This window comes from Dasypus novemcinctus, chromosome 19 (assembly GCF_030445035.2).
Source record: "Dasypus novemcinctus isolate mDasNov1 chromosome 19, mDasNov1.1.hap2, whole genome shotgun sequence".
Taxonomy (NCBI): Eukaryota; Metazoa; Chordata; class Mammalia; order Cingulata; family Dasypodidae; genus Dasypus; species Dasypus novemcinctus.
This window is the reverse complement of record NC_080691.1, coordinates 30,600,211-30,835,833: the sequence shown is the minus strand read 5'-3', so window position 1 is coordinate 30,835,833 and position 235,623 is coordinate 30,600,211. Positions and strand designations below refer to the sequence as shown.

Here is a 235,623-nt window from a genome sequence, read left to right as displayed (position 1 = left end):
CTTAGCATAAGCAGACTTCCCACTGGTGGACAATGCAGGACATGATCCCCTCCAGAAAGCCACAGCTTCTGGACTTCCCGCTCCTCCCCCCAGAGACAGCACCTTTGTGAGGGATACAAAGGACCAAAAGAGAAATCAAGCTGAACCACGTCTCCAGGAACTTGACATTAGAGTCAAATCCATTTGCTCACCTGGCATGACAGTTAAAGTTTTTTTAAACCATGTGATATTTCTGGATGGATGAAAAGAACCTGAAAAGAGGCTGGAGGACAGGGTGGAAGGAAGCCTTTGCTCATTTTTACACCCCGACGCATCGATCAAGGTCCTGGCAGGATACAGCTGGCAACCGCAAATGAGATGATTTGATGACGCTTTCGTAAAGGGGCTACTGACCAGAGCGGGAGCATATGGAAGGACACCCAAGAGATGGAGAAGTCCAGGGTGGGGGCTGGACCAGTAACAGCTGGGAGCTGTTAGCAGGTATAGAAAAGACCCCGGTGCCTTGGAAAGGGCTGCCCCGCCATCAGAGCCAGGTGACCCAGGGAGACATAAATACCTCCCCTTGCCCCTGTCCTGTCCTCAAACTGCTGCCAATCAGGGGGCAAGGGAGATGCCTGGGGCATAGGACCAGGTGGAGATGGGTGGAGAGCAACTCCAGAGCACAGACCAGATAAGAGCACAATGGACATGGGTTACCAATTCAGAAAACAGACCATCTGGGGAAAAGAAAAGAAAAATTCATGCTGTGAGCCACCTCCAGATTCCTTCCATCAATCCCCCCTTTGCACTGAAGTTATTTTAACTTGGGTTTCTGCTGCTTGTCCCTCAAAGAGTCCAGCCTAATACAGAGGGAAAGTGCTAAGACAGCCCGGAAGTGGAAATCTAGCATTAGGATTGCCCTTTGTGTGATATCTAGCTGCTTTTCTTTTGCCTTCAATGCGCTGGGTGATTAGACCCCTGCCCACCTCCCCATTGCCTCCTTCCATTCTCCACTGGAGCACTACCCTTCAGGGCAGCCTTCATTCAGCCCCTCAGACGTACAAAGCTTCTTCTTGCCTCAGGGACTTTGAACATGCTGTTCCTTCTGCCTGAACCACTCTTCACGTCCTTCTACCCATCACCAGCTCCTTCTCCTTCTTTACCTACTTCTCAGCACAAAGCCCTTCCTGGCACATCAAAACAGGTTTCCCTCTGTTAACTCTCTATTCCAGCTCTGTGTTTTCTCCTTCCTAGTGCTTTTTTTAAAAAACTAATTTATTTAAGTATATCGCACATGCATAAACATACATGAACAATAAGTGTATAGTAATAGTTGTGAACTTACGAAACAAACATATATAACATCGTACAGGACTCTCCTAATTCATCCTACCACCAATACCTTGCATAGCTGTTAAATCTTTTTAACTAATGATTAAAGAGCATTGTCAAAACATTACTACTAACCAAAGTATTTTCCCCCCAGCCCACCTAATTATTGTTATCTTTATATCATTTATATATGAGCATACATAAACAATTAAGTGTATAATAAAAGTTGTGAACTTACAAAGCAAACATGCATGACATCCTACAGGGGTCCCATACATCAACCCTCCACCAACACCTTGCATTGTTATGAGACATTTGTTACAAACTGTGAAAGAACACTGTCAAAATCTTACTACTAATCAGAGTCCTTATCTTACATTTGGTGTGTTTTTCCCCCAACCCACCCTATTATTCTTTTTAAAATATATTTTTCATGACAGAAGTTGTACACTTGTATAACAATCATGCACCTGTGCAGAATTCCCAAACTGCACCCCTCCACCAATACACCACACTGTGGTGGAGCATTTGCTACAGATAAGACAATATCATCTGATTGTTACCATGTCCATAGTGTATATTTGGCTCACATTTTCCATACTGCCTCATTATCAACACAGTACATCTTTTGCATAGATGCAAGAATATTATATCATTAACATTATAATACAGTCCATAGGTCACTCCAGCTGTATTTTTCCCATGCTTCTCCACATTCCCAACACCCTGCAGTAGTGATATACATTTGCTCTAGCTCACAAAGGACACTCTTGCATCTGTACCGTCAATCACAATTCTCATCCACTTCTTGGTTTACTGTGCTATTCAGTTCCTAGATTATTTTCTAGCATTCTGTCAATTAGCATTTTCAGCCACATCCCCATTTATAAACTAGCTGTTACTCACTATGTGTTACCATCCACTCTATACATTTCCACACTTTTACAGTAAAGCTAATATATATATTAAACATTATTAGTCCATCTCAGTCCTCCTCTTATCTCCTTCAAGAATCCGCCACCTACCACCAAGTCTTAAAGACATTTTCCTACAATTTCTTTTAGAAGTTTTATGGTTCTTGCTTTTATTTTTAGGTTTTTTATCCATTTTGAGTTAATTTTTGGATGAGGTGTGAGATAGGGGTCCTCTTTCCTTCTTTCAGCTATAGCTATCCAGTTCTTTCAGCACCATTTGTTGAATGCACTGTTCTGCCCAAGCTGTGTGGGTTTGACAGGCTAGTCAAAAATCACTTGACCATACATGTGAGGGTCTGTTTCTGAACCATCGATTTGGTTCCATTGGTCTATGTGTCTGTCTTTATGCCAGTACCATGCTGTTTTTACCACTATACCTAGGTAATAAAATTTAAAGTCTGGGGATGAGGGTTCACTTTTTCTTTTTATGATGTTTCTGGCTATTCAGGACCCCTTACTCTTCCAAATAAATTTGATGATCATGTTTTCAATTTTTTTTTAATGCTGGTGGAAATTTTATCTGGATTGCATTGAATCTATATATCAATTTGAGTAGAACTGACACCTTAATGATATTTAGTCTTCCAGTCCATGAGCATGGAATGTTCTTCCAGTGATTTAGGCCTTTTTTGATTTAACATTTAGTTGCAGTTTTCTGCATACAGGTGCTTTACATCATTGGTTAAGCTTATTCCTATTTCAGTTTTATCTGTTGTATTTTATTTTCACCACTCTTTTGACACTTTTAGTTACTTTTATTGATATAATCTTCATTTCTAGACTCTCTTCCAGGCCTCTTTCTCCTGTCTTTTCTTTTCAGGCTCTAGCACACCCTTCAGTATTTCCTGAAAAATCTGGTCTCTTGCTTAGAAATTCTCTGTTTCTCTTTATCTCTGAATATTCTAATCTTGCCCTCATTTTTGAAAGACCGTCTTACAGGATATAAGATTCTTGGCTGGAATTTTTTCTCTTGTAGTATCTTAACTATATCAGACACTGTCTTCTTACCTGTATGGTTTCTGGTGAGAAATAAGCACTTAGTCTTATTGGGTATTCCTTATATGTCATGCATTGCTTTTCTCTTGCTGTTCTCAGAATTCTCTCTTTGTCTTTGGCATTTGACATTCTGCTGAGTATGTGTCTCCAAGTTGGTCAGTTCAGATTTTTTTGGATGGGAGTATGTTGTGCTTCTTGGACATGGGTATCTATGTCTTTCAATAGGGTTGGGAAATTTTCTACCATTATTTCTTCAGATATTCCTTCTTCCCCTTTTCCCTTCTCTTCTCCTTCTGGGACACCCATGACACATATGTTTGCATGCCTTTTGCTGTCATTTAGTTCCCTGAGACCTTGTTCAATTTTTTCCATTTTTTTCTTCATCTGTTCTTTTGTCTGTTCACTTTCAGAAGCCATTTCTTCAAGCACACCAATTCTTTCTTTGGCCTCCTCAAATCTGCTATTGTATGATTCCAATGTTTTTAAAATTTCATTCATTGCACCTTTTATTCCCATAAGATCTGCTATTTTTCATGTATGCTTTCAAATTCTTCTTTGTGCTCATCCAGTGTCTTCTTAATATCCTTAATCTCTTTAGCCATCTTATTGAATTTATTAAGGAGATTTGTTTGAACATCTATGGTTAGTTGTCTCAACTCTTCTATGTCATCTGCAGGCTTATCGTTTTCCTTTAACTGGGCCATAGCTTCCTGTTTCTTGGTGTGGATTGTAATTTTTTGTTGGTGTCTTGGCATCTGACCTACTGGAGTATTTATTCTGGGTGCAGTTTTTCTCTTTCATTTAGGGTTTCCTGTTCTTTCTCCCTGGCTGGTTGTACAGTAGGAGCCAAGGATGTAATTGGTGCTATAAGCTGTGGAGGTTCAAGCTGCCTTCATTGCCCCAGGGACTGATGAAGCTTCTCCCAACTTTTTCCTTTGCCAGAGGTAGGAACAGAGCCACAGCTGTGTGGAATAATCCAAGTTATGCAGGCCTAGACTGTAGTTGCCCAGAGAGACTGATGAAGCTTCATGCCCCTTTCTCCCCTGCCTAGGGTGGGGATGGAGATGCAGGTGTGGGCAGCAATCTATGCAGTACAAGTCCAAGGTGACTGCCGTTGCCCCAGTAGACTTCTGATTATTCAGTTTGTGCCAGCCAAAGGTACCTGCAGTTACCTGGATAGGCTGGTGCAGGGCTCCTCAGCCTCCTCCCTGCCAGGGGTGGGGCTGAAGCCTAGTCTAGGGCTGCAGGCCAATCTGGGCAAAAGAAACTGGTTCCTACCTTTATGTGATTTTTGGTCAGTCCAGCTTCACCTCATGCTGGGGGCAAAGTCAAAATGGCAGCCACTGGCCTCTTTCTGACTTGGACAGATTCACACCTCAGCTGTTCCCAGGGTTTTATCTTAGTCAGGTGAGTAGCCAAAATCGGCAGCCAACCATCTCCTCCTCGCCTGTTTGTGGAAATGGAGCTTCCAATTCCAGCCACAGAATAGCTCCTGGGGCAGCTTGTGCCACCAGAGTAGGATAGTCACTGGCCTCTGCGGCTTGGCTGGTAATTTCCCAGAGAGGCTAGAGCAGGTTCCCACAGCTTCCTCCCTGCTGGAGGTGGCACTGGGGCCTAGGCTAGAGCTGCAATCTGATCTGGACGGAAAGAAGCCGGTCCCTACCAGCACTGGGATTTTCAGTCCACCCCACTTCCCCTAGTGCCAGGCACAGAGTTAAGATGGTGGCTACCGGCCTCTTTCTGGACAGAGTTAAGATGGTGGCTGCTGGCCTCTTTCTGGACAGGCTCAAACTTCAGCTGTTCTCAGGATTATACTTTAACCCACTGAATTTACTCCTCAGTAGCTGAAGTTGATGCCCAACCATCTCTTCCTCCCCCGTTTTGGGGAAGTGGAGCTTTCAATTCCAGCCACAGAACAGCTACTGAGGTGGCTTGTGCCTCCAGGGGAGGATGGGCACTGGCCTCTGGGGTGTGGAGCGCTCTACTTATGAGTCTTCTCTGCAGATGGGCAGTCCGCTCCTTCCATTCCTTCAAGGATGTGGCAGGATGCTCTCCTGGCCTCCTAAAGCCCCCAAACAGGTGCTTCAGCCAGCTCCAGATAGCTCTGGGTGTTTATTAAGTCAGCAGGAGCTGACTCTGGGAGTTCCTTAGTCCAATGCCATCTTGCTGGTTCTCCCTTCCTAGTGCTTTTTAATGTTTATGATTGGGAAGCAGATATGGTTCAAACAGTTGGGCGCCTGTCTATCATACAGGAGGTTCCAGATTTGGTTCCCGGGACCTCCTAGAGAAGACAAGCAAGACAGTGAGCTGACATGACAGGTTGGTGCAGTGAGATGATGCAACAAGGAGACACAATGAGGAAGCACAATGAGAGACAAAATAAGCAGGGAGTGGAGGTGGCTCCAGCAATTGGGTACCTCCCTGCCACATGGGAGGTCCTGGGTTGGTTTCCAGTGCCTCCTAAAAAGAAGATGTGCAGACAGAGAGAGAGCACATAATGAACAAACACAGAGAGCAGATAGTGAGCTCAAACAAGGGAGGGGAAGTAAATAATTCATTTTAAAAAAATTCATGTTTATGATTACTTACCAGTGTCCTCCACCAGACTGTAAACTCTGTGAGGTCTCCTTGTTCATGGTTAGAACAAGGTCTGCCCCCTGGCAGATGCTTATTAGACACATGAAGAATGACTCAATGAATGACTTCTCTCCCCTTCATATCTGATAAGCCTCTATTTGATCACTTCCAGACCTGGAAACTCCTGACTTCCCCAAGAATGCCACTCCACCTTCAGTCAGCTCTGAAATTAATAATATGCTATCAGTCAGATATTTTATTTTGGCTTCATAGAACAGAAAACCCAAAGTAACAGTGATATAAACGTGTAAGGGTTTATTTCCTCCGGAAGCTGGCAGTCCAAGGCTAGTATGGAGTCTCCACAAGTCACCAGTGCTTTTACCTTTCTGCTCTATCACCTTCAGTAGGTGGTTTCTGTACTCAAGATCACCTCATTATCCAAAATGGCCGCTGGAGCTCCAGCCATCATATCCAAATACCAGGCTGTGAGAAGAGTTAGGGGGAAGGACAAAAGTGATAAACCTCAAGGCTGAGGCTCCTGGAAGTTAACATCTCTACCCACAGCTCATTGAACAGAATGTAGTCACATGGCTGTATCCAACTGCAAAGGAGGCTGGGAACTGTCTTCATCCCCTGCAACAGGATCAGGATTCTGTTACTAAGTTAACAATGGGAAGTGTGTCACTAGCTATCAATGATGATAATAGCGTCTTCATTTATTGAGCACTTACCATGCCAGATACTGTGCCAAGCACTTAACAAGTGTGCCCTGTCAACCCGATTGCCTGCTGTTCCTTCTGTAGTCGGGGGAAACACACACCCACACAACAGGACAGAGGAGCCCTTTGGGCCTGGCCCCCGCCCTGTGGGCAGATGTGAGAAGTCTTTGTAATGTGACCCTGGTCAGGGAGGGGTAATGTTCTCTTAGCGTAATAAGGTCAGGTTTACTGGTTCCCACGAAATCCAATCAAAGTACTGCAGCGAGGAGGAGGATGCATTTTCCATGCCGCGCACAGGGCAGAGTGTTTTCCAACGGAAATCAGTCTTTGTGGTCTGGGACGCGCGTTTTGAAATATTTTGAGCGAACACCAGCTACGGCCTGGTGTGGAAACCCCCGCTGCTCCTGCCAGCTCCTCAGAGCGCCTTGGGTGACTTCCTCCTTCTGCCCGCCCCCCGTAAGAGTCAACAAATGGTGGGTCCAAAGTCCCCGGTGCTCCCCTCGGCCGTCAGCAGAACCTTCTTCAGACTCTGGCCGTCAGCAGCCTGCGGGAACTGTGCAGGCTGCAATTCGCAAAGAGGAGTTTCCTTCCTTCCGAGAGGGGTGGGGGCGGGGGCGGGGGCGGGACGCGTCCGCGAGGGGCAGGCGGGGGAGGTGGGCGACGCCGAGAGGGCAGGAGCCGCGCGGAGCCGGCCTTTCGCACGGGCCAGGGGCGCGCCCACTCCCAGAGAAGAGAGCCCAGCCTTGTTTCTCCGGCAGATCGCACTTGACCCTCCCGGGAAGGGGGCAGGAGGCGGAAGGGGCTTGGGAGGGTAGAGGCTGAGGCGGGGGACCCCCGGGCGTGGGAGCTGCCCCGAGACTGGAGCCACGGTGGGGGGCTCCTGAGAATCAGTTGATCCGAGCGAGACCCGGGGACGTGGATCCTGGGTGTGGCGCAGCCAGTCTCAGCAAAGCCCCCTCTGCAGCAAAGCGTGGCCCAGAAACAGGGGCCTTGCTGGCCTCCGGGGCCATACGGGCTTGACCAGAGGGTGTCAGGGCGCCTCAGAGGCCCGGAGGCTTCCCGCAAACCTTCTTGCCTGGGTCGGAACCTCACGACCTTTGTACAAGGTTGGGAACAGGAAGTCCCATGGAATGACTGCGCTGAAGGCCCACGTGGGAGTGTGGGGTCAGGCAGTAATTTGTTTCAGAGAAACAAAGCGATGTTCCTGGCACCTGAGCTAGAAATTCAGACCTGCACCAAATTGCAAGGAAATGAGGGGGTTAGATTAAAAGCAGATGACAACGCCCTTCTCGCCACCACGCCCCTCCACCCCAACTTCACAGCCCGTCAGCGAGGTCGTTTTCAAATGAAAGTCTATGAAAACCGTGGGAAGTGCTAGAGGAGACCATCAGGGGCCCAGGTTCCCTCCATCTTCTCTCTCCACTGACCACGCATCAGCTTCACTGAAGGCTGAATCCCCTCATGGACTCAAGAGGGCTGCTGCTGCTCCCCGAGGTCTCTTGGTGCCCTGGGGGAGAGGGAGGGACAAGAGCTGGCAGAGCAAGCCTTGCTTGGCGCTGGTTCCCTGGCCCATCTCTGAATCAGTCACTGGCTAAGGGGAAGGCAGTTACCGTGGTTGACTTAACACCTGTGGCTCTCCAAGTGCCGTCCCAGGAGCAGCACCAACACCTGGAAACTTGTTAGAAATGCAAATCCTTAGGCCTCGCCTCAGCCCTGCTGAATGGAGAAACCCTGCAGGTGGAGCCGGGGGCTCTGGGGTTTCACAAGCTCCCCGGGTGATTCTGACACCTGCTGAACTTTGCTGTGGGGAAAGGACCCCCGAAAACATCCTCAAGGTCCAGGCGTGAAGGTGACTTTGGAGAAAGGCAGGTGGGGTAGCGTGGGGTCAGGAAGGAGAAGAATGCCCCCTTCCGTGGGTACCAGCAGCCCCCTTGGGTGGACGGTGAGATAGCAGGGAGAATTGTGGGCCATTGGAGTTCCTTGTCCAGCTGCAGAGGCTGAGGTTGCCTCCCCGCCCTGCCCCCACCTCCCAGATAAGAGGCATAAACCCAATGAACAGAAAAAGTAAGCACCAGTACATACATGATGTCCTCCTTTAAAGAAGATGTTATTAGGTTCCTTTTCAGCCATGAGGAAATTAGGGCTCAGAGAGGTCGAGGAACTTGCTCAAAACTACACAGCTACACAGCCATTTGGCTGGCTCCTGCCCTCTAGGGCATAGAGATGTCCAGTCCCTCTACTTTGTGACCAGAGGCAGACCTGTGCCGAATTTAAAACCAACCAGATCTCAGTCCACAGCTGATTGTCACTGAACAATTCTAAACAATGTCAGTGACAAAATACTCCACTCCCAAAGTGGTTCAGGTTCTAAGCAATTGCTGCAGTTATGGATGAGTTTTAATAATATAAATGGTCATGGAAATAATAGATATAAAAATATACAAATAAAAATAGCACTTAAAAAATGTATCTTTTAGTAAACATTGTATTCTGACTGGAAGTTAGTTCAGAGAATTCCCAGTAATACAGCGGGCTCATGCCACATGTGAACTCAGTCACAGGTATGTTAGTTTCAAGAGTAAGTTTATAATGATACTAGATCATTGAGCAGTTTTTGATTTAAAAAGCAAACAAACGAATAAACCAACTCAGGGGAGCCGATGCGCCTCAGTGATGGAAGGCCAGCTTCCCACGTACGAGGTCCCAGGTTCAATCCCCAGTCCTGGTACCTCAAAAAAAAAAAATCCAGAAAAAGGTGATTACTGATTATTACATGATTAATAATGAAAATATTTTTTATCATATAAAGGAAGGGAGGGTTGAATAATTACACGTGAAAATGCAGCCCTTCACTATCTGAAGACAGCTTTTGTACCCATGCTGAAGCTCTCTCTTTCTGGCTTAATGGCCCCAAGTCCTTTGGCCACTCGTCGGCTGACACATTTCAGACAGCCTGCTCACCCACCTCTGCCACCTTAGAGTCGAGTGAGGCTGCTCTAAGATTGTGGCATTCCAAACGCTGAATTCTGCAGGAGAGGAGTGAGCACAGGTGTTAGAGCCAGGAGGAACTGGTTTGAAATCTTGATCAGGCAAATCATTTTCTCTCCAAGCCTGTTTCCTGATCACTACTATTTGGTTAGGGATCTTTGTACTCTTTGTACTCTTTGGCGGTTGAAGGGATGAGCTAATTTATTACTACCTCGGTGTGATGATTCATGATCTTTCCTTCCGAACCTTTTAAGGAAGGAGGCCTCTTGCCCACTCAGCTCCCTTCCTCTCCTTTATTGTGCAAATCCCAGCAATCGGCTACATCTTTGGGAGAAAGCAGTCAGAGAATTAGAGACCTATGTTTACTTCCTAACTTTCCCCACCAGAGAAGTATTTTAAAGAAGTCTTACTGTATATTAAAAATGTACTTACCCCCAAACCATACCAATTACCTGAACGTGGTTGAAATGGGAGACTTTGACTTGTATAAACGTTGCTACAATAAAAGTAATAAACAAAACAAAACTAACAACAACAAAAACAACCACACCTGTGAGAATGGCCAAAATTTAAAAAGCTGACCACACCAAGTGCTGGCGAGGAGGTGGAACCACTAGAATTCTCGTATGCTCCTGGGAGAAATGTAAAATGGAGATGGTGGTGATGGTAGCACAACATTGTGAATGTAATGAACACTACTGAATTGTATACTTGAGAGCAGTCAAGATGGGAAATGTTATGTTGTATATATGTTACCACAATAAAAAGTGAAATATTGGGCGACCCTTCCTGAAAAAAGGGAGGAAAAAAAAAAAAAAGAAACGTAAAATGGTGCAATCACTTTGGAAAACAGTTTGCAGTTTCTTAAAAAGCTAAATATATACAATTATTATATGATCCAGCCATTCCATTTCTAGCTATTTAGCCAAGAGAAATGAAAAAAAAAATAGGTCCACACAAAGACTGGCATACAAATGTCCATGGCAGCTTTATCTGTAATAGCCGAAAATTGGTAACAACCCAAATGACCGCCCACCAGTGAATGGTGCAGCCATACAATCGAACGCCACCCAGCAATGAAAAGGAACAAACTACTGATGCACACAGCAACACGGGTGAGTCTCAAAATAATTATGCTGAGTGAAAGAAGCTAGACAGAAAAAGAGCACATGCCGCATGATTCCATTTCTATAAAATTCTAGAAAATGTAAACTACTCTTCAGCAATAGAAAGCAGATCAGTGGTTGCCTGGAAATGTGGGAGGGTGGGGACAGAAGGGAGGAAGGGATTACCAAGGGCCACAAGGAAACTATTAGGAGCGAGGGATTTACTGTGGGGATGGTTTCATACGTGTATGCTTATTGCAAGACTTACCAGATTACACGCTTTGAATGTGTGCAGTTAATTGTATGTCAGTTACACCACAATGCTCCTTTTTTCTTTAATATACTAACTCCTTGGACATTTTTTGTGGGACTGAGAAGAGATTTTAATTACTTCCAAGGACATTTGTTTCACCCAACAAGTCACTATGCAGAAACTAGGCAACAAGAAGCCCTGGTTATATTTGGCTTATGCACAGTAGACATAAAGTTTGGTGTCTGCCTTGATAAATAGCAGTGATTGTGATTATTACTGCAGCATTCTAGATAGCATCTGACTGGCACAGAAGAGAATTCTATTCTTGACCAGAAGTTGCAAATTAGAAGGCTTTAGGGCCAGGCAGGCAAAGGAAACCAGTGAAGGGAGATGAGCCTATACAATAGGTCATGTCAGAGACTGGCCAAGAGAATGTATGGCAAATCTAAATGCTTTCAGATTCTGAGTACTGAACAACAGACATCTGTGGGCTGCATTAGGCGAGTCTCTGAAGGGCCACTTTGCAAACTTTATGTTTAGATGTTGCATATAAAGTAGGTCCGTAAAAATTAATGAAGCCATAGCAACAGCTAACATTTTACAAAATGTTCTTGTTTGGACCTCTCAACCACCCTATGCACTAGATTGGATTATTTCCATTTTCCAAATGAGGAAACTGAGGTTCAGAGATGTCATCAAGAGCCCAGGAATCTAAGACCCAAACTTTTTCTCACCCAGGCACCCCTATGATTATTTGGGTGGCAATATGCTCAGCCCTAGGGGCTCATTTGCTTTTGGATGTTTTTTTTTCCTCCTAATTATTCATTTAAAGTTATAGATGTTCCTCTGAGTACAGCTTTGGCCCTACCTCATAAATGTTGATGTGAAGTATGCTCATCCCCAAATAAACTCAGATTTAAGTTTTAAATTTCCCTTTAATCCAGAAGTTACTTAGATGGGCATTTTGTAATGTTCAAGACAACTAGAATGTTTCCTCCCATGGCACTAAACTAGACCTGAGCATCTTTTCCATATGAGCTACCATTCAAAAGGTTTGACCCACCCTACCTGCTTTTTCTTTCTGGTGGTCACTTCTAGGGCCTGGGATGTTTTGGACAGAGAGAGAGCTCAAGGAATTCTCCAGTGATCCTACTAGGAAAATATAGAATTGGAGATCATACACCGCCTCTAGCCACCTGCTCATTTCCATGGCATGTTTTTGTTTAGATAGGCTTCCTTTTTAAGGAGTTCATCTGTATTCAAGTATCCTGGGAGAATAATCAAGGTAAATCCACCTTAAGAAAGTCATTATGTAACTATTTAAACCTGTAAAAATGGATTGTTTCTTCATTCCACGAATATATCCGAGATATTGACAGTGAATAGGGCTAACTACATGCCACGCATAACAAGTGCTTTACAGATGTTAACATTAAATCCTCAAAACAATCATTTAAGGTGGGTTTTATCATCACCCACATTTTAGGGATGAAAAATTAAAGCATTGGGCAGATACAACAGTAAACTGAATAAATACTACCCCTTCCCTCCTCAACTTACAGTCTGGTGGGAGAGACCCTTAGCAAATTACAAGCTTGATTACTGCCACGGAGGGAAAGCAGACGGTAGACCACTGGAACCCAGCCTGGATCGGGAGATTAGGGAGGGGGAGTTCCCTGAGGAAGTCCTGTGTGGACAAAGAGGGCTGTGGCATGGAGAGCAGTGTATAAAAGCTGGAGGCAGATGGGAGCAACACATTCTAGAAACTGGAGAAGTGCACAAAGCCACAAAGAGGCTGGAGAGACCAGACGAGTCCATACCCTGCAAAGATGAAAAGTTTAGACTTGCCCTTAAGGCAGTAGGGAGCCATTAAAAACTTTAAGCAGGAGAGTTACATGATTAGATTCTGTCTTTTTGGAGGGTTGTTTGAGTGGGATGAGGACACAGTGGTGGAAGGGATAATCTCTTCTTCAGGACTCCTCTAAATGGAGTCCTGCCCCCTAGTCCCCTAGTCCAGCACCCACTCCCCCAAACATAAGCCTCTTGACTCAATTCATGCAAAACTTTTCAGGAGGATATGATCTTTTTTTTCTTGGAGAAGTTGCAGGTTAACAGAAAAGTCATGCAGAAAACAGCTACCATATACCCTCTCTCCCACACCCACATCCAGTTTTCCCTATTATTAATACTTGATACTAGTATGCTATCTTGTTACAATTATGAAACAATACTATCATAAGTATACTATTAACTATGGACATAGCTTGCATTAGAGTTGACTGTGTTGTACAGTCCTATGTTGTTGTTTTTTAAAAAAGTTATTCTATCATTTATACAACCTAAAATTTCCCGATAGCCACTTTAAAATTTATAATTCAGTAGTGTAAATTACATTTGTAAAGTTGTGCTAGCATCACCACCATTATGAAAACTTTTCCATTTCCCCAAACAGAAACTCTGTACCAATTAAGCATTAACTCCCCATTCCTTATTCCCATACCATCCTATGATATAATGAGCATTCTAACCCCATGGATTTGCATATTCTAGTTATTTCCTGTCAATGAGAGCATACATATTTGCAGTTTTGTGACTGACTTATTTTATTCAACACGATGTCTTTTTAAATATTTTTCTTTTTTTGTTTTATTTTTTTATTTAACATGATGTCTTCAAAGTTCATCCATGTTGTTGCAGATATCAGAACATCATTCCTTTTAACAGCTGAAAATATTTCATCATATGTACATGCCACATTTTGTTTATCCATTCATCTGCTGATACTTGGTTGACAGACACTTGGGTTGCTTCCATCTTTTGGCAATTGTGAATAAAGCCATTGTGATACCTGGTGTACAAATATATGCTAGGGTCCCTACTTTCAATTATTTGGGATATACACCTAGAAGCCAGGCATATGATAATTCTTTTTTTTTTTATGGCTTAAAGCAACACACATTTATTGTCTTCGTTTCTGTGGATCAGGATTCTGATAATTCTATATTTAATTTTCTGAGGAACTGCCAAACTGTTTTCCACAGCAGCTACACCATTTTACATTCCCACAAACAATGAATGAGTGTTTCTATTTCTCCACATCCTCTCCAACACTTGTTTTCTGTTTTTTTTTTTATAGTAGCCATGCTAGTGGGTATGAGGTGGCATCACACTGTGGTTTTGATTTGCATTTCCCTAATGGCTAATGATGTTGAACATCTTTTTAATGTGCTTCTTGGCCATTTGTATATCTTCTTTGGAGAAATGTCTATTCAAGTCTTTTGCCCATTTTTAAATTGGGTATTGTCTTTTTATTGTTGAATCCTTGGATTTCTTTTTATATTCTAGACATTAAACCTTTAGTGGATGTGTGGATTCCAAATATTTTCCTTCCATTCTGTAGGTTTAATTTTTACTTTCATTATAAGGCCCTTTGATGCACAGAATTTTAAAATTTTGATGAGGTCCCATTTATCTATTTTTTTCTTTTGTTGTTCATGCTTTAGGTATAAAATCTGAGAAAATATTGCCTAGCACAATGTCCTAAAGGTGCTTCCCTATTATTTCTTCTATGAGGTTTATAGTTTGAGATCTTATATGTAGGTCACTGATTCTTTGAGTAGATTTTTCTATATGGTGTGATGTAGTGATCCATCTTCATTCTTTTTGCATATTGGATATCCAGTTTTCCCAGCAACATTTATTGCAGAACCTATTCTTTCCCAGTTGAGTAAACTTGGCAACCTTGTCAAAAGTCAGTTGGGTGAAGTGGATGTGGATCAAGTGATTGGGCTCCCATCCACTATGTGGAAGGTCCTGGGTTCGTTTCCCAGGGCCTCCTGGTGAAGGCAAGCTGGCCCTTGCAGTGAGTTGATGTAACAAAAGAGACAGAGAGACACAACAAACCAGGGAGCTGAGGTGGGTCAAGTGATTGGGTGCCTCTCTCCCACATCAGAGGTCCTGGAATCAGTTCCCAGTTACTCTTGAAGAGAAGACAAGAAGAAAAGACAAGCATACACAGAGAGCAGACAGTTAGCATAAACAAGGTGGGGCAGGGAATAAATAAAATAAATCTTAAAAAAAAAACTCTTTTGTGTGATCTATGTATCTTTAAAAGAAAAAAAAAGAAAATAAATAAATAAAAAGTCAATTGGCTATAGATGTGAAGGTTTATTTCAGAACTCTCAATCAAGTCCATTGGTGTATTTGTCTGTGTTCGTGCCAGTACCATGATGTTGTCGGGTTTTTTTTGAGATTTTTAAATTTTATTTCCCCCTACCTCATTGTTTGCACTCACTGCATCCATTTGCTGTGTGCTCTCTGTGTCTGCTCCTCTTCTCTTTAGGAGGGAACCGAACCTGGAACCTCCCATGTGGGAGAGTGGTGCTCAATTGCTTGAGCTGCCTTTGCTCCCTGCTTTGTGGTATCTCTCATCGTGTTTCCTCTTTGTGTCTCCTTGTGTCATCTTATTGAGTCAGTTCGCCACGCCAGCCTGTTGCTCCTGCCTGCTGTCTTGCTTGTCTTATCCAGGGGACACTGGGAACCAAACCCAGGACCTCCCACATGGCAGGCAGGGGCTCAATTTCTTGAGCCACATCTGCTTCCCCATGATGTTTTGTTTTTTTTTAAAGATTTATTTTTTTATTTCTCTCCCCCCCCCCCATTGTCTGCTTTCTTTGCCCATTCACTGTGTGTTCTCCTGTGTCTGCTTACATTCTTGTCAGGCAGCACTGGGAATCTTGGTCTCTCTCTTTTTTTTTTTAAGATTTATTTATTTTATTTTCCCCTTTCCCCTCCCCCACCTGCTGTTTTTGCTCTTTGTCCATTTGCTGTGTGATCTTCTATATCTGTTTCTTTTTATCTTCTCTTTCTCATTTTTTTTCTCTAGGATTCACTAGGATTTGATCCTGGGAAACTGACAGGGAGAGAGGTTCCCTGTCAGCTGTGCCACCTCAGTTCCTGGTTTCTACTGCACTTCACCTTGACTCTCCCCTTCATCTCTCTTTTGTTGCATCATCATCATCTTGCTGCATGACTCACTTGCATGGGCACTGGCTCACCACAAGGGCACTGATTTACCATGCAGGCACTGGCTCACCACAGAGGCACGCTTTCTCTTCTTCTTTTTCACTAGGAGGCCCCAGAGATCAAACCCAGATCCTCCCATATGGTAGGTGGAAGCTCTATCACTTGAGCCACATCCGCTTCCCTGTGTCTCTTTTTTTGTTGTGTCATCTTGCTGCGTCAGCTCTCTGTGTGTGCGGCACCACTCCTGGGCAGGCTACGCTTTTATTGTGTGGGGTGGCTCTCCTTGTAGGGTGTACTCCTTGCATGTGGGGCATCCCTATGCAGGGATCACCCTTGCATGGCACAGCACTCCTTGCATGCGGCAGCACTGTGCATGGGCCAGCTTACCACATGGGCCAGAAGGCCCTGGGTACCAAACCCTGGACCTCCTATATGGTAGGTGGACACTCTGATCAGTTGAGCCATATCCACTTCCCCCATGATGTTTTGATTACAGTAACTTTGTAATAAATTTTAAAATCAGGAAGAATCAGTCCTCCAACTTCATTCTTCTTTTTCAAGATGGTTTTGCTTATATGGGGCCACTTACCTTTCCATCTGTATTAGTCAGCCAAAGGGGTGCTAATGCAAAATACCAGAAATTGGTTGGTTTTTATAAAGGGTGTTTATTTGGGGTAGGAGCTTACAGATACCAGGCTATAAAGCGTAAATTACTTCCCTCACCAAAGTCTATTTTCATGTGTTGGAGCAAGATGGCTGCTGACATCTGCAAGGGTCCAGGCTTCCTGGGTTTCTCTGGGCTCAGCTCCTCTGTTTTCTCCACAAGGTCAGCTGTAGACTATCCAGTGAACAGATGTGTCTCTCTCTCCCTGGGGCTCCATCTTCAGCATCAAACTCCAACATTAAAACTCTAACATTAAAAGCCCCCAACTTTGTTCTTTGCCATGCCTTTTATCTGTGAATTCCCACCCACCAAAGCATGGGGACTCAATGCCCTACTGGCACAAGAGGTTTATATGATTACTTAATCAAGCAAACCTCTGAATCCAGTGGGATCTAATATGCCCAGAGGAAAACATCAGTTTACAAACATAATCCAATATTTCTTTTTGGAATTTATCAATAATAACAAACTGCTACACTCCACCCTCTGAATTCCAAAAATACATTACAATATTTTTTTAAAAACCAATAACAAGAATAAAAAACTTAAATCAATTACAATGCAAGTACTAAATCACATCACAATCAATTTAAAGAAATACAGTTTGTCTTGGGACAAAGTCCTATCTGCTATAGACCTCTGAAACTTACAAAAGAATTCATCTACTTCCAACACACAAATGGACAAGGGATAAACATGTTCATTACAATAAGGAGAAATTGGGAGGGAAACATAAGTCACGGCTTCTCTACTGTTCAGTAGACCTGCAGGGAATCCTCTGTTCATTTTCAAAGTCTGGGAGTCATTCTTAAGAAGATGGTTTCTTCTCCTTGGGGACCTATGGGGACCCACCCTTTCCACTGGCTTCCCAATGGCCATTTTCTTGGTTCCACCCTCATCAAGCATCTGGGTGTTGATCAAGCTCCAGACCTCTCCCTCCAAAAGTGATGGGGTGATTGCCACACCTTACCCAATCTTTGGGTTAGAGTCTGAACCCCCAAGTACAGTGCTGTGAAGATAACATTCCCCCTAACCTTTGGCATACAGGCTCAACCCTCTCAGAACAACAAGTTGTCTACCTGGACTTCCCTAATCCAGGGGGGAAAAGTCCACCCCTCTCAGACCTTAATCACCCTAATCCTTGGGGAATGTGCTCCACCCTCTCTGCACCCTGGAGCAGCAAAACTCTCCCAGAACATCGGGTGGGAATATCCACCCTCTTCAACTGCTGGGTAGGGCAAACTCACCCTCTCTGTACACATGGGTGGGGTTCCTCTCCTGACCCAAGGTGATGTCCTAATTCCAGATCTCAGCTTCCACAGTTTTCCTCTTCTTGACTAATTGCTCTGGCTAGAACTTCCAGTGCAATGTTGAATAAAAGCAGTGACACTGGACATCTTTGTCTTGTTCCTGATTTTAGAGGGAAAGCATTCAGTCTCTCACCATTGAGTATGTTAGCTGTGGGTTTTTCATACATGACCTTTATCATGTTGAGGCAGTTTCCTTCCTAGTTTTCTGAGTGTGTGTATTTTTTTTTGTTGTTGTTTTGGTTTTTACTAAGAAAGGGTGGTAGATTTTGTCAAATGTGTTTTCTGTGTCAATTCAGATGATTTTTTCCCCTTCTATTAATGTGGTATATTACATTAATTGATTTTCTTATGTTGAATCACCCTTGCATACCTGGGGTAAATTCCACTTGACCATGGTGTACAGTCCTTTTTATGTGCTGTTTTTTTTTTTTAAAGATTTATTATTTTTTATTTAATTCTCTCCTCCCCCCCCCCCCGCCCCACACACGCACATTGTCTGCTCTCTTGTGTCCATTTGCTATGTGTTCTTCTGTGTCCACTTGCATTTTCGGCGGCGCTGGGAATCTGTGTCTCTCTTTCTGTTGCGTCATTGTGCTGTGTCAGCTCTCCGTGTGTGTGGCGCCGCTCCTGGTCAGGCTGCACTTTTTTTGCACAGGGCAGCTCTCCTTGCGGGGTGCACTCCTTGCATGTGGGACACCCCTATGCAGGGACATCCCTGCATGGCACGGCACTCCTTGCGCACAGCAGCACTGTGCATGGGCCTGCTCGCCACACAGGCCAGGAGGCCCTGGGTTCAAACCCTGGACCTCCTATATGGTAGGCAGACGCTCTATTAGTTGAGCCATGTCCACTTCCCTTAATGTGCTGATGAGTTCAATTTGCTAATATTTTGTTGAGGATTTTTGCATCTCTATTCATCAAGGATAATGGCCTGTAACTTTCTTTTCTTGTGATCTCTTTATTTGGCTTTGGTATTAAGGTAGTGTTGGAATGAGTTAAGAAATATTCCCTCCTCTTCAACTTTTTGGAAGAATTTGAGCAAAATTGGTCTTAATTCTTCTTGGAATGTTTGGTAAAATTCACCAGTGAAGCTATCATCTGGTCCTGGGCTTTTCTTTATTGGGAAGTTTTTTTGTTTGTTTCTTTTTGTTTTTTTTTTTAATCACTTAAAATTCTTTTTTTTTTTTTTTTGTAAGGGATACATGCAATTTTTTAAAAAATCATACAATATGTTACTCAATATATTTGTTTCATAGTCATGCAATCATGCAGTATTTGCCCTTTTGGGTCTGGCTTGCTTCACTCGACATAATGTCCTCCAGGTTCATCCATGTTGTCATATGCTTTACAACTTCATTTCTTCTTACAGCTGCATAATATTCCATCGTGTGAATAAATCACAGTTTGTTTATCTATTCATCTGTTGATAGACATCTGGGTTGTTTCCTCCTTTTGACAATCATGAATAATGTTGCTATGAACATTGGTGTGCAGATGTCTGCTTGTGTCACTGCTCTCAGTTCTTCTGGGTATACACCCAGCAGTGGTATTGCAGGGTCACGTGGCAACTCTATATTCAACTTCTTTGGGAACTGCCAAACAGTCCTCCACAGTGGCTGTACCATTCTACATTCCCACCCACTGTGAATAAGTGTTTATTGGGAGATTTTTGATTATTCATTAAAAATGGTTAAAATAGCAGATTTTTATTACCTTAGGCCGAGTTCCATAGAAAGCAGCACCTGAGTCAGGTATGTGAAATTCATTGAAAAAGTGAAGGAAGCCAGTTAGGGAGGGGAGGGGCCACGCAAGGATGTGTCTCATATGAAGTCCAGCCTTGGCGGAGCCATCCGAGAGCGTGGGGGAGGGTGCTCTCCAGGCTCAATTGCACCATGGCGTTGTCCTCCGTTCAGACAAGGGGCCAGTGCTTGCGGGCGGGGGGTGGGGGAAGGAGCAGCGCCAGAAGCTCCCCGTCGAGGCACGTCCCCTTGGATGAGGGCAGTTCTGTGGCGGAGGGAGCAACCAACTCTCCTCGCAGCAGGAATTGGATGTAACTGCTGGGAAAGCGGATCTGGAGAGGGCACCGGCAGCATCTTCTACAGCGACCCAAACGGAGTTTCAAGCCACAGCCCCTAGTGCTGCCCCACCCCCAACCCCTCCAAGTGGTAGGGTCAGAGACGGCTTCCGTGAAAATATGAGATTTCCCCTGAGACCTGAAGGATGAAGACGAGTCAGCACACAAAAGGGAGGAAGGAGTGGAAAGAACTTTCCAAGCAAAGGGCCAGCACCCCCAAAGACGTGGAAGAAGGAAGTGACAGAGCTAGTTTGAGGAACCGAGAGAGAGCCAGTGAGGCAGAAGTGCAGGCAGTGGGGCTGGAGGCAGGACGAGAACATGCTAGATATTCAACTTTGTCCTCAGAGCAATGGGGAGCCACTGAGGGTTTAGAACAGAGGGAGGACACACCTGGTGTGTTTTCAGAGGAGCCCTCTAGCTGCTGGGAGGAGAATGGAGCTTTGGGGGACCAGGACAGAAGCAGGGAGCTCAGTGAGATTAAGTGATCTGGTCCGGGCAAGAAGCAAAAGTTTATACAAAAACTTGTACATGAATGTTCAAAGCAGCCTTATTCGTAGTACCCACATGTTCATCTCCTGATGATTGGATAAACAAATCTGTTGTGGTCTATCCATAAAATGGAATCTTATTCAGCCATAAAACAGAATGAGATACTGATCCGTGCTACCACATGGATAAATCTTGAAAACATTATGCTAAATGAAATAAGCCACATAGTACATGATTCTATTTATATGAAATGTCCAAAATAAGCAAATTCATAGAGACAGCAGAATGCCTTGAGCAGACTGCTAATAGGTATGGGATTTCTTTTGGGGGTAATGAAATGTTCTGGAGTTCTATAGCGGTGGTGGTTATACAACTTTGTGAGTAGACTAAATTATACACACAAAAATGATGAATTTTGTGGTATGTGAATTATATCTCAATTTATTTATTTTTAAAAAAGATTTAATTTTATTTATTTCTCTCCCCCTCATTGTCTGCTCTCTGTCCATTTGCTGTGTGTTCTTCTGTGTCTGCTTGCATTCTTGTCAGGCGGCACCAGGAATCTGTGTGTCTTTTTGTTGCATCATCTTGCTGCTGCATCAGCTCTCCGTGTGTGTGGCCCCACTGCTGGGTAGACTGCCCTTTTCTCTCATGGGGCATCTCTCTTTGCAGGGAGCACTCTTTGCACATGGGACTCCCTATGCAGGGGACACCTCTGCATGGCATGGCACTCCTTGCGCATGGCGGGTGGGCCAGCTCACCACATGGGTCAGGAGGCCCTGGGTACCAAACCCTGGACCTCCTGTATAGTAGGCTGATGCTCTATTAGTTGAGTCACATCTGTTTCCCTGTATCTGAATTTAAAAGAAAGAAGTAATGGCAACCTGGACCTGATGGAGGAAAGTTGCTGAACTGGGGATACGTTCTGGAGGTGGCTTCATTGCTGTGTGTAATTTGGAGAAAAGCAGAAGCAGCGGCAACTGTGGGACACAGTCAAGGACTCTCCTGCTTCCCAGTCTGAGCTGCTCACGGAATTGGGAGACCATGAAGTGCTAGTATTCAGAAAGTCTCAGATTTGTGAACTTACTGGCTGTGTGTCTTTGAGTGACTGGCTTGTCCTCTCTGGGCCTCTGGATGGCCTGGGAGAGCTAAGTCTGGAGCCCCAAGCTGCCTTCTCAGCATTTCTCAGCTCCTTGTTGTAAGCTGAGTGCATCCTGACACGCACCATGGGCACTGACAATTGCGTGTCTCCGCGTGGCTTCAGAGTCCCCAGATAAACTCAGCCCCACCCCACTAACCCCAGCTTTTAAAAAGAACAATCCTGAATTAGGAGGGTGTGTTCTCTCCCCACCCCATCCCTTCTTCCCCTGTTCCACCTCCTGATCACTGCCGCCTCTTGTCTTTGCTGGGTCCAAAGCCTGCTTCTGCTGTGTCCTGGCTGTGTGGCTTTGAGTAATTGACACACTCTCTGAGTGTTAATTTCCTCATCTGTGTAGTGAGCATTTGTGAAGATTCAATAAATTATTATGTCAGATAAAGTGTTTAGCTCACCGCTCGGCACATAGCAGTCCCCAATAATTGTTAGCTATATATACATTTTTTAAGGCCATTTTATTATATAATATTTGACTCTTACCAAATAACATATTCATTCCACAAACATTCATGGAGAACATACTGGGTGCCAGGCCCTTTTGCTGATGCAAGGATACAGCAGGGACTTAGACAGACCTCACTGCTGTTCTCAGAGTTTTCCTTGTAGAAGGGTGAGACAGGCAATATAAAAACTGAAAACTGACACTTCTTATATATCAAATGATAGAAAGTGGTCCAGAAAAATAAAATAAAATAAAGCAGGCAAGAGCTTAAGGAACACTAAGTGGGTGGCAGGGGGTGCAATTATAAATAATGTGACATCAGAGGCTGCATTGAGGAGATGACTTTTGAGCAAGCCCCTGATATGTAAGTTCTAAAGCTCTATCACAAAACAAGCTTCATCCGAGAACTCCCTCCCAATTTAAGAGCTAGAACATTATCACTCCTGATGCTACAATTTTTTTTTGCACTGTTTATACCATATTGACAAGTGCAAGCTTCTCAAACTTTAATGCGCATGCAAGAATAGCCAGAAATAGCAGCTATGTACAGCAGGGGAAACAGAAATTGAGAAGTGAAGAATTTTCTTGTTTATCTGTTTTATTATTATTATTGAAATAATGAAAATGTTCTAATAGTGGTTGAAGTGATAAATGCACAACTATGTCATTGTACCAAGACTGGTACCATTGGTTGTACACTTGGGATGAATTGTATGCCTTATTAATATGTATCAATAAAGATGATTTTTAAAAAAACCTTTAATGTGCACACGAATCCCCTAGGGATCATGTTAAAAGGAGATTTTGGTTCAGTAGATTCAGGCCAGGCCCAAGGTTCTGCATTTCTAATAACAAAGCTCTAGCGTTCACATTATTATCTTCATTTTCTTCCTTATTCCTTCTTCCTTTCTCTGCCTCCACCAAAATGCTTTCCAGGCTGCCTCACTTTATGCTTCTTTCCCTTCTCATGACTTCTGAAGCACATTACAGCTCTGTTAGGAAACTGAGTCAGGAGGTCTGGGTACAACATGTGGCTTGACTGCAAGACCCCTGTGTGACCTTGGGCAAGTCACTGGCCTGCCCTGAGCCTCAGTTTCTCCATTCTGAAAATGAAAATCAAGAGGACCTTCAAAACTCGCTCCAGCTTGAACAATGTATTGGACTTTTTTATTTTGCTGCCTAGGATCTGAGCCTCATTCCTGTATTTGGAGAGGCCCCCTATGTGAGTCTTGGTGGTATGCAGGGTCTGCCAGCCACCATCAGAGCCAAAAATATTCAGCTACTTGTTCTCCCCATGCTGGGTCATTTGGAAGGAACCTCTTAGAAGGTGGTGGTGGTGAAGGACACCTAGAAGGAGGAATGGTCTAGAATTCATGTGGTCCACACTGTCCAGCTGTGGCAGCAGGCTGTTTGTGGCAATGTCCTCAGCCGTGATTCTAGCCATCGAGTTTCTCTTGGTTTATGTCAGCTTCCTGATTTTATTTCTCTTGCCAATTCTCTGAGCTTCCAGATATCCTTCCAACAAATTCCTTTCTGCCTAAGTTACCTAGGATTGGATTCTGCTACTGGCAACGGAGGACGCGGAAGTGCTCAGATCCTCAGTGGTCCTGTGATTGCTTAAATTCATTATGCCATTTGGATGTGTATGTCTTGTGTCTCCCATTCTCCCCTCCCAAGATAGAGGGATATCTTGAGGGCCCAAACACAGTACAAACCTCAAAGACATCTGGATTATGGACACAAAATCCTTCCAAAGATCGTGGAGCATCTTTTAGTTCTGGGAGCAAATTGTCAGCCTAAGAACACACCAAATGTGCAAATATGCTTTGCTTGATAATTCCACCTAAAATTTTCAGATTTCTAGGTTTTCCTGAAAAATTGGAAGATCTGGCCACACTGACCTGCATTCCCAGATGGCAACATTCACGTGAAGCTGAGTAGAGCACCTGCCCCCTCTAGAAGGGGTATGACTTCTCCAGTTATGCAGTCTTCACCCATCCCTGTTTTTACACCTGGGCTGCTTCGCTCATTTAACTCATCTATTTGGGTCCAGGAAGCATTTGAGTTTACATCCCTTGTTGAGGTGAATAGAATATTCTGGTTCATGCCTTGTTTCCCCTGAGCCTGTCTTTTAAGGCCACAACTGTGGACAAGATGTGGCAGAGTGAGCTGAACACAGGGCTGGAGTCACATAGCAGCTGTATAACCCTGGGCGAGTCCACTAATCTCCCTGAACCCCTGTCTCCTCAAATCTAAAGTGGAAATAATCATTCCCAAGAATGTTGTAAAAATGCAATGGAGGGAAACGGACTTTGGCCCAGTGGTTAGGGCGTCCGTCTACCACATGGGAGGCCCTCGGTTCAAGCCCCGGGCCTCCTTGACCCGTGTGAAGCTGGCCCATGCGCAGTGCTGATGCGCGCAAGGAGTGCCGCGCCACCCAGGGGTGTCCCCCGCGTAGGGGAGCCCCACGCGCAAGGAGTGCGCTTGTAAGGAGAGTCGCCCAGCGTGAAAGAAAGTGCAGCCTGCCCAGGAATGGCGCCACCCACACTTCCCGTGCCACTGACGACAACAGAAGCGGACAAAGAAACAAGACGCAGCAAAAAGACACAGAAAACAGACAACAGGGGGAGGAGAGGGGAATTAAATAAATAAAAATAAATCTTTAAAAAAAAAAATGCAATGGAAAAAAAATGCAATGAGCTCATGTCAGTAAAGCATGACACAGAGTAGGTGTTCAGTAAAAGTTTATTTAAGAGTAAGAGAGGGGAAAAAAAGAATAAAAAAAAGATTAAGGGAGGAAATGGATGTAGTTCAAGTGGTTGAATGCCTGCTACCCACACACGAGGTCCTGAGTTCGATCTCTGGTACCTCCCCAAAGCAAAACAAACAAATGAAGAAAAAACCCCTCTCACTGGGGAGCAGTTGTAGCTCAGTGATTGAGCACCAGCTTCCCATGTACGAGGTCTTGGGTTCAGTCACCAGTACATCCTAAAAAAAAATTAGGGAATCCTGAGATCCTAAATTTGAAAGAACCTAGCAGAATACTTGAGTGATTGTGGGTGCTTGGAACTTGTCCGTTCTCTTCTCCGAGCTTCCTGATTACCAGGCAGAGTTTCTGGGTGAAAATACCAGGTCAGAGCTCAGCCATCAGGCCATGGTGTCCTCCAGGGGGCAAACCGGCTCCCTGAAAGCCCTGGAACAGATGGGAACACACCAGTCCCCTATTAGCTATGGAATAGTAGGTGTGAGGGGTGAGCATGTTGCCTCATGGAATACGCCCGACCACACCCCAAAATTGCGTAGGACTCAGGAGCTCATTGAGCCAGAACTGCCACCCTGTCCAGGTGTGTGAACCTGGGTTCAGGCAGGTCCCAACCTGCCCAGCAAGCTTGGCAGGGCCAGGAAGAAGCTAGGTGGAGGGAGGAGAGGGGCCCCAGAGAGAAAGTCATGAGAGGAAAAGAGGGCCCACGGAGGGCAGAGGCCAGGACGTGGGCGAGACCTGGGGTTCAAGGAGCAACCAGAGCCTGAGTTCAAAGCCCCCGGAACCCTTCTTCAGCTCCACACAGGGCCTGTTTGCGCTAGGATAGACGCGGGTCAGTGGGCCCTGCCAAAGGACTCCTCTCTCAAAGGGCCGGAGAGAAGACACTGCCCACGGCTGGCCAGAGAGAGAGGAAGTGGTCAGCCAAAAGCGGCCCGAGGTAGGCAGGCCCTGGGGAGAGGGCGGCAGCCTGTGGAAGGCTCCTCAGGCAGGCAGCGGAGGGCTTCTGACAGTAAACCGCAGCCCTGGACACACCTAAGGCAACTCTTCCCAGGCCAGACCCCGGAGCGAGGTCTGCCTAGAACCCACAAACCCATCAGCACCTGGATGATCACTAGAATAATTGGTGAAAGGGACCCAGGTAAAAGACACACTTCCAGCCAGCCAAGCGGATGGGAGCTTGGAGCATGGCGGCTGGGGTGGCTGCAAACGTGACCCCTCACACTCACCGTTCCTCACGAGTACTAAGCCCCCGAGCCAAGCTCCTTTCCAGGTGTACAGTCAAGGTCCCTGGCCTGGGGCAGCTTCCGGGTGCTAGGGAAGACAACAACAGAGTCAACAGATAAACAGAGGCTAATTTGATAGTGATAAGTGCTGTGAAGGAAACAAGGTGATGTGACTGGGTGGCTGAGGCGAGTGGAGCTAAGGGACCAGGGCAGGCCCTGCTGAGGAGGGAATGTGCGTGTCGCCAGGTATAAACTAGGGGCGAGGGTCACATCTAGGTTTCCTTTTCAGCTGGGCGCTGCTCCCAGAAGGCCTTGCGTCATTGGGGTCCCTGTCTGACCAGAGAAGTCAGATCCACCGGATGGCTTCCCTAGGTGGGGCAGGCTGGCTCTGCCGCATCCTCTGCATGCCAGCCCTGGGGGGGGGGGGTGCCTTAAGGATGAGGCTGAGTAGGTGGGTATCCTCTGAACCGCTGGCAGGGGCAGAAGGGATCTGGGATGTGTTCCTACCTGCCCAGGTAGGTCCTGGCTCCAGGGTGGGGGAGTCGCCTGTGACTCATTGCAGGCAGAGCTGGGGAACCTCCAGCCACCTTTAGCCCTCTGGAGTTGCTGAGAAACTCACAGAAATAAAGGCTTATGGTTACTGAGACAGGATCCCCTCCCCTTTTTCCCCCATCCTTTGCATACCCAAGGGAAGCCATGGTGAAACCTACAATCAGTTTCTGTCTCTCCCTGTGGAAAAAGGGGTGTGGACTTTGAGGATGTGAAGTCAGCATTTCTTAGGGGAGATGTCTGGGGCTGTGCTGCCGCATCAGGACACACTTGCTCTAAGATGTATCCACCTGGCAGCCGGCGCCACCAAACAATCACCAGTCTTTGCTCCTTCTTCCTCAGAAGCACCTCCTTCAGTACTCACTCTGTCCCCTCTTTGCAACCCCATCTCAATCACTCAAGCCCAGACCTTTCTACTTCCAGAGGCATCACATTTCTCTGGATTCAAAGCCCGGCCCCACCGTCCATTTGTGACCTGTGTACCTTTTGACCAGCTCCTTAACTTCTCTGCATTTCAGTTTCTTCTTATGAAAAATGGGAATAAAGAATTTAGCCCTATAGAATTATTGGATTTTTAATCCAGCAAATATTTTATGACTTAAGAGATGGAGAACTCTTGGAAGAGTAATAAGCATGCAATAAATGGCAGCTATTTTACTATGGTCATTATTACATATTTACTGGGCATGGGGATTCAGTGATGAGGATGAGATAACGGATGTACAGCACCTGACCCAAAGAGGGTCCCAAGGAAATGGTGGTTCTCCTTTCCTTTCCCATCTGAGGACCCCTGCATGGTCATTAGTGTTCACTGAAACCTACAAAGCTGACAAGTGACGGAGGCTGAGTGACTCATCTGGTGGCTGGAAGAGTGCCAAGGAGTGTGCGAGGCTCTAGTCACCTCCGGGCTCTGCTACTGAGAAAAGGTTTCCCTAGGGAGGAGTCTTGAGGGGCAATCTTCTAGACGGGGGCAAGCCGCAAGGGTAGCAGGGAAGTCCTCTCTCATAGCCACCGACCTGCTCAGCTGGTGTCTAGAAATGGGGTATTCGGTGCTTGCCTTCTTTGGGTTTTCTTAGTTAGGCCTCTGTGTCCCCTAGGACCCTCTGACTCGGACTCATCTCTCAGGGACAGAGGCGGGTAGTGTCCAACTATTTAAGTCACATCCTATTTTGTATTCAACGTGGCCGCTCTGGGTTTCACAGAAGGTATGATCTATAACGTCCAACTCACAGGGAAGAAGGGGTATATCCTGGAGCTGGAGATCTCTTAACAATTTCCAAGAAGTTCTTCTAGGCTCTGGGCTCAATATTTAAAATGTTTCCTGCTTGGGGGTGGGGGGGGGGGTGGGGGTTGGGCAGGGATCAGTTGCAAGGTTAGAGGTTGGTTAACTTTTGGAAGTCTGACTCTAGAAGTTGGACTTGAGAGATATATCAGAATTTCATAACAGCAGAAGAGTCAAGCAAAGATGCATTATTAATAATAGCTACCATTTATTAAGTGCTTACCAGGTGCTAGGCAATTTGCTTAACACTTCTCATGTATTATCTCATTTAATCCTTAAAGCATCCCTGTAAGGTCAGTGCTACTATTATTATTATGAAAGGAGAAAGCAGGAGGCTTAAAAAGGTGTGAAATGCAGATTCCCAATCTCTACCACTGGAGATACTACCAATAGAGATGCCTAGCATTGCTATTTTTCATAGTTTCTCAAATGATTCTGATGTTGTGGGTTGAAAACTACTGAATAGGTGTTTTGAGGGCTCTCCCCTCCTCAATTCCCAAATATTCCACTGACCTATAGGCTGGAATCCAAACCACCTTGAAAGTATTTATGGCTAGTGGTAAAGAGAAAACAAGTAAGGGCTGTATCATTGAACTGGTTTAATCTAGCTGTGTGACCTGGGGCAAATGGTCTCACTTTTCAGAGCTTTAGTGTCCTTGATTTAAGAGGGAGGGGATAATTATACTGACCCTAAAGGGTTGCTCTGAGTATTAAAAGAGTTAAAGCACATAACAGGGAGGTGAAGAAGGTCAACCACCACACCAGGGAGTCAAGAGTGCCTACAACTGCAAAAAGAAGAACTGCATCCATCATCCAAGTGGAATCTAAGCACCCTCTTGATACAGAGGTGGAGTGGACATAGCCATCCCAGGGTCCACAGAATGGAGGAGTGGAGTATGGATTGGAATGGACTTGCTGATGCTCTATTCTGGAATTGTTGTGATTAGTGATAGAAGTAAATGTGGCATTGAGGTGGAGAAAGTGGCCATGATGGCTGCTGGGGCTGGGGAGTGGGAAGAAGAGATGTGATGTGGGGGCATTTTCAGGACTTGGAGTTGTCCTGGGTGGTACTGTGGGGACAGTTACTGGACATTGTGTGTCCTCCCATGGCCCACTGGGTGGACTGGGGGAGAGTGTAAACTTAAATGTGGACCATTGACCATGTGGTGCAGCAGTGCTCAGAAATGTGCTCACCGAGTGCGGTGAGTGTCCCATGATGTTGGAGGAGGTTGTTGTTGTGGGAGGAGAGGGGTGAGGGGGGTGGGGGAGTATATGGGGACCTCATATTTTTTGAATGTAACATTAAAAAATAAATAAAGACAAAAAAATTTAAAAAAAGAACCAAAAAAAAAAAAAAAAGAGTTAAAGCATCTAAGGGGTGGTTAATGACCCAGTAGCTTGGTCAATAATCCTTTCTCAGATAATTATAAAATCTGAACAAAATATATATTCAACCTCCCCCTCCCCCAACTATTGAAGGTCCTGGAGAATAACCAACAGTAGGCAGAAAGGGGAAAAAAGTCAACCCTTGAAAGATGGAAGCTTTATTGGGTGAGATTTGACTTGTGGCTTTACCCTTGAGGATATTCTCTAATTTCTGAATGTGTGTAGGAGAGGGATCACGTGTGGGAAAATGGCCATTTTACTGGTTTGAGGTGTCAGAATACAGAGTTTCAGGTAAGCAGAGTAGCTGGAATATTAAAGGGGAAAATCCTATAAAGAAAGGATCCAGAGAGGAGTCCCTAGGTCTGTATATAAACTCCATCCAAATCTTTGGCTACCCACTGAACTATACATATGCACAGGATACCACAGAGATCCCAGTGAAATCAGCAGCTAGAAGCTGAAAGAATGGAGTGAAATTTCAACTGCTACCCTCTACAAGGGAGACAATGTTTGGAGTTTGAATGCAGTCCAGCCAAGTTAATTTTCTACTAGAACAAAATAACAACTTCAGAGGAACATACCTGAATCCAGGGTCTCTACAATGTATCTTTCACAATGCCCAGCATACAACAACCAAGTAGTAAACAGATGAAGAAACAGGAAATAGTAATACACTGCTCAAAACTCATTCCCAAAGAAGAAAAACAATGACCCAAATGTTGTGGAATTAACAGTCATTTTATAATACAACGATTATAAAAATGTTCAGGGCCTTAAAGGGAAATGTAGTCATAATGAAGGAACAGGTGGGGAATCTTAAAAGAGAAACTATTGAAAAGAACCAAATACAAAATCCTAGAACTGAGAAATATAATAACTGAAATGAAAAATTAATTTGATAGGCTCAATAGCAGAATGGACATGTAAAAGGAAAACCAGAGAGGGAAAAAAAGACAAAAAATTAAATCAAGCCTCATAGACCTGTGTGTCAACGAATTCCAGGAAGAGAGAAGAGAAAGAATGAGGCATAAAAAATATTTGAAGAGGGAAACGGACTTTGGCCCAGTGGTTAGGGCGTCCGTCTACCACATGGGAGGTCCGCGGTTCAAAGCTCCGGGCCTCCTTGACCCGTGTGGAGCTGGTCATGCGCAGTGCTGATGCGCGCAAGGAGTGCCGTGCCACGCAAGGGTGTCCCCCGTGTGGGGAAGCCCCACGCGCAAGGAGTGCGCCCGTGAGGAGAGCCGCCCAGCGTGAAAGAAAGTGCAGCCTGCCCAGGAATGGCGCCGCCCACACTTCCGGTGCTGCTGACGACAACAGAAGCGGACAAAGAAACAAGACGCAGCAAATAGACACCAAGAACAGACAACCAGGGGAGGGGGGCGAAATTAAATAAATAAATAAATAAATCTTTAAAAAAAAAAAATATTTGAAGAAATATCTGCTGATGATGTCTCAAATTTAGTCAAAGACAAATTTTCAGGTTCAAAAAAGCTCAGTGAAGCGTAAATGGGATAAATACAAAGAAAGCCACGCCTACATACAATATAGTTAAATTGTTGAAATCCAAAAATAACAAGAAAAATCTTGAAAACCACCATAGAAAAATGACATAAACAGAAGAACTGCAATACAAGTGATGACTGACATCTTATTGCAAACAATAGAGGCAAGAACCCATGGGTCAATATCTTTCACATGCTGAAAGAAAAAAATTAAATAAACTCTTAAACCAGATTTCTATATCCAATGAAACTATCCTTCAAAAATGATGGCAACACAGAGACGTTTTCAAATAAACAAAAATTGAGAGAATTTGTCACCAGCAGACCTGTACTGCAAAAAAATGCCAAAGTAGAGTTCATTTGGCAAAGAGAAATGACACCAGATTAACAACTGAGATCTACAGAAAGTAATTAAAAATATTCAAAATGGTAAATATGTAAGGAAATATATATATATATATATTTTTTTTTTCCTCCTCTTCCCCTGCCCCAGTTGTCTGTTCTCTGTCTCCAATCACTGTGTGTTCTGCATCTACTTGTATTCTTGTCAGTGGCACCAGGGAAATTGTGTATCTTTTTGTTGGGTCATCTTGCTGCGTCAGCTCTCTGTGTGCGTGGTGCCATTCCTGGGCAGGCTGCACTTTTTTCGCGCTGGGTGGCTCTCCTTGAGGGCTGTACTCCTTGTGCATGGGGCTCCCTGATGTGGGGGACACCCCTGTGTGCCAGGACACTCCTTGCGCGCATCAGCACTGTGCATGCGCCAGCTCTACATGGGTCAAGGAGGCCCGGGGTTTGAACTGCGGACCTCCCATGTGGTAGGCAGACGCCCTATCCATTGGGCAAGTCCACTTCCTATCCCATTGGCTCTTAACTTCTGTTCATAGCTTTGGGGCTTGGCTTCAATATTGCCTCTTCCAGGAAATCTCTCTTGTCCAAATGTAGGCTGGATTATATACTCCTCCTCCATTTTCCCACAGGCTCCTGAATTTACTTGCACTGTACCACCACAATGAACCGTTGCCTGTTTGTCAGTCTCTCCCTCTGGACTGTGAATGTCCTATGAGAAGGAACTGTGGCTTGTTGCCAATTACATCCTCAACACCCAGGCCAGAAATTAGTTCAGAAAAGAAACTCCAAGCTTGTGGGATGAATGCTTGAGTGAGCAAGAAGGTGAACCAAGATTCAGAACAATAGGTTGTGCTTGGTATTCCTTGTGATTCTCTCCATAATTTAATATTCCACATTCCCTCCTATCTCCTATCTTCCTGGTCCTTGACTGAAAAAGAGAGTTCTTAAAGACAGAAAAATCTGTTAAGACACATTATGGGAAGACAGACAGAAGATCCAAAATAAGGTATTTTATGAGCCTCTTAGGAATCAGATCGCCTGTATTCTTTGACCATGGGTTTTTTTAAGAGCATGTTGTATAATTTTCAAACATTTTGGGCTTCCTCAGATATCTGTTGTTAATGATTTGTAATTTAATTCTATTATGGTTGGAGAACGTATTCTGTAAGATTTCAATATTTTGAAATTTATTTTATGGCCCAGCACATGGTTGATTTTGTTGAATATTCCGGGTGCATTTGGAAGGAGTGTGTATTCTATTATTTTGAAGGTGAAATGTTCTATAAATGTCAATTAAATCAAGGCGATTGATAATGTTGTTCACGTCTTCCATGTCCTCATTGATTTTTTTTCAGTCTGCTAGTTTTTGTTTATTAAGTTTTCTATTGTCTTTCTTTTTTTAAAATAATAGATCACACAAAATATCTGGTAGTTTTATCAATTACTGAGAGAACTGTCAAAATCTAATTATGATTGGGAATTTGTGTACTCCTCCCTTTAATTCTATCAGTTTTTATTTCATACACTTGAAGTTCTATGATCAGGTGAATATGCCATTTAAAATTGCTATATCTTTCTGATGAATTGCCTCTTCTATCATTAGGAAATAGCCCTCCTTTTTCTGTTAACATTCTTTATTTTCCAGTCTGCTTTATCGGATATTAATATAGCCATTTCAGTTTTCTTACGATTACTGTTTTTAATTTCTATCTTTTTCTACTTTTTTTATTTAATCCTATGTGTGACTTTGTATTTAAAGTATGTGTCTTGCAGATGAAACTGCCTCTCTTCCTGAGGACAATTTCTGAGTTTTAATCAGAATGTTCATTCCATTTACATTTGATATAATTATTGATGTGTTTAGGTTTAGTTCCACCATTTCACTATTTGTGTTCCATTTGTTCCATGTGGTTTATGCTGTGGTGGTTGTCCCTCTGTTTCTTCTTTCCTGCATTCTTTTGGGTAAATTGGATAGTTTTAGTATTGTACTTTAACTCCTCTATTGACTTTCTTTGGGTATATCCTCTTTGAATTGTTTTTTTAGCAGTGGTTCTAGTGATTAAAACATGAATTCCTACTTTATTGCCACCTACTCAGAATTAATATTGTACTACTACATGTAAAATATAGGAGCTTCACAACAATATAATTCCATTTATCCCCACTCTCATCCTTTTTGCTATTGTTATTATATAAATTGCATGTATCTATATTATAAATCCCACACTATAGGCTATAGTATTGTCATAATTTTAGCTATAAACAGCCATATGTCTCTTAAAGAAATCAAGAGAAGAAAAGAAAAAATATACATAGAGGTGTTTTGTTTTTAAAGATTTGTTTTATTTATTTCTCCCCACCCCCTTGTTGTTTACACTTGCTGTGTGCTGTGTTTTTAGGAGGCAATGGGAACTGAACCCGGGACCTCCAATGTGGGAAGAAGGCATCTAATCACTTGAGCCACCTCCATTCCCTTAAAAGTTTTTAAAATATATTCCCTCAGGGAAGCGGATTTGGCCCAGGAGGTCTGAGGTTCAAACCCAGGGCCGCATGACCCATGTGATGAGCTGGCCCACGGACAGTGCTGATGTGCACAAGGAGTGCCCTGCCACGCAGGGGTGTCCCCCACACGCAGGGGTGACCCCCACACACAAGGAGTACCTCCCATAAGGAGAGCCGCCCAGCACGAAAAAAGGGCAGCCTGCCCAAGAATGGCGCCGCACATATGGAGAGCTGACACAACAAGACGATGCAACAAAAAGAAACACAGATTCCTGTTGCTGCTGGTAAGGATAGAAGCGGTCACAGAAGAACACACAGCGAATGAACACAGAGAGCAGACAACTGGGGGGGGAGGGGAGGGAAATAAATAAATAAATAAATCTTTAAGATAAAAAAAGAGGCAATGGGAAAGTCTTCTGGGCTTGGTTAGAGATCTGCAAGCAGAAAAGAACACAGCCTATCGCAAAGCTGCAAGCAGTTCACTGGGAATATAAAGTGTGTGTGTGAGCGTGTGAGTGTACTGGGGAATAGAGAGAAGTGAGAAATGGAGCTGGAGGGGCAGGCAGGGGACGGGTCACAAAAGGTCATGTAAGCCACGCTAAGAAGCTTGGACTTAAGCCTGTGACCCTCTCAGAAAGCCCGTCAGTCCTGACAAGGCATGCTCCCAGGAGTCTAAGCCTGAGGCAGATTACGTATCCTGGGGAGACTCACTACGCCTCCTTTGAACATACGATGTAGAAGGGGGTGATTCTATAATTACTGGTGATAATTAGAGGAACTTCTATGGCCTCTTTTAACAAGCGTTGCACAAGCCCTCTCACCTGCAGAAAGCCAAGCACCGCTCCTGGGTGAGCCAATGCCGGCGTCTCCTGCCAAGCACATTTGACTCCCTGGCTGAGGCCCAGAGGTGCCATAGATACACCTGGGGCTGCTCCAGCTTGGAGCCAAGTGCTGCTGGCAGAGGGAATCAAGGTTGCTCCCCGAGTGCCACAGGTTGGGCAAGTTCCAGCCAACCCATGAGTTTCAGATTTATTGCGTTCTGGTCTCCTGGGAAGACTTGAAGCTTTCAGAGATCTTAACCAGGACCTGGAGGAACTGTCTACATCTTAGCAACAATAGCCTGGGGTGCTCGAGCCACTTGTCTCTGGACTCATGCTTCGTCTTACTGGAACAATGACACTCCCAGCTTGGTCAAATGCTTTTTAGCTTCTTACATAAGGTCGGCCTTTGCATGCTTTCACAAAAGACACTTTGGGGACCCCTGGTGTAGATGGAGAGAAGAAAACCTTTCTTCTCATTTCAACCAGCTTTTTCTCGGTGGGGAAAAACAATCCCTTCACTTCTGGGAAGGCAATGACTTTCCTTCCATCAGCATTTCTGTTCCATCCACCCAATACCAACTTTTCATTTGGCTTTGCCTTTTATGACTCACTGGGAACCAAAGCCCAAGTGAATCTCCCAGGGCTCAGTGCATTGTTTGTGTTTCTTTAGTGACATGTCTGGTCTAATTTGTTCTTAGCTCTCCAGAGAAAGAGCTTCCGCACCTCCCAAAGCCAACTGTGCCAAGGGCTTCTGGCCTTTCCCATGGTAGCAGGAGTTTCACTCATGTGAAACTCAGAATGACTGTGTGTCATGTTCATGGGTACAGTTTGCTTCCTGTAAAGCACCTGGAAAAGTTGTAAGAGTTGAACAAATATCAAGAATTTAAATCCTTTGCCTTCTCATCTTGATATCCCCACATTTCTGGCTGGGCGGATATTTTCATGCTGGCATCTCACTGTGAATGCTAAGAGGAAGACTCCCTAGTGGGTTGGTACTTCCGTGGAGCCCTGCCTCAAACCCTCTCCGGGACTTTGATCTTATCAGCTGGCCCTTTCCCAGGGCTCTCTGGTGGTGCTCCAGAGGAAACAAGTTGAACCTGACTGGTCCTGGCACCCAGCAGTGGGGGAAGGAGGAAGACAGAGAGCTCACTTCTGAAGGAAAAATGTACTTGGCTTTCTCATTAAAGGATTCCCCTTGGGGAACAAGCAAGTGGCATATGTATGGGCAATGGCCAACTGATCCATTTGGAGATAGATTCAGGGTGTGGTATTCCCCATAAGCCTGGGCAGGCCCTGGGAAACTGGAGCAGAGCTAAGTCCTGGGTTAACGTTGGGCAAGCTGCAGTGGAGCTAGAGCATGCTGGTTTCAGGTGTACAAGCTCTGCTATCTGTGGAGGTCACCAGAGTGTCCGTGGCCCATGCATGCTTCTAAAACCTGGGCTGCACTGATCATTTTCACTCATGAACATGGTAAGTGGCAGGGAAGATAAACCACACCCTTCAAAGTCTGGCCCGATTCTCCTTTTAGTCTTCTCTCACCACTCCCAGCACAAATCATTCATCTCACTACTGAACTCCAAGATCATCTCGAACCCTCACATCTCTGGACCTTGTCATTCCCTCCTCATAGGATGTCTTTTCTCCTGGTGAGCCTCTCATCCTTTCATAGGTGGGCTCAATTCACCTCTCCCTCCTCTCTCCTCCTTAGCCCCAGGTTGGGTTCACGGTGCCCTCTCTAGTCTAGTTGTATTGCGTTTACTTCTGAGCCTGCCTCCAGGCCTCCAGATGAGCAGTTCCCTGAGCGATTTGCTCTCTCCATTCCTTTTGCGAGGAACTTTCTTCCTCCAGATCGTCAAGTATTAGCTCAGACAGCTCCTCAGTGACATCTCCCTTGACCACTCTATCTAAAGTACCTTAATAGTCTTCATAAAACTTAGCAACATCTGAAATCTTCCTTTATTTGTCGGTTTGGATTGTCTTAAGTTTTTTCCTCTAGAATGTAAGCTCCCAAAGGGCAGAGACCCAGCTACCACCTAATTGGCACCCAATAAGTGTCTCTTGATTGACTAAATGAAGATGAGTATGGCTGTATTCGACTTGGCATGCTAAGGACCTAGCACAGAGCCGAGAGCAATAAAGGACGCAGAGCATGGGATTATTTGCTAAAGGAATGAATGAATGAACCAGCGCTCTGCCGGCAGACTGACAGGTTGACTGACAGGTAGGGACCCACGGCTAGCACGCTGTTGATTGACGGCTGACAGCTGAGTGGCAGCCAACCGACGCGCATCGGGGCACCCGATTGGCTGGCTACAGCAGATCCTTGGAGAGGGACGGGAGAGGGGACGCGAGGCGACCGCTCCGCGTGGGGACAGGGACAGCACCGGGCGGCGGGAGGCGGCCCAACCGCCCGAGGCTGTGCGAGCAACAGTTGTCCAGAACCTAGGAACCGACGTCTCGGCGCAAGAGCCCGGCGTGGGGGCGGGACGCGCGCGTCACGTGAGCGTGTTTTGGCCACGTGACTCGAACCGGCCGGGGCTCGCCCCCGCCTTCTCCCCTCCTCCCCGCGGCGGGTGTGAGCAGAGCGGCCTCGCCTCACCGCCTAGCGCCCCCCTCCGCCGCCGCCGCCGCCGCCGCTGCTGTCTCCGCCCGCCAGCCATGTCCCCCGGCCGCCGCCGCCGCCCGAGCGCGGCGCTCCCGCGGCCCAGCGCGCAGTGAGCGCGGGGCCCTCTTGCCGTTCGCCCGCCCGCCCCGGGGCCCCCTTGTTCTCAGCGCCGCCGCCGCCGCCATGTTGGGTTTAGAGCCGCAGCGGAGCCGCTGCCGCCGCCGCGGGTGAGGGAGGCCGAGAGCCGAGCCCGCCCTGCCCCGGGGCCCAGGGAGCGGGGCCGCCTCGGGGGCCGCCTCGGAGCCCGCCTCGGAGCCCGGCCTCTCCCCGCCTGCAGCCTTACTCGTCTCTTCGTCCGCGGAGCGAGCGAGCGAGCGCCGGGCCCCGACCGCGCCTTCGCTCCGGGCCGGGGCGACCCGAGCGAACCGGCCGCGCGTTCGTTCACCCGCCGCCGGGCCCGGCCCAAGCCTGCGGCGGAGCCTGCGAGAGTCAGCGCCATGGCGGAGCAGACCTACTCCTGGTGAGTGTGGGGCTTCGGGAGGCCGGGAGCGGCGAGGGTGGGGGTCAGGGCGCTGGTGCGGGCGACCCGCGGGGGAGGAGAGGAGCAGGAGGAACAGGTGCGTGTCGGCGGGGACACTGCTTGGGGGGCACGCCCCCCCGTACCCCCGCCGGAGGGGGCGGCTGGCGCTCCGGGAAGGCCGTGAGCGGCCGGGGACCCGGAGTCCGAGACGGGGGATGGAGGAGGCGGCGGCGGCAACGGCGGATGTCATCTGGTCCTGGGCGGAGCAGGTGATGGAGAAAGGGGAGCCTGACCCCAGGGGTGGGAATCTCTTGGATGGGAAGTTGAATCCGACCGGCACCTCGGAACTGACTTGTGGGGGTGATTCCTGGGCAGGAGGAATTGAAAGGATGGAGAGAAGCGGGTTGGAGCAAAGGTAGGCCACAGGGTTGAGAGGAAGCTCTGGTGAGAACAGCTGATAAGAAGCAGAACTTCGAAGTTGTGAAAGGAGGAGCCTGCTAGACTAGCTAAGGGAGAGGGAAGGTGGGCAGGGGTCCTGGAGTGAGGAAAGTGAGGAAAACCGCAGAGGGAGTGAGTTTGGGAACTATGGAGGGGAATCACTGGTGAAGAGGTTGGAAGAGAAGCCTTTTGGGATTACTAGACTCTGGATAGGAAGTTGTTGGTGACTTGGGATATGGGCAATCTCTAAGGGCTGGAATTCTTCAGAATTTGAAGTGGCCTGATGCTCTGGAGCAGGTATTAAGACCGAGAATCTGCAAGTTTATGTCCATTTTTGTGAGACTTTAAGAGTAAGGGTTCAGTAGCTTGTTAAGGATTGAGAAGTGTGTCATGTAGTTTATGGAGTGACAACATATATATTCTGAGAAGAAAGTGCCAAGTTTTGGGGAAAGGGGTATGAGAGGTCTTCCTTTAACATTCAGAGGTGGACTATTTTGCAGGAGGTGGTTGAAGGAATCGTGATAATATCCATAAGAGTGGAAATTGGATCGTGGGGAAGGAATAATAGCTGAAGTGTGAGGAAGCAAGAAATGGGATGATTGTAGGTGTGAGGGTGAGAAATCTGGTTGCAATCTAGAGAGATTGTTTGAAGGTGGCATACTCTTTGAAGCCAATGTGGTGTGGGACAGAACTGTAGACTTACCCGTTTTAGCAAAGGGCATATAATAGATGGGGAAGAGCATAGCATTGGAGTTGGAAGTCTAATTTTCCACTAACTTCTTTATAACTGGACGAGATAGAAAGTTCCCCATTCCTGTTTCCTTACCTTTAAAATAGGGAAATTACCTTTTTTCACAGACTGCAAAGATTAAATGGAAAACTTTACAAAGCACTTGATAAACTGCCAAGTGCTGTATTTACTGCATTAATTATAATTATTGCAGGGAAACATAAAATAGGTGGCTAATATCTTTGAAAATAAAGATTAGTTTTAGGTAGACAAGTGTAACTGAGTGGATGATTTGTGGTGTTTTGGGTTGTGGTAAGTCTAGAACTCGACATGTCTTCACATAGAGAAAGAGGGTTGGTGATTGAAGATAATTCAAAGGGAACTTCAGTGATGTATATCCAATCTCAAGAAGAAGATAACTGAAAGATTGAAAGAAACTAACTCAAAAGGAACAGTTTAAATGTTGGTGAACAGTTGTAACTGCACATCTGCTTTAAAAATGTTTAAACAAATTTGATAGTTTTGAGCAACAGTGAGCTGCCGCTCAGTAGCAGGTGATGGGGGAACCCAAGATTACAGTTCTAGCTTTCTTATGGGCAGATTAAGAAGTGAAGTTTAAAAGGTGATCCTGTCATACTCTGTGGTAAATAATTTCAAACATCTTACAGTCTGGCCCAGGTGAGAGTCCTGATGGCTGCCTTTCTATTTTTCCTGCGCTATTCGGAGACTGAATGGTTTAAAGCAGGGGTTCTTTACCTCTTTTGTTCCATGGACCCCTTTGCCAATCAGGTGAAAACCACTAAGTCCACACTATACTGTGTATTATTTAATAAATAACTCACACTCATACTGACATGTTGCCACAAGAATAGTGTTTTATTTTATTTTTTAAATTTTTATTCAAGCTCACGGACTCCTGTTTAAGAACCTCTGGAAAGAGTGGAAAATACAGTGGTCAAGAAATCGGGAAAATGAGGGTGTTTTCACTAAGTAGGTTGACCACACACTCGCCTCTGTGATTTTGGTTGGTTCTCTTAGTTAAAGGGGGCTTATCTTGTGAAGTTTGATAGTTTATAAGATTTATTCTAAAATACTTCCTTCGACCTTAACTTCTTTTATGTAAGTTCCAGAATTAAGTGATTTAAGAGGAAACTGAGACTCAGGAGGTCAAGTGATTTGTTCAAGATACTTGAGCAACTGTGATGCTTTGTTTTGTTTGACATGAATTTGCCCATGATTTTATTAATTTTCACTAAAATATGTATGATATAGAAAAGGTTTCCAAAAGTATATATAAACTGATTTTTGGATTATCTGTCATTTTGCAGTATCTTTGTCACTGTTCCCTTGGTTTGTGCAAATTATCGAGAGTTGATTTTTTTTTTTTTTAACGGACTTGTCTTTTATTTTATTTGTATGTGACCTTTAGGAAAATCATCTTTGGGGAGACTACTGTAGCACTATAGATGTGTCTGAGGATGAAATTGATGAAGAATGTAGAAGCATATGAAAATAGTTTCCTTTAGGATTTTCATGTAAGAGAGCCGAGTACATTATGAAATAAAATTGGTCATGGGAAATGGACTTGGCCCAGTGGTTAGGGCGTCCGTCTACCACATGGGAGGTCCGCGGTTCAAGCCCCGGGCCTCCTTGACCCATGTGGAGCTGGCCCATGCGCAGTGCTGATGCGCGCAAGGAGTGCCGTGCTACACAGGGGTGTCCCACGCGTAGGGGAGCCCCACGCGCAAGGAGTGCACCCATAAGGAGAGCCGCCCAGCGCGAAGGAGGGAGCAGCCTGCCGAGGAATGGCACCGCCCACACTTGCCGTGCCGCTGACGACAACAGAAGCGGACAAAGAAACAAGACGCAGCAAAAAGACACAGAAAACAGACAACCGGGGGAGGGGAGGGGTATTAAATAAATAAAAATAAAATCTAAAAAAAAAAAAAAAATTGGTCATGAGTTGTGGAGTGGATGTAGTTCAAGTAGGTGAGTGCCTCCTTCTCATGTATAAGGTTCTAGATTTGATCCCCAGTACCTCCTAAAAACAAACAAACAAAACCCAACTCTCTTTGGGGAGTGGATGTAGCTCAAGTGGTTGTGTGCCTGCTTCCCATGTATGAGTTCCTGGGTTCAATTCCCTGTGCCTCCTAAAACAAAAACAAAAGAATTGGTTGGGAGTTGATAATTTTTGAAACCCAGTGAGACATGGATGTTGATTATTCTGTCTACTTTTGCATATTGAGATTTTTCATAATAAAAAGTTAGAAAAAGCTCCTATGTGTAAATTCATGCTGTACCTTCATTTCTGAGCTTCCTCTCTAGCTGGAAAATTCTGTTAAAATTCTGTTACCTCAGGACCTAGCTCAAATTCCACCTAGCTGTGAAGCATTTTCTGACCACCCCTGAAAGTCATCTGTTAATTTTTTAATTTTATATGTTTTTTAGATTTAATTTCATGTTTATTTTTAATACTTGTAGTTTTGTCTGCATCACTCCTTGCTATTCATATGTATATACTTAGTCTCCTCATAGATTTTAAGCTCTCCTTAAGAGTAAGGACCATAATACTAACTTAGGGTTTTCTCATATTTTTTTATCTAGCACCCATAGTGATACTGGGTGACTGAATATGATAGTAGATTTTCAAGGTGGTTCATCATTATTTGAAAGAATATTAAGCCTAAGGGGAATCTACAGATAAATGAATGTTTGTTATCCATTTATTTATAAAAGGAACCTCTTGATAACTTTCTTTGTTTCCTGATGTCTTAGTGCTGTAAGAATGAGGAATGTCATCCTTTTTAAAGTTTTGAATAAAAGCTGTTGGCAGAAGACATTAAAATAACTGGTAGTAACACCAGAGTTTTCATCATGGTTTAACCACAAAATTCTGCTTATATCCTTTTCACTCAGCTACACTGAGGAGGTAAAATATATGTGAAAACACAAGTTGAAGGTGCAAATTAGACTTTTATTAATTTGAGAAAAATACCTTACTCAATGTATGTTTATGAGCAGTTTTAGCATAAGTTCTGTGAGAAAAAGAAATTTGTTTCTTGACGGAGTCAGTGAAGTACTTGTATATAATGCCACTTGCACCTTGTTAAAAATTACTTATGTTAGAGTTGACGTTGATGGAGGTGGAAAAGAATCCCTTTTAAGTGAATTTAGTTACCAAAGTATTATCGTAATACAGTTGATTCCCATTATTCGTGGTAGCTATGCTCTTTAAAGTTAGCATGAACACTAAATTAGTGGATACTTAACCATTGCTCCTAGGGGAAATGCATGGTGAGGTTCCTGTGAGCCTCTGGGTCACAACAATTTTGTCAGCCCATTAACATATAACTTTGTTTTATGTGTGTTTCTGTTTAAAGACACCTTATTTAGTATATTGTTGATTCATTAGTATTCAACTCATTGCCAACAACACTTTAACTCAATCTCAAAAGAAGCTTATCTAACACACATATATTCTCTGGAAGGTATATCACAACCTTGCAATTAGAAATGCTAGACAACACTTCAGCACTGCACTTGGGGGCAATTTTTTTTTTAATTTAAAAATTTATTTTTTTATATCAATGTTACAAGTTATTCAGTTAATGCAAGATAATAACTACAAAAATAATAAATCTGCTTTAGTCATCAATTACATTCCCCCCTTATTTTTGTCCTTTCCTCAGTCTTGAGGATTTGGGGACGATGTCTCCTCTGATTGCTTTAGGCTGAGAAGGGACATAGATATTATGGGGCAGGGACATAGATATTATGGGGCAGAGGAATGGAATTGTTTCGCTTGCAGTTGAAGATACTCCTTGCTTTTGGAATACGGCTGGTACATCATCATCGTTTTGTTAGTTGTCCAGAGCAAGCCTGAAGAACTGGAGAGTAGGAATTGGCCATATACCTGATGGGATTCAGGGCCCAACTGGCATAGGAACAATCTGAAGATTTAAGTTCCTGAGATTATATTTAACAAGTAAATTGAAAATTATAGGTTCAAATAAAAGTATAAGAATCATGATTACCCCTATGTACAACTGAACAGAGTCCAAGAGACAGATAAGGTAGATACAACCCCAGGTATTGGTTCTTTTGAGGGATAAAGAGACCCACGGGTTCTATGGTCATGGCAGAAGGGGTTCACTGCCATGACAGATGGCCCTTCTTTGGAGCTGGTGTTTCTGCGTGATGGAAATGGACTCAGAGGGGATCTCTTTTCACAAGACTTGCATGCTACTTTATTGGAATTGTAGTTGGTGCTGGGTTTAAGATATATGTAGGGGATTTGAATCTCTGGACTGATAATATGACACCCAGGCCCAGAGCCTCAACAGACTTCAGCTCCTACACTTTGACTTATTGGACTTACTCCACTCAGCTAACATGGAGTTGAAGAAGGTCAACCACCACAACATGGAGCCTAGAGTGTCTACAACTAGAAGCGGGAAGAGTGCATCCAGTACCCATGTGGAATCTAAGCCCTCACTTGACATAGGTGTGCAATGGACACAACCAATCCAATGTCCACAGAGAAAATGTGGAATGGGTGTGGGAACGGTAGCCATGGGGGCTGCTGGGTGTGGGGAACGGGAGGAAGAGATGAGATGTGGAGGCGTTTTCGGGACGTAGAGTTGTCCTGGATAGTGCTTCACGGACAATTACGGGACACTGTAGATCCCCCCAGGGCCCACTGGACGGAACGTGAGAGAGTCTGGGCTATGATGTGGACCATTGACTATGGGGTGCAGTGATGCTCAGAGATGAACTTACCAGGTGCAATGGATGTATCACGATGATGGGAGAGAGTGTTGCTGTGGGGGGAGTGGTGGGCGGGGGCGGCGGGGTTGAATGGGACCTCATATATATTTTTTAATGTAATTAAAAAAAAATAATAAATAAATATTAAAAAAAAAAAAAGAATCATGATTAGGGGATTTGTAAATGAGTATAACTGTGTTCTATTGGGGCAATAGATTATCATGTATTCCTAGATAGAGCCCGCCAAGGTTGGGGGCCATTTTATATGTTTATTGATTTATTTTTTTAGGCGGTACCGGGGATTGAACCCATGGGAGGGGGGGCATTTTAATCAGTAAAATCACCAAGAAAAAGTTCAAAAATGTGAGAAATGTGGCACTAAATATGCCATAAGAAGGAAACTTTACAGTGTGAGAACTGAAACAACATGGTAGCATGTTACCTTGTTCAACCTGGGATTGTGCCTGTCAGGTGACTCACGTTTTTTGTATGTGTCCATGAATTAACTGCAAAAGCATTGTAAGTAATGATTTTTGGGGTAAAGTAAATTTTAGTAAGTAGGTGAATTTGCAAATAAAGAATCTCTGAATGATGAGGATTGACTAATTGTCTTTTCTGAGTACTTGGGCTTTAGAAGCACTGCTGTAAGGAAACTGAGGTTCAAAAGGTTTAACTTGCCTAAGGATGTAAATGGTAAAAGGCTTCAAAGTTAAGCCCTCTTGAAACCAAGGCTCTGATACTGAATCTGTCCACTTTTGTTCCACAACCATTACTCTAAGCCAGCTCACGCTTCTTTGCCTGAGTTCCTGTATTAGCCTCCTTGCTGGATTCCCCCTTCTGCTGTTGGTCCTCAAGAGTTCATTCTCTATTCAGTAGCCAGAGCGGACCTCCTCTTTCTAAGTCAGATCATACCAGTACTCTGCTTAAATCTCTTCAGTGGGTTTTGGTTATACTAAGAATAAAATTAAAATTTCTTAGTACCACTCTTTATGGACAGGCTTTGTATGTGTGTCTGAGGGATAACAGATAATAAACTAGAGTAGAAGTTATACAAGGGCAAGACCCTTTCTATTTTGGTACTGTTTCCAGTTCCTGGCACATAATAGGTGGTTGGCAAATATTTACTGAACAAATGAGTGAGAATGCTTTCCCCTGTGTAACTTATCTTAAGATCTAATCTAAGGACTACATTGTCTTGAGATGATATATTGTGATAATGGTCACTATCATGTAAAGTGTTTGCAAATACATAGTGCTAAACTGGAGAATGAAAAATAATACATATCTCCAGAACTAATGGAGTCGTTCTACATTCGGATTACTGTTGGGTATATACCTTGTGATTATTGTATCTGAGGAAGGTTTTCCAGAAAGAAATTTAGTCGAAAATGTGTGTCTAGCTTGATAGACTTTAGAAAATTTGCCTGTTATTTTAAAAATATGTTTTGCCATAGTTAAGTTAAAGGGCTATGATGTTGTTTTGGTGATGTGTGATTTAAACTAAAATTAACCAAAGCTAACACCATGAGTTTGTATTTAAATCATTCCCCTGAATGTTTGCTATAAAGATTTTAGAGGAAGGGAAAAAAAGGAAGGAAAAAACTGAGAGTTTATAACCAAGTAGTACTAAGAATTGAAATGCCTAATGCTCATGCATATTTCAAAATAAATTTCTATGTCATAATTTATTTTATTTTTTAAAATTAATTTATTTTTCTCCCATTCCCCTCATTGTCTGTTCTCTGTGTCCCTTCGCTGTGTGTTCTGTGTCTCCTTGTACCCTTGGTGGCACCGGGAAACTGCGTCTCTTTTTTTTGTTGCATCATCTTGCTGTGACAGCTCTCTGTGTGTGAGGTGCCACTCCTAGGCGGGCTGTGCTTTTTCCACGCAGGGTGGCTCTCTTGCAGGGCACGCTCCTTGTGTGTGGGGCACCCCCACGCATGGGCACCCCTGCTTGGCACAGCACTCCTTGCGTGTGGCAGCTCTGCACAGGGGCCAGCTCACCACACAGGTCAGGAGGCCCTGGGTCTTGAACCCTGGACCCTCCCATATGGTAGGCAGATGGATGCTCTACCTGTTGAACCACGTTTGCTTCCCTGATCATTTTAAAGACAACTGCCATTGAATTGTGAGGTGTTATATAGTTCTATATAATTGCATTTTATTTCAACATTAATATTTAGTTTTCATCATTCTTATATATTTCATCAAACTGTTTTATGAGAAATCAAGATATGTCCTAAGAAAAGAGTGTCTAACCAAGTGCTATTTTCATTGGTTATATTTTGCATCTGAAACTATGTAATTGCTGTTCATGACTTAAAAGCCATGAGTTTAATTTGATTCTTAAAATTCTGTAGTGTATTTTTGAGATGTTTCTGAACTTTAATACCTTATTTTTGGTGTTAAAAATATGTTTTATTATAAATGAAGAAACATTTGCAACTTGGAGTTTTTTATAGCCTATTTTCTGGTGCTTAAAGATTAGAGATTAGATCTAGAAGAGTGCTTCTCTTCTGTTTTAACCTATTAGGTATCTAGAGGGACTCCAGGTGACTGAATTCAGTTTTACAGGGAAAATCTATAGTTAGCCTCCAGGATCCTTGTGAAAAATTACCTCTTGAATTTTATTAATGGGTGGATCAGATATTCACTAGGGCCATAGATTAAAATAATCTCAATTGTTGTGGTAAAACTAGATTAAGCCACTTTTAAAAAGTTAGGTTTATAGATATTTTTGAGGCATTAGATCAATGAATATATTTTCCGTAAGGCCTGAGACCTTATGGAAAAATCCCATTTTCTAATGAGTTTATAGAGTTCCTTCCCTAACCTGGTAGGAAAACTTGATAATCCCTATTTTGAAGTCCCAGTGTTGATAGTGAAGAACAGTAAAGGATTTTAAAAAATGCTCTGAAGTAGAGTTTTTTTTTTGTTTTCGTTTTTTCATGTTTGTGAATTATATTGAATTTAAGCGATCACCTAAAAGATATTCATTTCTGTTTTACACTACTGTCATTAAATTTTCATGTAAAATTCTAAGATAAGAGGATCTAATACTGTTTTGGTTTCTTTGAATCAGGAAATATTTCCTTGGGGGGCAGTTTTCATCTCTGATTAGCTAGGACCTAGCCATGTCTTAGTCCCAGTGTTAACAGTTTATACAATGGTTGTGCTTATCTTACTCCACAGGTTTGTGGTGAATAGACAATGATATAATGTATGTGAAAATGCTTTGTAAATTGGAAAGTGCCATAAAGGCAAGCGATTTGTTCTTTACATTATAGGTTTCAGATAGATGATTTTTCTGGTTTCATAATTTAACCAGCATTTAAGCTTTGAGATGTCCATGCTCTCATCCTTCTACTGGGAGTACCAAATAAAAAAGGAATAGAAATAATAAGAGTTTGCAAATTGTATTGACTTATACTGTTGCTTTTGAAATGTGTTATCAGATTTCCTTTTAGTCACAAGTTTCATAGTCCATCACTACTTTCCACAAAACAAAGAAGAATTGTGAATTGAATAAGAGCTAAGTTTTTCCATAGGATAGGTTTATTTTGATCTTTTGAAGAATTTTCTTCATAACCTACTCCAATGGAGGAAGAACAGTGGTGTGTCTTTCTTGGTTTTCTTTGAAATGCACAGGAACCTTTACTCCCCTACTGAAATGCCAAAGGGGCGGGACTGTTAAGCAGTTTCTTATCGGGTTTCCTTACCCCACTACCAGTCCAGTCAGGCACTCCCATTTCCCTTTATTTGAGCGCCCCAGGCTTGGAACTTCACTCTTGACCTAAATAGGACATGTGTAGCAAAGTTTTGTTAATTGTGTCTACAATTTGATTATTCAGACATGTTGACCTAAATACAGTGCCTCACTTTATTTTGTTGTTTCCCTGTTTTAGTTTTTGACCAGAGTGGTCTACCTTGACCTTCCAAACTTTGCCTCACAACCTAGGCTTTTAAACCTTTGACTATATGATCTGACTTTTTAAACTTTAGAAATCTGCATTCATTTTTCAAAAATGCTTGCAAAAATATCCCCACTCTTAGATGTAAAAATTAGTTTCAGGGGAAACGGACTTTGGCCCAGTGGTTAGGGTGTCCGTCTACCATATGGGAGGTCCGCGGTTCAAACCCCGGGCCTCCTTGACCCGTGTGGAGCTGGCCATGCGCAGTGCTGATGCGCGCAAGGAGTGCCGTGCCACGCAAGGGTGTCCCCCGCGTGGGGGGAGCCCCACGTGCAAGGAGTGCGCCCGTGAGGAAAGCTGCCCAGCGTGAAAAGAAAGAGCAGCCTGCCCAGGAATGGCGCCGCCCACACTTCCCGTGCCGCTGACGACAACAGAAGCGGACAAAGAAACAAGACGCAGCAAATAGACACCAAGAACAGACAACCAGGGGAGGGGGGGAAATTAAATAAATAAATAAATCTTTAAAAAAAAAAAAAAAAAAAAATTAGTTTCAAAGAACAAATTCTCTCATGTAAGCCACTGATGGAGTGTAGACATCTTTAGAAATGTCTCCCAGGGACCACAGCTAAACTGACTAGAGTTAATTGAGAGTTGATAAGATCAGAGTGTAGAAAGCAAAGAAAGGGAGACCAGAAATTGAGAATCAGGGAAAGTCAAAGTTGAGAAATGGGAGGAAGAAGAGGAGTCACAGGAAGCTCCATCAGAGGTAGGATAATTAGGAAAGGGCACTGAAGATGAAAGAAAAGGCCCAAGAGGATTTTTTTTTTAGGGGCAGGAGTGTAAAAAGCTACAGGGTTCAAAGAGAATGAAGGAAAAGTAGGCTATTGAATTTACAGAGGAAGTCTTTGTTGAAAGGGCAGTAATAAAGATCAGAGTAATGAGAGTGAAACCACATTGGGGATAGGTAATGAAGAAACACAGGAATTTTTGGATACTGACCATTTGTTTAAGAAAAGTTGTGAAAGAAGTAAGGAAAGAGGATGGTTAGTATGGGATTATAAAGGGTTTTTAGTGTTTTTTTTTTTTTTACAAGAATGAGAATTACATATTTAGAGGCAGATAGAGAAGTTGGGGGAGTGGATGTGGTTCAAGCTGTTGATTGCCTGCTTCCCACATGGATGGGAGGTTCTAGGTTCTGTCCCCAGTGCCTCCTAAAAACAAACAAAAGAACAGACAACAAGCAAACAAACAAAAAAGCCAACTCAGGGGAGCCGATGTGGCTCAGTAGTTGAGCACTGGCTTCCTACATATGAGGTTCCAGGTCCCTCCCCAACCCAGTACCTCAAAAAAAAAAAAAAAAAGTGAGAGAAATTGATCTTGGAAAGAGAAGAGATTTTTTTTTTCATTAAGCACTTTATTTATTTATCCCTGCTCCCCCACCGTTGTTTTCCACTCGCTGTCTGTGCTCTGTGTCTGTTGGTTGTGTGCTCTCTGTGTCTGCTTGTCTTTTTTTTTAGGAGGCACTGAGAACTGCTGGCATGTGGGAGGGAGGCACCCAGTTGCTTGAGTCACCTCTGCTCTCAGCTTGTTACGTCTCTAATTGTGTCATTTCATTGCGTCAGCTTGCCTTGCCAGCCTGTTGCGCCAGCTCACTGTCTTGCTTGTAAAAATATAGAATGCTTCACAAATTTGCATATCATCCTTGTACAGGGGCCTTGCTAATCTTCTCTGTGTCATTACAGTTTTAGTATGTGCTGCTGAATGGAGCACGAAATTGTTTTTTTATGAGAAAGTACTGTGGTTTGTTCAGAGATCTCTACTTTTTAAAATCATGAATTTCAGCTAAGAGTTGTGAAGAGAACTTAATATGGGATCTGCTTGGTGTGTCCACGTAGTAATCTTCTCTGGGTCTTTACATTGTCACTAGTTTGGGTTGTATTGTATTTGAATGTTCTGGGGGCTTTTCATTGCCTATAAAATCCACCCTCTTTTAGTCTGACTTTCTAAACAGTCTGACCTTATAACTCCTCTTCCTTATATTTTCTTTAAAATACTTATTTCAGCCAAATGGAATCACTCAGTGTTTCCCTAAGTAGCTGGCCTATGTGCTTTTATTTAAACGGATTCTTACATGGTTGATCTTTCTCCCAAGTCTCTAAATGGGTATGGCCTACCCATCTTTTAAGGTCCAGCTGAAATGCAGTCCCCTCTTAATAGGTCCTCTGGTTGGCCCAGGAAAAATACTTTTCTGATGCTTATAGCTCTTATCTGTTCCTTTCATATGTGGGACTTAGGATTTTCTCATACCACCCTAACAGTGAACTGTGTAAGGATAGGATTCAAGTCATTAATTTCATGGTACAATGACTTTACATGTAGTAGGTGCTCAGAATTTTTTTTTCTAAAGATGAATATTTTAAAGGCAGCATGGAGAGACCCATATCAAATTTGTTAGGGATAGTTCCCTGAAAATATGATGACGGGGCATAAGAAGAGAGGAGAGAATACCTTCTTAACATCTCATTGCTCTTTGAAGAAAATACAAGAGTAAAATTGTTACTGTCAGATTGGGTCAAATATTGCAGCCAGTTTTGCCCAACTTCCTAACATCCAGAAAACATCTAGAGAACAAAACTGGCTCATCCCAGGAACTGAATAGATAAGGGAGCCATTTACTACAAAAGACTACAGGTCCTTTAGTATAGTTATCTTAATTTATAGCTAGTCTTCTCCTGGAACTTGGTCCTCCTGGAACTTGGTCGTAGACTACTCTAACCAATTTATTTATATGTTATCTCCAAATGAAATATATATGTGTGTAAAACTGAAAAAATGTAGCTATGCCATGTTACACATACACATATCACATATATATGTTTTTGTAAACAATGGCAATCACTGGTTAACAAAACAATTTTAGGGGAAAAATTCCAGTAACATGCTCAAATGAAAATATTTTGTAGATATGAGATGTCACAAACTTTAAGTTATATGGAAACTAACTTCTGAGCAATTTAATGTTTCTTTTTTTTTTGTCTATTTCTGAAATTCAAATTACTTGTATCAGTATCTAAGCTTTTGTTTAAAAAGTCAAAAACAGTTTTTAAAATAGGAACTATTTTACCTTAATCTTTTCTAAAAGACTATCTTCTAACTCATTCCTTGTCTCTTGCTTATTAATGATTATTAGGAAAGGACCAGCTTTTTAAAAAAATCTCTTGGGTTTGTGTGTGCATATTTTAAATTTCATAGGTAGAGCATTGCTTCAATCTTAGGTCACAATTAGGTGTAACCTAGTTGTGGTGGTTTGAAACAGGAAATCATGTTCTTAAAGTCAGTCAGTTCCTGTGGGTGTAAACCTATTGTAAGTAGGACCTTTTGATGGAGTTACTTCAGTTAAGGCATGGTCCATGGTAGGTCTTAATCCTCTTACTGGAGTCTTTTATAAATGGGATGAATACAGAGGGAGAGAGAGAGAGAAAAAAAAAGAAAGCCACTGAGGCCAGAAGCTGAAAGTATTGAAACCCAGAAGAGAAGATAGAGACCAGCAGACACCACTATGTGCCTTGCTATGTGACAGAGAGGTAGGATCACTGACAGCAGGGCTTTGGGGAGAAAGCATCACCTGATGATGCCTTGATGTGGACAATGGAACCCCAGTCATTATGTAGTAAAGGTACAAAAGGCCCTATACATCTCTGAAACTCCAGCTTTGTGCTTCGGTTTAGATTTACCAAGTTCATAATGTGTCAGTAGGGCAGTTTTAGCTTGTTCCAATAGCCATTGAGAGCATCTGGTTCTGGCATCACAGATTTCAGAGACATTCTATTTTTTAGGTACCAGTTGGTTTTTCAGTTGTTTTGCTTGTTGTTTATTTTTTTTAGGAGGCACTGGGAACTGAACTCAGGACCTCCCATGTAGGAAGCAGGTGCTCAACTGCTTGAGTCACATCCGCTTCCCTCCCAAATGTGGGTATATGTTTTTATTTCTAGGAGTGGAATGGCTGGGTCATGTGGTACCTCTGTGTTTAATATTTTGGAGATCTGCCAAATTGTTTTCTAAAGTAGCTGTACCATTTTACATTCCCACTAGAACTATATGATGAGGGTTCCAGTTTCTCTGCATCCTCCTCAACACTTGTTGTCTATCTTTTTGATTATTGCCATCCAAGTGGATGTGAAGTGGTATCTTATTGTGGATGTTAATTTTTATTATGTTTGTATTTTATAAGGGATTTATATATAGAAAAAGTGGCTTAAAATATGTCAGTCCTGTTTGTCCTTAACAGTATGTTACCAAAGTTGAATCTCAGTTTTAGTTATTGAAAAATCTAGTATCTAGAAATAAAGATTAATAGAAGATTTTGCTCACAGATTTTTATTCAGGCTATTCCTTAATTCTTTTATATACTAGAATCATTTAGGAAGATATTAGCCTCAATTACTTCCCTCCCTTTGGGTAAGAAAATGACCAAATTACTCTGGCAACCTGCTGCATCATCAATAGGGTAGACTTGAGACTGGTTTAATGACTGAAGTTTTTGTTTATTTGTTATTGTTTTTTTCCTTGTTTATCAGTTCCATGCCATGAAGATAATCACTAGAGGAATTGTTATAAATATAACATTTTGTAGAGCAGCACTGTCCAAATGGAAATATAATGTGAACCACATATGTAATTTAAAGTTTTATAGTAGTAGCCACATTAAAAAGTAAAAAGAAACAAGTGAAATTAATTTTAATAATGTATTTTAACCTAATGTATAAAATATTGGTTATATGTAATCAGTCTAAAAATTGAGACATTTTATTTTATTTTTCCCCTAATACAGAGTCTTTTCTTAATTCAAACTAGCCACATTTCTAGTGCTCAGTAGCTGTGTGTCTAGTGGAGACCATACAGTATTGAACAATAGTTCTGGAGGATCTGAGAACTTAAGACCTAAATATAAATGATCTGTGTAACTTTAGGAAAAACAGATGGGTCCGTAATCTGTCTGATTCGTCTATATTTTTTATTTTTCAATTGTATATTGTTGTTTGTTTTAGCATGGGAGAGGATCCTTTTAAGCTCTCTGTGAGATTTTAATGTAATCTTTAGGTTAATGAGCCTATTTAGTTAAATGCATTTAGAGGGATACAGATAGAAAAGTTCCTTACATTTCAGATTTTTTTCTTTTTTTAAATTTTTATTTTTTTAAATTTAGCTCATTTTTTATTGTGGGTAGAGATTAGTTGGTAGCAAGAAGGAAAAAAAATTCCTCACCCTCATGGTTAGGTATGCATCAAGTACTAGAGTTCTTAGCAAATTAAAGAAATCTGTTTGCTGTTTGGTCCTTATTCTAATTGTTCTAGAGGTTCAGGGTCTGCTTTGGTCTGTTCCTTATCAGTTATATACTGCTTGTACTATCTGACCATTTAGCTCACTTGGTTAGATAGACAAGATTGCAGTGCTGATCTTTATTTTAATGAATGACTTTATGCCTATTGGACTCCACTGTAGTAACTAAAATAAAAAGAATCCTCTCTCCGGAAGTGGACCCAGAATAACACACAGAGAATGGACACAAAGAGCAGACAACTGGGGCAGGAGGGGGAGAAATAAATAAATAAATCTTTAAAAAGAATCCTCTCTCTTTCAGGAGTTTTCGATGTTAGAGACTGGTGTCAGATGCCAGCAAATTAAGACTACTTTCAGAGAAAGTAGATTTCAGAGTGAGCCATGGTACAGACAGTGTGTGTTAATCAATTATTTGATTATTAGAAGGATTAAATGCTTTTACTTATAGCATACATTCTCTAATTTGTCTTGGTTCCCACCACTTTCTGTTGCCATATACTGAAATCTGCATCACTAGTTTATATTATTTTTTAGCTTCTTGAAAGCATTCGAGTTGTGACCCCTGGTCCATAATTAGTTCTTAAATATTGCCTCAACGATCAGGTGGAGGTAAGAAGACTGATCAGTGCCCCAGTGACAATAGTTTAAAAAAATATTTTTACCCGGATCTCCATATTAGACACAAATGCTTTCACAAGATTTAACAATTGGATTGTATATCACTGGCTATTGGGGACCTTAATGTTTTAATAAATGTTCCATCAGCTATCATTCTGGCTGTGTTGAGTTGTGGTATACATTACGATTTTGGTAGTTTAAACATTTCATATTTTCGCACTTTGTTCATTAACTTCATTTATGAAATGTGCTTGAAAGCCTTAGCCTTACTAAGAAAGACTGTCTTTTAGTTGTTGATTTAAAAATGCTTTGATTTGTTGGTATTACAAATATTTAAGGACTACTTCACCTGTTCTCAACTGGGTGTACTATCTATACTGACTAAGCTCCAAGTTACTAGTACCAGTAAGGAAAGAACTGGAAGCCTTATTTATACTTCCGGTCCTATGGGCTAAATAATTCTACTGGTGGTAAAGCCTAATTTAGGCTTCTTTTTTTTTTTTTAAAGATTTATTTATTTTTTTATTCTCTCCCCTTCCCTGCCACCCCCCCCCCCCCCAATTGTCTGCTTTCTGTGTCCATTCGCTGTGTGTTCTTCTGTGTCCACTTGTATTCTTGTCAGTGGCACCTGGAATCTCTGCCTTGTTTTTTGTTGCATCATCTTTTGTGTCATCTCTCCGTGTGTGCGGCACCATTCCTGAGCAGGCTGCACTTTTCTTTCGCGCTGGGCAGCTCTCCTTATGGGGCGCACTCCTTGTGCGTGGGGCTTTCCTATGCAGGGGACACCCCTGCATGGCATGGCACTCCTCGCATACATGAGCACTGCACGTGGGCCAGCTCATCATATGGGTCAGGAGGCCCTGGGTTTGAACCTTCGACCTCCCAGGTAGTAGGCGGATGCCCTATCCGTTGGGCCAAATCTGCTTCCCTAGGCTTCTTTTGATAGCAGATGTCAGCCTTAACTTGCATGAGGTTATTTACAATATCTGTTTAATCCCACTTAGTGTGACTCTTCATCCACTTTGCAGAAATATTTGTATGTTTGATGTGGGATCCTGCCTGAGACCTTGCTAGATATATTAGGCAATCTTTACTATATATACTGTGTTATTTTTTGAAAAAACCCAAAACAAAACAAAAACAACCCAACATTATCCTGAAATACCTCTGGCCACAGGGTTTGAGATAAAGAATTCTGGAACATGTATTATTGGTGAGGCCTACCAACAGGGTGCCAATTTCCAGGGAGTTTGTATCTTGCCTATGTCCCTTGCTTAAAAAAAAAACAAAACAGTTTCACTACATTTTTTGTTTCACTAAACTACAAATTATTCAGTTTTATTTTTATGAAGTTGAGTATTATAAAGATGACATAATGTATATTGTTTTCTATAATTTGTTTTTTCAGTCAGTATTGTTTCAGAGATGTGACCCTATTGTTGTGTCCTCATTTCCAGTATAATGTTCCATTGTATGAATATTCCATCATTTATTTATCTTCTGTTGAAGGATATTTAGGTTTCCAGTTTGGGGCTATTTGGGCAAGTTCTGTTGTTAACCATTCAGGTACTTATTCCTGGTGCCTGTGTTTAAGAGTTTACCTAGGGTTTAAACCTAGGAGTAATCAAGTCTCTCTTATGGTAAATGCTTTGTGTCATAAATCCTTCTCTAGCCCAAAATCTTAAAGATATTCTCTATTTTTCTGTAAATATGATAGGTTAGAGTTAGGGTGAAGGTTTAATGCTTTGCCTTTCATATATAAGTTTTTAATCCATCTAGAGTTATTACTTTTTAATTGATAGGTAAGGTAGGAATGTAGTTCCAGCACTGTTTACTGAAGAGTTGTTCCTTCCCTCAGTGATCTGTAATGTTATATCAGAGTATTTTTCTGGTGTGTGTGTGTATGTGCGTGCACACACAAATGTGTGTGTATTACATATATGAAAGTAGCATTAAAGTGGCAAATGGTGGGAAAACGGACTTGGCCCAGTGGTTAGGGCGTCCGTCTACCACATGGGAGGTCCGGGGTTCAAACCCCAGGCCTCCTTGACCCCTGTGGAGCTGGCCTATGCGCAGTGCTGATGCGCGCAAGGAGTGCCCTGCCACGCAGGGGTGTCCCTGCGTAGGGGAGCCCCACCCGCAAGGAGTGCGCCCGTAAGGAGAGCCGCCCAGCGTGAAAGGAAGTGCAGCCTGCCCAGGAATGGCACCGCCCACACTTCCCTTGCCGCTGACGACAACAGAAGCGGACAAAGAAACAAGATGCAGCAAATAGACACAGAGAACAGACAACTGGGGGAGGGGGGGAATTAAATAAATAAATAAATCTTAAAAAAAAAAGTGGCAAATGGTATTTTGTTTTCTGCTTTTTTTCTGTTTAATATATTTTGAACATCTTTCTTTGACCCCAATTAAAGACATTATACATCAGTTTTTAGTGGATACATAGTAGAGTGCTATGTTTCATCCCTCTAGTTTTTATTATATTGTGCTAATTTTTAAAAATAATTGATTATTTAAATTTTTAAATTTTTTTCATTCTTAAAGATACGTAGATCACACAAAATGTGCTAATGTTTTTTTTTTTTAATTTTTTTATTTTTTATTGACTTTGTAATAATATTACATTAAAAATATATATGTGAAGTCCCATTCAACCCCACCCCCCCCACCCCCCCTCTCCCCCCCCCCAACAACACTCGTTCCCATCATCATGACATATCCATTGGATTTGGTAAGTACATCTTTGGGCACCTCTGCACCTCATATACATTGGTTCACATCATGGCCCATACTCTCCTCTATTCCATCAAGTAGGCCCTGTGAGGATTTACAATGTCCGGTGATTACCTCTGAAGCACCATCCAGGGCAGCTCCATGTCCCGAAGACGCCTCCACCTCTCATCTCTTCCTGCCTTTCCCCATACCCTTTGTCCATTATGTCCCCTTTTCCCAATCCAATGCCACCTCTTCTATGTGGACACTGGATTGGTTGTGTCCATTGCACCTTTATGTCAAGAGGAGGCTCAGATTCCACCTGGATGCTGGATGCAATCCTCCCATTTTCAGTTGTAATCACTCTAGGCTCCATGGTGTGGTGGTTGTCCTTCTTCACCTCCATCTTAGCTGAGTGTGGTAAGTCCAATAAATCAGATTGTAGGTGCTGGAGTCTGTTGAGGCTCAGGATCTGGCTATCACATTGTCAGTCCAGAGATTCAAATCCCCTAAATATATCTTAAACCCCAACATTAACTGCACCTCCAGCACATTAGCATGGAAGTCTTATGAAGGGAGATCCCATCTGAGTCCAGATTCATCACACAAAATGTGCTAATGTTTTACAACAGTAAATTCAAGTAGCACAAAATGATACACAAATTAAGAATTTTTGTCATTTCTGATCCTGCAGTCTTCCCCCCCAGAAAACTTGAAATTAGTTTTCTTTTTTTTTTTAAAGATTTATTTTATTTATTTCTCCCACCTTCCCCCCATTGTCTGTTCTGTGTCCATTCGCTGTGTGTTCTTTGCCTGCTTGTATTATCAGGCAGCACTGGGAAACTGCGTCTTTTTTTGTTGCATCATTTTGCTGGGTGCCACTCCTGTGTGCGGTGCCACTCCTGGCAGGCTGCACTTTTTTCACGTGGGGCGGCTCTCCTTGCTGGGTGCACTCGTTGCGTGTGGGGCTCCCCTATGTGGGGGTGCCCCTGCATGGCACAGCACTCCTTGGCGCGCGTGCGCGGCAGCACTGTGCATAGGCCAGCTCACCACACCAGTCAGGAGGCCCTAAGTATAGAACCCTGGACCCTCCATATGGTAGGCAGATGCTCTATCAGTTGAGCCACATCTGCTTCCCGAAACTAGTTTTCTATTCTTCTAGAAATGTATGCATGAAAGCATGCCCTTATGGATAATCCTGTATAATTCCTTTTTTTAAAAAAGATGTCTTTATCCCCCCCATCCCACCCCTGCTGTGGCTCCCTCATCTGTTTTGCTTGTTTCTTTTGCTTTTTTGTGCTCATTGTCTGCTCTTTCTTTAGGAGGTACCAGGAACAGAACCTGGCACCTCCCATGTGGAAGGCAGATGGAAGACTCTACTGCTTGAGCCACATCTGCTCCCTGCTCTTTTTTTTTTTGGTTCATTTTTCTCATCTCCTTGTTTGTTTGTCTTCTTTTGGAGGCATCAGGAACTGAACCTGGGACTTCCGATGTAGGAGGCACATGCTCAGTTGCTTAAGCCACATCTGCTCTCTGTAATCCTTTTTTAATAGTCAAAATGATAGCATATGATATATACTGTGATGCTGTATCTTGCCTTTTTCACACACCAATGTATCTCAACTCCACTAATTGTTTATGACCTATTCTTTACTATTCTGAATTAAATGAATGAGTCACTTGAATAGTGTGAGTCAATATGTAGGAGAACTTTTGAATGTGACAATACTTTTCTCAATACTTAAATGAAATAGTGAAGTTAAGCCCAGCAATGAAACATGAAAAAGGGCAAAAGCAGGGAAGGGAAAAGAGAAAGAAAGAGTATGGGAATAAATATTAAAAACTTTGGCTCTCAGGAAGACAAATTGCAGTTTTATTCAGATCTTGTTAGGCACGTTGTTAATCCCTTTGTGTGTTTATCATTTATTCTTAAAACAGTCCCATGAGGTGTAGTCATTCTGTTTCCTATTTTACAGTTGAAAAAATGGATTGCTCACCTAAGATTATTCAGTTAATGAGTAACAGAGCTAGAATTTTAACACAAGTATTTTTGACACCAGAGTTCTTTGCCATTAATGGTTCTCTGAGAATAAAGCTTGAGAAAGGCTGTGTATTAAATCCTTCTTTTGAATTAGCATATTATAAACTCTAAGAAGTTAGGCAATAAAAAAGAAACATGTTTAATTTTGTTTTAATGTTAAAACACACACTTCTCATGGGAAGAGTTTGCTTGGCATGTTTACCAATACCAGAAACTGTTCTCCCTAACACTGTTTTGGGAGATGCCTCTCACAGTTGTGTTCTCTTTCTTGTATCACATCTTGAGAGAGAGACTAAGGAAGGAAATTCATTCCAAATTTGAAGAGCAGAAGCAGTCCATAGAATTACCTAACACAGACCAAGCGTGTGGCTTTTAGATGGTGGGGGTCAGCTTATGTCCCAAAGTCTAGTGGAAGGTAACCCAAAAGACAATTGTTTTTCCAGAGGTAAATTGTATGTACCTACAACTTCCTTTCTCCACATTACAAAGAAAATATTAAAGCTCATGCTTTATTTCAGTGTTTATGATATGTTAAAATTATAATAAAATAGAAGCCAGACATACGTTTAGAAATATATATATTTTTAATTGACCCAGAATACTTCTTAGCCATGAACTTTGAGTTAAGGACTCTGTCTTTGTCATGGAGTTTTCATTTTAGCTATGCCAGAGATAACATAAGTTATGATTTGGGAAAAGGAAATATGTGCCCATTATGTGCGTGTTACAGAAACTAGTCAGAGATGGTCACGAATGAATTAGCCACCTCTTTGCATTTATTTTACAAGAGAAAGTTTAATTCAGAGCCAACCCCTCAGTTAAGCATTGGTTAATATTTGATAGGGCAAGTCCTATTTTATTATTTTTAATTTTTTAAATTTTTTTTAATTAAAAATTTTTTTATGGAATGTTCTTTGATATTTTTGTCCATTTAATTTTCCAAGCTCTCAAGTTCTATAAAATATCTTTTTTGTTTTAGTTGGAAGTCCCTTGTATCTATTTTTTTTTTTTTTTTTTAAAGATTTATTTATTTATTTAATTTCCCCCCCTCCCCTGGTTGTCTGTTCTTGGTGTCTATTTGTTGCGTCTTGTTTCTTTGTCTGCTTTTGTTTCTTTGTCCGCTTCTGTTGTCGTCAGCGGCACAGGAAGTGTGGGCGGCGCCATTCCTGGGCAGGCTGCACTTTCTTTTCACACTGGGCGGCTTTCCTCACGGGCGCACTCCTTGCGCGTGGGGCTCCCCCACGCGGGGGACACCCCTGCGTGGCACGGCACTCCTTGCGCGCATCAGCACTGCGCATGGCCAGCTCCACACGGGTCGAGGAGGCCCGGGGTTTGAACCGCGGACCTCCCATATGGTAGACGGACGCCCTAACCACTGGGCCAAAGTCCGTTTCCCCCTTGTATCTATTTTTTAACTTGGATAGAATTGTCATCTTCATGATGTTATGGTATATTCTTCCCTGTGGCTAATTGAGTGTTTTCTACGTAAAAATTAAGATGGTTTTTTAATACAGCCAATACATTAATTACCAAGTATTTATACTTTTTGTTGCTATCTTAAGTGAGGTAATTTTCCCATTCTTTTTTTAAAAAATTATTTTATTGAAGTATATCATTCATACATAAACATACATAAATAATAAGTATATGATAATAGTTGTGAACTCAGTCTTCTTCTAGCTGGTATTACTGGTATAGAGGCATACCATTGAGTTTTGTGGATTTTCTTTATATCCCAACAACTATAGCAGACTTAATTATTCTAATGATTCTTTGTCTGAATTTTACAGAATCAAGTAGTGATATGTATCTTTCTAATGTTTTAATTGTTTTGTTCCTTTAAAGACAACTGTTCTAAAAAATAAGATAACTATTCTAGAGGAAAGAATATGTAATATACTGTTATAAATAACTAAACTTCAGGACCCCTAGTGTGTTTCCTTTTTAAAGATTGACTTATTACCCCCCCCCCCCCAATTTTCTGCTCTCTTGTGTCCATTTGCTGTGTGTTCTTCTGTATCTGCTTGTATTCTCTTTAGGCTGCACCAGGAACCAATCCTGGGACCTTCCAGCATGGGAGAGAGGTGCTTACTCTCTTGGGCTACCTCAACTCCCTGGTCTGCTGTGCCTCTTATTGTCTCTCCTCTTGTGTCTCTTTTTATTGCATCATCTTGCTGTGCCAACTCTCTGCTCGGGCCAGCTTGCCATGTGAGCCAGTGCTCCGTGTGGGCCAGCTTACCACACAGGCCAGCTTGCCTTCACCCAGAGGTCCTGGGAATCAAACCCTGGACCTCCCACATGGTGGACGGGAGCTGAATCGCTTGAGGCACATCCACTTCCCAGGACCCTTAGTCTTTTTAGTGAAAGATCTGTAATGTTTGATGATTAAATTTGTAATGTAGATTACATATTTAAAAAGAAAAAGGTTATTTTTTAAAAATGTGGGGTTGATTGTATTTTAATTTATCATTTAAACCAGGGCACTTTTTTTTTTTTGAGGTACCAGGGCCAGAAATTGAACCCAGGACCTCTTATGTGGGGAGCCAGCTCTCAACTACTGAGCTACATTGACTCCGATTGTATTTTATAAAATGTTGACTGCATTGGTATCCATGACTTTGTGTGACTCTATTGCTTAGTGAGTAATATTAGTAGTTTGCTTATTTTAAAACAACCTTGCCTTCTAGGAATAAAACCTGTTAGTTTTTAATAGTTCTCTGGGTATTGCTTTAATTTCTTGAGTTTTATGTATACTTATTAAACAAGACTTTTCTATAGTTTTATGTTGTATCTTCTCAATTTTTAGACCTAAACAGTATTTCCTGCACAATACAAAAGGGTTAGTATGCCACTTTTTTTTAGAAAGTTTTTAATTTATGTGTGAAAATGTTGGGTTTTAGTGCTCTTGTGAGGACGTGAGGTTGGGTATTTTTGTGGTAATTTCGTCAGTGTCTTCTATAGATTAGTTTACTCAACTTTTATCAGGCATTTAATTTTTTAAAAAATTTTATTGGTACATATTAATAAAGTGTGCTATTCATCCAAAGTGTATAAACAGTGGTATTTGGTATAATCACATAGTTGTACATTCATCACTTCAATCATTATTAGAGCATTTTCATTATTTCAGTAATAATAAACAGACATGTAAACAAGAAAATTCTTTACCTCTCAATCTCTGTTTCCCCTGTTGTACATAGCTGCTATTTCTGGCTATTCTTGCACAGTTATTTATTTTTTCGGTTTTATTGAGATAAATTCACATACCATATAGTCTATCCAAAGTGTATGATCAGTGGCTTTTAGTATAATCACTTTGTTGTGCATGCCTTCCCCAACCTGACATGCACTATTTTAACAGCATACTAAACTTAAGTTTTCAAATACACTAGTCCTAAGTGTGCATGGTATTTTCTAATTTTTTTTTTTTTTTTTTTTGAGGTAGCAGGATCAGGGATTGAACTCAGGACCTCATATGTGGATAGTTGGTGCTCAACCGCTGAGCCACATTGGCTGCCCTGAGTTGATATTTTCATTTATTTGCTTGTTTGTTTTTAAGAGGTGCTGGGAACTGAACCTGTGACCCTCCCATGTGGGAAGCACTCAACTGCTTGAGCTACATCTGCTCCCCATTTTCTAATAATTGTGATCTATTTTATTTTGGCCTTTGTGATTACTTTCTCATTTTTAACTTTGAGATTTTTCTTTTCCTGCTTAATTTTAAATTTTAATAATCTTTTTGAGGTATAATTACCTACAGTAAAATTCAACCATTTTAAATGTATAATTCAATGAGTTTTTGACAAATATATACTATTGTAAAACCACCACCACAGTCAAATATAGAACATTTCCATTACCCCAAACAATTCCCAAGTGCCCTTTTACAGTTAATTCCCTTTCCTCACTCCTATGTCCCTGGCAAGCCATTGTTTTGCCTTCTGTCATTATGGTTTTGCCTTTTCTAGAATTTCATATAAATAGAGTCAGACAGAATGTAGTCTTTTTATTTCTGCCTTCTTTTACTTTCTTTTTTTTTTTATCCCGCCTACCCCCCAGATGGTTCTTTTGTCTATCTGCTCATTGTTTTGCTCACCTTCTTTAGGAGGCACTGGTAACCAAACCGGGGACCTCCCATGTGGGAGGAGAGTGCCCAGTGGCCTGAGCCACGTCTGCTCCCTGCAGGCTGTGGCATCTGCTGGCTTGTGGCATCTGCTCGTTTAGGTGTCCTGCTCGTTGCGGCAGGTGTGGTGTGTGCTGGTCTTCTTTAGAGTCAACGGAACCCGTGTGGTAGGCAGGCGCCCAACTGGTTGAGCTACATCTGCTTCCCCATAATGTTTTTTTCTTTAAGATTTATTTTTTTATTTATCTCCCCACCCCCCACCCCCGTTGTCTGCTCTCTGTGTCCACTCACTGTGTGTTCTTCTGTGATTGCTTCTATCCTTATCAGCGGCACCGGGAATCTGTGTTTCTTTTTGTTGCGTTATCTTGTTGTGTCAGCTTTCCATGTGTGTGGCACTATTCTTGGGCAGGCTGCACTTTCTTTTGCCCTGGGCAGCTCTCCACAGGGCGCACTCCTCGCTCGTGGGACTCCCTTACGCAGGGGACACCCCTGCGTGGCATGACACTCCTAACGTGCATCAGCACTACGCATGGGCCAGCTCCACACGGGTCAAGGAGGCCCAGGGTTTGAACCGCGGACCTCCCGTGTGGTAGGCAGACGTCCTATCCATTGGGCCAAGTCTACATCCCCCTATAATGTTTTTTTTAAGATTTAATTTATTCCCCCCCCCCCATTGTCTGTTCTCTGTGTCCATTTGCTGTGCGTTCTTTGTCCGCTTCTTTGTTGTCAGCAGCACGGGAATCTGTTTCTTTTTGTTGCGTCATCTTGTTGTGTCAGCTTTCCGTGTGTGTGGCATCATTCCTGGGCAGGCTGCACTTTCTTTCACACTGGGCAGCTCTCCTTATGGGACGCGCTCCTTGCACATGGGGCTCCCCTACACAGGGGACACCCCTGCGTGGCACGGGACTCCTTGCGCACTTCAGCACTGCACGTGGGCCAGCTCCACATGGGTCAAGGAGGCCCGGGGTTTGAACCGCGGACCTCCCATGTGGTAGACGGACAACCCATGTACTGGGCCAAGTCTACTTCCCCATAATGTTTTTGAAATATATCCATTTTGTGTGTATCCAAAGTTTTTTTAAAATTAAATTTTTTTTATAGAGTATAGTCCTTTGTATGGATATATCATAGTTTATTTAGATTCTAGTAACATATACGACCTAAAGTTTCTCCTTTTGTGACCACAAATACATAATTCAGGTGCTGTTAATTGTATTCACAATGTTGTGCTACCATCACCACTATCCATTACCAAAACTTTCATCATCCCAAACAGAAACTGTACATTTTAAGCCTTAACTCCCTATTCCCTACCCTCACCCCATCCCCTGGTAGTCTGTATTCTGGATTCTGACTGTGAGCTTGCTTATTCTAATTATTTCATATCAGTGAGATTGTGCTATATTTGTACTTTTGAGTCTGACTTAGTTCACACAACTTTTCTTCAGGGTTCATCCATGTTGTCACATGTATCCGAACTTCATTCGTTTTTCACAGCTGAATAGTTTTCCATTGTGTGTATATACCGTATCTTGTTTATCCATTCATCAGTTGATGGATACCTGGGCTCCTTCCATCTTTTGGCAATTGTGAATATTGACACTGTGAACATTGGTATGCAAATATCTGTTCAAGTCCTTGCTTTCAGTTCCTTTGAGTATATAACCAGAAGTGGGATTGCTGGGTCATATCATAATTCTATACTTAACAATCTGAGACACCATAGTTTATTTTCCCTTTACCATTTGATGGACATTTGGTCTGTTTCCTGTTTTGAGCTGGTATGAATAAAACTGTTGTGAACATTCCAATACAAGTCTTTTTGTGTACACATGTTATTATTTCTCTTGCATAAATACCTAAGAGTGGGATTGCTGGGACATATCGTAAGTGTATGTCTATAACTTTTAAAGAAACTGTCAAACGTTTTCCAAAGACTGTAGCATTTTGTATTGCCACCAGTAATGTGTGAGAGTTATAGTTGTTCTGTTCTACCACCTCTGGATATTGTCAATCTTTTAAATTTTTAGCTATGTTAATGGGTGTGTAGGGTATCTCATTGTTGGTTTTAATCTGTATTTCTGTGATGACTAATGATGTTAATATTTTCACATGCTTGTCATTAGTGTGTCTTCTTTGTTGAATGTTGAAATCTTCTCTTTTTTTTTCCCATTGGGTTCTTTGTCTTGTAATGGAGTTGTATGAGTTCATTTTGTAATCTGGATACAAGTTCTTTGTCAGATTATATGCTTTGCAAAGACTTTTCTCTAGTCTTGCCTTTTTCATTTTTTTAACTGCATCTTTGAAGAATAAAGTTTTTTTCTTTTTCGTTTTGATGAAGTCCAGTTTATCTTCTCTCTTTTTTAATGGTTTGTACTTTTTGTGTGCCAAGAAATCATATTTTTTTCCTGTGTTTTCTTCTACAAGTTTTATTTCTTTTGTTTAGGTCTCTGATCCATTTTGAGTTAAGTTTCGTATATGGTATGAAGTAAGGGTTGTGGTTCATTTTTATATTCATAGAAATATTTCCAACACCATTTGTTGAAAAGACTACATTTGCCCATTGAATTACCTGCGCTATTGTCAAGCATCAGTTGATCAATGTGTGGGTTTTTCCTGGACCTCTAGTCTGATCTTTTAAGTCGTGTCTTTTTCAAATTATGCCCATTTTCTTACCATTTCAGCTTATTCAAAAAATGACTCTGCATTTCAGCCATTTATTTTTATTTTTTGTTTTTTTAAAAAGGTTTATTTTATTTCTCCTCCTCCCCACTCCCCCCACCCCCCATTTTTGTACTCACTGTCTGCTTTTTCTTTGTCTTCTTTTTAGAAGGCACCAGGAACCTTCAAAAATGTAAGAACCGACAGTATTTGTTGTTAGTGATAAAACCAGGAACCAAACCTGGGACTTCCCATGTGGGAGGGAGGCACCCAATCTCTTGAGCCACCTCAGCTCCCTCCTTGTTTTGTCTCTTACTGTAATGTTTCTTCTCTGTATCTCTTTGGTATGTCATCTCACTGCTTCATCTTGTTGCACCAGCTCACTCTGCCAGCCTGTAGTGTGAGCTCACTGTCCGACTTGTCTTCATTAAGAAGCACTGGTAGGGAAGTGGATTTGGCTCAACTGATAGTCTACCACATGGGAGGTCCATGGTTCAAACCTAGGGCCTCCTGATCCACATGGTATGCTGGCCCACGTGCAGTGCTGATGTGCACAAGCAGTGCTTTGCCATGCATGGGGTGTCCCCCGCATAGGGGAGCCACGTGCTCAAGGAGCGCACCCCATAACGAGATCCACTCAGTGCAAAAAAAGTGCAGCCTGCCTAGGAGTGGTGCCACACACACGGAGAGCTGACGCAGCAGGATGACGCAACAAAAAGGGACACAGATTCCCCATGCCGCTGACAAGAATACAAGTGGAAACAGAAGAATACACAGCGAAAAGACACAGAGCAGATAATGGTGGGGGAGGGGAAGGGGAGAGAAATTTAAAAAAAATAAATCTTTTTTAAAAAAAGCACTGGGAACCAAACCTGGTGCCTCCCACGTGGTAGGCAGGTGCCCAACTGTTTGAGCCACTTTCACTTCCCTCAGCCTTTTAATAGTTATATTTAAGGGGAGCTTCCCACTTCTCATAAAATGTGTAGATTGTGTAATGAGAGACATCTAAATTCTTCATATATGGTTTTGTCTCTAGAGTTATGTTTCTCAACCTTGTGTGATAATGAGAATTCCCTAATGTGCTGTTTTATATATATAAATATATATATATGATTCCTAGGCCCCTTCCCTGAAGTTCTGGGTTGCTCAAGTGTGTGATGGAGCCCAGGAATCTAGATTTGTAAAAGAGCACACCCAAGGTGATTCTTCCAGGCCGGTTACTATAGAACATTCCTTAGTGAAAATAGTGTTCTCCAAGAAGAAAGTGCCCCTTTCTGGGTGTGCTGCTTAAGTTTGATTACTCTGTAAAATGTCTTTGCTACAACTCAAGGTACATCTACTGTCCAGTACTAGTAACAGCTTGCTAACATGATATGGATGCTTCTTATATATTAGGTATCATGCTAAACACAGAATTTGCTGAATTGTCAACTCTCAGTAGCAATTTGTATGAGTTCTTATAGCTAGTAAGTGGGAGAGCCAGCATTGAAACCCAGGCAGATTAACTCTAGACCATGTTTTCTGAACCACACTATAGTGGATGTTCCAGGTCAAATGCTGAGCTTAGCTGGTTTCACAGTGCATTGTAGAAGAGTGTACAATTTGCTATAAGCATGACATAAGAGACATGGTAAAACATAAAATAGCTACAGAAAAAGTTTGAATGCTTAACCAAGAGTCTTGCCCCATGAGTATATGAGAAACTAAAGTCAGGTTAGTAAACAGTTCTACTCAAACAGTAACCAGCCAGTCTTGAATGACTACCAAGTGATCAGTTGACCAACTGTTGAAGCTTCTGTAGATCAGCAGTTCTCAAAGTGAAGTTCCTGTATCCCTGGGAATCCCTGAAACGCTTTCATGAGATTCTCAAGGTTGAAACTGTTTTTATAATAGTACCGAGCGGTATGCCTTTTTCTCTGTGTTGATATTTGCACTGCTTGTACGAATGCATTGGTGGGTAAAACTGCTGACATCCAAATGCACACCAAAGCAGTCATGCCATACTGAAGGTGGTAACCGTTGTATTCTTCACCGCCACACCCTCCACAATTTAAACAAAAGAAAAAACTGCCATTTTCACTTAACGTCCTTGACCTAGTAGTAAAAAGTATTCTTTTTATAAAATATTGTCATTTTAATATTCTGCATATAATGGTAAGTATGCCTAAGGTACATCTGCATACTAAAATACCATGGTTTGTTATAAGGAAAAGCACTTATATATGCATGATGAACTAACCACTTTTTTGTTGGAGAACAAACACCATTTTCACTTGAAGGAATGACTGGCAAACTAGGAGTCTTCAGGTTTGGATATTTGACATATTTTCTCAAAAATGAAAGAACCAACAGTATTTGTTGTTAGTGATAAAATTTGAGCGTCACAGCGTTCCAGTACTTAAGACTTCTCTGGGTGAGAATCAGTAGTAATATTAACAAATGTGAATGTTTGGTATTGAATAATGCAATGTATCAACATTTGGAAGAGCTTCATAACTCAAGTATTTGCTAAATCACCAGTATGATGGTACAAAGTTATACATTAGTAAAGATCCATTCAAAGTGCAAGATAGGGAAGTGGGTGTAGCTAAGAGGTTGAGCACCTGTTTCCCATGTACGAGATCCCGGGTTCAAACACCAGTACCTCTTTCTAAAAAAAAAAGTACAAGATAATGTAATAGAGAAAAAATGTTCGTTGATGATTTTCTTCTCCTATTGGATTTTGTTGAAGTATCAAAGAAGAAAATCAACAAGTATTTAAAAAGGCTATTTAAACTATAGAATCTTTGTGAGGTTGGGTTTTCTTCATGTACTTCAGTCAAAACAATGTATCAACAGAATAAATTTCAGCAGCAGATATGAGAATGCAGCTGTCTTCTGTTGTGGCAAGTGAAGATATTTGCAGAAATGTAAACTGTTCTTCTCACTAAAATTTTTTTTGGGTTAGAACAGTTATCTCCTAAAATAATTTGTTACTCTGTAATGGGTTTGTTGTTGTTTTTAAATGGTAAATAATGATAAATATAACCTATGTAAACAAAGTTTTTTTGGGTCCTCAGTAAGTATCCTGAGACCAAAAGTGTGAAAATCATTTCTCTAGGCTATAGAAATTATTTTACTGTGGTACTGGTTGTATTAAAATTATTGTTGACTTATTTATCATTATTTTGAATCTTGATCTCTTTGAATATGTTGCCTAAAATTATAATATTGAAACCATGTGGTAAACATGAAAATGTTGAGAAGCACTGCTCAAAGCCATTTTCCCAGTCCTTTGGCTTTGCTAGTTATCAGTGTTCTCCTATATGCGTAACTCTTTCTTCTTTTTAAGATTTATTTATTTATCCGCCCCCCCCCCTCGCCGCAGCTTGTTTTTGCTGTCTGTTCTCTGTGTCCATTCGCTGCACGTTTTTTTGTGTCCGCTTGTCTCCCTTTGTTGTGTCATCTTGCTGCATCAGGTGTTCTTGGTGCACGGGCCAGCTTGCCTTCACAAGGAGGCCCTGGGACGCGAACCCAGGGCCTCCCATATGGTAGACGGGAGCCCAACTGATTGAGCCACAGCCGCTTCCCTTATATGCTTAACTCTTAATATTTGCCTGCCCCCCTGGTATCTCAGACCTCTTAGGTATCAGGAATTTGGAGCATGTTCCGAAGGGTACTTTCTGTTCTCTCCTTCTCGACCATATGTCTATTATCCTTCTTGCTCTTGTATGATTATTAGCCCTCAATTGAAATTTGAGAGCTTGCTTTTCAGAGATGTTCTGGGTCTCTTTTAATTTTAAATTTCCTGGTTTTATTGCAGATGGTTGGAAGTCTGGCTGTTGGGATTTTGTTCTTATAGATATGGTGGCCTCATAGTCTGGTGGGATAGCCTGGCTAAACAAAGGTTAGGAAATAACCATTCTGGTCTTAAATCTGCTTTTTTTCCTCCCCCTCCCCAAACCCCTCCTCTTCCCTGCTGTGTTTTTTTTTTTTTTTTTTTTTTTCTGCCTGTGTCCATTTCTCTTTTTGTCTTTCCTTCTTGTCTTTTTCCTCTAGGATTCACCAGGATTCAATCCTGGGAACCTCTGATGTGGAGAGAGGTTCCCTGTCACTTGTGCCACCTCAGTTCCTGGTTTCTGATGCGCTTCACCTTGACTCTCCCCTTTGTCTCTTTTGTTGCGTTGTCATCTTGCTGCATGACTCGCTTGCATGGGCACTGGCTTGCTGTGGGCACTCACGTGGGCCTTCAGCTTGCTGCACAGACACCTGACTTGCCACATGAGCATGCTTTTTTTCTTTTACCAGGAGGCCCCAGGAATGAACCCAGGTCCTCCCATATGGTAGGCGGAAGCCCAATTACTTGAGCCACATCTGCTTCACTTCAGTTTGCATTTAACCAGCTATGAACCTTTCTGTCTCCTTGGTTTCCTCATCTGTGAAAGGAAAGTAGTGATTACCCCTTCTTACTCGCACCTTACTCACTCAGCAAATAGTTGTGCTTTTTTTAATGTGCTGGACAGAGAAGATATAAAGATGAATCATGACTTCTGTACTCAAGCAGCTTAGGATCTTTTAGGAGAGGTAATGTCATTCTCCCCTTGCATTTGGGTTATTTATGGATATAATTTATTTTAATTCCTAGAATAGAACCTTTGTGAATGCCAATTATTTTTATATCGTTAATAATGCAGAATGTCAGCAGGGCTTTGCACATATTAGGCACAGGAACCATTTCATAACACAAGTAATGTGGGACAGGACTAACCTGTTATGAGAGTGGGCTGTTCTTTTTATATGTTAGAATTTCAAGGACATGATTTTTACCTGCCAGAGGTTTGATTCTCTACTAAGTATAATATCAGATATTGTCCTCTTCTGCCAGATAAGCCAGGATTCTGTTCTTTGTTGTGATATATACATAAATGAAGACATCTTACTTGAGTAGTTTCAGTGATGGAATTGTAGTTTACAGTAGTAAAGCAAGGAACCACCACATGCTAGTTAGCATATGATAGAAATATGGCTGCTGGGGTACTAGATGAAATCTAGACAAATTGATAACAATCTCTTCAGGATCAGATTTCAGATTTCTTGCTGTTTTCCAAAACATTTCTTTTATTGCCAAAACCCTTTCCTTTTGGACAATTCTATGCTTTACCTCTCTTCTTTTTTGTTTTTGAATGAATGCTGTAATACAGAAATCGGCAAACTATGGCCCATGGGCCAAACCTGACTCACCACCTGTTTTTATAAAAAAGGTTTTATTGTGACACAGCCATGCCCATTTATTTATGTATCATCTGTGTCTGCTTTGATGCTACAACAACACAGTTGAGTAGTTGCAACATAGACCATGGAGGTCAGTGATTTGTCCCCACCCAATTACATTTTGGGATTTAAAAAGATTCCTTGTTAACTTAGCTTTTTTGTAGATGTTGTTTATAGAATTTTAGTTTTGCTATCCATGTTGGTGTCTCTTTTTTTTATTGAAAGAATTCAGGAGGATTCAAAACCAACTATGCCCTGGCTGCTGCCATAATTCCAGAATCCTTTCCCATCATTAAGGTTTTTTTTTGGTCTTTATTTTTTTAATGTTACATTAAAAAAATATGAGGTCCCCATATACCCCCCACCCCCCTCACCCCACTCCTCTGCCCATAACAACAACCTCTTCCATCATCATGAAACATTCATTGCACTTGGTGAATACATCTCTGAGCACCGCTGCACCTCATGGTCAATGGTCCACACCATACCCCACACTATCCCACAGTCCACCCAGTGGGCCTTGGGAGGACATACAATGTCTGGTAACTGTCCCCACAACACCACCCAGGACAACGCCAACCCTCAAAAATGCCCCCACATCACATCTCTTCCTCCCACTCCCTACCCCCAGCAGCCACCATGGCCACTTTCTCCACACCAATGCCACATTTTCTTCAATTACTAATCACAATAGTTCTTGAATAGAATATCAGTAAGTCCACTCTAATCCATACTCTATTCCTCCATCCTGTGGACCTTAGAATGGTTGTGTCCACTCCACATCTATATCAAGAGGGGGCTTAGATTCCACATAGAAGCTGGATGCAATTCTCCTGCTTTCAGTTGTAGGCACTCTTGGCTCACATTTTGAGCAGAAAAGTGACAAATATAGAGAATGATAGTGTTTTATATTTGCTTTTGATTTTTTTTAAAAATTTATTTTATTTATTTCTCTCCCCTCCCGCCCCCCACTCTGGTTGTCTGTTCTCTGTGTCTTATTTGCTGCGTCTTCTTTGTCCGCTTCTGTTGTTGTGAGCGGCACAGGAATCTGTGTTTCTTTTTTTTTTGTTGCATCATCTTGTTGTGTCAGTTCTCCATGTGTGTGGCACCATTCCTGGGCAGGCTGCACTTTCTTTCCCGTTGGGCAACTCTCCTTAAGGGGCACACTCCTTGAGCGTGGGGCTCCCCTACGCGGGGGACAACCTGCGTGGCATGGCACTCCTTGCGTGCATCAGCACTGCGCATGGGCCATCTCCACACGGGTCAGAGAGGCCTGGGATTTGAACTGTGGACCTCCCATGTGGTAAATGGACGCCCTAACCACTGGGCCAAGTCCACCGCCTGCTTTTGATTTTTAACTTCAGATGTGCCTGAAGTCAGCTTAATATAGTGGAATACAGATTTGAATTATTTCACTTTGGGAAGATGATTTAGTTTGTGTGTATATGATTAGCAAAATCCATAATAAGTTACTGGACTGTTCTTTGGTTTGAGAGCAGATAAATTGGATATATTAAGTAGTTTAATTGAAAGTGGTACATAGGGAGATAAATGAAAGAGAGATTAAATTAGAAAAAATCTGTACCCATACTTTAAGAATTACATCTTTATATGAGTCCTTGGATGGTAGTGTACACGTGGTCAGTTTACTGTAAACCATATTTATTTTTCTTAGTAGTCTGGTCTTTAATACATGCTAACAAAATGATTTTTAGCTGACTGCTTATAACCCATTGTTAGACTGCATATGTTCTGGAAGTACTTTATTTGAAATTTACATCTTTAAGTACCTAGATGTATTTAACTTAGATCTCAAGAAAAACAGTTTTATACTTCATTTGCTTCTGCTTTGTTTCTCTTATGAATTAGTATACCTTCATCTGGAAGTAAGAAAAAATCCTCACTGACTTGATAAGAATATGGTTAAATCATTTGAACAGGATCTTTATTTTTCTCACTGCTGAATTCCCAGTAGGTGCTCAGGGAATATCTGAATAAGTGAAGATATCTAAAATATTTTAAATAAATAAATAAATGAAAATTAATATCTCCCCAACAGTTGTTGGGGTAGCTCAGTGATAGTTATTGAGGGTTTGGGTTCTTTCTATTGTTTGCTCTATTGTCTTCAACTTAGCCCCATGTGTAAGTTTGCTGCCATCCTATTTGCAAGATGGATGCAGCATTTCTAGACATCACATTCTTAGAACCACATCCAGAGGCAGAAAAAAAGGACCTTCTCTTCCTTGTGTGTTTGTCTATCTATATCAAGGAAAACCTTTTCCTTTTCTCTCATTGGTTAGAATTGCATCATAAGGCTATGCCTAAACCAGGTGTAACTCCAGGATTGGCTTAGATCTGTGCTTCCAGTATGGTAGCCACTAGCCACTTGCAGCTATTTAAGTTCATTAAAATTAAATAAAATTACAGATTAATTTCTCATTTGCACTTACCACATTTCAAGTGCTCAGTAGCCATATGTGACTGTGACTATTTTATTGGACAGTGCAGCTATAGAACATTTTCATATCACAAAGTTCTTTTGGACAGTGCTGGCTTAGATTAACCATGATTCACCCTCTGGGCTTGCCTCCTCTAAAGCAGATGATTCTGGGAGTAGAGTAGATACTCGGACAAAATTGGAGTTCCTTTTTGAACAGGAAATTTGTAGAATGGCTAATGACTAGATTGTCAGTAGTGTCTGTTTCACTAACTTTCAGAATTGTACTCTGTCTTAATACTGGAATTCTCTCAGGTATCTTCTAGGGGCAACTACATGGTGAATAGGCACAGTATGTGACAGTGAGTTCACCCTGAAATGATTCTTGGGCTTCAGATACACCCCCATTCCTGAGTGTACGAAGGGCAGTTAGGGTATTTAACTGCTGCCTGGAAGAGGACTGAACACATTTTTGAAGCAAGTATTATTTTCTTGAAACCAGTAATTTTATTTGAAAATTAATCTCTGAAGTCTTAATGCTAGATAGCAGGTACCTATGATTTATTTGACAAAAATTTATTTATATACCTTTGTCAGTTTCTAACTGGGTAGTTGAAAAATACCAGTAAACTGCATTATTTCTGTTCATTTTTTTGTGCTGTCTGGAAGCTCTTAAGCTGGAAAATCTACTTCCATAAGTTATTAGTACTGTGCATGTGGATGTGAGTTTAGCTCTTCTACTGCTTGCCACTACCTAAATTATATGTTTTATGCTTACTGTTGATAATGGTGGCAGAAAAATAAAATCATCAATGTTCCTTTTACTTCCCTAGTTCTTGCATTTTCTGGGGTCCTTAGAAAGAGAAGAAAGTGACTGGAAAGAAGGATCTTCCTCTTCTCTTTCCTGCATACTACTAGAATCAGAGAAGCCCTGCGTGCTTTTTCTCTCTTTTCCCCCTCCTTTCCCCTTATGGAAAGTCATCACCAAACAATTAATATGCTTGTACTGAAAATCCTCACTTGCTATTTGGTCCAAATAAATATAATGAATATCATTATAAATAAGAACGTTCTTTTTTTTTTTTTTTTAAAGATTATTTATTTATTTCTCTCTCCTTTTCTCCCAATCCCCACCCTGGTTGTCTATTCTCTGTGCCTATTTTGCGTGTCTTCTTCTTTGTCCACTTCTGTTGTTGTCAGCATCATGGGAATCTGTGTTTCTTTTTGTTGCGTCATCTTGTTGGGTCACCTCCCTGTGTGTGCAGCACCATTCCTGGGCACGCTGCACTTTCTTTCCTGCTGGGCGGCTCTCCTTATGGGGCGCACTCCTTGCATGTGGGGCTCCCCTACACGGGGGACACCCCTGTGTAGCACGGCACTCCTTGCGCGCATCAGCACTGCGCGTGGGCCAGCTCCACATGGGTCAAGGAGGCCCGGAGTTTGAACCACGGACCTCCCATGTGGTAGACAGATGCCCTAACCACTGGGCCAAGTCCGCCGCCAAGAATGTTCTTATTATCAAGATATCCCTCTCAATTGAGCAGGTCTTGATTATACCAAAAACAAAGTGCTGTGATTTAGAAACACTTGACTGCCTATTAACTTAAAAGGAGTAGGAATAACAGGAAGTTTAGTTTTTCCACTGTTGATAACCTTTGCAAAGTTCTATAATTTAATGGTGCTGAGAGACTGGGGCAACCTGACTGACTGAATTTTTGGTTGACCCAGTCAGTAGTCATTTGTGAATCCTTTAAAAAGTATTTTTAATATGTATGAGTATGCTTTCTTGCTTTAATAAAATGTACTGAATGCAGTTTAACATTTGACTCTGCAGACTTTCGTAGCATCTCAGGCACATACCCATTAGTAGTTACTCTTTCACAGACATAGATGTATGTGCTATATAGCTGACCACATCACATTGCCCCTGATTTAAAAAAAAAAAAACAACAATCCATGTTATCAGCTGGCTCACTTTTCTCCATTTTAAGCCAGCAGGCCCAGATTTATTTATACCTAAATGCTGTAGTATAATGTGACAACCATTCTAAAATAGTTTCAGGATGGACTATGTTTACAAATTTAACACCCTCCTCCTGAATGTTGAGAAGTATTCTGGTACTTCATGGTGAATCGTTTGGTTTCTGAGCTTTAGTTTCCTCTGCTCACCTAACAGGAGGCTGTTACATGTGTTATCACATTTAGTCCTCACATACCAGGTAGCAAAGGGTAAATTGATAACTGGCACAAACTATGAGTAGCTCAGTTTTATTCTATGTGAGGAAGAACTGACTGTCACTGTTCCTTTGCTCATTTTTTAGGCTGTTTTAAATCCTTACCAGCCAATTGTAATTCATTCAGTGGCTTTTCTGAATTGCCTTGGAAATAAAAACTTTATATGGAATTTTATCAGAGATTGTGGTCCCTGGACTAGCAGCATTTACATCACCTGGAAACTTTTTGGAAATGTAGATTCTTGCCCACCCAGATCTACTGAACCCAGAACTCTGGAGTGGTGCTCAGTACTGTGCTCTAAGAAATCTCCAGATGATTCTGATGTATCCCTCAAGTTTGAAAAACACTGATTTAAAAGATCCATGAACTTATATAAATTGGACAAATTCTGAAACTTTGCCCCCATGCTTTTTTTTTTTTAAAGATTTATTTTTTATTTATTTCTCTCCCCTCTTCCTCTCCACCCTGTTGTCTGCCCTCTGTGTTCATTTGCTGTGTGTTCTTCTGTGTCTGCTTGCATTCTTTCAGCGGCACTGGGAATCTGTGTCTCTCTTTTGTTGTGTCATCTTGCTGCATCAGCTCTCCGTGTGTGTGATGCCACTCCTGGGCAGGCTGCGCTTTTTTTTTGCATGAGGCAGCTCTCCTTACGGGGCGCACTCCTTGTGTGTGGGGCTCCCGTGCGTGGCGTGGCACTCCTTGTGTCCATCAGCACTGTACATGGGCCAGCTCACCCCACAGGTCAGGAGGCCCTGGGTTTAAGCCCTGGACCTCCCATGTGGTAGGTGGGCGCTCTATCAGTTGAGCCAAATCTGCTCCCCCCCCGTATGCTTTCACTTGCATCATATCCTTCCTTCCTAACATTAGTCTTGAACTGATGTCAAAAAGAATCAGGAAATAAGATAAATGTCTAATAAATACATGTTGCACTTTTTCACTGTATTCTGCTGTATACATTTGTTAAGGTTGGTGAAAAAATTATTTTTTATTGGATCTGGTTTGTATACTTGTGACATGTTAGTGAGTAAGTGTAGTTCTTTTGGGCAATTAAAAATGTTAGTGTAAAAAACATGTTAGTGTATTTTATTTATATAGTACAGGAATTATGTGCTTTTAGATGTAAAGTGATTTTGGATATTTATAAAACAAAATCCTACCATATGTAGACATTTCCCTTCATTTGCTTGTCTACCTCAGAAGAAAACAGTATTTGAGTAGATAGGTATTAATGAAGAATGTGTCTTTAATAGAAACGTGTCTAAGTGACATGCAGATTTTTCTGGTGTACATCATTCCGCCTACTACACATACCGAAGAACAGACTACAAGCAATGATGAAATGAGTATGGGCCCCCAGTTTCAGAGAGAGTTTGCTTGGGCACCATGGAGTGCTCCACCAAACTCACATGGGCATCATGGGATATTTTTTATTTTCTGGAGAAACTCTGTAACATCTGTCAGCCATCACAGAAACTACTAGCCTAATAAGGTAGTTCGCGATTCAGCATTAAATCACTACATTTCTTCTGAGAATGTCATATCTTTGTGAGGCTGGGATTTTGGCCATTGTTTGAAAATAAAAATGAGTACAATATGAAAATATATGTGGAACAGAAAACAAGAGTGACAGTTTTCAATTTTGTTAGCAGGTTTGAGAAAGTTGTGGAGTGCCCCAAAGGTGCTGCATTGTTAGCATAGAAATACTTTCTAAGTTTGGACATAATGGAACCGTTAGGCATTTTTTATGGCTTAAAGGTCAGTATGAAAAAATTAACGAGGATTAAATGAGATACTGTAGGCAAAGGAATAAGAAAAACAAGACTTTCTACCCAAACCAGAGACTATCCCTTTTATCTAAGCAGTTAACGTGCAACTTCTTTGATGTTCACTGGGGCCTTCTAAAAATAAGTGGACAACATCCAAGGTGATTATGGTATGTAGGAAGAGGAGACCAAGAAGAATAGTGCTCTGCTTATGGAACATTAATATGTGAATATTAATAGTCTTTTATTAGATTGAAAACCAGTTCAAGGGAAAGTATGTGGCTCAAGCTGTTAAGCGCCTGCCTCCCACATGGGCGGTCCCAGGTTCAGTTCTCCGTGCCTCCTGGAAAAAAAAATAACAAAAACAACAAGCAAAACAAAAAAATAACCAACACAGGGAAGCCAGTGTCTTAGTGGTTGAGCTCTGGCTTCCCACATACGAGGTCCCAAGTTCAATCCCCAGCCCCTGGTATCTCAAGAAGAAGAAGCAGAAAGGCTAGTTCAAATGTTTACTTTAAAAATAAACTGAATTCATATTTCCAGCCTCTCCACTGAGCCTAACTAAATTAATCTTTTTTTTTTTCTTTCTCTTTCTTTCCCCACTCCCTCCATTCCTAGTTAGTGTTGCAATCAGCGTTGCATCTTTCTTTCTTTGGGTTTATTTTATTTGTTTGAATCTTCTTTTCCCCTTTTTTCCTTATGTTTAGTTCTGTACATAACAAAGCTTGAGGCTCTCGGTGCACATATTCATGTAAAACTTGATTTATGTGTGCCCCTAAGTCAGAATCCTATTTCACTTCTTCCTGAGTCTTAGGGGAAATCTTAGTAAAGTCCATTGAGATTTAAGTTATAAACACTCTACTTAATTGCTGCACAAGCTTAACCACAAAGTTTGCTGTCAAAATATAAATACCCAGATGAGGATCTGAAAGAAGCCTCCATACTTTCACCCTATGAGCTCTCTTGGGTTTTTTATTCCTGTGTTCTTACTGGCAAACAAAAATAATGGAATCTGTTCTAAGAGTTTCTATAAAGCTGGTTTAGAAACTTTATAAATGAATCAACTAAAGGCTCAAAACTCTAGACTACTTCCATTCTATTTTGCCAGCTTTCTCCAATCCATTATTTTAAATTAAAAATAAAAGTAATTGGATATTTTTCTTGAGAACTTTGTTATTATATTTTTAAGAAGTTTTATCTAATTTGTTATAGGTTTTAAAAGAAATCCAGTTTTTTTTTAAAAAAAGATTTATTTATTTATTTCTCCACACCCCCCCCCCCCCACCCCTGTTGTCTGTTCTCTGTGTCTATTTGCTGTGTCTTGTTTCTTTGTCCGCTTCTGTTGTTGTCAGCAGCACGGGAAGTGTGGGCGGTGCCATTCCTGGGCAGGCTGCACTCTCTTTCGCATGGGGCGGCTCTCCTTACGGGAGCACTCCTTGCACGTGGGGCTCCCCTACGCGGGGGACACCCCTGTGTGGCATGGCACTCTTTGCGCGCATCAGCACTGCGCATGGGCCAGCTCCACACGGGTCAAGGAGGCCCGGGGTTTGAACCGCGGACCTCCTTTGTGGTAGACGGACGCCCTAACCACTGGGCCAAGTCCGTTTCCCAGAAATCCAGTTTTAATACTTGTTTCTCTTTCCAGTCTTAAATAACATACTCTAAATAAGCAAAACAGCATCCCTGCCTCACTAGTTATACTCCGTAGACTATAAAATCCAATGTGTTCTGGCTTTAGAATTCTAAGACAATTATTTTAAATGGAAATAGCAGCTGTGTGTAAGTAAACCAGAGATTGTACAAGTTTATTTCATCAATTTAAAACATTAAAAGCATAGCTTTTGTGGAGCAGATGTGGCTTAAGCAGTTGAATGCCTTCTTCCCACATGGGAGGTCCCAGGTTTGGTTCCAGGTGCCTCCTATAAAAACAAACAAAAAAACAACAAGCAAACAACAACAAAAAAACACCTCAGGGGAGCTGATATGACTCAGTGGTTGAGCTTTGGGTTCCCACATACGAGGTTCTGGGTTCAATTTCTGACCTGGGTACCTGAAAAAAAAAAAAGATGAACAAGGCAGCAAGGCTCCTGCTATTGTGGAGCTCACCTTCTGGCTGGGGTGGGAAGTAGAGGTGAACAATAAACAAATAATAAAAATATCAATAATGAATTACTAAGCATAGAATTAAAATGGGATGATACAGTGATTGGCATGACTCTGAAATTCGGTAGGCAGAAAATGCCCATCAGAGAAGGTAACATTTAAGCTGAATAACAAGGCCAGCCATGCAAAGATTAGAGGAAGCATATCTTAAAGTCCTAAGGTAAAATGAGCTGAGGATTCAGAAACAGAAAGGTCAGTGAGGCTGAAACCCAGTGTTTGTGGCCAGGTGGTATGGTGGTGGCAGTGGCAGCAGCATAGGGAACAAAGCTAAGCTCCGTGTCAGATTGGAGTTTGTATTTTATCAGGATAGTGGGAAGCCATTGGAGGATTTTAAACAGAGACATGACATAATGCAATTTGGATCTGAAGAGTGGTTATGGGGTAAGGGAGGAGTTTGGAGAGTAAGTAGAGAGCAATTTAGGAGGCTCTTGCCAATGGTTCAGGATAGAGGTGGTGCTGACTGAATTCAGGTGCTAATAGTGGAGATAGATAAATGTTTTGGAGGAATGATCTGTTCACTTGTAGATTTTGACTTGAAGATCAGGATGGATGGTGCCTTTCTTTACTTGATAGGGTGAAAACTGGAGGAGGAACAGGTTTTTGAGGAAAACGGAACATTCTATTATGTCCACTTTAAGATACCAATTACTAGCCAATTGGTGTTGTCAAATAAGAATTGAATTTATGTGGCTTTGGAGTTCCATGGAGAGGCCAGGTCTAGAGGTGTAGATTTGGGATTAAGCAGCAGAAAGCAAGTATTAAAAACCCTTGGACTTGATAAAATCATTAGGGAAATTGTGTAGATTAAGAAGAGGAAGAGATTCAGTGTCCTGGAGTACTTCATTATTTTGAAGTTGTGTAGAGAAGAAAAAGCCAGCAAAGGTGACTGAGAAGGCATAGCTAGTGAGGTATTAGGAAGAAACCAATGGACTGAGGCATTGGATAAATAAAAAATTGAAAGTTTCAAGGAGGAATGGAAACTGCTGAATGCTACTGAGAGTTCAAGTTATCTAAAACAACAGTGACATTAGCTTTGAGAGTTATTTATTATCTTTTTAGCCAATTGGAGATGTCAAATAATACATAGATTTATTTGACATCTAAAAATAGATTTTATTGATACATAGTAATAAATCATACAATTCATCTAAAGTGTACAGTGGTATTTAGTATAATCACAAAGCTGTGCATTCATCACTTCAGTCATTAGCGCATTTTCAGTATTTTTTTTTTAAGATTTTATTTATTTATTTCTCTCCCCTTCCCCGCCCCCACCCTGCTTGTCCGTTCTCTGTGTCTATTTGCTGTGTCTTCTTTGTCTGCTTCTGTTGTCAGCGGCACGGGAATCTATGTTTCTCTTTGTTGCGTCATCTTGTTGTGTCACCTCTCCGTGTGTGCGGCACCATTCCTGGGCAGGCTGCACTTCTTTTCGCACTGGGCGGCTCTTCTTATGGGGCGCACTCCTTGTGCATGCGGCTCCCCTATGTGGGGGACACCCCTGTGTCGCAGGGCACTCCTTGCGCGCATCAGCACTGCGCATGGGCCAGCTCCACACGGGTCAAGGAGGCCCGGGGTTTGAACCGCGGACCTCCCATGTGGTAGACAGATGTCCTAACCACTGGGCCAAGTCTGCCGCCCATTTTCAGTATTTTAATACTACTGCTAATAATAAACAAAACAAACAAACAAACTTCTTAACCCCTCAATCTCTCTGTTGATAAGAGCATCTGAAAGGGTGTAGGAGAGAATAGAAGTGAAGATTAAGTCACAAAGGATTATACCATATAGTGATAATAGGTAATTATATTTTCTAAGAGAGAAGAGCGATAGCAAATACGTACTTTGTTCCTAATGTGGATCTATAGAGATATCACTATAATTTATATATTTTCCACCTGTGGACCCAGGCATATGTTCGTAGAACTGTGATCCATTACTATGTGAATATTCTTGAATAGCGCATAGGCACAAAGGTCATTCAGGTGGTTGCACTCCTGGTGATGTGCTAAGTGGCTCAATTTACCAGTCTGAGTTTGTAATTTAATATACAAGCTAGCAATAGTGTAAAAGGCACATTTGCAGTTTCTTTTCATGTATTGCCTCCTGCAGCTTCCAAACCACTGCTCAGCAGGTACTTTTCTTCTGCATTTAAAAAAATGTCTCCTTGGCATTTTTTTCATTAACTGGGAATGTTTGCTAGGGCTCTGTCTTTAATACTGTGTTTTATATAAACTGTCAGTAAAATTCCCCTCCACCCCACCTGTAGCTTCTTGGTGTATAGTATAATTATTATTATTTTTTAAAGGTACCAGGGCTTGGAATTGAACCTGGGACCTTGTATGTGGGAAGCTGGTGCTTAACTACTAAGCCACATGGACTTTGCTGAGTTGGTTGTTTTTTCATTTATTTGCTTGTTGTTGTCTTTGAGGAGACACCAGGATGGAACCTTGGACCTCCCATGTGGGAAGCAGGCGCTTAACCACTTGAGCCACACCTGCTCCCCTATAGTATAATCTTGTGCAACTATCTTAGGTTGAGGAAAAAGAGTGTCTGATATTTGTCTATAGATGTCTTTAATTTCATGGTGCCTCTTGGCATTACCACCTTTATCAATTTAGTAGACTGTTGGGGGACTTTTTTGACTATGTTCTCTCTCCTTTAAGTAAAAAGTACCAACTTGCTGTGCATGCTTCTTACCCGTTATTTCAGAAACTGAGTACTTCTTTTCTCCTTGTGTAGCAATTTGATATGGTTATGAATTCCAAAAATAGATATTGGATTATGTTTGTAATCTAGTCTGTACCTGGGCGTGATTAAGTTATGATTAGAGCTTTGACTGGGCCATGTCATTAGGGCGTTGGCAAAGGACATGGCAAAGGACAGAGTTGGGGGTTTTCGACGTTGGAGTTTTGATGTTGGAGTTTGATGCTGAAACCTTAAGCTGGAGCCCTGGAAAGTAAGCTTACAGAGAAAACAGAAGGAAGCCCCAGGAAGAGAGGAACCCCGAGCCCAGGAAAAAGCAAACCCTGGGAAGAGAGGAACCCTGAACCCAGAGAGAAGCAAGACCCTGAAAGGGAGGAACCTAGGAAGCCTGAACCCTAGCAGATGTTGGCAGCCATCTTGCTACAACACGTGAAAATAGACTTTGGTGAGGGAAGTAGCTTGTGCTTATGGCCTGGTATCTGTAAGCTCCTACCCCAAAGAAATACCCTTTATAAAAACCAACCAAAAATTTCTGGTATTTTGCATCAGCACCCCTTTGGATGACTAATACAGAATTTGGAACCGGAAGTGGGGAAGTGCTTTTGCAATTACCGAAATGTTAGATTGGTTTTATAAATGGGTAAGGAGTATTTTTTTGGAGGAATTGTGAGATGCTTGATGAAAAAGGCCTGGATTGCTTTGAAGAGACTGTTGATAGCACTATGGATGGTAAAGAGTCTTTTTATGATACCTTAGAAGTAAATGATGAATCTGTTATTGGAAACTGGAGGAAAGGTGATCCATGTTTTAAACTTAGCAAGATTAACTCCTGGTGTTTTTTTTGAGGGCAGAATTTGAAAATGGCAAGCCTGGGCATTTAGCTGAAGAAATTTCCAAAGTAAACCCAGAGAACGGCTTGGCTTCTGCTTGCAACTTATAGCAAAATGCTAGATGAGAGATACGTACTGAGGCACAAAGAAAACAGAAACTGATTCTGGAAATTCCAAGCCTCTGGAAATCAAGATGCCAGATGAAAGTGCCCCATTGGAGGACTTAACTAATCTTGGAACTTGCAAATCAGGATTGAAGATGCAATTATCTCAGAAAGACTTGTGGAAAGTCTTACTGTCTGATGGCTTGGACCCCTGTTTCTTGCATGCGAAACCAACAAGGTTTTTGAGAGAGCTGTATGAACAGAACCATTGCCAGCTTGGACTAAAAGGGACATGGAAAGGAGAGATTGAAGGAGAAACAGCTTTAAGAGGAAAACCTTGTAAGCTGAGATCTGGAATTAGGACATCACCTTGGGCAGAGAGAGGAACCCCACCTATATGTTCAGAGAGGGCGTGTTTACACCAGCAGTTGAAGAGGGTGGATGTTCCCACCCATGTTCTGGGAGAGTTTTGCTGCCCCAGAGTACAGAGAAGGTGGAGCACATTCCCTAAGGATTATGGCCTGTAAGGTCAGCACCCCGCAGGTCTGAGAGGGGTGGACCTGTCCCCCATGGATTAGGGAAGGCCAGGTTGTCAACTTGTTGTTCTGAGAGGGTTGAGCCTGTTTGCCAAAGGTTAGGGGAAATGTTTTCACATCACTCTACTAGGGGGGTTAAGACTGTAACCCAGAGATTGGGTAAGGTGTGGCAGTCACCCCAACACTCTTGGAGGGTTAGGTCTGGAGCTTGGTTGACACCCAGATGCTTGGTGAGGGTGCAACCAAGAAAATGGCCATTGGGCAAGCATGTTGAAAGGGTGGGTTCCCATAAGGCACCAAGAAGAAGAAAACATCATCTTAAGAATGACTCTCAGACTGAAATCTAATGGAGGATGCCCTGCAGGTTTACTGAATTGTAGAGGATGGGTGACTCATGTTTCCCTCCCAGTTTTTCCTTATTGTAGTGAAAATGTTTATCCTTTGCCCATTGGTGTATTGGAAACAGATGAATTATTTTTTAATTAATTAATTAATTAATTCTCTCCCCATCCCCCCTGACCCCCACCTCCCCCACCCTGCCCTGCCCCGGTTGTCTGTTCTCTGTGTCTATTTGCTGCGTCGTCGTCTTTGTCTGCTTCTGTTGTCAGCAGCCCCGGAATCTGTGTTTCTTTTTGTTGCATCATCTTGTTGTGTCAGCTCTCCGTGTGGGCAGTGCCATTCTTAGACAGGCTGCACTTTCTTTCGCGCTGGGCGGCTCTCCTTACGGGGCGCACTCCTTGCATGTGGGGCTCCCCTACATGGGGGACACCCCTGCGTGGCACGGCACTCCTTGCGCGCATCAGCACTGCACATGGGCCAGCTCCACATGGGTCAAGGAGGCCCAGGGTTTGAACTGTGGACCTCCCATGTGGTAGACAGACACCCTAACCACTGGGCCAAGTCCGCTTCCCAAATTCTTTTTTTAAGTTTCAGAGATGCATAGCAGACAGGACTTTGTCCCAAGACAAACTGTATTTCTTTAAATTGATTGTGATATGATTTAGTGCTTGCATTGTTACTGATTTAAGGTTTTTTTAAAATATTGTAATGTCTTTTTTTAATTAAGAGGATGGAGTGTAGCAGTTTGATATGGTTATGAAATCCAAAAATAGATATTGGATTATGTACATAATCTGGTCTTACCTGGGTGTGTTTAAGTTAAGATTAGGGCTTTGATTGGGCCATGTCATTAGAGCGTTGAATCCCTACCCCTTGGTGCATGGGGATTCACAGATAAAAGGCATAGCAAAGGACAAGGTGAGGGTTTTTGATGTTAAAGTTTGATGTTGGAGTTTGATGCTGAAGCCTTAAGCTGGAGCCCTGGAAAGTAAGCTCACAGAGAAAACAGAAGCAAGCCTCAGGAGGAGCCCAGGAAGAAGCAAGCCCTGGGAAGAGAGGAACCCTGAACCCAGAGAGAAGCAAGACCGTGGAAGAGTGGAACCCAGGAAACCTGAACCCTTGCAGACATCGGCAGACATCTTGCTGCAACACATGAAAATAGACTTTGGTGAGGGAAGTGATTTACGCTTTATAGCCTGGTATGTATAAGCTCCTACCCCAAATAAATACCCTTTATAAAAACCAACCAATTTCTGGTATTTCGCGTTAGCACCCCTTTAGCTAACTAATACACTTTGCCATTATGCTTTTTGTTTTGCTTTATTTTCCTGTTTGAACTGGCATAGTCCAGCAGAAGAGATGCAGGTAGTTTGTGTTGGTTATCAAAATTAATTCACCTTGCAGAATCCTCAGACTTACTAGGGCATGATTGACACTGAGGGCACAATACCTATGAAATGTCAAAATTTGCCCTAAATGTCCAATAGTGCTCATGCATATTTATATATATAACTGATAGTTTTGTGTGACTCAGTCAATTTGTGGTCAAAACAGAAAGGTGTATTAAGTTGATAACTTACTTGGCTTTGAAGTAAAGTCATAATTGGTAGGTAGTCAGATATTGAACTTCTCTAACCAAAGAAAATTCAGTTTTCACTACCTAACTAACCTTTCCCTTTCCATACTCAGAAATGGAATAGATTAGGATAAAAAGGGGTTATTGTTTTTGTAACATTGGACTGATTGTACATAAAGCACAAATGGGGACTTGCCCATTTAATACATTTTGTTTCATATTCCAAAACTTCTAACTTTATACAATCAAGTAATTTAACCCTGTTAGAAAGAAAGCTGCACCTGTAAGAGAACAAACGCTCACCTGATTGTGGAGGAGAAAAGAATTTTATTAACGGTCTTATAAGAATGGGCGCACGACCTGGATAAAATGGCTGGTGCACCAAACAGCAAGAAACAGTGATATTTATACTCTAAACTTAACACACTGGTTCCTCCCCTGTTCTCCATTGATTAGGTACTTTAGGAGTTACAGCCTATCCGAGAGATCTAAGTAACTTACATTGTTTCTGCTCTGAGTCTCTGCTCCCCTGGTCCCCACATTTGGCAGGTTGGGCAGACTTGGCACCACTTTCACTCCTGGCGCCACTTTTCAAATTCTTGGCACCAAATCCACTAGAACCCTTTTCCATCCCTCCTCCAACTGCAGAGCCAGCTCTGGCTTCCCCTTGATGTGAAAATTAAACTTAACTCTTTCCTTACAATCTAATGTACATGAATGAACACATTAAGACAGTTCTCTTTTTTATATTCTTATTAGGGGAAATATGTAACTTGGCCTTTTATTCCTCACCCTCTTGTAATATGAAGGTTTCAGATATTTATAATAACATATAAATATTATTTATAATAACATTTTGCATATGTTATCCTTTTCACTTAAAAGTGCACTATCAGGAAAGTGGATGTTGCTCAAGCGGTTGAGTGCCTGCTTCCCCATGGGAGGTCCTGGGTTAGGTTCTCCAGTGCCTCCTTACAAAAGAAAAACAGTAAGCAGACAAACCAAAAAAAGCCCATCAACTCAGGGGAGCCGATGTGGCTCAGTGGTTGAGTACCACCTTCCCACATTGGAGGTCCTGGGTTCAATCCCTGGCACTAGCAAAGGAAATAAGTGAATAATGAAAAGCTGAACAATTCAGTTTTTTTTTCCTATGTTTATAAACAGTGGCTAATATTGAGATATAATTCACATATCATAAAACCCACCCTTTTAAGGTATGTGCAGTTCAGTGGTGTTCCGTTTTCCAACCAGTAGCACTAATTTTCATCATCTCCAAAAGAAACTCATACCCATTAGAAGTCACTCCCCATTCCCCTCTTCCCTCTGTCTCTGTGAATTTGCTTATTCTGGGCATGTCATATAAATTAAATCATACAATAGCCTTTCTTGTCTAATTTCTTTCACTTAGCATAATGCCTTCATTCATATTATAGTATGTATCAGTACTCATTTCTTTTTTTTCTTATTATTGTCTTTTTTTTTTTTAAAGATACATAGATCACATAAAATCATTTTTTATGGCCAAAAATATTCCATTGTATGGATATCCACATTTGTTCATTCATTCTAAAGTTGATGAACATTTGAGTTATTTCTGCTTTTTGGGTATTATGAACAATGCTGTTACGAACATTAGTGCACATATTTTTCTGTGTGGACATAGGTTTTAAGTTCTTCTGGGAATAAACCTAGGCAATGGGATTGTTGGGTCTATGGTGTCTTTTGAAGAACCGCCAAACTGTTTTCCAAAGTGACTGTATCATTTTCAAGTCTGTCATGGGAAGCGGATGTGGCTCAAGTGATAGAACTTCTGCCTACCATATGGGAGGACCTGGGTTCAATCCCTGGGACCTCCTCGTGAAAAAGAAGAGAAAGTGTGCCCGCATGGCGAGCCAGTGACCATGGGAGTGAGTCATGAAGCAAGATGATGGTGCATCAAAAGAGAGACAAGGGAAGAGTCAAGGTGAAGCACAGCAGAAACCAGGAGCTGAAGTGGTACAATTGACAGGGAACCTCTCTCCCCATTAGAGGTCTCCAGGATCGAATTCTGGTGAATCTTAGAGGAGAGAAAATGAGAAGACAAGACAACACAGACAACAAAAACAGGATGGGAGGAGGGGAAGTGGGGGAAATAAAGAAAACCTTAAAAAAAAAAAGTCTATTGTATTGTTTCTTAAGTGAGGTAACTATTGACTAGTCCAGTAAATGGAATCTGTCAGATACATCTAAATACTGAAAAAAACATTTAACCATGGAGCTAGAGATTTTGATAGGCTATTTCCTACCCTTATTTATTTTTTTTCACCATAACTAATTTTATTACATTACAATAATTAGAAGTATAGTTCATGACAAAAATATTACAAATTTCAGGTCACTTCAAACATGTACTCCTATAAGCATTTAAAAGTTAATTTTAGGGAAGCAGACATGGCTCAATGGATAGAGATTTTGCTTACCATATAGGAGGTCCAGGGTTTGATACCTAGGGACTCCTGGTTCCATGTAGCAAACTGGCCCATGTGGAATGCTGCCGTGTGCAAGTAGTGTAGCCCTGCACAGGGATGCCCCCCGTGCAAGGAGTGGCCCCTGCGCAAGAAGTGCAGCTCTGCACAGGAGGGCAGACCACCCAGGAGTGGAGCTGCTCACACAGAGAGCTGGTGCAGCAAGATGATGCAACAAAAAAGAGACACAGAGAAGAGACAGTACGAGATGCAGCGAACTAGGGAGCTGAGGTGAAGCAAGAGAATGATCACCTCTCTCCCGCTCCAGAAGGTCCCAGGATGGGTTCCTGGAACCACCTACCTAATGAGAATACAACAGACACAGAAGTACACACAGCGAATGGACAGAGAGAGCAGACAGTGGAGGGTGGGGGGAGAGGGGGTATGGGAAAAAAAAGAGTTAATTTTAATTAAAAGAGAGGTCTATTTTAAATTTAATGCTTGATGAGACCAGTGTTACTAGATCAGTGCAACCAAATGATGAAAGACAACTGGATCACGCTGCTTATATCTCCTCCCCTCCCCAATACGCATACAAAACATTATATACAAAATGTGCAGGTTTCAGTTTATACTATTTTGTTAAAGTGCATTTCAGGTAAATATGTTACATTAAGAAAACATTATGTAACCCATTCTTGGAGGGAGGGTGGCGAGGTAGGAACTCTCTATAATTGACATTTCTGTAGGTAATAACTTTTTTTCCCCTGATCTCATCTAAGTTACCTATTATCATACCAAATAGGCACTTAAAACTATTAAAAATATATTTCTTAATGAAGTTAAGATTAGTCTTCAAGAATGAATGTGAACATGACTTCAGAGAAAAATAATTTTCATTCATCAGTTATAACGAAGGTACCAACACTAATACAAAATGTTAATTATGGGGAGAGGGGTTATACTGCAATTCTGTATTTTCTTCATGATTTTTCTGTAAATTTACAATTTCTCTAATTAAAAACAGTTTTCATATTCTAATTGAATTTACAGCTAACAGCTGAATACAATTCAGTTTCTCAATGCAGAATTCGTACTCCCAATATTAACATATAAGTTATTAAATATAAATTCAACTTTAAGGTAACTGCTAGGTTTTTAAAAAATCAATACACAATCATGAAGAGATTATTTTTGACAAATGAGATGAACTTGTGCAAATTGCAACTTACCATGCCTCAAAAACTTTTTATGTCTGTTAGGACAAAACTGTGCATTGGAGGCAAAGGTTTTAGTTAGGTTCTAAATTCCAGTGCAGTGTGTGTGATTCAGCTAAACTAGAACCTACAATTCCTAATTGGGAATATTCATTCAAATATATTTGACTACATATTTTAGCAAATTTTTCAACCTCAGTAAGTATTTTTATCTTTAAGACTGTAATAATACAACATTTATTTTGTTTCTGGGATTATCTCTTTTTAAAATCTCTACAAAAACATTTTTGTCAAACCATTCAAAATTCATGTAATAAAGGATAATTACCACTGTCTTACCAAAAAATTATCCCACTACATCAAAAATTCAAGAGTCTTAAAACTTCCCTCAGTTTCACACCGCAATTCTTGAAGTATAGTCATTTCTTTCTGTTGTGTAGAGACGAGGAGGAGGTAGGTATTGCATACATTTTAATATCCTGCCTAGACAGTGTTCCATAAATCTATAATTTAGCACAGTATTTCAGAAATCATATTGAGTTTTACACAGAACAAGAAGTTTCCTTTTCTGTGACTTAGTTCAGCACTTGTTTATTTGTATCCAGAAAAAACTATTTTAGAATTCAGTATTTAATTTTTTTAAAACTGTATTTTAATTAATTATGCAGAGACAAACTAGAATATTACATACTTGGGAATTTTAATATTATTATCTGGTGTACAGTGTAATATGTACTATAATTGTCCCAATAGAATCACGTAGTTATGCCAAATAAAAAATCAGTATAATCATGTTTACACCTTTAAAACAATGAAGTAAAGTGATTTGTATGAAATAGCTTGATTAAACAGTTGCATTTGAATCATACAAAAACTATTTTAGAACTTGAAGAAACCTTAGAGACCAAATCTTTTCTTTGCAAAACTAAGGTATGCATTGGTGCTATCACTGGGTCATGTGCCAAGTCCCTCACTAAGATATTATAGACCACTATTGAATATTACCATACTTAAGAACAAGATTATGTCCCTTGTCTGGGGATACTAAAATAACCCCAGTGCCTTGCATAGTGCCTGATATCTAGTAGGCACTCAAATATTTGTTGAATGAAAACTGATTAAAAAATAAGCTTTGTATTAAATTTTAAGGTATTTTTCATTGTAAAAAGATTTTAATTATCAAACATTGGAATGTATCACTGTTACCAGGACTTATCCTAGTTGTAGATAATTTAAGGAATTTTTTCAGGATAACCTTTATATAACATTCTTCTTCCACTGAATAAGGTTCTGTACTCATAACATGTTTGAAAATTCCTACCTTAACTGGGTCAGGCAGTAAAAGATGATATTGAAAGGGTCAAGATTAAATTGCTACTGCAACTACCTTAAGATTAGCTATTAGGTCAAATCCTAGGATGTCAGATTATCTTGAGTCCCAGAGAAATGAGATGTAGGGCATTTTGTTATGATTTGATGGAAGCCTTCATGGGGGGATCCATAGCAGCAATAAGTCTTGAGATTAAGGAAATTAAAAGTATTAGAAGAAAAATTACCAAGTTTGCAGGACATCTGGGTGGCTAGGGCAGGTAAGAGAAAAAGTTATAGGTTGTATTTTATAGAGGTATCCTTAAATAAAATGAATGTAAATCATATAACTGTAAAGCTAAGTAGAGTTTTTGAGATGGCTTTTTTTAATATGAAGAAATGAACAGTTAAGTGGTTGCCCAGAATCAGAGGTCTAAAACACGCATAACTAGAATCTAAGTCTCCTTTCTTCTACTCCAGAGATATTTTCACTTCATTACTATCCCACTTCTAATTTTCCATCTTTTTATGAGGTACCGGGGGCCAGGGATTGAACCCAGGACCTTGTTATGTGGGAAGCTGGCACTCAACCACTGAGCCACATCAGCTTCCCTGAGTTGGTTTTCTCATTTGTTTTGCTTGTTTTTTTTGTTTCTTCAGGAGGCGCTAAGGAACTGAACCCAGGACCTCCTTTGTAGGAGGCAGGAGCTCAATCATTTGAGCCATACCTGCTTCCTCTGAACTATTTTCAGTTACTAACATTTTAAAGGAATCATTGAATCAGTTTATTAATTTATCATTTTTTTTAGCCATTTGATATCCTTAGATATGAACTGGATTTGTGAAATGTTCATGAAATATTACTTTAGCCATTGTTAAGAAAACCCACCAAAATTAGAGATCTTGACATTCTTTCACTTACTGTTTAAAAATAGTCTTGCCTCTCCCTCATCTCAGCTCTTGAGTTAACATTTAATAATACATATTTTTTAAAGTTCTGTTCTTTTGTTAAAAGTGATGCTCCAGATATGTCAACAGGATTCCATAGTGAGAATTATTTGCTGAACTAAACAACTCTCTCCTAGTCCCCATTTTGGACCAAACAATGCATGACAACACTGGATGACCCTAGGGGTACAGTCTAGAGCAATGAATCTCTCAGTGCCAGGCCCAAAGATACAGGGACCTGGACTAGCAATCTCGGCCTCTTTAACATCTACTAAAATAAGATGAATCACCCAAATAATCTTTAACATCTCTACCAGAATTAAAACTATTTTCAAAGACTTAAGTTCAAAAATATATTTAGGGAAATGGACTTTGGCCCAGTGGTTAGGGCGTCCGTCTACCATATGGGAGGTCCGCGGTTCAAACCCCGGGCCTCCTTGACCCGTGTGGAGCTGGCCATGCTCAGTGCTGATGCGCGCAAGGAGTGCGGTGCCACGCAAGGGTGTCCCCCGCGTGGGGGAGCCCCACGCGCAAGGAGTGCGCCCGTGAGGAAAGCCACCCAGCGTGAAAAGAAAGAGCAGCCTGCCCAGGAATGGCACCGCCCACACTTCCCATGCCGCTGACGACAACAGAAGTGGACAAAGAAACAAGACGCAGCAAATAGACACCAAGAACAGACAACCAGGGGAAGGGGGGAAATTAAATAAATAAATAAATCTTTTAAAATATATATATATATATATATATATTTAAAGTTATAAGAAAGGGCAGTCTGACAAAGGGAGACTATGTTTAATTCCTATGAGTATTTTCTGTACATGTTAAAAATTTTTTTAGTTATTACAGAAATTTAATAGCATGTAAACATAGCCCCAAGATGGTTGCTATAATTCCCATTACACACTGGGTCTACCTTAAAAGGAAAAGCTATTAGAAGTCTTGTAGGAATTAATCTAATGAGGAAAGTAAAAGATCTTCTAATATTTTGCATTGCCTTGCTTTTTTCCCCATTTTTCCCCTTTTTATAGAAAAATTATAACATTTTGGGGAGAGTGGCTATGACAAATAACAGTAGAAAGAGGAGGGGGAAACCTGTCAACAGTGTAACTTTACAGTCATTAAGGTTTATCTGAACCTCTAGGACATGCCTAGAAGATGAGTGTAAAACAAGTCTGCAGGTTTATGTTCTCTTGATGTTCTATTAAAACCAATCATGAAGTCTCAACTGAAGTTACAATTAGTAATTAATCCATGTCTGTGCCTAGGTAAAACACAGAATGAGGATGATTTGAAAGTTTCATCAATTTGTTTCACACTGAAGTTTACAGTTGGTTTAAAAAAAAAGGGGGGGTGTAGGGGAAGAGTGGACATGGCTCACCTGATAAGAGCATCCACCTACCATATAGGAGGTCCAGGGTTCAAACCCAGGGCCTCCTGACCTGTGTGGTGAGCTGGGCCACGTGCAGTGCTGATGCACGCAAGGAGTGCTGTGCCATGCAGGGGTGTCCCCCACGTAGGGGAGCCCCACAAGGAGAGCCACCCCATGCAAAAAAAGCACAGCCTGCCCAGGGGTGGCACCGCACACACGGAGAGCTGACACAGCAAGATGACACAACAAAAAGAGACACAGATTCCCGGTGCAACTGATAATGCAAGTAGACACAGAATTTACACAGCGAGTGGATACAGAGAGCAGACAGCTGCGGGGGTGGGGGGGGGGGAGAGAAGGGGAGAGAAATAAATTTAAAAAGTCTTTTTTTTTTTTAAAAAAAAAAGGAAATAGTCAACTACACGCACCAGAACCCTAAGACAGAAATGTCATTTTCTTTTCACAGACATTGCTAATTCAAAAACCAAAACTCAGGGAAAGCGGATTTGGCTCAAGGGCTAGAGCGTCCGCCTACCACATGGGAGGTCCAGGGTTCAAACCCAGGGCCTCCTGACCCATGTGATGAGCCAGCCCATGCGCAGTGCTGATGTGCGCAAGGAGTGCCATGCAATGCAGGGGTGTCCCCCCGCGTAGAGGAGCCCCAAGCACAAGGAGTGCACCCTGTAAGGAGAGCCGCCCAGTGCAAAAGAAAGCGCACCAGGTGGTGCCGCACACAAGGAGAGCTGATGATGCAACAAAAAGAGACAAAGATTCCTGGTGCCCGCTGACAAGAATACAGGTGGACACAGAAGAACACACAGCAAATGGAAACAGAGAGCAGATAACTGGGGGGTGGGGAAGGGGAGAGAAAGTAAAAAATAAATCTTTAAAACAAACAAAACTGGGGGAATACAGGCGCTTAGAGGAAAAAAAGTTCCCACTGTCATTTTAAAAATAAGCATTCAAGATAAAAGCTAACAGTTTTCAAGGAGCAGGAAAACAATTAGGTAATGCCAAAACAAATGCTAATCAGTTAGTATAATATACAAAAATGACCACTTTTACTTAAGTATGACTTAAGAAAAAAGTACAAATTGTATTTACATAATTATACACTTTTGTCTTTGACGTTGTCTTTTTTGTCATCTTTCCTCCTCATTTTTTTGTGTTTTCAAATTTCTCAATGTATGGAAGGCGTTGTCACCATCCTGACTTGTCTTTGTTGATGTTTCAATAAAAGAAGTTCTGCTACTTCTTGCTAAGTCCTGAGCCTGTTTGGTGTCTACTGTTTAGAATAGAACATTATTTTCTAGAAGGATCATAGGTGCATCTTCAGAATCTTTAACTTTTTTTTTTTAAGATTTATTTTTATTTATTTAATTCCCCTCCCCTCCCCCGGTTGTCTGTTTTCTGTGTCCCTTTGCTGCGTCTTGTTTCTTTGTCCGCTTCTGTTGTCGTCAGCCGCACGGGAAGTGTGGGCGGTGCCATTCCTGGGCAGGCTGCTCCCTCCTTCGCGCTGGGCGGCTCTCCTTATGGGTGCACTCCTTGCGCGAGGGGCTCCCCTACGCGGGGGACACCCCTGTGTAGCACGGCACTCCTTGCGCACATCAGCACTGCGCATGGGCCAGCTCCACACGGGTCAAGGAGGCCCGGGGCTTGAACCGCGGACCTCCCATGTGGTAGACGGAGGCCCCAACCACTGGGCCAAAGTCCATTTCCCTCTTTAACTCTTTTTATTTGTTCCCTGTAATGGTGAATACCTTCAAATGATTTAGTATTATTTATGCAAATACACGCAGGCCCTCCCCAGTCCTCAGTAGTGGTGGTCCCTCGTTGCACTATACGCCTCTTGACCTGCTGTGTCAAGAATATCCAAAAGACAGGTTTCTCCATCAATTAGTACTTGTTTCCTGTAGGAACCCTTTATCATAGGATCATATTCATCCACAAAATGATTATGTATTAGCTATATCATCAAGGCCCTCTTGTCTACGCTACCAACATCAACTACTACAAGTTTATATTCAGTCATTTTCAGCTGGCCTCTCTCCTGCATCTGGGGGCCATCAAGCCTCTGCCCCCCCGCTGCCGCCTTAGTGCCTGCGCTGCTCACTCTGGCCAGAACAGGAGTACCAGCTGAGCACCCACCACCTCTGCTGCCACCACTCCCTCCCCTACCCTTGGTTATTTAAAGAGAAATTTTATTACATTTAAGATGAGTTGAGGAAAGCTCAGTAGGTTTGTTGTTGTTGTTTTTTTTTTTAGTCTGCCCACTTTCTTGGAATGATGGTGATTTACTTTGATAATACCCCTAATCTTAATGTTACCTTTGCTCCTTGATGACTCTAAAAGTTTATGCAAATAACAGAAAATCCAGTGATTTAAGCAATAAAATAATGAAGCTTTTTTTATATAGTAACTGAAAAGTCCAGCTAGTGCTGGCATTAGGCAAGACAGAGTTCCCTGATGGCTTTAACAGAGTCCCAAAATTGAATTGTATTGGCCCTGATTGATCTGCCTTGGGTTATGTGCCTTTGATATGTCTTTGGTCAGGTTTTGGGGTAAACTAAGGCTGAGAATGAGTACAGTCTAAACCAAAGATCTGCTAGGAAAGGAGGGAGGAATGGATGCTAGACAAAGATATCCAGCAAGGGCTCACCACAGTGTCATACCTCTCCTTCTGGAGAGCTGATAAGAAAAAAATTAATGCTTATTCACTACATTTGAGCCAGCACCTGTAACCTACTGAATTCAGAAACTCTTTCTTTCCTGAAGAAACCCACCTTGTCTCTTTCTGGCCTTTCCTGGGTATCCTTTTATATGTCTATACGTTGTTTTTTTTTGTTTTAGTTAATTTATTGAAGTATATTACTCATACATATACATAAACAATAAGTGCGGTCACCCCTCGGGCTGAAGTGTGGTTTGCTGGCCTGGTGGGGGAGCGGCCGCGGCAGGCCAAGCCGCTGCCCCCATAATAGGGTGGCTGGTCGGACTCACCGCCACGCCTGAAGGGAGCTCGGCATGGGCGCAGAGTGCCCTCGGGTCTCCCCTTCTCGGCAGCCATGCTTCCGCAGCCGCCCCTCCTCCCGGATGGCGCCACACGATGCCTGTGGGGCGGCACCCTTCTTCTTCTTTCTCCCTGCGCAGGCGCAGGGCGGAAAATTCCAGTCTGCCCTTTTCCCCTCCCCCGACAGCAGCAACAGCCAGGCGTGGGCGGGAAACTCAAGTCTGCCCTCCACCCCAGCAACAGCAGCCACCAATCCCTAAACCCTGCCCCTTCCCCCAGCAACAGCGACAGCCAATCCCTAACCACCACCCCTCCCCCGTCCAGTACCACCCACTGACCTTTCTCCGGCAACCAATCAGAACAGGGCGTGGCTTCGACCAATCAGCCTTCCCCAGCCCCTATAAAACTGTTGCCTCTCCCTCAATAAAGTGGACTTGCGTGTTTACCTTGTCTCCGCGGTAGTTCTTCTGCCGTGCGCCCTCCAGTCCTGAGAGCCCCCGACAAGGGCCTGGCCTCCCTTGTCCCCAGTTCGTCGCCTGCTTCTCCGGGCGACCCCTTCGTCGCCGGCTTCGCCGGGCGACCCCGTCAGCCAAACCGCGCAACCCCTGTGAGACCGACCCCTTGTCCGCAGCCAGACCCCACCTCTACCGACCGAGCAAGCCGCCGCAAATAAGTATATAATAATAGTTGTGAACTTACAAAACAAACATCCGTAACTCATACAGGACTCTCATAACTCACCCTACCACCAATAACTTGGGTCGTTGTTAAACCTTTTTAACTAATGATTGAAAAGCGGATGTCCAACTGGTTGAGCTACATTCACTTCCCCTTAGTATTTGTTTTGATAAAGTATTTTATAGCTTTGCTTAGTGTTAGTCCCTTATTTGATAAAAGGGTTGGATTTTTAATGACGAATGCAACTTGAGGTTATCTAAAGAAGCATTTCTGTATGGCTCTTCCAGCAAACTCTGAAAAGTAACATGGCAAAGGAGCGATTAAGAATGGTTTAAACATTCTTCTCAGAGCATCCGTGAGAAGAATTAACTATGATATTTTAATGCAGATAGGCTTTGACTTACCACATGTCATATGAATTATCCAGTTTAATACTTTTCTTTGCATAGCTGTTACTGTTAGTCTTTTTATTTTTCTGCTGCATAACAAATAAGTTTTGCTTGTCTAGGCCAGGCTGGACACTAAGCTTCTGGCTGGGTTCAAGTCTATTTAATAAGTTTTGTGTTGAGACCCAGACTGAGACGCAGAGTCTACCTGGGCATGTTCTTCTCATGTAGAATCACAGGAGTATAGGGAGGATGAGTAGAAATATCCAAGGTCTCTTAAGGCTTCAGCTTAGAACTGGCACACTGATAAATCTTTCCAATTCCACTGGCCAAAGTAAGTCACATGGTCAAATCCAGTATCAGTGGGACCAGGGAAATACATTCATCCCACAATGGAAGGCACTGCAAAGTCACACAGCAAACAGTGTGTATATAATTCTATGGGAGAAAGTGAAAAATTGACAATGATAATCTATTTAGCCATAGGTATTGTAGGAATAAATGTACATAAAACTATTGACAAAAGCAGATTTATCCTTAGAGTGAGTAAATTAGGATTTTGGAAGAGTAATTCAGTCTAATAATCTGATTAATAACCACTAATGTTCAAATTAAAGTAATGATATTTTATGTATTGCTGTCTCTGAAAGAAAAGATTGTATTACATGTTCAGCTCCTCTCCCTCAGTATCTGCTGACATCTTTTCTAAATTGCTTCATAGTTCCTAGTACTAGCCTCTTATGTATATTGTAAAAATCCTTGCCTCTCGTTTAAATTATTAACCAGCTGTGTTGGTTTGGAGCTATATACCCAACTTAATGCTTTCCTGTGGGTGTGAACCCACTGTAAGTAGGACCTTTTGATGAGGTTACTTCCATTAAAATGTCTTATTATTGGTGTCCTTCATAAGCAGAATGAGATTCAGACAGATAGAAAGCCACAGGAAGCAACAAGCTGAAGGTCAGTGGAACCAGGAAGGGAAGGGAGAGGCCAGGAGAGGCCACGTGCATTGCTTTGTGACAGAGGAGCCAAGGACTAAAGATCACCAGCAGTCAGCCCCAGAATGCCAGTCTTTGGGAAGAAAACATTGCTTTGATAATGCCTTGGTTTGGACTTCTTTTTTTTTTTTATTTAATTCCCCTCCCCTCCCCCGGTTGTCTGTTTTCTGTATCTTTTTGCTGCATCTTGTCGGCACGGGAAGTGTGGGCGGCGCCATTCCTCGGCAGGCTGCTCCCTCCTTCGCGCTGGGTGGCTCTCCTTATGGGTGCACTCCTTGCGCGTGGGGCTCCCCTACGCGGGGAACACCCCTGCGTGGCACGGCACTCCTTGCGCGCATCAGCACTGCGCATGGGCCAGCTCCACACGGGTCAAGGAGGCCCGGGGCTTGAACCGCGGACCTCCCATGTGGTAGGCGGACTCCCTATCCATTGGGCCAAGTTGGCTTCCCGGATTCTAGGTTTTAATGAATATAGGACAGTGTTTAACATCCTAATTTTAACGATGGAATGCTTTTCCCCAAGAAAAGGATATTTTGAAAAACTAAGGTTCTATGGGATAAGCTTTGGGCCATATTTATTAGTTAGGATTAGGTTCATTTATGTGTGATAAGAAAAACTTAAGATAATAGTGACTTAAATAGGGTAGTTCATTTCTCTTTGATATAAAAGGTAGCTAGAATATGCAAGCTGGTATGGTAATTTCACTGTCATTGAGGATCTGGGATCCTTCTAGCCTGTTAATCTTTTTTTTTTTTTTTTTAAAGATTTATTTATTTATTTAATTTCCCCCCCTCCCCTGGTTGTCTGTTCTTGGTGTCTATTTGTTGCGTCTTGTTTCTTTGTCTGCTTTTGTTTCTTTGTCCGCTTCTGTTGTCGTCAGCAGCACAGGAAGTGTGGGCGGCACCATTCCTGGGCAGGCTGCTCTTTCTTTTCACGCTGGGCGGCTTTCCTCACGGGGCGCACTCCTTGCGCGTGGGGGCTCCCCCACGCGGGGGACACCCTTGCGTGGCACTGCACTCCTTGCGCGCATCAGCACTGCGCATGGCCAGCTCCACACGGGTCAAGGAGGCCCGGGGTTTGAACCGCGGACCTCCCATATGGTAGACGGACGCCCTAACCGCTGGGCCAAAGTCCGTTTCCCAAGCCTGTTAATCTTTAGTGTGTTCCCTCATGGTTCAAGGTGGCTGTTAGCACTCCATCCATCATTTTTATATTCTAGACAGAAGAAAGAGAAAAAGGGCTTGTTTTCTCCCTTTTCATGAAACTTGCTATAAGTCCCATACAGCACGTATACTACTCCCTCTCCATATTGTCCAGAACTTAGTCACTAGCCACATTGCTATACCTAGTGGCAAGAAAGTTTGGGAAATAAATTCTTTTAAACATCAGGATTCCCTTACCAAGGAGGAGGTAGAGAAGAATAGATGTTGGGAAGAAGGTTGGAGTCTCTGCCATGTTGTAGGTTTTTTCCCTTTGTAAAAAAGAGGATTCTAATTAGTGGGTGTGTAGTGTGTATTTGGTAAATACTTGTTGAATGATGAATGGGTGTTTTTATAAATTGTTTAATGCAATTGTGATACTCGAAGTGGTAAATTTTAGTTATCTTTCATTGCTTAGGAATCTCATTCCCTTTTTTTGTTTGTTTGGTTTTTATTAAGCAGTTTTTAGATATATTCATATACCATGTGATCTATCCAAAGTATATAATCAGTGACTTTTAGTATAATCACAGTGTTGTACATTCATTCATACCTCAAAAAATTTTACAATTTCATTACTCCAAAAAGAAAAGCTCTTTACCCCTTAACATTTCTTCCTCAGCCCTACATAACCACTAATATCTTTTCATCTTCATAAATTTATATTTACATTTTATATAAATGGAATCGTACACTATATAGTACTTTGTGTCTAGTTTCAGTTAGCATAACACAGAAGAATACACAACAGATGGACACAGAGAGCAGACAACTGGGGGTGGGGTGGGGAAGGGGAGAAAAATAAATAATAAATCTTTTAAAAAAACATACATTTGTTCAACTTCATAGAAAAATGGTTTTACGTATGCAATTTTTCCCATATTCATATTTCATATGCAGTTTTACTATGCTATACAGTTCCATGTTACATTTTTTAGCTTTCCTTTTAGTGATATACATGACCTTAAACTTTGCCGTTAAACCATTTTCATACCCACATAATAATACTGCTAGTTATAAACATCATGTTGGGCTTTCACCTTTTCTATTCATTTCTAAATCCCTTTTGATAATAAATGGAATGTTACTGTATAAATATAAAAGGACTAAGCTCAAATATAGTGCGGATTTTCACATTCAGTGTTTAGACAGCTAAGAATAATATATAGAAAATATAAAACTTTTGTTTTGAAATGCAGGTAAATACATATTCGGACTATTTAAAGACGTAGCATTTAAAATAATATATTGCAGCAAGTATAGTACTGTTGATATAAGATGGACCATTATTTTATGTACCATGAAAAAAGAAAAAAATGCTGCCAAATATATGATGCACTCTAATTTTTAGAGATGTTAAAATGTGGAGAATGTGTGTCTTTTAATTTGTTTTTTTTCATATCTGGCTTTTGTCTCCTCCCATTTCACTCTAGCAAGTTGAAAGGATAATGGCTGTATGTAATGAGACCTGTTTGGTCAAATGCAAATAAACTATGCAAAAATAATGCACCATACTAATAAATAGCACTTGTTAATATCAAGTTATGCACACAATTAGTCATCTTATAAAACTGAGCTAACAAATTATATTAAAATATTATTACTTTGTATTAATTATCTATTGCTACGTAATAGACTACTTCAAGATATAGTAGATTAAAGTAGCCATTTTTAATTGAAATTTTTGAGATAATTGTGGTTTCATATGTTGTTGTAAAATAATAATATAGATATCCCTTGTACATTTTGCTCAGTTTCTCCCAATGGAAACATTTTGCAAAACTGTAGTATAATTTCACACCAGGACATTGACATTTATATAATCATTGATCTCAGATTCCTTGCTTTACTGTATTCATTTGTGCGTGTCTATTAAGTTCTATATGATTTTATTATCTGGTATGTTTACGCTTCCACCACAGTCAAGGTAGTAAACAGGTTCAACACCAAAAGTATTTCTTATGCTGGATTTTATAACCACACCTCCCTCTCTCCCAGTGCTGATCCTCTACCTCCACTCCCACCCCAGTCCCTAATCCCTGGCAACCACTTAACCTTTCCCCCATTTCTAAAAGTTAGGTCTTTGAAAAATGTTATATTTTCTCATGATTTTATCTGCTGTTGGGGCAGGGCTTCTTGAGGTGGCTTCTCTTGGCTCTACATGATTTCTGCCTGACTTGACTGAGACTGGAGGATCCAAAATGGTTCAGTCACATGTTTGGAGCATTGGTGCTGGCTTTTGGTTGGAGTGTCTAAGTGCCTCTCTCCAGGTGCCTGTCTCATGTAGTTTCTTTTTCTGCAGGGCTGCTCTCTCCATGTGGCTTCTTGTTCCAGTGGGAGAGCCTAGACTTCCTTACATGGCAGCTCAGGTCTCCAAGAAAGGAGAAGTGTAAGTTGCCAGGCCTCTTCCCATCTAGGGTATCAGTCTGGCACAGGCTCACATATAAAAAACATATATATTTATTTCTCCCTCCCTTTTTGTTGTGTCATCTTGCCATACCAGTTCACTGTCTTGCTCGTCTTCTTTAGGAGGCACTGAGAATCAAACCTGAGGACTCCCATGTGGTAGGCAGACACCCAACTGCTTGAGCCACATCTGCTTCCCAACACGCTCGCTTTTGTAACAATCTTTTGATCAAGACAAGTTGCAAAGACAGCCCAGATTTAAAGGAAGGGGAAGTAGACGCCATCTCTTGATGGAAGGAGCAGCAGGTGTGTGCAGGGATGGGAGGAATTGTTGGTGGCCGGTTTTGTACCCTACAAACAAACAAAATAATTGGATTATAGTAATTATGGAGCATGTCTGCTTGGATCTAATCTGTATTATTTTTAATCTCAGGAAAGTACCAAACAGAATGTAATAAAGTTACATAGTTGACTGCTGCTAATGCCTGTCTCCAATAAAAAGTTTGTTGTAAGCAGTGTTGCCAGATTTAAAGTTATTAACCAAATACAGGAATTCCCAAGAGGCCCTTGGTATTTGCAGAACAAGTGGTTGCTTAAAGTACTGTCAATATGTTAGGAATGGTTCACCTCTCTTTCATTTTCCCAAGCTGATTGTTTCCTGTGATTGTAAAATAGCAGGGACTTGTATACATAGTTCCAGACTTTTATACTAAATTTGAGAGACCATGTAGATTTTCTTAACATTAAATTAAACTTTTTTAGGTAAGACAAGAATATCATTTTTCAAGATATTTTCTACATCACAAAGGAAGATCTTTTAAAGGGGTAAGGGTGCAGAAGGAAAGAGACACTCATTTCAGCTGAGGATTTGAAACCAGTGAAATCCTCCTTAAGATTTTTCTGACTATGAAATATTAGACTGACTTCGTTTTGTTCTAAGAGTGGCAGTTGAGTGGATCAAAGTTAGGTCTTGAATTTCATTGGCAGAATTCTTGATCGTCATTGTAAGGAATAAACTTTCATAGATTTTCAGGAATGAGAGGTAACTAAAGAACTATTGTGCTGTGAGGGCTACGTCTTTAAAGAACTTTAATAAATTACGTGGATGATTAAGTATAGGTATGGTTTCAATTTTTTTTCACTTTGATTTTTAGAACAATATTGTACTTGGGTAAGAGTCTCCTTCCTGCTTTCCTTTCTGAGTGATATTTTTGATTTCACAAATGTTTGCTGTGAACTCTCTATGTATGGGCGCTATGTTAGACATTTTTAAAAGAAGGTGCATATTTTCCAGAAGCTTGTGGTCTATGAGAGCACTAAGAGATACACAAATAGCTGATACATAATACCAGAGTGATAACATGGAAGAGGTTCAAATAAGGAGAGAGATCATTATAAATAACAAGCTAAACAGCCTGAACCTCACTTGTTGCTTCCATAAAATAAATTGGGACTGGTTCTTTTCCATCTCTTAAGTACTGTGATTCTGAAATGTATGGTCCAACTATAGTTGGGGGCATATAAAATATATCAGATATCGTGTAATGATTTGAAAAATTTGTTACTGCACATTTGCACTGTTTACCTACTTATGTGCATACAATTATGAACACGTGCTTTATTCACAGTTACAGAAAAGGAAATGCAAAGGGTTGTTATCTTTGATTAAACCAGAGTAGTTCAGGACCTTCATTTAATGCTTTTCAAACTAATGGTGAGAATAGCAAAGCTGATCTCAGAAAAGGACAGTAAGTTTATAATGGCAGAAAAAAGTTATCACCTAGACATTGGGGAGGAAATGTTTTCCTTTGTTTTAATAACATTTCTGGCTTCTTCTTTGGCAGCATTTTTGGTCCTCTTCTACTTCCTGTCTCCTGAATGTTAGGTGTTCACATGGAAACTCTTTATGGTCCACCTGTTTCTTTTCTCAGCATTCTCTTAAAAGGTACTTAAGAGGGCAGAATCCCTTCTGGTCCTCCAGTCACAGCCTGCTTCAAACCCAGTAGGAGGCAACAGACAAAACATTAAGGACCACTGAGCATGCCTCACCACACCAGTGCTCCCTTGTTTTAACAGTGGGCACAGTTGGCCTGGAAGTAGTTAGCACATGGGCTCTTGAAGAAGTTAGGGAGTTAAGCCAAGTAAAATGAACTGAGAGACTCACAACATCATTGTTGCCTGTCGTGAATTTTATTTTTATTTTTTTTCTGTTGTGAATTTAAGACTTTTTTTTTTAACAGTGGGAATTTATTTACCCCCCCCACACACACACACACCCATGGCTCCCTCATTGTCTCTACTCACTGTCTGCTTGTTGAGTCCGCTTGTCTTCTGTAGGAGGCACCGGAAAACGAATCTGGGGCCTCCCATGAGGGAGGTGGGTGCCAACTGCCTGAGCCACAGCCCCTCCATTAAAACTTTTAAAACTCCATCTGAGGTGAGGTTTCCTTTGACTCTGCATCTGACAGATTGTAGATAACATAAGACTAGCTCTCACTGTGAACTCATTAGTTGAGAAGAATTTACAGGCCAAATATAACTTCAGGAAATGATGAAAAATAGTACTTATAAGGATTAAAAGGAGAATGTATATAAAGTATCTAATCCTCAATACATTTTTTTTTTTTTAAGATTTCTTTCTTTTTCTCCCCTCTCTCCATTGTCTGCTCCTGCTCTCTGTGTCCATTTGCTGTGTGTTCTTCTGTGTCTGCTTGTATTCTCATTAGGCTGCTCCGGGAACTGATCCTGGGACCTTGCAGAATGGGAGAGAGGTGATCATTCTCTTGTGCCACCTCAACTCCCTGGTCTTCTGCATCTCTTATGGTCTCTCCCCTGTGTCTCTCTCTTTTTTTTTTTTACTTTAAAAAAAAAATTAATTTATCAAAGTATATCATTCATACATAAACATACGTAAACAGTAAGTGTGTAATAATAGTTCTGAACTTACAAAACATATATCACATCATACAGGACTCTCATAAATCACCCTACCACCAATACCTTGCATTGTTGTTAAACCTTTTTAACTAGTGATTAAAGAGCATTGTCAAAATATTACTATAACCAAAGTATTTTTCCCCCAACCAACCCTATTATTATTATCTTTATATCATTTATATATGAACGTACATGAACAATTAAGTGTATAGTAAAAGTTGTGAACCTACAAAGCAAACATGCATAACATCATGCAGGGGTCCCATACATCAACCCTCCACTAACACCTTGTATTGTCACCAGATGTTTGTTACAAATTATGAAAGAATATTGTCAAATCTTACTACTAATCAGATTCCTTATCTTACATTTGGTGTGTTTTCCCCTCAACCCACCCTATTATTCTTTTTAAATATGTTTTTTATGACAGAAGTTATAAACTTATGAAACAATCATGCACCTGTGCAGAATTCCCAAACAACACCCCTCCATCAACATACCACACTGTGGAGGAATGTTTGCTACAGATAAGATAATATCATCTGCCTGTTACCACATCTGTAGTGTACATTTGGCTCACATTTTCCATATTGCCTCATTGTCAACACAGTACATCTTTGCAATAGATACAAGAATATTATTACTGCTAACCAACAGTACATAGGTGACTCCAGCTGTATTTTTCCCATGCTTCTCTACATTCCCAACACCCTGCAGTAGTGATATACATTTGCTCTAGCTCACAAAGGACACTCTTGCATCTGTACCATCCACCACAATTCTCATCCACCTCTTGGTTTACTGTGCTATTCAGTACCTAGATTATTCTCTAGCATTCTGTCAATTGGTATTTACATACCTAGACTACCATTTTCAGCTGCAACCCCATTTATAAACTAGCTGTTACTATTTGTTACCATCCACTCTATACATTTCTACACTTTTACAGTAAAGCTAATTAAAACTTCCACATACAGTAAACATCAGTAGTCCATCTCAGTCCATCTCTTATCTCCTCTAAGAATCCACCACCTACCACCAGGGCTTGAAGATATTTTCCTAAAATTTCTTCTAGGAGTTTTATGTTTCCTGCTTTTATTTTTAGGTTTTTGATCCATTTTGAGTTAACTTTTGGATAAGGTGTGAGATAGGGGTCCTCTTTCCTTACTTCAGCTATGGATATCCACTTCTTTCAGCACCATTTCGCTTAATGGACTGTTCTGCCCCACCTGTGTGGGTTTGACAGGCTAGTCAAAAATCACTTGACCGTACATGTGAGGGTCTGTTTCTCAACCATCAGTTTGGTTCCATTGATCTGTGTGTCTATGGTTATGCCACTACCATGCTGTTTTTACCACTATAGCTAGGTAATATGATTTAAAGTCTGGAGATAAGGGTTTGCTTTACCTTTTTATGATGTTTCTGACTATTCAGGAGTACTTACCCTTCCAAAAAAATTTGATGATCGTGTTTTCAGGTTTTTTTTTAGTGCTGGTGGAATTTTTATCAGGATTGCATTGAATCTGTATATCAATTTGAGTAGAATTGACATTTTAATGATATTTAGTCTTCCAATCCATGAGCATGGAATATTCTTCCAGTTATTTAGGCCTTTTTTGATTTCTTTTAACAATGAGTTGCAGTTTTCTCAATACAGGTGCTTTACATCATTGGTTAAGTTTATTCCTGACTATTTGAGTTTTATCTGTCATATTTTATTTTCACCCCTCTTTTGACACTTTCAGTTACTTTTATTGATATAATCTTCATTTCTAGACTCTCTTCCAGACCTTTCTCTCCTGTCTTTTCTTTTCAGGCTCTAGCACACCCTTCAGTATTTCCTGAAAATCTGGTCTCTTCCTTGGAAATTCTCTATTTCTGTGTATATGTGAATATTCTAATGTCACCATCATTTCTGAAAGACAGTCTTGCTGGATATAAAATTCTTGGCTGGAAGCTTTCTTTTGTGGTATCTTAACTATGTCAAACCTGTCTTCTTGCTTCCATGGTTTCTGGTGAGAAGTCAGCACTTAATCTTAGTGGGTATCCCTTATATGTTATACATTGCTCTTCTCTTGCTGTTCTCAGAATTTTCTCTTTGTCTTTGGCATTTGACGTTCTGATGAAGTGTCTCGGAGGTGGTCTGTTCAGATTTTTTCAGATGGTAGTACATTGTGCTTCTTGGATGTGGATGTCTATGTTCTTCAATAGGGCTAGGAAATTTTCTACCATTTTTTCTTCAGATATTCCTTCTTCCCCCTTTCCCTTCTCCTTCTGGGACACCCATGACACGCATGTTTGCATGCCTTTTGCTGTCATTTAGTTCCCTGAGACGTTCAATTTCTTGCACTCTTTTCTTCATCTGTTCTTCTGTCCACTTTCAGAGGCCATTTCTTCAAGCTCACCAGTCCTTTCTTCTGCCTCCTCAAATCTGCTATTATATGATTTCAGTGTTTTTAAAATTTCATGTATTGCACCTTTCATTTCCGTAAGATCTGCTATTTTTCTGTGTATGCTTTCAAATTCTTCTTTGTCTCATCCAGTGTCATCTTCATATCCTTAATCTCTTTTAGCCATCTTATTGAATTTATTAAGGAGATTTGTTTGAACATCTATGATTAGTTGTCTCAGCTCCTTTATGTCATCTGGAGGCTTATCTCGTTCCTTTAACTGGGCCATAGCTTCCTATTTCTTGGTGTGACTTGTAATTTTTTGTTGGTGTCTTGGCATCCGGCTTACTAGAGTATTTATTCTGGGTGCAGTTTTTCTCTTTTGTTTTAGGGCTTCCTGCCCTTTCTCCCTTGCTGATTGTGCAGTAGGAGCCAAGGATATAATTGGTGCTATAAACTGTGGAGGCTCAAGCAGCCCTTATTGCACCAGGGGCCAGTGAAGCTTCCCCAGCTGTCTCCTTTCCCAGGGGTAGGGATAGAGATGCAACTGTGTGGAACAATCCAAGTCATATAGGCCTAGACTGTAGTTGTCCAGAGAGACTGATGAAACTTCATGCCTCTTGGGGCGGGGATGGAGCTGCAGGTATGGGCAGCAGTCTATGCAGTGTGGGTCCAAGATGACGGCAGTTGCCCCGGTAGACTTCTGATTTTCAGTTTGTGCCAGCCAGAGTTACCTGCAGTTCCTGGATAGGCTGGTGGTGGCCCCGCCAGCCTCCTCCCTGCCAGAGGTGGGGCTGAAGTCTAGGCTAGGGCTACAGGCCAATCTGGGTGAAAGAAACTGGTTCCTACCGTCACTGTGATTTTCGGTCAGCCCAGCTTCCCCTCAGGCTGTACGCGGAGTCAAAATGGAGGTCACTGGCCTCTTTCCTACTTGGGCAAATTCACACCCCAACTCTTCCTAGGGTTATATCTTAGCCAGCCGAATCATCCAGTCAATAGCCAAAATCAGCAGCGAACTCTCTCCTCCTCGCCTGTTTTTGGGAAATGGAGCTTCCATTTCCAGCCACAGAATAGCTCCTGGGGCAGCTTGTGCCTCCAGAGTAGGATAATCACTGGCCTCTGCAGCTTGGCCAGTAATTTCCCAGAGAGGCTCATGCAGGTCCCTGCTGGAGGTGGCACAGGGGCCTAGGCTAGAGCTTCAGTCTGATCTGGATGGAAAGAAGACCCCACCAGCACTGTGCTTTTCAGTCCGTCCTGCTTCCCCTCCTGCCAGGCTTGAAGTTAAGATGGCAGCTACCCGCCTCTTTCTGACTTGGACCGGCTCAAACTTGAGGTGTTCTCAGGATTATACTTTAGCCGGCTGAATTTACTCATCAGTAGCTGAAGTTGATGCCCAACCATCTCTTCCTTCCCCGTTTTTGGGAAGTGGAGCTTTGAATTCCAGCCGCGGAATAGCTCCCGTGGCAGCTTGTGCCTCCCTTGGAGGACGGGCACTGGCCTCCAGGGCATGGAGCACTTTACTTAGGAGTCTTCTCTGCAGATGGGCAGTCTCCTCCTTCCATTCCTTCGAGTATGTTGCAGGATGGTCTTCTGGCCCCCTGGAGCCCCCAAACAGGTGTTTCAGCTAGCTCCAGATAGTCCTGAGTGTTAACTGCCCTGTTGCAGGTGCTTACTCTCGGAGCTCCTTACTCCATCACCATCTTGCTGGTTGTCCCTGTGTCTCTTTTTGTTGCATCGTTTTGCTGTGTCAGCTCTCCTCGTGGGCCAGCACTCCTTGCATGGGGCAGTATTCCGTGTGGGCCAACTTGCCACGCAGGACAGCTTGCCTTCACCACGAGGCCCTGGGTGTCGAACCCTGGGCCTCCCATATGGTAGGCAGTAGCCCAATTACTGGAACTACATCCATGTCCCCTCAGTTTTATTATGATAAAGATCAGTGCACTACAAATTTACAGTCAACTTCCATGTCTGAATGTTAAGATGAGAGCTCAATCCTGAACTCTATCCCCACATTTGCAGCTTACTTTGGTTACATGAATTAATAGTGTCTTTCACCACTTGAATGTCCCTCTATCACTTGAAGCTCAGTATATAAAATCTGAACTCTCCTTCCTCACATGCATCTGTTTTTCTTCCTTCGTTCCTTATTTTCATTAATAGACTAACCATCCTCTCATTTACCCAACCTCATTTATATTTCTCCCTTGCTCCGCATACCAAGTTCAGCTGCTGAATGCTGTTCATTGTACCTTTTCAAATGTTTCTGGTGTCTCTCTTGATTTATTGTTCTTCATAGAGTATTACAGTGGCTTAACCTTTCTGGCCAACTTTGTTTCCTCTCTTTTCTTTCCACATTAGCATAAATACTAACACATGATCCACACTTTCTTCTTGTTATGCCATCATTCTTGTACCCTTTGCCTCTGAATGCTCTTCTCCCTGCTGGATTCCACCTATCCTGATCATGCTTGTCCTTCAGGAACAACTCAAGTGTTACCTCTTTACACGAGGTTAATTTGACCACAGTTGGAAGCAGTTTCTTCCTCCTCTGAACTCTCTTGGCTGTCTGTTCTTTTTACTGAAATTCAGATTTCCTTATGGTATATTTAGAGTTATTTAAGCACTTTTCTCCCCCACTTAGATTGTAATCTTGGAGTCAGGAGCCATTTGAGTTTTCACTTTATCTCCATAGTGCTGAGTGTTATGCCTAACATAGTCACATAAAACATTTGTCCTAGTTTTAAAAAGGAGTCTTCCTGTGCAACTCAGATTTCTCTTTCTAAACGATGGTATGGAAACTGCCTGCATAATATAATCAGCTCTGAACCTGTTTGGAGAGCATCCTTTGCTTCCATAAATAACATTTTCAAATAATCCATTTCCTTTAAGAAGGGACACACCTGTATTCTTTTGTTGGTGTTGTTAGGGAAAGAAATTAATAGCATAAAGCAAAAACCAATTTCTTATAATCCTTTGGAGATTAATTAAATGCCATACTCCTTAGTATACTGCAACTAAGTGCTGAGTTTGCATGTGAAAAATAAGAATTTTCCCTTCCTAGCCACTTGAGCTCATTGAATACAGCAGGATTTACAAAGATTGGGTGTATCGTTTATAATTTTTATTTTACCATACAGAGTGAGGAAAAGCTTGGATTCTTATAATCTAGGATAATAGTAAAGAAGTTAAAAGTGTTTTGACAGAGTATTTGTATTGGAAAAAAAGACTTATTTGTGTACTAGCATCTGAGAAAGTTGGTCTCTTTCTGGTACTCTGAGTGACATTTAATCTGATGAAGAATGTATATATGCTGAATGATGTGACTCTTGATAGTAGACTTTAGGGTTCTGAAGTGTTCGTTCCATGATGGAATTTCTGCTACTGTAAGAAGTAGTACTCTTTACTTCCTGCCTCTTAATATTTATTGCTCCGACTATATAAAAACCTGTAGAGTTTAGTGAAATGTTAATTACATTAATTGTGATTGGTAAAGAGCTTGGGCTCTAAAGTCTAATCTGGGTTTGAATTCTTTTCCCTTCTCCTTTCTAGAGGTGTGACCTTGGACAAGTTATTTAACTTTCCTAAGCTTGTTTCCTCATCTCTAAAATGGGAATAGCAATAATGATAAAACTTTGTTACATTTTTTTGGTTATTTTGAGTATTAAAAGAGTTCATTTATTTAAAGTACTTCGCACAAAATCCCACACATATTAAGAGCTCAGTGAAACTAAGCTATAATTACTAGTAGGAATTTACAGTTTGAGATTCCAGATTGTTGGTGATATGATGGCAAGTGCTACTTGATGGTTTTTATGTTTTAAACTGTACTGAGTAGTTTCCTAGGAATTAGATTAGCTCTGAAATGTTATGTCTGCTGAGAATTTTGGTTTCTAGGTTACAGTACTGCAGTAGGGAACAGGACTGACACTCCTTTCAGAGAAAAAGGCTTTCAATGGAAATCATAGTAATATTTTATTTTTTTATTGTTTTTTTTTAACTTTTGGTCATCAGACCCTTTGCTCCCAACTCCTAGATTAAAATGACAAGCTATGCATAGGAAAAGAACCAGGAACTACAGAGGAGGACTACTTGAAGAGAGGGAGAAAAACAAAAGGCACTTTCTTGGTTTGGTTTTTTTATTAAGCATACAGTTATTAGTGAGAATGATTATCTTCACAATGAGAAGAGAAAGCTCTATCAGGGATGCTTCTAACTTCTCCCTCACATGAACACTGGGATAACCAGCAGACATAAGCTGTGAAATAAAGACATAATAACTTGAAGGAATTTATTCTAGAGGTGTGTGAGTTGGACCTCACCAAAGACCCATAGAGAGCAGACACATTTTTCCCTTTTGTAAAAGGAAGTACACTTAACTTGGGCATGAGAGCTGATAGATGCGTCTGATGACTGGGCTTCTTTCTAGGACCACAGCAAATTCTGCATGATAGGGCTTCCTATAGGGCTGAAATGGAGGAATACGGTTATGTTTATATGTTTGTATGTGTGTGACACACACACAGTATGTTTAATTATCTCAATTTTAGAGCAGCAGACGAGCTTAGAAGTGAATTCCTGATTACTTCTCTCCCCCAAAACACACACACACTTGTTCTACCTAGAGTCTTTCCTTCTCAGTTGATAGTGGCTCAGATAAAATCATGATAATCATAATTGACTCCTCTCCTCTCTCTTATGTTCCATGTTCAATTCAGCAGGAAGTCCTGTAGGTGCTTATCCTCAAAATATATCTAAAATCAGATCACCATGAGCACGGCATTTACCCCGGGACCAGCCACCATTGTTCATCTTTTGCTCATTTTCTCTGAGACATTCTCTTAACCCACTATAGTCTGTTCTCAGTACATCAACCAGATTCATCAGTTTTTTCTACTTTTTTAAAAAAAAGACAAATTTCTTAAGATATAATGTACATAGAGTAAAATTCACCCTTTTTTAGGTGCAATTCTGTGAATTTTGACAATATATACAGCCTTGTAATGACTACCACAGGGAAGAAATAGAACATTTCCATCACCACAAAGAATACTCTCATGTCTTTTTATAAGCAGTCCCCTCCTTCCAGTCTCAGCCCCTGGCAACAGATCTCTTTAGATTTACCTTTTCCAGAATTTTATATAAATGGGATAATATTTATAGTCTTTTTTAACCTGGCTTCTTTCACTTAGCATGATGCATTTAAAATTCATCCATGTTATATCTATAAGTGATTCATATCTTTTATTGCTATGTAGTATTTCATTGTATAAAGATACCATAAAAGAAATACATGTTCACACAAAATCCTTATCCAGTTCACTAGTTGATGGACATTGGGTTGTTTCCAGTTCCTGGTATTTCTGAATAAAGTAGCTGTCAGCATTCACATTCAGGATTTTGTGTGAACATATATTTCATTTCTCTTATATCATATGTCAGGGGTATGTTTTCATCTTCCTTATGACTAATGATGGTTGAGCATCTTTTCATGTACTTTTTGCCATCTGTATCTCTTCTTTCATGAAATGTCTAAGTCTTTCACTCATTTACTCTTACAAGGTTTGTTTTATTATTGAGTTATTTTGGTGAAGTCAGAATTATTAATTTTTCTTTTGTTTTGTGTATTTTGTGTGTTAAAAAATCTTTAACCCAGTGTCACAAAGATATTTTCCTGTTTTCTTCTAGAAGCTTTATGAATTTTAGTTTTACATTTATTTCTGTCCGTTTTGAGTACTACGTGAGCTTTTTTGGCTTAATTTGCAATTGTATAACCAGCTGTTCAAACAGTGTTGAAAAAAAAATATTACTTTCCTCTTGGCACTTTTGTTGAAATCAGTGTATCATAAATATGTGGATTCATTTCTGGACCCTATTCTATTCCACTGAGAAGTGTGTCTAATTAGAGGAGTGAAAATGGATTAATTCTAGCTAAAGACCTCAGTCATTGATCCTTTGTGTATATCTTTGTCTCACACTGTCTTGAACTGAATACTTAGTTTTAAAATCAGTTTGTGTGTATCCTTCAGCTCCCCCTGCTCCCCCTCCCCCCAAATCATATTGGCTGTGCCTGTTCTTTTGCTTCCATTCAAGATTTTATAGTTAGCTTGTTGATTTTTACAAAATGTTTGTAGTTATCAGTTTCATTGCTTTATACTCTATTATTTCCTTCCTTCTATTTGCTTTGGGTTTAATTTGCTTTTTTCTGTTTTTTGGCGGGAGGGGGGGCCTCTGGAAGTTTAGTTTACTTATTAGGTTATTGATTTAAAACTTGTTTTTGTTATCCATTATAATCATGTAATATGGTGGATTTTCCTCTAAACACTGTTTTAACTCTGTCCCAAACATTTTGATAGGCTGTGTTTTCATTTTCATTCAGTTCACCATATTTTCTAATTTCCCTTGTGATCTCTTTTTGACCCATGGGTTATTTATTATTTATTTTTATTTTTTAAAAGATATATTTATTTATTTCTATCCCCCACCCCCACCCCGGTTGTCTGTTTTCTGTGTGTATTTGCTGCGTCTTCTTCTTTGTCCACTTCTGTTGTTGTCAACGGCACAGGAATCTGTGTTTCTTTTTGTTGTGTCAGCTCTCCGTGTGTGTGGCACCATTCGTGGACAGGCTGCACTTTCTTTCCCGCTGGGCAGCTCTCCTTACGGGGCGCACTCCTTGCACATGGGGCTCCCCTATGCGGGGGACACCCCTGCGTGGCACGGCACGGCACTCGTTGCGCGCATCAGCACTGCGCATGGGCCAGCTCCACATGGGTCAAGGAGGCCCGGGGTTTGAACCGCGGACCTCCCATGTGGTAAACGGACGCCCTAACCACTGCGCAAAGTCCGCTGCCCCCATGGGTTATTTAGAGATGTGTTTTTAAATTTCCAAATATTTAGGGAGTTCACAGATTTCTTTCTGTGGTTAATTTCTAATTTAATTCATTATAGTTGTTTGATTTCAACCTGTTTAAATTCATTTTAAATTCATGGTTCATTTGTGCTTTGTTTACCATTAACTTTTAGAAAGTGCATTTTGGTCCATGATACATCTAAAGATCTGGGCTGAGGTTGGGAGAACAAGCAAAGTTGAAAGGGAATAATATGAACTGGCTTAAGAGTATGAACTTTGGATCTATAGCTGGGTTAAAACAGTAGCTTCTGCTTCCTGGTAGGTATATGGCCTTGAACAAATTAGTTAATCTCTCTGTGCTTCAAATATCCTCATCTCTAGAGCTGATAAGGGTAGTACCTTTCTCAATATTGTGAAGATGAAATGAGTTAAACATAAACTGATTAGTGCAATACCTAGCACATGGTAAGAACTCCAGAACTTTTGGCTATTGTAGAAGCAGTTTTATTTAGGCCTTTTGGATAGGGCTTTGTTTGGTTGCTTGGATATTTTTTTTAAAAGAATTACTCCCTTTTAAAGGTTTTTCTCAGGTTTATTATTTATGGGAAACCAGTAAACATTCATTTGGTTGTTTGTGGCACTCAAGTATAGTGGAAATCTGAAAGTTTGGAAAATCTATATAACCCAAGCTTTAAAAATGCTGTAATTTAAACTCTAAGCAAGAATTCAACTCTTGCTAAATCAGCAGTTTCCTCTGAAAACATTCTCATGAATGCCAAAAACCTCCAACTATAGAATAGAGTCGATGTCTTTTATAGCTACCAAATAGAAGTAGTTTTTTCCTAGCATGCCTTTTTGATTTTGACATTTATTTTGTGATTTCAGTTTTTGTCCAGGTTATTTAGAAAAATCACCCAGTGTTTCGCATTCTTGTTGCAGTTTCTAATAGTATGTGTGTATTTGTATTTTCCTCCTGGAGTCCTGGACAGCAGTTACAGGTTTGTTCATTGATCTTAATCTAATTAGAGGAGTGAAAATGGATTAATTCCAGTTAAAGACCTCAGTCCTTGATCCTTTGTGTATATCTTTGGGAGGGAAAAACAAAAACAAAATAAACCAAAGGTATTAAATATTTTCATTATTTCTTCAGACAGAAGAGTCCCCTCCAGACAGCAAAGTATCTGTTCTTTGGAGAGATCTAGCTGAGTATTTTAGAGCCGTGGACTCAAATTGTCTGGATTTGATTCTAAATTCTGTACCTTATTAATTTTGTAACATTGAGCAAGTTATTTCACCTCTCTGTCCTTTGGTTTCCTCATATGGAAATTAGGGAGAATAAAAGCTGCCTATCTCATAGGGTGATATTGAGGATTAAATAATGAAATGCAAGTACCAGATAATGGCACTTGGCACATAATAGGTGATTAACAAATATTATTTGATATTATTATTATTGTGGTTTTTGCATATTATGAACTTCCAGAAATCTATAAATTGCCTAAGAAACTGTTGTCCTATAGAACCTGCTTTGAGAAACACTATTTAAAAGTGTTTTTTTGAGTGATAGTTGAGGTTTTCCAGATGTTTATATATTGTCACCTTTATTTTTGATTTAAGATATTAGCCCAGCTGTGACTGATGTTATTACAGTTCTGCCTTACCATTTCTGTTCCCTCTGAATCACTAAATCCTCACCTATAATCGGGGCACTTGTACACAAGAGGTTGTGCTGTGCAAGCTGAAGGGGTAGTAGTTGGGCTAGTTCCCAAAAAAGGGGTGGAGCAGGATGAGGGACAACTTGGACTACAAATATGACCTTAGCATAAGTATGTATTTATGTCAGTGAAAAATAACAACAAAACTTCCTTCATTTGAGTGCAGATATCGTAGAAGGAGTTGACTTGTATTAAATGAATTCTACCCAGTAAATTGCCTGTTACATTGAGTTGATAAATATTGGTCATGCTTAACATGCTGTAATTAGAACACTATTAGGATTCTGAACATCTCCACATGCCTGGTCATGGATTCATTGTGAAGTATATAAGATACAGAATAAAAAAATGTTAAAACTTTCAGAACAAAAAAATAAATAAATCAAGAACAATTTTCAAAACCCTAAAACTTTACTTTTGAATATATTATTTGGAAGTCCTATGCTTTATGACTTAACTGATTTTGAGGCAGTTAACAGATTGCCTCAGTATAGTTGTGATGCATAAATTATCTGTGTTTTCTTCTTGTGGACCTTCATCTATGGCAAGGCCTGTTATCTGTTAAAGTAAGCATAGGTATACCTCTTTTTCATATTCTGTAGTAATGTTTCATTCAGGTGAAATCCAGTTGAGTAACTTTCGGGAGATCAAACTGAAACAGAACATTAGCATTAGAAACTAGTAATACAGGTAGAATTGAAGATATATGGGAAATAAGTGGTAGCTTCCTAGGAGCCCAACAGGCATTAACATTTCTTCCCCCACTGCAAGCAACCCTAAACCACTATAGTCCCTCTTGGGACTTTGTGGAAAAAGTTGGGCCTTGAGGATGACCTTGATTTGTCTTTTGGTAAATGACAGAAAGTTGTATCTGCAGTCAGTCCTTGATTGTTTTTGCTAATGGTGGGGAGCTTTTACTTGGGAAACCCCAAATTGCAGATATTCAAAGTAGAATACTTTAGAGCTTTGGACTCAAGCTGTCTTTGTCACTACTAGTTTGGTAACCTTGAGCAAGTCATTTCACCTCTGTTCCTCAGTTTCCTTGTATGTAAATTAGGGGTAATAAAAGTTAACAATCTCAGAAAGTGGATGTGGCTCAAGCAATTGGGCTCCCTCCTACCACATGGAAGATCTGTGGTTTGGCTCCTGATGCCTCCTAAAGAAGACAGAGCGCTTGCTTGACAGGCAGGCGTGGCAAGCTAACACAACAAGGTGATGTAACAAGAGACACAAAAAAGCAGTGAGCAGAGGTTCCTCCTAAAGATGAAAAGGACAGTGAACTGGTGTGATGGGCAGGCATGGGGAACTGATGTAACAAGATGATGCAACAAGAGACAGAAGAGGAAAAACATAATGAGAGACCCAACAAAGCAGGGAATGGAGGTGGCTCAAGCCATTAGTGCACCCTCCTCCCATATTGGAGGTCCTGGTTTCGGTGCTTGGTGCCTCCTAAAGAAACAAAGAAGACGGACACAGCAAGTGAAAACAATGAAGGGGTGTGGGGAGAGATAAATAAATACAATGAATCTTAAAAAAAAAAAGGTAACTGTCTTACAGGGTGGCAGTAAGGATTAAATAATGAAATTATTTATAAAAGCTGAATAAATGTTAGCTATTATCATTAAAAAACCTCTATAGAATTATTAAAATCCTTATTATTTCATCAACCCTTCCTTAGCTTAAGAATTTACAGTGATTCCCATCAACAGTGAACTTATGTTATCAATACTCCACCTACCAGATAAGGTTCACTGAATGCTTAACTCTATGAGAATGAGAACACTGAGGACGAGAGAGGTTAAGTAATTTACCCAAAGTCACACAGATGGCAAAAGGCAGAGCCAGGTGTTGCACTCATGGTGATTGCAGAGTCTGCATTCTTGTCTTTTTTTTTTTTAAGTAGTCTTTTTATTAATCTCTCCTCAAAGTATCTGATTTCAGTATGCCTTCCCTTCCCTTCCCCACCCCCCCAATTAGGTCCTACTGACACACATCACTTAATTTTTTTTTTAACTTAAACATGTAAATGTACTAATTCTTCTATTACTTAATATTTAAGAAAAAAGATTGAGTGCTGAGTTTATTACTAAAGAGGGAGCCCAGTACAGCACAGAATCTAGGCTTTGGGAGGTGCATTTTGAAGGAGGGGAAAATGGGATAGGTATGACAGAGCCTCTCATTTCTTTACTGAGACGGTAGAGTGTCTGGATGTTGTGAATTGCTGGTGCTGTTTGACCTTGCTTGTTAAGTAAGCATTCGTCCAGAAGGGTCTGTCTTGGGTTGGCTTCCAGCTGCCTCTACATGCGTGAGGTGGCCCGAGTCAGAGTTTTGGCATCCAGTTAGGTCTCCACCAAGTAGCAAGTGAGGTGGTCAGGTCAAGGTTTATCATAACCCATAGGAATTTTGCCTTTTGTCTCCTGCTTAGAATATTGTAAGATTCCTAGTTGATCTCCTTGATTTCAGTCTTTCCTGTTATCTGCACTGAATATTTCTACCTTAATTTTCCAAAAATATGATTCTATCACTTTTATGATTTTACCCCATTGAATAAAGGAAAGTAGTGTTTTTAGGTGAGGGTTAAAACTCCCGCAAACAAGATCCTAATGATAAACCTAGGACTCTTAGTACACCATATTTTAACCTACTTACTAAACTGAAGCTAATTTTTCAGCCTAGACTCTCTGGAATTCCCGTCAGTAAAACAAGAAACATTTGCTCCTGTTGATGATATTCTCATTATTCTTCCTGTGTACCTATTCCCTGTTCCCAGAGAGTTAAGCTCTTAACATTTGTTTCTTTTGGATTTCTTACTCAATTCTTTTTCCCTCTTTCAACTCAAATTCCTTTGAGGCACTCAGTAAATATATGCTACAAATTATTTTATAACCCATAGAAATTATTACCCCTATATATGTTTTATTGCAAATCCATTGCATTGAAGTGGGGATTGCTTTTATCACAACTTTCATTTTCAGTGTGTTACAGCAGTTTTTCAAATTAAATAAATAATTGACTTGATTATATAAATTTTTAAATTGTTAATTTAATAAAAGTTGATTATTCTGTATTTCATTAATTTGTGACAAAATTGTTCTGGATCAAACTGACCTTAAGCTGATGGTTGTCTACTAAAAAATGAATTTAAGTCTCTTTATTAGTAATTAAGCTGTATCTATTCATGTTACTAAATACATTTGAGGTGGTGTCATATATAGTAGAGGAAACACTATGGAAAAGAACTGAGGGGTCTGTTTATACTATAATGTTTGTTCAGCTCCATCTGCAGTTAAGCTTTCTAAATATGTTTTAAAGTGGTTCCTTAAAATTTTTAAGCTCTCTTTTCAAATGAATTGAGTATGGGACTTTGCTGCCATTTTCTGCATTAGAGGCAGTGTTATTAACCAGAAAAGTAGCTTTTATCTGAAAGTAGCATTCAGTGCTGAATCAAGATCTCAATTGATATGATTATGTGACTAAATAAATATTAAAGTATGTATGTAATTTTAGTGTTGGTAATTTTAAAAGTTTAAGGAAACCTTTATCATTAAATTTGATTCTTGGAAAATAAATTTTATATATAGAATGTTATATTTAATGGTAGAACATAAGCTTTGGGCATTTGGTGAAAAATATAGCCAAATCAGAAATCACAAACATTTCTTCGTATTTTCTCTTAATTTGTTCACTAGGATCCTGATCATAATTTTTAAAAATTTAAAATCAGAAATGTGAAATAGTCCCATTTTTATTTAAAATGGGATTATGTGATATATTGTTCTTAATGTCACTGCTTCATGTAACAGTTTTCCATGCCATCCTTTTAAATTTTGTAGTAGAGTGAATTATACAAAACACAATAACTATAATAAAAGAATTAAGACAGGTTGATTCACTTCACTATTCTTTAGCTTCTTCATTTGTAAAATTGGGGATAATTATATTAAAAATTAAGCATAGACAAGAAAGTGGAAAGACAACTCAAAAAATGGGAGGAAATCTTTACAAATCATATATCTGATAAGGGCCTTATATCTAGAATATATAAAGAATTCTTAAAATTAAATAATAAAAAAGACAATCCAATTTTAAAATGGGCAAAGGATCTGAATAGACGTTTCTCCAAAGAAAATATACAAATGGCCAAAAAGCACATGAAAAGATGCCCAACATCATTAGTCATCAAGGAAATGCAAATCAAAACCCAATGAGGTACCATTTCACACCTATTAGGATGGCTAGAATTAAAAAGTCAGCTAATAACAAGGTATGTGGAGACATCAGAACCCTCATATACTGATGAACCATCCTACAACCCTTACACTGCTGATGAGAATGTAAAACAGTGCAATCACTTAGGAAAATAGTGGCTGTTCAAAATAGAACTACTGTATGACCCATCAATTATACTCCTTTACCCAAGAGAAATGGAGGGAAGTGAACTTGGCCCAGTGGATAGGGCGTCCGTCTACCACGTGGGAGGTCTGCGGTTCAAATCCCGGGCCTCCTTGACCTGTGTGGAGCTGGCCCACGTGCGGTGCTAATGCATGCAAGGAGTGCTGTGCCACACAGGGGTGTCCCCCGCTTAGGGGAGCCCCATGCATAAGGAGTGGGCCCCGTAAGGAGAGCCACCCAGTGCGAAACAAAGTGCAGCCTGCCCAAGAATGGCGCCGCACACACGGAGAGCTGACACAAAAGATGACACAACAAAAAGAAACACGGATTTCCATGCCGCTGACAACAATAAAAGAAGAACATGCAGTGAATAGACACAGAGAACAGACAACCGGGATGGGGGGGTGGTGGGAGAGAAATAAATAAATAAAATCTAAAAAAAAAAAGGGAGAAATGGAAACATATCTCACAAAACTTGTTCATGAATGTTATTTCAACATAATTCAAAATAGCCAAAAGGCAGAAATATAGCCCAAATGTCCATCAGTTGATATACAAAAGGTTGTATGCCTACAGTGCAATATTATTTGACCATAGACGAATGAAGTGCTGATACATGATATGGATGAACCTCAAAAACAGACCAGATGAAAAAGCCAGACAAAAATGACCATATACTGTATGATTCCATTAATAGGAAATGTCCAGAGTAGGGAAATCTATAGAGACTGATAGGTGAGTGGTTGCTTAGGAATAGTAGGGGTAGAGGTGGGTAGGTGGGGTAGGAATATGGTAGCCAAATGGTTTCTTTTTTTTTTTTTAATGAATTTATTGATGTACATCACTCATATATAAACATACATTAAAAGTATATAATAATAGTTGTGAACTTACAAAACAAACATGTATCACATCATACAGGACTCATAACTCACCCTACCACCAGTAACTTGCATTGTTGTTAAACCTTTTTAATGATTAAAGAGCATAGTTAAAATATCACTACTCACGAAAGAATTTTCTCCCAACCAACCTTATTATTATTACTTTTATATTATTTATATATGAACATACATAAACAATTAAGTGTATAGTAAAAGTTGTGAACTTATAAAGCAAACATGCATAACAACACACAGGGGTCATCAGCCACAATTCTCATCCACTTCTTGATTTACTGTGCTATTTCAGTTCCTAAATTATTCTCTAGCATTCTGTCAGTTGGCATTTATATGCCTAGACTATCATTTTCAGTCACATCCCCATTTCTAAACAAGTTGTTACTCACTATGTGTTAACCATCCACTCTATACATTTCCACACCTTTACAGTAAAGCTAATTACAACTTCTACATACATTAAACATCAGTAGTCCATCTCAGTCCTCCTCTTATCTCCTTTAAGGATCCACCACCTACTATAAGGTCTTGAGGATACTTTCGTACAATTTCTTCTAGAAGTTTTATGGTTCTTGCTTTTATTCTTAGGTTTTTCATCCATATTGAGTTAATTTTTGGATAAGGTGTGAGATAGTCCTTTTTCCTTCTTTCGGCTATGGATATGAAATGCTTTCAGAACCATTTGTTGAATGGATTGTTCTGCCCAAGCTGTGTAGGTTTGAAAGGCTAGTCAGAAATCACTTGACCATACATGTGAGGGTCTGTTTCTCAACCATCAGTTTGGTTCCACCGGTCTGTGTATCTGTGGTTATGCCACTACCATGCTGTTTTTACTACTGTAGCTAAGTAATATGATTTAAAGTCTGGAGATGAGGATTTGCTTTACCTTTTTATAATGTTTCTGGCTATTCAGGACTACTTACCCTTCCAAAAAAAAATTTGATGATCGTGTTTTCAATTTTTTTTAGTGCTGGTGGAATTTTTTATCAGGATTGCATTGAATCTGTATATCAATTTGAGTAGAATTGACATCTTAATGATATTTAGTCTTCCAATCCATGAGCATGGAATATTCTTCCAGTTATTTAGACCTTTTTTGATTTCTTTGAACATTGAGTTGCAGTTTTCTGAATACGAGTGCTTACAACATTGGTTAAGTTTATTCCTGACTATTTGAATTTTATCTGTCATATTTTATTTTCACTACTCTTTTGACACTTTTAGTTACTTTTATTGATATAATCTTCATTTCTAGACTCTCTTCCAGGCCTTTCTCTCCTGTCTTGTCTTTTCAGGCTCTAGCACACCCTTTAGTATTCCCTGAAAATCTGGTCTCTTCCTTGGAAATTCTCTATTTCTGTGTATCTGAAAGACAGTCTTGCTGGATATAAAATTCTTGGCTGGAAGTTTTCTTTTGTAGTATCTTTTTTTTTTTAAAGATTTATTTATTTAATTCCCCCCCCCCATTGTCTGTTCTCTGTGTCTCTTTGCTGCGTCTTGTTTCTTTGTCCACTTCTGTTGTTGTCAGCGGCATGGGAAGTGTCCGCTTCTGTTGTCGTCAGCGGCACGGGAAGTGTGGGCAGCGCCATTCTTGGGCAGGCTGCACTTTCTTTCGCGCTGGGTGGCTCTCCTCATGGGGTGCACTCCTTGCGCGTGGGGCACCCCTACGCAGGGGACACCCCTGTGTGGCAGGACACTCCTTGCGCACATCAGCACTGCGCATGGGCCAGCTCCACATGGGGCAAGGAGGCCCGGGGTTTGAACCGCGGACCTCCCATGTGGTAGACGGACGCCCTAACCACTGGGCCAAGTCCGTTTCCCTGTAGTATCTTAACTATGTCAAACCACTGTCTTCTTGCCTCCATGGTTTCTGGTGAGAAGTCAGCACTTACTCCTATTGGGTATCCCTTATATGTTATGCATTGTTCTTCTCTTGCTGTTCTCAGAATTCTTTCTTTGTCTTTGGTGTTTGACGTTCTGATGAAGTATCTCGGGAGGTGGTCCGTTCAGATTTTTTCAGATGGTAGTATATTGTGCTTCTTGGACATGGATGTCTATGTCCTTCAGTAGGGTTGGGAAATTTTCTACCATTGTTTCTTCAGCTATTCTTTCTACCCCCTTTCCCTTCTCTTCTCCTTCTGGGACACCCATGACACATATGTTTGCATGCCTTTTGCTGTCATTTAGTTCCCTGAGACATTCAATTTTTTGCATTCTTTTCTTCATCTGTTCTTCTGTCTACTTTCAGAGGCCATTTCTTCAAGCTCACCAGTCCTTTCTTCTGCCTCCTCAAATCTGCTATTATATGATTTCAGTGTTTTTAAAATTTCATGTATTGCACCTTTCATTTCCGTAAGATCTGCTATTTTTCTATGTATGCTTTCAAATTCTTCTGTCTCATCCAGTGTCATCTTCATATCCTTAATCTCTTTTAGCCATCTTATTGAATTTATTAAGGAGATTTGTTTGAACATCTATGATTAGTTGTCTCAGCTCCTTTATGTCATCTGGAGGTTTATCTCGTTCCTTTAACTGGGCCATAGCTTGGTGTTTCTTGGTATATGACTTGTAATTTTTTGTTGGTATCTTGGCATCTGGCTTACTAGAGTATTTATTCTGGGTGCAGTTTTTCTTTCGTTTCAGGGCTTCTTGTCCTTTCTCATTTGCTGGTTGTGCAGTAGGAGCCAAGGTTGTAATTGGTGCTGTACACTGTGGAGGCTCAAGCAGCCCTTATTGCGCCAGGGGCCAGTGAAGTTTCCCCCAGCTTTCTCCTTTCCCAAGGGAAAGGAGTCACAATTGTGTGGAATAATCTAACTCATGCAGACGTAGACTCTCATTGCCCAGAGAGATTGATGAAGCTTTCTCCCCTGCCTGGGGTGGGGATGGAGCTGCAGATGTTGGCTGCATTCTATGCAGTACGGGTCCAAGATGACCGCAGTTGCACCGGTGGACTTCCAGTTCTCAGTCTCTGCCAGCCAAAGATACCTTCAGTTACCTGGATAGGCTGGTGCAGGGCTCGCCAGCCTTCTCCCTGCCAGAGGTGGGGCTGAAGCCTAGTCTAGGGGTGCAGGCCAATCTGGATCAAAGAAACCAGTTCCTTCCGTCACTGTGATTTTCAGTCAACCTGGCTTCCCCTCAGCTGGAGGCGTAGTCAAAATGGGGGCCTCTGGCCTCTTTCCAACTTGGGCTGCTACACACCCCAGCTGTTCCCAGGGTTATATCTTAGCCAGCCGATCTACCAGTCAGGAGCCACAATTGGCAGCCAACCATCTCCTCCCCTATTTTTGGGAAATGGAACTTCCAATTCCAGCCACAGAATAGCTCCTGGGGCAGCTTGTGCCGCCAGAGTAGGATAATCACTGGCCTCCGCGGCTTGGCCGGTAATTTCCCAGAGAGGCTGGCACAGGTTCCTGCAGCTTCCTCCCTGCAGGAGGTGGCACTGGGGCCTAGGCCAGAGCTGCAATCTGACCTGGATGAAAGAAAGCTGGTCCCCACCAGCACTGTGATTCTCAGTCTGCCCCGCTTCTCCTCGTGCCAGGCACATAGTTGAGATGGCAGCTCCCATCCTTTTTCTGAGTTGGACAGGCTCAAACTTCTAGCTGTTTTCAGGATTATACTTTAGCCTGCTGAATTTACCCATCAGTAGTTGAAGTTGGTACCCAACCGTCTCTTTCTCCCCTATTTTTGGGAAGTGGAGCTTTCAGTTCCAGCCACAGAACAGCTCCTGGGGCAACTTGTGCCTCCAGGGGAGAACTAACACTGGCCTCTGGGGCATGGAGCACTCTACTAGTCTTCTCTACAGATGAGCAGTCTCGTTCTTCCATTCCTTCAAGAATGTTGCAGGATGCTCTCCTGGCCTCCTGAAGTCCCCAAACAGGTACCTCACCTAGTTCCAGATAGCTCTGGGTATTTACTACATGCTCTGTAGCAGGAGCTGACTCTGGGAGTTCCTTACTCTGCCACCATCTTGCTGGTTCCCAAAGGGTTTCTTTTTGAGGTGATGAAAATTTCCTAAAATTGGCTGTCGTGATGGGTACACATATTTGTGAGTATGCGAAATACCACTAAATTGTATACTTTAGATGGGTGGACTGTGTGGTGTATGAATTACATCTCAATAAAGCTTTTAAAAACGAAAAAAACAATTTTAAATTTTTTAATAAAATTGACATAGATGTGGCTCAAGTAGTCTCAAGCCTGCTTCCAATGTTGGAGGTCCCAGGTTCGGTGCCTCCTAAAAACAAACAAACAAGCAAAACAAATGAACCACCCAGGGGAGCCGATATGGCTCAATGGTTGAGCACCACCTTCCTACATATGAGGTCCTGAGTTTAATCCCCGCCCCTGGTACCTCAAAAAAAAAAAAAAAAGGCACAGTTTGACACATTACTCAATAAGAGAGTTTTTTTTATTACTTCGGGTAAGGAATCATCAACCTTTATAATGGTAATTGAAGACATGAGATTGGACAGTATCACCCAGAGACAATGTGTAGAGTAAGAAGTAAAAAATTGGTGACAAAACCCTGATGGGCAGAAAAAGAGGAGATTAAGAGGTTTAGGAGTCAGAGAGATTGGAAGAAATTCAGGATAATGTCATGGAAGCTGGCATAAAATTGTTTCAAGAAAAGGAAGTGGCTACTGGTATCAGATCCTGCAGTGGGAATAGGAGAGCAAAGTAAAGTAAGATATTGACTGAATTGTCCATTACATTAAGCAGCAAGATGATTGTTGATCATCTTGCAGAGAGCAAGTTCCATGGAGTCTTTTTTAAAATATTTATTTATCCCCATCCCCACCTCCCTCCTTGTTTTTCTCTGCCTGCTCCTGTGTCTGTTATTTGTGTTCCTTTTAGGAGGCTCTGGGAACTGAAGCCAGGACCTCCTATGTGGGAGGGAGGCACTCAATGGATTGAGCCTCCTCTGCTCCTACTTGTGTCTCATTGTATTTCCTTGTAGTTATTCTTCATTGCATCATCTTGTTGCATCAGCTCACCACACCAGCCCATCACATCATCTCGCTGTCTTGCTCATCTTTAGGAGGCACTGGGAACTGGACCCGGGACCTCTCATGTGGTAGGCAGGCGTCCACTGCTCGAGCCACATCTGTTTCCCTCTGTTTTTGTTCTGGCCTTATTGACCTTTCTGGCCTCTCTCCATGTTGCTAAATCCCTCTCACAGTCCCCACACAGACACTCTTGTGAAAGGGCCTTCCAGCTCCTGCTCACTCTCTTTCTCTTTAAAATGTGCCTGCTTTCTGGAATCTCCTGCTCTCTCCTCTGGCCCTGCGGAAATACTTGTAATCTCCCAGTAGAGCCCACATTCTCACATAGGCCTTCAAGTTGAACACAGCACTCCTACACCTGTCCATGTCATGGCTTAATTTGATAGCCTGCATAGTTGTTTTGTCTTTCCATTAGACAATTTTTGGTGGATGATAGGGGCTGGATCTTTATCATGGAATGCCGGCAACTAGCAGAGCACTAATTTAAATAGAGATGCCTAAGATAGGAGGTAACAGTGATCAGAGGCATTTTATTTTATTTTATTTTATTTCATTTTTTTGACTGTACAATTTTCTAAATTTTTATTTACTTCATGTTTTACATTATGGTTTTTTTTTTCTTTATTTTAAATGTTACATTCAAAAAATATGAATTCCCTGTATACCCCTCCCCTCCCACATCAACAACCTCTTCCATCATTGCAGCATATCCACTGCACCAGGCGAATACATTCTGGAGCACCGCTGCAGCACATGGACAGTGGTCCACATTGTAGTCCACAGTCTCCCCCAGTCCACCCAGTGGGCCACGGCAGGACACACAATGTCCAGCATCCGTCCCTGCAGCACCACCTAGGATAACTCCAAATCCTGAAAATGCCCCTACACGGTATCCCTTCTTCCGTCTCCCTGCTATCAGCAGCCACCGTGGCTACCCTCTCCACATCACTACTACAGTTTCTTCGCTTACTAATCACAATAGTTCCCCAGGAGAACACCAGTAAGTCCACTCTAATCCATACTCTATTCCAGAGGCATTTTAGGCTGCATGGAGCTTGTAATAGACATGACATATCTCAAGATGGTAGGGAGATCTGTTTGGTTTTAGACGTGTTGAATTTGAGGTACAAATGGAATGTGTAAATAGAAGGTGCAAATTGAAGTGCCTGTGAGAGCATTGGAGATTTGTTACTGAAATTTAAAGGACAGTGTTGGAGAAAAATTAGTCATTAGTATAGAGATGATAATACTTGGAAAATTTATTTCACCTAGGAAATAAGTAGGAATAGAAATGCTCCATTTAGAGGCACTTTCTCCACTTATTGAGGAGTACATATAAAGTGAACTACAGGGTAACATTTTCAACTTACTAACTACAACCCTATTTTTAAAAGCATTAGTTTTAGGGTGCTGCCCCCTATTGGTACCAATAATAAGATACCTGAGTCTAATGTAAAACACTGTTTTGAGCACAGGCTGTCTTTGCACATTTCATTAGAATCTTCAAGCAGGTCATTGCAGTCTGTCTTGGAAATCTCCGGTGCTCTGGGACTCAGAGACATTCCTTTTCAACTTTCTGATTTATCTTTGTGGAAGTAATGGAAGCACAATGACTTTATTAGGCTCTTTTTTGCTTGTGCACAGAAATAGATTTGTCACTAGGAGAGACCAACTCACAGGAAATATCTAAATGTCAACCTGCAGCATCTGTTTTTATAAATTATTGGAATTTTCTTCTTAAGTCTTGAGTTTAAAAATGAACAGATGCTTTCATTCACTGTTTCTAGAATCATTTCCAAAGCTATTATAATACTAAATGGCAGAAAATAATTTTGTTTGCCTTTTTTTTTAGAATTTTGGGTTTTTTTTTTTTATAAGTTTTAGGTTTTCAGAAAAACCATGCAGAAAATACTTTCCCATGACACCCAACTCATGTACAATTTTCGCTATTATTAATACTTTGCATTAGTGTGATACCTGTGTTACAGTTAATGGAACAATATTATAATTATACTATTCACTGTAGTCTGTAGTTGACATTAGAGTTCACTGTGTTACACACTCCTATTCTTTAAAATTTTATTCTGCTTACATCTATATATCCTGAATTTTCCTCATTAAACCACATTCAAATATATAATTCAGTGGAGTTAACTACATGCACAATATTGTGCTATCATCACCACCATCCATTACCAGAACTTTTCTATCACCTGGAACAGAAACACTGTATCGGTTAAGCATTAACCACCCATTCCTAACCCTCACCCTGGCCCCTGGTAAATTGTATTCTAGTTTCTGACTATGAATTTGTATATTCTTATTAGTACATATCTTTGAGATCATACAGTATTTGTCTTTTTGTATCTGACTTATTTTACCTCAGCTTGATGTCTTCAAGGTTAGTCCATGTTGTTGCATGTATCAGAACTTCATTTGTTTTCGCAGCTGAAAATATTCTATTGTATGTACATACCACATTTTCTTTATCCATTCATCTGTTGGTAAGACACTTGGGTTGCTTTCATCTTTGGACAGTTGTGAATAATGCCACTATGAACATCAGAGTGAAAACATCTGTTTGAGTACCTGCTTTGCATTCTTTGGGGTATATACCTAGAAGTAGCATTGCCAAGTCACATAGTAATTCTACATTTAACTTTCTGAGGAAATGCCAAACTCTCTTCCACAGCGGTTGTACCATTTTACATTCCCACAAACAATGAACAAGTGTTCCTGTTTCTCTACATCCTTTCCAACACTTGTTATTTTTTGTGGTTTGTGTTTGTTTTTGTTTTTTTCTAGTAGCCATTCTGGTGGGTGTGAAATGGTATCTCATTTTGGATTTGTTTTTGTTTTTTTTTTAGGAGGTACTGGAGATTGAACCCAAGACCTTGTACAGGGGAAGCAGGCACTCAGCCACTTCGCTACATCTGTTCCCCTCATTGTGGTTTTGATTTGAATTTCCCTACTGACATACTCATTGGCTATTTGTATATATTCTTTGAAGAAATATCTTTTTCCCCATTTTTTAAATTGGTTTATATGTGTTTTTGTTGTTGAGTTGTAGGATTTTTTAATATATTGTAGAATTTAAACCTTATCAAATATGTGGTCTACCATTCTGTAGGTTGTCCTTTAACTTTCATGATGAAGTCCTTTGATGCACAAAATGTATTGGTTTTGATGGAGTCCCATTTATCTATTTTTTCTTTTTTTGCTCATGCTTTTGGTATAAAGTCTAAGAAACCATTACCTAACACAGGGTCCTAACGATTCGTCCTTATGTTTTACTTCTAGGAGTTTGATAGTTGTGGCTCTTATATTTAGGCCTTTGATCCATTTTGAGTTTGATTTTTGTATTTAGTGTGAGATAGGGATCCAGTTTAATTCTTTTGCATATGGATATCCAGTTTTCCTAGCACCATTTGTTGAAAAAACTACTCTTTTCCCATTGAGTGGGCTAAACACTTACATCAAGTCAATTGAGGGAAGTGAATGTGGCTCAATCAATTAGGCTCCCATCTACCATATGGGAGGCCCTAGGTTCACTTCCCAGAGCCTCCTTGTGAAGGCAAGCTGGACCACACCTGTGGAGGGGTGATGGCCCACGCCTACGAAGAGCTGGCACAGCAAGAAGACACAACAAAGGGAGACAAGCAGACATAGAAGAACACAGCAAATGGACACAGAGAGCAGAGAGCAAGCAAGCCACAAGTTGGGGGGGGGGGGGGAGGGACAAATACATCTTTAAAAAGAAAAGTCAGTGGACTTTGGACTTGAGGGTTTATTTCTGAACTCTGATTTGATTCCATTTGGTCTACATGCCTATCCTTGTTCTTATAGCAGCTTTGATTACTGTAGCTTTGTAATATGTTTTATTTCTTTGTTTTTTAATCCTGTAGTGCGTTTTAAAATTGGGAAGTATGAGTCTTCTAACTTTGTTCTTTAAATTTTATGATTAGCTTTTCCATTTCTACAAGGAAGGCTGTTGGGATTGTGTTGACTCTGTATTGAATCACTTTGGGTAAAACTAACACCATGCCATATTTAATTTTCCAATGCATGGACACGGAATGGTCTTCCATTTATTTAGGTTTTCTCTGATTTCTTTTAGTAATGTTTTCTAGTTTCCATGTACAAGTTCTTTACATCTTGGTTAGATTTTTTTGCTAAATATTTGGGACTTTTGGTTACTGTTGTAAATAGAATTTTTTCTTTGATTTCTTCTTTGGATTGTTCATTACTAGTGTATAGAACACTACTGATTTTTGCTTTGATTTCATACCCAGTCACTTCTTTGAATTCATTTATTAGCACTAGTAACCTTGTTGTAGATTTTTCAGAATTTTCTATATATAGGATCATGTCATCTGCAAGTAGGGAAAGTTTTACTCCTTCCTTTCCAGTATGAATGCCTTTTATTTTTTGCCTAATTGCTCTGGCTAGAGTTTCCAGTACAATGTTGACAGCAGTGATGACAGTGGGCATTCTTTTCTTATTCCTGATCTTAGAGGGAAAGCATTCAGTCTTTACCGTTGAATATGATGTTAGCTCTGGGTTTTTCACATATGCCTTTTATCATGTTGAGAAAATTTCCTTCTATTCCTATTATTCTGAGAGTTTTTATCAAGAAAAGGAAGCTGGATTTTGTCAAATGCTTTTTCTGCATCAATTGAGATGACAATGTGGCTTTTCCCCTTCATTTTCTTAATGTGGTATATTACATTAATTGAATTTCTTATGTTGAATCACCTTTGCATACCTGAGATAAATTCTACTGGATCATAATATATAATTTTTCTTCTTTTGAGGTACTGGGACCGGAGATTAAACCCAGAACCTTGTATGCAGGAGGCTGGCGCCCAACCACTGAGCCACTTCGGCTCCCCTGAGTTGGCTCCCTCATTTCTTTACTCGTTGTTTGCTTGTTGTGTGTATTCATTGTGTCTGCTCATTGTTTTCTTTAGGAGGCACCAGGAACCGAATCCAGGACCTTCCATGTGGAGGAGGGCACGCAACTGCTTGAGCCACATCTCCCTATAATTTTTTTTACAAATCAATTTTATTGATACATATTAATAAAGCATAAATCCATCCAGAGTGTACTGTCAGTGGTATTTGGTATACTCATATAGTTGTACATTCATCACTTCAGTCATTATTAGAGCATTTTCGTTATTCCAATAATAATTTTTTTAAAACCAGACAAAACTCATCACTTTGCAGTCTCTGTATGCTTTGTATAGCAGGGGAACATATATAGTTCTTTTAATGTTGGATTCAGTTTGCTAGTGTTCTGTTGAGGATTTTTGCATCTGTATTCATTAGGAATGTTGGTTAATAATTTTCCTGGGGTATCTTTATCTGGCTTTGGTATTAAGGTGACGTTTGACTTATACAATAAGTTGGGAAGTGTTCCTCCTTCTTCATTATTTTCAAAGACTTTGAGCAGGATTGTTTTTAATTCTTCTTGGAGTGTTTGGTAAAGTTCACCAGTAAAGCTATCTATATCTGGGCTTTTCTTTGTTGGGAGATTTTTGATTAATGATTCAATGTTGGGTTATAGATCTGAGAGCTTCTATTTCTTCTTGAGTCAATGTAGGTAGTATGTGTTTCTAGGAATTTGTCCATTATATCTAGGCTATCTAATTTGAGGTGTACGGTTGTTCATAGTACCCTCTTATAATCCTTTTTATTTCTGTAAGGTTGGTATTAAAGTCATCCTTTTTATTTCTGATTTTAGTTATTAGCATCCTCTCTCTCTTTCTTTCTTTAGAAATTCCTTTATGAAATTCATTCTGACCAGCGTGTTAACAACATTTTGCAAGTTTTTAAGGAAATTTCATTTTATTGAAGTTGTAAAGCAGTACTGGATAGTGATACAAATGTGTCTTCAAAAGTCGCATTATAATTTTTTTCTTTAAATAATTTCCTTCCTTGGTTAAATGAAAAAGCATTAAGCACTTACCCCAGCTTGTGTTGATCTACTTTGAGGAAGCCAATTGCCTTGTTTTCCCCTTTCCTTTTAAACATATCTGGTACAGACTATGTAGGGCTATTTTTGGCTACTGATGTTCTAATACAGGAGTCACAGTTAAATTACTGCATGTATGCTCAAATCACAGTAAAGTGCACATGCTTTTAAGTTTGTAATATGAGTGTCCATCCAAGAGAGTAATTCATGACAAAAAGTTGAAGCATATTCTTCTGTTTCACTCTGCTATAATTTGTTTCTTGTTTGTCCTAGGCAGTGAAAGGTGCCTCAAAACAAAATTACTCCAAGTCAACACTACTGCCCTGGAGACCTTTCTTTCATATGAATTTATCCAGTCATCAGATTTTGTTTCTTGGTGGAAGTAACCAGGTTTTCACTTTATTAGTCATGGCAAAATGTACAATATTAACATATGGTGCATCTCTTATATGTTCCTCTGTAAGGTATATAGAGGTAACGAAGGGATAAATATTTTGAAACATTTGAAATCCATCTCATCTTCTTGGTCTGACTCAGAGTTACTTGCGGCTGTTGCTAACCTATACTCAACACACACCTTTGGGGAAAATAGGAAATGGCACTCCCTGGCCAGGTGGGCTTAGGCTCACAAATATCACCCTGGAGAAAGGAAAAGTTGTCCCTCTGTCCTGGTGACTGCATCCTCCCACCAGAGCACATGGCACTGCTCATCAAGCCATATGCTCAATGTGGAGATATATCCACCAGGAGTAAGGGATGGTTTTTAACAGTAACCCTCTTGGCCAGGTGCCCCTGTGCCCTCTCTACATAACAGCATATAGCAAGAATCATTCAGACTCTTTTATATAAAAGACTAAATTAATATATGTTTTGCACTTTGCGAGCTGTACGGTCTCTGAGTCATACTCACCTACTTGCCATTCTATTGCTAGAATAACTCTGAATACCCAAGTAAACAAACTTGGTTTATGTTTATTGGAATAGCAGCAGGCCATATTTCGCAGACTCCTGGTAGACAGCAACCACTGGTACTTTCCATAGCACCTTTTTTAAACTGGATATATATATAAAAACTTTTTTTCAACTTTATTTTGTACATTTAATAATTGAAAATATAGGGAAGTGGATGTGGCTCAAGTGATAAGACCTCCGTCTACCATATGGGAGAACCCGGGTTTGATCCCTGATGCCTCCTGGTGAAAATGAAGAGAAAGTGTGCCTGCATGGTGAGCCAGTGCCCACATGGCGAGCCAAGTGCCTGTGTGGTTAGCTGAGTGCCCACATAACAAGCCAAGTGCCCATGTGGGTGCCTGCGCAGCAAGCCGAGTACCCACGTGAGTGCCTGTGTGGTAAGCCGAGTGCCCTCGCGGCGAGCCAAGTATCCATGTGAGTGCCTGCGTGCTGAGGCAGTGCCCATGTGGCAAGCCAGTGCCCACGTGGTGAGCCAAGTACCTGCACAAGTGCCCATGTAGCTGAGTGCCCCACAGTGAGCCAGTGCCTACACAAGTGAATCATGCAGCAAGGTAATGACGCAGCAAAAGAGAGACGAAGGGGAGAGTCAAAAGTGAAGCACAGCAGAGACCAGGAACTGAGGTGGCACAGTTGACCGGGAACCTCTCTCCACATCAGATCAAATCCCAGTGAATCCTAGTGGAGAAAGACGAGAAGACAAAAAGAGAAATATATACCGAAGATCACACAGTAAATGGACACAGACAGCAAAAAACAGGGCAGGGGAGGAGGAAAAGGAGGTGAAGAAAAAATAAGTAAATATACTTTAAAAATAAAAAAGAAAATATAAACAATTAAAAACTAAAAACAGTTGAATAAAAACATGTATTTTTTTGAAAAATGTATGTTACACAATATATGTGGTTCATAGTAAAAATACTAACACAATCGTACAGTATTTGTCCTTTTGTGTCTGGCTTAGTACACTCAACATAATGTCCTCCAAGTCCATCCATGTTTACAATTTCATTTCTTTCTTTTTTTTTTTTTCTTTTCATTTATTTATTTAATTTCCCCCCCTCCCCTGGTTGTCTGTTCTTGGTGTCTATTTGCTGCGTCTGGTTTCTTTGTCCGCTTCTGTTGTTGTCAGTGGCACGGGAAGTGTGGGCGGCGCCATTCCTGGGCAGGCTGCACTTTCTTTTCACGCTGGGCGGCTTTCCTCATGGGTGCACTCCTTGCGCGTGGGGCTTCCCCACGCGGGGACCACCCTTGCGTGGCACGGCACTCCTTGCGCGCATCAGCACTGCACATGGGCCAGCTCCACACGGGTCAGGGAGGCCCGGGGTTTGAACCGTGGACCTCCCATATGGTAGACGGACGCCCTAACCACTGGGCCAAAGTCCGTTTCCCACAACTTCATTTCTTATAGCTGCATAATATTCCATTGAGTGAATACATCACAGTTTGTTTATCCATTCATCCGTTGATGGACAGTCGGGTTGTTTCCAACTTTGGGCAGTCGTGAATAATGCCACTGTGAATATCAGTGTACAGATGTCTGTTAGTGTCACTGCTTTCAGTTCTTCTGGGTAAATACCCAGTAGTGGTATTGCAGGATTACATGGCAAGTCTATATTCACCTTCTTTAGGAACTGCCAAATGGTCCTCCACAGTGGCTGTACCATTCTATATTCCCACCAACAGTGAATAGCTCTCCACATCTCTCCAACACTTGTAGTTCTTTGTCTTTCTAATAGTGGCCATTCTGATAGGTGTGAAATGATATCTGCATTTCCCTAATCATGAGTGATATTGAGCATTTCTTCATTTGTTTTTTGCTGTTTGTATTTCTTCTTTGGACAAATGTCTAGTCAGGTCTTTTGCCCTTTTTTTTTTTTAATTTTTTTATTTTTTATTGACTTTGTAATAATATTACATTAAAAATATATATGTGAGGTCCCATTCAACCCCACCCCCCCACCCCCCCTCTCCCCCCCCCCCAACAACACTCGTTCCCATCATCATGACACATCCATTGGATTTGGTAAGTACATCTTTGGGCACCTCTGCACCTCATATACATTGGTTCACATCATGGCCCATACTCTCCTCTATTCCATCAAGTGGGCCCTGTGAGGATTTACAATGTCCGGTGATTACCTCTGAAGCACCATCCAGGGCAGCTCCATGTCCCGAAGACGCCTCCACCTCTCATCTCTTCCTGCCTTTCCCCATACCCTTTGTCCATTATGTCCACTTTTCCCAATCCAATGCCACCTCTTCTATGTGGACATTGGATTGGTTGTGTCCATTGCACCTCTATGTCAAGAGGAGGGTCAGATTCCACCTGGATGCTGGATGCAGTCCTCCCATTTTCAGTTGTAATCACTCTAGGCTCCATGGTGTGGTGGTTGTCCTTCTTCAACTCCATCTTAGCTGAGTGTGGTAAGTCCAATAAATCAGATTGTAGGTGCTGGAGTCTGTTGAGGCTCAGGATCTGGCTATCACATTGTCAGTCCAGAGATTCAAATCCCCTAAATATATCTTAAACCCCAACATTAACTGCACCTCCAGCACATTAGCATGAAAGTCTTATGAAGGGAGATCCCATCTGAGTCCAGATTCATCACACATAAACACCATTTCCAAAGAGGGGCCATCTGCCCTGGTAGTTAACCCCATCGGCCATGACCATGACTCCCATGGGTCTCTTTAGCCCTCAAAGGAACCAATATCTGGGGGTTGTATCTGCTTTATCTGTCTCTCTGACTCTGCTCAGTTGTGCATGAGGGCAAACCTTCTGCCAGCCTCCAGACTCTTTTTTAGAAACTCGTAGCCATATAAACTCATTTCTCCTTTCCATTTCCCCCTTACTTTAGGTCAAACAGCATTTTAAAGTCATGGTATTTTATGTAGACATGGATATTCTGCTGATCCGCATTGAACCTTCCGTATAAGGTCATTTTCCAGTTGCATCATCAGTTGGTAGTTGATAGTGGTCCCTCGTTGCCAGGGAGACTCATCCCCGGGTGTCATGTCCCGCGCTGGGGGGAAGGCATTGCATTTACATGCTGAGTTTGGCTTCGAGACTGTTTTGCCCATTTTTAAATTGGGTTGTTTGTCTTTTTATTGTTGACTTGTAGCATTTCTTTATATATCCTGGATATTAGACCCTTTTTGGATTTTTGATTTTCAAATATTTTCTCTCATTGGGTTGGCTGCCTTTCACCCTTTTGACAAAGTCCTGAGAGGTTAAAAAATGTGTTTAATTTTGAGGAGGTCCCATTTCTCTATTTTTTCTTTTGTTGTGCATGCTTGGGGTATAAGGTCCAAGAAACCACCACCTACTACAAGGTCTTGAAGATGTTTCCCTATATTTTCTTCTAGTAGTTTTATGGTCCTGGCTTTTATATTTAGATCTTTGATCCATTTTGAGTTGATTCTTATATAGGGAGTGAGATAGGGGTTCTCTTTCATTCTTTTGGTTATAGATATCCATTTCTCCCAGCACCATTTTTTGAAGAGACTATTTTGTCCCATTAGCATGGACTTGGTAAGTTTGTCAAAATGTATTTTATCACATATGTAAGGGTTTATTTCTGGATTCTCAGTTCTGTTCTACTAATCGGTATGTCTGTCTTTATGCCACTACCATGCTATTTTGACCACTGTAGCTTTGTAGTATGTTTCAAGGTCAGGCAGTGAAATTCCTCCCACATCGCTCTTCTTTTGCACTTTCCCTTCCAAATCAATTTGGTAACTGCCTTCCTAATTCTGTAAAGTAGACTGTTGGAATTTTGATTGGTATTGCATTGAATATATAAATCAGTTTGGGTAGGACTGACATCATCACAATATTTAGTCTTCCAGTCCATAAACTCAGAATATGTTTCCATTTGTTTAGGTCTCCATGATTTCTTTTAACATTGTTTTATAGTTTTCTGCATATAGGTCCTGTACTACTTTGGTTAAATTAATTCCTAGGTACTTGAGTCTTTTTGTTGCTATTATAAATGGAATTCCCCCCCTCCCCCATTTCCTCCTCAGATTATTCAGTCCTAGTGTACAAAAACATTAATGGTTTTTGCGTATTGATCTTGTATCCTGCCACTTGGCTGAACTCATTTGTTAAATAAGCTTAAAGTATCTTTGTCGTGAATACTTCAGAATTTTCTAAGTACAGGATCGTGTCATCTGCAAACAGTGAGAGTTTTACTTCCTCTTTTCCTATTTGGATGTCTTTAATTTTTTTTTCCTTGTCTAATTGCCCTAGCTAAAACTTCTACTACAATATTGAATAACAGTGGTATTAGTGGCATCCTTGTTCTTGTTCCCAATCTAGAGGGAAAGCTTTCAACCTTTCCCCATTGAGTATGATGTTGGCTGTGGGTTTTTCTTATCATATTGAGGAATTATACTTCTCTTCTTATTTTTTGTAGTGTTTTTACCAAAAAAGGATGCTAGATTTTTTTTTGCTGCCTTTTCTGCTTTGAGATTATCGTGTGTTTTTTTTCCTTCAATTTGTTAATGTGGTGTATTACATTGATTGATTTTCTTAATGTTGAACCAGCCTTAATACCAGAAATCCCACTTGGTTGTGATGTAGAAGTCTTTTGATATGGTGTTGGATTTGATTTGCGGGTATTTTGTTGAAAACTTTCCATCTATGTACATTGGAGAGATTGATCTTTAATTTTCTTTTCTTGTAGTATCTTTACCTGGCTTTGGTGTTATGGTGATGTTGGCACCCTAAAATGTGTTGGGTAATTTTCCCTCCTCTTCAATTTTTTGGACGAGTTTAAAAAGGATTGGTGTTAATTCTTTTCAAAATGCTTGGTAGAATTCACTGGTGAAGCCATCTGGTCCTGGAGCTTTTTTTTGCTGGGAGATTTTTGATGACAGATTCAAACTCTTTAAATGTGATTGGTTTGTTAAATTCTTGTATTTCTTGTAACGTCAGTATAGACTGTGCATTTCTAGAAATTTGTCCTAGAAATGTCTAGGTTGTCTAGTTTATTGTCATACAGTTTTTCATAATATCCTCTTATGGTTCTTTTTATTTCTGTGGGGTCAATTGTAACTTCCCCCCTTTCATTTCTGATTATATTTATTTGCATCTTCTTTTTTTCTTTGATAGTCTAGCCTAGGGGTTTGTCAATTTTTTTTTCTGTCCCCCCCCCCCCCGCCCCCACCCCCGCCACAGTTGTCTGCTCTCTCTGTCCATTCTCTGTGTGTTCTTCTGTGTCCACTTGTATTCTTGTCAGCAGCACCCGGAATCTGTGTCTCATTTCGTTGTGCCATCTTGCTGTGTCAGCTCTCCCTGTGTGCAGCGCCACTCCTGGGCAGGCTGCACTTTTTTTTTGCGCTGGGTAGTTCTCCTTATGGGGCTCACTCCTTGCACATGGGGCTCCCCTATGCAGGGGACACCCCTGCATGGCAGGGCACTCCTTGCATGTATCAGCACTACGCGTGGGCCCCCTCATCACACGGGTCAGGAGGCCCTTGGTTTGAACCTGTACCTCCCGTGTGGTAGGCGGACACCCTATCCGTTGGGCCAAATCCGTTTTCCAAGGGTTTGTCAATTTTGATCTTCTCAAAGAACCAGTTTTGATTTTGTTGATTTTCTCTCTTCTTTTTGGTCTCAGTTTCATTTATTTCTGCTCTAATATTTATTATTTCTTTCCTTCTGCTTGCTTTGGGAGATTGGTTTGCTGTTCTTCTTCTAGTTTCTCTAGTTGTTCAGTTTAAATATTTGAGTTTAGCTCTTCTTTTTTAATATAGGTATTTAGGGCTATAAATTTCCCTCTCAAGACTGCCTTCGCTGTATCCCATAAGTTTTGATAAGTTGTGTTCTCATTTTCATTTGTCTCAATATATTTACTGATTTCACCTCCAATTTCTTCTTTGACCCACTGATGAGGTTTTTGATCCATTTTGAGTTAATTTTTGGATAGCGTTTGAGATAGCGGTCCTCTTCCCTTCTTTCGGCTATGGCTCTCCAGTTCCGCCAGGACCATTTGTGGAATGGACTGTTCTGCCTGAGCTGGGTGGGTTTGACAAGCTAGTAAAAAAATCACTTGACCATACATGTGAGTGTCTGTTTCTGAACCATCAGTTTGGTTCCATTGTCTATATGTCTGTCTTTATGCCAGTACCATGCTGTTTTTACCACTGTAGACAGATAACATGATTTAAAGTCTGGAAATGAGAGTCATCCAACTTCGCTTTTCCTTTTTAAGATGTTTCTGGCTATTCAGGACCCATTACCCTTCCAAATAAATTTCATAATCATGTTTTCCATTTATTTTTAAACTGCTGGTGGAATTTTTTTTTAATCAGAATTCCGTTGAATCTGTATCAATTTGGGTAGAATTGACATCTTAATGATATTTAGTGTCTTGCTAGTCCACTGTTTTTCCAGAAGTCCCCCCATAGCACTTTATTTTTCTGTTAAAACATCATATTCTCTCACCTTGTATGATGTACGTTTCTTACTAGATTCTAACTTTCTTAAACAACTGTCTTATTCACTTTTGTACCTTGTATGTAAATGATTAAATTTAGTTTCTTACTAAAATTTCTCTTTACAAGATACCTGTTCCTTTATTTTTTTTTTAAGATTTATTTTATTTATTCTCCTCCCCCCCCCCCATTGTCTGCTCTCTGTGTCCATTCACTGTGTGTTCTTCTGTGTCTGCTTGCATTATCCAGCAGCACTGGGAAACCACATCTCTTTTTTGTTGCATCATCTTGCTGCATCAGCTTTCCCTGTGTGTAGCGCTGCTCCTGGGCGGGCTGCGCTTTTTTCATGCAGGGCAGCTCTCCTTGCAGGGCGGCTCTCCTTGTGGGGCATACTCCCTGCACGTGGGGCACACCTATGCCGGGGGCACCCCTGCGTGGCACAGCACTCCTTGAGCACGGCAGCACTGCGCGTGGGCCAGCTTACCACATGGATCAGGAGGCCCTGGGGATCTAACCCTGGACCCTCCATATGGTAGATGAACACTCTTGTCAGTTGAGCCATGTCCGCTTCTCCCTGTTCCTTTATTGAACTTAACATACATGTTTGGGTTTTGCTCTTAAAATGTGAAATAACATCCAAGAAAATTGTGAACATTATAATATTAGACAACTTTTAAAGATTAAAAATACAAATTAAATTCTACTTCAAGATATCTCAGTATAAAGGGAAAATTTGTAGCATTTCTTAGGCCTTGAATACATGGCATTTTCTGCATATTATATTTGAAACACAAAATTTTGCATAGCAAAAAAATTGAAACTATCTTTTAGCTTATGGCAGTGGGATTAGAATTGTATGTGAGAGGGAAGGTCCAAGCTAGAAGTTGCATAGTGCTTGTAGATAAAGATCTAAGGCAGAGTTCTCTGAGTGTGACTGGATTTTGTTTAGGTTCTTGACTGTGCTGCAGAAATGAATTTCAAGAGCTTGTCGGGTTAGTTAGGCCAGTAATTTATTAAGGTAGGGAGGGAAGAGAAATGAGAGAAAATAACAGATAATGGGTCCCAGATAGAGAGAAAGGGGCTGAACGGTAATAAAGCGGGCGATTTACAGACTTCAGTTTTCCATTATAGATTATAAATGCCCAGATTTTATTTGCATGTCCATCATGGTAGGGGAAAAATGGCGAGAGCATGGTACAGAGGGCAGGAACAGGCACACGGACCAGCACCAGGACAGGCACGGGCACGGGGTGAAAGCAAGAGAGAGCAAGAAGTCTTAGTGTTCTTGCTTCTAAAACCATTAATCATTCCGCTCCTTTGCTAATGGCATGGGAGGAGTTCCAGGTGTTTGCTGTTTTGATTGATTATTCCCTCCCTGAATCCCCTGGGAGGGCCCAGTAATGAAGTGCTTGGGTACTATCAGGGCTTCTCCTGGCTTCTGGAGGAAATCTCATTCCGAATGGCAGAATCCTTTGCGTGGTCTTCCAGTGGCCATCTTGGGGGTATCGATGTCCATGTGGATTTCTTGCCAGGTTCCAGATCCATCTATTGATTCCCTATCTAGCCTGCTTCAAAAGTACAGCCCATGGATGCTGAAGGTTCCTAAGACCTGAATTTCAGGAAGTTGATCAGGTTAAGCTATTTTCATAATATTAAATTTGTCTTTTTAATTTTACATTTTTTCTCATAGTGAAAAAAGAAGTGATGTATAAAATCACTGGTGTACTGTAATATGAATCAAGGCAGTGGCACCAAACTGTGCTAGTAACCATTGTATTCTTCACCACCAACACATGTAGTTAAAAAAAAAAAAAGCCTGTTTCATTTAGAATGTTCTTGATGACAATTCTAAATATTAACCTGTGAGTACACATTTTTCATGACAAGTTAGAAAGTTCTTATAAAAATAGTTCTGCATACCCATGTACCGTTGATTGTCTTGAGAAAAACACTTATACACTTATTTGAGATGCTACCTGTATTAGCTACCTTTTGATTGGAACACAATTTTTACTTGAAAGAATGGCTGGTAGACAAACTAGCGTTATTCAGACTTGGGCATTTGGCAGGCATTTTCTCAAAAATGAACAAAATTAGCCTGTCACTTCAAGAACGAAACCTGAGAGTATGTTTTGCTGCTGATAAAATTTGAGCTTTCACCTGAAATTGATAAGTTTGGAAAACTTGTACCCACAACTCTGAGCTCAGGGATGATATTAACAAACTGACCTTTCAGATATTGTATAATGAAATGGAACATTTTGGAGAGCTATATAACTTGGTGAACTGATATTTTACGAATGATCAATGCATGATGGTGCACAATCATCCGCGGATTTAAAAAAATCAAAGTGCAGGATAGTCTAGTGGATTTTATAATATATAGTTTTAAAAAAAATCATTGATACAGTTTCAGATTCCACAATGCAAGTAACCTTTAGGAAATTACCACTTGTCAAATATCAGTGTACTATCAAAGGATATTCTTTCTCTTTCCAACTACCCATATATGTAAGGCTAGATTTCTTTTTTCCTAACCTTCAACCAAAGCAGTATAGGACAACAGAGTGAATACAGAAGTAGATATGATATGTCTTCTATTATGTCTTTTATTTGAGAGATTTTCAGAAATGCAAAAGAATGCCCCTTGTCTCAGTAAACTTTTTGTTTGGAAAAATGGAGTTTTTTCCTTTAAAAAATGTTTTTTGTATTAACATGTAATGGTTTTATTAGAGTCAAATGAATAAATATTTTGAACTTTTCTCAGTTTCTAAATTTCTAATATGGTAACTATTAGTGGTTATAACCAACATGAACAAAAACCCTTTGGGGTCCTCAATAATTTTTACAAGTGTAAATAGTCCTGAGACCAAAAAGTTTGAGAACTGCTGGTCTAAGGCAATGACTGTGCAGGGTTGGAATAGTAGTTGCTTGGTTTGTTGTATGGACAAGAATGCTTTAATTGTATAGCTGGGAGACTGACACATAGAACACATTATAGAACAGTACTCTCTGTGTCTCAGTTTGGCATGATTTTTATCAGGATATGTGTTATAAGCACTTGCTGGTAAAGCAGCTAAATGTTTGACTATAGAGCAGTTACTAAAATTTGGCATAATTCTGACAATCTTAGGATATAGAGTATATTCTTATATGTGAGAGAACTTTCTTTTTTTTTTTTTTTTAAGATTTATTTCTCTCCTCGCCGCCCCCCCCCACCGCCCAGTTGTCTGCTCTCTGTGTCCATTCACTGTGTGTTCCTCTGACCATTTCTATCCTTATCAGTGGCACCAGGAATCTGTGTTTCTTTTTGCTGCGTCATCTTGTGTCAGCTCTCCGTGTGTGCAGTGCCATTCCTGGGCAGGCTGCACTTTCTTTCCCGCTGGGCAGCTGTCCTTACGGGGCGCACTCCTTGCACGTGGGGCTCACCTACGCGGGGACACCCCTGCGTGGCAGGGCACTCCTTGCGCACATCAGCACTGTGCATGGGCCAGCTCCACACAGGTCAAGGAGGCCTGGGGTTTGAACCGCGGACCTCCCATGTGGTCGGCAGACGCCCTAACCACTGGGCCAAGTCTGCTTCCCTGAGAGAACTTTCTTGTAGCTCTTTGTCTTTCTCTATTAAGGTGGTGAAGACTTGGGGGAATGTAGTTAAACAATTAGTGGTTTTCATAATGACCACGTAAAATATTTCAAGTCAACAGCTTACCTATACTAGTACATTCACTTGGCAAAGTCTTCAAGTCTGTTTTTAGTTACCTTTGGCTACCCTGAATTTGGCCTGTTTCATTTCAAATGCATGGAATTTTTTTTTTGCATTTCAGTAAGAACTCCTTTATTTCAGAGTAAAAAAGTACTTCAGTTTTTAATGTCATATCCAGAGGTTCTTTGGGAACAGACATCTCAGTAGAAGGGCTTGAAGACAACACATTTCTTTTGATGCTTTAGTAGGGTCTGAGAGGCCGGATAGGAAGAAGCCATGAAATAAGTAAGATTGTTGAGCTTTGATTTACTGGAATTGGCTCAAAACCCCATTTTTTCCTCTGAATACCTTTCCCTCCCCTGCCTCCCCCTTTCTAGTCTTACCCTGTGCCCCAACTCCAAATCCTGTCATGAAATCTTAGGATCTGTGTGTACTTGTGAAGTGCTGATGACTCTAATTTCTTCAATTCTTTGTATGGGAAATGACCTACTATTAGCCTAGAAAATAAGAGATACCAGAAGAGTTCCTCTTCCTTCTTTTTCAGTGAAAAATTCTTAGACATTTTTGAAACAGCAATATAATTTCAAGGGCTTATAGAATAGATGAAAAGTGAGCAAATACAAACCTTTGAAAAAGTAATCTATTTGTCAGAGTTAAAAAAAAAGAACAGCAAACTTGTGAATGAGAGACCAAGGGTTGCCAAATAAAAGAAGAATTTCTCCTGGGTTAAATAGACCATCCAGAGACTCTATCCACCATAATGGCTTATCCTTAACTATCTGTTCTGGTATAATGTAAGTGTTACATAAACCACTTTTAAATCTGTAAATTTCAGTGCTTTAAAGAAGAAAATTATTATCAGGGTTTTTGGGTAGCCCCAAAACAGTGTCACCTTTGTCAGTGCTCATTTACCCATAATGTATAAGTGATCAGCCAATTGAGACAGTTATCTGTGAGAGGATATTTCTAGTAATATTTCTGGTTTGGGGAGTAAAACACAATGTAAAGTCTAGAATTAAACATTAGTTTGGGGAAGCGGATGTGGCTCAAGTGACTGAGCTCCCAGTGCCTCCTCAAAGGAAGACAAGCACACAACAAACAGACAGCAAGTGCAAAACGAGAGGGGTGGGGAGAAATAGATGAAGGAAATAAATCCTGAAAAGAAAAAAAATTAGTTGGTCCTTCATGTTCTTTTGAACCGAAAGAGGATTTTATAGAGATCAGAAAGATGTAAATGTTTGCCTGTAGGTGATCACACAACTAATTATGGTGTAATTAAAGATAGAAGCTAGGGTCTCCTGGCTCCAGCTTTGTCATTCAGTTTGGTACAGATGATGAAATCAATTTGGGAGACTTTAGAGATAGACTGCCTAGGATTAGAACTGCACCTGGTTCCTAATTTAAAAAAATGTTGCTATCACACAGGTCCACAATTCCTGAAATCCAAAACTGTGAAAACAGAATTTTCCGTAGCTCATTTAGTAGTAAAACCTGACATAAACTGATGAGATCATGTAGTAATACATGTTTCTGTTGGAACTTGACATATACCCTATGACAAAATCAGCTTAAGGAATTCATTCATTATAATGTGTCTACTCCAAGAAGTTTCTAAATTTAGACTACTTAAGTGGCAGAAAATTCCCTGAAAATTGGGAAAAATGAAAAACTTCTTTGTAAACTTGTTTTAGAATAGCAAAATGTTTGTGCTAGTATATTTGCCTTTGCTAAGCAGATGTTATTTTCCCAAACTGATTTCTATACATATTTCAAAGCTTTTTTTATCTTTAATATCAATATTTTTATAATTCCTCTAAGCTAAACAGTTGTTGTTAGAATACCCCTGCCAAAGCACAAGATCTTTTTCTTCTAGATGCTGTTTTCACAGATTTGAATGTTCAGTATCACAATATGTACATTATCTTCACCTGTGAGATTTCATGGTTTCCCTTTGTTAAAAGGTAATTAGAAATATTCCTATCTTCATTAAGCTTTAAGTGGCTAGAAAAAGGCACAAACAGTGGCACCCATTTGTTTCTATTGAGGTTAAAAACAAGAATCTACCCTCCTAACTCTAAATTTGATTAAATAAAATGAAAACTCAGTGTGAAACACTGGGAGGTTGCCATTGTTAATAATTCAGGGGGAAACGGACTTTGGCCCAGTGGTTAGGGCGTCCGTCTACCATATGGGAGGTCCGCGGTTCAAACCCCGGGCCTCCTTGACCCGTGTGGAGCTGGCCATGCGCAGCGCTGACACGCACAAGGAGTGCCGTGCCACGCAAGGGTGTCCCCTGCGTGGGGAAGCCCCACGCGCAAGGAGTGCGCCCATGAGGAAAGCCGCCCAGCGTGAAAAGAAAGAGCAGCCTGCCCAGGAATGGTGCCGCCCACACTTCCCGTGCCGCTGATGACAACAGAAGCGGACAAAGAAACAAGACTCAGCAAATAGACACGAAGAACAGACAACCAGGGGAGGGAGGGAAATTAAATAAATAAATAAAATCTTTTAAAAATTAAAAAAATAATAATTCAGGAAATGAGAATGGCTAAACAATGTTCATTTGGTTAAAAGTTGTGTTCATCGAACCTAGAAGTTTTCTCTTTATAAAAAGCAAAAAAAGGGGGGAGCATTTCTGTATTGTGAAATTTTCCAAGTCCAGAAAATATGTCTTTTTTTAAATTGCCATAATGGTTTTTTCTATTCTTAAATTTAATAATATTTTTAAAGTTAAAAACTGGGGTTAGACTCCTCAAAGTTAGCAAGTCATTGTTTGTCATAAAAATGTAGGACATTTAAAAGTAAAATCAGGAACACATCCTTGGCCCAACGGATAGGGCATTCGCCTACCACATGGGAGGTCCGCGGTTCAAACCCCGGGCCTCCTTGACCCAAGTGGAGCTGGCCCATGCGCAGTGCTGATGCATGCAAGGAGTGCCGTGCCATGCAGGGGTGTCCCCCGCATAGGGGAGCCCCACACACAAGGAATGCGCCCCATAGGGAGAGCCGCCCAGTGTGCAAGTGCAGCCTGCCCAAGAATGGTGCCACACACACGGAGAGCCGATTCCCAGTGCCACTGATAAGGATAGAAGTGGTCACAGAAGAACACACAGCGAATGGACACAGAGAGCGGAACTGCGGGGGGGGGGGAATAAAAATAAATCTTAAATAAAAAAGTAAAATCAATGCTCTTGTAATTTTGTCTAATTGGACCAACATTTTCGTGTCAAGAGTTTTTTCTGAGCAGTGTAAGCATGAATAGTAAGCAGAAAGTGGCAGTATAAATGCGATCGACACAGAGGAAGGACCCAAGACAAAACAGACACTCAGGACTAGAAGTCATGGTGACACGTTCTGAGGAAAAAGAGGGAATTGGGGGAAGTGGATATGGCTCAGCTGATAGAGTGACCGCCTACCATATAAGAGGTCCAGGGTTCGATACCCAGGGCCTCCTAACCTGTGTGGTGAGCTGGCTCATGCGCAGTGCTGCTATGTGCAAGAAGTGCTATATCACACAGGGATGCCCCCTGCATAGGGGTGCACCACGTGCAAGGAGAGCCACCCCGCACGAAAAACGCAGCCTGCCCAGGAGTGGCGCCACACACACCAAGACTGATGCAGCAAGATGACGCCACAAAGAGAGACACAGATTCCTGGTGCCACCTGACAAGAATGCAAGTGGACACAGAAGAACACACAGTGAATGAACACAGGGAACAGACAATGGCAGCCGGTGGGGGCGTGGCGAGAAGGGGAGAGAAATAAATAAAATAAATCTTTAAAATAAAAAAAAGGGATTTGGCTTTGGACACATGCAATGGAGTAGAATTTCATACTAGTGTCAGAAGACCAGGATCCAAGTCTAGCAAAGTTAAAGCAAGTAATCAAAACTGAGGCCAGGCAGATAACTGAAGTGAGAAAATCTTTTGGGTGATGACTGACAGGCTGGAGCACACTTGCCCAAGCTAAAGGGAGCAGTTTCTTCCCTGTACCAACTGGTTGTCTTTATGCAGGAACTAGGTCCAGTCTTGCCAGCTCTTTATTCAGTACTTAACCAGTTTTTTCAATTTAAGTAAGTCACTTTTTTTTTCTCAGATGGTATCTCCATTTAGGATTTCTAATTTCCCTACAATTTTAGTTGAAAATAAATGACCTCAAAAGAGTTTTTTGGCTTAGCTTCAAACTAAGTGCATCAACACGGCAGTTTGGGGCTGGCTTTCAAGTAACTGTATATCTCAGAAAACATAACTCCATCCACCATTATCGAGTAAAGATTGAGGATTTGTATCTTTTGAGAGTTTATATCTTTTAACTCTATAGCATTTCCACATCACTCTTCTACCATATAGTAAGTAGTTCGCAAAAGGCCTTAAAGACAAGGCTGTGGAAAAAAGTAGTTCCTAATATATTGTGGAGTTTTAAAAAAAAAGTGCATGGTCTTTTTTAGAAGAACAAATATATTACCATTTTTGTGCTACATATACATTCTACACAATTTCCCTGTAAGGATACATAGACCAAATTGTAAACAACGTCTCTTCCTAGGGAATGGAAGAGCACAGGGAGAGGCGTAGGGAGGCAGGTGTACTTTTTGCTTTCTTTTTATTTTTTTATTATTTCTCTCCCCTTTCCCCCATTGTCTGCTCTCTGTGTACATTCACTCTGTGTTCTTCTGTGCCTGCTGCCATTATCTGGCGGCACTGGGAAACTGCGTCTCTTTTTTGTTGCGTCATCTTTCTGCATCTGCTCTGCGTATGCGGCGCCACTCCCGGGTGGGCTGCGCTTTTTTAACATGGGGCTGCTCTCCTTGCGGGGTGCACTCCTTGCACGTGGGGCACCCCTACGCAGGGGCTTCCCTGCATGGCATGGCACTCCTTGCGCACAGCAGCACTGTGCGTGGGCCAGCTTACCACATGGGTCAGGAGGCCCTGGGATCGTACCCCGGACCCTCCATATGGTAGACGGATGCTCTATCAGTTGAGCCACAGTCCACTTCCCGTGCTTTATTTATATACTTAACATATTTGAATTGTTATAATGAGTGTGAGTTATTTTTGTAATTTTTCAAAAGAAAATTTGATAATGTGTTTTTAAAGTACAATTGGGACCAGCATGATGGCAAAATGAGAAGCTTCAGGGCTCTGTCCCCTTCCAGAAACATCTTTCTCAAAGCTCCAGAAAACAGTTAAAGGACTTCAGTAACAGGGCAAGTGCCAAATCAAGAAAAAGGCCATTTAAATGAGGTGGGCTCCCATGGTGCCCTGTCTGGTCCCTCCCACATACCCTCAACTGGCTTTGTATGGAGCTGGCCCATGCTCCCAGTGCAGATCCCTGGCCCTGGTTTCAGAGGAAACAGATAACCTCGTGTACATACTGGGAGCATGTATGTTTGACCCAGTCTGTCTGGTGGGGGCCTGAGGGACTGAACCAGGATACTCGTTGTAGGCTTACTGTCCCAGAACTTGCTCTATATGTAAAAGGCAGTTCACAGAGCTTTCCTACAAAATACTTTGAGAGAGCGGTCAAGACAGGCCGCCTTGTCAAGGGATTGCTGGCTGACCGACACACAGAGCAGTGCCAGGGACCATGAGGAAACTGTTTCTTAGGGAAGTGGGGACATTCCTATCTATGTAAATGGGGGGATTTCTAGAACCAGATGTTCATTGCCAAGACAAACACCTGGGCAGAAAGGATCCGGGAGGCCCCACACTTTGGCCTGTAAACTCATTATATGGATAAGCCCTGAAGAGGAAAATACCCACATCAGTCATCAAGAACTGAGAAAGGTTTTTCCTTTTTTCCTTCTTTGTTTGTTAGCTCTCAATATTCAAGGAAAGCTGTTTCATACCGTCAGAACACTAGTTGGATACAAACTTAAAGAACAGATACCTCAGGCTAATTCAAATGATAACACATTAAAATATCAAAATGACCAGGTTTCAACAACAAAATTTCAAAACATACAAAACAAAAAAAACAGAAAAAGAGGAAGTGATGAGTCAGGCAAAGGAGATTAAAATCTTAGAGACAATTAATGAAGAGGCCCAGATTGGGATATATCAAAGTACTGATTTCTCATTGAAAAACATGAAGGCAAGAAGGCATATTATTTAAAGTGCTGAAAGCAAAAAATTGCCAACCAATAATTCTATATCAGGCAAAACTGTCTTTTAAATATGAGGGAGATAAGAAGTAGATGTGGTTCAAGTGATTGGGCTCCCGTCTACCATACAGGGGCTCCTGGTGAAGGCAAGCTGGGCCACGCCATGGTAGCTGGTCCACACTGCAAACTGATGCAACAAGATGATACAACAAAAAGGAGACACAGAGGGAAGACAATGAGAGACACAACAAACCAGGGAGCTGCAGCGGCTCAAACAATTAAATGCCTCTCAGAGGTCCCAGGATCAGTTTCCAGTGCCTCCTAAAGAAAAGACAAGCAAGACAGTGAGTGGAGGTGACTCAAGTGATTGGGTGCCTCCCTCCCATATGGGAGTTCCCGGGTTTGATTCCCAGTGCCTCCTAAAAATAGATTAACAGAGAGCTGATAGCACAAAACAACAAGGAAGTAGGGGGGAGAAAATAAATCTAAAAATATATATATATATATACAAACTCATAGAGACAGAAAGTAGAATATAGGTTATGGGGGTGGGGCAGGGACAAATGGATAGTAGTTAATTCAAAATTAGTATGCAGTTTCTGTTTGGAGTGAAGGGAAAATTCTAGTAATGGTTGATGGTGAAGATACTGCAACATTGTGAATGTGATTAATCTCACTGAATGGTATGCTTGGGGGAGGGGTTGGGACAAACATGGAATCTAAGAATGGAGGAGAAAAGACTCAAAAGATAAAAAATTGAAATATAGAATATAAGCTTTGTATGAATGTTAAATTTCTTGAACTTGATAACTGTACTTAAGGTGGTTGTATAAGTGAATGTCATGTTTCTTAGGAAATGTATGTGGAAGTAATATGTGTTCAAGGACTATGATATATGCAACCTGCTCTCAAATATTCAGAAAATGGATGGATGGATGGATGGATGGATGAAAAAAATGGAAGGAAGGAGGGAGGAACAGCGGTAGGGAGGGAGGTTGGATGCAGCAGAAGTGGTAAGGTATTAAAATTGGTTATTCTGGGTATCTGGGTGGGGGGGTGGGGTGGGTTCATAGGACTTATTTTGTTAAAATACTTATTGTAAAACTTACATTAAAGTAGTTGAATCAAAAAGATATACATTTTCAAATAACACCTTGAAGTATAGTTTGCAGAGTTGTTACAACCTTTTTAAAAGTTTTATTATAAAGTCAGCTTTAATCAGACTTTCTTGAATAGATTTATTTGAAAGATAAAACTGTTGAGTCTAGAAGAAACTATTATACATCACCTCTCTCCCCCCAGACGCTTTTAGTTCTGCAATGGATAACTTGCTTATTGCTAAGAATAATCCTAATCAGCCTGTTTTGCAAAGTTATTTTGCACAAATCTAGAAAAAAGCAGAAGCAGTGAATACAGGATGCTTAGCCACACAGACTACAGCATGGAGGAGAGGGACCTGCTTTAAAATTTTTTATTTATTTTTAAAATTTATTATTATTATTATTATTTTCATTTAACTCAGACTTCCAGAAGTCTTAGGTGATGAGTTTCTGAAGAGATCTCCATTGGTTTGCGTGATGTAGCTAAAGAAATAGTTTAAATAGTATGGGACTTTAAGATTTGTGAAGTTCAGTCTTCCTTTTAGATAAGGACAGGATGTTTCAGAATACAAAAGGTACAAAAACCCAGTTGTCTAAGTAAAACACCTTAGAAGAAATCTGCCTTTGGTTTTTTTGTAGCTCTGGAGTATGAAAAAAATAATTTTAATTACTTAAAAAAAATACCTTCCCAGCTCTTAATCATATGAAAAGATGTTCAATCTCACTTTTAATCTTTAATTTTAATTATATTATATTTCTAAATAATGCAAATAAAGTCATATTGGGATACCAGTTTTTAATCTGTCAGTTTGGTAAAAATTCAAGAGTTCGACAGAACGACCTTTTTAAAACGCAGTTTTATTGTGATACATTCACATACCATACAATTTATCCAGGTGTGCAATCAGTGGCTTTTAGTATAATCAGTGTTATGTATTCATCACAACAACAAAAATTATTAGAATAATTTCATTACTCTAAAAAGAAAAACTCCAGACCTCTTAGCAGTCCTCCATTTCTACATAACTACTACTCTAATTTCATTTTTATAAATTGATTTATATTTACATTTTATATAAAAGGATTCATACAATATGTAGTACTTTGTGTCTGATTTCTTTCACTTAGCATAATGTGCTTTTTTTTTGTCTGGTTCAATTTCAAAGAAAGACAGTTTTATACATGCAATTTTACCCAGCATTCCTTTTAAAAAGGAATGCAGGCAGAGACCAAGACAGTCTTATTTGTTGTTATATCCCCAGTGGCTAGCAGAGTCTCTGGCACATAGGCATCATTTAATATATGCCAAATGAAAGAATAAAGACAAATTGTTTGTAGTTTCCAACCCTCTATGGACATTGTGGAAGGTGAACTTCTGGAGACAAAATTGGAAACAAGATTTCCTAGAGTCAGGCCAGAGAAGGGAGCTAAGGAATTGACAGTGGGACTGAGAGAAACAGAGCTGGGGATATGGAAGTTGCAGCACTTGCCCACCATTGGATACAGGTGGAGGTAAGATAAGGAGATGTAGCCATTAGACTGTAAGCTCCAATAGGGTTTGCTGCCATGTGATTTACTTTTTTTCTCTCTCTCTTATTTCTCTAGGGCCTATTCCCTGGTTGATTCCAGCCAAGTATCTACATTTCTGATTTCCATTCTACTTATAGTCTATGGTAGTTTCAGGTAAGATGCTCTCAGAATGATATTGATTTCAGTTGAAGATGCAAAAAGCATTTTTCTATATGTGTTGGCACCGAAACTTGTTATTCTGTGAAGGAAAACATGACTTTAACAGGTATTGAGTTATAATGGGATAATTCTGTTATTTGTTCTTTAGTTGGCTACTGCTAACCACTTATTGGCTTTGCTTACAACTTTGGCATATAAATACAAACATATAGAAACTAATTGCTTAAAATCTAGTTCTGAAAATAGGGATTCACATAAGAGGATTCATTATTGGGAAGGTTAAGGAAAGAAACCTTGAAAGTGATTTTACAGTCTCAAAAGGAACAAAATTTTAAATTTTTATGTTAAATACAGACATATATTACTAAACATTGTAATAAAAGAAAATGACAAAAAGAAAAATTAATGTTTGTCTTAACCAAAAATCAAAGTATAACCTTAAAACTTTAACAGGCTTACAAAAAGCAGGGAAACCCAGGTTTAACTGTCCCCAAGAAACTTTAGCAGAGTTCTTTATCTTCTCCTAGAATACTTTAAAATAAGTAGATAATATCCTTATGGAAATTTACCATATATTTTTCATAATATAAAGACATTGGACCTGGTTTGAACCATAAATTGTCAGTAGTCAACTTTTTTGACCTGTAGAAACCACAACTTCATATGGTTTCAATCTATTATTATTAGAACTGTGATAGTAATATTACCAAGCACTTTCTTTTCTCACCTTGGGGTTGCCAGCAGGCAGCCATGATACTGGGAAGGAAAATCAAGAAGCTAAATACTCATTCCCTTCATCTTTTCATTCTTCTTACTTGAAAGCAAATTTAGTGGTTGTATAATAGGAAATAATTTTAAAATTATGGCTGATATACTTAAAAATGAAAGCTACTTTAGGAGTTTTAAATCAAGAAGTTAAAATAAAGGTTACAAATGAAACAAGAGCCAGGCATACAGATTTTAAACTATACAATGTTATATCAGGATTTTAATGGGTACGTTGTAAAATCACAAACTTACGAGTACCTTTGATAATTGCCAGTGTATACTGGTAAAATTTTAAATCACTGAGACTTGAGTAAGGATCCCTTAAGTTCATAGCCACTCTTAGAAAGCATTAATCAAATCAGAGCAATTTAGAATTTATCAGCCTCATTTTGGTATTTTGTACCTCTACCTTTTGGGCAAATTTCTGGCTTTTTCCCTCTGAGTATATAATGTATCAACATTTCAAAAGACTTTTAAAGTAAAAAAAAAAAAGAGCTCATCCTTAGACTCACAACCCTAACACTACTTTCATGAACACAAATTACCTTTTGTTTGACATATAATTTATATACTGTCTACCTTTATTTTCTACAGTTATCTTCACTCTAGCTTTTAGTAATTTGATTTTGATGTGTTACTACCTTATTCCACTCTTTTTGGAAATGTAGTTTCATTTTTCTGATGTTATTGATGACTTTGCAGTGTCCATCTTTTTATGTGCTCTTTTGCTTTGGTTGAAATTTATTCTTAAGATAAATATCAAAGCAAAGAATATGAACTGGCTCTTGATTACATATTGCCGTATTATTTTCTAGAAGGGTTATACCAATTTAAAATTGACCAAATTTTAAAAGTTTTTTTTTACATTTTATTAATATTTTAGTAATGTAAGGATGTTTTTAAAACACTTATTGTTCCCTGTCTTTTTTATTATAGGCATTCTAGTACTAGGAATGTAATCTCTCACTGTGGGTTTTCTTTTTATTTAAATTTAATTGTTATTAAAATAATACATGTTCATAATGGTCAAATAGTTCTACGGTTCTCTGTCCTCTATTTTTCCTTCCCAAACCTGGAGTCTTATTTCCTAAGCACAAATACTTTCAACACCTTAACTGTTTTTTCTAGTATTTACCTCCACATTTCTAACAATGTGCTCATATTATTATTTCTCGATTTTTTTTTTTCAATTTCAGGTATTTTCTCTTGCCTTCCTAGTATGGAAATGAGAATTTAGCCTTCTCACTTTCTTCCAATCTTCTTACTATACATAACATCACAATTTTTGTTTATATCAGCAACCAGCTTTTTAAAATTATTTTGATTACATAAACAATGGTTACAACTGAGTACCTTAGCACCTTATATATTTTTCTTCTATAACTTTTCCCCCCACTGAAATTAGTAATTACAGCTTTTTGTCTGTTTGCTTCATTTCTCATGTACCTATCAGCACTTTCGCTCTGTATTCTGATGAGACTCTGAAATGCTTCCCAATACAGTTAAGTCCATCAAGTGCTCCATCTTGCCATGTTTTATTGGGTGCAGCCCACTTGGAGTTCCCCATTTTCCTCTAGTCTTGCCTGGTTATGATCTTGGCCTTCTGCACAGCCGTCATCCTAGAACAACTTCTCTTGGCTGCTGTTCTGGACTGAATCCAAAGTTGGATCCAGTTTTCTTCTCTCCTGGTCTACTTGTTTTATGCATTTTCTCCAGGAACTTTTTTTGAGGACAGGGAGTTTAGCCAAGATTCAGGAATAAAAATTCACACAAGATAAAGTATGAAGCCAAATTGGGGGCTTAAGAAAAGAACAAAGTGATAATGCCCTTTCTGGCACTGGCAGTGGTGAATTTTCCACCATTTTCCCTGTGGCTTTAGGCAGTCTCAGCTTAATTCAATTTCATTTGGGCCAGAAAATGTACTTTTATTTACATTTGTTTATTTATGTATTTATTCACACATTCCCCATTTCCCTTCTCTCCCTCCCCTGGCTACCTCTAATCTACTTTCTATCTCTGCAAATATGCTATTTCTCATCAGCTCTCATAAGTGATATCATACATTATTTGCCCTTAAGTACCTTGCTTATTTTACCGAGCATAATGTTTTCAGGGTTCTTCCATGTTGCAGCTTGTCTCATAAAACTTCAGTTTTTCCTTATGGCCTAATAATTTTCCATTGTGTGTATGTACCACATTTTGTTTATCCATTCATCTGTTGGTGAATGCTTTTGGTTAGTGTGAATAATGCTGTTCTAAACATTGGTATACAAGTAGCTTTTTGAGATCCTGTTTTCATTTCTTTGGGTATTTACTTTGAAGTGGAATTGCCTGGTCATGTGGCAGTTCTGTATATAACTTTTTGAGGGTCTGCCATATTGCTTTCCACAGTGGTTGCACCATTTTATACTCCCATCAACAATGCATTAGAGTTCCAATTTCTTCTCATCTTCAACACTTATTTAATGTTTTTTTAAAAAAATAATAGCCATCCTTGTGGCTGTGAAGTAGTGTCTTGTTGTGGATTCCACTCCTTCTCCCTTTATTAGAAAAGTTGTGGGTTAACAGAACAATCATGCATAAAATACAGGATTTCCATATGCCACCCCACCACCACCATCTTGCATTAGCACAGAATATCTGTTAACAATTGGTGATGGCACACTTTTATAATAGTACTATTAACTGTCCATGGTTTAACTTAGGGGTCACTGTATAATGTAGTTCCATGGGTTGTTTTTTTTTTAAATTTTATTTTGTTATTAAATATACAATCTAACATTTCTCCTTTTAATCATATTCAGATATATATTTCAGTGCAGTTCATTGCACTCACAATGTTGTGCCACCATTGCTACCATCCATTACCAAAACATTTCCATCATTCCAAATAGCAGTCCTATACATTTTAAGCCTTAACTTCCATTCCATATCCCCACTCAATCCCCTGGTAACCTATATTCTGGATTCTGACTCTTATGAGTTTGCTTATTTTAATTGTTTCCAAATCAGTGAGATCATACCAATATTTGTCCTTTTGTATCTGGCTTATTTCACTCAACATAATGTTTTGAAGGTTCATCCATATTGTCACATGTATCAGGATTTCATTCCTTTTTACAGCTGAATAATATTTCATTGTATGTATATACCACATTTAATTTATCCATTCATTAGTTAATGGACATTTGTGTTGCTTCCATCATTTGGCATTTGAGAACACTGGTGTACAAATATCTGTTTAATCCCCTGCTTTCAATTCTTTTGGGTATATATTATACTTAGTAGGATTGATGAGTCATATGGCAGTTTTATACTTAGCTTTCTGAGGAATTGCCAAACTGTCTTCCACAGTGGCTGCACCATTTTACATCACCTCCAGCAATGAATAAGTGTTCTTATTTCTTTGCATCCTCTCCAACACGTGTAATTTTCTGATTTTATAATAGTAGTCATTCTTTTTTTTTAAGCAGTTCGGGGATTGAACCCAGGACCTCATACATAGGAAGTAAGCACTCAACCACTGAGCTACATCTTATCCCCTATGAGAATTGTTTTTTTTTATTTGTTTTTGGGAGGTGTACTGGAGATCGAACCTGGGACCTTGTACATGGGAAGCAGGCGCTCAACCACTTGAGCTCCATCTGCTCCCCAGCAGCCATTCTAATGGGTGTGAAATGGTATCTCATGGTGGTTTTGATTTGCATTTTCCTGGTGGCTAATGATGTTGACCATCTTTTCATGTGCTTTCTGGTCATTTTTATATCTCCTTTGGCTATATTATCCTATAATCTGTAACTAATGTTCCACAATGGTATGGCGTGTGTTAGTGAAGGGGTAGTGTGTTAGTAAAGGGGTGTTGTATGGGGATTTTACACATGTGCATGATTGCTTTGTAAGTTCACAACTTTGGCAGTGGACTCTTAGATATGACATCAGAATTAAAAATTGTGCTTTAAAAGACTATCAAAGTGAAAAGACATCTTACAGGATGGGAGAAAATATTCATAAATCATATATATCTAATAAGGGACTTGTATTTAGACTATATAAAGGACTCCTATAACTTAACAGAAAGACATTATTATCCAATTTAAAAGTTGGGCAATGGATCTCAACGGACATTTCTCCAAAGAAGGTATACAAATGGCCAATAAGCATATAAAAAAATGCTTAACATCATTGTTAGTCATCAGGAGAACGCAAATCAAAACCACAGTGAGTTACTACTTTATACCTTTTATGAAGACTATAATGCAAAAGACAATTAGGAAGGTTCTGGGAACATGGCATCGGAGTAGGCAGGCAGGACTTACCTCTCATACAAAAACAATAGAGAAAGGGCCAAAATCTATGTAAGGTACCTACTTGTGGGAATCGGCAGATCAGGACAGTGCTTTGTAACTACCAGGAGGGCAAGGGACGGAGAGAAGAATCTGAAACAACAAATGTGAGTTACCAAACCCCCACAGTGGCCAAGAAAGGCTCCCATCCCCTACCACTGGACATTTAGCCTGGATAAAAACCTATGCTCACTGCAGCTGACTGAGAAGGGGACAGACATCCTCCTCCCTGTCAGCTGTTACAAGGGAAGAGGGAAGGTGAGTTGGAGGGCTCTTCAGTGAATTCAGCTAGTAGAGCCTGCTTTGAATTTTGGCTCTGCCCAGACAAGAAATATTGGAAATTGGAGATTGAAGGAAACACCTCTGAGGAAAGGTTAGCTGGCAAGTGCCATTTGCTGGCCAATCAGGAGATTGCATGGAGAAAAACTATTTTTATGTATCTCTTTAGCCTACCTGTGGGAGAAAATGTGCACTCCATTAGAGAGTCCTTGGCACTATTTTGATAACTTAAGCTGGGTAAATAAAAAAAATTAGAATAAGTTGAACCAAAAATCAAAGAACTGGGGATGGGTGGGGGTGGGAACACTTGGCAAGAGAAAGAAACTGACCATTAGGGTAAATTCAGTAATATATTCATTTGTAAGCCATACTAGAAAAGAGGAAGACATGCCCAGGCAAGGGAACAAACCAAATATCCTGAATCCACAGGATATAAGACAACTAATTAGTCATTATCACACAAATCTCCTAAATTGATTTAAAGAACTGAAGGAAAATATGACTAAAGAGAGATTAAGGTGGCACTGGGTGAGCATAAATAACAATTTGAAAGCCTGCTAAGAAAAGTTAGATGATGGGGGTGGGGAGTGGGATATATGGGAACCTCTTATGTTTTTTAATGTAAAGTTTTGTGTGATCCATTAACTTTAAAGATAATTTAAAAATAAAATAAAAAATTTAAAAAGACATTGATTATACGCTTTGGATCAATTTTATGGTATGTGTGACTATATCTCAGTTAAACTGCTTAATAAATAAATAATGGTGAAAGAGTAACCAGAAATAGCAGCATGTACAGCAGGGCAAGCATAGAGAGATTGAGAAGTGAAGAATTTTCTTCTAAAACAGACTATCAAGGAAAAAAAATAAATTGGATGAGGGAAAAAATAAGTTAGATGGAGAGCAGATGTGACTCAGTGTTTGAGCACCTGCTTCCCATGTACAGGTCCTGGGTTCAATCCCCAGTATCTCCTTCAAAAAAAATACATTAGAGGCATATAGGAGCAGATTTGAATTGCTTGAGGACAGAATTAGTGATTTTGAGGACAGAACATCTGAACCAGAAAAGACAGGAGAACAGAAAGAGAAGAGAATGGAAAAAATGGAACAGGTTCTCAGGGAATTGAATGACATCACGAAATGCATAAAAATATGTTTTCAGTGTCCCAAAAGGAGAAGAGAATGGAAAAGGGGCAGAAAGAATATTTGAGAAAATAATGACTGAAAACTTCGCAATCATTATGAAGGACATATCAATACCCAAGAAGGAAAAAAGACCCCAAACAGAATAAAACTTAATGGACCTTCTTGGACACACCTTATATTCAGAATGATGCATATCAGAAATAAGGAGAGGACTATGAAAGCAGCAAGAGAAAAAGCAAAGCATCACATACAAGGGAACCTCAGTAAGATTAGGTGCTGACCTCTGTCAGAGCTATGGAGGTGAGAACAAAGTAGTATGATATAATTAAGGTACTAAAAAAGAAGAACTACCAGTCAGGAATTCTGTATCTGGCAAGACTCTCCTTCAAAAATAAGGGTGATGGCGAGTGGATATAGCTCGAGTGGTTGAGTGCCTCCTTCCCAAGTACAAGGTCCCAGGTTCGATTCCTAGTGCCTCCTAAAAACCAATTCTCATTGAGAAGCAGATGACAAAAAAATATATGAGCCATCTATATGCTGTCTACAGGAACCTCACCTCAGACATAAGGAGACAGCTAGGATGAAAGTAAAAGGTTGGAAAAAGATAATCCACTCAAATATTAACCAAAAAGGAGCTGAAGTAGCGATACTAATATTGGACAAAATAGATTTTAAATGCAAGAAGGTCATTATATGGTATGGTAATAAAAGGGACAATTCACCAAGAAGAATTAACTACAATAAATATTTATGCACCTAACCTGAATACCCCAAAATACATAAGGTGGCACACGTTAGCAAAACTGAACAGAGAAATATGTCTCTACAATAATAGTTGGAGACTTCAATACACCATTGGATAGAACATCTGGACAGAGGATAAATGAAGAAGCAGAGCTTGAATAATATGATGAACGAACTAGACCCAACAGACATTAATAGAGCACTGCACCCCAAAACAACAGGACATACCTTCTTTTCAAGTGCTCATGGATCCTTCACCAGCATAGACCATATGTTGGGTCACAAGCCAGAACTCAATAAATTAAAAAAGACTGAAATCATACAAAACATTTTCTCTGATCATAACAGAATGAAGCTGGAAATAATAATGTATGGAAAAAAGGAAAATTTATAAACATAGAGATTAAACAACAAACTCTTAAATAATCAGTGGATCAAAGAAGAAATTGCAGGGAAGCGGATATGGCTCAACTGATAGAGCGTCTGTCTACCATATGGAGGGTCCAGGGTTCAATCCCCAGGGCCTCCTAATGCATGTGGTGAGTTGGCCCACGGGCAGTGCTGCTGCACACAAGGAGTGCCACGCAGGGGCGTCCCCACGTAGGGGAGCCCCATGCACAAGGAATGCACCTCGCAAGGAGAGCTGCCCTGCGTGAAAAAAGGGCAGCCCGCACACACCAAGAGCTGACGCAGCAAGATGACACAACAAAAAAAGGACGCGATTTCCCAGTGCTGCCGGTTGCAGAAGAACACACAGCGAGTGGACACAGAGAGCAGACAACGGGGGGAAAGGGGAGAGAACTAAATAAAAAATAAATCTTGAAAAAAAAAATTGCAAGACAGTTGAGTAAATAATCTTGAGACAAATGAAAATGAGAACACATCATATGAAAACCTATGGGGAAAACTACTGAAATGATTAAAAAATGCTGAGTGATTCGAACTATATAATATTAATAATATGGGTGAAAACACATAACACACAAAACAGTCCTGGATTTCATGGCTGTATATAGAAATGTATGAAAGCCTGGGTAGAAAGAATGACACAAATGTTATGATATTGGCTACCTTTGAGGAGAGATGAGGGGTTGGATAGGTGTGGGAAAATGGGCTATATCTATAATATTTTATTTATTACACAAAATTTGAAGGAAAAAAAATAAACAATAAACCTATGGGATACTGCAGAGGCAGTGCTGGGAATAAAATGTATAGTCCTCAATGCTTACATTAAAAAAGAAGAGCTAAAATTGAAGTTCTAACTGCATACCTGGAGGAACCAGAAAAAGAAGAGCAAACTGATCCCAAACCAAGGTGAAGGAAAGAAATAGTAAAGATCAGAGCAGAGATAAATGAAATAGAGTACAAAAAATAGAATCAACAAAACCAAAAGAAGGTTCTTTGAAAAAGTCTATAAAATCAACCAACCCTTAGCTAGACCGATAAAGAAAAAAAGAGAGAACCTGCAAAAAAATAAAATCAGAAATGAGAACAAGGACATTACAACTGACCATGCAGAAATAAGAGAGATTGTAAGAAGATACTATGAACAACTGTACACCAAAAAACTAGACAACGTAGACAAGATGGGCAAATTCCTAGAAACACACAAACAACCTACACTGACACTAGAAGAAATAGCCATCAACAAACCAATCACAAGTGAAGAGACTGAAACAGTCATAAACTCCCAGTGGTGAAAAGCCTAGGATCAAATGGCATCAAAAGCGAATTCTACCAATCATTCAAAGATGATCTAACCACATCTCTTCTTCAGCCAAAGTAAAATCTTATGAAGCATTTACAGAATGTTAACCAACTTCCTGATATAGTGCCTGTGTTAAACTACTGATAAAATGTAGATCAAAGTGACCAAAATAAGCAAAATGGAATTTCTGCCTATAAACCAGTTTTAAATTTGCATAATGTTGATCAGTTGTCATGCCTTCTGACAGTCATTAGCTGGCAGAGTCAGTTGTTATTTGATCTCATCCAATTCAAGAAAAATCATAATCTGCATATAAAGGTTTGCTTGTCTTAATATTTCTTTGTACTAGGGCAGTATATCTAAAAGTGATATCAGATCAAATTAACTCAAGAAGAAATACTGTATAGGATTAAAAGAAATGAGGAAAAGCTGTATGTACTCATGTAAAAAGATGTCCTTGAGGGAAGCGGATGTGGCTTAAGCAGTTGGGCACCTGCCTACCACACGGGCGGTCACAGGTTCCGTTCCAGATGCCTCCTAAAGAGAACAAGCAAGACAGCAAGCTGACACAACAAGATGACACAATGAGGAAAAATACAATGAAAAACCCAGAAAGCAGGGAGCAGATGTGGCTGTAGCAACTGGGTGCCTCCCTCTCACAGGGGAGGTCCTGGGTTCAGTTCCCAGTGCCTTTTAAAAAGAAGATGAGCAGACACAGAGAGCAGACAGCGAGTACAAACAAGGTCAGGTTGGGGGGAAATAAATAAAATCTTTTTTTTTTTTTTAAGATTTATTTATTTATTTCTCTCCCCTCCCCCCACCCCAGTTGTCTGTTCTCTGTGTCTATTTGCTGCATGTTTGTCCACTTCTGTTGTCAGCAGCACGGGAATCTGTGTCTCTTCTTGTTGACTCATCCTGTTGTGTCAGCTCTCCGTGTGTGCGGCACCATTCCTGGGCAGGCTACACTTTCTTTCGCGCTGGGCGGCTCTCCTTACAGGGCATACTCCTTGCGCGTGGGTCTCCCCTACGCGGGGGACACCCCTGCGTGGCAGAGCACTCCTTGTGCACATCAGCACTGCGCATGGGCCAGCTCCATACGGGTCAAGGAGGCCTGGGGTTTGAACCATGGACGCCCCATGTGGTAGATGGACGCCCTAACCACTGGGCCAAGTCCGCTTCCCTAAAATCTTTTTTAAGAAAGATGTCTTTGACATACTATTGAGTGGAAAAAATTTGCTAAGTGAGAGTGGTTTGTTTTTTTTTTTAAGGTATTAGCAGCTAGCATTTATTGAGTGCCTACTGGATACTGACAATATACTAAATCAGGTACATGCATTACCTTTTTTTTTAACTAGAGAAGTTGTACTTTAACAGAAAAATCATGCAGAAAATATAGTTCCCCCACCACCCCCGGTAATCCTTTTAAAAAAAAAAAAAAAAGTTTTATTGAGATAGTCATATATCATACAATCTATCCAAAGTGTACAATCAGTGGCTTTTAATATAATCAGTGTTGTGCATTCATCCCCACAAAAAATTTTAGAAGTTTTATTACTCTGAAAAGAAAATCTCCACACCCCTTAGCAGTCACCTCTCAATCTCTCAATCCCATTATCCTTCACTAGCCCTACATAACCACTAATTTAATTCCGTCTTTATAAATTGATTTATATTTACTTTTTATATAAATGGAATCATATAATATGTAGTATGTTGTGTCTGGATTCGTTCACTTAGCATAATGTTTTGTGTTTTGTCCTGGTAGTAACATCCTGTAACATTACCATACATTTGTTCATTTTCAAAGAAAAACAGTCTCTTATATGCATTCTTAAAACTGAGTATGCTGTGAATGATGGAGGGGGAATGCAAATTGGAATCTTTTAATATTTTATTTTAAGAATGCCATGGTTTTTTAAATTATTCTAATATTGGAAGCAGGCGTGATGAAGGGGAAGAGAAATCACTTGGCCAAGGTCAACACTATATGACTGACCTTAACTTTAAGCTAAATATGTGTTCCTAGAAAATTTACAATGTTTTTTGTAAATTGAACATTAAAAAATAAATCAAAGAAACTTGCTAAATATAAAAGGAACTTCCATATACATTATAATGTACATCATCATTCCTTACATATAAAGTTCAGATTTCAGTATATGTTTTCTTAAAGTAGGGCAGAAGATCATGGGATGACAAAAAGAACAGCTCAAAAAACAAACACATTCGTGCGGTATACTGAGACTTGTTTTTCTTAATCTGTCTAACTTTATAATTATACACATTTAGTTTGAATGGCGACACAAATTGTATAAAGTGCAGTTCTTATTATCTCTTCAATCTTAACCTGTTGGCATTGTCTTCCAAGTGTAGTTTTGGGTATAAGCAAATAAATTGCCCTCACCATTAAAGAAAGCACAGTGGGTAGCAGATATACCTCAAGAGGTTGAGTGCCTACTTCCCATGTATAAGGTCCCGGGTTTGATCCGCAGTACCTCCTAAAAGCCAATAAAAACAAGCAGCAAATAAAATAGGGAAAAAAAACTTTTGGGGGGAGCTGGCATAGCTCAGTAGTTGAGCACCAGCATCCCACATTTGAGGTCCTGGGTTCAATCCCCATCTCTGGTACCTCAAAGAACAAAATAAAACAAAAAAACTACATTGTGAACATCTTCTCATGTCAAATAAAGCATCATTTAAAAAAAAAAAAAAAGTAGCAGTTACTCTAAGATGGGACAGAACTTCCAATAAGGTTTTACTGGTAATAAACTGTCTGTGAAATTCTAAGCCAGCCTCATATTGTAATCCCTCAGTCTATCTGTTTTATCACATTGGTCCTTTTTTTTCTGTTGCTCATCCCCTGCCCCACCATTAGGTTTTTGTTTCTGTCTCTCTATGTTAATGCTCTCCTGTAGGTTTGTTAAACTCTTTGGGACTTATTGATCAGATGTGTAATTATATTGTATTTTTCTGATTAGATGGAAAAAATGAGAGGTGTCAGCTTTAGTAATATAGGAAGTCTAGCAAAATTCAGCCAAGAGATGGCAAACATAAGAGCTCCTAAAATCTAGGATTTTCTTTGGCTTCTAGAATCTAGTTTTATTTGGTTTGGGTTCTCCTAGTGTACTTGAAATGTGGAAGTCTGGTGGGAAATAACCAGTACAATTTATAAATCTTTTATCCTATATATATATATATTTATCTTTCCTTGGTTTTCATAACTCTAAATAAAATATGACAAATGTGCAAGCAAATATATTTTTATGGTCCCAAATCAGAGGAGATAAGAACATATTTGATTATGCAGTTGGGGTGGAGTAGCAATAAGAATAGTGCTAATCAAATTTTAAAACCAGAGGAATACATAAAATGATCTTGAGTCAGTGAGTTTAAAAGAAAACTATTAGGGGAAGCAGATGTGGCTTAAGCGATTGGCTGCCGCCTGCCACGTGGGAGGTCCCTGGTTTGGTTCCCAGTGCCTCCTAAAAAAGACAGAGAGCTGGTGCGGCAGGCAGGCATGGCAAGCTGACACAACAAGATGATGCAACAAGAGGCACAAGAAGAAAAACATAATGAGAGACTCAACAAAGCAGGGAACAGAGGTGGCTCAAGCAATTAGGGGCCTCCCTCCCACATCAGAGGTCCCAGGTTCAGTTCCTGGTGCCTCCTAAAGAAACAAGGAAGATGAACAAGACACAGCAAGTGCAAACAACAAGGGGGTGGGGAGAAATAAATTGTAAAAATAAATTTCTTTTAAAAATATATCTGGTTAAACTACATGAAACTGCCAATATTTGATAAGTTTTGACCTACCAAAGTAGTAATTTCAGTATGGTTCATTTATTAAATATTTTTTTAAAAAATATGAAAATGTATTGTAAAATATTTTTGGTTGAGCTGTGCTGAAATAATATACTTACAACTCACTCTGGAAAGCATAAGGAAAGACAGCATTACAAAGTCAGAATATGGTTGATACTATACCACTATCATTATAAATTATGGTAATATTCATAATGAAATAACAGGTTAAAATTTTAGGTATAAACTTTCAACATAGGGGTCTGCAAAGGTTAAATTACTTGCCCCAAATCATATAGAGGCAACAGTCAAACTACAACCAATATCAGTCTCTTGACAAATTATATTTGCTTTGTATATCAAGTTTCTGTGAAAAATCTACTTCTCCTACAGAGTTTTCCATCTCAAAAATAGAACTATCATTGAATCAAGGCCATAACCCATGAAATCATCGTTGACTCTTCTCTCTCTTACATACTATATCTATTACATCAGCAAATCTTTGTCCTAAATCCATTCATATTTCACTTCACTCACTATTAACTTAGTTAAAGACATCATTGTTTCTTTTCTGTACTGTGACAACGATCTTTCAGGTTTCCCTTTCATTCTTCCCTGCTACCCAATAATCTATTTCCCACACAGAAACCAGAACAATCTGTCTAAAGCACAAGAGTGTCATTCCCTGCTCTCAGCCGTCTTGAGACAGCTAGGACACTGGACCAAAAAAACAAAAAAACATGTTTTTTGTGAAGGCAGAATTTGTAATGCCCAATTCCAGAAGAGGAGGGAAGCAGGAGAGACGTAGGCCTGGCATTTAGGCCAATATTCCCCTTGAGACAAATAATTCTTAAATTGAAAGGGATAGCTGAAGTGCTATGTAGGTTAACAGTGCTTTCTGAAGCCCCAGTAGAATAGGGAAACAAATGTTAAAGTTCAGGGTCCACATCCCCTCGAAGCTGCTTACAGCATGATATAGAGCCTGGGACCACTGCCAGTGCCTGCACCTCTGTTGCCCTGTGATGACCACCACAATCCCTGTGCTGAGAGGGAAATTAATAGGTCTAAAGGCTTACATTAAAAAAGAAGAAAGACTTCAAATCTGAGACCTAACCTCAAAACTAGAAGAAATAGAAAAAAAGGAACAAACTAAACTCAAGGCAAATGAAAGGAAGGAAATAACAAAGATAAGAGCATAGATAAATGAAAGAGAAAACCTAAAATCAACAAAACCAGAAGTTGATTCTTTGAAAAGATAACTAAAATTGACAAACCCATAGCTAGACTTACAAAGAAAAAAAGAGGAGAGATAAATAACAAAAATCAGATATGAAAAGGGGGACATTACTGACTCCACTGAAATAAAAAGAACTGTACATGGCATACTATGAACAACTATATGCCAATAAATTAGATACCCTAGATGAAAAGGACAAATTTTTAGAAACATAGAAACTACTTAAATTAACTCAAGAGTAAAAGAACAAACCAGTTAGAGTAAAGAGATTGACTCAGTAATCAAAAACCTCCCAACAAAGAAAAGCCCAGGACCAGATGACTTCATGGGGCATTTTACCAAATTTTCCGAGAAGACAACTCCAATTCTGCTCAGACACTTCCAAAAAACTGAAGAAGAGGTAATGCTCCCTAACTCATTCTATGAGGCCAACATTATTCTCATATCAAAGCTGGATAAAGATACCATAAGAAAAGAAAACTATAGACCATTATCTCTTATGAATATAGATATGAAAATCCTCAACAAAATACTAGCAAACCAAGTGTAACAGCATGATCAAATGGGATTTATTCCCTTTATGCAAAGTTGATTCAACATAAGAAAATCAATTAATGTCATATACCACATTAACAGAAAAAAGGAAAAAATCCACATGATCACCTCAATTGATACAGAAAAGGCAATCAACAAAATATAGCACCCTTTCTTGATAAAAACACTTAGAACACTAGAATTAGAAATTTTCTCAGCATGATAAAGGTCTTACATAAAAAGCCCACAGCTAACATTCTACTTAATGTTGAAAGACAGAAAGCTTTCCCTCTAACATCAGGGACAATACACGTGCCCACTGTCATTCAGAAATTGTACTGGAAGTTCTTGCCAGAGCAATTAGGCAAGATAAAGAATTAAAAGGCATCCAAGTTGGAAAGGAAGAAGTAAAACATTCCCTATTTGCAGATAACATGATCCTATATACAGAAAATCCGAAAAGAAAAAAAAAATTTACTAGAGTTAATAGATGAATTAAGCAAAGTAGTGAGGTACAAGATCAGTACTCAAAAATCAGTAGTGTTGGGGAGTGAATGTGGCTCAAGCAGTTGAACAGAGGTCTCAGGTTCAGTTCCCAGTGCCTCCTAAAAGAAAAGAGCAGACATGAGCACACAGAGAAGGGAGCCATCTTGGGGGTAGGGGGATAATCAGTAGTGTTTCTATATACAAACAGTGAACAGTAAGAACAAGAAATCAGGAAAAATATTCTGTTCACAATAGCAACTAAAAGAATCAGGTATCTTGGAATAAATCTAACTAAAGACGTAAAGGACTGATAACCAGAAAACTAAAAACATTGCCAAAAAGAAATTAAAGAAGGCCTAAATAAAGGGAAAGATATTCTATGTTCATGGATTGAAAGAGTAAATACAATTAAGATGTCAATACTACCCAAAATAATTTATAGAGTCAAGGCAATCCCAATAAAAATTCTGACAACCTTCTTTGCGGAAATGGAATAGCCAATCATCAAGTTCACATGGAAGGGTAAGGATCCCCTAAATAGCTAAAGCCAATTTGAAAAAGAATGAAGTTAGAGGATTCACACTTCCTGATCTTAAAACTTACTACGAAGTCATTGTAATCAAAACAGCATGGTACTAGCACAAAGACAGACATATAGACCCATAGAATAGAACTGAGACTTCAGAAATCAACCCCCACATTTATTGGCAACTGATTTTTGACAAGATGGCAAAGATCACCCAATTGGGAAAAAATAATCTCATTGAATAAAGGTGCCGGGAACATTGGCTCTCCATTTGCAGGGGGAAAAAAAAGGAAGACCCCTACCTCATATCAAAAATCAACTCTAAGTGGATCAAAGACCCAAATAAAAGAGCCAGAACTATCAAACTCCTAGAAGAAAATGTAGGGAAGCATCTTCAGGATCATGTGTTAGGAAACAATTTCTTAGACTTTACATTCAAATCACAAGCAACAAAAGGAAAAATAGATAAAGGGGACATCATCAAAATTGAAAACTTCTGTGCTTCAGAGGACTTTCATGAAAGTAAAATAAATGTCAGTCTATATAATGGGGGGAAATAATTAAAACCATATGTCCAGGGAAGTGGACTTGGCCCAATGGGTAGGGCATCCGCCTACCATATAGGAGGTCCGCAGTTCAAACCCTGGGCCTCCTTGACCCGTGTGGAGCTGGCCCACGCACAGTGCTGATGCGCGCAAGGAGTGCCCTGCCAGGCAGGGCTGTCCCCCGCGTAGGGGAGCCCCATGCGCAATGAGTGTGCCCCATAAGTTGAGCTGCCCAGCGCAAAAGAAAGTGCAGCCTGCCCAAGAATGGCACCGCACACATGGAGAGCTGATGCAGCAAGATGACGCAACAAAAAGAAACACAGATTCCCGGTGCCGCTGATAAGGATAGAAGCGGTCACAGAAGAACACACAGCGAATGGACACAGAGAACAGACAACTGGGGGGGTAGGCCAAGGGGAGAGAAATAAATAAAAAATAAATAAACCATATATCCAATAAAGGTTTAATATACAGTATATATAAGTAAATTCTTTAACTTAACAGAAAGACAACCAAATTTTAAAATGGGCTAAAGCAAATGTACTCTATGGACCAAGGTTAGTGGTAACAATCTGATTTTTTAAATCTCTTGTTTTTGCTCATTGTTTGTCTTTAGGAGGCACCAGGAACAGAACCTGGGACCTCCCATGTGGGAGGCAGGTGCTCAACTGCTTGAGCCACATCTACATTAAACTTAAAGTTTAGCTTTTTAAAATCATTTACATTAAAATTAATTAAAATTAAATCAAATTTCAATTTCAGTTTCTCCGTTGCACTATCCACGTTTCAAGTACTCATGTGGCTGGTGTCTGTCACATTGGCCAGAGCAGATACAGAATATTTCCATTATTGCAGAAAGTTCTTTTGGATACACAGGCGTGCACAAATCCCATTCTTTAAAGGAATACACCAGTGGAAAATGGGTTAAGGATTTGAACAGGTAGTTCACAAAGAAATCAGAGGGTCAAACTCATGCAAATGCAGTTGTTTAAGAATTAAGGAATTATATATTTAAACAAACAGGTATTTTTAGTCCTCCCAATTTGATTAACAATAACTGCTTCCTTCAGGGCTTGAAACAGAAGAAGTTACTAGTGAATCCCCCCTTGAGTTTCTCTATCCACAACAAACCTACTTTAGCTAATAAATGAGTTCAGCAAAGTGGCAGGATACAAGATCAACATGCAAAAATCAGCAATGTTTTTGTACACTAGTACTGAACAATCTGAGGGGGAAATTCCATTTACAATAACAACAAAAAGACTCAAATACCTAGGAATTAATTTAACCAAAGAAATCGGTGAAAACCTAAACAAATGGAAAGATATTCTGTGTTTATGAATTGGAAGACTATTGGGAAAATGTCAGTTTTCCCCAAACTAATGTATAGATTCAGTGCAGTAACAATCAAAATTCCAACAGCCTACTTTACAGAATTAGGAAGGCAATTACCAAATTGATTTGGAAGGGAAAGTGCACTTAAACAGCCAAAAGCATTCTAAAAAAGAAGAGCAACATGGGAGGAATTTGACTGCCTGACCTTGAAACATTACAACGCTACAGTGGTCAAAGCAGCATGGTATTAGCATAAAGATAGACACATCGATCAGTGGAATAAAATTGAAAACCCAGAAATGAACCCTCACCTAGATTAAACTGGTTTTTGACAAACCTACCAAGTTATAACAGGACAAAATAGTCTCTTCAACAAATGGTGCTGGGAGAAATGGATATCTATAACCAAAAGAATGAAAGAGGACCCCTATCTCACTCCCTATATAAGAATCAACTCAAATTGGATCAAAGAGCTAAATATAAAAGCCAAGACCATAAAACTACCAGAAGAAAATGTAGGGAAACATCTTCAAGACCTTGTAGTCGTGGTGGTTTCTTGAAGGTCCACCCAAAGCACACGCAACAAAAGAAAAAATAGGTAAGTGGGACCTCCTCAAAATTAAACATTTTTGCACCTCACAGGACTTTGTCAAAAGGGTGAAAAGGCAGCCAACCCAATGGGAGGAAACATTTAGAAATCACATATCCAATAAGGGTTTAATATCCAGGATATATAAAGAAATGCTACAACTCAACAATAAAAAGACAAACAACCCAAGTAAAAAATGGACAAAAGACTTGACATTTGTCCAAAGAAGAAATACAAATGGCAAAAAAACACATGAAGAAATGCTCAACACCACTCATGATTAGGGAAATGTAAATTCAGACAACAATGAGATATCATTTCATACCTATCAGAATGACCACTATTAAAAAGACAGAGAACTACAATGTTGGAGAGGATGTAGAGAGATAGAAACACTTATTCACTGTTGGTAGGAATGCAGAATGGTACAGCTGCTGTGGAGGACTATTTGGCAGTTCCTAAAGAAGGTGAATATAGATTCGCCACATGACCTGCCATACCACTACTGGGTATATACCCAGAAGAACTGAGAGCACTGACAAGAACAGACATCTGCACACAGACATTCATAGCAGCAGCATTTATGATTGCCAAAAGTTGGAAACAACCTAGGTGTCCATCAAACAATGAATGGATAAACAAACTGTGGTCTGTTCAGACGATCAAATATTATGCAGATGTTAGAAGAAATGGAGTCATAAAGCATTTGACAACATAGATTAACCTGGAGGACATTGTTGAATGAAGCAAGCCAGATCAAAATGACAAATACTGTATGATTGTGTTACTATGAACCAAATATATTGTGTAACATATTGTATTATTTTTTTAAAAAGTTATGTTTCCTGCACATTTGGGAAATGTTTTTATTCAACTGTATTTTCTTTTTAAATTTATATTTTCAATTATTAAATGTATAAAATAGTGGGGGAGGTGGATGTGGCTCAGGCGATTGGGCTCCCATCTGCCATATGAGAGGCCCTGGGTTCAGTTCCTGGGGCCTCCTGGTAAAGGCAGGCTGGACTGCACCACCACCGTGGGGAGCCGACAGCAGACAACGAGTGCAAACAACAAGGTGGGAAGAATAAATAAAAATGAAATAAATAGATCCCTTTTAAAAGGGGGGGGAGTTAAGGCCAAAAAAATTTTTTTTTAATTTCAAACCCTGACCCCTCCATTCCCTGTTTTTCTTCTTAGCACTTACCATTAGCATACCATGTATTTATTTTTCTTGTTTAGTGTTCACCCCCTTCAAAGGTAAAATCTATGAGAGCTTGTTTGGGTCATTATTAATTGTCCCCCCAGTGCCTAAAACAGTCCTAGACATAATAAAAACTCAAGGTGTAGAGAAACGAGTACTTTCATACACAATCATAGAGAGTAAATTGGAACAACATTCTAGAAGCAGTTGTGTTAGATAACATGAAAGTCTCAAAATTGTTCTTCCCCTTTGACCTGGAATTTCTCCTTCTAGGTATTTATCATAAGGAAGTAATTGAGGATATGTATAGAGATTTAGCTGGAAGATTAATCCACAATGGAATGCTTTCATCTACAATCAGGGAAACTCTTGAACTGACATATAGTAAGGAATGTGGATTGTTTTTTAAAATGTGGCTACAAGAACTATTTTGCAGGGTTGTTTCAAAGAGAGCTTCCTTTCATTCCTAATGCCTTAGCGTTTTAAAATGCTGTCTTACTGTTGACTTTCTAACCTACTTCTTTCTTAAGCAAAACCAAAACTTAACTATAAAATTTTCCCCCACAGGTCCCTTAATATGGACTTTGAAAATCAAGATAAGGAGAAAGATAGCAACAGTTCTTCTGGGTCTTTCAATGGCAACAGCACCAATAATAGTAAGGCATTTTACATCATTTTATTTCATACAGGTAGTTGTTGTAATTTGATTTTTTCTATACCCCAGTTAATAATTTAATGAGTTCAAGGGTTTATGTTTAGTTACTTTAGTATAATAATAAAATCCGTATGGTATAATCTGTTAGATATTTACCTTCTGAATTTAAAATACTGGTTTCTTGTATATTTTTTAGTTCATGCCTAAAAGTTTGCTTCCATGATTCATTATTAAAGATAAGCAGGATAGATTTGCATCTGTCTATTTATGAGTTCATCAAATACTTTGGCAGGGTTCATATTTTTGTAGGTATTCATCATCAATTCTGTTCGTGACTCTTAACAAAGATAGCTACCCAAAGTACTTCTAAAACAAATCTCTTCCAAAATTTAAGACCTGATAAGAATACTTCACTGGGGGAGTGTGCTTTTTAGTAAATGTACAGCAGCATGAGTTATAATAGCCAAAAAGTAGAAATTTTAACACAGATGTTCATAAACTAATGAATGGTTAAACACAGTGGAATACTATTCAGCAATTTAAAAAATGAAGTATAGGGGAATGGGTGTAGCTCAGTGGTTGAGCATCTGCTTCACATGTACGAGAGGTCCTGGGGTTCAATTCCTGGTACCCCCTTAAAAAAAGATTGAAGTATTAATAAGTGTTACAAACATGGATGAACCTCAAAATATGCTGCAGAGGAGAAATGAGGAATTATTGCTATAAATGAGTATGATTTTTTATTTAAGATGATGAAAATAGTCTGGAATTTCTTTGTCATGAAAGTTAGATTACTTTTCCTAAATTGAATTGCCCTATTCATGTGTGAATTATTTTACCCATCTACCTATACACTAAGAAGCAGGGTTTTTTTATAGAACTATTTTCCATTTTATCTCACTAAACCTTAAATAGCCTTTGGGAGGGCAGGTAAATTTTAAATATTTAAGAGTAAGTTTTAAATGTTGGTTGATGATTGCTACCATTTGTGCTTAGTTATATTCATCCTGGTTGCATAATATTTTAATTGTAACCTTAATGAAGAGAGTTTTACTTCTATTCTTTCTTTATAACAGATCTGTGATTTCTCTTCTTTGGTTCCTATCGTTCACTTTTCTTTGTTACCTCAACAGTTAATTTGGAAGTGGATATTATACAAGACAAATTAGTAACTTTTTCTCTTCTGGTGGCTATTGAATTTGGCCACGCTTTCCTTATCTACCAAATACTGTATTAGTGGTTTTCAACCTTGGGTGCAAAATAAAATTTTGTGAGGTTTTTAACTGGCCTAACCCCCATGGGGTAAGATTTCAGTTTCCTTGGTATGGTGTTGGGCCTGGGTGTGGCAATTTTTTAAAGCTCTCCAAGTGATTCTAATGAGCAGCCAAGATTGGAGACCCACTATGCTAAATCATACTCTCTACCAATATTCAAGAATCAAAGTTTTACAACGTAGGAAAATTTAATACATACTATATAAACAACATTACATCAGAAATCACTTAGGACAGTAGCATTTTTCACAACTATAAATTACTGTTTAGTCACTAGGGTTTAAAAGTCCTGATTTTACAATAAAGAGAAACATTTGTCCCCAAATGAGTGGGGAGCAGATAGACTAATAGCAGCTTGTACCCTTGGCATGGCTCTTCTTGCCCAACCTAGCAGCCCTCAGTTGAGCCAAGAGACCACTGGTGCTGGGTACTCAACCACTGCTTCTGCTGACAAGGGGGCTTTGATCTGGAGGATTGCAGTGTTGTACTATGAATTCATAGCTGAATCCTCTTTACACTACCCATCCTGATGCAAGAGATTCTGTCCTCCCCCATTTATCTCCTGTTCTGGTACCTTAAAATGTTCCCATAAAATAATTTTTCCAATTTGCTACTGTCAGCTGTCCTATTCTCTTCCCAACCCTGCGCCACGTGTAATATGAGTACATTAAATTCACAGGTGGGAAATTATTTTAATAGTAGGTTTAACCCATCTCTTTTACCAAACTTTTACAATAGGACTACAAATGTACTCATATCAACTAATTTGAATCTTTACTCTCTTAATGTTAATTATTTTCTTACACAGTCATCCAGATGGTAAGCACCAGGTGGTAGGAATTCTATTCAACAAGTATTTTTTAAGTATCAACTATAATAAAGGCGCACTGTAAGGATAATCTCATAGGAAGGAGAGGGCCTGGATAATCTAGAATGGATAGACTAATCCATAGAACCATTTGCATCTCAATAAGTTAAATATATGTGAAGTGCACGGTCACAGTGCCTGTTAAACATATTAAGTGGTTAATATATCCCTCCTTCTCTCTTTCAGGTATCCAGACTATCGACTCTACCCAGGCCCTTTTCCTTCCAATTGGAGCATCTGTCTCTCTTCTAGTAATGTTCTTCTTCTTTGACTCAGTTCAAGTAGTTTTTACAATATGTACAGCAGGTAAATGAGTTTTTTGTCTGTTATTTCACCTTTTTTCAGGCATTCAAAAATCCAGATTTATTCACCATTCCATTAAGTTTTTTTTTTGATAAGTCTAGCTTTTCCCCTTTCCCCCCCACCTTTGAGCCACTTGGGAAAAAGAAATCTTTGATACACATATCATCTCTTCAGACCTGGGAGCAGAGATAGAAAGGCCAGGGATTTGAAAGCATGTGAGTTTTAAGGTGCCAGTGCTGTATTGCTTTGGCTATAGCTTCGTTTCCGGTAGGTTTCCAGAAAGGCCAGTTTGACAAAGTAGTTTTTGGCAATACTTATAAATATTTCTGTAATTAAGGATAGCTGATTAAGAGGAGCTAATATCAGCTCTGATCTGTTTTCAAGCTGAGTGATGATGGAAATGTATAAAATACTAACAAAAATGTTACAAGGCTTGTTAGGGGAGCATCTCTTCTTCCTACATTTCTTTATCTTTTCTTCTGAGATTGGTGAGAATAGAAAACCTACCCATGCTCCCCACTACTTCAGATCAAGAGCTATTTTTTAAAAGATTATTTGCAATGATAAGGAAAATATTTTTCTTCCCGAGTTAATTGATTTAATTATATCCTCTTGTCAAGAAAAGTATGCCGGGAAATGATTGCGTTTCTATAAACCATGTATTTTTCTTATAATTGGTAGAAGAAAACAAAAACTAACCTTACATTTTCTTTTTCTAGTTCTTGCAACGATAGCTTTTGCTTTTCTTCTTCTCCCAATGTGCCAATATTTAACAAGACCCTGTTCACCTCAGAACAAGTAAGGACTGTTTTTCTCTCATACTTGTTAACATTATCAGGAGTCTGAATTTCTGGTACTGACTGGAGCACACAAATGACAGAAGACTGGGAAGTGAGATGTTTGATCTTTAAAACTGGAAGATAGTAATTCATTTTCATGGCAGAGAAAATATAAACCAATTTTAGAAAGTCAGAATCATTGTAATTGGTTCCTTAGATTATTGAAAGACGAGATTTTTTTCTATAGAATCAATATGAGAATAGTAGCTGATCACAAACTTGCCTTGCTTTTTTATCTTGGATGAACTAGAATATATACTGGCCAGTTAGGTTTAATCCCGTATGGTCATACTTTAACTTCTAAAGCCATTTCTCCATGGGAACCAAATGCTGTGCTAGCAGAGGTGCTATCTACACTTAGGATACCAGTCATTTGAGGCAGCTGATTTTCTCATGAATTAGTGATAACCAAATAGATTTGCATCTTGTATTTATTCATGTTTATTAAATGAATTGTTGACTTCATTTTGTTTTACTAATAAGAATAGAATTTCCTCTATACCTAGATTCTCTAAAGGTTCATAGTGTCACTTTTAACTTCTAAACATCCACGTTGACAGCTGGGGCTAAGAAGTACATTATCAAATGGTTATGGGAGTATAATTCCTCTAAGCTTTCTGTAGCTTTGGGTTTTGGGGATTTCCAGGTATGATAATATTGCCTGCTATTCTAATCAGTCCATCATGAGCTCTGATCATGAGAAACCAAAGGAGAGTTTGGCTATTCAAGAAAGTCTGCCTAGTAGTCCAGTAAATGTTGTGTGTTTTTCAGGATATCTTTTGGTTGCTGTGGGCGTTTCACTGCTGCTGAGTTACTGTCATTCTCTCTGTCTGTCATGCTCGTCCTCATATGGGTTCTCACTGGCCATTGGCTTCTCATGGATGGTGAGTAACTAATATGTGACAAGTTGGAATTTTACTCAGTATAGTTTTATAGATAGTTAAATCTATTTGTCCTCTCTTTTTAGTGATATTATTCCTGATTACCATATTAGATGTCCAAAGGATGGTACTAATGTATTTTTATTTTTCCCTACATTCTTAAGACATTTTTTAATGTCTTTATTGATACAGTTCACATACCATAGAATTCACCTATAGTGTACAATTCGTGACTTTTTAACATGTTCACAGAATTGTGCAACCATCACCACAATCTATTTTATCACCCTCATAATCATGTGCTCTGTGCTCCCAAGGCAGATAACCCTACCTACCTCTTCCACCGTAAGTCATCACCCTCACCCCCGCAAGCCCATACTTATTAGCAGTCACTCCTCCCCCCACCCCCTGCCCCAGGAATCCATGAATGTATTTCCTGTCTCTGTTGATTTGCCTATTCTGGACATTTCATATAAATGGATCATATATACTGTGGCTTTTGGTGTGTGGCTTCTTTCCTTAGCATTTTTTCAAAGTTCTTCCATGTTGTAGCATGTATCAGTACTTCATTCCTTTTTATGGCTGAATATTTTATTTACCCATTCATCATTTTCCACTTTTGGACTATTATGAATAATGCTTCTATGAACATTTGTGTACAAGTTTTTGGGTGGTTTATATAATTAATGTGTTTTTTAACCTCTATTTGATATGATATCAATACATGTCTAATCATCATGTAAAGGTGTATCATATCCTTTTTAGTAACTTTACACTCTTCCACAGGATGTTTCATAATTTACTTAACTATTGTTAGATCCTTAGATTGTTTTCAATATTTTCCTATTGTAAGTTGCTCTTAGATAAATATTCTTGTTCCAACCCATGGTATACCTGTCAGATTACTCACCGAGATTATTTGCTAAGGATAAATTCTTAGAATGAAATTTCTGGAACAAAGAGATTTTGTATTTTAAAATGTTAGCTATAGCTGTTATTCACCTGCCTTTCAGAAATGCCATAGCACTTTATACTCCCACCTATATATAGGTGAGAATATATAACATGAGAATATATATAACACGAGAATTTTCCTTAATTAATAATAATAAATACTAATGACAATAGTAGCTAACATTGATTGAGTCATTAGTATGCATTGGGTACCATGCTGGGTGTTTTTGTAGACTGCCTCGTTTAATCTTCAAAACAACTCTATGAAGTAGGTACTAATATTGTTCCTGTTTTGCAGAGGAGGAAACAGGTTCAGAGAACTTGTTCAAAGTCAGAGAACTTATGTATTAAATATTTACTAAAACAACTTTCAGCATCTTGTAAGGATTTTTCTGAAAATCCCCCATAATTCCATCACATGAACACAGAAAATGTTTTTATTTTCTTATTTTTTTTAATATAAATTTTTATTAGAAAAGTTGTTGGTTTATGAAATAAAATCACTTCCTCTTCTCTTTTAAACTTACCTTGATTTAAGACCCTGGAGTTGTCTCCACCTACTTTTTTATTCAGTCCTGACTCATTTTCACAGTTTGCTACCCAACCTACCCAGTTTCTAACATCAAGAAACTTTATTCTAATTTTTCTGCCCCACATAGTGTGTTCACCTCTTTATTTTGATGGTTCAAAATAAGAAGAGGTTAAAATAAAAGGCAGTCAATTTTATACTGTTCATAATGCTATCTAAAGAGTTTTTAAGGGAGAAATTTGAAAATTGGGGATTACAGGTATGGATTTCGTTTATTTCTGTTACCTGTTCTGAGGAACCACAAGACTAATTAAGACCTTGGAAATAGAGTTCTTTGTAATCAACTACCACATCTCAGAGGCTCCTCTGCACTCTTTGCCAAGCCCTGTTTTTCCTACAGCTCAGGCTGACTTAGCTGCTATGGAGCTATATAATTCAGTGATCTCATTTGCTAAGCACAGAGTTACCTAGAGGCTTATGGTCTGTGCCTGAAACCCAGGAGTAGCTAACTTATTCAAACAACATTTAAGTACAGTGGCATCAGCATATATATGCTTTCTATGACTGATCATAAGTTTGCTAAGTGGTATTTGGTACATAGTTTTTTTAATAAGAAATTCTAAGCCTGAACGAAAACTAAAAATTTGTTCTTCTGTTCAAGAGGATTTTTCCCCTTAGGAGTAACTTTGACCAGTACAAAGATTTGGAATTTGCATATGCCCAATTAATTAGTAAAAAGCTCAGAGAAACTGGATGTTATGAGGGAACAAAGTTATAGAGTGGATTTCCAGCCCTATAAAATTATTAAAATGGCATATTATTTTAATCAACGGTGATAATTATAAAGCACTTTTTAAATTGTAAAACATACAAGTATAAGATAGAATTATCTGCAATTGTATGGTTTTAGAGTTTAAAAATACATAAATTCTAGAAAGACCTTTAATAGTGGTAATCTCTGGGTACTGGGGATGTAATTCTTTTTAATTTTGCTTGTCTATATTTTCTAGTTTTCTACAGTACAGTTACTGCTTTAAGTATTAAAAACTTTAAAAAGAATAGGAGCAGGTATAGCTCATGGTTGAGCACCTGCTTCCTGTGTACAAGTTCCTAGTTTCAATCCCTGGTACCTCCTAAAAACCAACAAAAAAACCAGCTCTCATTGGGGAGTGAATATAGCTTAGTGGTTGAGTGCCTGCTTCCCATGTTCAAGGTCCTGGGTTCAGAGTACCTCCTTTAAAAAAAAAACTTTAAAAAGAAAATGGGAAGAAAGGAATAGAAGATAGCTCATATACACAACTTTATAGACCACCTTTGCTATAAGGAAACCAAGAGAAATGGGGTAGTAGCTAGAGAGGGAATTTGGAAAAGAGATTTTTTGGTTTTTGTTTCTAAGGTAGATATTATAGCATGTATGTTGATGGGGGGAAATCCACTAGAGACAGAACGGAGTGCTAAAACAATGTCCTTGAGTCACCAAAAGGGGATGTGCTCCAGAGTGTGAGTTGACATTACAGCAAGGACAGTTAATTCATAGTAATGGGGGGAAGGTAATACACAAAAGCCAGGCTATCCCAAGCGGAGCCTGGTCATGGGGCGGAGGAGCTGCTCCTTGTGATACTGAGGCTTCCGTATATTGGTATGTGGAAGAAGAATTGTGGATAACTATTCTACCAGGTCCATTCCTTTCTAAATAAGCTAGAGCTTTGTGGTTCGAAATAGGGAACTTTCTGGGTCTTAGCTGAACACTATTACACGTGAAAAGTAATCTCCTCAAATACCAACCAGTCAACATGGTCACCTGTGGGGTATAAATGTCTTAAACTGGAACTCAGTGCTTCCTGAGTTTTGAGGGGACTTGCACACTCGGTTAAGTTTTAAACTGAATAGCTAGTGGGAAGAGGCTGCACCTATACTCTACACCCTGACTGCTGCCATGCTGTCTCCTCCAGCTCTGGCCATGGGTCTCTGTGTCGCAATGATAGCCTTCGTCCGCCTGCCAAGCCTCAAGGTCTCCTGCCTGCTTCTCTCAGGACTTCTAATCTATGACGTCTTTTGGGTAAGTGTGTATTTTCCTAGAAGCCCCTGCTCTCCTCTGTATTTAATTGGAACATTCATCCTGAATATTTATTTAGAGTCTCCTAAGAGAACTCCCTCCAGTTCTGAACGTCACATGTTCAGAGGTCTGCAGGCCACTGTTTGAGCCTTTTGTGTAATGAGATAGATGTATAACTTATGGTGGAAGAGGTAGGTAGCAAGCAGGCAGGGTTATCTGCCTTGGGAGCACAGAGTTGCACGGTAAGGGATTAATCTCTGGGTGTGGAGAGTTTACAAGTCTGCAAATATACACAAAAAGCAGGGATTTTATTCCTCCTTGAAGCATGCAGTTAAAAAAGCATTGATGTCACAGAATTGTGAGATTAGGCTGATGCAGAAAGCAGGTTGCTCTCAGCAGCCTTTGTTAAAGGCATCTCTGCAACTCGGCAGGTGTTTTTCTCAGCCTACATCTTCAATAGCAATGTCATGGTGAAGGTGGCCACACAGCCGGCTGACAATCCCCTTGATGTTCTATCCCGGAAGCTCCACCTGGGGCCCAATGTTGGGCGTGATGTTCCTCGCCTGTCTCTGCCTGGAAAACTGGTCTTCCCAAGGTAGGTCTGGCAGTTGGGCCTCATCTTGTGAGTGATCACACTGCCTTCCTGTGCCTCTTTGTTCCTTACCTTGTTTTATCATCAGCATTCTAATCATAAAATGGAAAGGGGTTGAGTCATTATATTTCCATCTTACAAATGAGGGAAACAATACTGACATAACTCACAAAGATTTAGCCCTAAGTAATACAGGTGCTGCTTTTTATTCTTGATTAATCTTATACAACCATATGTCACTGCTTTTACAACATTTTAACATTGGCTGGAGGGAGTTAACAGGAGAATCTAACTTTTGTACTTCTAAGATATTTGTAAAAATATGTTCTAATGCTATCATGATACAGTTCCTGGTAATCTTGGAAAAATTAATGTGGTGCTTTAATCTCCTGTCTGGTAATAGTCAGTGAGGCACAGTGATGACTTGCCTGACATTTCTAAAAGGGGGAATACGTAATCAATTCTCAAGTCACTTACCAGGCACTCTGTTGAAACACTGGGGGTCAGGTTGAAAGGATCTCTCTTGCTGCTACTCTTTTGCCTTTTAACCTCTAAACTCTTAAAAACTAGTGCTGTTCAACAGAGAGCTTCCCCCTATCATTCAGATAAATTCTTTGACTTCTGAAAAAGCTGACAGACTTTACACAGAAGGAGTCAGAACTGGATTGTACAATGTGGCACCCCTAACATACAAAACTATGTTCCAGCTCCACAGGCAGTCACTTCTCTATGTTGGGCATTGGAGACATTGTGATGCCCGGTCTCCTCTTGTGCTTTGTCCTTCGTTATGACAACTACAAAAAACAAGCCAGTGGTGACTCCTGTGGTGCCTCTGGACCTGCCAACATCTCTGGGCGCATGCAGAAGGTCTCCTACTTCCACTGCACCCTCATTGGATATTTTGTAGGTAAGAGAGAACCAAAGAGACTGCATATGATCCCCTCTGGCTGTCCTCCAACCCATTGGAATTAGATCAGGTCATCTAGCTACAAATGCTGGACAGAAGGAGGTCAGGTCAGTAGTTCTGGTTGCAGTTACATACAACCAGAAAGTAAACATACGGGCCCTTTAGATGAGAAATGCTCTCTATACTGGATAGCTCAGATGCCTATCCAACAGTACATCTGAAGAACATTGTAGGAAGAGCATGGTCAGTCCTCAAAGTCAAGAACACTTAAACCCAAAGATCATGGATTAGTCCATGTGCTTAAATCATCAGCTGGAGTTTAATGAATGCCATGTTCATTTCCTTTATTCAATAGATACTTTCAATTGTAAAGACAATTCTCTTATCTGTCATGTAGGACTCTCCCATTTCTTTATAGCCAGCTCACTTAAAAGAAAAATTGTAATTGGGCTAGGAATAGCAATAACCTGTCTGCGCAAGCAACACCTACAGCAAAGTGCCCCATCTCTCTCCTCCTTGCCTCCTGCTTACAACAGTACTTTACTAATGGCATGACACTTTCATATATCTGGCTTCATTGAGAGAGGCAAGGCAGGCAGTATCATCCCCACTAGACAGATAAAGAAGCTGAGGCTCAGAGAGGTGCCTTATCCTTATGCCTTACATGGCTGTCATCAGTAGCAGAGTTGGAACTTGAACCCATGTCTTTTGCCTCCAAGTCCAGCGTCGTGTACCACAGGAGGGAAGGGGAGAGAGATCAGGCACATTCCAGGCTGAGTGTTATGCAAGGGTTTGAACCTAGGAACCTGAGCAAGGAGTGGGACTTAGGCCAGTCATGGGCCCTTAGAGTTCTAGGTTTTTTGAAGTGGTGCTGTTCCACATTTCTTGTAACTGCTCACACTGGACATTTCATACCCTAACCATTGGATGGAATATTTCAGATCTGATTCATACAATCTCAAGATTTTACCAAGAAGCAGCCAGGACACAGCAGTTCTCCTTTCTTCACTGGCCTCTTAGAGTTACTTGTGATTATTATTTCTTTCTCCTCGTAGGTCTGCTAACTGCTACTGTGGCGTCTCGCATTCACCGAGCAGCCCAGCCTGCCCTTCTTTATTTGGTGCCATTTACCTTATTGCCACTCCTCACAATGGCCTATTTAAAGGTGAGAGAAGTAGTTATAAACCTGTGAAAACGATAACTTGGCACTGACCTTGTGCTTGGATATGTATCCTCTTTACTGAGGTATTCTATATAAGTTCCTGAGCTCTTGTGTTTTTTCTGTTTGCTGACTTGGCATTAGCAATCTCTTCCAGATTCTTGCTGCCATTGGCAGCAAATGCTAATAACTTAGACCACACCACCACCTGGTCTTATAAGGTTTGGAAATAACAAAGAAAAATTTAATAGCATTGAAGCAGTGAATATAAACTTGACTTAGATCATTATCGTATTTTATAAGATTTGCATTATCCCCATTTTACAGATGAGGAAACAGACACAGGTTAATTAACTTACCTAGGTCAAATAGCTCATCAATGATAGAACTCACATCAGGGTTGAGTTGGTAAAAGCCCTTTCTTGCTGGAGAGGCCTCAGAGCTTCTCTTCTGGTGAGTTCTTCTAAGACTAGTGGGTTACTCTTCAGTAAGTATAATTTGACTGCCCTTTGATCTTCCACAGAAGCATGTGATCTGAGATCAGGAATCAGAAATGACTTGTAGGGATTTGTGCCTTGTGTGTAAATCTGCCTTAGAAACGTTCCTTCTTTCCCAGGGTGACTTACGGCGGATGTGGTCTGAACCATTCCACTCCAAGTCCAGCAGCTCCCGATTCTTGGAAGTATGATGGATCACACAGAAAGTGACCAGAATGGCCATCTTAATCCCTTTCTCTCAAAGTGTGGTTTTGTTTCCTCTTAAGAGCTGGCCTGGTACTCGGAGATGTACCTATTTAAGGAACTGACGTGTGATTGGATTTCACACTTAAAGGGGGCTTGTTTGAGAGGGAGAAGTGCTGGAGCCCTGTTTGGTTCCTCTCTTCCTGTGGTTGTAGAGATGGAGCCCCTCCCTGAAGTGACAGTCCCTTCCCCAGCGCTCCTTCCTCCCCGTTTTTATGGATCTGCAACAGACTGTTACCTTGTGGGGGAGATGGAGATTTGACTATTTAAAAAACTGAAAACGGCAAGAAGTCGTTCTAGAACTTTTGAACACTAAAAGGATGAAGAAAATTAGCCAACCGAAGTTTCTTCAGTGAACCCTCAAGAACTTTGGGACCAGTTTCCTCTGGGGGACTCAGTTTCAGAGAACTGAGACAGAAGCTCTTCTGTCATTATATTCTTCTTTCCTTTTTTTGGATATATTAAATATTTTCTGTGGTGTGAAGTGACTTATTAAATCCACAGACATTGAGTGACTTCTTACAACATACACATAAGAATTTGTTGTAATGAGTTCATGTCCACCCAAATGTCATGTTGGCAGTGAACAAGGGCACGGTTTTTATACATACATACATATATACACACATACACACACATATAGATATATATGAATAAACAAAAATTAAAACCTGCTAAGATCATGCTGTGTAGCAGACAGGGGCTTGCTGTAATTTTTAGCATGTAGAGCAGTTTACTATGGCTTCCTTGTATATGGATAAGCTGCTGTGTTTCCCCTTCACAACTGAACCTGCAGTTAAAAATCAGTGTAGTATTTGTACTGATATACTCATGGATTTTAGGGGACTCATTTGGTTTTGATCAGTGTAGCAAATTGAGGATGAAAAAGTTAAAACTTTTTGGCCCTTTTTTCCTTTTTCAGGCTTCTCCCTTGCAGGTTTTTTAGTAGTTTCTTCTGAACCAATGCATGTATTATAGTAGCAGGTGTCTTTGTGCTTTCTGATCATAGTAATGTACTACTTGTAAATACATTTTTCTATTTTCTATTTTTTTGTATTTTTTTTTTCTTTTTGCATTATGTTTCATTGGTGTGCTGTATTTTCCATGGCCTCACTCCTTTAAGAAAAAAAAGGAAAACACAACTCTGTCCTTGCTGTTGTGGTCCTGGTTTACCTGCAGTAATAACTGGTATTGGGGACAAATGTCAAATGACTGACATGGGCCCTGAATTCCAGGAATGGGGGGAAAGAAGAGCTCCTCTGTCCCCTAGAATCTGACCATGTGCCGAGGTCTTTGCAGGAGGGCCCAGCGTTCTGGGGTAACTGTGAGTAATGTCTGCTTGCCTTTAAATAGCCCTACGCCTGATAAATTGTTCAGAGGCCAAGTGAAGCCTGGCACTTGCCTGAGAATTCCTGGTAGCAGAGATGGGAGAAAGACCCATGTCCTGACTTCTCCTTTAAGCAGGTGGCCCTGACTTGACCTGTGTAATAAACTAGAGTGCTGTTGTTTCCCCTGTGGATGGAGCTCACAGAAGTGGTGCATTGTGTTATCAATGGAGTGGGAAGCAGTTGGGATGTTGCATTCCTCTGTTCTTGTCTTCAAATCCTGCTGAGGGTTTTTTGTTTTGTTTTTTGGGGTTTTGGGGTTTTTTTTGTTTGTTTTGTTTTTTTTTAAATAAATGACTCCTTTCTAGCCTTTGTCATATGATCTTCACTTTTAGTTGTTGATAACCAAACAGTCACCTCCTACCTGCTCTGCCTGTACCACAAGACAGAAAGAACCTGCCTGACTTCAGATCTGGTCACCTGCGCCTCCGGGTTAGTCATAAGGATGTCAAAGACTTGAAGCATCTGTTGACCACAGGATGTCAAAGACTTGAAGCATCTGTTGATCACAGGACTTAAAACAGCCTCTGAATTTGGGGGTGCTACTTGCTAATTAAATGGAATGGGCTGGAGAGGCATTTAAAATGACTCAGATTAAGGGTAAGGGCTCTAGTAGTTCGAAATAATGTTGTCCAGGCAGTTGGTCATTTTTAATATTTCTTACTTTTTTTGTTTTCATAAGAAATTAAATTCCAAACAAAAGGAATGTGGGTTTTATCATCCTCCTGTCTGGGTATATTTGGGGGGAAACCCCACATAGGGTTCCTGTAGGTAACTTAGATTCCAGTTACTAGTCTTTTCAAAGCCCTTAAAATACCCCTTAAAACTTTGGCGTAAGGTCTGCAAATATTCTTCTTGTTCTAAATTAACCACAGTAGACACTAGTATTACACTCATTTCTGGAAATAGTACTTTAGTGGGGAAGGGCAGTGGTATATTAAAGCAGATGCTTTAGATTGCTCCTTACAGCGCATACCCCATCCCTTTCCCTTCTTCCCCACCAGCTCAATACATTTATGTCCTCATCTTATCTTTGGTTTCTCAGATATGTGGATTTTGGGTTTGGGGTTTTTCTATGTAGGAAATATTTTACAGTAGCATGTTTTTCAATTTTAAGCATAGACTCCTTTCTTTCCTCACTGATGCTGAAGCTCATTTGTCCCCCAAAAGAGATCCTGCATGTTGAAACTCAATAATAGTAACTTCCTTCTTTCTAATTGGAACTGATGAAGATAGGACAAAAGCCTAGCATATTGCATTACTAGCATGTTGTTATTACAGCTTATGCCTTCCTGAATTAAGTACCCAGCTGCCTTTGGGGGCCTGGATGGGTAGGCTGGATTACTGAATTTTGGAATTCAAAGTGATGAATTACTTCTGTAGCATACCAACACAGGCCTTAATCAGGTAAGTTGTTATCACAAGGCGAATAAAAGTACTAGTTCTATAACAGTGAAGGAGAAGAGAGTTCTCTTTTGCCAATGAAGTGTTAAAAATAGACTCTGTGTCTGCATAGCAGCTCTCACATTACTGCTGATCCGATCCAGTGTTGTATGTAGACATTTCTGTTTTGTAAAGTCTAACAAAATTTACATCAAGCCTTATGATGTAGCAGTTTTGCATGTACGTGAAGTATGTTCATCAAGAATTAACTGCAGTTCTGTTCCTGGTAATCTAATGCATACTGACCTGGACAACCCCTTCACTAAATCACATTTCTGTTGCAATTTCCAACAATGAAATCATTTCAAGAATAGGTCCTAAAACGTATGTCAGCCTTGTATAAGAGTATTTTATTGAAATACTGCAAATCTAGTTTTCCTCTTCTGGGAGAGATAAGCCAAGTAAAAAAATTTTTCCCCAATCCAGGATTTGTTTCTATTCCTATGCAATTTTTAGACTGCCTTCTGTTTACACAACTCATTACTTTGAACTCAGATTCCAACTTCTCGGGTTTGCAGGACCTCTCCCAGAACAATACTTTTCCTACTCCTCCTTTTGACTACTTAAGCCTTAGTTTGTTCCCTCATCAACCTTTCCCTTGGAATTCAAATCACTTTCCCATCCACTTGAGGTGTTTCAGTGATTGTTCAGTGCCTAAGCTGTTTCAGACACTGAGCACTGGAGTGAACACAGTCATCCTGACCCTTCCTCTGTCGCCATACAGTGAAATTGGTGCTTTAGCCAGCTGCACACATGGAGAAGTGGGCTGACAGCCTTTCCCACACATGTGGGTCCCCAGCAATGTGGCATTGAGCCCAAGAGGAACCCATGGCTTTCTGTCCTTGATGCTAAGCATTCCTGTAAATTGCAAAGGCATGGATTAAGAAGCACTGCTGGTGAACCGCCTTCACAGGCCTGGATGTGCCTAAGGCAAAGCTGAGAAGCAGGATTATAAATGCCCTTTTTTCCCTGTGCCACAGTGGAGAAGTCTGGCGCTGCTGATGGACACAGGCCAGCATTTAAGCCAGTGTTTAAATGACAACTGAAAGAAGCAAGTCTACAGTACCAAGCACCCTGTGCTTTAATCACAACATGATTTGGAAGTCTTGCTACTTTGGGCTACCAGTTACCAGGCATTTTATCTAAAGGTCCTGCAGGTAGGTTGTAGAAATTCTTTGTGCAGTGCCTCTTAGAGTTTATCACTTCCATATGCTGTAGGGCTTTTACATATTTGAGATATTAAAAATTCATGTGGCAGACTACGGCTTAGTTTATTATGCCAAATGAATCCCTTTCATGTGGATTCTGCTTAGTCAGTTTCTCCCGTAAGTCTTAAGAAGTCTGGCCCCTGTTGACAAGAGCCTGCAAAACTTTGCGCTGGTTTACAGGCAAACAGAGGCCCTAGGTGTCCTAAAACACGAGTACATGAGTTTCTCCAGTCTTCAGAGTCCTGGGATTCTTGCTAGATCAAAAGAAGACATAGAAATGGGAACTAACTAGCAGCCTTCTAATGAGACATTTCCATTTGACCCAGCTGGGTGTTCTGTAATGTAGCAAGCACAGGCAGCTTTATTTCTAGTGTTTGTATTTGAACCTTTCCAATTGGAGACAGTTTCCAGTCAGTGTTAAGCCTTGTTTTGTTTTCCCAGGTACATAGCAATGCACCCTGGGGCAGGTGTACCCATTTGTGCAGGACTCTGAGAGAGGGTTTAACCTGATTTCATCAAGGAATTTGCAGGCTGGCAGGTACAGGGAGGAGCAGCCCCAGCGTCTAAGATGACAAAGCATTCTATGGATGAGTCATGGTTCTGCCAGCTTGACAACCCTGGAAACACAGTGCTGCCCCCACAAGACCATCTGCAGGTTGGGTGGAGCTAGCAGAGCCATTTCACACCTGCCAAGAGCCCTTGCCCACCCGGAAGCTCCATCGCACAGAAGGATGTGAATGGAGGCAAACCCTTGTCCTCACCCTGCTCCAGGCTGCCACCGCCTTCCACTTCCCTGGCCCCTCAGCAGCCACTGATGTACTCTAACTCTCCTTCCCTCAGGGCCTGCATTACTGGGTACTGCCTTATGGATCTTCCCTCTGCCATCCAGTTCTTACCAGGGTCTTCAGCAGTTTTGCCGTAGGCCCCTCCTATTGCCAAGACTGCCCAGTGCAATCCCAGGGAAAGAAGACAGTGACCTGGACTAGGGTGGGAGTCATGGAGGTGATGAGAAGAACTGACACACCTGGCTGCCAGATTGGATGCAGAGAGCGAGAATGCAAAGATGACTCCTTGGTTTTGACCTGAACAACCAGTTGCCAAAGGATAAGGAAACGAGAGGACGGGAAGAGTTCTGTTTTAGCCAGTAGAGCAGCTAAAGGTAAAAAAAAAAAAAAAAAAAAAAAAGTCAAGCATAGAAATGGTATTTAAATCCTCAACAGAAATAGGAACAAAAGTACTTCCCAAGTGTAAAGAGGCATTTTGTATGTATCTCACAGCTGCCATGTGACTTTCAGTGACATTTCCTCTAAGCCTTAGTTTTTTCATCTATAAAATGGGGATATAGGTACCTTATTTTAAAATACTAAATGAATATTTCATACTATTATGATTTATTGAGTTCTCATGCATGCCACACATAGTTTACCAGTCTTCAGGCAGTTAGAATATAGTTAAAATATTCCAGTTTAAACCAATACAGACACTGCTTCATTTTTCAAATGATCAGAACTTCTTGTAGTACTTCCAGTTTTGAGAAAACAGATTCAGTTTTCATTGTTGAGGTGGGTGAGGCACTTCAGTCCAACTGAGTGGATTCTGGATAGATAACAGGATATTTACCATAAGCCTCTGCCAATAGAAGGCCTTGACATTTTCTTCTACAAACAGGGATCGGCTACGAAGCTCTGTGCATAGTGCTAGCCTTACCAGCTCTTGGGAATGATGACTAAGCCTCTAAAGTGGCTCCCCACATAAACGTGTTCAGGTATGTCTGAGCAGACTTTAGAGTAGCTCTGAGATTAGCCTCTCTTAGGATGGCCTCCAGCCTGTGTGCCTCACATCCCATTCACATTTAAGGAACAGCCTCCTACAGCCTTTTAGGGCCCCCCTTAAATCACTCCTTAAGCTTAGGCCTTAATTGTTCTGCAACCTAGGGAGAACCCAATCCTTAATAACCAAAGCATAAAATGTCCCAGTGCAGAACACAGAGGTACCTGGAAGAAGCCCTGAGTTAGCTCTTGCGGAAACTCATTTGGGAAAAGTCCTGCCTGATAGATCCTTACCTTTTGGCTGATTAAGACCAGGAGTGTCAACTTCAAGCCAAATTCTGGAAACAAACCAGTGTTGACGTTTTTTAGTTTTCTATACTTTTTCTCTCTATAATAAATGCTAGATATACACTCTTTTTTTTTTTTTTTTTTTAAAGATTTATTTATTTATTTAATTTCCCCCCCTCCCCTGGTTGTCTGTTCTTGGTGTCTATTTGCTGCGTCTTGTTTCTTTGTCCGCTTCTGTTGTCGTCAGCGGCACGAGAAGTGTGGGCGGCGCCATTCCTGGGCAGGCCGCTCTTTCTTTTCACGCTGGGCGGCTCTCCTCACGGGCGCACTCTTTGCGAATGGAGCTCCCCTACGCGGGGGACACCCTTGCGTGGCACGGCACTCCTTGCGCGCATCAGCACTGCCCATGGCCAGCTCCACACGGGTCAAGGAGGCCCGGGGTTTGAACCGCGGACCTCCCATATGGTAGACGGACGCCCTAACCACTGGGCCAAAGTCCGTTTCCCTAGATATACACTCTTGCTTCAGTGTACTTTAAGGGCCTACCTGTTTGAGGAAATGGTTAACTGCTATACTGCGAAACTATTTTCTGCAAGTCTTGTGTAGGTATTAGTAGTTCTTAAATCGCTAGATTCTTCCTGAGCACCTTTGGAACATAAGGCGCAATGGATCAAACTCCCAGCCTATTTTTAAACAAAGCAGTGGTTTCTTAGATAAAACACTAAAGTCAGACAACAACAAAAAATCGTTAAGTCGGACTTCAGCAAAATTAAAACTTCTGAGAAGATTGTGGGATGATGGCAGAGTAGGAAGCTCCAGGACTCAACCCTTCTACCAGAACAACTAGAACAACTATTAAACAGGCAGGAACTCTCTGAAACAACTATTTTGAAACTCTGGAGGTCAGAAGAACACTGCACAGCACCCAGGGACGAGCAGGAAGAAGAGACTGATAAATTACAGTAAACTGTAAATTTCTCTCTCCGCACAGCAGCTACTGGTGCCTCTCCCTCACTCTCACTGCAGGCCTCTGTGGGGTCTAACCCCAGCGAGCTTGCTAGTGACAGGGACATAAACATCCTCATCCCCAAGACCGAGGGTGGTTAACAGCTCATCACTGATAATGGCTTTTGATTAGCAACTTCAGATCACTGGGAGCCCAACTCTGAAGACAACCATTGTTTCAATCCACTCCAGGCAGCGCCATGGGAAAGCCAAGGGAGAGGAGACGTAAGGATGCTATGCTACTTGAGGGCTGCAGGGGACAGCTCCCTTTGTTGCATAGGCCAGGAGGACTCAGCTTTGGGGAGCCATAAAGGGGATTCCTGGCACCTGTCATGGTCCCTGGCTCTATTTCAGCTGGGAAAGACTGACTTGGGGAGGTCCTCTCCAGCATGCCTCTCCTCCCAGAATTTGCCCACCAGGCAAAAGCACCTTGGGACAAAAAAAGGAGTGTAGGAAACTATAGAGGGGGAAGCAGCTGTGGCTCAAGCAACTGACCTTCTGTTTAACTTATGGAGGACCCAGGTTCAATCCCCGGGATCTCTCGGTAAAAAAACAAAGAAAAGGAAAAAGAAAAACAGCGTCCCAGACCTACGCAGTGAGGCGCAGGCCCCCATGTGGCAAAGCGACACACCGAAAAGATGACGCAACCAGAAAGGAAAAAAAAAGAAACTATAGAGGCAGACAGAGACAAAGGCCTGATGGCTTCAAAGACCCAGGAGTGGGAAGTTTATCTCCTAGGGATTAAAGGGAACAACCAAACTCTTTAAACAGGAGAACTCGTTTTAAAACAACAAGCAAAGTCCCAGGACAAGATACAAGGCCAGGAGACAGGGAGAACCCTGCACACTGCACTCACCTTGGGCAGACCTTCCTGATAAGAGGGCTGAAACTCAAGAAAATCCCTGCCTTATCACCAGCTGGTTAAAAAATCAAGAAACAGACATCTCAGGAAATAATTGCCAGAGTTAACATTTTAAATTCTTAAAATATACAGTATATAATAAAAAGATGAAAGACAAACCAGAAATGAGGGCCCATCCAACAGAAGAGGATAAAAAAATCCAAAAAGCACCAGTGAAAAAGTCCAGAATGTGGACATACTGAACAAAGCCTTGAAAGAAAAAAAAAAAAAAAGACCTTAAATACGCTCAAGGAAATTAAGGAAAAAATACAGAGAACAAACTAAAGGGTATCAGGAAAACAATGAATGAGCAATGTGAAAATCTTAATAAAGAGAAAGAAATTTTTAAAAAGGAACCAAACAGAACAACTGGAGTTGAAGACCACAATAACAAAATGAAAAATTCCCAAGAAGATTTCAAGAGCAGATTGGAACTGGCAGAAGAAAAAAAAAAATCAGTCATCTCAAAGACAAGACAACTAAAATGATTCAGGCTGAGAAGCAGAAAGAAAAAAAAAAGAGCACACAGAGCCCAAGAGATCTGTGGGACAGCATCAAACATATCAAAAATACACATTACGGGAATCCCAGAAGGAAAAAAAAAAAAGAGAGATAAAGGGGCAGAAGGAATATTCAAAGAAACAATGGCAGAAAACTTCCCAAATTTAATGAAAGACATGAATATTCACATTCAAGAAGCCCAAAAAACCCCAAACAGGATAACCGCAAATAGAACCATGCACAGACACAAAGTAATCAAACTATCCAATGCCAAGGACAAGAGTTCAAAAGTTACAAGAGAAAAGGAGCATGTTATATATATGAGACAATCCCAATACGATTAAGTGCCAATTTCTTATCAGAAACCACTGAAGCAAGAAGGCAGGGGTACAAAATATTTAAAGTGGCAGAAGAAAACAACTGCCAACCAAAAATTTTGTATCTGGCGAGACTTTAAAACATTCCCAGATAAACAAAAGCTGAGGGAGTTTGCCACTACTAGACCTGCCCTACAAGCAATGCTAAAGGGAGTTCTTCAGATTGATAGGGAAGGACATAAAGACCTCTACTAAAGGTAAGGTAATTTAATTACCTATATGGTAATTATAAATTCCAGTAATATTGTATTCCTTGGTTTGTAACTCCATTTTTACTTCTTACAGCTTCTAAAATGCAATGTCATAAAAAGTAATGAGGGAGGCAGATTTGACCCAATGGATAGGGCATCCGCCTACCACATGGGAGGTCCAAGGTTCAAACCCAGGGCCTCCTGACCTGGGTGATGAGCTGGCCCACGCACAGTGCTGATGCACACAAGGAGTGCCGTGCCACGCAGGGGTTTCCCCCACATAGGGGAGCCCCACACACAAGGAGTGCGCCCCGTAAGGAGTGCCACCCAGTGCAAAAAAGTGCAGCCTGCCCAGGAATGGCGCCACACACACACACAGCTGTCACAACAAGATGACGCAACAAAACGAGACACAGATTCCAGGTGCTGCTGACAAGAATAGAAGCAGACACAGAAGAAGACATAGCAAATGGACACAGAGCAGACAACTGGGGTGGGGGGGGCGGGGAGAAATAATATTTTTTAAAAAAAAAAAGTAATGATAAGTTAGACATAACAAAATATAATTTGGACATGACAAAATATAATTTGGAACAAGTACAACAAAAGGTGGCAGAGGGAAGTATATATGAACACTATTTGTGTATTCTATTGAAATCAAGTTGGTATCAAGCATGATTGTTATAGATTTGGGTGTTAAAATTTGGCTCCATAGTAACAACAAAGAAAATATACGAAAAATATATTCAGGAAGAAATGACGAGTCAATTTGGTACAATACAAAAAAATCCAATAAATATGCAAGTAGGCATTAATGGAAGAAATGAGGAGAAAAATAGGTAAGACTTACGTAAAGACAAAATAGCCAAAGGGCAAAAGAAAGCCCTACATTATCAGTAGTTACTTTAAATGTAAATTGATTAGACTCTCCAGTCAAAAAAAGTAGAAATTGGCAGAATGGATAAAAAAGCATGACCCAACTAATGCTGTTTACAAGAAGCTCACCTTAAATTCAAAGACACAAGTAGCTGAAAGTGAAAGGATGGGGGGGAAAATGTGCCATGCATGTAGTAACTGTGGTGAGTTGAAGATATACATACCCCAGAAAAATACGTTCTTAAATCTAATTCATTCCTCTGTGTGTGAACCCTGTTTTAGGTAGAACCTTTTGATGAGGTTACATCAGTTTAGGTGTGGCCCACCTCAACCAGGATGAGTCTTAATCCTATTACTGGAGTCCTTTATAAGCAGAATTAAAAGGTGAGAGAAAAATACCATGGACACAAACTGCTGAAATCAGTGAAACCCAGAAGAGAAGGAAGAGCTCAGTAGACACCACCGTGTGCCTTGCCATGTGGCAGAGGAGCCAAGGATTGCCTGCAGTCGGTCTTTGATTTGATGATGCCTTGATTTGGACATTTTCTCAGACTGAGCAAATAAATTCCTACTGTTTGAATCAAACCATTCCATGATGTTTACTTTGAGCAGCCAAGGAATCTAAAACAGATTTTGGTAACAGGAGAATGGGGTGCTGCTTTTGCAAATACAAAACATGTGGAAATGGCTTTGAAACTGGGTAATGGGTAGAGGCTGGAAGAATTGCTAGATGCTTGATAGAAAAGGCCTAGATTTCTTTAAAAGAGACTGTAGAAATATGGATGCTAAAGGTACTTCCGATAAGGTCTTAGAAGAAAATGATGTGTTACTGGAAATTTAGAGGAAAGGCAATCCTTGTTTTAAAATGGCAGAGATCCTAGAAAATTGAGTTCTGATATCAGGTGGAAGGCAGAATTTGAAATATTTGGATATTTAGCTGAGGAGATTTTCAAGCTAAGTGTGGGAAGTACAACCTGGTTGCTCTTTGCAGCTTATAGTAAAATGAGAGAGGACAAGGATAAGGTGAGAACTAACTCCTAGGCACAAAGAAACCATAAATGGTTTGGAAATTTTTGCATTTCTGGAAAGCAAGTCCCCCAGAGAGCAGGGCTCCATGTGAGGATTTAACTGAACATGAACCCAGCCAGCCATTTTAGTGCAAGTCAGGATTGGAAATGTAGTTCATCCTGGAAGGATCTATAGAAAGTTCTACTGTCTGATGGTTTGGACCCCTGTATACTACATGCAAAATTGACATGTTTTTTTTGAGATCTATAGGAACAGAACCACTGCCAGCTTGGACTTAAAGGGACAGAAATTGGACAGACTGAAGGAAAAACCACTGCAAGGGCAGAACCATTGAAGCAAAGGTCTGGACCAAGGATATCTTCTCAGGCCAAAACACCAGGCCATCCATGTGTGTGGAAAGGGTGAGTCTGCCCCAGGGCTTGGAGAGGATGGGCCTTCCACCCTGTTGTTCAGAAAGAGTGCCATTACCCAGTATTCTCAGAGGTAGGAGGCTGTGCCCTGGCATTCAAAGAGAACCTGGTGGGAAGCGGACTTGGCCCAATGGATAGGGCGTCCACCTACCATATGGTAGGTCCGCGGTTCAAACCCCAGGCCTCCTTGACCCGTGTGCAGCTGGCCCATGTGCCATGCAGGGGTATCCCCCATGTAGAGGAGCCCCACACGCAAGGAGTGCACCCCGTAAGGAGAGCCGTCCAGCGTGAAAGAAAGTGTAGCCTGCCCAAGAATGGTGCCGCACACATGGAGAGCAGACACAACAAGATGATGCAACAAAAAGAAATACAGATTCCCTGTGCTGCTGATAAGGATTAAAGCGGTCACAGAAGAACACACAGCGGATGGACAGAGAGCAGACAACTAGGGTGGGGGGAAAGAGAGAGAAATTTAAAACAAAACAAAAAACAAAGAGAACCTGGCCGCCATCCAGGTTGAAGATGGTGGAGCATTCATACCAGTGTTTGGGGAGGGCATGGCAGCTGTGCAACCACTTGGAAGGGATGGGGTTGCCATTTCATCAAGCCCAAAGGACAAAACATTCCATAGATGGCTCTCATACTTTGAAATCTAATGGAGTACTTGGAATTGTTTAGGACCATGACCCGTTTCCCTTCCAGTTTCTTCCTATAGGAATGGGAATGTTTGTCCTATGCCTGTCCCTCCCTTGTATATCAGAATCAGATTGGGAAGCTGATGTGGCTCAGGCAACTGGGTTCCTGCCTACCAAATGGGAGGTTGCTGGTCCAGATCCCAATGCCTCCTAAAGAAAACAGAGGACTGGCACAATGGGCAGGCACGGCAAGCTGACACAATGAGAAGAAGAGGGAACAAAGCAGGAGCACAGGTTCCTAAAGAAGAAGCAAGCTGACGCAACAGGCAGGTGCAGTGAGCTGACGTGACAAGATGATGCAACAAGAGACATGGAGAGGATAAACAATGAGAGACACAACAAAGCAGGAAGTAGAGGTTGCTCAAGCAATTAGGTTCCTCCCTCACACATCGGAGGTCCTGGGTTTGGCTCCCAGTGCATCCCAAGAAACAAGACAAACAGACAGAGCAAGTGCAAACAATGGGGTGGGGCGTGGAGAGAAATAAATCTTTTAAAAAAAATAGATAATTGGTTCTCTAGGTTTCACAGGTCCACAGGGGAATTGTGCCCCAGAACAGACTACACTCATAACCAATTTTGATGAGACTTTGTTCTAAGCATTGTTTCTTAAATGACTTAAGGCTTTGAGATATTGTGGTAGAATGAATGGATTGTGCATGTAGGAAGAACATGACTTTTCTTTTTGGGGTCCGGAGAGTGGAGTGTGGTGGTCAAAACCCAGAAAAATATGTCCTGAAATCTAATCCATTCCTGTGGGTGTGAACCCATTGCAAGTAGAACTTTTTTTTTTTTTTAAAGACTCGTTTATTTATTTATTTAATTCCTCCCCTCCCCCGGTTGTCTGTTCTCTGTGTCTATTTGCTGTGTCTTGTTTCTTTGTCCACTTCTGTTGTTGTCAGCGGCACGGGAAGTGTGTGCGGCGCCATTCCTGGGCAGGCTGCACTCCCCTTCGCGCTGGGCGGCTCTCCTTACGGGATGCACTCCTTGCACGTGGGGCTCCCCCACGCAGGGGACACTGATGCGTGGCAGGGCACTCCCTGCGTGCATCAGCACCGCGCATGGGCCAGCTCCACATGGGTCAAGGAGGCCCGGGGTTTGAACCGCGGACCTCCCATGTGGTAGACGGACGCCCTAACCACTGGGCCAAGTCCATTTCCCTGCAAGTAGAACTTTTTGATGAGGTTACTTTGGTTTAGGCATGGCCCACCACAATGAGGATGGGTATTAACCCTATCACTGGAGTCCTTTATAAACAGAGTGTATACAGAGAACAATAAATGCCACAGATGCAAAAAGCTTATAATCAATGAAACCTGGAAGAGAAGGGAGAGATCAGAAGACACTGCCATGTGTCTGCCTTGCCAAGTGAGAGGAGCCAAGGATTCCCTGGCAGTGGGTCTTCAGGAAGAAAGCATTGTCTTGATGATGCCTTAATTTGGACATTTTCCTGGACTCTAACCGTGTGTGAATGAATTCCCATTGTTTAAGCTGAACCATTTCTTGGTATTTGCTTTAAGCAACCCAAGAAACTAAACCAGGAGCCAGAAGAGAGCTGGGCTCACCAAACTAATATCAGAAAAAAATAGACTTTAACCTTAAAAAAAAAAGAAAACCGTTATAAGATACAAGGAAGGTCAGTATATACTGATAAAGAAGTTAGTTCAACAGGAAAATATAACAATTATATATGTACCTAGTAGCACTCTCAAAATATATGAAGTCAATATACAGATTTGAAGGAAGAAATACAGTTCTACATTAATAGAAAATTTCAATATACCACTTTCAATAATAATGGGATAGAACATCTAGATAGAACTTCTAACAGAAGATCAATAAGGAAATATAAGATTTGAATGATACTCTAAACCAACTAAACCTAACACATATATACAACACCTCACCCAAAAAGAGCAGATTATACATTCTACTCTAATGCACATGGATCATTCTCACAAAGTGAGGCCATACGTTGTTACAAAGCAAGTATCAATAAATTAAAAAACACTGAAATCATACAATGTATCTTATCTGACCACAATAAAATGAATCTAGAAATCAATAACAGAGGGAGAAATGGGAAATTCAAAAATACGTGGAAATTAACAACATATTCTTAAACAACTAATGGGTCAAAGAAGAAATCAAAAGAGAAGTTAGGATGTATCTTCAGATGAATGAAAATGAAAACACAACATACCAAAACTTATAGGATACAGTAAAGGCAGAGAAATTCTGTTTTTGACAGGGAAATTTACAGCTCTAAATACTTACAATAAAAAAGATCTTGGGAAGCAGATTTGGCTTAACTGATAGAGCGTCCACCTACCACATAGGAGGTCCAGGGTTCAAACCTAGGGCCTCCTGATCCGTATGGTGAGCTGGCCCATGTGCAATGCTGATGCACGCAAGGAGTGCTATGCCATGCAAGGGTGTCCTCCGTGTAGGGGAGCCCCACTAGCAAGAAGTGCACCTCTCAAGGAGAGCCACCCCATGCAAAAAAAGCACAACCCACCCAGGAGTGGCGCTGCACACATGGAAAGATGACACAACAAAAAAGAGATGCAGTTTCCCAGTACAACTGACAAGAATGCAAGCAGATGCAGAAGAACACACAGCGAATGGATACAGAGCGCAGACAACGGGGTTGGGGGGGGGAGAGATTTTTTTAAAAAGTCTCAAATCAGATCTAACCTCAAAACTGGAAGATCTAGAAAAAGAACAACAAACCAAACCCAAAGTAAATAGAAGGAAATAACGAAGATTAGAGCTGAGGAAGATGAAATAGAGAATAAAAATATAAAATAAAACCAAAAGATGGTTCTTTAAAAAGTTGACAAACCTTTAACTAGACTGACAAAAAAGAAGAGGAGCCAGATAACTAAAATCAGAAATAAAAAGGGGGACATTACTACTGACCCCACAGAAATAAAAAGTACTATAGGAGGATACTGTCAACAACTGTATGCCAACAAAGCTAACTTAGATGAAATGGGCAAATTCCTAGAAAAACACAAAACTACCTACCCCAATTCAAGAAAAAACAGAAGGGCTCCACAGACCAATTACTAGTAAAAAGAGTGGATCAGTCATCAAAAACCTCCAAGCAAAGAAAAACCCAGGAATAGATGGCTTCACTGGTGAATTTTACCAGTCAAGAATTAACACCAATCCTGCTCAAATTCTTGCAAAAAATGGAAGAGGAGAGAACACTCCCTAACTCATTCTATGAGGCCAACATTACGCTAATACCAAAGCCAGATGAAATTACCACAAGAAAATTAGAGACCAATCTCCCTTATGAAAATAGATGCAAAAATCCTCAACAAAATACTAGAAAACTAAATTCAACAGCACACTCTAAAAATTATACACCAATAATTAAGTAGGATTTATAGGATTTATTCAAGGTATGCAAACAAGATTCAACATAAGGAAATCTATTAATGTAATACACCACATAAACATAAAGATCACAAATAAATGTGATCATTTCAGTTGATACAGAAAGGCATTTGACAAAATCCAGCCTTCCTTCTTGATAAAAAATACTTAAATTTTCAGAGCTCAGTGCTGCTACCACCATGTCTTCCAGGACTAGTGTGAAATCCCTGCAGCTCCTGGTAGAGCAGCTCAAACTGGAGGCTGGCAGAGAGAGGATCAAAATTTCACAGGCAGCAGCAGAGCTCCAACAGTACTGTGTGCAGAATGAAAGTGGAAATCAATAATGGATGGAAAAAGGGAAAATTCGTAAACAAATGGAGGTTAAATACACTTAAATAATCAGTGGGTTAAAGAAGAAATTGCAAGAGTTCAGTAAATATCTTGACATGAATGAAAACGAGAATACAACATGAGAAAACATGGGCCACCACAAAGGCAGTGCTGGAAAGGAAAGTTATAGCCCTCAATTCTTACATTAAAAAAGAAGAGCTAAAATGGAAGATCTAACTGCACACCTGGAGGAACTAGAAAAAGAACAGCAAACTGATCCCAAACCAAGGCAAAGGAAAGAAATAGTAAAGATCAGAGCAGAGGTAAATGAAATAGAGATCACAAAATAAAACAATAAAATTAACAAAACCAAAAAAGGTTCTTTGAAAAGATCAGCATAATCAGTCTTAGCTAGACTGACAAAAAAAAAGAGAGAAGACACAAAATCAGAAATGAGAAGAGGGACATTACCACTGACCCTGTAGAAATAAGAGAGATTACAAGGGAAGCAGATGGGGTCAAGTGATAGAGCGCCTGCCTACCACATGGGAGGTCCTGGGTTCACTTCCTGGTGCACTGGAGAAGACAAGCAAGACAGCGAGCTGTCGTGATGGGCAGGTATGATAGGCAGGTGCAGTGAGCTGATACAACAAAATGATGCAACAAAGAGACAAAAGAGGAAAGACAAACACACAACAAAGCAGGGAACTGAGGTGGCTCAAGCAATTGAGTGCCTCTCTTCCACATGGGAGGTTCCAGATTTGGTTCCCAGTGCCTTCTAAAGAAAAGATGAGCAAACACAGAAAGTGCACAACGAATGGACACAGCAGATAATGAGCACAAACAACAAAGGGGGGAGAAAGAATAAAATCTTTTTTTCTCTCTTATTTCTCCCCCCTCCTCCCTCCATTGTCTGCTCTGTGTCCATTCACTGTGTATTCTTCTGTGTCTGTTGTATTCTTTTTAGGCAGCTCCAGGAACCTATCCTGGGATCTTCCAGAGTGGGAGAGAGGTGATCGTTCTCTTGGGTCACCTCAGCTCCCTAGTTTGCTGCATTTCATACTGTCTCTTCTCTGTGTCTCTTTTCTGTTGCATCATCTTGCTGAGTGAGCTCTCCATGTGGGCGGCTCCACTCCTGGGCGATCTGCTGTCCTGCACGGGGGCTGCACTCCTGGCACAGGGGCCACTCCTTGCACAGGGGGGCACCCTTGGGCAGGGTGACACTCCTTACACACGGCAGCACTCCACGCGGGCCACCTCGTGCCACAGGCCAGAAGGCCCTGGGTATCAAACCCAGGACCTCCTATATGGTAGGCGGAAGCTCTGTCCACTGAGCCATATCTGCTTTCCTAAAATAAATATTTAAAAAAAGAGATTGTAAGAGGATACTTCGAACAACTTCACAAAAAACTAGACAAGATGGACAACACTACAAACACTAACAACCTACACTGACCCTAGAAGAAACAGGACCTCAACAAGTCAATCATAAATGAAGAGATTGAAACAGTCATAAAAAACCTCCCAAAGGTGAAAATCCTGGGACCAGATGGCTTCACAGGTGAATTCTACCAATTATCCAGAGACAATCTAATACCAAACTTGTCTAAGCTCTTCCAAAAAACTGAACAGGAAAGAAAGCTTCCAAACTCATTCTATGAAGCCAACATCACCCTAATACCAAAATGAGATAAAGATATCATGAAATAAGAAAATTACAGACCAATATCTCTAATGAATACAGATGCAAAAATCTTCAACAAAATACTTGCAAACCGAATCCAAAAGCACATTAAAAGAATTATAAACCACGATCAAGTGGATTTTATCCCAAGGGTGTGCCAGGGTAGTTCAACACAAGAAAAGCAATTAGTGTAATAAAACATATTAATAAATTGAAGAAGAAAATCACATGATCCTCTCAATTGATGCAGAAAAGGTGTTTGACAAAATACAGCATTCTTGATAAACATGCGACAGGGAGTGGATATGGCTCAAGCCATTGGGCATACGCCTCCCACGTGGGCGGTTCCAAGGTCAGTTTCCAGTGCCTCCTAAAAAAAGCAAACAATGAGCAAAAGCAAAGAACGAGCAAAACAAAGGGGAAAAAAACCAACTCAGGGAAGCCGATGTGGCTCATTGATTGAGCACTGGCTTCCCCCTTATGAGGTCCAGTTTCAATCCCTAGCTCCAGGTACAGGTACCTCAAAAAAAAAAAAAAAAAAGCCCCAAAGATTGGAATAGAATGAAGCTTTAGCTAGCGTAGTACTCAATGGTGAAAGACTGAAAGCTTTCCCACTGAGATCAGGAACAAGACAAGGATGCCCACTGTCACCACTGTTACTCAATATTGTGATAGACATTCTAGCTAAAGCAATTGGGTTAGACAAAGAAATAAAAGACACCCAAATAGGAAAGGAAGAAATAAAACTTAAAACTTTCACTATCCGCTGATGATATGATCCTATATCTAGAAAATTCTGAAAAACCCACAATGCTACTAGAATAGATGACTTCAGGAAAGTGGCAGGATACAAGATTAATATGCAAAAAGGAACGTTTTTATACATTACTGATGAGCAATCTGAGGAGGAAATCAGAAAAAAAAAATTTCCATTTATTATAGCAACTAAAAGAATCAAATATTGAAGAATAAACTTAACCAAGAACATAAAGGACTTGTATTCAGAAAACTACAAAACATTGTTAAAATATATCAAAGACTACTTAAATAAATGGAAGGACTTTAAGTGTTCATGGACTGGGAGACTAAATATCAAGAGGTCAATTCTACCTAAACTGATTGACAGATTCAAGCAATCCCAATAAAAACCCCAATAGCCTTGTTTGCAGAAATGGAAAAGCCAGTTAACAAATTTATTTGGAAAGGTAGGGTCTCCAAATAGCCAAATATGTCCTTAAAAAGAAAAAGTTGGAGGACCCTCACTTCCTGACTGTAAAGCATATTACTGGGAGCAGATGTGGCTCAAGCAGTTGAGCGCCCACCTCCTACATGGGAGGTCCTGGGTTCAGTTCCCAGTGCCTCCTGAAAAAACAAAAACAAAACAAGGAGAAAAAAAACAAAACGATAAAACCACCTCAGGGAGGCCAACGTGGCTCAGTGATTGCGTGCCACCTTCCCACATGTGAGGTCCCAGGTTCAATCCCTGGCCCACGGTACCTCAAAAAAAAAAAAGGCATATTACTTAACTACAGTGGTAAAAACATATTGACCAAAGGAATCAAATTGAGAGTTCACATCTACAGTCAAGTGATTTTTGACAAGGGTGTCAAGCCTATTTAACTGGGCCAGAAAAAATCTATTCAACAAATGGTGCTGGGAGAACTGGCTATCCATATCCAAAAGAAAGAAAGAGGACCCCTATCTCATATTGTATACAAAAATGAACTCAAAATGTATCAAGGACCTAAATATAAAAGCAACAACCATAAAGCTCCTAGAAGAAAATGTAGGAAAACATCTTCAAGATTTTGTGGGAGGAGGTAGTTTCTTAAACCTTACACCCAAAACATGAGCAACATAAGAAAAAATAAATGGAACCTCCTTAAAATTAAACACTTTTACACCTCAAAGGAATTTGTCAAAAGGGTGAAAAGGCAGCTATGAGAGAAAATATTTGCAAATCACATATCTGATAAGATTTTTTTTTTACTTTTTTCTTTTTTTTATTTTATTTATTTCTCTCCCCTTCCTCCCTGTTGTCTGCTCTGTGTCCATTCACTGTGTGTTCTTCTGTGTCCACTTGCATTATCCGGTGGCACTGGGAAAGTGTCTCTTTCTTTGTTGCGTCATCTTGCTGCATCAGCTCTCCATGTGTGCGGCACCACTCCTGGGCAGGCTACACTTTTTTTTTTTCACATGGAGCAGCTCTCCTTGCAGGGCTCACTCCTTGCGTGTGGGGTACCCCTACGCAGGGGCACCCCTGCGTGGCATGGCACTCCTTGTGCATGGGCCAGCTTACCATACGGTTCAGGAGGCTCTGGGGATCAAACACTGGACCCTCCATATGCTAGATGGACACTCTATCAGCTGAGCCAAGTCCACTTTCCCTGATAAGATTTTAATATCTATGATCTATAAAGAGATATTACAACTCAACAATAAAAAGCCAAATGATGCAGTTAAAAAATGGGCAAAAGACTTTAATAGACAATTGTCCAAAGAAGACACACAAATGGCAAAAAAACATATGAAAAAATGTTCAACATTACTAGCAATTAGGGAAATGCAAATCAAAACTACAATGAGATATCATTTCACACTTATCAGAATGGCCACTATTAAAAGGTCAGAAAACTACAAGTATTTGAGAGGACATGGAGAGATAGGAACACCTATTCACTGTTGGTGGCAATGTAGAATGGTACAGCCACTGTGGAGGACTGTTTGGCAAGTCCTATGGAATTTGAATACAGACTTGCCATATGACCCAGCAATACCACTACTACGTATATACCCAGAAGAACTGAGAGCAGTGACACAAACAGACATCTGCACGCCAATATTCATAGTGGCATTATTCACAGTTGCCAAACCATGAAACAACCCAGGTGTCCATCAACAGATGACTGGATAAACAAATTGTGGTGTGTACATACGATGCATACCAATCCTAAATGTACATACACCTAATAAGGCTTCAAAATACATGAAGCAAAAAACTGGTAGAAAAAAAAGGTCAACCAGTCAAATCCACATTTACAGTTGGAGATTTCAATACCCTGCTCTCACTAATTTACAGATCAAGTAGATAGAAAATAAGTAAGAACATAGAAGATTTAAACACCATGATCAATCAATTTGACCTAATTAACATTTAGAAAACAACACTATCAATTTGACCTAATTAATATTTATAAAACACTAGATCCAACAACAACAGAATACATACTCTTTTCAAGTACACAGAGAACATTTACCAAGATAGGATATATTCAGGGCCATAAAATTAGTCTCAATAAATGAAAAAGGACTGAAATCATACAAAGTATCTCCTCTGACCAAATTGGAATTAAATTAAATATTAGTAACAAAGATCTGGAATATCCCCAAATATGTGGAAAGTAAATAACTCATTTCTAAATAACCCATGGATCAAAGAAAAAAATCAAAAAGTCAGAAAACACATTTTAACTTAAAGAACTTGGAGGATGCTACCAATGCAGGGATTAGAGGGAACTGATAGCATTAAAAGCCCATATATGAAATGAAGAAAAATCAGTAAATGAGTGACGCTTCCAGCTTAAGAAACCAGAAAAAGAAGAGCAAATTAAGCCCAAGGTAGCCAGAAGAAAGGAAACATTAAAGCAGGAATATCAATGAAATAGAAAACAGAAAAATAATAGAGAAAAATCAATGAAACCAAAAGCTGCTTCTTTGAAACCAATAGAATGGATAAACGTTTAACCAAATTGGGCAAGGGGAAGATGACACAAATTACCAATATCAGGAATGAGTACAAGAACAACAGTTCTGATTCTGTAGATAGTAAAAGAATATTAATAGAATATTATGAACAATTTTATGCCAATAAATTTGGCAATTTAGGTAAAATGGAAAACATTTCTGGAAAGACAAAAATACAAAGCTCATTGGAAAGAGTAGAAAACCTAAATAGCCCTACATCTATTAAGGAAATAGAATTTTCAGCGACTGGCGATAGAAAAGAACATCCTCAACCTGATAAAAAGGCACCTACAGCTAATATCATACTTTTGGTGAAAGAAAACAGGAGTCTGAGAAAAGTTATTCAGAAATCCACGTTTTGGGGTATGCAGAAATTAATCTCACTCATGATTCCCCTGAGTATTACTTCAATCAACTGCATAGCCGGCAGAATGGGAACTTTTTTTAAATCTTCTTTATGATTGTGCTTGTAATTATCCTTAAAATCTTTCTGACAGGAAAATAAACATTCAAATTCTAAAACAATAATAAAAGAAGAATTTAACTGATAGACGATCAATATGCAGACTGAATTACTACACCTGAAGACTGTTGAGGAAATTTCCCAGAGATAGAGTATGAAAAAAAGGTTAAGAAGTATAAAAGAGATAGGATGAAAGACCTAATAGGAATATAACAGTAATTGCCACCAGGTTTGTTCTGAGAACGAGAAGAGGATGGTGATAACGTCAGGAGCAGGAGCGGCCGTGTCAGTGGCAGCGACCTCCCCATCCCTGCCGGTGGCAGTAGGGTGGATGGGCCAAACAGGTCACCTGGCAAGTATTTTATTCAGGGGCTTATAAGGAAGGCGATACTGTCACTACTCACATGACCTCTCTGACAGTCCACACGGTAGAGTGTGCAAGTATTTTCAGCAAGGATACTGTCTATACGCAGACAGACGTGAACATAGCAAACCACTGAAACAGGAAGGAGCAACTGCTGCAGATCTAACTGCAAAATCACCCCTTGGTACTTCCACAAGTCTCTCAACAGTCACTGGACCAATTGTCAAAATGAGTGCAAGCGAAGCCAAGTCAACAAACTCAAACTTTGCAAATGTAGGAGCAGGCACAGAGGACTGGGCACCCCCTACTGTGGCTGTACTGCCCCCTGCACCCTGCACTGACGCACCCCCACGGGGATCTGTGACAAGGGAGAAATCAGAGAAAGAGCAAACTGCTATGGAAACAAAGAGAGCTTTGCCTCTATGCTGCAGTGGGAAAGTGCCCATACGGGAGGATCTGTATCTCCATGGAGACTCACGTGGTATGTGGTGGCTGCAGGTCCTGCATCCAATGGACGCTGCCCAGAGACCACAACATAAAACATCTTGCATGGAGGCCCCTGAGAAGGACATGGAGCTCTCATCTGCTGTCCAGCGCGGTAGCGACATGGTTTTGTGGCATTTGCATGGAGGTGGTCTCTGAGAAAGCCAACCCCAGTGAGCCCTGCTGTGCAATTCTCTCCAAATGCAACCACACCTACTGTCTCAAGTGTATTTGCAAGTGGAGGAGGGCTAAGCAATTTGAGAGCCAGATCATAAAGTCTGCCCAGAAGGCTGGATCACATCCAACTTTGCCATTCCAAGTGAGTACTGGGTGGAGGAGGGAGGAGAGAAGCAGAAACTCATTCAGCAATACGAGGAGGCAATGAGCAACAAGGCGTGCGGGTATTCTGATGAAGGACATGGGAGCTGCCCATTTGAGGGAACTGTTTTTCAAGCAAGTGCATCCTGCCGGCCATAGAGAGGAGCCAGAGACAGAAAGTGGGAATATGGAGTAGATGAGCAGATACCCGGCCCAACGAAGGAGCCACTTATGGGAGCTCATTGAGGAAAGAGAGAACAGCAATCCCTTTAACAATGAAGCGGTTGTCACATTTGTGCTGAGTGAGACGTTGCTTATGTTTTGTTTTGCTTTTAGGAGCTACGGGGGATTGAACCCAGGACCTCGTACATGGGAAGCAGGCACTCAGCCACCGAGCTGCATCCATTCCCCTGCTTATGCTTTTGGCTGCAGGTGGGGATGACAACCTGACAGACTTTGAAGGCAAGTGGGACTTGTTTCATGATGAGCTGGAAGATTTATGACTTGGATCTATAGCAAATTTCAGTGGAGCGTGACATGGTCTGCCCAGCGTCAGCCAGCCACTCCCATGGTGTGGCAGTGCCTGCGCTTCTCTCCTAGGCAGGCTCATCAGTACCAGGTGCTCATTCTACCCAGGGTCTGTCTTCTCAATCCCTCACCTTTCCCCAAGGAGTGTGTTGTTTTCGCTGTTTAAAAGTTACAGAAAATAAACCTTAGTTTTTTTATAGTATGAATTTAACTATCAGGCAGTTTATGTACGTTTGTTGAGTCTTCTGTTTTCAACCAGATTCACACAGTTCTAGGATAAGCATTAATGGACTTTCCACACTCATTTGGAGGACCCTGGGTTCAATATAAAAGCATTGGCCACGGTTTGGGGACCAAGAATAGGGGTGATGAGTGAAGGGATATCAACTGGGAAGTAGCCTTTGGCTACAGACTTCAGAGGTGGATACTTAGAGTTCCTGGTGAAATCTGCACGTTTGAGTTTTTCTATCTGTTCCTTACCCTGTAATCCCCACCACATGCATTTGTTCTGTGGTTTTGGTCTCTTGTTTCACTGCACCACAGATACTACTACTGAGTAACCAGAACCACATGTGAATGTACTGAGATTTTCACTGTGTTTAGTATGATGGCAAAATTGTGAAAGAAAACATATAAAAGATTTAATGGCATAAAGTAAATGCAGAGTTAGAAGTTGACTCCCAAGGGCTGATAGACTTAGCATGTGTGAGTGCAAGGGTATCACAAGATTTTCATCCCCAGCCTTAGGGTGACAACTTGGTTTAGTGGTTTCAGCCTAGTGTGGCAGGTAGATCTTAAAGGACAAAGCAGTATACTGACACTGGCAGTTTTTAACATAGTAGTGTTGGCTCTTTCTATCTATACAAGGTTAGAAATGGGGTTAGTATAGAGGTTAAAATGATTTGGGTATCACATATAAACACAAACTGGATCTCAGATACACAGTTATATTTATTTATTTTTTTAGATTTACTTTTATTTCTCTCCCCTTCCCCACCCTACCCCAGTTGTCTGTTCTCTGTGTCCATTCGCTGTGTGTTCTGTGTCCACTTCTATTCTTGTCAGCAGCACCGGGAATCTGTATCTCTTTTTGTTGTGCCATCTTGCTGCATCAGCTCTCCGTGTGTACAGCCCCACTCCTGGGCAGGCTGAACTTTTCTTTCGTGCTGGGCGGCTCTCCTTAAGGGGTGCACTCCCCGCACGTAGGGCTCCCCTATGCAGGGGACACCCCTGCATGGCAGGGCACTCCTCGTGCACATCAGCACTGCGCATGGCCCAGCTCCACACGGGTCAAGGAGGCCCAGGGTTTGAACTGTGGACCTCCCGTGTGGTAGGCGGATGCTCTAACCATTGAGCCAAGTCCACTTCCCACACAGTTATAGTTTATCTCCTATAGTTTTTAATCTCCTAGCCTTTTCAGTCCAGGCACTTATTGAAAAAACCTTTGTCCTCATTTGAGGGGTTTTGTTGTCAGGTTTTTTTGTGTTTGTTTTTATGGATATTTGCCTCCTTCCATCCCTGAGCTTTGCTAGGTAGGCAGTTGTGAAACAAAACGACGTTTCTAAGTGTTTATTGTAGTGGAGTCATTGGTTTGCAGTAATAAGTCACACTTTTCCACTAAAGGGGTAGGGAGTGGGCATCTACGAGGTGAGCTAAAGTCAAGTTATTAGAAGAATCCCTTAATCAGAAATTTTAGCTTTGCATTTTGTTGCTCTATTTCCTGAAGACAGCTTGAGATGTTCCTTATTTGTCTATTGACTGCTTTGATCCCTTGGATTCCACCCATTCTTTCACTTTAAGAAAAAACAAATAATTGTTGCAGAGTTCTCTGTATTTTGCAGCTGTCCTTTTGAAAGAAACATTTTTCCTATGTAAAATTTTAAAAAGATGAGGATGATGTTAAAAGCTTACACATATAACATTTAATACGTGCCCAGGATAGTCACTGCAGATATCACTGTAATAAGAAAAGATGAGAACAGACTCAAATGTCCTCAGATCAGTAGAGTCAAATCCTGGCATGATCGTAAGAGTGACTACCATCAAGCTATTAAAAAGCAGGAGGCATTCAAGGACAAAGAAGGACATTATATATTGATGAAAAGTGTCAAATCATCAAGAAGATATAACAATTATAAATATATATGTACCTTACAGCAGAACCCAAAATATATGAAACAAATATTGACAAATTTGAAGAGAGAAATAGTTCTGGATTAATCATGGGAAACTTTGATACACCACTTTCAGTAATGGAGCAATAAGGAAATAGAAGTCTTGAACAATACTCTAAACCAGCGAGACCTAACAGACGTGTATAGAACAATTCACCCAACACCAGAATACACATTTTTCTCTAGTGCACCAGGACAGACTATATGTTAGGTCACAAAACAAGTCTCAGGAAGCAGATACGGTCCACGTGATAGAGCATCTGCCTACCATATAGGAGGTCCAGGGTTCGAACCCAGGGCCTCCTGGCCCACGTGGTGAGCTGGCCCATGCGCGGTGCTGCCGTGTAAGGAGTGCTATGCCACGCAGGGGTGTCCCCCTCATAGGGGAGCCCTATGCACAAGGAGTGTGCCCTCAAGGAGAGCCGCCCTGTGTGAAAAAAGGACAGCCCACCCAAAAGTGGCACCGCACACATGGAAAGCTGACACAGCAAGATGATACAACAAAAAGAGACACAGATTCTCGGTGCTGCCGAGAATGCAAGCAGACATGGAAGAACACACAGGGAAAAGACACAAGAGAGCAGACAATGGGGGGTGGGGAAGGGGAGAGAAATAAGTAAAAATAAGTCTTAAAAAATACTTAATTTCTATTTAAAAAAAGCAAAACAAGTCTCAATAAAGCTTAAAAGACTGAAATCATACAAAATATCTTCTCTACCCACAATGGGATGAAACTGGAAATCAATAACTGAGGGAGAAATGGAAAATTCACAAATATGTAGAAATTAGTCTAGCAACATATTCTTAAACAATAAATGGGTCAAAGAAGAAATCAAAAGGGAAATTAGGATACATCTTGAGGCAAATGAAAATGAAAACACACATACCAAAAGTTATAGAATGGAGGAAAGGCAGTGCTGAGAGAGAAAGTTATAGCTCTAAATTAATACAATAAAAAAGAAGAAAGAGTGGAGTGGGTATAGCTCAGTGGAGGGATGCCTACTTCACATCTGCTACTTCCCTGGTTCAGTCCCTGGTACCTCCTGGGAGAAGGGGTCCAGAGAGTGATCTAGCAAGTTATCAGGCACCCAGATGGCACCTCATGACAGGGAACTTATGGACAGATTTTTTAAAAAGAAGAAGAACTCAAATCAGAGCTATAACCTCAAAATTGGAGGATCTAGAATAAGAACAACAAGGAAAACCCAAAGCAAGCAGAAGGAAGGAAATAAAGATTAGAGCTAAGGAAAATGAAATAGAAACTAAAAAACTATAGAGAGAATCAACAAAACCAAAAGTTGGCTCTTTGAAAAAAAATCAATAAATTGACAAACCTTTAGCTAGACTACTGACAAAGAAAAAAAGAGGGCGCAGATAACTATAATCAGAAATGAAAAGGGAGACATTACTGCTTACCCCACAGAAATAAAAAAGGACTATAAGAGGATACTACGAACTATATACCAGCAAATTAGATAATTGAGATGAAATGGACAAATTCCTAGAAAAACACAAACTACCTACACTGACTCAAGAAGAAATAAATCTCCACAAACCAAATGCTAATAAATAGACTGAATAAAAACCACCCAGCAAAGAAAAGCCCAGGAGCAGATGGATTCAATGGTGAATTTTACCAAATATTCAAAGAATAAACATAAATCCTGCTCAAACTCTTGTAAAAAATGGAAGAGGGGGGAGCACTCCCCAACTCACTCCATGAGGCCAACACTACCCTCACACCAAATCCAGGTAAAGATACAAGGACAGAAAACTACAGACCAATATCTTGTGTGTGTGTGTTGTTTTATTTTTAAAGATTTTATTTAATTTATTTCTCCCCTCCTCCATTTCCCCTGTTGTCTGCTGTGTCCACTCACTGTGTGTTCTTCTGTATCTGCTTATATTCTCATTAGGTGGCTCCGGGAACTGATCCTGGGAACTTCCTGAGTGGGAGAGAAGCGATTACACTCTTGCGCCACCTCAGCTCCCCTTTCTGCTATGTCTTCTTCCTTGTTCCTCTGTGTCTCTTGTTGCATCATCTTGCTGTGCCAACTCTCCACGTCAGCTGGCACTCCTGCATGGGGCTGCATTTCCTCATGGGCCGGTACTCTGCGTGGGCCAACTCACCATGTGGGCCAGCTTGCCCTCACCAGGAGGCCCTGGGCATCAAACCCTGGACCTCCCATATGGTAGATGGGAGCCCAATTGGTCAAGCCCCAACCATTTCCCCAGACCAGTATCTCTTTTGAATAGAAGTGTAAAAATCCTCAACAAAATACTAGCAAACCAAATCCAATAGCACATTAAAAGAATTAGACAACACAGTCAACTGGGATTTATCCCAGCTATGCAAACATAATTAAACATAAGAAAATCAATTAATATACCACATTAATGGAAAAAGGGGGAAAACCCACATAACCATCTCAACTAAAGCAGAAAAGACATTTGACAAAATCTAGCACCCCTTCTTGATAAAAACACTCAGTACACTAGGAAGAGAAGGAAACTTCAACATGATAAAGGACATAGATGGAAAACCCACAGCTAACATCCTTTTTAATGGTGAAAGACTGAAAGCTTTCCCTCTAAGATCAGGAACAAGACAAAGATTCCCACTGTCACCACTGTTATTCAATATTGTCCTAGAAGTTCTAGCTAAAGCAATTAGGCAAGATAAAGAAATAAAGGCACCCAAATAGGAAAAGAAGTAGTACAACTGTTGCTATTCCCTAATGATATGATCCTATATTTAGAAAAACCCCAAAATGGGGAACGGATGTGGCTTAAGCAATTGAGCACCTGCCTCCCACATGGAAGGTCTTGGGTTCGGTTTCCAATGCCTCCTGGAGAAACAAAAATAAACCACAAGCAAAACAAACAATAGAACCAACTCAGAGAAGCCGCTGTGGCTCAGTGGTTGAGGGCTGGCTTCCCACATAGGAGGTCCCGGGTTCAATCCCTGGCCCCCTGTACCACAAAAAAACCACAAACAAACAAAAAAAAACAAAACACCACAACAAAGCTACTGTTGTAGACGAGTTCAGCAAAGTGGGAGATACAAGATTAATATGCAAAAAGCAGTAACGTTTCTATACATCATTAATGATCATTAATGAGTAGCCTAAGTAGGAAGTCAAAAAACAATTTCATTTATAATAACAACTAAAAGAATTAAATATTTAGGAATAAACTTAACCAAGGACATAAAGGGCCTGTATTCAGAAAACTACAAAATATTGCTAAAAAAAAAAAACAACAAAGAAGACCTAAATAAACAGATACTCCATGTTAATGTATTGGAAGACTAAATATCGTTAAGATGTCAAGTCTGGGAAGTGGACTTGGCCCAGTGGCTAGGGCATCCGTCTACCACATGGGAGGTCCGCGGTTCAAACCCCGGGCCTCCTTGACCCATGTGGAGCTGGCCCATGCGCAGTGCTGATGCACGCAAGGAGTGCCGTGCCACGCAGGGGTGTCCCGTTTAGGGGAGCCCCACACACAAGGAGTGCACCCCATAAGGAGAGCCGCCCAGGGCGAAAAAGTGTAGCCTGCCCAGGAATGGCGCCACACACACGGAGAGCTGACACAACAAGATGACACAACAAAAAGAAACACAGATTCCCGTGCCACTGACAACAGAAGAAACGGACAAAGAAGACACAGCAAATAGACACTGAGAACAGACAACCGGGGAGGTGAGGGGAAAGGGGAGAGAAATAAATAAATCTTAAAAAAAAAAAAAGAATGAAGACTTTCTTTTGGTACTGATATGAAATATCACCAAGATATACAGTTAAGCGGAGAAAAAAATCAAGATGTAGAAAAGTGGGCATGTTATAGTTTTTTTTTCTTGAAGAACAAACAGGAAGCTCATGACACTCATTGCTTCTAGGAAGGGGAAGTACATGACTGGAGGATATCATTGTATGCCCTTTTGTACTTTTTAAATTTTTTATGATATGAATCTATAACCTATTTTTTAAATAAAATTTCAACTAGAGAGAGAGAGATGTTTGTGGATAGGATGATATAACAAATATGTCACTTCTCCCAAATTAATCTACAAATTCAATGCAATCTACCAAAAAATATTTCAGCTGGACTGTTAAAAACCTTAACTGATTCCAAAATGCACATGGAAAAATAAAGGTAAACAAATAGTTAATGTTGAAAAAGAAAAGCAATGAAGAAAGACTCGCCCTATTAAATATTAAGACAAAATATAAGTCACAATAATAAAAACAATGTGGTAATAGCATTAAGAAAAGTCCAACCAACAGAAAAGAATAAAGAGCTCAGAATGAGACACAAATATTTATAAATGGGAACTTGATAAAGGTTGCCATGAAACGATGAGGGAAGGACAGATTGTTTTTTAATACTGTTAGAAAAATAACTAGTTTTTAAAATTTTATTTATATTCTTCCCTTCATGGAAAAAATAAAGCTGGACCCCTACCTTCTGCCACGCATAAGGGTAGACTCCAGATGGGTCAGAGAATTGTGAGGTACAATTATAAAGGTTAATAAAAGAAAATGTAGGGAGATGCCTTTGTGACCTAAGAATACAGAAAAGACTTTTTAAACAAGTTCCTAAAAGCACAAAGCATAAGACAAAATAATGATGGAATTGACCTCATCAAAATTAAGAATTTCTATTCCACAAAGATCCTTGCTCACAGGAGATGCCTGCAACGTCCATGTGGTGGCTGCAGCTACATAACCCAGAAAAGCATGTTCTTGAACTTAATCCACTCCTGTGGGGGTGAACTCTTGCAAATAGCACCTTTGGGTGAGGATAGTTAAGGTGTGGCCCATCTGAACCAGGACTGATCTTAGTCCTGTAACTGAAGGCCTTATAAGGAAGGTCACAGAGAGAGAAAGCCAGAGGGAACAGCCAGAAGCTGAAAGTCGAGGCAACCTGGGAGAAAGCAGGAGAGGCCGCCATGTGCATTGCTGGGTGACAGAAAAGCCAAGGACCAAGGGTTGCCGCAGCCAGCCTCCAAAGACCATAGTCTTCTGGAAGAAAGCATTGCCTTGCTGGCACCTTGATTTTGGACTTCTCCTAGCCTCAAAACTGTGAGCCGATAAATTCCCCTTGTTTAAGCTAATCCACTGCATGGTATTTGTTTTGGCAGACAGGAAACTAAAACTGGCAAGGATTATAAATATCTGGAATATAAGAATGTTCTGCTAACCAAAACAAAAAATCAGGAATCCAAAGAGAATGGGGGTAAAGAAAATGAAAAATAAATTCATGTAATACAGAAAAAGGACCAAGAAATCCTTAAAAATATACTCAGATTTCCTTAAGCACTAAGGAAATACAAGATCAAGCCATGAGATATTTTCTACCCATTAGACTGACAAAAATTAGATGCCCATTAATGCCTAGTATTGGAAATTGTGAGCAAACAGGTACCTCCCAGTGCTGGGGGAGAAAGGAAACAGCGGGATTGAAAGGGTATTTGGCAGAACTGGAGGTATAAACCATAGAACTGATGTTTGAAAACCATTAAAAAGATCAAGTCACTTGAAAGTAGGAATGTAGGAAAATGTAACATGAGGAAAGGATGTTGAGGGATCTATAGAGTATTAATACCAGTACAGAGAGGAGAGGGGAGGGGGGGGAGGGGGGACATAAAAATACAATGTTTGTAGTTACACAGGAAAAAGTCTGGAAGTATCACCCTGAACTACCCTAAGAGAAGGGACTTTCACTTTTTTACTATGAAACATGTATTTGAAACTTTTGCAGAGTATAAATAAAACTTTTTGAACACGATAAAGGGCATATATGAAAAACCCACAGCTAATATCATACTCAATGGTGAAAGGATAAAGGTTTTCCCTCTAAGATCTGGAACAAGACAAGGATGTCCACAGTCACCACTCATATTTAACACTGTATTAGAAGTACTTGTTGGAGAACTTAGGCAAGAAAAAGAAACAAAAGGCATCCAAATTGGGAAGGAAGAAGTAAAACTTTCACTATTTGCAGATGACATGATCCGATACCTAGAAAGTTTTGAAAAATCTACAACAAAGCTTCTAGAGCTGATAAAAATGTTCAGTAAAGTGGCGAGATATAAAATCAACATGCACAAATCAGCAGCACTTCTGGACACTAATAATAAGCAATCTGAGGAGGAAATGAAGAAAAAAAATCTATTCACCATAGCAACTAAAAGAATCAAACATCTAGGAATAAACTTAACTAAGGCTGTAAAGGACTTGTACATAGATAACTACACAATATTGCTAAAGGATATCAAAGAAGACCTAAATAAATGGAAGAATATTCCTGGGAAGCAGATTTGGCTCAAGCGATGAGCTCCGGCCTACCACATGGGAGGTCTGTGGTTCAGTTCCTAGTGCCTCCTAAAGAAGACAGCAAGCTGGTGTGACAAGCAGGAGTGGCAAGTTGACACAACAAGATGACGCAACAAGAGACACAAGAGGTAGAACATAATGAAACACACAACAAAGCAGGGAGTAGAGGTTCCTGGCACCTCCTAAAGAAGGTGAGCAAGACAGCAAGCTGAGGCAACAGGCAGGCACAACAAGCTAGCACAACAAGAGATACAAGAAGAAAAAAACATAGTGAGAGACACAACAAATCAGGGAATGGAGGCGGCTCAAGCGATTAGCGACCTCCTTCCCATATCAGAGACCGTAGGTTCAGTTCCCAGTGCCTCCTAAAGAAACAGGGAAGACAACCAACACAACAAAGTACAAACAATGAGGGGATGCAGAGAAATGAAGAAATAAAATAAATCTTCAAAGGTAAAAATAAAAGATGTCTATTCTACCCAAATTGACTTATAGATTCAGAGCAATCCCAATAAAAGTTCCAATAGCATTTTTTACTGAACTGGAAAAGCCAATTATCAAGTTTATTTGGAAGTATAAGGGGCCCTGAATATCCAAAAACATCTTGAAAAGGAAAAACGAAACTGGAGGAATCACACTGACTGACTGGAAAGCATACTACAAAACTACAATGGTCAAAACTGAATGGTATTGGCAAAAGGATAGCCATACTGACCAAAGGAACTGAACTGAGAGTTCAGATATAGACCTGTGCATATTTGGCCAACTGATATTCAACAAGGCCCCCAAGCCCACTCAACTGGGAGAGAATAGTCTCTTCAACAAATGGTGCTGGGAGAACTGGATATCCATATCCAAAAGAATGAAAAAGGATCATCACCTCACAGCCTATACAAAAATTAACTCAAGATGGATCAAAGGCCTGAATATAAGAGCAAAAACCATAAAGCTCCTGGAAGATAATGTAGGAAAGCATCTACAAGATCTGGTAGTAGAAAATGGCTTCATAAACTTTACACCCAAAGCACAGGCAATGAAAGAAAAAAATAAATGGGACCTCTTCAAAATTAAAAACGTTTGTGCATCAAAGGAGTTTGTCAAGAAAGTGAAAAGGCAGCCAGTCAATGGGAGAAAATATTTGTAAACCACCTATATGATAAAGGCTTAATGGCCTACATATATAAAGAATTCTTACATCTCAAAAATAAAAAGACAATCCATTTAAAAAATGGACAAGAGATTTGAATAGACACTTTTCCAAAGAGTAAATACAAGTGGCTAAAAAGCACATGAAAAGATGCTCAACATGATTAGCTACTGGGGAAATGCAAATCCAAACTACAATAATGGAAGCAGATGTGGCTCAACTGATAGAGCATTCACCTACCATATGGAGGGTGCAGGGTTCTATACCCAGGGCCTCCTGACCTGTGTGGTGAGCTTACCCACACTCAGTACTACTGCACACAAGGAGGGTCGTGCCACATAGGGGTGCCCCCACATAGGGGAGCCCCACACGCGAGGAGTGTACCCCACAAGGAGAGTCGCCCCATGTGAAAAAAAGTGCAGCCCACCCAGGAGTGGCACCACACACGTGGAGAGCTGATGCAGCAAGATGACGCAACAGAATAGAGATGCAATTTCCCAGTGCCACCTGATAATACAAGCAGATGCAGAACTCACAGCGAATGGACAGAGAGAAGACAATGGGGGGGAAGGGGAGAGAAATAAATAAATCTTTTTTTTAAAAACTACAATAAGATAGCATCTTACACCTATTAGACTGCTATTAAAAAACAAACAGAAAACTACAAGTGTTGTAGAGGATGTAGAGGAAAGGGAATACTCATCCACTGCTGTGGGAATGTAGAATGGTGCAGCTACTGTGGACAGTGGTTTTGCGGTTCCTCAGGAAGCTAACTATAGAATTTTCATACGATCCACCAATCCCACTACTAGGAATATACCCAGAAGAATTGAAAGCAGGGAAATGAACACTAATATAACAGGATATATGCACACTAATGTTCATCATGGCATTATTCACAATTGCCAAAAGTTGGAAGAAACCCAAGTGTCCATCAATGGATGAACAGATAAAACGTATTATATACATATGATTGAATATTACTCAGCTTCCAAATAAACTTGATAATTGGCTTTTCCAGTTCAGTAAAAAATGCTATTGGAACTTTTATTGGGATTGCACTGAATCTGTAAATCAGATGTCTAGGATAGACATCTCTTATTTTTACTTTTAAAGATTTATTTTATTTCTCTATTTCTCTGCACCCTCTCATTGTTTGTACTTTGCTGTGTCTGTTGTCTTCCCTGTGCCAGCTCTCTGCATGGGCCAGCACTCCTGCACAGGGCAGCTCACCACATGGGCAAGCTTGCCTTTACCAGGAGGCCCTGGGCATCAAACCTTGGACCTCTTATATGGTAGTAAGGGGTCTGTAGTTTTCACCTGACTGGCAAAGGGTCCCTGGAACAAAAAAGGTTAAGAAACCCTGCTGTAAGCCAAACTCAATAGATAAACTCACTACCTTCCCCCCCGCCCCTAATCCAGCATGGGACTTGATGTCAGGGGATGAGCCTCCCTGGCACCGAGGGATTATTACAAAGCACCAGCAATGCATTTAGAAAAAGACCTTGACCAAAAGGTGGAAATACGAGTTTTTATGGCTAAGAGATTTCAAAGTGGGTTGGGAGGTCATTCCAGAGGTTATGCATATGCACACCTTAGGTGGGCCTCCCTAATGGCCACAGTACATAAAACCTCAAACAGGGGTCCTCCCCAGGGCTCTAGAGACATCTGGACACTATATGCAAGGCACACAGTCCCATGACATCAGCGCCCTATTGGTGCTTACCTTGGAATACATGATAACCTACTTCCCCAATGTAACAGAATTAGACTTATTTATAATTTCCCTACACGTGATTCTTTTTAAAGATTTTTATTATTTTTATTTATTTCTCTCCCCTTCCCCCCCAGCCACCCTGTTGTCTGCTCTCTGTGTCCATTTGCTGCATGTTCTTCTTTGTTCGCTTCTGTTGTGGTCAGCGACACGGGAATCTGTGTTTCTTTTTGTTGCGTCATCTTGCTGCATCAGCTCTCCGTGTGTGCGGTGCCATTCCTGGGCAGGCTGGACTTTCTTTTGCTCTGGGCGGCTCTCCTTATGGGGCGCACTCCTTGCATATGGGGCTCCCCTACGTGGGGACACCCCTGCGTGGCATGGCACTCCTTGCGTGCATCAGCACTACGCGTGGGCCAGCTGCACCTGGGTCAAAGAGGCCCAGGGTTTGAACCCTGGACCTCCCATGTGGTAGGCAGACGCTCTATCCACTGGGCCAAGTCCGCTTCCCTACACGTGATTCTTCTACACCCTTGTGGCAGTTTGAGATTATATATAAATCCCAAAAAGGGAACGATTATATTTGTAAACTAATCTATTATTCTGGATGTGATACCCTTTGATTGTATTAAATTCAGCTGAGGGACCTTTGATTAGATTACCTGTTACGACTGCATTTAAGGCATTTTGATTCAACTAAGTAAGGCATGTCTCATGTTGAGTCCCCACCCTCTTGCTGGGTCTGACATAAATGGATTCACGGACAGACTGACACACAGGGAGAGATCTGTCATTTTTGATCCTGCCATGTGACAGAAAGGAGAGGGCTCAAACAGCTAAGCCCTGGGAAGAGATGAGCCATTTTGCCTGAGAGCTTGCAGCTGAAATTGGTAAGAAAGCAGAGCAGCTGAGCCTGAGAGAAGACCAGAGAGCAAGGCTGAAACCTTGCAGAAATCAGCAGCCATGTTTCTTCATCATGTGACAACACGCTAGGGCAGGGGTCTTAAACCAGGGGCTCATGCCCCCCCCCCCCCCGAGACGTCTGGGATCCATGAGCTTGAATTGAAAAAAACTGGCTTATTATCTTTATTTTCTCTGACTTCTAACCGAAATCTAGAATTTCATTCACTTATGAATGTATGCAATAAATAAATTACAGTAGTATACATTTTGCCTGACTGGCAAAGGGGTCCGTGGAACAAAAAAAGGTTAAGAACCCCTGCTCTAGGATCAACAGCTGACTTTGGTGAGAAACCATCTCTGCTGATGCCTTGATTCAGCCTTAGAACTGAAGTTTTTACCCCCAAATAAATATCTTTTATAAAATCCAACAGATTTCTGGTACTTTGCATCTGCACCCCTTTGGCAGAATAACACACCCTTTTATTTGAACCTAACTATACCCATTAAATACATGCCCCAGAGACTTAAATCTCCTGGCTGTTCCTATGCCAGTTGGGCCCTGAATCTCAGCAGAGTTGCAGCCAACACCTACACTCCCATTCATCAGACTTGCCCAGGACAACTAAGAAAATGAAGATGGACAACTTCCATCCCAGAAAACAGAGGATATCTACAACTGCAAGCAAAACAGTTCCTCCTTCCGTCTGGCCCTTAAGATCTAAGCCCCCTCTCAATCTGAAGCAGAGCAGGTCTCACCATCCTAAAATTCTCCAGGTTGAGGAATGAACAAGCATGAGGGGGGAATGCAACCATGGACCAAAGTAGACTTACCATTGCAGTAACAGAAGAACTTGTAACATCAGTATAAACATAGTGGTTATCAGGAGTTCTGAGGGGTGGGGGAGGGAAGGACAGGTGGAACTCAGGGCATTTTTAGGGCATGGGAATTGTTCTGCATGATACTGCAATGAGGACACTGGCCATTAGACATTTTGTCAAAACCTATAAAACTATAGTGCAAAGTGTAAACCCTAATGTAAACTATAGATCGTGGTTAGTAGCAATACTTCAATGTGGGCTCATCAATTGTAACAAATGTACCACACTTAGGTAAGATGTTATAAATAGGGGGAAATGTGAGGGGGAGGGTATGGTATATGGGAATCCCCTGTAATTTCGATTTAATTTTCCTATAATCTAAAACTTCTTTAAAAATGCAATGCAATGCAATTAAGCAACAATGCAATTAAAGTAAAAACAAAAAACCCTGAAACTGAAGAGTAGACATTAAAATGTAAAACCATTTTAAAAGGTGAGAAACCACAGACTGTATAAATTTATGTGCAATTACAGAGCAAATGATTAATCTCCAGAATATAAATATGGACAATTACAAATCAATAAGAAGATACACAGCCCACGGAAGAAACAGACAAAAACATGAACAGTAACACAGCAGAAGCCAGAACAGCCAAACCCTGTCAAAGAATTGTGTAACTCCTCTAGGAGCCAGGGAGGTGCAAGTTAAAATCACCATCAGGTGGAAGAAAATCTGTAAAGTCTGATGGCAAAAATGTAGTTTTTTCACACACCGACAACCACTTTGGAGAGCAATTTAGCAATATCTGGTAAAGCTGAAGAAACCAATAACCTAAGGCTCAGCAATCTCACTTCTGGTTAAATGCTCAGAAGTTCTCAAACAGGAACAAGGAGACATTCCAGAATGTGCACTGTGCATCATTTATAATAGCAAAACATTGGAATCTACCTAAATGCCCGTCCTCAGGAAGAGGGATAAACAAAATGCAGGATATTTATGCAACGGGACACCAGGCGGCAATCAAAATAAATGAACTAGAGCTACACATATCAACATAGGGGGAAAAAACTCAAAACCAATTTCAGTTTTTCCAAAGAGTAACCTGGGGCCATGAAGCAAATCTCAACTAATTTCAAAGAATGTCAAAAATGCAGAAGATGATCTGAGAACACAATGCAATTAAATAAACAGTCGGCAACAATGGGTGCAGTATGAAAGACACAGAGACAGTTGGCAACGTTTGAATGTTGTCTGTAGATGACACCATTTATCCATTTATTGTTGTTTTATTTCCCAGCTGTGATCACTGTTCTTATGTAAATGAATGTCCCAGATTTTAGGAAATACATAACAAAGTATTAGGGTACAAAAGAGCATGATGTCTGCAACCCACTCTGGGATAGTTGAGATCAACTGGACCAAGGGGTGGCGTTCAGAATTCACTTCTAAACTAGGAGGACCAGCAGTCAACGAGGGCTGCTCTGTAGCAAAGCCAAGTGCATGCAGGGAATCCCTGGCGCCCGTGAGAGCTCCTCGAAGCCCGAGTCTGGGAGCTGGACGTTGGCGCACAGCCTTGGGCACTTGTATAAAATGGGGAACACGTGGCCTGGAAGGCCTGCCCGAGGCCCCGAGGATCTTTGGGACTGGCTGAAGCGAGGCCCAGGCAGTTCTGAGAGGCAGAAACCAAGCTCCCGCCGCCACTTGGAAACCCACAGGCCTGGCCACTCGGCCGGCTGCCCGGCGCCCTGGCCCCCTGGGAGCGGGCTGGCTCAGAGTGGCCACCACTGGCCCTTGCGGCCCAGGTGCGCCTCAGCAGGCCAGGGGAGAGGGCTTCGGGCCTTCTGGGCCTGAAGACCAAGCCAGGGGCTGGAGTCCCCCGGGAGGAGAGTGGGGTCCCCAGCCCGGCCACTCGTGCCTGGCACCAAGGTGTTCTCTGCGGAAGCCTCTCCCTGTGCCCCTCCACCCGCAGCGCCCCTACCCAGCCACTCCACCACCTGGAGAAAAGACCTGGACCATGGTGGCTCTTCTCCTAGCTGGAGAGGCCATGGGGCCACCAGAACCACCACCCCCCCACCCCCCCACCCCGCTGTTTCTGGGCTCACAGGGACCCTGCCTGGGGTCAGTGACTCAGGGAGCGAGACCATCATCTACCCCCGCCTAGGGCGAGTCCAACTCGGCTGCCGCTGCCGAGAAGCCCGGGGCTGCCCTTTTCCTTCGCACCTGAGCCCCGGGCGGCCTCCGCGGTCCCGGAGACGGTGGGGGTTAGGATGACCCATTTCCTGCACACCGCCCCTGGGAGCCCGCCCCGCCCCCTGCGCCCGCGGGCCACGCGGGAACTGGGTGCGCACCTGGCAGCTGGGCTCGGCTCTCCAGGGCCCTGGACCGCAGCGCTCCCCCGACCTGCTACCCCTGAGCCCACCCCCGCCTGCACCCCAAGAGCAGCCCCGGAGGGCGGGCGGCGGGCCGGGGCTGGCTCCTTGCGCGGGGCGCTGGCGCCGGCATGAAGTCCACTGGGCGCCACGGCCCCGGCTGGTTGAGCGCCCCCTCCAGGGTGGGCTCACGGGGTCCTCAGTCTCCGTGCTCCCCGCTCCTTCGCAATCTTTCTTGGCTCCTTTTCTCTCCCTGCGGCCTCGCTCACTGCGTGGACCAGAGGGGCTCAGAGCTTGGGCTCTGGCTTCGGATCCCTCTGCCCAAGCGCAGCCCCTCCGGCTCCTGCGGGGTCCTGGGCGCTCGCCCTCCCTCCCGCAGGCTGTGCCGGCCCCCTGCCAGCGCTCGAGTCCTAAGAAGGAAGCTTCTCAGCCTTCACTTCCTCCTGGCCTGGGTTTCGGGCCCTCCACAGCCTCGCGCCCACCCTCTACCCCTCCCCAGCCAAGCTGGTACCTCCCTCCCCCGCTCGGAGGCCGGGCCCTCCCCAGCACCCTGAGCCGTCCCCAGACCTGCCGCCCTGCCCCTCCGACAGGCTCCTCGGCACCACGAGGCCCACTGGGCCCGAGGCCTTTCCTGCTTCTCTGGTCAATCCTGCCTGGAGCCGGAGCCCCCCAGGCAGGCGGAAGCTCCCACTGCAGCTGCAAACTCCCAGCGCACACGCATGCACACGCACATGCACACGCACGCACACACATACCACGGGGCTGAGACAGGAGGGCTCTTTGCAGACCAAAGGGCCCATTTCCTTCCCCAGCAGCACCCAGGTGAAGGCCGGGAGACAGGGCCAGGGGACAGGAGAGCTTTATTACCAGTCAGTTCTCACATGTGATTTTCCCAAAGCAGGACTCCGACCACCAACCCTGCACCTATGAGGCTGACAAGGAACAGGCCCCGCCGCCTTCCCAGGACAGACCCGTCCCGAGAGAAGAGCCGTCATGGCCCCTCCTCGCCTCTGCTCCTGGAGGCCGGGCCCTCTGGCCCTCACTCCACGCGCCTCCTGACCCGAGCCCAGAGGTCAGAAAGAGGTCGCCAGGCGGGGCCTCGGCTGAGCCGCAGACACCCTGAGGACAGAACTGTGGGGAGCCCCCAAGAGGGCACTGAGCCCTCCCCACACCCCACCCCCAGGAGGCCACTTCCACTCAGATAGGAAGACGAGGCACTGTCGTGGTGAAGAGGTAGCGCTGCCGAAGGTCTCTCCTCAGCCGCAGGCCACGGCACCCCTCCCCTTCCCTTTCTCCCAGGGACGGTTCCCAGGCACCTTTCATGAAGGGTAGGAGAGGCAAGGGCCTGGCTACAGGGGAGGCCTTCGAGATGGTCCAGGCCAGAGGTCCTGTCACGAGGAGGCACGAGGAGGCACAAGGAGGCACCGCAGGCCGGAGTCGCCCTTGGCAGGACGAAGGCCGCGGGCCTGGCTCCGGCTGGGCGCTGGGGGCCTGCAGGAGGGCTCAGCGCCGGTAGCTCTTGAGCAGGTGCCCCGCGATCACCAGCCTCTGGATCTCACTGGTGCCTTCATAGATCTCGGTGATGCGGGCATCCCGGTAGTGCCGCTCGGCCGGCATCTCGGTCACGTAGCCCATACCCCCCAGGATCTGGATGGCCTGCAATGGAAACCAGGGGGTCGGGAGGAGACCCCGACCCCAGGAACAGACAGGCGGGGGCAGGGGCAGCCACACGCCAAGAGCGGCCAGGGAGGGGGCAGCTGGCACACACCTCCACCACGCTGCCCACGTCCACACACCAGACACTCACCTGGTGGCTGATGGCGGTTGCGGCCTCCGACGCAGCCAGCTTGGCCATTGCTGCCTCCTAGCCACAGGGGACAGCAGAGTCAGACAGTCCCTTGAGGGGAGCCCCAGCTCAGGGGCCCCGCAGCACGGGCGGGCCAGGGGACGTTCCCGTTGGAGTGCTGAACCCACAGGCCCGCGTCTGACCCACAGAGGCCCGCGACACTGGGACTCCCTCCCCACATCCACCCTCGGTCTTTGGCCAGCAGAGCTCGAGGCCGGCCCCGGAGAGCCCTTCCCACAGGCACCTTGGTGAAAGGCTTCTTGGCGTCCTTCAACATGGCTGCGCGCCAGGTCAGCAGCCGGGCACTCTCCAGGGCCAGGGCCATGTCTGCCAGCTTGAACTGCAACGCCAGGCGCACCGCGGTCAGTGGCCACCCCGCCCCTCCCTCCAGGGACAGGAGGGAGGCGCCGAGGGAAGGCCACTTGCTCTTTTTGTTCACGCGGGCGCCCGGCTCGGGGCCTCCCCGTTACCTGGATGCCCTGGAGCTTGGTGAGGGGCGCCCCGAAGGCCTTGCGGTTCTCCGCGTAGTGCACGGCGCAGTCGAGGGCCGCCTGCGCGATGCCCAGGGCCTGGGCGGCGATGCCGATGCGGCCCATGTCCAGGGTTTGCTGTGGGGACCCCCGGTCAGTGGCCCGGCAGGGCCCCCGCCCGGCGCCTCGCCTGGCCCCCGCCCCCCGCCCGGCTCACCATGGCGATCTTGAAGCCCATGCCCGGCTCCCCCAGCAGGTTTTCCTTGGGGATGCGACAGTCCTCGAGGATGAGGTTGGCCGTGGACGAGGCGCGGATGCCCAGCTTGTCTTCCTTCTTTCCCAGCGTGAGCCCCGGCGCGGGCATGGGAAGCAGGAAGGCGCCGATGCCCTGCGGGGCCCGGGCGGGCTGAGTGGGTGTCCTCGGGGTCGCCCAGGCCAGCCTGCTCCACGTCCAGCCACACACCCTCACTGCATACCGCGCACCACGCACCCTCACCGCACACCGCGCACCACTCACCGCACACCATGCACCGCGCACCCTCACCGCACACGGCTCACCAGCACCGCACACCGCACACGCCAGCCAACTCCAGGCCCTCCCCTCCCCCAGAGCCTTAGGCCGTGGCGCCCCCTGCTGGCCCCTCTGGGAAGGGGCAGCCCCTCCCGCCTCAGCGCAGCAACGTTGCCCAAAGGGCTGAAGTCTAGGGAAGGAGCCAAGGAGACAGGGATGGAGACACTACGAAATGTCGGGAACCCGGAGCTCGGGCTGACCCGTCCCTAGGGTCCCCACCTTGTTTTGCAAGGCTCTGTCCAGGCTGGCAAAGACCACGGCGGCGGAGGCCTCCCAGGAATTCGTGATCCAGGCTTTGGTGCCGTTCAGGACCCACGAGTCACCCTCTGCCCGGGCAGTGGTGGAAGCGGCTCCCGCGTCGCTGCCATTCCCTGGTCCACACACAGACTCAGACTCCAGCGCTGCCTCCGCCCCGAGGCCCAGCCACCAACTCGGCACACGGACGGCCACGCCTAACGCCCCGGCTGCGAGGACTCAAGACCCTGTCGCTTGGGCTCCTGAGTGGAAGTGCCAGGGCCTGGCCAGCTCCCAAAGCCCGAGCCTAAACCAAGGGGGCCATGGGGGTCCTGCAGGAGTGGGCATTTAGACTCAAAGGGACCCCAGGGCCAAGCCTTCCTCCCAGGCGGCTGGGGCCTGCTCCCCTGCTGCGCCCTGAGAGCCGCTTCTCTGGCCTCAGGACCAACGAGCAGCTGACCCAAGGCAGCACCGGCTCCTTGCATCTCTTCTCTCTTCTCACCCAGCTCTAATCAGAGCCTGTCACCCTGATTCCGAGGGAGCGGAGGGGGCAGGCTGAGGCCCACAGCCCATCCACGGTACCTGGTTCACTGAGGGCAAAGCAGCCAAGTTTGTCGCCACTGGTGAAGGGAGTGATCCACTGCTGCTTCTGCTCTGGGGAGCCAAACTTCAGGATGGGCCCCAAATAGAGCGACTGGGGGGACCATGGGGTGGGGTCAGAGGCCTCTGAGCCCAGCTGCTCCCTCCAGAGGCCCACCGTTCTGACCCCATCCAGAGAGGTCCCCAGGAGAGCGGCGCAGGGAGCCAGGACCCACTGTGCACACGTGATCCCTGCGTGCTGCCCACAGAGCCCCCTCCACGGTGGTCCCAGGGGCACTCACATTGTTGACACTCATGATGACGCCAGTGGAGGCACAGCCCCTGCTGATCTCCTCCATGGCGATGGCGTAGGCCAGGTAATCGAGGCCGGCGCCACCCAGCTCCTCGGGCACGTCCATGGCCAGAAGCCCCAGCTCACCCATCTTCTTCACCTGGGCCCAGGGTGGGAAGTCACGGCCGGGGACGGCTGCTGGGAGCCAGAACCACCCTCCCCACCCCAAAGCCCCTCGAAGCCCTGCTGTCCCGAGCCAGTGCCTACAGAAATTCAGGCTGTGAGCCCATCACCCACCCCACGATCCCCAAGTCCCGATGTTCAAGACCGGCCTCAGCAGAGGTCCATGCCAGCTGCTGAGACCAGCTCCTGACCCCACACCACAGCGGCTCACCTCTCGGTCCCCAGCCGCAACCAGTGAGCAGTGAGAAGGCACGGGAAGCCTCCACGGGCCTCTGGATAAGGAGGCAGCAAAGCACAGCGCCGCCCGACCTCCTTCCAGCCCCTGAAGCACCCCCCACCCCGCCACAGGGCCTTTGCTCCTGCTGTTCCCGCTGCAGGAGCACCCTTCATCACCTGTTAGTACCTCCTCCTTCCCCTTCCCTTCTCAGGGCTGCCGTTACCAGCCCCGCTGAGTGAAATCCTTTAATTACATTCTCAGTGTTGTGGGCCTCTCCTGCGTGGTGCTCCAGGGCTTTCATTTCACATCGGTTAATGTGTTTGTTTTGATTAAGATCTTTCTCCCTGACCTCAAGGAAGAGGCTCTGCTTTGTGTTTCTGCTCAGGGCTATGGCCCCGATGCCAGCACCACGCAGAGCACTGCTCAGAGAGGCTCAGCAACTGCCTGTTGAATGAATGGACGGTAAGAGCTTATGGTTTTTCACCTGGAATAACGATAATAGTAATCATTTGCTAACCGTGATGGCTCACAGTTATCGAGTGCTGGTTAGATGCCAGGCGCTGTATTAAGGGCTTCGCGCGTGCTTTCTGAGTCTCTCCAAAGCTCCTGAGAAGATGCTGTGCGCTAACTACTCCTACAGCCGGGGAAGCCCCGGGCTTAGGGAGGTGATGACGTGCTCAAGGCCGCCAGACGGAAGCCCTGCGCTGCCAGGACTCCAGAACCGTACCCACTTTACCACCCTTTTGGTCCCAGGAAGCTGGACCTGCACGAAAACGGCAACATCACCTAGACGAAGTCCTAAGTTCTCCAGGGAAAATGTGTGAAAGGGCAACGCCCTGTCCTAGCAACCACAAATAAAAGCAAGCTTTCAGGGCGGCGGACTTGGCCCAGTGGTTAGGGCATCCGCCTACCACATGGGAGGTCCCCGGTTAGGGCATCCGCCTACCACATGGGAGGTCCCCGGTTAGGGCATCTGCCTACCACATGGGAGGTCCCCGGTTCAAACCCCGGGCCTCCCTGACCCGTGTGCAGCTGGCCCATGTGCAGGGCTGATGCACGCAAGGAGTGCCCTGCCACACAGGGGTGTCCCCCGCGTAGGGGAGCCCCACGCGCAAGGAGTGCGCCCCGTAAGGAGAGCTGCCCAGCACGAAAGAAAGTGCAGCCTGCCCAGGAATCGTGCCACCCACACTGAGAGCTGACACAACAAGATGACGCAACAAAAGAAACACAGATTCCCAGTGCCGCTGACGACGCAGTGAATAGACACAGAAAACAGACAACTGGGGTGGGGGTGCGGGGAAGGGGAGAGAAATGAATAAATAAATAAATCTAAAAAAAAAAAAAAAGCAAGCCTTCAGAACCTGCTCCGTTCCTAATTGGGAAAAGTTTAGCAGAATTCATATATAATAGCAATGCTTTAAACCCCTTCTAAAGCTCACATTTTTTTAAAAATTAAATTTATCCAGAGGATGCCCATGGTCACTAATAGTCAAGACCAAGCCCCTTTAAAGAAGACTACAATATCCTAACTTATTGGAGATTTTCTGCTTATTCGAGAGAAAATGACCCATCGAAAGCCGTCTCCCCTGGTTGCCACTACGTGTGAGCCGTTTGCGGGGACAATAAGGAATTCCAGGGTCTGGGGTTTACCTGATGGGCATGCGACTCCCTAAGACTCAACAAGCACTGGTTGAATGCTGAGTCCCTACCAAGTACAAGGGTTGTCAGGCAGGTATGAGTCTGAGTATACCCCAAGCCCTGCCTCCCAGAAGCTTACTGTTTGAGATAAGTGCCAGAAAACATGCAAAAAACACAAATGTTGTTGGAATTATACAACATTTGTCCCTTTGAGTCTGACTCATTTCACTCAACATGATATCTTCGAGGTTCCTCCATGTCACTGCATGTTTCAGAACTTGATCCCCTTCGTGGGTGAAGAGTACTGTGTTGCATGTAGAGCCACATTCTCTTTACCCACTCATCTGCTGATGGACACTTGGGTTGCTTCCTTCTTCTGGCAGTTGTGAATAATGCTGCTATGAACGTTGGTGTGCAAGTATCTGTCCGAATCCCTGCTTTCAATTCTTTTGGGAATTGCTGAGTCATGTGGCAGTTTCATGTTTAACTTTCTGAAGAACTGTCAAACTGTTTTCCACAGTGGCTGCACCATTTACATCCCCACCAAGGTACGAAGGTTCCTGTTTCTCCACATTCTTGTCCGCACTTATTACTTTCCATTTTTTAATAGCCATTCAAGTGAGTATGAGGTGGTAGCTCATTATGGTTTTGATTTGCATTTCCTTACTGGCTAATGATGTTGACTATCTTTTCCTGTGCTTATTGGCCATTTATAAACTTCTTTAAAGAATATCAACTCAAGTCCTCTGCCCATTTTTTAATTGGGGCTATCCATCTCTTTTGTTGTTGAGTTGGAAGAATTCTTTATATATTCCAGATATTAAACCCTTATCAGATACATGGTTTCCAAATATTTTCTCCCATTTCTGTTGTTTCACTTTCTAGATTATGTCCATGGATGCATAAAAATTTTTAATCTTGTCAAAGTTCCATTTATCTATTTTTAATTTTACTGCTCATGGTTTCATGTAAAGTATATTTATAGTTTTCTTTAACACATCAGTCTGGCTATAAGGCAGAGTATAGATTAAAGGGAGGCAAAAGTCTCAGAATCTCTCCACCTCATAAGAACATCATTTCCAAAGCCCCTACACAGTGTGGTTCTTTGAAACAGGGAACACATTCACCTGAGGGCTAGGTTCCCAGGCTAGTCCCAAATAGCTATCTCATTCATGAAGCAGCTGAACTCCAGTACTGACTGCTGAGACGAGCCTATGCTCTGGAACCAGGCTTAGCAGGAAGCGGGGAACAGCAGGGAGAGATGCAGTTTATTTTAGAAATTCTGCCCTCCACTTAATTCAACAGGACACTCACCAAGAAACCTCCCAGGGCCAGGCCTTGTCCTGGGAACTGGAGAGACATGGAGAAGATACAGTTCCTGCCCCGAGGAAACCTGTCCTCCTGGAGCCCCCTCCTTAAATGCCTCCCTGGGCTGCCTTCAACCCCTCACCCAGGCCTACTCTGCTCCCTTTAAATTGCTACCTGCTCCAAAATCACCTACCCTCTCTCCCAGGTACAAAACTCCGCAATTCCTCAGGGCAGCGGGGCAGTCTAACTCATAGCACTGGGCAGGGGTAAGGAGCCATGCTCATTTACCAACCCCAACGGATCCCCAACGAGCATAACGTTAGCAAGTACCAAAACACTGGGAAAATTACTCAGGCCATCTGTCGTTGGGCAGGACAGCCTTACCGCTGGGTCTAGGACAGCTGCCTCGGGAAAGCGCCTCTAAACTGTCCATTTGTCAGGGCCTCCACTGGTCCCCCTCCTCCACTAATGGCATTGAAATGGAGGGGAAGGGCCAGGCAAGGTGGCGAGAGGGTGGGGGGGACATTTAGGCTCTCAACAATAATTTTTCCAGCTAGAAGAGGGCTTTCCTGCTGCCTGAGCTTCTGAAACACCCACATGCACAGTGGGTGGAGAAGGGTTTTGGAGCCAGCCATATGGGGTGTGGATTCTAGCTCTATACCCAGTAAACCGTGGAAAGTCGCATGACCTCTCAGTGCCTCAGTTTTCTCAAATGTAATGAAAGTAACAACCACAGTATTAAGAGCTATCATTTTCAAGTACCAGCCACTGTGACTTTGACACGCATTATCTCACTTAATCCTCAAGATCACAGATTAGTCTTGCAGGTCAGGATATCCTTGGGGTTAAATGTTGAATGCCTAAAAGTTACTCAACTAATTTTGTTTCCCCAGAATGCCCCTTGCCTACTTGGTTTTGAGGCCCTTGCATATCCCCCCCAGTCCAGGCACAGTACCCCACCCACTGTGAGCCCACAACATTCACTGAACTCACAAAGTGGCCCCAGGGCCTAGAAGACAGGTAAATGAGAACGAGAACTCTTGAGTTCCTCAGACCGAAAGGCTTGAGCAAAGAAAACAGGCCAGAAAGGCTCCTCTTTCACAAATAAATGTATTTATTCAACACACTTACTGAGTGTTGGTACCATGTGGTACGCTGACACCACATCAGGTGCAGAAGATGCAGCAGTAACAGGGATGGATCTTAAACATGGAATTAGAGATGTGCTGACTGCAAGTGGAGGCATACAACGGCACAAAGCAGCCGTACTGGCTGAGCGCTCAGGCTCTGGCACAGAACTCGTGGGTTCAGGCCCTGGCTCTGCCCCTCTCTGTGACCTTGGGCATATGACTGAACCCTATCACAAGTTTGTGTTTCATCTACTCTACAGTGGGGGTGTATAAGAACAGCACTGGGAAGTGGATGTGGATCAAGCAATTGGGCTCCTGTCTACCATATGGGAGGCCCAGGGTTCGATTCCTGGGGCCTCCTGGTGAAGGCAAGTTGGCCTGCGCAGGAGCTCTGGCCAGCGCGGCAAGCCGGCCTGAGCAGAGAGCTGGCGCAGCAAGATGATGCAACAAAAAGATACACAGAGGAGAGAAAATAAGAGACACAGCAGACCAGGGAGTTGAGGTGGTGCAAGAGATTGATCACCTCTCTCCCACTCCAGAAGGTCCCAGGATTGGTTCCCAGTGCTGCCTAAAGAGAAGACAAGCAGACACAGAAGAACACAGCGAATGGACAGAGAGAGCAGACAATGGGGGGGTGCGGGGAGATGGGGGTGTAAATAAATAAATCTTAAAAAAAAAAAAAGAATAGTATGTTCACCTCGTGGGACTGTTGTGAGAAACAAGATAACAAGCACATATCAAGTGCTTGGAGCAGTGCCTAGCACAGAGTAAGCATGCTCGAAGCGGTAACTATTATTTTTGGAACAATGTCTGGCACCCAAGAAGCGTATCCACTACCCACCATCATTACATCATTCAAGAAGTTACATCCTGGCTCTAGGGCTCAAGCTGGGCCAGGGAAACCTCCAAGTAGTTTCTGGGTCCCAGGACCAGGCTTCGGGTTCCCTGACCAGGGTCTCGGTGCTTCTGCCCTTCACTGTCACTACTCACCCAAGAGCCAAGGGCCGAAGGCCACCACGGGCTGCTGAGGCTGCCACCCTCACCTGAGCCGCCGGGAAGCGGTGCTCCTTGTCCGCCTCGGCCGCGATGGGAACCAGCTCCTTCTCGGCAAAGTCCCGGCACGTCTGCCGCAACATCTGGTGTGTCTCTGGCAGGTCCACAGACTGGTAGATGGTATGTAACTGCCGCCAGCCCCGAGGTCGGAGAGCTGCAGCAAGAAGAGCGGGAGTCAGTGGAAGGGAACACAAGAGGCCTAGCAGCAGCATCGTCTTCACAGTCACCATGATAGCTGTCCTCTTAACTCAGTGGTTCTCGAAAGGGGACGACTGTCACCCCCCATGGACAGCTGGCAATGTCTGGAGACATTTTTAGCTGACCGTCCCCTGGAGGAGGATGCTACTGGCATGTGTAGTGGCTAGAGGTCAGGGATGCTGCTAAATATCCTACGAAGAACAGGACAGGTCCCCAAGACAGACTTATCCTACCCAAAATGTCCATAGTGCGCTAACTCAGTGTTTCCTCTGCTTGCCAAACGCTTTACACCATCATCTCATGCCAGCCTCGGTAGGACGGGAAGAGCACAGCTGTGACTTAGGCAAGGGTCTAAACTTCACTGAGCCTCCATTTCTACAAAACGTCAAGGACCACAGTGTTCAGCTGGGAGGGGAGGGGGCAGGCTGGAGGCCCCTTCCTGGTGTTCCTGCTCAGCGGGAGGGTCCTGGGCAGGCCAGAGAAGCCTGGCACGTGTCACGGCTGCGGGCCGGGAGGAAGAGCAACCTCTCCCCAAGCACCCGTGCGCGCCAGGCACGGTCCCGGGTGTCTACACACCCTACCGCTCACTCCTGACCGCGCTCCCAGGGCAGGAACGCGTCAGCGGCCATTTTACACCTGGGCCAACCGACGGCGCCCGAGCTCCAGAGTCCGGGTTCAAACCCAGGTCAGGCTCCGCAGGGCGCGCCCCGTACCCCCGCCGCGGGTGAACTGAAGGGAGCGGGGGGCGGACGCGGCCGTTTCAAGCGGCCGAGGGGTGGCGGGGGAGGCAGGGGCCGAGGGTCACGGCGCGGAGGTCGCGAGGGGCCGCGCCCTGGGGCCAAGGCCGCTTGCGCCCGCTGCTGGGGAGGGAGCCGGCCCCCGAGGCGCACGCCCGCCCGGCCAGGCCCCGGGCCGCGAGCCCGCGCGCACTCACCGGCGCGGACGGGGCCCCGGGCCCGGGCGAGCAGCGCGGCGGCCATGGCCCCCGCAGGCCGCGCTCCGCTTCTCCTCGGCGACCTCCGCCGGCGGGCGCGCGCTCCGGCCGCGCCAGCCCCGCCCCTCGGGGCTCGGGGGCGGGGCCGCCACGTGCTCGCGCCTGGGGCGGGGCTGGGGCGGGGCTGGGGCGGGGCCTCCCGCGGCTCCTGCTCCGCCCCCCTGGACCCCGAGGCTACGCGGGTCGCCTTCCGCGGGCGGCCGCTGGCCGCAGTCGTTCGCGTCGCCGTGCACGTCCTCCTGCGTAGATAGAAACGCTGACAAGGGTAAAGCCAAGGTAGAGCCTCGGAAAAATCCGAAGAGATCGTTGGGAAGTGTAATAAGATAGCGACGGTCGACTTGAAACCCCTGGACATGGAAAACAGTTTGGTGGTTTCTCAGAAATTAATCATAGAATTACCATAGGGCCCCACAACCCCACTTCTAGGTGGACACCCAAAAGAACTGACACTGGGAAGTAAACAGATACATTAGAGCAGCAGTATTCGCTATAGCCGGAAGGGAGAAGCAACCCAACCAAATGTCCATGATCGATGAGTGAGTGGTGAATGGGTATACACATGCGATGGAGTATTACTCAGGCATGAAAAGGAATGAAGTTCTGAGACAGGCTACAACATGGATGGACCCTGAAGACCTATCCTGAGGGAAATGAGCCAGACTCAGAAAGGACTAATATTGATTGCATGATTCCACTTATATGACATATCTAGAATAAGCAAATTAACAGACAGAAGGTCAATGAGGCTATTGGGGCAAGGTGAGTTATCACTTAATGGGTGCAGGGTTTCTGTTTTGGGTGTTGAGATTTTGGTGGTAGAAGGTGATGGATGGTAGCACAACATTGTAAAGTAATTAATGCCACTGAATTGTACACTTAAAAAATGGTTAAAATGGCAAATTTTGTTACACGTTAACACACTCAGAAAACAAAAACCCTTAAACGGCAAGCCCATCCTACTTAAAATCAAATTCTGTGGGCTACTAGGCTCTCTGACCTGACTCCTGCCGGCACTTCTGACCCTATTCCCTTGCCGCCTTTGCTATAGCCACGGGCAGCTTTTCTGTTCCTCTAAAACCCCTATAGCTTGCTCCTGCCTCCAGGCCTTTGCAATCCCTGCTACATCTGCCTGGAATTCACCTTCTTTTCCTTCTGGTCTGACAGAAGCTGACCTCATCCCCAGCCAATGGCTCTCCCCTCCCACACATGCTCCTTCCCATCCTCTTGTTTGATTTTATTCATGGCACTTGGCATCAGAATTTATTTATTGTCGGGAAACGGACTTTGGCCCAGCGGTTAGGGCGTCCATCTACCATATGGGAGGTCCGCGGTTCAAACCCCGGGCCTCCTTGACCCGTGTGGAGCTGGCCATGTGCAGTGCTGATGCGCGCAAGGAGTGCCCTGCCACGCAAGGGTGTCCCCCGCGTGGGGAAGCCCCACGCGCAAGGAGTGCGCCCGTGAGGAAAGCCGCCCAGCGTGAAAAGAAAGAGCAGCCTGCCCAGGAATGGCGCCGCCCACACTTCCCGTGCCGCTGACGACAACAGAAGTGGACAAAGAAACCAGAAGCAGCAAATAGACACCAAGAACAGACAACCAGGGGAAGGGGGGAAATTAAATAAATAAATCTTTAAAAAAAAAAAATTTATTTATTGTCTCTCCCACTAGGCCGCAAACTCCACGACGCAAGGGTCTTGTCTTGCTTTGTTGCTCTGATGTCCAATATTTAGGCTCCTGGGTGGATTACCCGGGAGGGAGATTTCTTTCCCTGGGGGGTGGGAGGCAGTGGGGTACAGCTGCTGCTTCTCCATTCCATGTAGTCCTGTTTCACTCTGCAAGGCAGCACCCGGCATTTGGTCTCCCGCATCTCCATCGGGATTGCCTTCACCCAGCCCAAGACTCTGGAGAATTCGCTTGCCTGATGAGGATCTGCCCTCAGCTGACCCCCTCACCTCTTGGGCACTGTCCATTCCCTTCCAGGCTCGCCTGCCTCCCTCCCACTGCCTTTCCTTCCCCATAGCTCCGCCAGACATCTGTCCCCAGCACTGACCAGCACACCAAAAATGCTGTCTTCCCCCAAAACCTCCTTCTACTTCCTAGAGAACAGTCAAAAGATGCAGCAAAACCTTTACTGTGTTACCTTCCCCAGGGAGCTTCTAAACCCACAGTACTTTAAACAAATGATTCTGCCATTGGCAAACACTCAGAGATCACCCTCGTCTTTCAACCACCCCACCTAGGCACCAGCCCCAGGGGGAAGAAAAGCAGCAGCAGGAAAATAGGAAAGAAAAGGGAGTTGTTTGTGTACAGAGGCCAAAGTCATTATTTCTGTTTATATTAAAAGGCTACAAATTTTCCAGTAGCGACAGAAATTAGATACTGGTTGCAAGGGGATGGGGCAATGGGGAAAGGGGATGGGCTGCGAACACAAGGAAGACAAGGGAACCTTTTTTTTTAAAGATTTATTTTTATTTCTCTCCCCTTTCTCTCCCACCCCCGTTGTCTGCTCTCTTTTGTCCACTGTGTTCTGTGTCCGCTTGCATTCTCATCAGGTGGTACAGGAATCGGTCTCTTTTTATTGCATCACCTTGCTGCGTCAGCTCTCCGTGTGTGTGGCACCACTCCTGGGCAGGCTGCACTTTTCCCACAGGGAAGCTCTCCTTGCAGGGCACACTCCTTGCACGTGGGGCACCCCTACGTGGGGGACACCCCTATGTGGCATGGCACTCCTTGTGCGCGGCAGCACTGCGCGTGGGCCAGCTCACCACACATGTGGGTCAAGAGGCCCTGGGTTCAAACCCTGGACCTCCTACATAGTAGGCAGATGCTCTATCAGTTGAGCCACATCCGCTTCAACAAGGGAACATTTTGAGGTGCTAGAAATGTTCTGTATCATGATGGTGGTGAGGGTAGCAAGACTGTAAAAGCTCGTCAAAATTTATCAAAATACCCTCTTGTGAGAGGGGAGGTTTTACTGTAGTTATAGTATACCTTAATAATAAGCCTAACTTCAAAACATATCTGTAAATCCCCAACTCCCAAAGCTCCACAGCAAAATGTAAAGCAAAAATATTAAACTTAAAGCACAGTACTTGGGAAGCAGCTATGGTTCAAGCAATTGAGCTCCTGTTTACTACATGGAGGACCCGGGTTCAAACCCCAGGACCTCCTGGTAAAAAAAAAAAAAAGGAGAGAGAAGAAAAAAGGCGTTCCAGACCTACATGTTGAGGTGCAGGCCCCCACGCAGGCAAAGCAATGCACCAAAAAGATGATGATGCAACCAGACTAAAAACACACACACACAATACTGTTCCCCAATCACCTTAGAAACCAGCTATAGTCATCAAACTATTTACAGAAATGCCACGTAATCTTCAAGACAGGAGAAACTGGGAGCCACCCCTACTCAACACCTGCTTCCACCAGCAATGGAAGGGGCCCGGCCAGTCAAGAGAAAAGAGAAGGCACACATATTGTGAAAATTAGTCTTTTATTACCATCTCTTATGGCAAAATGACATTTATACAAAGAAGTCACCTGGTTGACTTTGGACACAAAGACAATACAAAGTGGAATAGAGATCTTGGTGAAGTGGGGAGGAGGAGGAAAGGACAGATCAGGTCATTGATGTCTCATATTCTGTAAAAAATAGATTTACAAGAAAAAAATAGAATTTCACAACTTCAATGACTTCACATGATCTTTTATAAAACAAGGAGTAGATCCACTTCCACCAGATCCTTCTTGTGGCTGAGATGTTCTGTAATATGGAATGCAGGTAACAAGAGGGTGACAGGTAAGAGTTCAACTATGAGGCTAGAAGGCCAGGTACAGTGGACACCTCTGTGTCAAGGAATCCTCATGCACTGGTAAGGAGTCTGTGCTGTGATTGTCAGGACAGACTGTCCCCATCCCCTACTGATGTCATGGTGACATTGGTCACCAGAAGAAAGTGACATTACCGAGCAAAAAAGAGTACCCTGGGCACCTACCAGGGGTAGCAGGACTCACCTATCCACACATCAGACACAAACTAGTAAATCCATTCCAGAAATAAATTCTGCCTCAACTGACAAAATGTAAGCTCA

The 235,623-nt window shown here is 41.7% G+C and overlaps 3 protein-coding genes, 1 long non-coding RNA gene, 1 other non-coding gene and 2 pseudogenes across 6 annotated transcripts in view; 3 read left to right on the top strand and 4 right to left on the bottom strand.

The window, feature by feature from the left end:
* The first annotated feature begins 37,085 nt into the window (after positions 1 to 37,085).
* On the top strand, positions 37,086 to 183,679 carry SPPL3 (signal peptide peptidase like 3). The gene is made up of 11 exons (XM_004464639.5): positions 37,086 to 37,583; positions 150,902 to 150,979; positions 170,798 to 170,886; positions 173,214 to 173,333; positions 174,050 to 174,128; positions 174,941 to 175,053; positions 178,486 to 178,592; positions 179,021 to 179,184; positions 179,889 to 180,088; positions 181,144 to 181,253; positions 181,864 to 183,679. Exons 1-11 carry the CDS (start codon positions 37,561 to 37,563, stop codon positions 181,933 to 181,935), a joined length of 1,155 nt encoding a protein of 384 aa, XP_004464696.1. The 5' UTR covers positions 37,086 to 37,560; the 3' UTR covers positions 181,936 to 183,679.
* Positions 49,095 to 49,197, bottom strand: LOC111765629 (U6 spliceosomal RNA). The gene has a single exon (XR_002797928.1). It is a non-coding gene; the product is annotated as a U6 spliceosomal RNA (small nuclear RNA).
* LOC131274582 (GTPase KRas-like) lies at positions 93,244 to 94,222 on the bottom strand (annotated as a pseudogene).
* Positions 183,680 to 198,003: 14,324 nt separating the features above from the next.
* On the top strand, positions 198,004 to 205,351 carry LOC101446705 (E3 ubiquitin-protein ligase makorin-1 pseudogene; annotated as a pseudogene).
* Positions 205,352 to 221,668: 16,317 nt separating this feature from the next.
* On the bottom strand, positions 221,669 to 231,609 carry ACADS (acyl-CoA dehydrogenase short chain). 2 transcript variants are annotated; one of them, XM_023590576.3, is made up of 10 exons: positions 231,479 to 231,609; positions 230,337 to 230,500; positions 224,828 to 224,977; positions 224,529 to 224,640; positions 223,932 to 224,083; positions 223,359 to 223,529; positions 223,142 to 223,279; positions 222,916 to 223,011; positions 222,633 to 222,689; positions 221,669 to 222,481 (listed from the first exon to the last, which is right to left on the bottom strand). In XM_023590576.3, the coding sequence occupies exons 1-10, from the start codon at positions 231,522 to 231,524 to the stop codon at positions 222,329 to 222,331; spliced, it is 1,239 nt and encodes a 412-aa protein (XP_023446344.2). In that variant the 5' UTR covers positions 231,525 to 231,609; the 3' UTR covers positions 221,669 to 222,328. The 2 variants fall into 2 exon arrangements, with proteins under 2 accessions (XP_023446344.2, XP_058137455.1); XM_058281472.2 differs by lacking the exon at positions 231,479 to 231,609 and adding an exon at positions 230,778 to 230,805.
* Positions 231,077 to 235,623, top strand: part of LOC131274583 (uncharacterized) — a 16,811-nt gene continuing 12,264 nt past the window's right edge. Inside the window, exon 1 of the long non-coding RNA XR_009181849.2 lies at positions 231,077 to 231,229. This is a non-coding gene — a long non-coding RNA (uncharacterized lncRNA). The remainder of the gene's footprint in view (positions 231,230 to 235,623) is intronic.
* The window catches only part of UNC119B (unc-119 lipid binding chaperone B), a 13,786-nt gene continuing 13,171 nt past the window's right edge, over positions 235,009 to 235,623 (bottom strand). The window contains exon 5 of the mRNA XM_004464641.4: positions 235,009 to 235,623. This exon is cut by the window's right edge and continues 3,050 nt beyond it. The gene's annotated coding sequence lies outside the window, so the exon portion shown is untranslated.

Excerpts from the sequence above, each read along its gene's own strand:
- SPPL3 (XM_004464639.5), top strand. The coding sequence starts at position 37,561 with ATGGCGGAGCAGACCTACTCCTG. Across the intron at positions 37,584-150,901 it reads GCGGAGCAGACCTACTCCTG|GGCCTATTCCCTGGTTGATT; the intron begins GTGAGTGTGGGG and ends TTATTTCTCTAG. Across the intron at positions 173,334-174,049 it reads TTTTACAATATGTACAGCAG|TTCTTGCAACGATAGCTTTT; the intron begins GTAAATGAGTTT and ends TTCTTTTTCTAG.
- ACADS (XM_023590576.3), bottom strand. The coding sequence starts at position 231,524 with ATGGCCGCCGCGCTGCTCGCCCGGGCCCGGGGCCCCGTCCGCGCCG. Across the intron at positions 224,084-224,528 it reads CTTTGCCCTCAGTGAACCAG|GGAATGGCAGCGACGCGGGA; the intron begins GTACCGTGGATG and ends TGTGTGGACCAG. Across the intron at positions 223,012-223,141 it reads CCAAGCTCCAGGGCATCCAG|TTCAAGCTGGCAGACATGGC; the intron begins GTAACGGGGAGG and ends CTGGCGTTGCAG.